The sequence below is a fragment of the Loxodonta africana genome, chromosome 7 (assembly GCF_030014295.1).
Source record: "Loxodonta africana isolate mLoxAfr1 chromosome 7, mLoxAfr1.hap2, whole genome shotgun sequence".
Lineage (NCBI taxonomy): Eukaryota > Metazoa > Chordata > Mammalia > Proboscidea > Elephantidae > Loxodonta > Loxodonta africana.
The window spans coordinates 78,275,943-78,519,735 of NC_087348.1; the positions used below are offsets into that span (position 1 = coordinate 78,275,943).

At 39.9% G+C, this 243,793-nt stretch overlaps 2 protein-coding genes and 6 pseudogenes across 14 annotated transcripts; all 8 read right to left on the reverse strand.

Annotated features, from left to right (window-relative positions):
* Positions 1-7,000: 7,000 nt before the first annotated feature.
* LOC100662488 (interferon-induced very large GTPase 1-like) lies at positions 7,001-12,724 on the reverse strand. The gene has a single exon (XM_003412212.3). The coding sequence runs from the start codon at positions 12,722-12,724 to the stop codon at positions 7,001-7,003; it is 5,724 nt and encodes a 1,907-aa protein (XP_003412260.2).
* A 100,917-nt stretch (positions 12,725-113,641) lies between these two features.
* LOC104846099 (interferon-induced very large GTPase 1-like) lies at positions 113,642-120,184 on the reverse strand (annotated as a pseudogene).
* A 4-nt stretch (positions 120,185-120,188) lies between these two features.
* On the reverse strand, positions 120,189-121,382 carry LOC135232151 (interferon-induced very large GTPase 1-like; annotated as a pseudogene).
* A 17,414-nt stretch (positions 121,383-138,796) lies between these two features.
* LOC111751233 (interferon-induced very large GTPase 1-like) lies at positions 138,797-239,364 on the reverse strand. Of its 13 annotated transcripts, none has more exons than XM_064288507.1 (9): positions 237,936-239,364; positions 235,159-235,275; positions 232,378-234,571; positions 226,814-229,730; positions 224,033-224,166; positions 210,204-210,693; positions 169,261-169,926; positions 165,010-165,131; positions 138,797-148,255 (listed from the first exon to the last, which is right to left on the reverse strand). In XM_064288507.1, the coding sequence occupies exon 9, from the start codon at positions 148,251-148,253 to the stop codon at positions 140,961-140,963; it is 7,293 nt and encodes a 2,430-aa protein (XP_064144577.1). In that variant the 5' UTR covers positions 148,254-148,255; positions 165,010-165,131; positions 169,261-169,926; positions 210,204-210,693; positions 224,033-224,166; positions 226,814-229,730; positions 232,378-234,571; positions 235,159-235,275; positions 237,936-239,364; the 3' UTR covers positions 138,797-140,960. The 13 variants fall into 13 exon arrangements, 12 of the variants coding, with proteins under 12 accessions (XP_064144577.1, XP_064144578.1, XP_064144576.1 ...); XM_064288508.1 differs by having other exon boundaries at positions 235,159-235,292; XM_064288506.1 differs by lacking the exon at positions 237,936-239,364 and having other exon boundaries at positions 226,814-226,947; positions 229,597-229,730; positions 235,159-237,927.
* On the reverse strand, positions 179,876-180,493 carry LOC135232152 (interferon-induced very large GTPase 1-like; annotated as a pseudogene).
* LOC135227217 (interferon-induced very large GTPase 1-like) lies at positions 180,183-183,029 on the reverse strand (annotated as a pseudogene).
* LOC135232153 (interferon-induced very large GTPase 1-like) lies at positions 183,133-185,296 on the reverse strand (annotated as a pseudogene).
* On the reverse strand, positions 185,246-187,879 carry LOC111751232 (interferon-induced very large GTPase 1-like; annotated as a pseudogene).
* Positions 239,365-243,793: the final 4,429 nt, after the last annotated feature.

Below are 243,793 nucleotides of genomic sequence, written 5' to 3' on the forward strand. Positions count from 1 at the left end.
CTAATCTTTGGGCAAGTCAAGTCAATGGATAAGCTATGGGTAACCATGAACACTTGGTCACTTGACCCTCTCTTTTTATTTCTTAGTCTTCTAGGGTCTTCCAGTGCTGAATAATTATAGTTATATGGGGAATAATCTTATGCATGCATTTTTTTGGGGGGGTATCTTTTTGTGTGTGTTTGTGAAATGATTCTTAGAAGTGCATTAGTATATAAACGTAGAAGCAAATTAACTGCTGACCACTCTGAGAAATTAATATTCCTGTGTCATACTGAAAAAAAATTAAAAAATTGACTACTAAAATTTGTAGTATAAAAACTGTAATAATAATTACCTTTTCAGAAATATACTTTTACAATAGACTTTTATCCTATAAATTAATCCTATGGTAATAATATTCAGCATCCATTTAGCTTTGGCCAAATATTTAACATTCTGCTTCCAGACATACATTTTAGAGAAAATCAGGTATGTGTGTACCAGGAGCCAAGTACAAAAAAAAATTTACAGCTGCATTGTTTATAGTATGGAAAAATTGTAAACAACTTGAATGTTTATGGAAACCCTGGTGGTGTAGCGATTAAGAGCTATGGCTGCAGTTCGAATCCACCAGGCTGTCCTTGGAAACCCTATAAGGTAGTTCTACTGTCTTATAGGGTCTCTATTAGTCAGAATCAAATCAAAGCAATGAGTTTGATTTGGGCTATAATGCTTATAGACAAAAGAATGGATAAAGAAATTGTCTATATTCCTTCAATTTAAAATTATATAGCAATGAAAATGAATGACCTAGACCTATGAATTTTAATATGGATGCATCTCACAAAGAATACTGAATGGAAAAATTTTCTGGGACTAAATGCTGTTTATAGATAGATATATATGTAATATAAATGAATGATCAATACAAAATTTAAAATAGGGTTTATCTCTCTGGCATGGGAGTTGCGACAGAGAATAAGAGGAGGGGCACAGAGGGTCTTTAATTGCGTGTGTGAAGTTTTGTATATTAAAACATATGTTTGGTTTGTGAACGTTTGTTATTTTATTCTCTAATATTTTTATAATATTCAATCTATTTCATAGTGTTCACTGAAGAGGTGTCATCCGTGAAAGTCCTGAGCTAGATAATATGGCTGTTCTCAACAGGAGCACTTGTGTTGACCATTCACTTCAGGGATATTGTGTTACTCTCTGGGTGTTAGTCTTTTTTAAGAGTGTTCCTCACTTGTGCTTCCAGGCTACAGAGCTTATGTGCATATGCTTTGCCATTGTTATCAAAGTACACACCTTCCTGATCAAGGTGGTTGGTTAACAAAGGGGCTGTTTGTCCCTGGCATATGTTATGTCAAAGAGCCCCTCACATCCAAATCAACCTAAAAATTGTGCTAGAGATTTCAGGCCTCCAGTTTCAGAATCTTCTAACCCTCGTAGTAGGTTTTTGAATTTAACTGTCAGTAAATCTCATATGAGACTATCTCATTTTGTCATGTGGTTCTAATAAAATGTAGTTCACAGGGAAGATGTAAGGGGCTTGGGAGAGTCTATTTACTCTGTGCAAAATACAGATATAAGGTGTTTACATTTATTAACACATTTATTCCTTCCAACAACATTGTAAGGAAGGTACTATTATTATCTCCATTTTATACATGGCACAGCTGAGTCACAGACAGGCTAAGTAATCTGCCAAAGACACAAAAAGGTGACTACTAGTAATAATAAGGGGAGAAGCAGAGAGAAGCATTAGTAATTCTACTGGTAGAATTGTGGTAACAATGCTCTGACCACCACGCTTCACTTCATGACTGACAGAATGAAACAGATTAAAAAAGTGAGGATGCTGGAAAATGGGAAATGTATGAAAATCTTCATACATACACAGATATACAATCTTAGGATTTTTTTCCTCATAAGTCTATTATATTAGAGTGCAAACATTCATAATATTACGTAAAGGCAGCATCATTTATAAGAGTAAATGTGATTATTAGAAACCTAATACCTGTCACAGGTAGATCATAAACTCATCATGATGCATTTATTCTACAAAATATTTGAAGATATTGAAATTAATGATGCCAATTTTTATATTTACATATAGCTGGATAAAAATATCCATTGAAAGAAAAAGCTTTAAGACTACAAATAAAATTTTATATAAATCACTAATCTCTATATGCATCAAGAGATACTGGAGGATGTTGCCAATATGTTAAAAGAATTATTTCTGAATGTTGAGAATGTGTGTGATTTTTGAACTTCTTTATATATTTATTTTTGAGTTGCTGACAATGAGCTTGTATTATTTCATAGACAGAAAGAAAAGTAAAGGCCCAGAAAGAAAGTAGAAGGGAGGCTATAAAGATGACAATTTAGTCGACACTAGAGACAGGACAGGGCTGTTTGCACTAGAAGCAGCACAAAGCAGGACAAGAGAGGCTGTGAGGAGGAGAGGAGCATGGAAGAGTCTGAAAAGTTCTTGTTAAGACCTGAAGCTATCCTTCTGTGCTGATAAATCTTCTCGGCTTCTACCTCATGATCTCATTTAACCCCAGAAACCCAGAGTAACAGAATGAATGATAAAAGAATACATGTGAGTAAACTGTTTAGACTGACAGGAAATTTCCACCCAATGTGTTTTCCTCTAATCTTTTTGCTGTAGCTCAGTGTGCGATGAGCATAGCTCAGAGTCCAGTAGAATCCAGCAAAGTCCTTTAGCCCAGCCCTTCTTCCGCTTCTCTCTCCAACTAATGTGTATCAATGCCCTTTCATGGTCTCAACTTTTCTTTTCTGTCTCATGGCCACATAAATAATCATCTCTTTTGTTCTACCCACCATTTTACCTCCTTTTTCTCTTCCCATACCAGCTCCTTTTTATTCTACTTGTGACTCAAGTGTCAGATATAACTACCAAGAGTCACCATCATCTGGTACATAAGGAGAAAGGGGATTCCTTCATTTCTGCTCCTTAGTTGTTCTCCGGAGTACACCTTCTTTATGGCTTCTCTCAACCCAATTTTGGGCCATAATTCACTTTGCTTCTGGTTAATTCCTAGAATTCCAGAATTATACGGTTTCAGAATTTAGCAAACAAAAACATTAAAAAAAAAAAAAATTTTAAACATAAGATGTAAAAAATTGTTTTGTATTTTATCTGGAAACCCTACTATGGACGATTGCTCCCATAGCACAAGGGTAATTGAGAGAGTGATTTTGTGCTCATATTTTTCTTTATTCACCTGTGTGTTTTTGTATTGCCATAAAATTCTACATGGTTACATCGAGACTTACTGAAGCATTGGGTGATTAAAGGGAATCACAATTTTGAACAAAATGGAAAAAGAGAAAATAAGTGCTTCATATAATTGCCCTGCAGTCCAAGAATAGTACCACAAAACACAAATTCTTTTACTGGGTCAATTTTTACATTCTTTGTTTCTTAGACTTGCTTTTCATCTTTGTTCTCTGTAACGTGCTAAGTGAAATAAATCTAACAGTGCAGAACTCTTCGGGTCAGAATGAACAACTGACTCTACTCACTGACATGATCACATGCCTTTTTAACTTATACTAATCAGGAACGCAATAAATGTAGTAAGGTTCACCAAGAGCCAGTTCCCCAAAAAATGTTTCCATCTAAGGGTGCGATATTCGGTCACTTCCATGCACGCCACTGGATGCAGCATGGGAAAGAGAACAAAGGGGAACTCGGGGCCTGGAGTTGATACAGCATAAACTAGAGATATATATGTAATGGCCTGCATGGGAAAAGTGAAGAGCGGTAAGAAGAAAGTACCTTTTGTTTAAGGACAAACAGCATAAAAGATATTCCCATCTAGCAACAAGACTGATTATTTTAGTACAATTAACTAGTCATGGGTAGTCATGGAGATAGAAAAATTTACTTTGAGCTCAGAACAGGGAGGAAGCCATTTCTGACAAGAAGGGAATGGGAGAGAGAGACTCGATTCCCAGCTTCCCTATCAGAGAAAACTCTGAGCCCAAGGCCTCAGTTTAGGTGGCCTGAATGGGAACCATAAAGGCAGACTGCCCTCTTAACACCCTATAAGAAAGGAAGATCTCCTTCATAACTTCTCAGTGAAAAGCTCCATATCTTTATCTTAAGATTTGGACTGCATCTCTTAGGACCTAGCTACCTAGGAGATTATAACCATTTGGAGTTCACGTTCTTACCCAAAACCCATCTCTGGAAAACCAACCATGTGTGGCAAAGAAAGGAAGACTATGCAGTCACTTTGTTCATGATTTTAATCTAGACCCACCTTCCTATGCGTTTGTTTTTCTGATAACTTCCTATGTGTTTGTTTTTCTGATAACTTCCTATGTGTTTGTTTTTCTGATACTGCTTATGTAGTTTCTCAGTATAGGGTCATTCACTAATGCCAGAGCAGGTCTTGTTAGTTAGAGGTATAGATTTACTATTACTTCTGCTCAGCTACTACCATCACTCCTTAGGTGGTTGGAGGCCATATGTGTATTGGCTAAGAGCAACAACTTAGAGTCTGATTCTCAATTCAAATCCATGTGCCACCATTATTATCTTTGTACCTGACTCAAGGGATTGTTGGGAGAATTAGGAGAGGGAGAGACCAGGAAGAACTAAAGTAAGAATCCAATTATTACAAATATGCTCATTCCCTGCTTTATTTTTCCCTTCTCCTTAGATACCCATTCACTGTTCCTGTTGCCATTAAGAGGCTTGCTGATTTTCTTGTGAAAGCTAAAGAATTTTGGTGGTAATATCTTCAAGTTTGTGTGGGTTTATTACATGTACGAATGTGTGACTATTGATATTATACCAAAAGGCATCAATACTTTGAAACGCATTTTTGAGAATCAATAATAATGACCGACAATTATGGATACTTTTTATTTGCTACCATGTCCTCTATAAAATTACTCCACATTTTAGATTTTGGTTTGTTTTTTTGTTTTTAACTGTTAAAAAAATGCCTTCAAGTATCCCTGGTACTTGAATGATAGAAATTATTTTCAGTAATTCTTTATATATTCGGTGAAGTATGATGGTGTTAACTGGTGGGTGTTTGTTTTATTGTCTTTAAGCCTAACATAAATGAAGAGTCCAGAGAATATTGTGATCTGCCTATCCACACAAAATTGGAAAGAATGTGATGTCCTATTTCAATATTAGCATCAATTCAATTATTTCAAGTCAGTTGACCACTTGTCATCTACATTTTCTATTCTAAAAACGTATCTGAGCTGTTTTTTACAGAATAGACACAAATCTTCTATGTTCCCTATTTACTTCTCTCACATTCTTGAGGTTGGTGAGGGAAAATTTGACATGTCCACACAAAAAGTCTAATAAATTTCTTTTGATAAGAAACATGCTTAATTTATCAAAGACATTTAAAATTTTTATACCAATTCCAGCTTGAAAATTAAAGCTTATATATTATGACACTTTTAGTTAATGAAAGTTCAGAAAACAGATTTTAAATATAGTAACCTTTACATTGATCAACAAAACTTTATTGAGTATCACACAATTTTCAAGGATAAAAATCACATAATTTTCAAGGATACAATGGTGAAAATAAAAGTCATATTTCTTGCCTTTATGGAGATCACAACCATGTTCAGGGTGGGTAACTCGGATGTGAAAAAAGGATCCTAGCTTGTATTTTATACCCCTGCTTTCATATTGAGGGTGCCCTGGTAATGCAGTGGTAAAAGCAATCAACTGCGAACCAAAAGGTTGGTGGTTCGAAACCATCAGCCACTCCACCGGAGAAAGATGTGGCAGTCTCCTTCCATAGAGATTTACAGCCTTGGAAACCCTATGGTTCATTATGAGTTGGAAATCATAGGCCTAACAGCTAGGAGGTCATCATTTTACCTTTACAAATGTTGACCATGTTCTGTACTCCCCACCCTAGCTATACTTCTGGGTCCGCCTTTTTAACCTCTCCACCCCTAAAATGTCTCCTGAGAATTTCTTTATTGACAGTGGGGAACAGACATCTTCCTATGAAATGGGCTTTGTTTCTAATTACAGGTATACATCACTCCAACTTTATTATATCAGGAGATGCTTGCTACTCTTAACAGGACTCCTCTTCTAAAGTGCAGAGGGAAAAACACACTGTTCAGAAGTCCTGGTTTCTCCTTTGTAAATATTTTGCCTCCACGAGTTGTTCTTGAGACATGGGTTTTCCATAGGTGCCACCTGTCCTGAAACAGATTGTGAGAAACACTGAAGCAGCTTGAGGGGACCAAAGAAGTGGAGTCGTTTGTTGTTCCTGAGCCAGCAAATAAGCATTCTTACCTCCCATATGTGAGAACCCAAGTCCTTGCATTACTGTTCCTAATGGAGGGTCCACTGTCAGCCCTGGGCTGTCTCATCTGCCTTAGAGGCAGTATAGGGTGTACTAGTAAAAGGAAGCACAAAAATGTCAATATGTCCAAAAAAAGAAACTCTTCAACACAAAAGAATTCCAGTAGATCAGGTCTTGAGAATCCTCCATTAGTGACTTTCTCTGATTGTTTAGATGTTCAGACACTGCCCTGGATAATGTATTTCTTTACTCTCTGGCCACTGGCCAGTTTCAGCTGTGCTTGATAGCTGTGATCATGATCCTGTTGTTCAAATGCTATGAAGAGCATCTCACGAGCATAATTTGGAGATAAGCTTTTTTTTCTTTGTAATTTTTTAAAAGGTGAGTTTAGGGAAATGATGGGATCTCGTTGAATTTAATGACTTTGTATTACCTGTGTCCTTAAAAATCAACATTCTTTTTTATTAATGGCTTAATAATATTCTAACCTTGTGTAAAAACTTGATTACAATTATACTTCTTCATTTATTCTCAATCTTATTCTGGGAACTAATCACCCTTAGATTTGTACATAGCTCTATGTTGTCATTCAAACTTTCATGCCCAAAATCAGTATGTTCTTTTCAGAACTTTTTATTTTCTGAATCTAGCGACTTTCATGTGATCATTGGGGATTATTGTTTTTTTAAGTCATCCAGGACATCCTGCTTTGTGATTTTAGCCCATGCATCCGGAATTTTACCTCTACCTGTGAATTTTTTCTGATATTTTTCTTCTAGGTTTGATCTGAAATGACAGACAAACCATTTCCAGTATGGCTGCATGGATGAGTCTGGGGTGATACTCCATAGGGCGCAATCCCCACCTGCCTCTCGATAGTTCTTATACAGGATTTCAGAGCCGTTGTTCAAAAGCAAAAAACAATCACTTGCTACCAAACTAGAACAACAATTAATGACAAACTGGTCTGTTTTAGTCAGTATGTTGAATGTTTTTGTACACCACTCTGATCCAATCACAGCCTGAGGACGGTGGAAAGAAACACTGTGGTCTCCTTCATGTGCAGGAATTGTGTTTGTACAAACTGCTCTACAGAAAGGACACTGTTTCCAGCAACCACAGAGATGCTCAGACAGCATTTTCTCAATTTCAGGAACCATTTCCTCTACAGACATACTCAAACAATTCTGTTCTACTCTTTCCATTGCGGGATCCAAAGCTTCACTCATTACTTCCTTGAAAAATTGAATATCATTTATCTCCTGATGTTCAATGCTTACCAAGTCTTTTCGTGGAAAGACCAAGTTGTTTTCCAAGTGATCACAGAATAAATCCAACCATTCAGATGCAGTACTTCTTTTATCTTTAACTATTGCAGTGGATTCATGAATGGCAGAGAGTATGACATTTTTTATGTCATCTAAACTGATTTTTAAAAAAGTCTTCATTTTTTCACCTCCTTTGCCTGAAAAATATATTCGAATATTTTTTTCAATATAATTCCTAAAGAAATATTTTGGATTATGAAGGTACTCACAGTAATTATCAAAGTTTTCTTCCTCTGCTAGACAGATGAGAATGTGTTTCTCCAGATTAGCCCTGTTCCCATTGAACGCAGGGAAGGTAGCTCGTATATCCCCAGCCATTTTAGAGGGCATTTTATTCCATATGGTGGTGGAGATAGCGGGAATGAGCTTATGCCACAGAAATTCAACAAACGCTTTGATGGAAGTTGCTCCTTGGCAGGAGATCTTAAAACTCATGAAGAAATCATCTTTCTTGCTTTCCAGATAGTTTACAGGATCACTGGCTCTCTTGAATTCCCTGTGCATCTCTTTAAAATTCTCTGATGCTCTTTGGAACAAATACAAAGATAAGTCAATTTTGTATCTACTTGTGAATGTGTAGCTTTCCTCAGTGGATGCAGATGTCACCTCCTCCTCTATCAGTCTCAGGATTTCGTAGAAATAACTTGGATTGTAATCACGCCGTTGCCTTCTAAAATTATTAATAATTTCAGTAAATCTTGAAAAAATGTAATTAGTAGTCATTTTTATGGACTCTTCATCATGGGTCTCTACTGTCCTTCTCCATGCTAACTTCTTCTTTTTGATATATATATCATGCTTAATTCGAAAGTGCTCTTTAGAATTATCCTTTACAATGTCCACTATGTTTTTCTCCTTTTTGAAATACTCTAAGAGAATGTTTTCAGAATCCACATCAATGTCAGGCTCTATAGCAGGAGACGGGATTGAGGCTATATCATAGACCCATTCTTTCCAAAGCTGATTGAACTTCTTGTGTAGATCTTCCTCACTCAGTTCCTTGCCCTTAACAGTTAAAGCCAACTGTCGGCTTCTTTCCAAGATGTCATTATCATAAGCTGACTTTTTCTCTTCCAATTTTAAGTGGCTTTTCTTTAAATGAATAAGTTCATCAGCTTTTCTTTTAATCTCTGAAATAAGTGCCTCTTTAACCACTCTCAACTTACTTTCAAATCTTGCTTTCCACTGAACCAGTGTTTCATTATCTGGATCCTCATTAAAATATTTATCAAGGTCTTGCTTGATAGCATCATATTTTTTTGTCACTGGAGCTTCAACTTCACTGGTTCTGAGGGTCTGGATTTTTCCATTCTGAATCTGGTTGGTCAGCTTGTCCTGCAAGTCCAGCACGTGGCTCCTTAGCTCCCAGGTCCAGTGGTTATACATTGTTTCCAGTTTGCTCATAGCCATGACCTCTTGAGTGTTCCTGAAACTGAAAATAAAGTTTTCACTCACCAAGGCCCTCCATAAATCTTGAACTCGGAATTTTGCTTCTGATATCTTCATGATGCTGCCCCTGGATTCCTTCTTGGCAGTCCCAAGTATTCTGCTTTTCAGTTCCTGGACGTTGTGGCTATAGTGAGGATTAGGAGGGGCCATTGGGGGATTGCCATCCCAGAGGTGAGCAAAGTAGTACACGTGAGTGCTGATATCAAACTTGATGACATCACTGAAGCAGGTTACATCCGAGCACTGTTCTTGTTCAGCCGCTGTTGCTGCCATTTCATCTAGTCTCTGCTCTAGCCACCTTCGTCCTTCCATAGTTTGGTCTTTAGCTGTAACTTCCCCCACATTCTGATGCACAAACAGGCAACTTGGGGAGATTTTTACTTGTTTCATCCTGAGAAAGGCTTGCACAACTATTTGTAGAATATCCTGCATCTCTGCTGGATTCTCTCCAAAAATATTGATCAGAGTCAAGTTTCCAAGTCCAATGACAAAGGTTGCTAACTCATTATCCCAATTCTGTGATTTGGTGCTGAGTTCTGGTGCCCGAAGTCCTTCTGTGTCTACAACAAGGACAAACTCAAAGCCAAGTTCCTCTTTGAATGACTCCTCTACCTTTAGGAGTTGCATGTAGGCCCCCCGGGTACACCTCCCTGCACTGACAGTGAACTGCAGTCCAAAAAGTGCATTCAGAAGGGTGGACTTCCCTGAGCTCTGTAGGCCAAGAATAGAGAGCACAAATAGCCGTTTGTCTCCAAGTTTCTCACAGACCCTGTCAAAAACAGCAGCTACCCACTTCAGTGGGACATAAGAAGTGTCCCCATCCATCAGCTCAATGGGAACCCCAGATATCATCAGGTCAGCTGCAATTTGGGGAAGGGAGAGGAAAAGTTCATCTCTTGTAGAGCAAGCTTCTTCCAGTGCTTCATAGATCTGTCCAACTTCTCTGAGAAGGTGCTCAGTTCCCAAGGTACTGTCACTAATGTTCTTTGAGATGGCTTCTAACTCATTCTGCCAGTGTCTGAGGGAGTTGCTGTTTGGTGCCTTTTGCTTTTCAGTTTGTACCAGTGACCACAAAGAACTTTGCTCCTCACGCAATTTTTCCAAGTGTTGTATAGTGAGGGTGTCCAAAAACACACACAGCCACTGCAGGAAGTAGAGTTTGTTGTGGGTTTCTGAATGATCTTGCAATATTTCAAGGAAAGATCTCATTAAAGCATTGAGAGGAAAGGCTTTCCTGAACTGCTCATGTCGTATTCTTTGTTTGTCTGTCTCAATCTCACTCTTATGTTGCTCAATACTCCGGTTCCCCTTCTCTCTGAGATAATAGAGTTCTTTGTCCTTCTTACACCAAAGATGCCATAGTTTTCCCTGAAGGGGTAGTAAGTTTTCCTTTATCTTAGATAACTCCATTTCTCCCAAGAGGGCATTTAGAGTCTGTGCCTTTTCTTTAGCTTCCTTGCAATCTCTCTGGTCTTCATCTATTAGGAATCCTTGCTTACGAGCAATATGGGCACAGTCCTCTAAGCTGAGAGCCGTGTTAGATAGCTCTAGTAAACGTCTGATTGTACACGTGAGCTCTTCTGTTAATTCTGCCTCATTTCTGTTCTTGATCCCAATTCTCACTTTCTGGCTGGAATTACTGGTCATAGTTTTTTCTTTGTCATCGAGCAAACAGATCAAAGGTTTTGATGACTGGCACAAGTTATGGACAATTTTTCGGTTTTCTTTATTGCTATCAGAAGCTGACATGAGGACCACAATGAGAGAAGAGACTTCCTGCAGGAAAGTGAGCTGTTGTTCATGTTCCTTTGCATCTCCATGGAGATTGGTGAAGGTCACGCACTTGTCAAATGTGTTCTTATCTTTGTTCCCTGGACAGAACCAGCAGATTTCTACCACACCCCCCATCAGGAGACAGTCTTTGCTGCTCCCACTGCAGTGTCTGTGAAAGAAGACATCGTGTTTACGTTTACTGAGAAGAGAGTTCATGATCTGAGATTTGGAAGCAGAGAAACCATTTCCAACTCGAATGAAGGACACAATGGAGGTAGATACACGACACATCTGCATATTCTTGTAATTGTTCTTCCCATTTGCTGATTTTCCTGCTTGCTGCCAACTTCGTCTAATTTGACTGAGAGACCAGAGAGAGAATTCAATCTGAGAAGAGGAGGGGTTGGGCACCACAAGAGGAAGGGCAAATTGACAAGTGGAAAGTTTGGCTAAAATATATTGCCTGGCCAAATCGTCTGCACAGTGATAAATTGCCATCTGAATATCCATTGGGTGAATGCGGCATCTCTGATTAGTGGCTGAAGGATTAATGGCATTGTCACTGTCTTCAAAAATCTCTTCATATGGGTCAAAAGCCTCACTTTCCTGGCTTGGATAGACTGGGTCCTCTGTGTTTCCACCATCTTTGGAAACCAGGTATCTCAGCTCATAATCGAGCACCAGCAGCTTCTGCAGAAAATAAAATGGAAGCTCTTGTTCAGAACTGGGCTGTGTGTTGTATACAGAGTTTTTACAAATCAGATGGAAGTCAGCTCTCCCCAGCCTCTTTGGGTAGTGATGCTCTAGTCCTAGACGCTGTAGCAAGCTTAGGAAGGTTCCATTTTCTATCAGTTTTGTTCTGTTATTTTTATTATCATCTGCCACATGGGGCTGTTTATTTGTATGGCTGAGACTTTTCAATTGTTTTTTTTCATCCTCCATTTGCAGAGAAGATACAGTGGCTTCAAAATCTCCATCAATGAGCAATTGCAAATCTTTCTCTAGGTTTTCCCAGTTGTGATGTGCCCCAAGTTTGGTGAGAACATGTGCAACTTCTTTAGAGAGTGATTGTTCCATATGATGTCTCATTAATGACAAACGTTTTGATTTCTCCTCTTCAGAAATAGCTGTGATTCCAACTGTGGTTGTCAGCCCTGTGAGCACCAGGAATGCCTGAGCCCTGTAGCTGCAAAGATTTTTGAGCTCCTGGTATTTATCATGGGCCATTTGTATTTCATGCAGTAAGCAGTCTAATTCATCAAACCCCAGGAGATACTGAAAAGTATTGTTCACCACATGGTATCCTGCACCAGCTGCAATGGACAGTAGCAAGAGCTGTGTGTCTGGCTGGTCTGTTTGTTGCAGCTTCTCCGAGAAGGATTTCAGTGACAAGCTGACCTCATAAGTGGCCATTCTTTGAGCTTTCTCTACAGTGTCCTGGGACTCAGTTTTGGTCTTCACTTTTTTGAAGTCATTTTGGATTTCTTTTAGGGTTTTAATGAATTCAGAAAATTGAGAGATGTTGACTTGCTCTTGGTGTATTTCTGACTGGAAGATCCGCTCCTTCTGAGACTCCTGTAACTTTGAAAGGCTATTTGAGTGTGACAGATTAAGCAGTTTCTCCAGGGCCCCTGTTTCCCAAGAATGTTGTGCCTGGGATTTTAGCTTCAAGAGGTCTTTTTCTTCTAGGTGTTGTAAGGCTTGGGCACAGGTCACGCCTAGTTGTTCCTGCAGTGTGGGCAACCAGTACTCAGCCGCCAGCCCCACTTCTGTCAGCATCTCTTGGAGATCTTGCCTCTTTTCGCTTTTGATCAGGTGTTCATCAGGGATGGACTCTGCTGTGTCCATGACTGTGGGGAGAACAGACACTTAGTTAGTCCAATTGTGTTCTGACCCTCAAATGGGTCAGCTACCTGGCCAAAATTGTGATTGTAGTAAGGATGCAAGTCTCCAAGGCTTTCTCATTCCCTCCATTCATTGTTACAACAAATACGTTTTGTTAATGCTTTGTGCCTCTGTGTGTGTGTGTGTTTAAGACATTATTCCAAGTGTTCTCAATATGTATTGCCATTTTTGTTGCCGCGGTGAGTTGTAATTAACAATCTGTCTTTTGGCACCTCCTGTCCAAGAGTAAATTACATGGAGACCATTAAACTGAGAGTCTGAGTTTAAAAATATGTATGTGTTTGATAGCCTGATGTTAATTCTTAAAACAAAAGTGGTACCACCAATTCATTCTCTTTCTCTACTACGTACTGTCAGGACTGTGTTGACTAGTTTCATTCCTATCTCTCTGTCACTTCTTTTGGGAACTTTCATGATCTTTATTTCCTTTTGACCCCTTCCCTTTTTTTGTTGCTCATGACCCTCTAAATGCACTTCTAATCTGTATTATATCTGTTGTTATGTTACTACTTTTTATTTACCCCAGTTAATATTTTTTATTACATGACTAACTTTCTTTATACTGAGATCATCCTAATCTGCATGTGTAGATTCAAATTCACTCTTGTATTCAAAGTTTTGTTAGTGTTATTTTTCCCCCTTGAAATCCTTTAGGTCATATCTTTGGAGGGCAGATGAAATGAGATTTCATATGTCACACCGTCACAAACTATTTAGGTTTCCCTTCTTCCTGAGATTCCTGTCACATTGAAAGGGACTATTATATTTCCAGGCCAGTGGATGTCCAACTCCCCCAAATGAAGTTAAGTCCACGTGTCTTCAATTTCGCCTCACAAATTTCTCCTCAATATCACTTTTTTTTCCACTCCCCCACCCCCTCTTCCTTATATTTTGCCCCATGTCTTAATTGGATTGTTTTAATAGTCATCTGGTGACTTAGTGGTTAAGAGCTGCAGCTGCTAACCTAGAGGATGGCAGTTCAAATCTACCAGGTGCTCCTTAGAAACCATATGGGGCAGTTCTACTCTGTCCTGTAAGGTCTCTATGAGTCAGAATCGACTTGATGGCAGCGGGTTAGTTGGTCGGTTGGTCGGTCACCTTAAATCCTCCTCTGTATAGTCATTCTAATTTTGTGCTTTTCATCTGTCTCAGTGTCACTAAAATTTGAATGTAGACTTTAATGTCACTCTAAGCAAATTAAACCAACCTTCCCAACTGAGGGTACCTGAAATAAGCAGATAAATTTTTAAAACAAAATCTTTAAAGCCTCAAGGATTTTCCTATGTTGTAAAAATTACTTGACCAATTCTAAATAGTAGGAATGAGAGAAGATTTTTCCAGATAGCAGGAATTACCTGATAGAAAAAGTAAATCACAGATGAGCTTGGCACTAAGGGGAGATTTACTAATCCAGAAGGGATGATATGCTGAGAAGTATGGGAGGCTAGGAAACAAAAGCTGGAATGCAGAGCCTTCCCATGAAGAATCACTCACAGTTAGGGTTAAGGTCACAAAGAGCTGAACTTTAAAACAAGCTTTCACCCAGCCTTGCAAGGAGTGTGCCATCTTTGCTTTTATTGGAGGCCTAGAATACCTCAAGCCCTAAAATTTCATTAAAATAATCCCAGATTGCAAGTGCCCACTAATACCCTAGAGAAGCAAATGAACATATTTCCATGTGGAAAATAAAAATTATCTAATCCTCAAATTATTTTTACAAATAATTTTTAAATCCCATTAAAAATAAGCAGAATATAAAATAGCCAGGCAAATGAGATGACATGATAGCATGAGTAAAAACAAGAGTAATTTAAATCTTTCAGCTAGGAAATGGAAATAGTAAAAAGTGACATAGCAGATTTGAAAGAGAACCCGAGAAATCCAGAAACTAACAAATACAAAAACCAAAGTAGGAACTCAATCTATGGGTTTTAAAGCATACTAGATACAGCTGAAATGATAATTAAGAAGTAGAACAGAGCTCAAAAGCAACAATTCAGAAAGAGGCAGAGACAGAATATGAACATTCAGATAGTCATATATGTATATCATACAGGATACAGTGAAACTATTTAAAATATCATATGGGTTCCAGAAAGAGAGAAAAGAAGGAATGGGACAGAAGTAAAATAGTGACAGAACATTACAAATTAGAGACAAGATTTATATTACAAATTAAAGATAGCATTTAAACATTGACAAAGCCCAGGCAGGACAAAAAAAATAAACATTTAGACTATCATAATGGCCGCAAAAAACAAAACAATGCGACAAAACCAAAGCAGCCAGAGAAAAACACTTTACCTTCAAACAACTAATAATGAGAGAGGTAACTTCTCAGCAGCAGCAGTGGAAGCCAGAAGACAGTAGAATGGAATCCTTAATACAACGAAAGAAAATAACTGACAGCTTAGAGTTCCATACAGAGTGGGGTATATTTCAAGACCTATAAAACAAACACTGAAGGAATTTGCCACTAGGAGATGCACATTAAAGGAGCTATTAAAGGGTGTTCTTCAGAAGAAGGAAAATATCATCAGTGGAAGGTCAGACATGTAAGATTAACTGATGAGTACCAAAAAGAATTCATATATAGATAAATTTAAATAAATGCATAAACCCATGTAGATTAAAATATATGATGACAATTACATAGAAGTTGGAGGGGGTGGCTAAGTGGATTTAAAGTGTTTCAGGTCCATGTAGTATTTGAAAGGAGGGTCAAAGTGTCAATTAACTTTGGTACCTTTTATAAATCAATGGATACATGTTGTAATTTTAGTATAGCTTCTAAATAGAATAATAAAAGAGTGCATAAACGTCACACTAACATGGGAAAAATGAAATAATAAAATTTATTTAATTGATCCAGAAGTTGGAAATTACAAAAAAAGGAACATAGAATGCATGGCTCTAATAGAAAGGACATAGTAATATGGCAAACATAAATATATCGGTCATTACATCAATTATAAGTGTACTGAATGCTTCAGTTAAAAAACAAAGATTATCAGGATGAACTAAGAAGAAAACCCAATTTTTCACTAGCTGCAAAACTTATAATAAAACATAAGCATACAGAAATTATAAAAGGATGAGTGCAAACACCATGAGAGCTTGAGCAGCTAACTTTATTAATATCAGAGAAGTAAAATTTAATTAAAAAAAAATTATGACAGACAAAAATCTTGTGTTATAATGATAAACATTTTAATTCACTAAGAAGATGTAGGAAACCCTGGTGGCATAGTGGTTAAGTGCTACAGCTGCTAACCAAGAGGTCAGCAGTTCAAATCTGCCAGGCACTCCTTGGAAATTCTATGGGGCAGTTCTATTGTGTCCTACACAGCGCTATGAGTTGGAATCGACTCGACGGCAGTGGGTTCAGTTTTTTGGGGGTTTAAGAAGATGTAACAATTGAACATTCGTATTCACTTAGTAATATGGTCTCAAAATGTATAAACAGGAAAAATTTACAGACTAGGAGAAATAGATAATCTGCAACAAATTGAGGAAAGATTCATCAGTTTTATCAGTAACTGACCAAACAAGCAACAAAAAAATCAATAATAATGAACAATATGATTAGCAACCAGGACCCAATGTCCACAGATAGAACTCTGCACCCAAAATTATTGTCATTGCGTCTCTAGTGATTTATAGAAAACTGTTAGCCTGGACAGAAAGGAATTGGCCCTTTGGGCTGCAGACAGTCAAATGTTTAGGGGTCGTTGGTGAGTAGTTGAGGAGAGAAGAGAAGAAAGTTGAGTACCTAGGGCCTGCGGGAATAAAGATATGTATTTGGAGAGCCAGTCCAGGGGCAGCCTAACACAGAGATGTGGTCTTCATCATCCTGAGTTTCTCGTGCAGAGAGGTCAAACAGGATGTCCACAACTGCGTGCACCACCTGCTTTCCAAACCCTTCCTCCTCTTCTTTTCCAGTGGCTGGAGCTTCAAATAGTCATCTTTGACTTCTTGCTTTCTTTCACCCCACACAATCAAACATTATATTCTCAAATATTTTCATCAAACTTAAACACATTTATCGATCACACTCTATGTACCGTGTGCTCTGCTAGAAAACGGGGCTACAGAGGGTCCTACAGCAACCCAAAGAATGGTCTAGGAGGAGGGAGAAACAAAGTAGTAATCGGAGAGTCTCTCATCCTACCATGTGGCTTCACTTTCTGATTCTCTAGATAATGTAGAAGTTCCACACACCTTCCTTGACTCTTGCTCTTACAATGATCCTTTCTTTCATATCTCGAATCTATCCTCCTCTCCGGATTGTTTTACATTAGCCCTCAAACATATCAGGTAACCTCATTCTAAATAAATGCAGCCTGGAGTTTGTCTCTTCCTGGCTAAACATCAAAGGTAGGCCCCAACACCAAGCCAATCTGCAAAGCCTGAAAGAATGTTTTTTTCTTTTTTGGCTCCAGGCATTCAAGGAAATCTCTGTGAACTCACAAGCCGAGCACATACTAAAGAAACAGAGACTTTAGAGACCACACACGAGAAAGAATACAGTTTTTACAAAAAGAGTCAAGAAAAGTCACTAAACCAACAACTACAACCTGCATCAACTTAAAAAAAAAACCTAACCGGGAAAAGAATCTGAATTCCAGAGATACCACAATAGAATTTAAAAGTTTCCAGTTTTCAATAAAGGTAGAAAATCTAAACAGATTCATAACAAAAGAAGAGATTAAGATGTCATCAAACAACCCCTAACAACAACAACATTAATAAAAAGTCCCAGCTCAAGTGGCTTCACTGAGGAATTTTACCAAATATTCAGAGAAGAGCTGACACCAATTCTACCCAAACTCTTCTAAAACATAGAAAAGGAAGAACTACTCCCCAACTCATTCTGTGAAGCCAGCATCACCTTGATACCAAAACCAGGCAAAGATATCACAAAAAAGAAAATTAAAAACCAATAACCTTCCGGAATATATATGCAAAAATTCTCAACGAAATTCTAGCCAACAGAACTCAACAGCATATCAAAAAAAAAAAAAAAAAAAACCTGCATCATGATTCATACTAGGAATAGTTCAACGTCAAGTAATTAACTAATGTAATTCACCACATAAATAAAACAAAGGAACGGAATCACATGATCATCTCAATTGATGCAAAAAAGCATTTGATAAAATCCATCTCTCCTTCCTAATTAAAGCTCTCAGCAAACTAGGAACAGAAGGGAAATTTCTCAACATAATTAAGAGCATATACAAAACCAACAACCAACATTATTGTCAATGGAAAAAGACTGAGAGCTGTCCACTTGAGAATAGGTACCAGAGAAGGATGTCAACGATCATCACTTTTGTTAATTATTGTAATGCAAGTCCTAGTCTGAGAAATAAGGTAAGAAAGTAAAATAAAGAGTATCCAAATTGGAAAGGAAGAAATAAAACTAGAGTTGTTCACAGACAACATGATATTTTACTTAGAAAATCCTAGAGATTCCACATTAAAGCTACTGGATTTATTAGAAGAAATTCAGCACAGTGGCAAGATACAAAATCAATACAGAAAAATCAGTTGGATTCCTTTGTACTGACAAGGAGAACTCTGAAAAGGAAATAAAAAAAAAAAATACAATTTACAACAGCTCCCCAAAGGATAAAATACCTAGGAAAAAACCTAATCAGGGATGTAAAGACCTATACATTGAAAACTATAAAACACCACTACAAGAAACTGAAAATGAGAATCATAAATAGAAAACATTTTATGCTCACGAATTGGAAGGCTTAATATTGTGAAAATGTCATTACTACCAAAAGTGATCTACACATAAAATGCAATTCTAATTCAAATTCCAACAATATTGTTGGCTGAAAAGGAAAAACATATCACCAAATATATAGGGAAAGAAAAGATACCCTCAATAGTCAAAGCATATTAAAGAAGAAGAACAAAGTAGGAGGTCTCACACTCCCTGATCTCAAAATATACTATACAGCCACAGTAATCAAAACAGCCTGGTACTGATTCAGTGACAGACATATAGACCAGTGGAATAGAACTGAGAACCCAGAAACAAATCTATCCATTTATGGGCTGCTGATTTTCTACAAGCGGTCAAAGTCCATTCAATGTGGTTAAAACTGTCTCTTTAGCAAATGGTTCTGGCAAAACTGGATATTTATTTGCAGAAAAATGAAACAATATTCATACCTAACCCCATACTCAGAAACTAACTCAAAATGGATCAAAAACCTAAATACTAAAGCCAAAACTATAAAGTTCCTAGAAGATAAAATAGGGACAGAACTATGGGACCTGTTTATTTATTTTTTCCAGTAATAGATTACCAAACACAGCCACAAATGCATAAGCAACAGAAGACAAGCTAGATAACAGGGACCTCCTAAAATTTAAGTACTTATGTTCATCAAAAATCTTTATGAAAAGAGTAAAAAGTGAACATACAGACTGGGAAAAAATCTTTGGGAATGATCTATCTGATAAAGGCCTAATCTCTAAAATATATAGAAAACTACAACTCAGCTACAGAAAGATGAACAACCCAATTAAAAAATGGGCAAAGGACATGAATAAACACTTCACCAAAGAGGACATTCGAGCAACCAACAAGCACATTAAAAGGTGCTTGCATTCATTAGCCATCAGAGAGATGCAAATCAAAGCTACAATGAGATACCGTCTTGCCCTTCCAAAAATGGCACTGATCAAAAAAACAGGAAACAGCAAATGCTTGCGAGGTTGCAGGGAGATTGGAACCCTGCTCCACTGCTGGTGGGATTGTAAATTGGAAAATGACATGACACTTTCTCGTAAAGCTATAAATAGATATGCCCTATCATCCAGCAATCTCACTTCTAGGTATATATCATAGAGAATTAAAACTACTGACACGAACAGATATATGCACACCTATGTTTGTTGCAGCATTATTCACAATAGCAAAAAGATGGAAAAACCTAACTGTTCATCAACAGATAAATGGATAAACAAACTGTGGTACATACACACAATGGGATACTATGCAGTCAGAAAGAAAAATGATGAGTTCTCAAAACATAGCATAACGTGAATGAATCTGGAGGAAATTATGTTGACTGAAATAAGTCAATCACACAAGGGCAAATACTGTAGGACTTCACTATTATAAAAAGACAAAAATAGGTATACATACAGAAAGCAATATTCTTTGTTGGTTAACAGGGGCGGGAGGGAGAGGAAAGGAAAATCACTTTCTAGATAGTAGACACTTGTTAGTTTTGGTGATGGGTAAGGCAATACTGAATAAGGGTGAAGTCAGCTCACCTTGACCAAGGTAAAAGATGATACTAAAAAGTACCCATTAATAAGGGATAATTTTGGTAAAAGACACAACATATCCACTTTTGCAACAACAGTAATAACAACTAAAAATATGTGTGTGGTTACATAGTAGATATGTATCCTTATATATGTATAGGTAAGCACGTACAAATACATGGCTGTGCATGTATAAGTGTTTTTGTAGGCATATGTATATACATGTTTGTGTGTGCTGCATATATATTCATACATAAAATAAAGCACATAGGGGACACAGTTATAGATACTTCCTAGTCATAACCAAATACCTTGTGGGGTTTAGTTACTGGGTTTGGGGGATTAGGGACGTAGTCTTGGGGGGCAACTAGGTCAATTGGCATAAGATAGCTCATGAAGATAATGTTCTATATCTTAATTTGGCGTCTGGGGTCTTAAAAGCTTGTGAACGATCAATTAAGATATTATTATTGGTCTCTATCAACTGGAGTAAAAGATAAAGAAGGAAACCAAAGGCTCAATGAAGAAACTACTTTGCAGGACTAGGTGAATCACAGCCTCCTCCTCCTCAAGAGCAGAGGAACCAAATGGTGCCTGGCTACCAGTACCTGCTGTTCTGATCAGGGATCCAATATATGGACCCAGGTAGAATAGGTAAAAAATGTAGAACAATACTCAAATTCCTAAAAAAGGCCAGACTTACTGGACCAGTAGGAACTAGAGGAACCCTGAGACTATCACTGTGACATACCCTTTAAACTTGAAATAAAACCACTCCTGGACATCACCTATCAGCCAAAAGACAATGTGGCTCATAAAATAAATAATATCACCCATTAGCACTGTGTTGCTCTGAACAATCATCTAAATGAGACCCATTGGTCAACGGTTAACTTAGACCAAAGATGAGAAATTAATAGGGGACAAGATAGCTACATTAATGGAAACAGAACAACCAGAACAGAAATAATGCGAATGCCGACACGTTGTGAAAAGTGTAACCAAGGACACTGAATAATAGAAACTGTTAAATGAGACCCTGCTTTGCTATGTAAATTTTCTCCAAAATCACAATGAAATATTAAGAGAAAATGCCCAGCTTCAAACAACAACAAAATGATAAAGCATTCAAAGAAACAAGAAAGTATGCCCCATTCACAGGCAAAATTAACAGAAATTGTCTCTGAGGATGCACAGACATTGGACTTACTAGGGAAAGACTTTAAATCTACTCTCTTAAACATATACTCAAAAGGTTAAATTAAATCATGGACAAAGAGTTAACGGCAACCTTGAGAATGATGCCTCAACAAATAGAGAATATTGATAAAGAGACAGGAATTATAAAAAGGAGGCAAAGAAAAATACTGGTGCTGAAAAGTACAATAATTGAAATGAAAAATTCTCTACAGTATTTCAACAGCAGATTTAAGCAGGTAGAAGAAATTATAGCAAACTTGAAGACAGGTCAATTGAAAGACACCTGTAGGACATCATCATGTGTACCAACATACACATAATCCCAGAAGGAGAAGAAAGAAAGGGGCATAAAAGAATACTTGAAGAAATAATGGCCAAAACCTTCCCAAAGTTGATAATAGATATAGATCTACATGTTTTGAAAGGAGTTCTGTCCCCCATTAAAATTTGTTGAAGTTCTAACCTTCAACCTTGTGAATGTGTCTCTGTCTGGAAATACAGTTTTCTTTGTTATGTTAATGAGGCCAGACTGGTGTCAAGTGGGTCCTAAACCTAATGACTTCTCAGTGGTGTCATCTAAAGGGGGGAACAGACAAAGAAAGACACACACACAAAAGGAAGTCAGACGCCATGTGAAGTTGAATCTACAAGCCCAGGATCACCAAGGATTGCCAACAGCTATTAGACATTGAATGAGAAAAGGAAATGCCTTTCCCCAGAGCTAATGCCCTGACTTGGACTTCTAGCCTTCAAACATCGGGAGACAATAAATCTGTATCCTTTAAAGCCACCAGTTTGTGACATTTTTGTTAAAGCAGCACCGGGAAGCTCTTTCCAACAAATAGCGTTAGAACAACTGGATATCCATGTAGAAAAACAAAGACTATTGATCCTTACTTAACTCCATATACAAAATAATTCAAAACAGATCATAGACCTAAATGCGAAAGCCTAAAACTGTACAACTTCTAAAAGAAATAATAGTAGAAAATGCTCATGACCTTATATATGACACCAAATAGGTCATTAAAGGCATGGACCATAAGAGAAAAATTTATCAATCTCACTTAAACAATAAATTTTTTTTTTTGCTCTGTGAAAACATCCTCATGAAAATTAAGAGACAAAGAATGGAAGAAAATATTTTAAATGCATATATCTGACAAAGGATTGGTATTCAGATTATATTAAGAGTCCTACAACTCAATAAGTCAAAGAATGCAATTAAAAATGGGCAAAACATTGTCACTGAACAATTTGTGTTGTTGTCGTTAGGGGCCGTCGAGTTGGTTCTGACTCATAGCTACCCTATATACAACAGAATGAAATACTGCCTGGTCCTGTGCCATCTTTACAATCGTTGTTATGTTTCAGCTCATTGTTGCAGCCTCTGTGCCAATCCACATCGTTGAGGGTCTTCTTCTTTTCTGCTGACTCTGTACTTTGCCAAGCATGATGTCCTTCTCCAGGGACTGATCCCTCCTGACAACATGTCCAAAGTATGTAAGACGCAGTCTCACCATCCTTACCTCTTAGGACCATTCTGATTATACTTCTTCCAAAACAGATTTGTTTGTTCTTTTGGCAGTCCACGGTATATTCAATATTCTTCACTGACACCACAATTCAAAGGTGTCAATTCTTCTTCAGTCTTCCTTATTCATTGTCCAGCTTTTACATGCATATGATGTGACTGAAAATACCATGGCTTGGGTCAGGCGCACCTTAGCCTTCAAGGTGACATCTTTGCTTTTCAAAACTTTCAAGAGGTCCTTTGCATCAGATTTGCCCAATGCAATGCATCCTTTTATTTCTTGGCTGCTGCTTCCATGGCTGTTGATTGGGGATCCAAGTAAAATGAAATCCTTGACAACTTCAATCTTTTCTCCATTTACCATGATGTTGCTCATTGGTCCAGTTGTTAGGATTTTTGTTTTCTTTATGTTGAGGTGCAATCCATACTGAAGGCTGTGGTCTTTGATCTTCATTAGTAAGTGCTTCAAGTCCTCTTCACTTTCAGCAAGCAAGGTTGTGTCATCTGCATAACACAGGTTGTTAATGAGTCTTCCTCCAATCCTGATGCCCTGTTCTTCTTATAGTCCAGCTTTTCGGATTATTTACCCAGCATACAGATTGAATAGGTATGGTAAAAGGATACAACCCTGGAACACACCTTTCCTGACTTTAAACCAATCAGTATCCCCTTGTTCTGTCTGAACAACTGCCTCTTGATCTATATAAAGCTTCCTCATGAGCACGATTAAGTGTTCTGGAATTCCCATTCTTCACAGTGTTATCCATAGTTTGTTATGATCCACACAGTCGAAAGCCTTTGCATAGTCAATAAAACACAGGTAAACATCCTTCTGGTACTCTCTGCTTTCAGCCAGGATCCATCTGACATCAGCAATGATAACCCTGGTTCCACGTCCTCTTCTGAAACCGGCCTGAATTTCTGGCAGTTCCCTGTCAATATACTGCTGCGGCTGTTTTTGAATGATCTTCAGCAAAATTTTGCTTGCGTGTGATATTAATGATATTGTTCTATAATTTCCACATTCAGTTGGATCACCTTTCTTGGGAATAGGCATAAATATGGATCTCTTCCAGTCAGTTGGCCAGGAAGCTGTCTTCCATATTTCTTGGCATAGATGAGTGAGCACCTCCAGCACTGCATCCATTTGTTGAAACATCTCTATTGATATTCTGTCAATTCCTGAAGCCTTGTTTTTCACCAATGCCTTCAGAACTGCTTGGACTTCTTCCTTCAGTACCATGGTCATTTTGTGTAGAAATGTCAAATGGGGACTTAATTTGTAAACTTCCACTCAAAATACAATAAAATACTATGAAAAATACAAAAAAAAAATGGCAAATTTCATTGCATATATGTTACCACAATTTGCAGATATTATTAGGAAATTTATTTTAAAAATTATGTTATTATTCCTCTGGGGAAAAATGGACAAGAAAATGAACATCCATTGCATACAGAACGGCCAAGAAGCACATGAACAGATGGTCAACAACAGTAATCATTAAGGAAATGCAGACTAGGACTACGATGAAATAACACTACATACCCACTAGAATGACTGAAATTTAAAAGTCTGACAATATCAAGCGTTGGGGAGGATGTGGAGCAACTAAAGCTCTCACAGGCTGCTCGTGGAAATCACTTTCGAAAGTCATTGGGCCGTGTCTTAAAATGTTAAACACACACCTAGCACACAACACAGCCATTGCACTTCTAAGAATCTATCCAGAGAAATAAAAACATTTGTCCACACAAAGATGTGTATGTGAATGTTCATAATGGCTTTTTTTTTCCATAATAGCCCCAAACTGGAAAAAAAAAAAAAACAAACAAATATCCATCAATACCTAAATGGACAAACAAAATATGCTATATTTATACAATGAAAGCGGGAGAAAGATGTGGCAGTCTACTCCTGTAAAGACTACAGTCTTGGAAATTGTGTTTAAATACACTATTTGTACATTCAACAACATGGGCAAGTTCCAAAATATGCTGAGTGAAAGAAGCCCGCAACAAAATAGTACATATAGTAATATTCCATTTATATTGGATGCAAACCAATTTATAGTAACAAAAAGCTTATCAATAGTTGTCTAGAGATGAGGAAGGGATGGACTGCAGGTGGCAGGAGGAATCTTTTGGGAAGACGAAAATGTTTTATCTTGATTGTAGGAATGGTTTCATCAGTACATACAACTGGCAAAGTCCATATACCTTAAATGAATGCATTTTATTGTGCATAAGTTATTTCTCAATAAAGGTGACATTAAAATAATAAAAGTTCTGACTTTAATATTAAACCAGGATAGAGACAGTCACATGATACAGTCTGCCATGGGGACCTTTTAGCAGGAGAATATGCCAAAACCCACTGCACTCCAGTAGGACCCTGTAGGACAGAGTAGAACTGCACCATAGGGTTTCCAAGGCTCTAATCTTTACTGAAGCTGACTGTCACATTTTTCTCCCACAGAGTGGCTGGAGAGTTCCAACTGTTGAAACTCTGTTCAGCAGCCAAGACCTTAACCACTGCACCACCAGGGCTCCTTCGGAGCAGTCGTCCAGACTTAGATATAACATTCCTAAGACTAATTTACCTGCATTTTCTTATTTGTTTTCAAATCAGTGTGGTTTCTGGAAACTTACCTGAAGGATTCTGAAGACGCATAGCAGGAATTGGCTTTTTCCCTTCCTGGGTTTTTCCATTTTGTCTTCAGGCTTCTAGTGATTAGCAGTAAATCCCTTAAAGCATGACCCAGTGTTTTGAGGGTAGAGAAAACCAAACTGTGATCTGGGCCAGGGAAAACTAAGTACTTGGTAGGTGATGGTGGGTAGTTGAGGAGAGGGAAGAAGAAAGGTGCATCCCTATGAGCCTGAGGGAATGAAGCCAGCCCAGGGGCCGACCTGGGGCAGAGATGTGGTCTTCACAAGCAGGGATTCCATGAGGTGGAAATTAAATAAATGTGTCCTAAGTTACATTTACCACCTGCCTTGCAAACCTCTTCTTTCCTTTTCTCAGCATACTCATGCTATTCCCATCTTCCAAGCATCCCAGGTACCAAAGAGTCACCTTTGACTACTTTTTTCCCCACAATCAGACGTTTTTATAATTTTGTGTTTAATTTACATGCACTTTTTTTTTTTTTTGGTGTCCTCCTAAATGCTAAGTACTTTGCTGGTCAATGGGGTTTGAGAGATAACTGACAGAAGGTATAAAAGGGTCCCTTGACTCCATAATCGTGAAGCAGCATGGAGAGGGGGCTAGGAGTGGGGGAAAGCCTAATCAAAGTATGAGTTGGAGCTCTCTCACCTTTGGTGACTCCACTTTCTAATTCGAGAGAATGTAGAAGCCATCCGGTCAGACCTCCTTACCTTCCAACAGCTCCAGCATCATATTTAATACCCATACTATCCATCCTTGTCTTCTTCCTTCCTGTCCCCAACAAAGAGGTATACCTACCCCTTCTCAATGCTAACTCTCTGTCCTCTAAGTCCTGCTCCTATCCACCTCCCCTTAGGTCTTGTTTTCAGTATCTAGAGTCTATCTTCGGAAATGCTGGTGGCATAGTGGTTAAGCGCTAGAGCTGCTAACCAAAAGGTCAACAGTTCAGATCTACCAGTCTCTCCTTGAAAATCCTATGGGGCAGTTCTACTTTGTCCTATCAGGTTGCTATGGCAACAAGTTTGGTTTTGGTTTTTGGGGTCTATCTTACTTTCCTGGTGGCTTTTTTCACTTTAGACAAGAGAAGACTAAATTCTTCCTATTCTAATTAAATGCAGATTAAATCCTGCCTCCTTTATAAGTTTTTGCCTTTGTTATATTCCCTTTATAACTAGATATCTCAAAAAAGGCGTTTGAAACTTAGCACATCTGGTTGAACAAACATTTGTTGATGAAATGAATTAATGAATGCCTCGTATCCACTTCTAGTTATGTTGTCTCACTTCTGCCCAGATCTTTTTCTAAAACGGTTCTCTCTATACCTGATATTCACATTCTAATCACCAAATCAGAGGACCTCTCTTCAGTATTTTCATCATACTCATTCTAGGACCTTCTCTTTGTTGACTGTCTCTTTTAAGACCCCAACGCCACTCACCAAAGTGGGATGCAGAACATTTTCTTATTAACCTTTGTTATGCCAATTTAGCTAGATGTTCCCTGAAATCCTGGTCCTCAGACCCTGGCCCCTGCCTCTGTCCCTCAAAGTGTTTGGTTGTATTCAGAAAACATCTTAGCTTTATGTTTAGCCCAGTTGTGCTGACTTCCCTTGTATTGTGTGTTGTCCTTCCCTTCACCTAATTCTTATCTACTATCCAGTTGGTGAATATCCCTCTCCCTCCCTCCCCACACTCGTAAACATCAAAGAATGTCTTCTGCTGTGTTTAGAACTTCTCTTGAGTTCTTGTAATAGTGGTCTCATACAATAGTGGTCCTTTAGCAACTGACTAATTTCTCTCGGCATAGTGCCTTCCAGATTTATCCATGTTATGAGATGTTTCACAGATTCATCGTTGTTCTTTATCGTTGTTTAGTATTCCAGTATGTGACTATACCATAATTTGTTTATCAATTTATCCATTGATGGGCACCTAGGTTGTTTCCATCTTTTTGGTATTGTGAGCAGTGTTGCAATGAACATGGTTGTGCATATATCTATTTGTGTGAGCACTCATATTTCTCTAGGATATATTCCAAGGAGTGGGATTGCTGGGTCATATTGCTGGATCGTTCTATTTCTACATTTTCAAGGAAGTGCCAAATAGATTTCCAAAGTGGTTGTACCATTTTACATTCCCACCAGCAGTGTATAAGTGTTCCAGCCTCTCTACAACCTCTCCAACATTTATTATTTTGTGTTTTTTTGAATTAATGCTAACCTTGTTGAGGTGCGATAGCACAGAGTTTTCAGTAGCTGATTTTTTGGAAGTAAATTTCCAGGCCTTTCTTCCAGGGTGCCTCTGGGTGGACTCAAATCTCCAGCTCTGAGCTGCTAACCATTTGCACCATCCAGGGACCCTATTTATCTGAATGCTCTGTATGAGTAGCTCTTGACTATGTTCTCTCTTGCCCTCTCGTGGTCCATATCTTAAAATTGTATCCTGAAACCCAAATTTAAACCATCTACTTCCTTGTTGGCAAAGCTTTGAAAACGGCATTGGTTTATGGCACATTCAAAATTACTTGGCCTTGGCATTTAAGGCCCTCATAATCTGGCAACAATTCATCTCCCCAGTGCCTTTCACAATTACTCCTTTTCCTGTTCCTACCAGCCACCTCACTCTCTTCCTTTAGAAGCCACACTCTTCCATCTTCCCTCAACCTCACGGAGTTTCTTGATTCTGTATATTATATACCCACCTTCTCCGCCTGGGGCTCTATACTCCTGACCCTGCTCAAATGCCTTCTTTTTTGTGAAGCCTTCCATTAGTCTTTCAGGTCTAGTAAGTAACTCCTTTCCATGCTTCCAATAGCACCTTCTATTACCGTGGCATCACTAGAGGAGGTGTCACCACCACCCTCTTCTGTCCATGGACCTCCTCTCCTATCAGACCATACGGAATCCTTAGTAATGTTTTTTGTACTAACGCAAATCAGAATTCCCTGGCCTTACAAGTGCCACCCTACCCTGTAAACCCACAGCACAGGCGGGGCTGGTGGGTGAGGAGTTCCTTCCTGGGGTTACTGAGTCCAGGCTCGGGTGAGAAGCCATGGGGCCCAGAAGGGGAAGGAGAAGGGGCCCGGGGAGAGAGTGCCCTTCTAGCACCCTGCGGCACCCCACCCCCTCTCTCCTCAGGCGAGCGAGCCTGCGGTTGGCACATCCCTCCAGGGGCCAAGGCCAACAGGCCTGTCCCCACCCCAACCGAAGTAGGGCGCGGTGCCTGGAGTTTCGTGATAAGGGTCCGAGGGTCACCCAACTAGCGGCCCAGCGGGGGTCCTGGCACCATCACACGAGGGGGTAGGGCAGTCTGGGGTGGGGTTCTTAAAGGGCCAGTCTCTCAAGGGCTGTGGGGTGGAGGGAGATCAGCCGCTAAGCCAGTGCTCCAAGCAAGGCCTAGCAGGAGCGCTGTGGCTGAGCTGTTGGATGGGGGAAGAGGGAGGTACAAAGGGCCCAGGCATGGGTGTGGAGGTGGGCTCCTGGTTGCAGGTGGGCCTCTGTGTGTCCACATTTTTGTTCCACACCTGTGGCAAGACACGCAGCCTCACGCCCCCCCCCCCGACCCTGCACACCTGGCTGGCTGCCTCGCACGCTGTCAATCCCTCTGACAGTGTCATTTGGTGCAGTCTGCAACCCTTCCTCCCTCTCCCCGGACTCCCCTAGTTATGCCACAGTTCTGTTACATGTATCTCACTGACAATGTTAGACTTTACCTGAGCCCTACTTTGGACATGTTATCAGGCGGGACTTGTCCTTGGAAAAGAGCATCATACCTGGTAAAGTAGAAAAGCAAAACCCATTGTCCTGAAGTAGATTCCAACCCACAGTGACCCTACAGGACTGAGTAGAACTGTTCCTTAGGGTTTCCAAGGAGCATCTGGTGGATTCAAACTGCTGACCTTCTGGTTAGCAGCCAAGCTCTTTAACTACGCCACTAAGGCTTCTGGTAATGCAAAGGGTCAGCGAAAAAGAGGAAGACCCTCAACAAGATGTATTGACACAATGGCTACAACAGTGGACTCAACACAGGACCCGGCAGTGTTTCCTTCCGGTGTACCTAGGGTCACTGTGAGTTGAATTGACTCCAGGCACCTAACAGCAACATAAAATGCAATTCCTTTCTGCCTGATATTTGAGATGTTTTCAGATTTTACAGTCAAGAACATTCTCCCTATTACAAAATTCCTTTCCCCTTATTGCAATAATCCTTTCAAATAAAGCTTCTCCTTGCCTAAAGCTGGGTTTGTTTTTGACAATACAAGTGATCAAAATGTTTCTTAATATTCTCGTTTCCCCCAGACTTGTAGCTCTGATTTTTGAATAGTCATGTCAATGCATATTTGTGTTCTTCACATGTCTTACTCTCCCTGCGTCTCTGACTCTGCTCCCTGGGCCTCTTTTCATCAATTTCTCTTCCTATTTTAGTGTCTGGGCTTGTTGTTGTACCTCTCTGTCTATGCCATTTCCCTCCTTATTCTTCACTTACCTGTCTCCTTGAGACCAAGCTCCTGTCTCCAGGTTGCTCCAGAGAGACCTGGATGCAGAGTAGGTTCCTTCCCTGAGTCCAGCAGGCTGGTGACTCACAGCTCCAGCCCAGGCTGTGTCTGCCTCTGTGGCAGAAGGACCTGAATGTATGCTTGGGTCAGGATGTGAAATACTGGTTTCGGTTTTGTTTTTACTTTTTTTTTTTTTTCCTTTTAAAGGAATCTTGGTGATTAAAATGAAACCTGTATATTTTTATCGTGGTCCTGGGCTTTAAAATTACTGCAAATAGAAAACAAATACTGGTCTTGTGTGTGTATGCGTCTGTGTTTGTATGTGTGTGTGTGAGAGATAGAGAGAGAGACAGAGACTCTGTGTATACACCTACATTCATTGAGAAACAGTTTTAATTCTGCTGGAATCCAGATTTCTGTGGGTCCATGGAGTTGAGACAACCTGTTGCTCTCAAATATCCTTTTGAACCTTGAGCCATGAAGAAACTGGTTTCTAAAGTCACCTTTGAATCAAACAAAATGTCTAAGATCAATCCCCAAAGACCATTTTGTCTTAGGCATCGTGCTCTTTTAAAACAATTATGTATGTGCAGTTTCAACTACAGAAATACCAAAGGTCAGACTAGAAGTTTGTTGTAGGATAAATCAGTAATTATTTTAATTGGTCTTCAAGACAATGCTGCTTGAAATCCTTCCTGACCACAAATTGATTTATCAGTTTTTTTCTGGCCCTTTTTCCATGGTGATGTTGATAAGATGGGGTATAAAAGCCTTTGGAGGCTCTTGTATCTTCAAAACATTTTTGATTTCTGTAGTCAAAATGCTACCTCAATTTGCAAATCATATATTCAATAAACTTCAGTCAATTTTTATTACTGGCTTAATATGCTTTTGTTTTAACAACATGGTGGCGGTGGGGTGATCTCTGGAAGGATAAAGCACTTGGTAGAAACTGGAGCGGAAAACAATCCTAGTGAGGAGACATGGGGCACATTAGGTTGTCTTCCTCAGGGGAAGTGCTTTAACTTCCTTTACTCTTCCCTTTCTCAGCTCACCCAGAACAAAGAGATAAGCATGTTCTGGTGTGAATGAAATCAGTTAGTTTTTCTTTCCTGTAAAAGACCTTTATGATAGAATTAGCTTCACGACTTGAAGCTCTGCTTTTTTTTTTTTTTAATTTAATTTAATATAATAGTTTGTTTCAAAACTAACTAAGTTTCCAGCATTGTATTAGCTGATTTGGATGATTCAGCACTAAAATGGGCTGAACTCTTATTTAAAAATGTGCTGTGTGAAGATCTATAAAATCATACTCTGTGTTTGTGGTGAGAGAGAGAATTTCACTACTCTAAAAAAAATTTATGTTAGAACTTTTTTGTCATGTTATTTCTGACAGTTTTCTTTCAAACCTAAATCCAGTGTAAAGCTTTTTGTTTTGTTGATTTTTATCTTTCTAAAAAACATAATTTAAGATTCCCCTTAGAACAGTACTCCCTGTCCCAGTGTTGTTTTTCTATTTCAAACTTTTACTGTCATTGTTGTGTGTCATCCATGCCTCACAGGGGTTTCCTAGACTGTAATCTTTAGAGGAGCAGATCCCCAGCTCTTTTCTCTTGCAAAGCAGCTGGTGGGTTTGACCCACCGACCTTTTGTTAAGCAGCTCATTGCTTAGCCATTGGGCCATCAGGTCTCCTTTTATTTTAATATACATTCTTCCAGGTGAACTTCATACTTGTTTAGTCAAGTCCCTTTAGAAACCCTACACCACTCTGTCTATATCCTCCCTCCCACCCCCAGTATGCCTGCACAGCTCCACCTGCGTGGATCTGTACTGAGCCTTCTCTTGCTGTGTTCCCATAGCCCTTTTTCCACACTTTATAGTGCTCCTGTCTCATGGTGCTGTATTGCAGTTGTCTCCAATTCGCCAAACCTCAAACATCCCACCTCCCAATGCTCCTTCTACTTGTGCGCATATTCTTTGTTATTGTTGATGTTAGGTAGCATTGAGTCGATCTTCGACTTATAGCGCCTCCATGCAACAGAGGAGAACTGCCCAATGGGGTTCCCTGGGCTGTAATCTTTACAGAAGTAGATTACCAGATCTTTCCTCTGTGGAGGTGCTGGGTAGCTTCAAACTGCCAACCTTTGGTTAGCAGCTGAGTGCTTCTGTCTTATATTTATCTTTATATCTCTACTTCCTGTCACCCAAAACCCAAAACCGAGCCCTCTGCTGTCGAGGTGATTCTGACTCATAGCAACCCTGTAGGGCATAGTAGAGCTGCCCCATAGCATTTCCAAGGCTGTAAATCTTCACGAAACCAGACTGCACATCTTTCTCCCATGGTGTGGGCGATGGGTTAGACCTGCCAATCTTTCAGTTACCTGCCGGGTGCTTAACTACTGTGCCAAGATGATCAAGAAATGTGACGACTGACTAGGGTTTTAGCATACCTGTCTGAGCTAGTTTCCTCAGGTATGTGTGGGCTTAAGAAGCCCTGGTGGTGCTAGGCTGCTAATCAAAAGATCTGCGTTCAAACCCAAAAGCCACTCTGCGGGAGAAAGATGTGGCAGTCTGCTTCAACCGCTTTTGTGACGATTTACAGCCTTGGAAACACTATGGGGCAATTCTACTCTGTCCTATAGAGTCAAAATGAGTTGGAATTGACTCAATGATAATGGGTTTTAGTCTTTATTTTGTGGGGATATTTATAACTATTTCAGTTAATTGACATGAAACACAAAGCGGGACTGGGATGATGTCTTACTGATAAATTAGAATCATTATTTTTTGTCATTTTTTCTTAGAGTAGGAGCATAGGTGTTTTCTAATGAGCAAGAGTTTTAATGTCAGTCAGCAATAAGCTTGAGCCCAGGGTCCAATAGTTACTAGCTTTATTACTTAAGGAATACTGCTTTCTTTGCCTAAGGGAAAGTCTTGGGAGCTGGAAGACTGACCTAAGTGATGGGAGGCAGCTGAATGATGGATTGAATTTGTTTGTGGCATTAATACTACCTACCTCAGACAATGACAATAAGGACAAAGTGAGATGATGTAGGTTAATCTATACCAGTGCTTGGCCTAAAACAGATATTCAAATATGAATTCTTTTTTCCTCAGTACACAATTGGCTTGAATATCAACTCTGGGAATAACAAGAGACATGAGGGAAGATCTCTCCAGCTTCTGTATTCCTGCAAATGTTTAATTTGAACCTCCATGTGAGAGCCACGACCTTAAAGTGCTTTTAGAGAGAATTTTTTGCACTCTTATGCTTTGCCTTGCATTATTGTCTCTCTGTTGCTGTGCTGAATCCCCAGATGTTACAGTCTGTGTCTGATCCACCTCAGTTTCCCTCACAGTGTGAGCACATTGCCTGTATATGGTAAGAGCTCATTGAATTTGTTGTATAAATAAATGAACTAGGAAAAGAATGCCCAGGGCCTCCAAATCAAATTCACAAGCAAGTTTATTCCATCACATAGGCTCCTCCCGTTTCGCAGTTCAACCCCTGATACCAAGCGCAGGCTTTCACTTCTCAGTCTCATCTCAGTCCCCAGAAAGGTTTGCTTATATATATTTTTAAGACAGGGAGCGAAGGTCCTGAGATCAGAGGGTGCTTGTTTGAGGAATAGCAAAGAGACTGGTGTGATTAAAAGAGAAACAAGTAAAAGAGGAAGAGACTATACTGATAGCTGGTTGAGTGTGGAACCTAGGGAGTTACTAACACAGGGAACAGAAAAAAAAAAAGACAGGGAACAGAGGGGCCCCCAAATCTGCAAACAAAGTAACAGGAGATGGGCCAGGGCCCAGAAACAAAGCCATTCCCCAGAACAATGGGGCGGGGTATCTAAAAATAGCCCACAAACTTCTTTAAAGTTGCCTTTCAGAAGCAGCTAGAGAAAACCAGCCCCAGGGACATGCGCAGAACATCCACAGGTGACTGCTATGTGACCCTCCAGCAGGGGCAGTGAGGGGCTGCAGCAGCAGCCCAGAGACTGCACAGGCATGACACCCCATAATAAGTCCTGCTACGAATCCCAGAGGCCTCCGGGACAGGAGCCATCTTGGAAAGCTGCTGTTTGTGCACCTTAATTAACATATCCCCACCTGTGTCTACGAATAAACATGAATCTTTTCCCACACAAGAACATTTAAAAATTCAGGCCCATCTTTTGTTCTGTGAGACAGGGGGTAAGCTTTGCTCTAGGCCCTCCTCCTCTCCGCTTGTAAGCCTCTTCAAGAAAGCTTTGCTCCTGTGGAAAACTACTTGCCTTACCTGCTCATTCTTGACCAATGAGAGGCAAGAACCTTATTCCCGTAACATTTATGAATTTTTTTTTAAACAGCATGTTTGCTAAATGATTAATGAGTGTTCTTTGTGAGCTGTTATCTGCATGCTTTTGTGCATTTTCTTTTCTGCCAGTTTTCTAACTTAAGTTTCATTTGAAAAATTCTAGCCCTTTTTCTGAATAAACTGGGGGAAAAAGAATTCACTCAGACCTTCCCAGGGATGCCTGGGAACTGCCCAGTGACCCAGGGCCTGCTCAGGGAGGGCACTAGGGTGAGGCTGGAGAAATGCCTCGGGTTTTAAGGAATCTGACAATGAGTGTTTCCTAAAATTTTGCACCCTAGGTGCCTCACTTGCCTCACACTACTTCTGGGCCAAGCCCCAGCTTTGATTAAAAGTTCCGTGGAGTGAGCAGAGACTGGGGAACAGGAACACAGTGATGAGGGAGTACAGGGCAACTGAGGTCCTGGTTCTCTCCTGCCTGGGGATTTCCCCTGATCATTTCCTTCAAGTTGGCTCATCTTTGCCTAAAAGGTGATTTTCTTTAAGGGACTCTGTTAGCCTCTTCTGATAACTGGTGGGAGATTCTTGCCAACAGAGAAAGAGAAAAAGAGGAAGAAACATCAGATAACCAATGAGCCTAGAGGCATCAGATCCTGCCTTCAGTGGGCGTCTCTCTATAGCTCTCAGGGCAGTGCCCAGCTCAATCAGAAGGGCTTTGCTTCCCAAAGGAGGTAGAAAGGAAGAGCATCCCCCTTTTTCCTGTGCACCGTGAGTCTTCCTGCTTCTGCGGCCCAATCATAGCTCCACCCTACTCCAGAAAACAAAATTTGGAGTAAATTATCAGGTGACATTATCCTTGCAGATATGGGGGATATGTGAATTTGGACTGATTTGTCCAGCTTAAGAGATAGCTATTGTCATTAGTCTCCTTAAAGTCACTATTTACATGGCAAGTTGACTCAGAAAACTTTCTCATTACTTCTAGCTGCATGATCAAGGGTCACTCTCAGTTTTTCCTCTTATTTATCACATGACATCATCCCAGTGCCTGACCCAAAGCCAGGGCTCAAAAAATTAATTCCTTCTATCTCTTCTTCCCATTTCAAGTCCTACATAAAGAATCCTGCACTGTAAGCTCCAACTCAGCCTCCCGTGGGGATGTTGAACACAACAATGCAAATCAGGAGGTGGAATTTAAGGACGCTTCCACTACCAAGCCAAGGGGAGAACCCTCTGCACCTTTCTAGACATTTTGACACTTCCTGCAAGTTATAGTATTGAGCACCCTAGGATACACTATAAATATCCACCATTGGGAAGCTGGAAAAGGTGAAAATTTGTAATGGGTGGTCATATAGGGTGGCCTCTGTTACACAGATGCTGAGGGACTTTCAGCATGGCCAGGAGGAGTGCAAAGGGCAATGAAGTCAGAAGCTTAGCTCAACAGAGTGGCCACTGGGAAAGTAGTGAAGATGGGCTTAAGGGAGAAGATACCAGAGAGGCAGCCCTTTCAGACTTCTCTGGCCCTCAGTGGGATTCAGCTGCCTTCTGGTTCCACTGGTGAATAGTGAGAGCTTTAGAAGAGACTGTTAATCACTACCCCTGGGGCTAAGGGCCATATCTGAGGAGTGAGCCGATATAGGCTTTTTGTTAGTTTGACCAAATAGAGACTTGTAATTGCTATAATTTTGGAGGAATATTTTTGAATCCACAAACTGTTGAACCTGGAGAAATTGCTTACATATTCAATTCAAGCAAATTCTGTTGGCTCTACCATCAAAAAATATACTGATTCAGCCACTTCTGACCACATATAGCACTAGTTCCCACCCTGGTCTAAGCTACCTTCGTTGTTAACCATTGCTATTACTGGGTTATTGCAATAGTCTTCTAACTCATTTCCCTATATTATCTTTGCCATTCTGCTTTACCCCCAACCCACTCTCAGTGAATATTCCACACAGTAGCCAGGGTGATTCTTTTAAATGAAAACAGGATGTCAGGCCTCTGCTAAGAAATGTCCAAGAGTATTCCAACTCAGTCTCAGCAAAAGTAACTACATATGTCCCACAAGACCCTATACCATCTGCCACCCTACTTCTTCTCAACTCTTCCCACTCTCTCCCTTGTGCTATAGCCAGACTGGCTTCTTTGCTGGTCCTCCTGCATTCCAGGTACACTCCCAATTTGGACCTGTGCCTTTGTTCCCTCTATTTTCAAAAACTCTTCCCAGCTATCCCCATGTTTCATTCCCTCCTTTCTTAAAAATTCTCCCTAAGTATCATCCTACCTGTAGAAGACTTCCCTGATGAACTTGTATTACATATTGATCTTCTGTGCCTGGTTCTCATCCTCTTTACTTTCCTATATTTTTCTCCTTAGAACTGACCACCATATAACACAGTCATTACTTGTTTGTTCACTTATTTTCTCTATCCACTAGACTGTAAGTTTCTTAAAAATAGGGACTTTCTTTCATTCTTTTTTCATTCTAGAATAGTAGCCACAACATGTTAACCAAAATGAAACTCATTGCCATCAAGTCAATGCTGAATCATAGTGACCCTATAGGACAGCTAGAACTGCTCCATAGGATTTCCAACTTTGTAATCTGTATGGAAGCTGACTACCTCATCTTTCTCCTTCAGAGAGGCTGTTGGGTTTGAACCACTGATTTTCAGTTAGCAGCTGAAGGCCTAATTACAGTGCCACTAAGGCTCCTTAGAACATATTTTCATTGTTGTTAGGTGCCATTGTGTTGGTTCTGATTCATAGTGATCCTATGTACAACAGAACGAGACACTACCTGGTTCTGCGCCATCCTCACAATTGTTGTTATGCCCATTGTTGCAGCCATTGTGTCAAACCATCTTGCTGAGGGTCTTCCTCTTTTTGTCCACTCTCTACCAACCATGATGTCTTTCTCCAGGGACTTTTCTCCCCTGATAGCATGTCCAAAGAATGTGAGAGAAAGTGTCCCCATCCTTGCATTTAAGGAACATTCCGGCTGTACTTATTCCAAGGCTGATTTGTTCCTTCTTTTGGCAGTCTGTGGTATATTCAATATTCTTTGACAACCCTATATTTCAAAGGCACTGATTCTTCTCTGGTCTTCTTTATTCATTGTCCAGGTTTCACATGCATATGAGGCGATTGAAAACACCATGGCTTGAGTCAGGCACACCTTAGTCTTCAAGGGGACATCCTTTGTTTTTTAAACACTTCAAAAGGATCTTTGCAGCAGATTTACCCAATACACTGAGTCATTTGATTTTTTGACTGCTGCTACCATGGATGTTGATTTTGAATCCAAGTAAAATGAAATCCTTGACAACTACACTTTTTCTCTGTTTATCATGATGTTGTTATTGGTCCAGGTGTGAAGATTTTTGTTTTCTTTATGTTAAGGTGTAATCCATACTGAACGCTGTGGTCTTTGATCTTCATCACTAAGTGTTTCAAGTCCTCTTCACTTTCAGCAAGCAAGGCTGTGTCACTTCCGTATCACAGGTTGTTAATGAGTCTTCCTCCAATCCTGATGCCATGTTCTTCCCCATATAGTCCAGCTTCTTGGATTATTTGCTCAGCATACAGATTGAAAAGTATGGTGAAAGGATATGACCCTGACACACACCTTTCCTGACTTTAAACCAATCAGTATTCCCTTGTCCAATAGGAACGCCTGCCTCTTAATCTATGTACAGGTTCCTCGTGGGCACAATTAAGTGATCTGGAATTTCCACTCTTTGCAATGTTATTCGTAATTTCTTATGATCCACACAGTGGAATGCCTTTGCATAGTCAATAAAACACAGGTAAACATCTTTCTGATATTCTCTGCTTTCAGCCAAGACCTACCTGACATCAGCAATGATATTCTTTGTTCCATGTCCTTTTCTGAATCCGGCTTGAATTTCTGGCAGTTCCTTGTTGATGTACGGCTGCAGCCACTTTCTAATGATCTTCAGCAAAATTTTACTTGTATGTGATATAGGGTAGATATGAGTCGGAATCGATTGGAGAGCAACAGGTTTGGTTTGCACTTTCAGCATTGCACACCTTTGTTGAAAAATCTTGATTGGTATTCTGTCAATTCCTTCAGGCCTATTTTTCCCCAGTGCCTTCAGTGCAGCTTCTCTTTAGCCCTGTCTTAGTCACCTAGTGCTGCTATAGCAGAAATACCACAAATGGATGACTTTAACAAAGAGAAATTTATTTTCTCATAGTCTAGTATTCTGGAAGTCCAAATCCGGGGCATCAGCTCCAAGGAAAGGCTCTCTCTCTCTCTGTTAGCTCTGGAAGAAGATCCTTCTCATCAGTCTTCTCCTGGTCTAGGAGCTTCTCCACTCAGGGACCCCAGTTCCAAAGGACCCGGTTTGCTCCTGGTGCTTCATTCGTGGTGGTATGAGGGCCCCCCTCTCTGCTCACTTCCCTTTCCTTTTCCCTCTTGTAAGATAAATGGTGGTGCAGGCCACACCACAGAGAAACTCCCTTTACATTGGATCAGGGATGTGACCTTAGTAAAGGTGTTGCAACCCCACCCTAATTATTGTTTTTAATTGTGCTTTAAGTGAAAGTTTACAATTCAAGTTAGTTTCTCATACAAAAACTTATGCACACGTTTTATATAACCGTAGTTTCTCTCCCCACAATGTGACAGCACACTCCTTCTCTCTACCCTGTATTCCCCGTGTCCATTCAGCCAGCTCCTGTCCCCCTCTGCAGTCTCATCTTGCCTCCAGACAGGAGCCACCCTCATAGTCTCGTGTGTCTAGTTGAGCTAAGAAGCACACTCCTCACCAGTATCATTTTATGTCTTAGGGTCCAGCCTAATCTTTGTCTGAAGAGCTGGCTTCCAGAATGGTTTCAGTTCTGGACTAACAGAGCCCAGGGGCCATGACCACTGGGATCCCTCCAGTCTCAGTTAGACCATTAAGTCTGATCTTTTCATGAGAGTTTGATGTCTGCATCCTATTCTTCTCCTGCTCCATTAGGGATTCTTGTTGTGTTTCCTGTCAGGGCAGTCACTGGTGGAAGCTGGGAACCATCTAGTACTTCCAGTCTCAGGCTGATGGAGTTTCTGGTTCATGTGGCCCTTTCTTTCTCTTGGGCTCATATTTTCCTTGTGTCTTTGGTGTTATTCATTCTCCTTTGCTCCATGTTGGTTGAGACCTACTGATGCATCTTAGATGGCTGCTTTCTAGCTTTTAAGACCCAGATGCCATTGACCAGATGCAGAACATTTTCTTAATACACTTTGTTATGCCAACTGACCTAAATGTCCCCTGAAACCATGGCCCACAGACCCCTGCCCCTGCTACTCTGTCCCTCAAAGTGTTTGTATTCAGGAAACTTCTTAAGTTTTGGATTATTCCAGTTGAGCTCACTTCCCCTGCATTGTGTGCTGTCCTTCCCTTCACCTAAAATAATTCCTGGCTACTGTCTAATTAGTGAATACTCCTCTCCCTCCCCGCCTCACTTCCCACCCTCGTAACCATCAAAGAATTTTTCTTCTGTGTTTAAACTTGTTCTTGAGTTCTTATAATAGCGGTCTCATACCATATTTGTCCTTTTATGACTGACTAATTTCACTCAGCATAATATCTTACAGATTCCTCCATGTTATGAGATATTCCGTGGATTCATCATTGTTCTTTATTGTTCATAGTATTCCATTGTGTGACTATACCATAATTTGTTTATCCATTCATCCATTGATGGGCTTCTTGGTTGTTTGCACTGTTTTGCTATTGTAAACAGTGCTGCACTGAACATGGGTGTGCATATATCTATTCATCTGAAGGATATATTCCAAGGAGTGGGATTGCTGGATTGTATGGTAGTTCTAATTCTAGCTTTCTAAGGAAGTGCCAAATCTATGTCCAAAGTGGTTGTACCATTTTATATTCCCACCAGCAGTGTATAAGTATTCCAGTCTCTCCACAACCTCTCCAATGTTTATTATTTTGTGATTTTTGTATTACTTCCAGCCTTATTGGCCACTCTGATTCTTTTTAACATAAAATTATAATCACAAGTGGAGGGCAGCCACACAATACTGGGAATCGTGGCCAAACCAAGTTGACACATATTGTGGGGGAGCACAATTCAGTCCATGACAAGTACCATTCATTGGTTCCTGATAGATGCTACCTCCCAAAATGGTTGAATGTTGACCAATTCTTTTTGTGTATTCCTTCCATCTTCTTTTCATGCTTCCTGCATCATTTAATATTTTCCCCATAGAATCCTTCAATACTGCAACTTGAGGCTTGAATTTTTTCTTCCATTCTTTCAGCTTGAGAAATACCAAGCGTGTTCTTCCCTTTTGGTTTTCTATCTCCAGCTTTTTGCACATGTCATTATAATACTTTACTTTTGTCTTCTTGAGCTGCCCTTTGAAATCTTCTGTTCAGCTCTTTTACTTCATCATTTCTTCCTTTTGCTTTAGCTACTCTGTATTCAAGAGCAAGTTTCAGAGTATCTGTCTTTTCTTTCTTCACTGTCTCTGTAAAGATCCCTTGCTTTCTTCATGTGAGATGTCCTTGATGTCATCTCACATGTCATCTCTTCTTTGGACATTAGCATTCAAAGTGTGATATCTCTTCTTGAGATGGTCTCTAAATTTAGGTGGGATATACTCAAGGTCTTACTTTGGCTCTCCTGGACTTGTTCTAATTTCCTTCAGCTTCAACTTGAACTTGCATATAAGCAATTGTCAGTCTGTTCCATAGTTGGCTCCTGGCCCTGTTCTGATTAACGATATTGAGCTTTTCTATCATCTCTTGCCACAGATGTAGTGGATTTGATTCCTGTGTATTCCATCCAGCAAAGTGCATGTGTATAGTCACCATTTCTGTTGTTGAGAAAAGATATTTGCAGTGAAGTATCATTGGTCTTGCAAAATTCTATCTTGCAATCTCTGGCATGGTTTCTTTCCGCAAGGCTGTATTTTCCATCTACCAATCCTTCTTCTTGGTTTCCAACTTTTGCATTCCAATCACTGGTGTTTATCAATGCATCCCGATTGCACATTTGATCAATTTCAGACTACAGAAGTTGCTAAAAAGCTTCAGTTTCTTCATCTTGAGCCTGAGTGGTTGGTGCTCAAATTTGAATAGAGTGTTTGGTGCTTAAATTTGAATAATATTTGTAGGATCGGGCAGTGTTTCGTTCTGTTGTGCACAGGGTCGCTATGAGTCGGAACCGACTTGATGGCACCTAACAACAACAACAAGTCGTATTAATTATTGTAGAAGTATGGATTTATCATGTCACTGACAGTTGTACTTCAGGATAGATTTTGACATGTTTTTGATGATGAATGCAACGCCATTCCTCTTCAAGTGATAAGTCCCAACACAGTAGGCCTTATGATTGTCTGATTTGAAATGACCAATATCAGTGCATTTCAGGTCACTAATGCCTAGGATATCAAAGTTTATGCCTTCCATTTCTTTTTTGATGATTTCCAATTTTCCTAGATTCATATTTTGTACATTTCAGATTCCAATTATTAATGGATGTTTGCAGCTGTTTCTTCTTATTTTGAGTCACGCCACATCAACAAATGAAGGTCCTGAAAGCTTGACTCCATCCACATCATTAGGGTCAACCGGTTATATTTTTGAGTGCCTTCAAACCTGAGGGGCTCCTCTTCTAGCGCTACATCAGACAGTGTTCTGCTGCTGTTCATAAGGTTTTCACTGGCTAATTCTTTTCAGAAGTACACTGTCAGGTCCTTCTTCCTAGCCTGTCTTAGTCCAGAAGCTCCACTGAAACCTGTCCACCACAGGCGCATCTTCTGGTATATGAATACTGGTGGCATAGCTTCCGGTATCACAGAAACACGCAAGCCCAATGTTAAGACAAAGGGACTGATGCGTGGGGGTAGAACATATTAGGGGCTTAATAAACATTTTTTAAATAATTAAATGAATATATAAAATAGTAGTGTTTTTCTCAATTTTGTCAACGTTGGATCACCTTATTTATAACATTTTGTAACCTTCTTATATTCACATCTTACTTTGTAGATACATAGAAACAGCTTCAGTCTTCTTAATGCCTGCTTTAAATTTTACTGAATCAATAGACCACTTTTTTTTTAGTAACCTTCAACTAATGGAGGAAACCCTGGTAGCACAGTGGTTAAGAGCTATGGCTGCTAACCAAAAGGGTGGCAGTTCAAATCCACCAGGTGCTCCTTGGAAACCCTATGGGGCAGTTCTACTCTGTACTATGGGGTCGCTATGAGTCAGAATCAACCAGATGGCAACAGGTTTGGTGGTCTTTGATCAACTAACGGATGTTTACCTGTTTTCTAAACTTTCTTTTTTATGTACATTTCTATGATAAATGCCTTTGCTCAATTTTCTTGTATTTACGTATTTACTCAGATAAATTCCTGGAAGTGGAATTGTTAGGTCATGCCCTTGAAGTATCACCAAATGTCTCTTTTATGTACTAATTTTTCTGTATACTATCAGTATATAAATGTTTCCATTTTCACACATACTGGCTAAAATTGCCATTGTTATTTGTTTTAATCTTTGTCAGCTTTGTTTTAATGTTCCACTTTACCTTTGTTTGGATGTTAACGACATTTCAGTTCTATTTACGTATTTATTGACATTTCAGCTTACTGGAAATGCATTTTAATTTTTTTGCACATTTCTTTTTGATGTACTTATCTTTTCATATTAAAAATGGCAAATTTTGGTCTTTATATTGCAAATATTTTCCCTCTGTTGTATCTTTAATCTTGATTGTGTCATTTTTGCTGTGTTTTTGCTTCATAAAGCTTTAAATTTATGTAAAATTATTATCTGTAACTAATGGACCACAACTAGCAGAACCGCCACCTACTGAGCCCAGAACAACTAGATGGTGTCTGGTTACCACCATAGACTTCTCTGGCAGGGATCATAATGGAGGGTCTTGGACAGGGCTATAGGGCCAATGTTAACACATGTGAGGGATGTGCTTTATAGTTCAATCACGTATATGGACTAATGGGCACACCAGCCCAAAAGCAAAGACGAGAAGGCAGGAAGGGATGGGAAAACCGGAATAAAGGAAACACGGAACCTGGGGAGGAAAAGTGGAGAGTTTTGACACATCGCGGGGTTGGCAACCAATGTCATACATCAATAAAAATAAAGAAATAAAATTATTATCTGTAAATATTTTGATTAATATTATTGACTTTGGTTTTTTTTTTAAGTCACTGAAAGTTTAGAGAGTTCTTAAAAATTATCACTTTCACGGAATTTTTGTACACTTTGATTTTATTTTTTTAAAGACTGTAGTAATGAGCTAATTTTTTTTTTTTTTCCAAATGATATGCCATCATTTAAAATTTTTTTTTTACTTATTGTGCTTTAAGTGGAAGTCCCAGTAGCATGGTGGTTAAGAGCTACGGCTGCTAACCAAAAGGTCAGTGGTTCAAATCCACCAGGCACTCCTTGGAAACATATGGGGCAGTTCTGCTCTGTCCTATAGGGTTGCTATGAGTCAGAATCGACTCGACAGCAACAGGTGCTTTAAGTGAGAGTTTACAAATCAAGTCAGTCTCTCAAATAAAAACTTATACACTCCTTGCTATGTATTCCTAGCTGCTCTCCCCTTAATGAGACAGCACAATCCTCCTTTCCACCCTGTACTTCCCATGTCTATTCAAACAGCGCATGTCCCTCTCTGCCTCCTCATCTCACCTCCGGACAGAAGCAGCCCACATACTTTTGTGTGTCTACTTCAGTGAAGAAGCTCATGCCTCACAGTATCATTTCCTGTCTTACAGTCCAGTCCAATCCCTGTCTGAAGAGTTGGCTTCAGGAATGGTTACACTCTTGGGCTAACAGAGGGACCATGACCTCCAGGGTTCCTCTAGTCTCAGTCAGACCATTAGTCTGGTCTTTTTACAAGAATTTGAGGTCTGCATCCACCTGTTCTCCTGCTCCATCAGAGATTCTCTGTTGAGTTCCCTGTCAGGGCAGTCACTGGTGGTAGCTGAGCACCAACTGGAAACCCTGGTGGTGAAGTGGTTAAGAGCTACAGTTGCTAACCAAAAGGTTGGCAGTTCAAATCCACCAGGCAATCCTTGAAAACTCTATGGGGCAGTTCTACTCTGTCCTATAGGGTCACTATGAGACAGAGTTGACTTGAGAGCAACGTGGTTTTTGGGTGTGGGCACCATCCAGTTCTTCTAATCACAAGGTGATGGAGTCTCTGGTTTATGTGGCCCTTTCTGTCTTTTGGGCTCATAATTATCTTGTGCCTTTGGTGGTATTCATTCTCCTTTGCTCCAGGTGGGTTGAGACCAACTGATGCGCCTTAGATGCATCTCTTTATATTGCCTTGACTTCTTCTCCATATGAAAGATCTATAACTACATTTTTTTAGTCCCTCTTTATTGATTTAATGTTGTCATCTTTTACATAATGACATTGCTGTTTCCCTGTTTTGAGCATTTTTTAAACTTGATTTATTTTTGTGATTTCCCTATCTGGGTTGATATCTGGTTGCTCTGTCCTGTGTTCTAGTCTTTGGTTGTTATCTGATGTTATTGATCTTCTTACTAGAGGACTCCCTTTAGTATTTCTTGTACTTTTGGTTTGGTCTTTGCAAATTCCCTAAACTTCTACTTATCTGTAAATGTCCTAATTTCACCTTCGTATTTGAGAGACAGCTTTGCTGGATATATGATTTTGGCTGGCAGGTTTTTGTTTTTTTTTTTTCCTTCAAGGCTTTACGTGTGTTATCCCATTGCCTTCTTGACTGTATGGTTACTGCTGGGTAGTCCAAGCTTATTCTTATTGACTCTTCTTTGCGGATGGCTTTTCATTTATCTCTACCCACTATTAAATTCTGTCTTTACCTTTGGTTTTGTCAAGTTTGATTATAATATGTCTTGGTGACTTTCTTTTGTGGTCTACCTTGTTTGGGGTTCGTTGAGCATCTTGGATAGATATCTTCTCGTCTTTCACGATATCAGAGAATTTTTCTGCCAACAAATCTTCAACAATTCTCTCTGTATTTTCTGTCCTCTCGCCCAGTTCTGGTATCGCAGTCACTCGTAGGTTATTTCTCTTGATAAAGTCTCCATGATTCTTAGGGTTTCTTCATTTTTATAATTCTTTTATCTGATTTTTCTTTGCATATTGGTGCCAAGTGTTTGATCTTCATTCTCACTAATTCTGACATCAATTTCCTCAATTTTGCTCCTCTGGCTTTCTATTGTGTTGTCTAATTCTGAAATTTTATTATTAATCTGAATTTCTGGTTGCTGTCTCCGTGTAGATTGTTGCAGCCTATTAAATTTGTCATTATGCTCTTGAATAACCCCCTTAATTTCCTCGACTGCTTTATCTGTGTGTTCCTTGGCTTGTTCTGCATTTTGCTTGATCTCCTTCCTGATTTCTTGAAGATTTCTTTCTATTAATCTTTTGTATTCTACCTCTGGTAATTCCAAGAATATATATTCATCCGGAAGATTCCTTGATTCTTTGTTTCGGAAGATTGTTGAAGCAATCATGGTCTGCTTCTTTATGTGATTTGATATTGACTGTTGTCTCCAAGCCATCTATAAGTTATTGTATTAATTTATTTTATGTTTGCTTACTGTGTCGCAGCTTCTTGTTTTGTTTTGTTTAGATATACCCAGATAGGCTGCTGGAATGAGCTAGCTTAATTATTGGCAACTTTGAAGCTCTAAAGTCCTGTCACCAGATGCCTATAGCTGTTACCAGGTATATAAGCCAAGGAGTCCATTCACTTTTATTGTATAGATTCAGCTCAGGTGTCCAGGTAGTCAATAACCAAGTGTGTGGTGCAGGCTCTCACCTACAGTCTTAGAGGAGCAGGGGTGATTGGTGTAGGCACAGGTGTCTGGTTGCAACAGGGGGTCACAGTCTGAGCAAGGCAGGGGGCTGACAACCATCCACCAAGTGTCTGCGAGGAAAGCATGTCCCTGTTCCCTAGATCAAATAGGTGGGTGGGTTTTGCAGCTGGACTGTAGGCACCCAATGTTTTTGGTTGTAAGTACTGGGAGGAACTGCTTATCCTTGGACCACTGTCATGGGTGGTGTGGGTAGAGCCAGCAGTACTCTGGTCCCTGATATGGGTAGGTGAGGACTCTGCTTAATAGGCAGAGTGGTGACAAACTTCAAAAACCCACACAGCTGAAACAGCTGAAGTCAGACCTTAGGCACAAACAACATTGCACTGTGCCAACAAGTGCCTAAGCTGCTGAAATGAGCCCACACAGGTCCATTAAGAGGTGAAAGGCATTCAAAGTCTGTGGACAGCTTGTGCCTGGACAGGAGCTGCTTCTGCCCTGAGTTCCCAGCTTAGGGGAGTCAGCAGATTATTTTTTTCCCGCTTGTTAATGTCTTCATTCCCCAAGGCTGGGAGAATGGCTCAGGGCACACAACACGACCTATCTCAGGCTTAGGGAAATCAATCACCACTGAAGTTGGTTTGGGGGCTGGGGCAGAGGGAGGAGGGATCAGATAAATGGAGACAGTTCTTTTGAAAGGGATGCTTTTTGATCTGCTTGGTAAATTAGATGCAAGCATTTATCTTTTGCCAAGAACAGTTCTTCAATAATTCCAGAGGCATGAGTAGCCTCTGTGCCGCTCGTTCTCTCTCCCTGAGGAAACTGCATGCCAAACTCTACCATCAGCCTCACCTTTGTCACACCAGGAGATCAGGGCTGAGGGGCGCCAGTTCCCACAGAGTCAGGCCGGGCAACTCTTTCCAGCTTCTGAACTGTCTCTCTCTCCCTGTTGCTCAGTCCGATGTCTTAACTTTGCCTTTGCTGTTTAGGGCTCCTAGCTTTTCTTGTCATATAGATAATCAATTCACGTTTTTTTTGTCTTTATTGTAAGAGGGAACACCAGAAGCATCTGACTACTCTGTATCTCGGCCCCACCCCTATACCATCAATTTTTTTCAGCAACGTTTTTTAAACACCAAGCCTCTCTGCACTTATTTTGAGGGCTAAACTTTCATTTTATACCAAAATTTCTGTGTTTGATCTTTATAATTGCTTCCTTTGGACTTCACTATTCTTCTTTCTATTTCAGCTATAATACCGTGCAATTTTAATAGGTGGTACTCTTATTTACAATATGTATTTTTTATAATATAGCGTAAATGTGGGCAGTTTCCCCAATATCTTTTAATAGTTACTTAATGGCTGTTCCCACAAATTATTCTTACATCCTTGTCATTCGGGGTAGGTTTCTCTTGGTTATCTTTTCTCCTAAGTTTGAGGTATTCTTGGTTCTTGACACAATGAGTGATTTTCTATTGAAACTGGGGCATTTTGGATATTATGCTATAAGATACTGGATCTTATTAAAATCTTTTGCTTTAGCAGTCCTCCTCTGACACTGCTCTGACGAATTATGGGGACACCTCCTAGTTACTGCCAAGAGCGGGTGAAAGTTCAGGTTTTCTATTTTACCTCCATTGACACCAGGGGGTACAGAGTCTGTTTACTGTTTCCCTTGTGGCCTCCACTGACATCCTGTGGAGGTGGGATGGCTTTGTTACCAGTGAGCATTGGTGAAAGTCCTTACTCTCCATTAGAGCCCCCTAGTGTGGAGGGGAAAGGATTTCTTATTTGTGCCAGGTAGAGAGTGGAAGTGTAGCCTCCTCATATGGTTTCCACCGACTGCTGGGTGGGAGGGTGGTATTTACAGTCTGGGAGCAATGTAAGTCCCTGTTTCCCACTTAACCTTCTATGGCACCACCATAGCCAGGGTGTTTGTACACTTTATTACAGCCTGACAAGGGTAGAATCTAGGCTTTCCGCCCTGCCTTTGCTGACAGGGATGACAGATGGGGTTACAGGTTTTTTCCTGGTGTTTTTGCTTGGAGAAGAGCAGTTATTGTCTTAAAGTTTTCTGTCTTGCTAGATTTTCCCTTTCCTGGTCCTTTGGCTGAATAAGAAGGCTTTTCTTCTGACTTTTTTTTTTTTTGATCCCCACCCATTGGTACTTCTGGATTGCTGGCTTCTTCAGTTCCTGGTCTGAGATACATGATTCAAAATGAAAATCCAGGGAATTAACTGCAGTGTCATTCTTTGGGTCCCAAGGTCCCTAGCTAGTCTGCCTTCTTCTCTCCATCATTCATAGTCTTCTAATGTTTGTTTTATGTATAATGTCCAGAATTTTTGAGTTGTATTTAGTGGGAAGAATACGGAAAAGCACATCTACACCATCTTCTGAGAAGTGGAAATATCTGTTTTTTAATGTGTTCTTCTGTCTTTCACGGAAACCCTGGTGGCGTAGTGGTTAAGTGCTATGGCTGCTAACCAAGAGGTCGGCAGTTTAAGTCCACCAGGGGCTCCTTGGAAACTCTATGAGGCAGTTATATTTTGACCTACAGGTTTGCTATGAGTCGGAATCAATTCGATGGCAGTGAGTATGGTTTTCCCTCTTTCACATTTCTTATAAATTATTAGTTGGACCTAAACTTGATCAAATCCAGTTTCAATTTATGACAAGCCTACTTCATATCTAGTGTTGTGTACTTCTCTCAAAAACATACAATTTCAGGTTGTCTTTTTTTTCCCCCTTCTTTGGTTAACAACAATTGATGCTCAATACTGACCTTTTGGTTAGCATCCAAGCTTCTTAACCACTATACCATCAGGTCTCCATTAATTCATTAGGGGTTGTAAAATTGTATTATTTCATCTGTTATGGATTGAATTGTTCTTCCCCCCCCCGAAAAAATAAAACGTGTATCAACTTGGCTAGGCCATGATTCCCAGGATTGTGTGATTGTCCACTATTTTGTCATCTGATGTGATTTTCCTATGTGCTGTAAATTCTACCTCTATGATGTTAATGAGTTAGGATTAGTGACAGTTATGTTAATGAGGTAGGACTCAATCTACAAGATTAAGTTGTGATTTAAGTCAATCTCTTTTGAGATACAAAAGAGAGAAGCTAGCAGAGAGATATGGGGACCTCGCGCCACCAAGATTCAAGAGGCAGGAGAATGGCGCGTCCTTCAGACCTGGAGTTCCTACTCTGAGAAGCTCCTCAACCAGGGAGATTGACAACAAGGACCTTCCCCCAGAGTTGACAGAGAGAGAAAGACTTCTTTCAGAGCTGGCATGCTGAATTTGGACTTCTAGCTTCCTAAACTATGAGAGAATAAATTTATTTTTGTTAAACCTATCTACTTATGTAGTAACATTGGTGAAGGATAAGACAATACACAATACTGGGGAAGCCAGCACGACTTGTACAAGGCAAGGCCATGGAAGCTCTATAGACACATCTGAACTCCCTGAGGGACCGAATTGCTGGGCTGAGGGGTGTCAGGACCATGGTCTAGGAGAACATCTAGCTCAACTGGTGTAACATAGTTTATAAATAAAATGTTCTATATTCTACTTTGGTGAGTAACATCTGGCATCTTAAAAGCCTGTGAGCGGTCCTCTAAGATACTCTGCTTGTCTCACCCCTTCAGGAGCAAGGAAGAATGAAGAAAACTAAACATACAAGGAAAAGATTACTCTAAAAGACCAATGGGCTACAACTACCACGGCCTCCATGAGACTGAGACCAGTACAGCTAGATGGTGCCTGGCTATTGCCACTGACTTTTCTAACAGAGATCACAATAGAGGGTCCCAGACAGAGCTGGTGGAAAATGTAGAACAAAATCCTAACTCACAAAAAAAGACCAGACTTACTAGCCTGACAGAGACTGGAGTATGGCCCCTGATACCCTTTTAGCTCACTAATGACTTCACTCCCGAGGTTCTCCCTTCATCCAAAGATTAGACAGGCTCATAAAATAAAACAAGGCTAAAGGGGCACACTAGCCCAGGGGCAAGGAGAAGAAGGCAGGAGGGGACAGGAAAGCTGGTAATAGGGAACCCAAGGTCAAGAAAGGAGAGTGCTGACACGTCTTGGGGTTGTTAACCAATGTCATAAAACAATATGTGTACTAACTGTTTAATGAGAAACTAGTTCTGTAAACCTTCATCTAAATTACAGTAATAAAAAAAAGAATAAAAGCTATCCGCTTGTGATATTTCTGTTACAGCAGGAATAGATAACTAAGGTAGTCAGCCATGGGTAATTGTCAGTATTTAGTCATTTGGCCCTTTCCCTTTATTTCCCAGTCTTCTAATATCTTCCAGTGCTAAACAGTTTTTTTATTTTTTGAAGTCATAAACACATTGTATTGATCCAGTGCAGTTATTATTCTTATTAATGCTTAATTTATCTCATTTTGGCCAATGGGAGCCTCTTCAGTTTGGCACCTGGTTTTATGACCCCACAATAGAAGACTTTGTTATGTGATACAACAAGATGTTCCAGGCTCATCTTATACATCTATATATTGAAGACCTAGAATTAACCATTTCTCCAAGTGGCCCAAATTCCTTTACTGGGAAATGGCATTTCAAGGAAAATATCTGGGTCCTATGGATATTCATTGATAATTTAGTTTTTAATTGTTTCTAGGCCCTTTTGATGGACAAAACTAAGAAAAGCTAACTTACATTGTGAGTTTATATTTATAGTTCTAATTTAAATAATGAGCTACAGAATTTTTATTTAACTTTTTTTATTTTAAATTTTTCAACTCTCTGTCCTTCTCCCATGCTGAGGATCCTGGTTGCCAAGGGCTTCAGAAATGATAACATTAGTCTGTTACAGAATTACTCATTTGCTTTATCCCACTGTATATATACAATAGACTAACAATACAAAGATGACCACCAACTACACGATCACTGAAAATCATCTAATTAATTTTTACAGTTCTTTTTGTCCTTAGGGTATATCCTACTAGGAATATGAAGTTAGAATTTTATGTTTTAAAGACACTTGGAAAGTTCTTGTCTGGGTGGTTATGCAATCCACTGGGCACTCATTTAGATTTCTTTCTTTTTCTTTAGATGTGACTTTTGAAACCTTAACTATTTTGTATTTGTGTAAAACTTTTACAAGGTACAAAATCAGATGTGAAAAATAAGGTATGTTTAAGAAATCTAGTTCCTATTCCTGTCTTCACCCCATTGTCTCCTTCCCTTATGATTATCAACTATAAAATTCTTTCGGTTTATATTTCTATATTTTAAATATTTTAAGCAGATTCATATACTTTCATGTTCTCTTCTACTCCTTAGATAAATAGTAGCACACCGTATGCACTTTTTTTCTGTCTTCTATGGAGAATAGCTATATTGCCTGGAGATCACCAAATGGTGTATAAAGATATTCCACAATCCTTTTTACTATGATGTAATAATACAGTGGGTGGCTACATCATTATGTCATAGTTTTTCAACAAGTCTAATCAGGAAGGACATTTGTGTTGTTTTCAGGGTTTTGCTAATACAAATTGTCCTGCAGTGAATAGACTTATGCATACTTCAAACCAGTTTAAAAAAAAAAATCCTTTTTCTTGTCTGTGGGATAGATTCTTAGAAATTGGGTTCCTGGATAGAAAGGTAAATATGTCTGTAATTTTGCTAGATACTAATTTTCTCCTTAGGGGTTATAACATTTTGTATTCCTAGCAATATATGAGAATGCCTGTTCCCCAAGAATTTTGCCAACTTACTATATCATTAATTTTCTTAGTGTAGTTTTAATTTGTATTTATCTGACAAATTAAGTTTATTCCTAGTGCCTATAGCAAAACTAGTTTGCATATTCCAATAGCCCTGTAGTATACTACAGAAAAACTTCTTTGAAATGAAATTTTTAAAGTAAACATATGCCCAGATTGGCTTGAAAAGACCAAGCAAATATATGTTTTATGACTGACACTGAATTAAGAACATCTCTTTACATTCTAAGGAAAATCGGATATTTATACTAATTTATACTAATCATGGATTGCACTGGCTTAAAAAATAAGTTAATTGTGTATCTATCCCTTAGGATAAACTGTCTCAGAGTATGTGTGCTTTAATTCCATCGGAAGTTAAAATTGATTGCAGAAGAAATAAAAAATTTATTTTAAATAGCAAAACAAAAAATACTTTTCTTGGGAGTGGAGGGATTTTTAAATTTGTTATTAAAACCAGCAATTTATGCTTACTGAAAAAAGGAGGAGGGGGGACGGTGCACCATCATGTACGGTTCCTCACAAACACAGTAAGTGTTCTGGAATTCCCATTCTTCGCAATGTTATTCATAATTTGTTACGATCTCCACAGTTGAATGCCTTTGCAAGCCGATCATACAGCTTACATTTTAAAAACATGAAGATTGTATACAGAAAATTGCAAATATCAACTACAAACTAGGCATTGTCAAAATGTTCGTTATCTACTTACTTCATAGTCATCTTCTTTAATATATTACAGCCTATTGACATTCAGCTTCATTGTCTCTGCAGGTTTTAAAATTGGAAAAGAACATGTTAATATTTCATAGACACTCATCTTGGCACCAGCATTATCAAATTCTCCAGAATGAATTGGCATAGAAAACAGTGTAACTAATTGCCTATTTGCAAATTTAAAACATTCATCTTTAATCCCTTCATGGGCTCTACATGTATGATCCAAATATTCTCCTGGAAAACTTTTGCAACCACTTCTGCACCAAATGGAGGACCTGCCTCTATCACTTGCAACTCCAGTGCAAGACATCTTTTTAGGATCTGGCCACAGAAGATCTCAAAGAATCTCTTGATCTGGTATATGAAGACCAAGAAATGAAAATTTATATTTATGCAAATCCTGTGCAGGAATGTTCATAGCAGCTTTATTTGTAATAACATAAACTGGAAACAAGCTGAATGTCCTTTCAGTGATGAATGGTTTACAAACTGTCATTTACATGGAATACTGTTTTTGTTGTTATTAGTTGTTGAGGAGTTGACTCTGGCTCATGGCAACCCTATGTGCAACAGAACACAACACTGTCAAGTCCTATGTAATCCCCATGATCACTGCTATGTTTGAGGCCATTGTTGCAGCCACTGTGTCAACACATTTCACTGTTTCCTTCACCCTTGCTGGTCTTTTTATTCCACCAAATATAATGACCCTTCCAGTAATTGGTCTGCCAGATGATATGTCCAAGGCAAGCGAGTGGAACAAAGTTCTTTTATGATCCATGAGGTATTCCCTGGCTAATTTTCAAAAGTAGATAGCCAGGCCTTTCTTCCTAGTCTGTCAGTCTGGAAGCTCTGCTGAAAACTGTCTATCACTGGTGACCTTGCTGGTGGCATAGTTTTCAGCATATAGCATCATGCAAGCCACTAGATACACAGCAATAAAACAAACAGAACAAATCCATTGCCAGTGAGTCAATTCTGCCTCATAACAACTCTATACGGCAGAGTAGAACTGCACTGTAAGGTTTCCAATAAGCAGCTGATGGATTCAAAGTGCTGACTTTTTGGTTAGCAGTTGTAGATTATAACCATTGCACTACCAGGGCTCCAGCAATAAAAAGGAAAAAATAAATGAACTGGGAGGTGGAGCCAACATGACACTCTAGACAGAAGCACCACACTGTCCCTCCATAGCAAAAGCTAAGCAAAACAGAGACAAACGTTAATCTTGGAACACTAAACAACAAATGAAGGAATAAAGTACTCATCCAAGCACCGAACAGAATAAACTGACAGAGAACAGAGAGCAAGGACAGATACAGAGTGGAGGTCCTCTATCAGCTAACATAGCACCAACTCGCCATCTCAAATTCCTCAGCCACCAAATGGCGGACAAGGAGTACAGGAAGGCAGCTTCACAAAGGTCCCAGAAGGAGACAGAACACTCAATAATCAGTGATACACATTTCCCATTCCCCACCCTTCTTCCCCCTGCATGACCTCTGTTGATTTCTGGTGGGCAGGGATTATTCCACGAGGGGGATGCCAGCTACTCGCCGTTTGGATTTGCCCCACCCACACCAACTGGCTCCTTCAGTGGCTTTTTTATTGTTGCTATTGTTGCTGTTTTCAGCTCCTTTTATTTCTTCTCTTTCTCTCACCTCCTTCCCTCCCTTCCTCTTGAACACCTGGCTCCCAGTGCCATCTCCACTCCTTCTTGACAGGTTGTGAAGCACCGCTTGGCTGGGGAACCACTTCCCCGCTCGGCGCCACCACACGGGTGGGCTTCCTGGGGGCATTTTTTTCTCTTTTTCTCCTTTTTATTTTTCTTCATTTCTCAGTTTCTCATCTCTATCCATCTGCCTTCTCCTCTTGTCTCCTGAATACCTGGCACTGTGTGCCATCTCTGCTGTTCCTAGATGGGCTGTACAGCACCATTCAGCTTGGAAGCCACTTCCCTGGTTCTCACTGCCAAGCCAGTGGGCTCCCTTGGGGATTATTTATTTTTATTTTTTTGGTTTTTTGTCCCTTTCTACCATCCTTCCCTTCTTTTCTCCTGAACACCTGGTGCTGTGCGCCATCTCTGATTCTTTGAGATGGACTGTGTAGTGCTGTGTAGCTGGGGAGCTACTTCCCTGGTCTATGCCACAACACCAGTAAGCTCCCTTGGGGCATTTTTTCTTTCTTTCCTCTTTTTTCTTGTTTTCTTGTCTCTACCTTCCTTCCTTACCCTTCTCCTGAACACCTGGTGCCGTGTGCCATCTCTGTTCCTTCTTGACAGGCTGTGCAGGGCCACTCAGCTGGGGACCCACATCTGGTGGGATCACTTGCTGCATTTGTTTTTTCTTTCTTTTTTCTCAGTTTCTTGTCTGTCTCTGCATTCCTTTCTTTCCTTCCTCCCAACCACCTGGAATCTTTTTTTTTCTTGGTTTCTTGTCTCTGTCTACATTCCTTCTATTCCTTTCTCCTGACCACCTGGCTGTGTATGCCTCTCTCTTTTTTTTTAAATCTAGTTTCTTATCTCTCTCTCCCTTCCTTCCTTTTCTTTCTCCCACCACCTAGTGCATGTGCATGCTTATCCCTTCTTGATGGGCTGTGCCTCACTGCCTGGCTAGAAAGCCACCAGCACATGGCTTCCCTGGGCCTGGGCCACTCCAATTGCAGGCTTTCTCAGCACTTTTTTTTTTTTTTTTTTGCTCCCCTTTCTCTCCATTCCCTTCTTTCTCACATCCACTTAGCTCCACATATCACAACCTCCCCACTCCCTTCAGCCTATCTACACTGTGCACTGAGCACTGCACACTGAACAGCACAGGCACGGACTACCAGAACCTGCCCTGCACTGGCACCCAGCCCCACCCTCTCAGCCCCAGCATATGCCACAAAAGAACCATCCCAGCTCCTCCCCTTCTGCTGGACCTGCCCTGCTGCACCATGGCTGAGTGACTGGGTCTGGACTAGGTATTGAGAAGTATTGTGCCCACAAATGAGCAAATGACAAGGAATGACCAGCCCACCTTCTCAGACATAACCAAACAAAACAAAAAAAAGGACAAAACAAACAAATCTACAATAAATAAACAAAAATAATAATTTCTGAATGTCCAGAAGACAGCAGACAAAAAAATCAGGACAGAATGGTTCCAGCGGGCATCCAAAAAAAAACACCAGATGACCTTCCTGTAGAAGAAGAGTCACTGGAAATACCTGACAGGGAATTCAAATCTCTAATATTCAGAGTTATCCAAGAGTTGAAGGAAAAAGCAGACAAAAAAGAGGAAAAAATAGACAAAAATCATGAAAAAATGTTCAAAAGCATGGAAAAGATAGACAAAACAACAGAAGAATTCAGGAAAATTATACAAGAACAAAAAGTCAAAGTAAATTCACACCTAGGAATCATACAAAAACAGCAGTCAGAAATAAAGAAGATAACAAAATTTCCGGGAACAAGATTTCAGAAATGGACAGTGTCATAGAAGGTTTGAGGAGCAAGTTTGAAACAATGAAAGACAGGATCAGTGAAATTGAAGAAAAATATTTGGATACCACTTTGAGAAAAAAATCAGAGAAAAGAACAAATAAAAAAAAATGAAGAAACCCTGAGAACTATGTGGGATACAATCAAAAGCAAAAATTTGTGAGTGATCAGAGTTACAGTACAAGGGGATAAAATAGAAAACACAGAGAAAATCATTGAAGAATTGCTGACAGAAAACTTCCCTAATATCACATAAGATAAAAGCTGACCATCCAAGAAGCTCAACAAATCCCTTATAGGATAGACCCCAAAAGGAAATCACCAAGGCATGTCATAATCATATTCAATAAAACCAAAGACAAAGAATCCTGAGAGCAGCTTGAGAAAAATAAAAAGTCACATACAGAGGTAAAACAATAAGACTAAGCTCCAACTGGTTGGCAGAAACCATGCAGGCAAGGAGGCAATGGGATGACATATATAAAATCCTGAAAGAAAAAAATCGTCAAACAAGAATAATATATCCCACAAAGCTCACACTCAAATATGATTGTGAAATTAGAACACTTCCATATAAACAGAAATTAAGGGCATATGTAAAAACCAAACCAAACTTACAAGAATTATTAAAGGCAATCCTTTTGTTAGAGAAAAAACAACATCAGATGACAACCTAAACCTAGGAAGCAAGATTGCACCAACCAGATATCAAACTAGATAATGAACTCTCAAAGATAAATTAAAAATAAAAACCTTACAACAGGGAACCAGAGAGGTTAATCTGTAAACGGCAACAACATCAGAAAAATAAAAGAGGGAGTAAAGAGTAGAAGCATAGAACTTTCAAATGGAGAGGAAGTCAAGGTGACATCAAGTAATAAAAGACTGGTTTAAACTTAAGAAGATAAGGGTAAATTTCAAGATAACCACAAATAAAGTTAACAAACCTACTCATCAAAATAAAGAAGGTAAACTTAAAGTCTCAGTAAATGCAAAATCTATAAAAACAAAAGAAATGAGAAAAAAAATCCACAAACAAAAAGAATTCAGCACAGGAGAGTAACAGGAACAAACAAAGGAAGCACACACAAAAAAAAAAAACACAAAGTGACAGCAATAAACTCACATCTATCAATAATTACATTGAATTTAAATGGCCTAAATGCACACTTAAAGAGACAGAGAGTGACAGAATGAATTTAAAAAATAGGATCCATCAACATACTGTCTACAACAGGAACACCTTAAAAACAAATTTATTTACTAATTAATTACTAATTAATTAAGTATATTTATTAGAAATCAAAGGATGGGAAAAAATATATCAAGCTAACAACTACCAAAAAAGAGCAGGAGTGGCAATACTAATCTTAGATCTAATAGACTTTAAAACAAAATCCACCATAAAAGACAAAGAAGGGCACTATATTAAAGGGACAATCCATCATGAAGAGATAACCATAATAAAAATCTATGAACCCAATGACAGGGCTCCAAAATATTTAAAACAAACTCTAACAGCACTGAAAAGAGAACTTGACAGTTCCACAGTAATAGTAGGAGACTTCAACACTTTACTCTCGGTAAAGGATAGAATATATAGAAAGAAACTCAGCAAGATCCTTCCTTAGTTATCTAGTGCTGCTATAACAGAAATACCACAAGTGGATGGCTTTAACAAAGAGAAATTTATTTTCTCACAGTCTAGTAGCTAAAAGTCCAAATTCAGGGGATCAGCTCTAGAGGAAGACTTTCTCTTTCTGTCTGCTCTGAAGAAAGGTCTTTCTCATCAATCTTCCCCTGGACTAGGAAATTCTCTACACAGGAACCCTGGATCAAAAGGACACACTCTGCTTCTGGTACTTCTTTCTTTGTTGTGTGAGGTACCCAACTCTTTGCTTGCTTCCATTTCATCTCTTGTAAGATAAAAGGTGGTACAGGCCACACCCCTGGGAAACCCCCCTTACACTAGATCCGGGATGTGGCTTGAGCAAGGGGGTTACATCTGTCCTAATCCTCTTTAACCACAGGCAGAGATTATGATTTACAATGCATAGGAAAATCATAAAATGGAGGACAACCACACATGGCCTAACCAAGTTGATATATATTTTGGGAAGACACAATTCAATCCATTAAACTCCACCCTTTAGTGTCCAAAGATTCATGTCCTTGCTACATGTAAGACACATTCACCCCATCACAGCAAAAGTCTTAAATTGACTCCAAGTCCAAAATTCAAAAATTTCTTTTCATCTGTGAAATCTAGAATACAATTATCTGCTTTCAAAGTACAGTGGCAGAACAGACACCAGCTAGACATTTCCATTAGAAATAGTAGAAATTGGAGGGAAAGAAGACATAATAGGCACCAAGCAAGTAAGCAGAATGCATTACATTAGCCCTCAAGTCTTGAAAATAATCCTCTGTTCCCTGAGACCATTTAAACAATGGCCTTGCCCTCAGACTGTAGGTATTGGCCACACTCTCCAGATTCTGAGTGTAGGTCCCTAGGCTTTGGGCTTCAGCTCCTTCTTCCAGACGCACTGGGATGGCAACTCTGCTCCCTCTGCTTTAGGCACACCATTCTCCTAGTCCATCTGAGTGGCAACTTCACCCTTAGAAACACCAGAGGCCATGGCCACAGCCTTTGAAACTCCAAAGATTGTAACCATACCTTTTGAGACTGAGGCTGCTCAGTTTCCTGTGTTCCTTTGCCCCTTGGCCCTTGTACCCCATACCTGCATCTTCCCTGCTACGGCAAGTGTTCCAAAGCTCAGTAGCTTTTCCGATAAATGACCAGACACAACCTACTCTGCCAGGAAGCCTCCTGCACACAGGCACTCAGCTCTCTCACTCTGTGGCTTGGCTCCCATGCTGTCTGTCACTGGTCTTCTGGTTCTGCTGCTGCTGGTTCACTACTGCTGCTGGCCCTCTGCGGCTGCTTCTCACCATCTGTGCCTTCTCCAGTGTTAACAGTTCTCACCTCCTTCTGACTCTTCTATCCATTCACAGTTTCAAAACTGCTTCTGCATTTTAGGTATCTGTTAGAGCAGCACCCCACTCTCTTGGTATCAAATGTCTTAGGCTGGGTTCTCTAGAGAAGCAAAATCGGTGAAGCCTATAAATAGATAGAGAGGGAGATTCATATTAAGGAAACTGCTAGTGCAATTGTAGAGGCTGAAACATCCCAAGGCCATAGTTCAGGATAGAGGATTCTCTTGATTCATATAGCCACAGGGGCTGGCGAACCCAAGATTGGCAGGTCAGAGAGCAGGGCTCCCATTCTCAGGCTGTGAAGTTTGACAAATTCGGAGATCTGCAGATTAGCTGATAGCTCAAGTCTCAAGAGCTGGAGGTCAGCTGAACAAGAGGCAGCTGCAGAATCCAGAGTGAGCAAAAAAGCCAGAAAGTCTGCTATATTCGGATGTAGGCCACACCCCCAAGGAAACTCCCTTTCAACTGATTGGCTACTCACAGCAGATTCAGTCATGGGAGTGATCCCATATAAACACTGAGAATCATGGCCCAGCCAAGGTGACACACAATCTTAACCATCACAGATATAGAAGATCTAAAGGCCACAGTCAGCCAAGTTGCCCTCATAGACATACATAGAATGCTCCACTGAGCAGCTGCAAAGTACACATTCTTTTCCAATGCACATGGAACATTCTCCAGAACAGGCAGCACTCAGAGGTCAATTTATAGGAATAGATGCACACATCAAAAAAGAAGAAAGAAACAAAATCAAAGCATTAGCTACACAACTTGAACAAATAGAAAGAGAACAGCAGAGAAGCCCAAGGCCACCAGAAGCAAGGAAATAATAAAGATCAGAGCAGAAATAAATGAAATAGAGAATAGAAAAGCAATAGAAGGACTGAACAAAACCAAAAGTTGATTCCTTGAAAGAATCAACAAAATCAACAAATCATTGGCCAAAATGACAAAAGAAAGACCAGAGAGTATGCAAATAACCCAGATAAGAAATGAAATGGAGGACATTACAACTAAACTCAACTGAAATAAAAAATGAAAAACTATACTCCAGCAAATTGGAAAACCTAGAGGAAATGGATAAATTTCTAGAGACACACTACCTACCTAAATAAACACAAATTGATGTTGAAAATCTGAACCCATAACAAGAGAAAAGGTGGCAAAGATAAAAAAGATTAAAAAAATCTCTCAACCAAAAAAAAAAGCCATGGCCCAGATGTCTTCACTGGAGAATTCTACCAAACATTCAGAGAAGAGCTTACACCGTAGTACTGTCATGGATCGAAGTGTGTCTGCCCAAAAATGTGTATCAATTTGTTTGAGACATGATTCCAAGTATTGTATGGTTGTCCTCCTTTATGTGATTGTAATTTTATGTTAAAGAAGATTAGGTGGAATTGTAACACCCTTACTGTGGTCACATCCCTGATCCAATGTACAGGGAGTTTCCTTGGGGTGTGGCCTGCACCACCTTTTTACCACCTTTTATCTTACAAGAGATAAAAGGAAAGGCAAGCAAGCAGAGAGTTGGAGACCCCATACCACCAAGAAAGCAGTGCCAGGAGAAGAACATGTCCTTTGGACCTGGCATCCCCATATGAAGAAGCTTCTGGTCTGAGGGAAGAACGATGAGAAGACCATTAGAGCAAGAAAGACTTCCCCTGCAGCTGGCACCCTGTATTTGGACTTTTAGCCTACTTTAACATGAGGAAACAAACTTCTCTTGGTTAAAGCCATCCACTTGTGGTATTTTTGTTATAGCAGCACCAGATGACTAAAACAACCTCTCAAACTATTTCAGAACATAGAAAATGAGGGAATACTTACAAATTCATTCTATGAAGCCAGCATAACCCTGATACCAATATCAGGCAAAGAAAAAAAGAAAATTACAGACCAATATCTCTCATGAATGTAGATGCAAAAATTCTCAACAAAATATCCAGCCAATAGAAATCAGCATCATATCAAAAAATAATACAGCAGAACCAAGTGGGATTCATACCAGGTATGCAAGGATGGTTCAACATTAGAAAATCAATCAATGTAATCCACTACTTAAAGAAAATTTTAAAAATCACATGATCTTGTCAGTCGACAGACAAAAGGCATTCCATAAAGTCCAACACACATTCCTGATTAAAACTTTCAACAAAATAGATATAGAAGGGAAATTCCTCAATGTGATGAAGAATACCTATACAAAACCAACATCCAGCATCATTCTTAATGGAGAGAAGCTAAAAACATTCCCCTTGAGAACAGAACAAGATTGCCCTTTATCACCACTTCTATTTACATTGTTCTGAAAGTCCTAGCAATAAGGCAAGAAAAAAAAAACAGGCACCCAAATTTGGTAATGAAAAAGTAAAACTCCCTATTTTTATGATACTCTCTGTAGAAAACCCAAAAGACTCCATGAGAAGACTACTGGAAATAAGAGAAAGATTCAGCAGAGTTACAGGATACAAGATAAACATAGAAAAATCAGTTGGATTCCTACATACCAATAAAGAGAATGATGAAAAGGAAATCAGGAAAACAATATCATTTATAATAGCCCCTAAAAAATAAAATACTTAGGAATAAATCTAACCAGGAATGTAAAGACCTATACATAGAAAACTACAAAACACTACGGAGATAAACCAAAAGAGATGTACATAAATGGAAAAACATGCCATGCTCACGAATAGGTATACAATTCTACCCAAAGCAATGAAATCCTGACCCAAATACCAACAGCTTTCTTTGAAGAGATGGAAAAACCAATTACTAACTTTATATGGAAAGGGAAGAGGCCCCGAGTAAGTAAAGCATTATTGAAGAAGAAGAATAAAGTAGGAGGACTAGAACTACCTGACCTCAGAAGCTACCTGACAGCTATATCCAGCAAAACTGTGTCTTATATACGAAGGTGAAATTGAGTCAAAAGAGCCTAGTACTGGTACAATGACAGATACATTGACCAGTGGGACAGAATCAAGAACCTGGAGGTAAATCTATCCACCTATAGTCACCTGATCTTTGACAAGAGCCCAAAATCCATCAAATGAGGAATGAGTCTTTTTAACAAATGATGCTGACAAAACTGGACATCCATCTACAAAAAAATGAAACAGGACCCACACCTCACACAATACACAAAAACTAATTCAAAATGAATCAAAAACCTAAATATAAAACCCAAAAGTATAAAGATCATAGAAGGAAAAATAGGATCAACCCTAAGGGCCCTAATACACGGCATTAACAAGATACAAGCCATAACTAACTAACAATGCACAATCTCCATAAGATAAGCTAGATAACTGAAATCTTCTAAAAATTAAACACTTATGCTCATCAAAAGACTTCAGCAAAAGAGTTAAAAATGAACCTACAGACTGTGAAAAATTGTTGGCTATGACAAATCCAACAAAGGTCTAATCCCTAAAATCTACAGGAGAATCCAACACCTCTACAACAAAAAGACAATCCAATTTAAAAATGGGCAAAGAAAACGAACAGACAGTTCACCAAAAAACACATTCAAGTGGCTAACAAATACATGAGGAAACGCTCAAGATCACTAGCCATTAGAGAAATGAAAATCAAAACCACAATGAGATAACATGTCACCCCGTCATTACTGGCAAGAATCAAAAAAACAAAATAACAAATGTTGAAGAAGTAATGGGAAGATTAGAACTCTTATGCACTGCTGATGGGAATGCAAAATGGTACAACCATTTTGGAAAATGATATGGTGCTTCCTTAGAAAGCTAGAAATAGAAATACCATATGATCCAGCAATCCCATTCCTAGGGACAGATCCTAGAGAAATAAGAGCCATCACACAAATAGACACATGCACACCCATGTTCATTGCAGCATTGTTCACAATAGCAAAAAGATGGAAACAACCTAGATGCCCATCAACAGATGAACGGATAAACAAACTATGGTGATACACACAATGGAGTACTAAGCAACGATAAAGGACAATGATGAATCTGTGAAGCATGTCACAACATGGATGAATCTGGAGGGCATTATGCCGAGTGAAATGTCAATCAAAAAAAGACAAATATTGTATGAGACCAGTACTATAAAAACTCATGAAAAGGTTTACACACAAAAAGAAAGTACCTTTGATGGTTACAAGGGAGGGGAGGAGTGGGGATGGAAAAACACTAAACAATAGATAAATGGCAACTTTGGTGAAGGATGAGAGAGTACACAATACTGGGATAGCCAGCACTACTTTTCCATGGCAAGGTCATTGAAGCTCCATAGACACATCCAAATTCCCTGAACAACCAAATTGCTGGGCTGAGGGCCGTGGGGACCACGGTCTTAGGGAACATCCAACTCAACTGGCATAACATAGTTTATTAAGAAAATGTTCTACATTCTACTTTGGTGAGTAGCTTCTGGGGTCTTAAAAGCCTGTAAGCAGCCTTCTAGGATACTCCACTGGTCTCACCTAATCAGGAGCAAGGAAGAAAGGAGAAAACTAAAGATACAATGGAAAGATTAGTTCAAAGGACTAATGGACCACATCTACCACAGTCTCCACCAGATTGAGTCTAGTGGTGGTGCCCGGCTACCACCACTGACTCCTCTGACGGGGATCACAATAGAAGGTTCCAGGAGGAGCTGGAGAAAAATGCAGAAAAAAATTCTGAGTCAAAAAGAAAGACCAGACTTGCTGACCTGACAGAGACTGGAGAAAGCCTGACAGTATGGCCCCCAGACACCCTTTCAGCTCAGTAATGAAGTCACTCCTGAGGTTCACCATTCAGCCAAAGATTGGATAGGCCCGTAAAACAAAATGAGAGAAAAGGAGTACACCAGCCCAGGGCCAAGGACTAGAAGGCAGGAGGGAACAGGAAAGCAGGTAATAGGGAACCCAAGGTTGAGAAGGGAGGGTGTAGACATGTCATGAGGTTGTTAACTAGTGTCATAAAACAATATGTGTACTAACTGTTTGATAAGAAACTAGTTTGTCCTGTAAACCGTCATCTAAAGTACAATAAAGAAATTTTTTTAAAAATTTCCTTAGGGACTGAATTACTAGGCTAAGGGCTGTAGGGACCAGGGTCTCGGGGAACATTTAGCTCAATTGGCATATCATAGTTTATAAAACAAATGTTCTACATTCTACTTTGGTGAGTAGTGTCTGGGGTCTTAAAAACTTGTGAGTGGCCATCTAAGGTACTCCACTGGTCTCTTCCCTCTGGGAGCAAGGAAAAATAAAGAAAATCAAAGACACAGGGGAAAGATTATTCCAAAGGACTGAGTCCAGCACAGTTAGACGGTGCCCAGTGACCACCACTGACTGTTCCGGCAGGGATCACAATACAGGGTCCCAAACAGAGCTGGAGAAAAATGTAGAACAAAATTCTAACTCACAAAAAAAGACCAGACTTACTAGTCTGACAGAGACTGGAGAAACCCCAAGAGAATGGCCCCCCAGAGAGCCTCAGTAAAGAAGCCACTCCTGAGGTTCACCCTTTAACCAAAGATTAGACAGGCCCATACAACAAAATGAGATTAAAGGGGTACAGCAGCCCTAGGGCAAGCACTAGAAGGCAGGAGGAGACAGGAAAGGTGGGAATAGGGAACCCAAGGTAGAGAAGGGGAGAGTGTTGACCTGTTGTGGTGTTAGTAACCAATGTCACAAAAGAATATGTTTACTAATTGTTTAATGAGAAGCTAGTTTGTTCTGTAAACCTTAATCTGTACTACCATAAAAAAAACACTATGAACAATAAAAATAGCAAGGCCCTAAATATATGTGTGTGTATATATATATATATATATAAAATACATACATATATATAATACATTAAAAATACATACATATATATATATATATATATATATATATATATATATATATATACACATCACTGAGTTGGACCACTGTTAATGGTTTTCTATAATAATAGCTGCCATGTGTATCAAGAGCTTACTATTACCTCATGGGAAACCCTGGTGGAGTAGTGGTTAAGTGCTACGGCTGCTAACCAAAAGGTCAGAAGTTAGAATCCGTCAGGCACTCCTTGGTAACTCTATGGGGCAGTTCTACTCTGTCATATAAGGTCGCTATGAGTTGGAATAGACTCGACGACAGTGGGTGTGGTTTTCTTTTCATTATTGTTACCTCATGGTGCCCAATGCAGTAGCTCTTATTATACCCATTTATAGGTTTGGAAACTGTCTGAATTATACAGTTACTGGTATAGCTAAAGTCACCCAGATCTGTTTTTATGCATATTCATACATGGACGGTGACCCAACAGTTGTGCTCTCAACTGCTAACCTAAACATTAATGATTTGAACCCAACTACTGGTTTCGTGGGAGATAGATCCAGTGGTCTGCTCCTGTAAATATAGTTGTCATTGTGTACCATTGAGTCGATTCTGACTCATAGGAACCCTACAGGAGAGAGTAGAATTGCCCCATAGGGTTTTGTAGGCTGTAATCTTTATGGAAGCAGGTTGCCAGGTCTTTTTTCTGGAGGAGTAGCTGGTGAGTTCAAACCATTTACATTTTAGTTAGGTTTTGCTTAACCACTGGTCCACCAAACCCTATGGGGCAGTTCTACTCTGTCGCATGGGGTCAGTATAATTCGAAATTGGATGGTACCTAAGAACAACATGTAGATAATACTTGACACCCTACTTGAAAAAAATATATTAACTATATAACATGAACATTTCCCCATGTCATTGCATATTCTCATAACATTTTAACATAGTTTTAAATATTCACCTAACAGTATCTGTTACCTTTCATATTGTACCATAGTGTTTTTTGTTTTTGTTTTGTTTTTAATCTTCTTTGGATGGGTATTTAGAATGTTTTTAGTACTTTGTTTTTAAACAGTGCTTTGTTGACCACCTTTTTAGACACACCTTTGTACACATCCATGATTCTTTCCCTAGGAAAAATCCTGAAACTGGAACTGTTGGATCTAAGGGAGTTCACATATTTTAAGGTTTTTGATTCATGGTGCCAAATTGACCTCCAGAAAGGTTGAACTGATTTCCCATTCCCATCAGTAGTGTGAATGTCACCTATAAGAGTCTTTTCTTTCCACAAAACAATAGGTAGAGACAAGAGGGGAACAAGGAATAGATGGAGGAAGTTTTGAGAGGTGAGAGAATCCTGAAGATGTTTATGTGCCAAAAGTAAGAAGCAGAGGAGAAGAGGCAACATGATGATAAAGGCAAATTAAGAAGGGATTAATTGACTGAGTAGCATCCACTGGAGGCAGGAAGTATAGAGCAGGTGGCTGGGCTTGCCTGGACTGGAGACTAGACAGGCCACTTCTCTCCTGCTCCAGGTATCTGACCAGCCCATTTGGGGTCAGATACACATGCTTTGTGTTCCCCGGACTGCATAAACTATTTTCTGCCTTAATACTTTGCACACTATGTTGTCATTTGTTATTTTTCTGTCTTACCAAATCTCTTGAGAGCTGGAATTTTGTCCCTTTATCCACAAAATCTATCCCAGTATGTGCAAGCAACAGGTATTTCATAAAGATTTATTGAAGAAATGATAAATGGATTAAGATAAGTTGTTGCAGCAGGGAAGTGGAGTTGAGAGGTTCTCTTATCTGCTGGCCAGAGTGAAATCTTAAAATAGCCATGATGGGCTGGTGAAATGGATTGAAGGGAAGAAGGAAGGCTTGGCTAGGGTTGAAGATGGACTTGGAATGCTCAGCGGCTGGGATGAATGGCTGAAAAACGTGGATGATGAGTCAGCCAAGGGCTGAAGATTTGCTGAGTGTGTATAGTAAAAGTACAAGATGCAGTGGAGTTAAAGGCCTTTCGAAAGACAGGCTTTCAGGAGTGGGTTTTTGAGAGTGGACGGATTATAAGAGAGAAGGAAAGAAAAGAAGATTATAGCTGGAACTGTATCACTGCCCAATGCTGGTCTCATTAAATGTAATAATAATAACTAAAAACAAACAGCACAGTATATTTTAATGGATCATAATTACCTTGACATTTTTCACTGTATAGTTTATGTGATGTTTATTTTTTCCTAAATTATTGACCTTAGGTATTTTTAAATTTTTGTGTGAAATGTGTGATGCCTACAGAATGGTGAATGAATACATTTCTGAATCCTGGAAGCTGCCTTAGCTAAATACATCTATAGGAAATCCATCTTATGAAATTAAAAAAAAAAAAAAAAATTGCCCCTTTCCTTAAAAAAAAAGAAAGGAAACTCTTGCCACTTGCAAATACTTGGATGAATCTTGCAGGCATTATACTGAGTGAAAGAAACCAGCCTCAAGAGGTTGTGTACTTTATGATTCCCATTTATATGACATTTTTAAAAAGATAAAATTAAAATGATGGTAAGCAGATTAGATCAGCAGTTGCCAAGGGTTAGGGTAGCAGGGAAGTTGTGTTTATAAAAGGGTGGTATGAGCTGGTTTCTTTGGGGTAAAGGAAAAATTCTGATTCTGATGATGGTTTTAAAAATTAATACAGAGGAAGTGGAGCCAAGATGGTGGAATAGACAGACGCTTCCGGCAAGCACTCTTTACAACAAAGATCTGAGAAAACAAGTGAAACAAGTGTATTTATGACAAGCTAGGAGCCCTGAGCATCAAAGGCAAGCTTAGAAAATGAACAGAGGGGCAGGAGGAGGAAGAGACCATTCAGAAGTGGAGAGGAGTTACTGGACCTGAATCAGGGGGAGCCCTCAGGCACCATTCCCAGAGCAGCAGTGGCCAGCTGCTACAGGCATTCGGCCTGTTTCCTCAGGGAGAAGCAGCTAGAGACACAGCCTACGCACACCTCCGGAACCTGAGAAGAATGGCGCTCTCGGCAATAGCTAAGCACTAGCGTATATTTTAACGTGCCCCCCCCCCACCCCCAAGCCGGCTACAGTGGCTGAATTCCCAGGGCCTGAGGTAGGCACTGTTGACTGCATAGAGAAGGAAAAAAATTGCATTTGGGCGAAAAGATAATTTGCCAGCTCCACTAACCTGGGGAGCTCAGGACAGAAGCAGCTCTTGCCCAGGTATAAACGGTCTGTGGACTTTGAGCCCCTTTCCCCTCTGCATGGAACTGTGTGGGCCTGTTTCAGGAGAATAGGTCCTTGTTGGCAGACTCCAACCATTTCAGCTGTGGGGTAGAGAGGTGGGTGTTTGATATTTAACATTGCTTTGCCTATTAAACAAGGTCCTCACCTACCCACATCAGGGGCCTAAGGACTGGTAGCTCCACTCAGGTCACCCAGCCACCCACAATAGGGGTTCAATGATAACTGGTACCTCCCAGTCCTTACAACCAAAAGCATTGGGTGCCCATGGTCTATCTGCAGAGACCACCTACCTGCACACTCTAGGGAACAGGGACATGATTTCCTCAGAGACACTCAGGGGTCAGTTCTCTACCCCCTGCCTTGTTCAGAGCATGACCTCCTGCTGCAATCAGATACCTGTACTTACACCAGTCACCAATCTCTACTGCCCCTCTAAGACTGTAGGACAGAGCCTGTGCCACATGCTTGATGATCAGCTACCTGGACACCTGAACTGAATCCAAACAAGAAAAGTGAATGGGCACCTAGACTGATATACCTGATAACAGCTTTAGCCATCTAGGGACAGGACGTCAGAGCTCCAAAGGCGAAAATAATCAAGCTAGCTGACTCAAGCAACCCATCTGGGCATTTCAAAACAAAACAAAGCAAGAAGCCAAGACTCAGAAAGCAAACATAAACTAATACAATAACTTCTAGAGGGCTCGGAGATAACAGTCAGTATCAAGTCACAAAAAGAAACAGACCATGATCACCTCAACAAACTCTCAAAACAAAAAATTCAGGGATCCTCTAGATGAAAGTGCATTCTTGGAATTACCAGATGCAGAATACAAAAGTTTATAATACAGAACCCTTCAAGACATCAGGAAGAAAATGAGGCAATACACGGAACAAGCCAAGGAACACACAGACAAAGCAATTGAAGAAATTAGAAAGATTGTTCAGGAACATAATGAAAAATTTAATAAGCTGGAAAAATCCATAGATAGACAGCAACCAGAAATTCAGAAGATTAACAATAAAATTACAGAAGTAGACAACTCGATAGAAAGTCAGAGGAGCAGAACTGAGCAACTAAAAGCTACAATTTCTGAACTCAAAGAAAAATCACATGGCACTAATATATTTGAAGAAAAATCACATAAAAGAATTTTATCTCACAACCTTAAGAATCATGTGAGACTCTATCAAGAGAAATAACCTATGACTGACTGCAATACCAGAACAGGGAGGGATAACAGAAAATATAGAGAGAATTGCTGAAAAGTAGTTGGCAGAAAACTTCCCTGATATTGTGAAAGATGAGAAGATATCTATCCAAGATCCTCATCAAACTCCACATAAGGTAGATGTTAGAAGAAAGTCACCAAGACATATTATAATCAAACTTGCCAAAACGAAAGATAAAGAGAGAATTTTAAGAGCAGCTGAGAATAAACGAAAAGTCACCTACAGGGGAGAGCCAATAAGAATAAGCTCGGACTACTCAGCAGAAACCATGCAGGAAAGAAGGCAACGGGATGACCTATTTAAGAAATTGAAGGAAAAAGCTTGCCAGCCAAGAAGCATATACCCAGCAAAACTGTCTCTTAAATATGAAGGTGAAATTAGGATATTTCCAGATAAACAGAAATTTAGGGAATTCGTAAAAACCATACCAAAACTACAAGAAATACTAAAGGGAGTTCTTTGATTAGAAAATCAATAATATCAGGTGTCAACCCAAGACTAGAACACTGGACAGAGCAATCAGAAGTCAACCAAGACAGGGAAAACAAAAAAAACAAAGCAAGATTAAAAAAAAAAAAATTCTCAAAACAGGGTAACAGCAATGTTATTACGTAAAAGAAGACAACATTAAAACAATAAACACAGACTAAGAAATGCAGTCATAGATCTTCCATATGGAGAGGAAGATACGGCGATACAAAGAAATAAAAGTTAGTTTTAAATTTAGAAAAATAGGGGTAAATAATAAGATAACCACAAAGGAGACAAATTAAAATACAAGAAAAAAATAAAGACTCAGCAGAAACAAAAACAACAACAAGTATGAGGAAAGGACAACATATAAAGATAATCTACTCAGCACATAAAATTAAGTGGGAAAAGAAACTGTCAACAACACACAAAAAAAGACATCAAAATGATAGCACTAAATTCATGCCTATCCATAATTACCCTGAATGTAAATGGACTAAATGCACCAATAAAGAGAGAGAGAGTGGCAGAATGGATTAAAAAACATGATCTGTCTATATGCTGCCTCCAAAACACACACCTTAGACTCAGAGACACAAACAAACTAAAACTCAAAGGATGGAAAAAAAATATATCAAGGAAACAACAATCAAAAAAGAACAGGAGTGGCAATATTAATTTCTGACAAAATAGACTTTAAAGTTAAATCCATCAGAAAGGATAAGGAAGGACACTATATAATGATTAAAGGGACAATATACCAGGAGGATATAACCATATTAAATATTCATGCACCAATGACAGAGCTGCAAGACGCATAAAACAAATTCTATCAGCATTGAAAAGTGAGATAGACACCTCCACAGTAAAAGTAGGAGACTTCAACACACCACTTTCGGTGAAGGACAGGACACCCAGAAAGAAGCTCAATAAAGACACGGAAGATCTAAATGCCACAATCAACCAACTTGACATCGTAGACATATACAGAACACTCCACCCAACAGTAACCAAGTATACTTCCTTTTCTAGTGCACATGGAACATTCTCTAGAATAGACCACATATTAGGTCATAAAGCAAGCCTTAGTAGAATCCAAAACATTGAAATATTACAAAGCATCTTCTCTGACCATAAGGCCACAGAAGTGGAAATCGATAACAGAAAAAGTAGGGAAAAGAAATCAAACACTTGGAAACTGAACAATAAACCAAAAAAAAAAAACCAAACCCAGTGCCGTCGAGTCAATTCCGACTCATAGCGACCCTACAGGACAGAGTAGAACTGCCCCACAGATTTTCCAAGGAGCACCTGGCAGATTCAAGCTGCTGACCCTTCGGTTAGCAGCCGTAGCACTTAACCACTATGCCTCCAGGGTTTCTATAGAAGATATTAAGGATGGAATAACAAAATTCATAGAATCCAGTGAGAATGAAAACACTTCCTATCAGAACCTTTGGGACACAGTGAAAGCACTGCTCAGAGGTCAATTTATATCAACAAATGTACACATCCAAAAAGAAGAAAGGGTCAAAATCAAAGAATTATCCCTACAACTTGAAAAAATAGAGAGCAACAAAAGAAACCTTCAGGCACCATAAGAAAACAAATAATAAAAATTAGAGCAGAACTAAATGAAATAGAAAACAGAAAAAAAATGAAAGAATTAACAAGACCAAAACCTGGTTCTTTGACAAAAATCAACAAAATTAATAAACCATTGGCGCAATTGACAAAAGAAAAATAGGAAAGGAAGCAAATAACCCGAATAAGAAATGAGATGGGCAATATTACAAAGGACCCAAATGAAATTAAAAAAATCATATCAGATTACTATGAAAAATTGTACTCTAACAAATTTGAAAACCTAAAAGAAATGGATGATTTCCTAGAAACACACTATCTACCTAAACTAACACAAACAGAGGTAGAACAACTAAATAGACCCGTAACAAAAGAAGACATTGAAAGGGTAATCAAAAAACTCCCAACAAAAAAAAACCCCTGGCCCGGAGGGCTTCACTGCAGAGTTCTTCCAACTTTCAGAGAAGAGTTAATACCACGACTACTAAAGGTATTTCAGAGCATAGAAAAGGACGGAATACTACCAAACTCATCCTATGAAGCCACCATATCCCTGATACCAAAACCAGGTAAAAAGACACCACAAAAAAAGAAAATTACAGACCTATATCCCTCATGAACTTAGATGCAAAAATCTTCAACAAAATTCTAGCTAATAGAATTCAACAACATATCAAAAAAATAATTCAGCATGACTCTGCATACCAGGTACGCAGGGATGGTTCAACATTAGAAAAACAATTAATGTAATCCATTTTTTTTTATCACATAAATAAAACAAAAGATGAGAATTGCATGAGTTTATCAATTGACACAGAAAATGTGTTTGACAAAGTTCAAAACCCATTCATGATAAAAGCTCTCAGCAAAATAGGAATAGAAGGAAAATTCCTCAACATAATAAAGGGCAAAAAAAAAAAAAAATTTTTTTTTTTTTTTATACTAACCCAACAGCCAACATCATCCTAAATGGAGAGAGCCTGAAAGCATTCCCCTTGAGAACCGGAACCAGACAAGGATGCCCCTTATCACCACTCTTGTTCAACATTGTGATGGAGGTCCTAGCCAGAGCAATTAGGCTACACAAAGAAATAAAGGCATCCAGAATGGCAAGGAAGAAGCCAAATTATCTCTATTTGCAGATGACATGATATTATACACAGTAAACTCTAAGGAATCCTCCGGAAAACTACTGAAACTAATAGAAGAGTTCAGCAGAGTATTGGCATATAACATAAACATACAAAAATCAGTTGGATTCCTCTACACCAACAAAAAGAACATCAAAGAGGAAATCACCAAATCAATACCATTTACTGTAGCCCCCAAGAAGATAAAATACTTAGGAATAAATCTTACCAGAGATGTAAAAGACTTATACAAAGAAAACTACAGTACACTTCCGCAAGAAACCAAAAGGGATGTACATAAGTGGAAAAACATACCTTGCGCATGGATAGTAAGACTTAACATTATAAAAATGTCTATTCTACCAAAAGCAATCTATACATTTAATGCAATTCCGATCCAAATTCCAACGACATTCTTTAATGAGATGGAGAAAGAAATCACCAATTTCACATGTGAGGAAAAGAGGTCCCGGATAAGTAAAGCATTACTGAAAAAGAAGAACAAAGTGAGAGGCCTTACTCTACCTGATTTTAAAAACTATTGTACCGTCACAGTAGTCAAAATAGCCTGGTACTGGTACAACAACAGATACATAGATCAATGGAACAGAATTGAGAATCCAGATATAAATCCATCCACATATGAGCAATTGATATTTGACAAAGACCCCAAAACAGTTAAATGAGGAAAAGACAGTCTTTTTAACAAATGGTGCTGGCATACCTGGATGTCCATCTGCAAAAAAAATGAAACAAGACCCATACCTCACTCCATGTACAAAAACTAACTCAAAATGGATCAAAGTCCTAAATATAAAACTGAAAACGATAAAGATGAAGGAAGAAAAAATAGGGACAACGTTAGGAGCCCTAATACATGGCATAAACAGTATACAAAACATTACTAACAATGCAGAAGAAAAACTAGGCAACTGGGAGCTCCTAAAAATGAAATCATCCGAAGACTTCACCAAAAGAGTAAAAAGATTACGTACAGTCTGGGAAAAAGCTTTTAGCTATGACATTTCCGATCAGTGCCTGATCTCTAAAATCTACATGATACTGCAAAAATTCAACTACAAAAAGACAAATAACCCAATTGTAAAATGGGAAAAGATGAACAGACACTTCACTAAAGAAGACATTCAGGTAGCTAACAGATACATGAGGAAATGCTCACTATTATTAGCCATTAAAAAATGCAAATCAAAACTACACTGAGATTCTGTCTCACTCCAACAAGGCTGGTATTAATCCAAAAATCACAAAACAGTAAATGTTGGAGAGGCTGTGGAGAGATTGGAACACTTATACACTGCTGGTGGGAATGTAAAATGGTACAACCACTTTGGAAATTGATTTGGCACTTCCTTAAAAATATAAAAATATAGAAATAGAACTAGTATAGGATCCAACAATCCCACTTCTTGGAATATATCCTAGAGAAATAAGAGCCTTTACATGAACAGATATATGCACACCCATGTTCACTGCAGCACTGTTTACAATAGCAAAAAGATGGAAGCAACCAAGGTGTCCATTAACAAATGAATGGATAAATAAAGTATGGTGTATTCACACAATGGAATACTAGGCATTGATAAAGAACAGTGAGGAACCTGTGAAACATTTCATAACATGTAGGAATCTGGAAGGCATCATGCTGAGTGAAACTAGTCAGTTGCAAAAGGACAAATATTGTATGAGACCACTATTATAAGAACTCAAGAAATAGTTTAAACAGAGAAGAAAATATCCTTTGATGGCTACAAGTGGAGGGAGGGAGGCACAGTGGGAGAGAGGTATTCACTAATTAGGCAGTAGATAAGACTACTTTAAGTGACGAGAAAGACAACACACAATACAGGCAAGGTCAGCACAACTGGATTAAACCAAAAGCAGAGATGTTTCCGGAATAAACTGAATGCTTTGAAGGTCAGTGTAGTAGGGGTGGGGTTTTGGGGACCATGATTTCAGGGGACATCTAAGTCAATTGGCATAATAAAATCTATTAAGAAAACATTCTGCACCCCACCTTGGAGAGAGGCTTCTGGGGTCTTAAATCCTAGCAAGCAGCCATCTAAGATGCATCAATTGGTCTCAACCCATCTGGATCAAAGGAGAACAAAGAACACCAAGGACACAAGGTAATTGCGAGCCCAAGAGACAGAAACGGCCACATAAACCAGAAACTACATCAGCCTGAGACCAGAAGAACTAGATGGTGCCTGGCTACAACCGATGACTGCCCTGAGAGAGAACACAATAGAGAACCCCTGAGGGAGCAGTTGTGCAGTGGGATGCAGACCCCAAATTCTGGTAAAAATGCCAGACTAAAGATCTGACTGAGACTAGAGAGACCCCAGTGGTCATGGCCCCCAGACCTTCTGTTGGCCCAGGACAGGAACCATTCACAAAGCCAACTCTTCAGACAGGGATTGAACTGGACAATGGGTTCAACAGGGATGCCCGTGAGGAGTGAGCTTCTTGGATCAGGTGGACACTTGAGACTACGTTGGCATCTCCTGCCTGGAGGGGAGATGAGAGGGTAGAGGAAGTTAGAAGCTGGCGAAATGGACATGAAAAGAGAGAGTGGAGGGAGGGAGCAGACTGTCTCATTAGGCAAAGAGCAATTGGGAGTACAAAAAAAAAAAAAAAATTTTTTTTTTTTAGCAAGGTGTACATAACTTTTTGTGTGAGAGACTGAATTGATTTGTAAACTTTCACTTAAAGAGGAATAAAATTAAGAAAAAAAAAAAGACCAGACTTAATGGTCTGACTGAGACTAGAGGGACCCCGGAGGTAATGGTCCCCAGACCCTTCGTTTGCCCAAGACTGGAACCATTCCCAAAGCCATCTCTTCAGACAGGGATTGGACTGGACTATAAGACAGAAAATGATACTAGTGAGGAACGAGCTTCTTGGCTCAAGTAGACACATGAGACTTTGTGGACAACTTCTGTCTGGAGGGGAGATAAGAAGGCAGAGGCGGACAGGAGCTGGTTGAATAGACACAGGGAATACATGGTGGAGAGGAGGAGTGTGCTGTCTCATTAGTGGGAGAGCAGCTAGGAGTATATAGCAAGGTATATACAAATCAAGACTGACTTGATTTGTAAACTTTCACTTAAAGCACTATTAAAACAAAAACCAAAAAAACCCTGTGGTGTACTTCTACCCTGTAACACGTGGGGTTGCCACGAGTTCAGACTGACTTGAAGGAAATGGGCTTTTGATGTTTTGTTTTGTTTTTATTCGTGTCAGCAGAAAATTCTTGTGAGACGGGAAGACATGTACAGCTGTGAACAGACAGGCAACATGGAAACTCATTATAAATTAATAATCTGGCAGTGTGTGAACATAATTTATTTAAATATGGGAAAATGTACTTAAACTAAAGTCTAGTAATAAAATAACATAAAATAAAAAAAAAAACCAATACATATGATAACATTTCATAGACCAAAAAGAACCTTGTAAAGCTGTTGAAATCTGAATATGATCTGTAGTTAACAGTATTGTACCAATGTCAGTCTCCTGGTTTTGATCATTTTACTTTGGAAATATGAGATTTCATCCTTGGGAAGAGCTGGATGAAGGTTACATGGCAGCTTTCTGTGCCCTTTTGGCAACTTTATGTGAATGTAAAATTATTTCCAAGAAATAAAATGGAAAAAAGAATGTGAAGACAAGAAGAAAATGTTAAGGAAAAATGAAATATCCATCATCTCCAAATATCCTGCTCTTCCACTGGTCTCAGTTGAAATTAAGCGTGTTTCATATTTCAAATGTGCAGTACTGCAACTCTAAGAATGAACTAAGAGCTGACAATACTGAGAAATTAATTCTTCTGTGTCATAATGAAAAAAAAATTGGCTGCTAAAATTTTGGTACTAAAGTTATAATAATAACGTTTACATTTTCAAAAACATAATTTTACAAATAGAATTTTAGTCTATAAATTCATTCTATAATAATAATGTTCAGCATCAATTCAGCTTTGGCAAATATTTATTTTTAACATTTTGCCTGTAGGCATGCATTCTGGAGAAAATCTGGCAGCCAAGTGCTAGAAAGTTCACAGGTGCATTATTATATGTTGAAAAACTGGAAACAACCTAAATGCTTATAGACAGAAGAACGGATAAAGAACTTGTCTATATTCTTTCAATTTAATGTTATATAGCAGTGAAAATGATGAATTATAGCTACGAAATTTAATGTGGATGAGTCTACAAAGAATATTGAATGGGAAAATGAATGTTGGGGGACTAAATGTTTATAGATACATATATATGTAATGTAAATGAATAGTCAGCATAAAATTTAAGATAGTGTTTACTTCTCTGGCATGGGAGCTGGGGCAGGGAATAAGAGGAGGGGCACATAGGGGTCTTTAATAGTGTCTGGTTGTGATGTTGTAATTATTAAGCCAGATGTTTGATTTGTGGATGTTTGTTATTCTCTGTGACTTTTTTGTATATTCGACTTATTTCATAGTGTCCACTGAAGCAGCATTATCAGAGAAATTCATGTACTAAATGATGTGACTGTTCTCCTCATGGGCAATTGCATTGCCCATTCATTTGAGGGATGTGATATCACTGCCTCAGTGTTATTCTCCCATATGAGTGTTCCTCACTAGTGCTCCTAACTTACAGAGCTGATGTGCATATAATTTGCCATTTTTACCAGAGTACACACTTTCCTGGTCAAGGTGGTTGGTTAACAAAGAGGTTTTTGGTCTCAGGTATATGTTATATACAAAGAGCCCTCACATCCAAATCAACCTAGTAACTGTCCTAGAGATTTTAGGCCTCCAGTTCAGGATCTTCTAACCCTTGTGGTGAGTTTTCCAAGGAGGTCCTTTTTGAACTTAGCTGTCAGTGAACCTCAGATAAGACTATCTCATTTTGTCATGTGGTTCTAATAAAATGTGGTTCAAAAGGGAAGATAAGGGTGTTGGGAGAGGCAGCCTAACATAATATCACTGTGATAAACTCATACACTGTTTCCTCTGTGCAAGACACAAATCTAAGGCTTTTACATTTATTAATACATTTATTCTACCCAATAATTTTGTAAGGAAAGTCTATTACCATCTGCATTTGATACATAACACAACTGAGTCACAGAAAGTTTAAGTAACAAGGACACTGATTTAAAAAAAAAAAGTTGCCACCGAGTCGATTCCTACTCATAGTGATCCTATAGGACAGAGTAGAACTGTCCCATAGAGTTTCCAAGGAGCACCTGGCATCTTTGAACTGGCAATCTTTTGGTTAACAGCCGTAGCACTTAACCACTACACCACCAGGGTCTCCAATTATACTGACCCACTGTCCACTGCCTTCGAGTCCATTCTGACTCATAGCGACCCTATAGGCCAGAGTAGAACTGCCCCATAGAGTTTCCAAGGAGTGCCTGGCAGATTTGAACTGCTGACCTTTTAGTTAACAGCTGCAGCACTTAGATCTCATCATTATACTGATAAAAAATAAAATAAGTGGTCTTAGTGGCAGAGCTGTGGTAATAGCGCTCTGATCAACATGTTTTGTTCCATGACTGTCAGATTGAAACAGATTAAAAAACTGAGGGTGCTGGGAATAGGAAATTATATATGAACATGATAAAAATGATAGGAATGTAAATTAATATGGCCCATCTGGATAGCAAATGACCATATGTATAAAATTTAGGAAAAACCTCATTGACTCAGAAATTTAATTTCCAGAATTCTTTTTTTCTTCTAATCAGACTATTCAACTAGAGTGCAGAAATTCATAATATTATGTAGAGGCAGTATTTTTTACAAGATTAAAAGTTATTGGTAGAAACCTAATGCCTATCATGGTTACAACATAAATAAATGATGATGCATTCATACAATAAAATATTTGAAGATATTGAAATTAAAAATGATAATTTTATATATACGTATTACTGGATTAAAATTTCAAGTGAAGGAACAAGTTTTAAGCCTTCAGGTAAAGTTTTATATAAATCATTCTATACATGCCTCAAGAGATATCTGGAGGATGTTGCCAACATATCAATAGAATTATTTTTGAATGTTGAGGTGTGTATGTATGTTTTTACTTCTTTATTTCTTGAGTTGTTGACAATGAGTTTGTATTATTTCATAGACAGAAAGAAGAGTAAAGCCCCGGAAATTAGAAAGGAGGCTCTAAGAATGACAATTTAGCTGGAAGCAGGACAAGGTTATTTGGACTGGAAGCAGGACAAGAGAGGCTGTGAGGAGGAGAGGAGCCTGGAAGTGTCTGAGATGCTCTTGTTAAGACCTAAAAAACAAACAAGCAACAACAACAAAAAAAAAAAAAACCCAAACTCACTGCTGTCAAGTTGCTTCCAACTCGTAATGAGCTGATAGGACATAGTAGAACTGCCCAATAGAGTTTCTGAGGCTGTAAATCTTTATGGGAGCACAAAGATCCACATCTTTCTCCCTGAGAAACAGGTGGTGGGTTCGAACAGCCAACTTTTTGGTTAGCAGCCCAGCACTTAACCACTGTACCACGAGTACTCCTGTTAAGACCTGAAGCTACTATTTCATGCTTTATAAATGCTCCTTACGAACTTCTTCAAGATGGATGATAGAATACATGTGAGTAGACTGTATAGACTAAACTTGGCAGGGAAAGACAGAAAATCTCCACCCAAAATTTTTTCCTCAAATCATTCCCCCTTAGCTTTGTGTGTGATAAGTGTCAGTCAGAGTCCTGTAGAATCCAGCAAAGTCCTTTAGCCTAGCCCCCTTTCTACTGCTTTCTCCAGCAAATGCATACTAATGCCCTTTCATAGTCTAGATTTTTATTTCCCATGGCCACATACATAAATATCTTCTGTTCTGCTCACCATTTTACCTTCTTTATCTCTTCCCATACCAGCTCCTTTTTATTTTACTTGTAACCTAAGTCTTATACATATAGCCAACAAGAATCACCACTACCTGGTACATAATGAGAAAGGGGGATTGCTTCATTTCCTCTCCTAAATTTTCATTTTCTTTGTGGCTTCTCTCAACTCTATTGTGGGCCATAATTCACTTTATTTCTGGGTACTACCTAGAATGCTAGGAATATAGAGTTGCAGAATTTAGCAAATGAAAATAAAAGATAAAAATATGTCTGTGTTTCATCTGTCACCTCTACTGTGGGTTGTTTCTCTCAAACTACAGGAGTCATTGAGATAGTTATTTTGTGCTCAAACTTTCCTTTTTTTACCCGTTTGCTTTTGTATTGCCATAAAGGCTGCATGGTTGTTCTAGGCCTTCCTGAAGATTTGGGGTGATTAAACGGAATAACAAGAAGGGTAAACATAAAAAAAGGAATGCTACATGTGCTTCATATTACTGCCTCACAGTCTAAGGACAGTACCACAAAACAAACACTTTTAGCAGATCAGTTTTTGCATTCCTCATATCTTTGGATCCTTCCTAAGAAGAAAGACCTCCTTCTAAACTGCTCAGTGAATAGCTTCATTTCTTAATCATAAGACCTGAGCAGCATATTTTAGGGCCTAGAAACCTAGGAGATTACAGCCAGTTGGAGTTCACATTCTTACACAAAGTCCAACCCTGGAAAGCCAACCAAGAATGGCAAAGAGCAGAAGACTGAGACTTACAGTGGTCATGAGTATGATCTAGACCCAACATACACACAGCTGGCTAACTTTATGTTTTTTTGTGTTTTTTTTTTTTTCTGATATGGCTTATGTAGTTTCTCAGGATAGGAACATTCACTAATGCCAGAGCAGGTCTTGTTAGTTAGAGGTAGTAGATTTACTACGATCTTTGCTCAGCTACTACCATCACTCCCTAGGTAATTTGAGGCCATGTGTATAGTGGTTAAGAGCACAGGCTTAGAGCCAGACTGTCCTGATTCAAATCCATGAGCCACCATTATTATCTGTGTAACCTTATGCATTTTACTTAACCTTTCCATGCCTCAATTTCTTCGTCTGTAAAAAAGGGACAATAATAGCACCTACATCATGTGGTTGTTGGGAGAATTGAGGGAGAGGTCATGAAATATTAAAGACCGGATTCAATTACCACATGTTTTAGACTACTATAATATTTTTCTCCACCATGTGTCTGTCAGTTTGTCATACTGTGGTGGTTTGTGTGTTGCTGTGATGCTGGAAGCTTTGCCACCAGTATTCAAATACCAGCAGGGTCACCCTAGGTGGACAGGTTTCGGCAGAGCTTCCAGATTAAGACAGACTAGGAAGAAGGACCTGGCAGTCAACTTCTGAAAAAATTGGCCAGTGAAAACCTTATGAATAGCAGTGGAATATTGTCTGATATAGTGCTGGAAGATGAGTCCATCAGGTTGGAAGATGCTCAAAAGACAACTGGGGAGGAGCTGCCTCCTCAAAGTAGAATTGATCTTAACGGTGTAGATGGGGCCAAGTTTTCGGAACCTTCATTTCCTGATGTGGTACAACTCAAAATGAGAAGAAACAGCTGCAAGCATCCATTAATAATCAGAATGTGAAATGTACTAAGTATGAATATAAGAAAATTGGAAGTCATCAAAATGAAACAGAACACGTAAACATTAAAAAAAAAACATTAGTGACCTTAAATGGACAAGAGTTGGCCATTTTTTAATCAAACAATCGTATGGTCTACTATCCCGGGAATGGCAAATTGAAGAAGAATGGTATTGTGTGCATCGTCAAAAAGAACATTTCAAGATCTATGCCGATGTACAACACTGTCAGTGATAGGCTAATATCCATATACCTACAAGGAACACCAGTTAATACAACTATTATTCAAGTTTACTCACCAATCACCAAGGCCAAAGATGAAGAAATTGAAGATTTTTACCAACTTCCGCAGTCTGAAATTGATCAAACATGCAATCAAGATGCATTGATAATTACTGGCAATTGGAATGCAAAAATTGGAAACAGAGTAGAAGGACTGGTAATTGGAAAATATGACCTTATGACAGAAATGATGCCAGAGAATGATAATGATAGAATTTTGCAGGACAAATGACTTCTTCACTGCAAATACCTTTTTTCAACAACATAAATGCCACTATACACGTGGACCTCATCAGGTGGAATACACAGGGATTAAACCGAGGACATCTGCTGAGACTATGGAAAAGATCAATATCACCAGTCAGAACAAGGCCAGGGTCCACCTGTGGGACAGGCCATCAATTTTTCCTTTGCGAGTTCAAGTTGAAGTTGAAGAAAATCAAAACAAGTCCACTCAAGCCAAAATCTGACCTTGAGTATATCCCACACGAATTTAGAGACCATGTCAAGAATAGGTTTCATACGTTGAACAATAATGACAGAAGACCAGATGAGTTCTGCAAGGACATCAAAGACATCATACATGAAGAAAGCAAGAGGTCATTAAAAAGACAGGAAATAGAGAAAAGACCAAAGTGGATGTCAGAAGAGACTCTGAAACTTTCTCTTGAACGTTGGGTAGCTAAAGCAAAAGCAAGAAATGATGTCGTAAAAGAGCTGGATGGCAGATTTCAAAGGGAGGCTTGAAAACACAAAGTAAAGCATTATAATGACATGTGCAAAGACCTGGAGATAGAAAACCAAAAGGGAAGACAAGCTTGATATTTCTCAAACTGAAAGAACTGAAGAAAAAATTCAAGCCTCAAGTTACAATATTAAAGGATTCTACAGGGAAAATATTAAACGATGCAGGAAGCATCAAAATAAGATGGAAGGAATACACAGAGTCACTATACTAAACAGAATTGGTTGACATTCAACCACTTCAGGAGGTAGCGGATGATCAGGAACTGACAGCATCAAAAGAAGTCCAAGCTGCATTGAAGGCACTGGTGAAAAACAAGGCTTCAGGAACTGATGGAATACCAATTGAGAAGTTTCAGCAAATGAATGAAGTGCTGGAAGTACACACTCGTCTATACCAAAAAATTTGGATTACAGCTCCCTGGCCAACTTTCTGGAAGAGATCCATATTTATGCCTATTCCCAAGAAAGGTGGTCCAACAGAATGTGGAAATTATTGAAAAATATAATAAATATCTCATGCAAGTAAAATTTTGCTGAAGATCATTCAAAAGTGGCTGTAGCAGTACATCAACAGGGAACTGCCAGAAATTCAAGCTGGATTCAGAAAAGGAGATGGAACCAGGGATATCATTGCTGATGTCAGATGGATCTTGGCTGAAAGCAAAGAATATCGGAAAGACATTTGTCTCTGTTTTACTGACTACACAAAGGCATTCGACTGTGTGGATCATTAGAAATTACGGATAACACTGGGAAGAATAGGAAATTCCAGAACATTTAATTGTGCTCATAAGGAACCTGTATGCAGATCAAGAAGCAGATGTACAAACAGAACAAGAGAATACTGCATGGTTTAAAGTTAGCAAAGTTGTGCATCAGGGTTTTATCATTTAACCATACCTAGTCAATCGGTAGTCAATCTGTATGCTGAGCAAATAATCCAAAACCCTGGATTATATGAAGAAGAACGGGGCATCGGTAGTCAATCTGTATGCTGAGCAAATAACCCAAAACCCTGGATTATATGAAGAAGAACGGGGCATCAGGATTGGAGGAAGACTCTTTAACAGCCTGGGCTATGCAGATGACACAACCATGCTTGCTGAAAGTGAAGAGGACTTTAAGCACTTACTGATGAAGATCAAAGGCCACAGCCTTCAGTATGGATTACAGTTTAACATAAAGAAAGCAAAACTCCTCACAACTGGACCAATAAGAAACATCACAATAAACAGAGAAAAGTTGAAGTTGTCAAGGATTTCATTTTTCTTGGATCCACAATCAACACCTGTGGAAGAAAAAAAAAATTTTTTTTTTTTTTTTTAAGGAGCAGTCAAGAAATCAAAAGACACATTGCATTGCACAAATCTGCTGCAAAAGACTTCTTTAAAGTGTTGAAAAGCAAAGATGTTACCTTGAAGACTAAGATGTCCCTCACCCAAACCATGGTGTTTTCAATTGCCTCATATGCATGCAAAAGCTGGACAATGGATAAGGAAAACTGAAAAATTGACACCTTTGAATTGTGGTGTTGGCAAAGAATATTCAACGTACCACGGACTGCCAAAAGAATGAACACATTTGTCTTGGAAGAAGTATAACCTGAATGCTCCTTAGAACCAAGCATGTTGAGACTATGTCTTACATATTTTGGACATGTTATCAGGAGCGATCTGTCCCTGGGGAAGGACATCATGCTTGGTAAAGTGGAGGGTCAACAAAAAATAGGAAGACCCCCAATGATATGGATGGACACTGTGGCTGCAACAATGGGCTCAAGCATAACAATGATTGTCAGAATGGCGCAGGACAGGGCAGTGTTTCATTCTTTTGTACATAGAGTCGATATGAGTCAGAGCCAATTCGAGGGCACTTAAGAACAAGAACAACAATCTTTGCTGAAGGGTGAACATCAGGAGTGTATTTTACTTATTTTTTTATTAAAAAATATTGTATGCATGGTGAAAATATACACAGCAATTCAGGTTCTCACTGAACAGTGTTCTCTGACATTTGCTATGTTCTTCAGTTTGTGTCAACATTCTCTTTTATTTCCATTCTAGTTGTTTAACTCCCATTAACTTAGTCTCACTGCTCCCCAAACTTCTCATCTATGCTTTGGAATAACAGTTGTCCATTTGGTCTCATATGGATAATTTTTAAAAGAAAGCAGTTCTCAAGGGTGAAATTCTTTACTTTTGAGCTAACCTATTCTTTCATTAAATGGTGATTTCAGGGAATATTTTCTGGTTTAATGATATCTCAGGGCAATAGTCTCAGGTAATCACCAGTCTCAAAGGATCCAGTAGGTCTGGATTATTTGAGAATTTGAAGTTCTGCTTCATACTTTTTTTTTTTTTTATGTCTTCCTATCGGGATCCATCTAATGTGACCCTGATCTGAATATTTGGGAGTGGTACCTGGGCCCCATTTAATTCTTCTGGTCTCAGCGTGGAGGCCTGGTGGTGCAGTGGTTAAGAGCTTGGCTGCAAACCAACAAAGATCAGCAGTTTGAACCCACTAGCCACTGCCTTGGAAACCCTAGGGGACAATTCTACTCTGTCCTATAGGGTCACTATGAGTTGGAATTGACTCAGCAGCAATGGGTTTGATTGTTTTTGGTTTCTCAAAGTAGAAGAGGCTGTGGTTCATGGAGACATAAGTCCTGTGTTCTGGTTTCTTCTCTCATTCTTGGATTTTCTTCATTCTCTTATGCTCCCAATGAATACAGATTAAAAGTTGTATTGCAGATGGCCATTTGCAAGCTTTTAAGACCCCACATGCTATCCACCAAAGCTGGATGCACAACATAAATTCATCTGTCAACTGAATTGACCCGTGAGACAATGACCCTAAGTCTTCAAACCAAAAAAATTTATCCTATGAGATGATTAATTATGCCTAAGAAGCATCCACATCTGTAGCTCCTATTTGATTTATTATATCTGTTTATCTATCTATCATCTATCATCTATCTATGGTGGTTAAGACTGTGTGTCAGCTTGGCTGGGCCATGATTCTCAGTGTTTTGGCAGTTGTATAATGTTGTGATCACTTCCCTTTTGAAATTTGATATGTGATCACCCCAATGATGGAATCTGCTGAGTGGCACAGGTGGGGGTGGGGCCTGTGGCAGCTCACTGCCCCTCCAGCCTTCATCTCCCTGTCTTCTGCTGCCTACTTCCTTCCTGCTCACCTTGCAAAAGTTGTTGGCTTTTTCTGGATCCAGCAGCTGTCTCTTGTCTGACCTCTGGTTCTTGGGACTTGAGCTGGCAGCTTACCTGTCCATTTTGGGATTCATTGATCTTCACAGCCTGCAAGCAAGAGTCCTACTCCCCGACCTGCCTATCTTGGGTTCGCCAGCCCCTGCAGCTACCTGACTCAGGAGAAACCTTTCAGACTTGCCTGCTGACCTTGGGGATTCCTTCACCATCACAGTCTGTGAGCAGTAGCCCTGCTCTCTGACCTGCTCACCTTGGGTTCACCAGCTTCTGCAGCTCCGTGAATTGGGAAAAGCCTTTATCCTAATCCAAGGAGTTGGGATATTCAAACCCCTACAATCACGTGAGCTCTTTCCTTGATAAAAATCTCTCTCTCTATATATATATATCTACACACTTTACTGGTTTTGCTTCTCTAGAGAACCCAGCCTAAGACACTATGTATCTATCTATGTATCCTCTATCCAACCAACCATGCATCCGTCCATCCACCCATCCATCCATCCTTCCACCCATCCATCCATCCATCATCTGTATTTTTTTGGTTGCTGTTGTTGCAAAATTATTGATAACTTCTTGTTGTTATTAGGTGCTGTAGAGCTGGTTCTGAATCATGGCTACCCTTTGTATAACAGGACTGAACACTGTCTGGTCTTGAGCCATCCTCACAATTGCTATGCTTGAGCTCATTGTTGTAGCCACTATGTCAATCCGTCTCATTAAGGGTCTTCCTTTTTTTTGCTGGACCCTATTTAGCTAGGACACATAACATAGCATTTGCAAATTCACCCTTTTTTCCTTTTTTTAATTTTATTTATTTTGTTCTTGTCATTGAGAATATACACAGCAAACGTACAACAATTCAACAGTTTCTAATATACAATTCAGAACCAATGATTACATTCTTCGAGTTGTGCAACCATTCTCTCCCTTTTTTTCTGATTCATTTCTCCCTATTAGCACAAACTCACTTCTCCGTAACATTCCTATCTAGTCTTTCAAGTTGCTGCTCTCAGTCTGATCCCATATAGATAGCTCTTAAAAGAGCATAATAATCAATGCAGACATTTTTACTAGTTAAGCTAAACTATCATTTGGTTTTGACAAGACTTCAGGGGTATTTTCACTCTAAGTTTTAAAGATTATTTCAGGGCAATAGTTTCAGGAGTTCATCAAGCTTCCATGACTCCAGAATGTCTGCAGTCCATGAAAATCAAGATTCTATTCTGAATTTTTCCCCTTTTGATGTGAATTCTTTTATAGAATCTTTGATCAAAAGGTTCAGTAATGGTAGCCAGATACCTTCCAATTCTGGTCTCAAGGCAAAGGAGGCAGTTGATCATGGAGGCAATTTTTCACATATTCCATATCCTTCTCCTATTCCTGACTCTCCTTCTTCCTTTGTTCGTTGCTCCTGGTGAACAGAGACCAATCGTTTTACTTGGATGGCCACTTGCAAGCTTTTAAGACCCCAGGCAATGAAGTAGAAGTTAGAACAAAAGCACTAAACACGTTATTAGGCCAATTACCTCGTAAGTCCCTTGAAACCATCACCCTAAACCTCCAGACTGAGGAACCAAATCCCATGGGGTGTTTGATTATACATAAGCAGCCTCAACAGCTACTTTCTTTTTTAAAATTCTTGTAAATATATCTATCACACAATTTTTCCCAGTTCAATTTTTTACTGGTGTACAACTTGACAACAATGACAATTGGCTGTGCAACCCTATCCTTAATCAATCTGATTTTTCCAACACTGTTAACCCACTCTTTCCTCCTCTCTTCTGCTCCTGATAACCACTAATAAACCTTGGTCTCAAAGTTTATATATTTGTCTTTTCTTGTCTTTTTCTATAAGTGAGACCATACAATGTTTGTCCTTTTGTGATTAATTTATTTCAGTAAGCATGAAGTCTTCAAGCTCCAACTATACTCAGCATGTATCAAGACTTCATTTCACCTACTGGTATATATGTACCATATTTTGTTCGTTCATTCATAAGTTGATTGGCATTTAGGTTGTTTTCAATTTTTGGCTATTGTGAGTAGTGTTACAATGAACACTGGTGTGCAAGTAAGTTTCTGAGTCTCTGCTTTCATGTCTTTTGGGTGTATACCTAGAAGCAGAATTGCTGGGTCATATGGTAGTTTTATTTTTAGGTTTTTGGGGAATTGCCATACTGTTTTCCACAATGGCTGTACCATTTTGCATGTCCACTAACAATGTATAAGTGTTCCAATTTCCCCCATCCTCACCAACATTTGTTGTTTTCTTTTAATCTTATCCATTCTTGTTACTGTTGTTAGGTGCTGTCTTAGGCTGGGTTCTCTAGAAAAGCAAAACCAGCAAAGTGTATAAATAGCTATACAGAGAGATTTATGTAAAAGAAATGGCTCATGCTGTTATAGAGGCTGAAATGTTTCAAATCGGTGGGCCAGGCTGGAGGCCTTTCTTGACCCACACAGCCACAGGGGCTGACAAACCTAAGATCAGCAGGTCAGAGAGCAGGGCTCTTGCTCACAGGCTGAGAACACCAACGAATCCCAAGATCGGCAGGCAAGACCAGAGGAAAGCTGCTAACTCAAGTCCCAAGAACCAGAGGCCAGATGAACAGGAACTAACTGCACGATCCAGAGGGAGAAAATCCCATGATCCTTGCCAGAATGTCCACTTTTATTCGATGCAGGCCACATGCCCAAGGAAACTTCCTTTCAATTGATTAGCTACTCACAGTAGATCCCATCATGGTGGTGATAACATTATATTAAATATCATCATGGAAGTGATCGCATCATTATATGACTGCCAAACTACATCATAACTGTCAAACCACTGTGAATCATGGCCCAGCTAAGCTGACACACAACCCTAATGACCACAGTCCACCCTTTGTCAGCTTGGCACCTCCTGTACACATCTCCTTAAACCATACATATTCTTTGAATAAAGAAAATTATAAAGTCACACTTATGCCTAACATGATACAACAAATACACAGACAACCGAATATGCACTAGCCCTTTTACATCTTATATTTTAAAAGTGAAGGTAACAAAACATTTGATGCACACATAAAAGGAAGAAATACTCAACAGTTGTGGTCCTCATTTCTGCAACTGGTCATGTGGTTGTAACTAGTATTTAGAACTACCTTCTTCCACCACCCATTCTGTATTCCCTCAGCCAGTCATGGTTCTTTGCCTGGTAGGTTGAACCAAACCTTCATTCATGAGGGGTCTGGACAATTAGTAGTCATGTCAGAATTGGGTAGCAGTAGTTTTCCATTGACTTTAATCACAGAGCATGATAATGCCAATAGATGCCCTAAGCAATCGTCTACATTCCAGACATACTCCTCTTTACCTCCATTAAACCAAAAAACCAAACCTGTTGCCAAAGAGTCAATTCCAACTCCTAGAGACCCTATAGGACAGAGTAGAACTGCCCCATAGTTTTCAAGGAGCACTGGATTCGAACTGCCCACCTTTTAGTTAAGAGCCAGAGCTCTTAACCACTGAGGAACCAGAGTTTTCATTATGTAGTATCAATCCAGTTTCCTCGTGGTAATAGGATCAATCACACTAGCCAACATAGGAACTCCCTTCTTTGCCTACTGATCCAGAGACATAAAGAGTTCAAAGTGCTATGTGGCATTAATAAATTCCAGTTCAATGGAATCAGTGACGTGTCTCCAGGTGGGAGCATTCGTCCCTTTGGAACTAAGACCTCTAGACCCATAGAGCATAAGGTTGCAGGGACAGGAAGAAAAATTTTGTAAGTGGGTCACTAGGGGTAATAGTGAATGGTGCCACTGGCATTTCCACCCCTTGATTGCTGGACTCACAAATCCTGGCTGGGGGAGAAACAGCACTATATATTGGAAGTTGGTTTAGAGCATATACAGCCTCCTGGATTCTGTTTTAGAGTATATACAGTCTTTCCCAATCCTGCAGGATATTGCCACCTAGCTGTTGCCATAATTGTGTGTTTAGAAGGCCATTCTGTTGTTCTATCAACCCAACTGCTTCAGGATGATGGGAAACGTGGTAAGACCAGTGAATTCCATGAGCTGTGAAGTGAGTCCCTTGACCAGAGTTGATGCCGTGTGGGATACCATGATGGTGGATAATGCACTCTGTAAGTCCACAGATGGTAGTTTTGGCAGAAGCATTCCATGCAGGGAAAAACCTGTATCCAGAGTAAGTGTGTATTTCAGTAAGAACCAAACACCGTCCTTTCCATGATGGAAGTGGTCCAATGTAATCAATCTGCCACCAAGTAGCTGGCTGATCACCTTGAGGGACAGTGCCATATTGGGAACTCACTGTTGGTCTCTGCTGCTGGCAGATGGGGCACTCTGCAGTGGCTGTAGCCAAGTCAGCTCTGGTGAATGGAAGTCCATGTTGATGAACTCATTCATAGCCTCCATCTCTGCCACTACAGCCAGTTTGTTCATGAGCCCATTGGGCAATGATGGGAGTGGCTGGGGGAAGAGGATGACCAGTTTCCACAGAATGTGTCATCCTATTCACTTGATTGACAAAATCCTCCTCTTCAGAGATTACCCTTTTGTGAGCATTCACTGAGACACAAATACCTTCACTTCTTTGGCCCATTCAGAGAGGCCTATCCACATACCTCTTCCTCATACCTCCTTGCCTTCAATTTTCCAATCACATTTCTTGCAAGTCGCTGACCATCCAGTCAAATCATGGCCACAGCCCATGAATCAGTATACAACTGCAAATCTGGCCATTTCTCCTTCCAAGCAAAGTGAACGACCAGGTGAAATGCTCGAAGTTCTGCCCACTGGGAGAATTTTCCTTCACCACCATCCTTCAGGGAGGTACCAGAAAGAGGCTGTAGTACTGCTGCTGTTCGTTTTCCAGTGGTGCATGCATATGGTGCAGAACCATCTGTAAACCAAGCACAAGTTTCCTTTCCCTCAGTCAAATGATCATAAGGAACTTCCAATGAGGCCATAGGTGCAGACTGGAAGATGGAAGGTAATGTGACAGGAGTGACTACCAGGGGCATTTGGGCTTTTTCCACATGCAACTCTTCAAGTCCCGCTCTGGTCTAATCTCATATATACCACTTCCATTTAATGATGGAGTGCAGCTGTGCACATCCAACTTTATGGCTTTGTGGGTCAGACAACACCCAGTTCATGACGGGCACCTCAGGCCATGTGGTGTCTTGATGGCTGATGGTTAAGCATTCAGTCTCTGTTTCTATTAGTAGAAACAGAGTAGTTTTTTGCAGAGAATGGCAGGGTTTGCTCCAATATCCTAAGGGTCTGCATTGTGATTCACCAATAGGGGCCTGTCACAGACTACAAACAGCATCTCTCTCTATCTGACACTGACCCTGCAAGCACCATTGAATTAGCTGGATCGTATGACCCAAGTGGCAGGGCCCCTTGCACAGTAGACTTAACCTGTTGCAAAGCCTTCTCTTGTTCTGGGCCCCGCTCAAAACTAGCAGCTTTTTTCCCCCTATGTTTCCTATCTACTCTTTTGAGTTGCTATTGTCAATTTGATCCCACATAACCTAAAGAAAAAAAAAAAAAACCAAACCCGTTGCAGTCAAGTCGATTCAGACTCATAGCAGCCCTATGGGACAGAGTACAAATGCCCTGTAGAGTTTCCTTCCAAATCAGGTGTATTTGAACTGCTGACTTTTGGTTAGCAGCCAAACAACTGCTGCATCAGCAGGGCCACTGATCTCGTAGAGAAGGACCTTAAAAGACCACAATGCGGAAAGATATTCTTCACTAGGTAAGCTAAACTATTGTTTGGTTTTAAGAAAACTTCAGGGGATATTTTTGGTTTAAGGGTTAAAGGTTATCTCAGTGTAATAGTTTCAGGGGTTCATCCAGCCTCCATGTCTCCAGAAAATCTGGAGCCCATGAGAATATAATTTTTTTTTATTGTACTTTAGATGAAGGTTTACAGAACAAACTAGCTTCTCATTAAGTAGTTAGTACACATATTGGTTACCAACCCTATGACATGTCAGCACTCTTCCTTCTAAACCTTGGGCTCTCTATTACCAGCTTTCCTCTCCCCTCGTGTCTCCTTGTCCCTGTCCTTGGGCTGCTGTGCCCCTTTAGTCTTGTTTTATTTAATGGGTCTAATCTTTGGCTGAAGGATGAACCTCAGAAGTGACTTCATTACTGAGCTAAAACAGTATCCGAGGGCCATACTCTCGGGGTTTTTGCAGTCTCTGTCAAGCCAGTGAGTCTGGTCTTTTTTTGTGAGTTAGAATTTTGTTCTACGTTTTTCTCCAGCTCTGTCTGGGACCCTCTATTGTCATCTCTGTCGGAGCAGTCAGTGGTGGTAGCTGTCTGGTAGAGACTGTGATATTCTTGGTCCATTAGTCCTTTGGACAAATCTTTCCCTTGTGTCTTTAGTTTTCTTCATTCTCCTTTGCTCCTGAGGGGCTGAGACCACTGGAGTATCTTAGGTGGCTGCTCACAGGCCTTTAAGACCCAGATGCTACTCACCAAAGTAGAATGTAGAATATTTTCTTTATAAACTGTGTTATGCCAACTGAGCCAGATGTTCCCAGAGATCATGGTCACCACAGCCCTCACCCCAGCACTTCAGTCCCTGAGAGAGTTTGGATGTGTCTACAGAGCTTCCATGACCTTTTCTCGTACAAGTTGTGCTGGCTTGCCAGTATTGTATACCATCTTACCTTTCACCAAAGTTGCCACTTGTCTATTGTCTATTTAGTGTCTTTCATTCACCACCCATCCCCTCCCTGGTAACCATCAAAGATTGTTTCTTTTTGTGTATAAACCTTTTTTTTTTTTTTTTTTAGCAGTCCACTCTATCATTTTTTATTCTGTTCTGTTCTAGTCTAGTCTATTCTGGTCTATTTCATTTTTTTTTTTTTTAATTTTTATTAAGCTTCAAGTGAACATTTACCATTCCAATCAGTCTGTCACATGTAGGTTTACATACATCTTACTCCCTTCTCCCACTTGCTCTCCCCCTATTGAGTCAGCCCTTACAGTCTCTCGTTTCGTGCCAATTTTACCTTCTTCCCTCTCTCTCTATCTTCCCATCCCCCCTCCAGTCAAGAGTTGCCAACACACTCTCCCGTGTCCACCTGATTTAATTAGCTCACTCTTCATCAGTATCTCTCTCCCTCCCACTGACCAGTCCTTTTCATGCCTGATGATTTGTCTTCGGGCATGGTTCCTGTCCTGTGCCATCAGAAGTTCTGGGGAGCATTGTCTCTGGGATTCCTCTAGTCGCAATCATACCTGTGGTCTTTTAATGAGAATTTGGGGTCTGCATCCCATTGGTCTCCTGCTCCCTCAGGAGTTGTCTGTTGTGTTCCCTGACAGGGCAGACATCGATTGTGGCCGGGCACCAACTAGTTCTTCTGGTCTCAGGATATTGTAGGTCTCTGGTTCAAGTGGCCCTTTCTGCCTCTTGGGTTCTTAGTTGTCGTGTGACCTTGGTGTTCTTCCTTTGCCTTTGCTCCCGGTGGGTTGAGACCAATTAATGTATTTTAGATGGCTGCTTGTTGGCATTTAGGACCCCAGGTGCCACAATTCAAAGTGGGATGCAGAGTGTTTTCATAATAGAATTATTTTGCCCATTGATTTAGAAGTCCTCTCAAACCAAGTTCCCCAGACCCCAGACCCTGCTTCGCTATCCTTTGAAGCTTTCATTTTATCTCGGAAACCTCTTTACTTTTAATCCTGTCCAATTAGGCTGACCTTCCTTGTTTTGAGTGTTGTCTTTCCCTTCACCCAAAGCAGTTCCCATCTACAGATTGATCAATAAAAAGCCCTCTCCCTCCCTCCCTCCCTCCCTCCCCCCTTTGTAACCACAAAAGTATGTGTTCTTTTCCGTTTTTTCTGTTTCTCAAGATCTTATAATAGTGGTCTTATACAATATTTGTCCTTTTGCAACTGACTCATTTCGCTCAGCATAATGCCTTCCAGATTCCTCCATGTTATGAAATGTTTCAGAGATTCGTCACTGTTCTTTATCGATGCGTAGTATTCCATTGTGTGAATATACCACAATTTATTTACCCATTCGTCCTTTGATGGACATCTTGGTTGCTTCCAGCTTTTTGCTATTGTAAACAGAGCTGCAATAAACATGGGTGTGCATATATCTGTTTGTGTGAAGGGTCTTGTATTTTTAGGGTATATTCCGAGGAGTGGGATTTCTGGGTTGTATGGTAGTTCTATTTCTAACTGTTTAAGATAACGCCAGATGGATTTCCAAAGTGGTTGTACCATTTTACAATCCCACCAGCAGTGTATGAGAGTTCCAGTCTCTCCGCAGCCTCTCCAACATTTATTATTTTGTGTTTTTTTAATTAATGCCAGTCTAGTTGGTGTCAGATGGAAATCTCATCGTAGTTTTAATTTGCATTTCTCTAATGACTAATGATCGAGAGCATTTTCTCATGTATCTGTTGGCTGCCTGAATATCTTCCTTAGTGAAATGTGTGTTCATATCCTTTGCCCACTTCTTGATTGGGTTGTTTGTCTTTTTGTGGTTGAGTTTTGACAGAATCATGTAGATTTTAGAGATCAGGCGCTGATCTGAGATGTCATAGCTGAATATTCTTTCCCAGTCTGTAGGTGGTCTTTTTACTCTTTTGGTGAAGTCTTTAGATGAGCATAGGTGTTTGATTTTTAGGAGCTCCCAGTTATCTGGTTTCTCTTCATCATTTTTGGCAATGTTTTGTATTCTGTTTATGCCCTGTATTAGGGCTCCTAGGGTAGATCCTATTTTTTCTTCCATGATTTTTATCGTTTTAGTCTTTATGTTTAGGTCTTAGATCCACTTGGAGTTAGTTTTTGTGCATGGTGTGAGGTATGGGTCCTGTTTCATTCTTTTGCAAATGGATATCCAGGTATGCCAGCACCATTTGTTAAAAAGACTATTATTTCCCCAATTGACTGACACTGGTCCTTTGTCAAATATCAGCTGCTCATAAATGGATGGATTTATATCTGGATTCTCAATTCTGTTCCATTGGTCTATGTGCCTGTTGTTGTACCAGTACCAGGCTGTTTTGACTACTGTAGCTATATAATAGGTTCTGAAATCAGGTAGGGTGAGGCCTCCCACTTTCTTCTTCTTTTTCAGTAATGTTTTGCTTATCCGGGGGTTCTTTCCTTTCCATATGAAATTAGTGTATAAACCTTTTCATGAGTTTTCATACTAGTGGTCTCATACAATATTTGTCCTTTTATGATTGACTTATTTCACTCAGAGTAATGACCTCCAGATTCATCCATGCTGTGAGACGCTTCGCGGATTCATCATTGTTCTTTATCATTGTGTAGTACTCCATTGCATGTATCCACGGTTTGTTTATCCATTCATCTGTTGATGGGCATCTAGGTTGTTTCCATCTTTCTTGTTATTGTAAACAATTGTGCAATGAACATGGGTGTGCATATGTCTATTTGTGTGATGGCTCTTATTTTTCTATGATATATTCCTAGGAGTGGGATTGCTGGATCATACAGTATTTCTTTTTCTAGCTTTCTAAGGAAGCACTATATCATTTTCCAAAATGGTTGTAACATTTTGCATTCCCAATAGCAGTGTATAAGAGCTCTGATCTTCCTGCAGCCTCTCCAATATTTGCTACTTTCTCTTTTTTTTATTCGTGCCAGGGTGACAGGGTAGCTCATTGCAGTTTTGATTTGCATTTCTCAGTGAGCATTTCCTTGTATGTCTGTCAGCCACTTGAATTTCTTCTTTGGTGATGTATCTGTTCACTTCCTTTGCCCATTTTTTAATTTTATTACATGTCTTTTCGTTGTAGAGGTTTTGGGTTTTCCTGTAGATTTTAGAGATTAGACCTTTGTTGGATTTGTCATAGCCAACAATTTCTCACAGTCTGTAGGTTCTCTTTTCACTCTTTTGGTGAAGTCTTTTGATGAGCATAAGTGTATAATTTTTAAAATATCCCAGTTATCTAGCTTGCTTACCTTATGGATATTGTGTGTTGTTAGTTATGGTTTGTATCCTGTTAATGCCGTGTACTATGGCCTCTAGAGTTCATCCTATTTTTTCTTCTATGATCTTTATAGTTTTTGGCTTTATACTTAGGACTTTGGTTCATTTTGAATTAGTTTTTGCATATGCTGTGTGGTATGGATCCTGTTTTCTTTTTTTGCAGGCGAACATCCAATTGTGCCAGCACTGGACTTGTCAAAAAAGACTGTATTTTGTCCATTTGATGGACTTTGAGCCCTTGTCAAAGATCAGGTGGCCATGTTATTGTGTTGTTGTTAGGTGCTGTTGAGTCATTTCCGACTTATAGCTACCCTATACACAACAGAACGAAACACTGCCCGGTCCTGAGCCATCCTTACAATCGTTGTTATGCTTCAGCTCATTGTTGCAGCCACTGTGTCAATCCACCTCTTTTCCACTGACCCTATACTCTGCCAAGCATGGTGTCCTTCTCCAGGGACTGATCCCTCCTGACAACATGTTCAAAGTATGTAAGACGCAGTTTTGCCATCCTTGCCTCTAAGGAGCATTCTGGCTGTTGTTCTTCTAAGACAGATTTGTTCGTTCTTTTGGTAGTCCATGGTATACTCAATATTCTTCACCAACAGCACTATTGAAAGGCGTCAATTCTTCTTCGGTCTTCCTTATTCATCGTCCAGCTTTCACATGCATATGATGCGACTGAAAATACCATAGCTTGGGTCAGGCACATCTTAGTCTTCAAGATGACATCTTTGCTCTTCGACACTTTGAAGAGGTCCTTTGCAGCAGATTTACACAATGCATTGTGTCTTTTGATTTCTTGACTGATGCTTCCATGGCTGTTGATTGTGGATCTAAGTAATTTTTCTTTGGTCTTCCTTGTTCATTTTCCAACTTTCACATGCATTAGAAGTGATTGAAAACACCATGTCTTGGGTCAGGCACACCTTAGTCCTTAAAGTGACTTCATTGTTTTTTAAAAAACATAAAAGAGGTCTTTTGCAGCAGAGTTGCCCAGTGCAATGAATCCTTTGATTTCTCGACTGCTGCTTTCCAGGGCATTGATTATGAATTCAAGCAAGATGAAATCTTTGACAACTTCAGTCTTTTCTGTTTATCATGATGCTGCTTAATGGTCCATTTGTAAGGATTTTTGTTTTTTTTTTCTTCACATAGTCCAGCTTCTCGAGTTATTTGCTCCATCTACTAGTTGACTAGGTATGGTTAAAGGATGCAACAGTGATGCACATCTTTCTTAACTTTAAACAATGCAACATCACCTTGTTCTGTTGCAATGGCTGCCTCTTGGTCTAAATACAGGTGACTTATGAGCACAGTTAAGTCAGAGTGAAATGGTATTTCATTGTGGTTTTGATTTGTGTTTTTCTGGTGGCTAATGACATTGTGCATCTTTTCATACGTTTATTGGCCATTTGACTGTCCTCTTTAGTGAAGTGTCTGTTCAAATTGTTTGTACATTTTCTGATTAGTTTATTTGTCTTTTTGTTATTAGGTTGTTGAAGCTTTATGCATATTTTGGTTCTTAGATTCTCATCAGATAAGTGGTTTCAGAAGATATTCTTCCAGTTGTTTACTTTTCACATTTTTGGTAGTCTTTGATGAACAAAAGTTTTAAATTTTTATGAGATCCCGTTTATTTTGTCTTTTGCTGTTTGCATTTTTGTTGTTATATTGGGTATAAAATAATTGTTAAAAGCTGGGCCTGACAGCATTGCCCCTCCGTTTTCTTCTAAGAATTTACGATTTTAGTTTGCACATTTAGGTCCTTAATCCATTCTGAATTTGTTTTCTTGTATGGTGTGAGGCATGGATCATTTTTCATTTTTCTGCATATAGAAATCCAGTTTTCCCAAAACGATTTTTAAAGAGACTCTTCTCTCCTCATTGAATGGATTTACCTCCCTTGTCAAAAATCAGTTGACCATTGATGTGGGGGCTTATTTCTGGACTCTCAATTTTACTCTGTTGATCTATGTGTCTAGTGTTATACCAGTACCAGGCTGGTTTGATTACTGTAACTGTATAAAATGTTTTAAAATCAGGAAGTGTGAGTCATCTTAATTTGTTTTTCTCTTTCAACATTTCTTTAGCTATTTGGGACTTTTTGCCATTCCATATACAGTTGAGGATTGGTTTTTCCATTTCTGTAAAGAAGTTTGTTGGAATTTTGATTGGGATTGTGTTGAATCTGTATAGATTGCTTTGGATAGTATTGATATCTTAAAAAATCAAATCTTTCAAACCATGAACATGGAGCAGCTTTCATTTATTTAAATTTTCTTTAAAGTCTTTCAGCAGTGTTTTATAATTTTCATCATATACATCCTTCACATCCTTGGTTCAATTTATTCTTACAAAAACCCAAACCTGTTGCCCTCGAGTCAATTCCAACTTATAGTGACCCTAAGACAGAGTAGAACTGCCTCATAATGTTTCCAAGGAGCAGCTGGTGGGTTTGAACTGCCAACCTTTCGGCTAGCAGCTGTAGCTCTCAACCACTGTGCCATCAGGGCTTCTGTTTATTCCTAAGTATTTTATTATCTCAGATGTTACTATAAATGGAATTGTTTCCCTAATTTCCCTTTCAGATTTCTCATTGCTTGTGTACAGGAACCCAAGTGATTTTTGTTTGTTGGCCTCATACCCTGCAACTTTACTAAATTCCTGTATTAGTTCTAGAAGTTTTTTTGTGGACTCTTTGGGGTTTTCTATATGTGGAATCATATCATCTGTAAATAGAGATACTTTTCCTTCTTACCTGACTATGTATCTATCTATTATCTTTTTTTTTTTTTTTTTTTTTGGCTAGTGTTGCAAAATTATGCATAACATAAGGTTTACCAATTTATCCCTTACATTATGGACAGCTTAGTGGCATTGATTAAACTAGTCAAGTGGTGCAAAATTCACCCACCTTCATGCTACTGCCTAGAGAGTTTTTAATCTTTCTCCTCCTACCCCTGGTAACCACCAAGGAACATTGGTCTCTGTATATGTACCTATTCTTGTCTATTCTTGTCATTTCATAAAAGTGGGATCATACAATATTTGTCCATTTGTGATTTACTTATTTTGCATAGCACAATGCCCTTGAGGTTCATCTGTGTTCCAGGATGATTCAGGAACTCATTTTTCTTTATTACTGCATAGTACTTCATTGTACCTATGTACCACATTTTGTTTATTCATTCCTCTGTTGGTGGGCACTTACATTGTTTCCACCTTTTTGCTATTGTGAATAGTGCTGCAGTGAACATAGGTGTGCATATGTCTGTTCATGTCTCTTCTATTAGATCCCTAGCATTTATACCTAGGAGAGAAATTGATGGGTCATATGGTAGATCTATTTTTTGTTTTTTGAGGAATCACTGTACTGTTTTCCACAGTGGTTGTACCATTTACTTTCCTACCAGGAGCAGATAAGTGTTCCAGTCTCCTCACATGTTTTCCAACATTTGTTGGAGATTTTAGATTTCAAGTTTTTAAAAATTATCAATCAAATGCCTTATTTGTATTCCTGGTACTTGTAATATTTCAATGTTTTGGATTCTACTAAGGCTTGCTTTATGACCTAATATGTGGTCTATTCTAGAGAATGTTCCATGTGCACTAGAAAAGAAAGTATACTTGGTTGCTGTTGAGTGGAGTGTTCTGTATATGTCTACCACGTCAAGTTGGTTGATTGTGGCATTTAGATCTTCCATGTCTTTATTAAGCTCCTTTCTGGATGTCCTGTCCTTCACCGAAAGTGGTATGTTGAAGACTCCTACTATTATTGTGGAGCTATATCACTTTTCAGTGCTGATAGAGTTTCTTTTATGTATCTTGCAGCCCTGTCATTGGGTGCATAAATATTTAATATGGTTGTATCTTCTTGGTATATTGTCCCTTTAATCATTATATGGTGCCCTTCCTTATCCTTTATGATGGATTTAACGTTAAAGTCTGTTTTGTCAGAAATTAATATTGCCACTCCTGTTCTTTTTTGATTGTTGTTTCCTTGATATATTTTTTTTCCATCCTTTGAGTTTTAGTTTGTTTGTGTCTCTGAGTCTAAGGTGTGTCTCTTGAGGCAGCATATAGACAGATCATGTTTTTTAATCCATTCTGCCACTCCCTGTCTCTTTATTGGTGCATTTAGTCCATTTACATTCAGGGTAATTATGGTTAGGTATGAATTTAGTGCTATCATTTGGATCTTTTTTTGTGTGTTGTTGTCAATTTCTTTTTCCCACTTGATTTTATGTGCTAAGTAGATTTTCTTTATATATTGTCCTTTCCTCATATTTGTTGTTGATTTTGTTTCTGCTGAGTCTGTATTTTTCCCTTGTATTTTATTTTGATGAGTAGGATAGTTTGTCTCCTTTGTGGTTATCTTATTATTTACCCCTATTTTTCTAAATTTAAACCTAACTTTTATTTCTTTGTATTGTCGTATCTTCCTCTCCATATAAAAGGTGTATGATTACATTTCTTAGTCCCTCTTTATTATTTTAATGTTGTCTTCTTTTATATAATACATTGCTGTTACCCCACTTTGGGCTTTTTTAATATATATATAATCTTGCTTTGTTTTTTTGGATTTCCTTGTCTGGGTTGACTTCTGGTTGCTCTGCCCAGTATTCTAGTCTTGGGTTGATACCTGATATCATTGATTTTATAACCAAAGAGCTCTCTTTAGTATTTCTTGTAGTTTTGGTTTGGTTTTTACAAATTCCCTAAACTTGTGTTTATCTGGAAATGTCTTAATTTCACCTTCATATTTAAGAGACAGTTTTGCTGGATATGTGATTCTTGGCAGGCAATTTTTTCCTTCAATTTTTTAAATATGTCATCCCATTGCCTTCTTGCCTACATGGTTTCTGCCGAATAGTCAGAGCTTATTCTTATTGGCTCTCCTTTGTAGGTGACTTTTCGTTTATCCCTCACTGCTCTTATACGTCTCTCTTTATCTCTGGTTTTGGCAAGTTCGATTACAATATGTCTTGGTGACTTTCTTTTAACATCTACCTTATGTGGAGTTCGATGAGCATCTTGGATAGATATCTTCTCATCTTTCACAATATCAGGGAAGTTTTCTGCCAACAAATCTTCAACAATTTTCTCTGTGTTTTCTGTTATCTCTCCCTGTTCTGGTACTCCAGTCACTTGTAGGTTATTTCTCTTGATAGAGTCTCACATGTTTCTTAAGTTTTCTTCATTTTTTTTAATTCTTTTATCTGATTTTTCTTCAAACATATTAGTGCCAAGTGATTTATCTTCAAGTTCAGAAATTCTAGCTCCTGCTTGCTCAATTCTGCTCCTCTGACTTTCTATTGAGTTGTCTACTTCTGTAATTTTAATCTTGTGAATTTCTGATTGCTGTCTATGGATTTTTCTAGCTTATTAAACTTTTCATTATGTTACTGAATAATCTTTCTAATTTCTTCAGTTGCTTTATCTGTGTGTTCCTTGGCTTGTTCTGCATATTGCCTCATTTCCTTCCTGATGTCTTGAAGGGTTCTGTATTTTAAACTTTTGTATTCTGCATCTGGTAATTCCAGGAATGCACTTTCATCTAGAAGATCCCTGGATTCTTTGTTTTGAGAGCCTGTTGAGGTGATCGTGATCTGCTTCTTTATGTGACTTGATATTGACTGTTGTCTCTGAACCATCTATAAGTTATTGTATTAGTTTATGCTTACTTACTGTGCCATAGCCGCTTGCCCTGTTTTGTTTTGGTATACCCCTATGGGTTGCTTAAGTGAGGTAGCTTGATTATTTTCACCTTTGGAGCTCTGGTGTCCTGTCCTCAGATGACTAGAGCTGTTATCAGGTATATCAGTCTAGAAGTCCATTCAGTTTTCTTGTATGAATTCAGCTCAGGTTTCCAGGTAGCTGATCATCAAGTGTGTGTTACAGGGTCTGTCCTACAGTCTTAGAGGGGCAGGGGTGATTGACGTATATACCTGTATCTGATCGCAGCAAGGGATCACGCTCTGAACAAGGCAGGGGGCTGAGAACTGACCCCCAAGTGTCTCAGAGGAAAATGCATCTCTGTTCCCTACAGCGTGCTGGTGGGTGGGTTCTGCAGAGGGACCACGGGCACCCAATGTTTTTGGTTGTAAGGACTGGGAGGTACCAGTTATCTTTGGACCCCTATTGCGGGTGACTGGGTGACCCAAGTGGAGCTACCAGTCCTTAGGTCCCAGTTGTGGGTAGGTGAGGACCTTGTTTAATAGGCAAAGCAATGTCAAATGTCAAACACCCACCTCTCCACCACACAGCTGAAATGGTTGGAGTTTGCCAACAAGGGCCTATTCTCCTGAAACAGGCCTACACAGTTCCATGCAGAAGGGAAAGGTGCTCAATGTCCACAGACAGTTTATGCCTGGACAGGAGCCGCTTCTGTCCTGAGGTCCCCCGGTTAATGGAGCTAGCAAATTATCTTTTCCCCCCAATTGCAAATTTTTCCTTCCCCAAGGCTGGGAGGATGGCTGTAGGTGCTCACCAGGGTCTATCTCATGCCCAGGGATTCAGCTGCTGAGGCTGACTTGTGGGTGGGGAGGGCACAGTAAAATACACACAAGTACTTAGCTTTTGCTGAGAGCACCATTCTCCTCAAGTTCCGGAGGTGTGAGTAGGCTGTGTGGCTGGCTGCTTCTTCCTGAGGAAGCTGTGGCCGAACACTAGTACCAGCCTGCCGCCGCTGCTATTCCAGGAATGGTGCCTGACGGCTCCCCACGATTCAGGTCCGGTAACTCTTCTCCACCTCTGAACCATCTCTTCTTCCCCCTGCCCCTCAGTTCATTGTCTAAGCTTGCCTTTGATGCTCAGGGCTCCAAGCTTGTCACAAACATACTCGTTTCACTTGTTTTTTGGGTCTTTGTTGTAAAGAGCGCTCACCATAAGCACCTGTCTATTCCGCCATCTTGGCTCTGCCTCCTATTCCTGGTATTTGAATTACACAAATTAAATTATTGTATAGATTTATAGATATAGTGGAGTATCGGGCAGTTAACTGGTAGAGTGTTTGTTTCATCAAGCTTAAGTATAACAAGCAAGTATGAGTCTAGGGAATATAGGGATCTTCCTATCTACGCAAAATTGGAATGGACATGATGTGTTGTTTTAATATTAGCATTGGATTAATCATTTCAGGTTAGCTCACACTTTTTATCCACTGTAGTTCCTCTAGAAATGAATGTTCCCTATTTACTTCTCTCACTTTTTTGAGGTCTTTTGGGGAAAAGTTACATATCTACCAAAAAAAGCCTAGTAACTCTCTTCTGATAAGAATATGCTCAATTTATCACAAACCACTTAAACTTATTTATTTCAATTCATGTTTGAAAATTAAAGCTTATATATTGTTAGAACACTTTTTAGTTAATGGTTGTATAGAGTTCAATAACAGTTTTTAAAAACAATACATTTACTTTGTTCAACAAATGTTTGAGTATTGCATAGTTCTTAAGGATACAATGATGAAAATAAAAGTCATGTTTCTTGCCTTTGTGGAGCTCACAACACAGCTCAGGATGGGTAACTCAGACATGAAAAAGGCATCCCATTTTGTATTTTATACTCCTGCTTTCATATTGTTGCCTTTACTTTTTTTCAACATAGCCATATAACTAGGATGTCACCATTTTATCTTTAAAATGTGGACCACGTTGGAGCCATCATGGTGCTATAGATAGAAGCACCATGCCATTATTCTGCAGCAAAGACCTGAAAAACAAAGTGAAACAGATACAAACATCAATCCTGAACCCTAAATGTCAAATGAAGGGATAAAAACTCAATCAAGCACCAAATGGAAGAAGAAACTGACAGAGAACAAATAATGAGGAGAGCTATGGAGTGTCCCCTACCAGCTAATGTGACATGGATTTGCCATCTTGGACTGCAGTCACCAAGGAACCTAGACAGGGAGTACTGGAAGGCAACTTTACCGGCTCCCAACAGGAAAGAATGTGCAGTAATCAGGGATACACACTTTCCCACCCCCACCCTTGTTCCCTCTTTGTGGCCCCCACCACTTTCCATTGGGCCATGGTGGCTTAACAGAAGAGATGCCAGTTCACTGCTGCCCGGTTCTGTCCTGCCCTCAAAGGCCGGTTCCCCCATGCCATATATATATATATTGGGGGGATGCAGTGTTGTTGTTTCTTCTTTCTCTCTCCCTTCCTTCCTTTCCTTTCTCCTGGCCACCTAGCCCTGTGTGCTGCCCTCACTGTTTCTCAATGTACTGTGTTGCATCACTTGGCTAGAGAGCCACTGGTGCATGGCCTCCCTGAGTCCATGCCAAATTCACAGGCCAGATCCTTCAGTGCCATACTTTTTTGTTTGTTCCTTCTCTCTTTATCCCTTCCTTCCTTTCCTGCCCACCTAGCCCCATGTGCTGTCCCCATCCCTTCTCTATGGGCTGTGCTGCACCACTTGGCTAGAAAGCCACTGGCACACAGCCTCCCTGCTGGCTAGATTCCTCAGCACTATATATATATATATATATATATATAGTTGTCCGCAGTTTTTTTTGTTGTTGTTGTTCTTATCTCTCTCTCCCTTTCTTCCTTTCCTGTCTCCTGTCCACCTAGCCCCGTGCACCATCCTTGCCCCTTCTTGAAGGGCTGTACCACACTGCTCAACTAGAAAGCCACTGATACATGGGCTCCCTAGGTCTGCGCTGCCCCAGCAGCAGGCTCCCTCAGCATCATATGTTTTTGGTTTTGTCCTTTTTTTTTTCTATTCTCTCTCTCTCCCCTCCTTCCTTTCCTTTCTCCTGCCCACCAGCTCTGTGTACTTTCCATACCCCTTCTCAAAGGGCCATGCTACTCCTCATGGCTAGAGAACCACTGGCACACAGCTTCCCTGGGTCTATGCCACTGTCACTGACCAGCTCCCTCAGTGCCATTTTTTGTTTATTTTTTAGTTTTTCTTTCTTTTAGTTGTTGTTTCTTCTCTCTCTCTCCCTTCCTTCCTTTCCTTTTTCCCTCTCACCTACCCCTGTGCACTGTGCCCCTTCTCAATGGGCAAGGAAGCCAATGGTTACTTAGCCTCACTGGTTCTGCGGTGCCCCCACAGGCTAGCACCCTCAGTGCCAATTTTTTTATTTTTCTTTATCTTTCCCCTTCTCCCTCCCACCTAGGCCTTAGCCTGTCTCTGCCTCTTCTTGAGGTGCCATACCATGCTGCCTGGTGAGAAAGACACTAACTTGCCACCACCCTGACTCCACTCCACCCCCAAAGTCTGCAGCACTATATTTTTTGTTTTTGTTTTTTTGTGTGTCTTCTCTCTCCTTCCTTTCCTTTTTCCCACCCACCTATCCCCTTGCAACATCCAAGTCCCATATCAAAAGGCTGAGCTGCACTACTCAGCTAGTGAGCCACCCACACACAGTTTTCCGATGTCTGCCCCACCCTGAACTGCTGAATACTACCACATCACCATTTTATTTACTTCTTTTTTTTTTTTTTTTGCTTTTTTGTTTCTGTTTCTCTTCTTTCTCTCCTTTCTGTCACCCACTTAGCTCTACATATCACATTCTATTCCTTCTCTCCTGCCTATCTGCACTGAGGGCCAAGTGTCCCACCCCTGAGAAGCAAGGGCACAGATCTCCAGAACCTTACCAGCAATGTCCTTGGCCCCACCCCTTCGGTCCCAGTACTTCCCACAAATGACCCATCCCCTCATTCACTGGACTTGCACTGCTGCACCATACCTGAGCAACCAGCACTGCCTACCTGGACAAGGTGGTGAGAAATATAGTGCCCACAGATGAGCAAACAACATAGAATCCACAGACCATCTGCCCAGACATAAGCAAACAAAACCAAAAAAGCAGGATGAAACAAACAAACCTACAATCAATAAATGAAAAAAAATAATTCCTGAGTGTTCCAAAGATAGCAGAAAATACCAAAACATATTTAAAAATACAGGACAGAATGGCTCCAGAAAGCAACCAAAATAAAACACCAGATGACATTTCAGTAGAAGAAAAGGCACTGGAACTACATGATAAGGAATTCTAAAGTCTATCATTTAGCATTCTCTGAGAGATTAGGAAAAAGATGAAGGAAAACACAGACAAAAATAAGGAAAAAATAGACGAAATCATGAAAAATACAGTCAAAATTATGGAAAACACAGGCAAAACAACAGAAGAGTTTTGGGAAATAATACAGGAACAAAATGTTAAAATAAATAAACAACTAGAAATCATACAAAAAGAGAATTTAGAAATCCGAAACATTAACAACAAGATTTCAGAAATTGAAAGTACAGCAGAAGGCTTGAGGAGTAGGTTTGAAACAATGGAAGACAGGATCAATGAAATTGAAAACAAATTCTTAGATACCCTTTGTCTGAGGAAAAATCAGAGAAAAGAATGAAGAAAATCTGAGAAAGATGTGGGATACAATCAAAAGAAAAATTTGCGTGTGATTGGAGTTCCAGAATAGGGGGAGAAAATGGAAAAAACAGAGAGGATCATTGAAGATTTCTGGACAGAAAACTTCCCTAAAGATGAAAAGCTGACCATCCAAGAAGCTCTTTGAGCCCCGTATAATATAGACCTCAAAAGAAAGTCACCATGACTAATATAATCACACTTGCCAAAACCAAAGACAAAGAACCCTGACAGCAGCTTGAGGAAAATGAAAAGTCACATACAAAAGGGGAAATAATAAGACTAAGCTCTGATTGTTGTTGTTGTCAGTAGATCCTATCGAGTAGATTCTGAGAAACACTGCTCGGTCCTGCACCATTTTCACAAGCATTATGTTTAACCCATTGTTGTAGCCACTGTGTCAATCCATCTTGAGGGTCTTCCTCTTTTTTGCTGACCCTCTACTTTACCAAGTGTGATGTCCTTCTCCAGGGACTGATCCCTCCTGATAACAAGTCCAAAGTATGTGAAATCAAGTCTTGCCATCTTTACTTCTAAGGAGCATTTTGGCTTCCAAGACAGATTCGTTTGTTCTTATGGCAGCCCATAGTATAGTCAATATTCTTTGCCAACAATATAATTCTTTGGTCTTCCTTATTCATTGTTCAGCTTTCGCATGCATATTTGGAGATTGAAAACACCATAGCTTCGGTTAGGTGCACCTTGATCTTCAAGGTGACACCTTTGCTTTTTAACATTTTAAAGAGGTCTCTTGCAGCTTATTTGCCCAATGTAATGTGTCATTTGAATTCTTGACTGCTGCTTCTATGAGTATTGATTGTGGATCCAAGTAGAATGAAGTTGTTACAGCTTCAATATTTTCTATTTATCATGACACTTCTTATTGGTCCAGTTGTGAGGATTTTTGTTTTCTTTATGTTGTGCTATAATCCATACTGAAGGCTCCGGTCTTTGATCTTCATCAGTAAGTGCTTCAAGCCCCTTCATTTTCTGCAAGAAATGTTGTGTCATCTGCATATCGCAGGATGTTAAGCTGATTACAACCAAGAATAATATATCTTGCAAAACTCTCACACAAATATGACAGCAAAATTCAGACATTTCCAAACAAACAGAAATTAAGGGAATATGTAAAAACCAAACCAAACTTACAGGAATTATTAAAGGAAGTCCTTCTGTTAGAGGCAAATGTTGACCACATCCTGTGCTTGTCACTCTAGCTGTGTTTCAGGTTTGTCCCTCCTAATCTCTGGGGTCCCACCAAAAGCCTTGTGAGAATTTCTTATTTATAGTGAAAAACAGGCATCCTTATGGTCAGGTAATATTTAAATGATGTCTATACCCTGAATCACCTTGATGAAGTTTATCCTTCCTGAATTAGTGTTTACTTCATTCTGTACACTTCTCATCCTCATGACAAGAGAAAATGTCACATGCTTGGGAAACAAGAATTCCACACATTTTTTTTCCATTCAGGGTTGGCATAATTCTTTGTTTTTCTTGTTAGGAAGGAAAAACATCCCCTCCTGGAAAAAAAAGGTTTGTATCTAATATTTCTGATTTGCTATTTGATTTTTCTAGCTTGGTATTTTTGAAACGTTAAGCAAATGATCATTAGAAATTCCTAGCTTCAAATAGGAATTTCCTACTATAAAAATGACCTGTAACCCAAAAAGCATATATTTTGAATAATAGCTTTCAAATAAGCACAAAGTATTTACAATATTTATATGTTTTTCGTATATATATTTAAAAACTAAACGCAAGTGAGGTAGGAAAAAAAAAAGTTCCTTACCCATAAATCTTATCCTCTTGAGATACTTGTTGGAGTTTTTTTTTTTTTTCACTTTTAAAAAAAAAATTTATTGTGCTTCAAGTGAAAGTTTACAAATCAAGTCAGTCTCTCAGACCAAAACTTATATACACCTTGCTACGTACTCCCAATTGCTCTCCCACTAAGGAGAAAGCCCTCTCCCTCATTCCACTCTTTCTTTTCACGTCCATTTCACCAACTTCTAACCCCCTCTACCCTCTCATCTACCCTCCAGCCAGGAGATGCCAACATAGTCTCAAGTGTCCACCTGATCCAAGAAGCTCAGTCCTCACCAGGGTCCCTCTCCAACCCATTGTCCAGTCCAATCCTGTCTGAAGAGTTGGCTTTGGGAATGGTTCATTTCCTGGGCCAACAGAAGATCTGGGGGCCATGAGCATGGGTGTCCTTCTAGTCTTAGTCAGACCATTAAGTCTGGTCTTTTTACGAGAATTTGGGGTCTGCATCCCACTGCTCTCCTGCTCCCTCAGGGGTCCTCTGTTGTGTTCCCTGTCAGAGCAGTCATCAGTTGTAGCTGGGCACCATCTAGTTCTTCTGGTCTCAGGCTGATGTAGTCTCTGGCTTACGTGGCCCTCTCCGTCTCTTGGGCTCATAATTACCTTGTGTCCTCGGTGTTCTTCATTCTCCTTTGATCCAGGTGGGTTGAGAAGGCCGATTGCTAGCGTTAGGACCCCAGACCCCACTCTCCAAGGTGGGAGGCAGAATGTTTTACATTTATGCCAATTGACTTAGATGTCCCCTGAAATCAAAGTCCCCAACCCCCCCCAACCTCCCGCTACACTGGCCTTCGAAGCATTCAGTTTATTCAGGAAACTTCTTTGCTTTTGGTTTAGTCCAGTTGTGCTGACCTCACCTGTATTGTCTGTTATCTTTCCTGTCACCTAAAGTAGTTCTTATCTACTATCTAATTAGTGAATACACCTCTCCCACTCTTCCTCTCTCTGCCCTCTTGTAACCATCAAAGAATATTTTCTTCTCTGTTTAAACTATTTCTCGAGTTCTTATAATAGTGGTCTTATACAATATTTATCCTTTTGCAATTGACGAATTTCACTCAGCATAATGCCTTACAGATTTCTCCATGTAATGAAATGTTTCACAGATTCATCACTGTTCTTTATCGATGCATAGTATTCCATTGTGTGAATATACCATAATTTATTTATCCATTCATCCCTTGACGGGCACCTTGGTTGCTTCCATCTTTTTGCTGTTGTAAACAGTGCTGCAGTGAACATGGGTGTGCATATATCTGTTCGTGTAAAGGCTCTTATTTCTCTAGGATATATTCCAAGTGGGATTGTTGGATTGTATGGTAGTTCTATTTACAGCTTTTTAAGGAAGTGCCAAATCGATTTCCAAAGTGGTTGTACCATTTTACATTCCCACCAGCAGTGTATAAGTGTTCCAATCTCTCCACAGCCTCTCCAACATTTATTGTTTTGTGTTTTTTGGGTGAATGCCAGCCTTGTTGGAGTAAGATGGAACCTGACTGTAGTTTTGATTTGCATTTCTCTAATGGCTAATGTTCGTGAGCATTTCCTCATGTATCTGTTAGCTATCTGAATGTCTTCTTTAGTGAAGTGTCTGTTCATATCTTTTGCCCATTTTTTAATTGGGTTATTTGTCTTTTTGCAGTATCATGTAGATTTTAGAGATCAGGTGCTGACTGGAAATGTCATAGCTAAAAACTTTCCCCAGTCTGTAGGTAATCTTTTTACACTTTTGGTGAAGTCTTTGGATGAGCATAGGCGTTTGATTTTTAGGAGCTCCCAGTTATCTACTTTTTCTTCTGCATTGTTAGTAATGTTTTATATCCTGTTTAGGCCACGTATTAGGGCTGCTAACATTGTCCCCTATTTTTTCTTCCATGATCTTTATCATTTTAGATTTTATCTTTAGGTCTTTGATCCAGTTTGAGCTCATTTTTGTGCATGGAGTGAGGAATGGGCATTGCTTCATTTTTTTGCAGATGTATATCCAGTTACGCCAGCATCATTTGTTAAAAAGACTGTCTTTTCCCCATTTTATTGTTTTGGGGCCTTTGTCAAATATCACCTGCTCATATGTGGATGGATTTATGTCTTGATTCTCAATTCTGTTCCATATTTCTGTGTATCTGTTGTTGTACCAGTACCACGCTGTTTTGACTGCTGTGGCAGTATAATAGGTTCTAAGATCAGGTAGAGTAAGGCCTCCCACTTGGTTCTTCTTTTTCAGTAATGCTTTACTTATCCGGGGCCTCTTTTCCTTCCATATGAAATTGGTGATTTCTTTCTCCATTTCATTAAAGAATGTCATTGGAATTTGGATTGCAATTGCATTAAATGTATAGATCGCTTTTGGTAGAATAGACATTTTTATAATCTTAAGTCTTCCTATCCATGAGCAAGGTATATTTTTCCAGTTATGTAGGCCTCTTTTAGTTTCTTGCAGAAGTGTGTTGTACTTTTCTTTGTATAAGTCTTTTACATCTCTGGTAAGATTTATTCCTAAGTATTTTATCTTCTTGGTTGTTGTTGTTAGGTGCTGTCGAGTCGGTTCCAACTCATAGTGACCCTATGCACAACAGAACGAAACACTGCCTGGTCCTGAGACGTTCTTACAGTCGTTGTTATGCTTGAGTTCATTGTTGCAGCCACTTTTCAGTCCACCTCTTTGTCGGTCTTTTTTCCACTGACCCTGTACTCTGCCAAGCATGAGTCCTCAGGGACTGAACCCTCCAGACAACATGTCCAAAGTATGTAAGACACAGTCTCGCCATTCTTGCTTCTAAGGAGCATTCTGGTTGTACTTCTTTCCAGACAGATTTGTCTGTTCTTTTGGCAGTCCATGGTATATTCAAAATTCTTCACCAACACCACAGTTCAAAGGTGTCAATTCTTCTTCAGTCTTCCTTATTCACAGTCCAGCTTTCACATGCATATGATGCAATTGAAAATATCATGGCTTAGGTCTTTAAGGTGACATCTTTGCTCTTCATCACGTTAAAGAGGTCCTTTGCAGCAGATTTACCCAATGCAAATGAGTCTTTTGATTTCTTGACTGCTGCTTCCATGGCTGTTGATTGTGCATCCAAGTAAAATGAAATCCTTGACAACTTCAATCTTTTCTCCCTTTATCATGATGTTGCTCATTGGACCAGTTGTGAGGATTTTTGTTTTCTTTATGTTGAGGTGCAATCCGTACTGAAGACTGTGGTCTTTGACCTTCATTAGTAAGTGCTTCAAGTCCTCTTCACTTTCATCAAGCAAGGTTGTGTCATCTGAATATCATAGGTTGTTAATGAGTCTTCCTCCAATCCTGATGACCTGTTCTTCTTCATATAGTCCAGGCTCTCATATTATTTGCTCAGCATACAGATTGAATAGGTATGGTGAAAGAATACAACTCTGACGCACACTTTTCCTGACTTTAAACCAATCATTATCCCCTTGTTCTGTCCGAACAACTGCCTCTTGATCTATGTAAAGGTTCCTCATAAGCACAATTAAGCATTCTGGAATTCCCAATGTTATCCATAATTTGTTATGATCCACACAGTTGAATGCCTTTGCATAGTCAATAAAGCACAGGTAAACATACTTCTGGTATTCTCTGCTTTCAGACAGGATCCATCTGACATCAGCAATGATATCCCTGTTTCCACGTCCTCTTCTGAAACCAGTTCGAATTTCTGGCAGTTCCCAGCCGATATACTGCTGCAGCTGTTTTTGAATGATCTTCAGCACATGTCTGTCAATTTGTCATACTGTGGGGGCTTGCGGGGTTGCTGTGATGCAGGAAGCTATGCCATTGGTATTCAGATACCAGCAGGATCACCCATGGAGGACAGGTTTCAGCTGAGCCTCCAGACTAAGACAGACTAGGAAAAAGCACCCGGCAGTCTATTTCTGAAAAGCATTAGCCATTGCTAACCTTACGAATTTATCTTCTTGGGGGCTACTGTAAATGGTGATTTGGTGATTTCTTCTTCGATGTTCTTTTTGTTGGTGTAAAGGAATCCAGCTGATTTTTTTATGTTTATCTTTTATCCGGATAGTCTGCTGAACTCTTCTATCAGTTTCAGTAGTTTTCTTGAGGATTCCTTAGGGTTTTCTATGTATAAGATCATGTCGCCTGCAAATAGAGATAATTTTACTTCTTCCTTGCCTATCTGGATGCTCTTTATTTCTTTACCTAGCCTAATTGCTCTGGCTAGGACCTCCAGCACAATGTTGAATAAGAGTGGTGATAAAGGACATCCTTGTCTGGTTCCTGATCTCAAGAGGAATACTTTCAGGCTCTCTCCATTTAGGATGATATTGGCTGTTGGCTGTTGGTGTTGTATAAATGCCCTTTATTATGTTGAGGAATTTTCCTTCTATTCCTATTTTGCTGAGAGTTTTGATCATGAATAGGTGGTGAACTTTGTCAAATGCCTTTTCTGCATCAATTGTGTTTTGTTTTATTTATGCAATGGATTACATTAATTGTTTTTCCAATGTTGAACCATCTTGCATACCTGGTATGAATCCCACTTGGTCATGGTGAATTATTATTATTATTATTTTTGATATGTTGTTGAATTCTATTGGCTAGAATTTTGTTGGGGATTTTTGCATCTAAGTTCATGAGGGATATAGGTCTGTAATTTTCTTTTTTTGTGATGTCTTCACCTGGTTTTGATATCAGGGATATGCTGGCTTCATAGAATGAATTTGGGAGTATTCTGTCTTTTCTATGCTCTGAAATACCTTTGGTAGTAGTGGTGTCAACTCTTCTCTGAAAGTTTGGTAGAACTCTGCAGTGAAGCTGTCCCGGCCACGGCTTTTTGGGGGGGAAGTTTTTTGATTACCTTTTCAATCTCTTCTTTTGTTACGGGTCTATTTAGTTGTTCTACCTGTGTTTGTGTTAGTTTAAGTAGGCAGTGTGTTTCTAGGAATTCATCCATTTCTTCTAGGTTTTCAAATGTTAGAGTACAATTTTTGTAGTAATCTGATATGATTCTTTTAATTTCAGTTGGGGTCTGTTGTAATATCACCCATCTCATTTCTTATTCAGGTTATTTGCTTCCTCTCCTGTTTTTCTTTTGTCAGTTTGGCCAGTGGTTTATCCATTTTTGTTGATTTTTTCAAAGAAGCAGCTTTTGGTCTTGTTAATTCTTTCAATTGTTTTTCTGTTTTGTATTTCGTTTAGTTCAGCTCTAATTTTTATTATTTGTTTTGTTCTGGTGCCTGTGGGTTTCTTTTGTTGCTCTCTTTCTATTTGTTCAAGTTGTAAGGATAATTCTTTGATTTTGGCCCTTTCTTCTTTTTGTATGTGTGCATTTGTTGACATAAATTGGCCTCTGAGCACTGCTTTTGTGGTGTCCCAAAGGTTCTGATAGGAGGTGTTTTCATTCTCATTGGATTCTATGAATTTCTTTATTTCATACTTAATGTCTTCTATAATCCAGTCTTTTTTGAGCAAGGTATTGTTCGGTTTCCAAGTGTTTGATTTCTTTTCCGTACTTTTTCTGTTATTGATTTCCACTTTTATGGCCTTATGATCAGAGAAGATGCTTTGTAATATTTCATTGTTTTGGATTCTACTAAGGCTTGTTTTATGACCTTATATGTGGTCTATCCTAGAGAATGTTCCATGTGCAGTAGAAAAGAAAGTATACTTGGTTATTTTTGGGTGGAGTGTTCTGTATATGTCTTTGAGGTCAAGTTGGTTGATTGTGGCATTTAGATCTTCCATGTTTTTATTGAGCTTCTTTCTGGATGTCCTGTCCTTCACCGAAAGTGGTGTGTTGAAGTCTCCTACTATTATTGTGGAGGTGTCTATCTCACTTTTCAATGCTGATAGAGTTTGTTTTATGTATCTTGCAGCCCTGTCATTGGTTGCATAAATAATTAATATGGTTATATCTTCTTGGTATATTGCCCCTTTAATCATTATATAGTGTCCTTCCTCATCCTTTATGATAGATTTAACTTTAAAGTGTATTTTGTCAGAAATTAATATTGCCACTGGACATTTATTTTTATATGCTCTGTTTTCAAAGTGTGTTCAGGGTTTTCATTCTGAGGAGATGTGTTTTAGGATTATCCAAATTTGGTGAATGTTATATGGCCATTGAAGCTTAATGTTGTTTCAAATTATCAAGAACATTTTCCTTTGTGATTTTCGCCCATGCACCAGGGATTTTACTTGTACTGATGATTTTTTTTCCGATATGTTTCTTCTAGCTTTGATCTGAAGTGACAGACAAATCATTTTTATGTCTTCATTCAAAACCAATAAATGATCACTTGCTACAAAACTAGTACAGCAATCAAAGACAAAGTGGTTTGTTTTATTCCATTGCTCTCCAATGACAGCCTGGGAAGAGTGGTGGGAACAGTGTGGTCTCCATGTGGAGGAATTGTGTTGTACAAATTGCACTGCAGCAGGTACATTGTTTCCAGCAACCAGAGAGATGGTCAGAGAGTATTACTTCTATTTTAGGAAGCATTTGTACTACAGTTATATTCAAACAATACTGTGCTACTCTCTTCATTATAAATCCAGTGCTTTACTCATGGCTTCTTTGAGAAAGTCAGTATCTTTTATCTCAATGCTCACCAAGTTTTTTCATGAGAAAAAAAAAAAAAAAAGCTGTTCTCCAAGTGATCAAAGAATAAATCCAATCACTTAGACACTGCTGCATTTATGTTTAGCTACTGCGGTGGAGTCGTGAATGGCTGAATGGATGACATACTTGATGTTGTCTAAAGTGATTTTTATAAAAGTCTTTTTTCACCTCCTTTGTCTAAAGGATATTGTTCAATATGGTTTTCAATGTAATTCCTAAATATTGATTCTGTGTTATGAAGTTACTGTCAGTAATTACCAGAATTTTCTCCTGCCAGAGACAGAAAAATGTTTTTCTCTAGGTTAGCCCCATTTCCACTGAATTCAGGGCAAGGAACTTGAAAATCCCAGTGTCTTAGTTATCTAGTGCTGCTGTAACAGAAATACCACTAGAGGATAGCTTTAACAAAGAAAAATTTACTCTTTCAGAGTCTACGAGGCTAAAAATCCAAATTCAGAGTTTTAGCTCCAGGGGAAGGCTTTCTTTCTCTGTCAGCTCTGGAGGAAGGTCTTTGTCATCAATCTTCCCTGGTCTCGGAGCTTCCCAGCACAGCAACATTGGGTCCAAAGGACACACTCTGCTCCCAGTGCCACTTTCTTGGTGGTATGAGGTCTGCATGTCTCTCACTTTTATATCTCAAAAGAGATTGGCTCAAGACAGAATCCAGACTTGTAGACTGAATCCTGCCTTATTAACATACAGATAGGATTTACAATACATAGGAAAATCACATCAGATAACAAAATTGTGGTTAATCACACAATACTGGGAATCATGGCCTAGCCAAATTGATACACATATTTTTGGGGGACATAATTCATTCCAAAACACCTGGCAATATTAGAGGTCTTTTCATTCCACATGGGGGTGGAGACAGCAGGAGTGAGCTCATTCCACAGAAAATCAACAAATGCTGTGATAGAGTTTGCTCCTTGGCAGGAGATCTTAAAACTCATGAAGAAATTATCTTTCTTGCTTTGCAAATACTTTACAGGATCATTTGCTCTCTTGACTGCCCTGTACATCTTAAAATTCTCTGGTGCTCTTTCAGGTAAATACAAAGATAAGTCAATTTTATGTTTACTTGTGAATGTGTATCATTTCTCATCGGATGCAGATGTCACCTCCTCATCTATCGTTCTCAGGATTTCATAGAAATAACCTGGATTCTAATCATGTTGTTGCCTCCCAATGTTGTTAGTAGTTTTAGTGAATCTTGAAAGAAGATGATCAGTAGCCATATTTATGGACTTTTTTTCATGGCCCGCTAATGACTTTCTAAATTACAATAATGCCTGTATTTTTGATATGTACATCATACTAGATTTGAAAATTCTCCCTAAAATTACTCTTGTGAGTGTCCACCACATTTTTCTCCCTTTTTGAAATTGTCCAAAAGGATGTTTTATGAATAAACATCAGTGTTAGATCCTGTGGCTGGAGGGAGATTTGAGGACACATCAAAGACCCATTTTGTCTATAGATGATTGTGTTTCTCATGTAGCACTGCCTCATTCAACTCTTTGCCCTTTACAGTTAGAACGAACTTTTGGCTTCTTTCCAACAATTCTTTTTAATAAGCTAACTTCTTCTCATCCAGTTTTCTTGACTTTTCTTTAAACAAAGAGGCTCATCAGATTTTCATTTGCTTTCTAAAATAAGCCTCTCTTTAAGTTTACCAGCTTGTTGTTGTTATGTGCCATCGAGTCAGTTCTGACTAATAACAACCCTACGTACGACAGAACGAAACACTGCCAGGTCCTGCACCATCCTCACAGTTGTTGTTATGCTTGAGCCCATTGTTCCAACCACTGTGTCAGTTCATCTCATTGAGGGTCTTCCCCTTTTTCTCTGACCCTCTACTTTGCCAAGCATAATATCCTTCTCTAGGGACTGATCCTTTCTCATAGCATGTCCAAAGTATGTGAGACATAATTTCACCAATCTTGCTTCTAATGAGCATTCTGGTTGTTCTTCTTGCAAAAAACAAATTTGTTCATTCTTTTGGCAGTCCATGGTATATTCAGTATTCTTCTCCAACACCACAATTTACAGGAGTCTTACTTTGTCATCATCCAGCTTTCCCACGCATATGAGGTGATTGAAAACACCATGGCTTCAGTCAGGTGCACCTTAGTCTTTAAGGTGACATCTTTGTTTTTTAACACTTTAAAGAGGTCTTTTGCAGAAAATTTGCCCAATACAATGTGTCTTTTGATTTCTTGACTGCTGCTTCTGTGTGTGTGTATCCAGAAAAATGAAATTCTTGATAAATTCAATCTTTTCTCCTTTTATCATGATGTTGCTAATTGGTATAGTTGTGAGGACGATTTTCTTTACGTTGAGGTGTAATCTATACTGAAGGCTGTGTTCTTTGATCTTCATCAGTATGTGGTTCAAGTCCTCTTCAATTTTAGCAAGCAATTTTTTTTTGTCATCTGCATAACGTAGCGTGTCTGTCAGTTTGGCATACTGTGAGGGCTTGCATGTTGCTGTGATGCTGGAAGCTCTGCCACCAGTATTCAGATACCAGCAGGGCCTGGAGGAAAGGTTTCAGCTGAGCTTCCAGACTAAGACAGACTAGAAGGAAGGACTCAGTATTCTGCTTATGAAAAGAATTAGCCAGTGAAAACCCTATGAATAGCAGCAGAACATTGTCTGATATACTGCTGGAAGATGAGACCCTCAAATTGGAAGGCACTCAAAAAATGACTGGGGAAGAGCTGCCTCCTCACAGTAGAGTCAACCTTAATGATGTGAATGGAGTAAAGCTTTTGAGACCTTCATTTGCTGATGTGGCATGACTGAAAATGAGAAGAAATTGCTGGAAACATCCATTAATAATGGGAAACTGGAAAGTACAAAGTATGAATCTAGGTAAATTGGAAATTTTCAAAAATGAAATGGAACACATAAACATCGATATCCTAGGCATTAATGAGCTGAAATGGACTGGCATTGGCCATTTTGAATAGGCAATCATAGTAGTCATATAGTCTACTATGCCGGGAATGACAGCTTGAAGAGGAATTGTATCGCATTCATCATCAAAAAGAACATTTCAAGATCTATCCTGAAGTACAATGTTGTCAGTGATAGGATAATATCCATATGCCTACAAAGAAGACCAGTTAATATAACTATTGTTCAAATTTATGCACCAACCTCTAGGGCCAAAGATGAAGAAATTGAAGATTTTTATCAGCTTCTGCAGTCTGAAATTCATCAAATGTGGAATCAGGATGCATTGATAATTACTGGTAATTGGAATGCAAAACTTTGAAATAAAGAAGAAGGATCTGTAGTTGAAAAATATGGCCTTGGTGATAGAATCAATGCTGGAGATAGAGTGATAGAATTTTGCAAGACCAACGACTTCATTACAAATGCTTTTTTTCACCAACATAAATGGTGACCATACACATGGATCTCACCAGATGGAATACACAAGAATCAAATCGACTACATCTGTGGAAAGAGATGATGGAAAAGCTCAATATCATCAGTGAAAACAAGGCCAGGGGCCAACTATGGAACAGATCATCAATTGCTCATATGCAAGTTCAAGCTGAAACTGAAGAAAATCAGAGCAATTCCACGAGAGCCAAAATATGACCTGGAGTATATTCCGCCTGAATATTGAGACCATCTCAAGAATAGATTTGATGAGTTGAACACTAATTGCCAAAGACCGGATGAGTTGGGGAATGACATCAAGGACATCATACATGAAGAAAGCAAGAGGTCATCGAAAAGACAGGAAAGAAAGAAAAGACCAAGATGGATGTCAGGAGACTCTGAAACTTGCTTTTGAACGTCGAGCAGCTAAAGCAAAAGGAAGAAAGGACGAAGTAAAAGAACCAAAGAGAAGATTTCAAAGGGCAGCTCGACAAGACAAACCATATAATGACACATGCAAAGAGCTGAATGTAGAAAACCAAAAGGGAAGAATACACTCGGCGTTTCTCAAGCTGAAAGAAATGAAGAAAAAATTCAAGCCTCGAGTTGCAATAGCAAAGGATTCTAGTGGGGAAAATATTAAGCAATGCAGGACACATCAAAAGAAGATGGAAGGAACACATAGAGTCATTATTATCAAAAAAATTAGTCGATGTTCAACCATTTCAAGAGGAGCATATGATCAGGAGCCAGTGATACTGAAGGAAGAAGTCCAAGCTGCACTGAAGGCATTGGCAAAAAACAAGGCTCCAGGAAGTACTCACTTGTCTATGCCAAGAAATATGGAAGACAGTTTCCTGGCCAACTGACTGGAAAAGATCCATATTTATGCCTATTCCCAAGAAAGGTGATCCAACCAAACGTGGAAATTATCAAACAATATCATTAATATCACACGCAAGCAAAATTTTGCTGAAGATCATTCAAAAGTGGCTGTAGCAGTACACCGACAGGGAACTGCCAGAAATTCACACAGGGTATAGAAGAGGGCATGAAAAAAGGGATATCATTGCTGAAGTCAGATGGGCCTTGGCTGCAAGCAGAGAATACCAGAAGGATGTTTATCTGTGCTTTATAGCCTATGCAAAGGCATTCGACTGTGTGGATCATAACAAATTATGCATAACACTGGGAAGAATGGGAATTCCAGAACACTTAATTGTGCTCATGAGGAACCTGTACATAGATCAAGAGGCAGTTGTTCAAAAACAGAACAAGAGGATACTGAGCAGATTAAAGTCAGGAAAGGCATGAATCAGGGTTGTATCCTTTCACCAAACCTATTCTATATATGTATGCTGAGCAAATAATACGAGAAGCTGGACTGTATGAAGAACAGGGCATCAGGACTGGAGGAAAACTCACTAACAACCTGCATCATGCAGATGACACAACATTGCTTGCTGAAAGTGAAGAGGACTTGAAGCACTTGCTAATGAAGATCAAAGACCACAGCCTTCAGTATGGATTACACCTCAACATAAAGAAAAGAAAAATCACCACAACTGGACCAATAGCCCACATCATGATAAAGGGAGAAAAGATTGAAGTTGCAAAGGATTTCATTTTACTTGGGTCCACAATGGACACCTGTGGAAGCAACAGTCAAGAAATCAAAAGATGCATTGCATTGGGAAAATTGCCACAAAGGACGTCTTTAAAGTGTTGAAAAGCAAAGACATCACCTTGAAGACTAAGGTGCACCTAACCCTAAGCTATGGTATTTTCAGTTGCTTCATATGCGTGAGTAAGATGGACAACGAATAAGGAAGACTGAAGAATTGATGCCTTTGGATTGTGGTGTTGGTGAAGAATATTGAGTATACCATGGACTGCCAAAAGAATGAACAAATCTGTCATGGAAGAAGTACATCAAGAATGCTCCTTAGAAGCAAGGATGGCAAGACTGAGTCTTACATACTTTGGATAAGTTTTCAGGAGAGATCAGGCCCTGGAGAAGTACATCATGCTTGGTAAAGTACAGGGTCAGTGGAAAAGAGGAAGACCATCAGCGAGGTGGATTGACACATTGGCTCTAACAATGGGCTCAAGCATAACAATAATTGTAAGCATGGAGCAGGACCGGGAAGTTTTGTTCTGTTGTGGATAGGGTCGCTATGAGCCAGAACTGACTCGATGGTACCTAACAACAACAGCATAACGCAGGTTGTTCATGAGCCTTCCTCCAATCCTGATGCCAAGTTGTTCTTCATCTAGTCCAGCTTCTCAGATTATTTGCTTAGCATACAGTTTGAATAAGTACGATGAAAGGATACAACCCTGACACATCTTTTGTGATTTAAACGAGTTAAAAATTTGCTCTCCGCTGAATGAGTATCATTATGTGGATCTTCATTAAAATATTTTTCAAGGTCTTGCTTGATAGTTTCATATTTTTCTGTCATTGGAGCCTCAGCTGAACTGGGTCTGAGTGTCTGGCTTTTTCCATTCTGTATCTGGTTTGTTGGCTTGTTCTGAAAGCCCAGCCCATGACTCCTCAACTCCCAGGTCCAGTGGTTATACATGGTTTTCAGTTTTCTCATGGCCATGACTCTTGGTATTGATGTCAAAATTAATTATATCACTGAAGTGGTTTACATCTGAGCACTGTTCTTGTTCAGCCCCTCTTGCTGTCATTTCATCTAGTCTCTGCTCTAGCTGTCTTCACCTTCCCATAATTTGGTCTTTAGCAGTAACTTCCTCCACATTTTGATGACTAAAAGGCAACTTTGGGAGATTTTTACTTGCTTCATCCTGAGAAAGGCTTGGACGACTATTTTTACAATGTCCTCATCTTTGATGGATTTTCTCCAAACATATTGATCAGAGTCATGTTTCCAAGTCCAATGATAAAGTTTTCCAGTTCATTATTCCAATTCATAGATTTGTTCCTGAGTTCTGGTGCATGAAGACATTACGTATTTATAGCAAGCACAAAGTCAAACCCAAGGTCCACTGCGAATGTTTCCTCAAACTTCAGGAGCTGCATGTAGGCCCCCTGGGTACACCTCCCTGCACTGATGGTGAACTGTAATCCAAAAAGCGTGTTCAGCAGGGTGGACTTCCCTTAACTCTGCAGGCCCAGAATAGAAAGAATAAATGTTTGTCTCCAAGTTTTTCAGACAGTTTTGTCAAGAACAGCTGCTATGAATTTTAGAGGTATAAGTAACACGCCTATTCATCACCTCAATGGGAACCTCAGGTATCAGCACATTTGCGCATTTTGGGGAAAGGAGAGGAAAAGCATATCTTTTGTGGAGGAAACATCTTCCAGAGCTTCCTAAATCTGGCTAACTTCTCTGAGAAGTTGCTCAGTTCCCATGGTACCATCATTAATCTCTTTGGAGATGGCTTCTATCTCATTCTGCCAGTCTCTCATGGAGTTGCTCTTTATTATCTTTTGCTTTTCTGTTTGTACCAATGACCTCAAAGAGTTTTCCTTCTCACACAGTTTTTCCGAGTGTTCTGTGTTCAGGTTGTCCAAAAATACACTAAGCCACTACAGGAGGCAGAGTTTGGTGTGAGTTTTTGAATGCTTCCCAAAAACATCTAAGATAGATTGCATTAAATTGTTGAAAGGAAAGGCTCTGGTAAACTGTTGATACCATATTATTTATCTGTCTCGATCTCACTGTTGTGCTTTTCACTGCTCCAGTTCCCCTTTTCTCCCAAATGATAGAGTTCTTTGTCTTTCCTGCACCACTGGTGCCACAGTTGTCCCTGAAGGGGTAGTAAGTTTTCCTTCATCTTAGATAAATTTATTTCCCCCAGGAGGGCCATTAGAGTCTGCACTTTTGTCTTTTGCTTCCTTGAAGTCTCTCTGGTGTTCAACAATACAAAATCCTTGCATGTGAGGAACCTGAGCACAGTTCTTTAAACTGACAGCGGTGTCAGAGAGTTGTAGCAAATGTCTGATTTTAGTTGTGAGTTCTTCTGTTAATTCTGCCTTATTTCTGTTTTTGATTCCAATTCTCATTTTCTGGCCAGATTTATTAGACATGGTGTTTTATTTGTCATCAAGCAAACAGATCAGAGGTCTTGATGACTGTCACAAGTCATGGGCAATTTTTTGGTTTTCTTTATTGCCATCAGAAATTAATACAAGGACCACAATGAGAGAAGAGACTCTCTGCAGAAAAATGAGCTGTTGTTCATGTTCCTTTGCATCTCCATGGAGACTGGTGAAGCTCAGGTAGTTGTCAAATTCCTCCTCAGCTTTTCCCTTTGGGCAGAATCGGAAGATTTCCACCAAACTCCCCCATCAAGAGACAGTCTTTCCTATTCTTTCTGCAGTGTTACATATATATATATATATATGTATGTATATGTATATGTATAGGTACATGTATATGTATAGGTACATGTATGTGTATAGGTACATGTACATGCACGTGTATGTGTACGTGTACGTGCACGTGCTGATCGGGGCTGCAGTGCTCAGCACACGATGCAGTTAGGCAGGAGGGAAGGGGGAGGATGGTATGTGTGGAGCTACGTGTGTGTGGGGAAGAAGAGAGAGAAGAGGGAGAAATAGAAGCCAAAAATAAAAAAATAATAACAATGGAAACAAAAGCCCCAAAGACCCCAATGGCATGGCAGCATGGCCTGGGGAAGGTATGTATCGGTGGCTCTGCAGCCATGTAATGTGGCACAGCCATCACAAAGCAGTAGGGATGGCACATTCAGGCAGGTGGTTGGGAGAAAAGAAATGAAGGAAAGTAGAGATAGTCAAGAAACTGAGAGAAAAGAAAAAAAAATGCCCAGAGGGCACCCACTGGTGTGGTGGCATGGACTGGGGAAGCTGAGTGCTGGCAGTTCCCCAGCAGAAGAGTGTGGCACAGCCCATCAAAAAGCAGTGGCGATGGCACCTGGAGAAAGGAAAGAAGGAAGGTAGAAAGAGTCAAGAAACAGAAAAAAAAATGCCCGAGGAGCCCACCGGCATGGCAGCGCAGTCAGGGAAGCGGCTTCTCAGCTGAGCAGCATGGTACAGCCTGTCAAAAAGCGGTGGAGATGGCACATGGAGAAAGGAAACGAAGGAGGTGAGAGAGAGAGAGAGACAGAAAACAAAAAGAAGCCAAACAACAAAAAACGGCACTGAAGGAGCTGACGGTGGGGATGGAGTAAATCAATGGGACAAGGAGCCGCCATCTCTCTGAATGAGTGACCCATGGCCTGCTGGAAAGCAGTGGAGGTTGTGCAGAGGGAAGAAGGTTGGGGGGTGGGAAAGTGTGTATCCCTGGCTACTGGGTGCTCTGTCTTCTGCTTGGAGCTCCATGAAGTTGTCTTCCCATTCTCTCTGTCCACCATTCTTGGTGGCTGAGGGGTCCAAGGTGATACGACTGTACCACCTTAGCTGGTGGTGGACCTCCACTTCATAGCTGTTCTCATTTTCTGTTCTCTGTCAGATTCTTCCTCCATTCTGTGTTGGCTGGGTTCTTTATTCCTTTGTTCGATGCTTAGGGCTTCAGGATTGATGATTGTAACTGTTTTATTTAGTTTATCTGGTCTTTCCTACAGAGGGACGGCATGGTGCTTCTGTCTATAGTGCCATTTTGCCCATGGATCTTTTTTTAAGATCTTAATTTTTAAAAATTTTTATTTATTGTGCTTAAGTGAAAGTTTACAAATCAACTCAGTCTCTCACACAAATTTATACACAATGTGCTTACTATGTACTCCTAGCTGCTCTCCACCTAATGAGACACCACACTCTTCCTCTCCACTTTGGATTTCCCATGTCCATTCAATCAGCTGCTGTCCCCTTTAGCCTTCTCACCACCCCTCCAGACAGGAGCTGCCCACATAGTCTCCTGTGTCTACTTGAGCCAAGAAGCTCACTGCTCACCAGTATCATTTTCTTTCTTAAACTCCAGTCTGATCCCTGTCTGAAGATTTGGCTTCAGGAATGGTTCCAGCCTTGGATAAACAGAGGATCCAGGAACGATGATTTCTAGTATCCTTTCTAGCTGCAGTCAGATCATTAATTCTGATCTTTTTACAAGAATTTGAGATCTGCATCCCACTGTTCTCCTGCTCCATCAGGGAATCACTGTTGTGTTCCCTGTCAGGGCAGTCACTGGTGGTAGCCAGGTACCATCTAGATTTCTGATCTCAGGCTGATGGAGTCTCTGGTTTATGTGACCCTTTCCACCTCTTGGTCTCATCTTTCCTTACATCTTTGATATTCTTCATTATCCTTTGCTCCAGGTGAGTTGAGACCAATTGCTACATCTAAGATGGCCTATTGCTAGCGATGATGACCCTGGATGCCACTCACCAAAGTGGGATGCAGAACATTTTCTTAATAAATTTTGTTATGCAAATAGACCTAGCTGACCCCTGAAACCATGGCCCCCAGATCCCCATCCCTACTACTCTGGCCTTCGAAGCATTTAGTTGTATTCAGGAAACATCTTAGCTTTTGGTTTAGTCCAGTTGTGCTGACCTCTCCTGTATTGCCTGTTGCCTTTCCCTTCACCTAAAATAGTTCTTGTCTACTATCCAATCAGTGAATACCCCTCTCCCTCCCTCCCCACCCTTGTAACCATCAAAGAATATTTTCTTCTAAGTTTAAACTTTTTCTTGTCTCATACAATATTTGTCCTTTTGCAACTGACTAATTTCATTCAGCATAATGCCCTTCCAGATTCCTCCATGTTATGAGATATGTCATGGATTCATCATTGTTCTTAATCCTTGTGTAGTATTCCATTACGTGAATATACCATGATTTATTTATCCATTTATCCATTCATGGGCACTTTGCTTGCTTCCAACTTTTTGCTATTGTAAACAGTGCTGCAATGAACAATGGTGTGCATATATCTGTTTGTGTGAAGGCTTTTATTTATCTAGGATATATTTAAAGGAGTGGGATTGCTGAATTATATGGTAGTTCTATTTCTAACTTTTTAAGGAAGTGCGAAATTGATTTCCAAAGTGGCACTACCATTTTACATTCCCACCAGCAGTGTAGAAGTGTTCCAGTCTCTCCACAACCTCTCCAACATTTATTATTTTGTGTTTTTTGGACTAATTCCAGCCTTGTTGGGGTGAGATGGTATCTCATTGTAGTTTTGATTTGCATTCCTCTAATAGCTAATGATTGTGAGAATTTCCTCATGTATCTGTTATCTCCCTGAATGTCTTCTTTAGTGAAGTGCCTGTTCATATTATTTGCCCATTTTTTAATTAGGTTATTTGTCTTTTTGTAGTTGAGTTTTTGGAGTATCATGTAGATTTTAGAGATCAGGCGCTGATCAGAAACGTCATAGTTAAAAACTTTTTTGCAATCTGTAGGTAATCTTACTCTTTTGGTGAAGTCTTTGGGTGAGCATAGGTGTTTGATTTTTAGAAGCTCCCAGTCATCTAGTTTCTTTTCTGGTGTTTGTGCATTTTAGTAATGTTTTATATACTGTTTATACCATGTATTAGGGCTCCTAGCATTGTCCCTATTTTTTCTTCCATGATCTCTATCGTTTTAGATTCTATGTTTAGGTATTTATCCATTTTGAGTGTTCTTGTGCATGGTGTGAGGTATGGGTCTTGTTTAATTTTTTTTCAGATGGCTATCCAGTTAGGTAGCACCATTTGTTAAAGAGGCTGTCTTTTCCCCATTTAACTCATTTTGGACCTTTGTCAAATATCAGCTTCTCATATGTGGATGTATTTATGTCTGAGTTCTCAATTCTGTTCCATTGGTCTATGTATCTATTTATTGTACAGCTACCAGACTGTTTTGACTACTGTGGTGGTATAATAGGTTCTAAAATCAGGTAGGGTGAGGCCTTCTGCTTTGTTCTTTTTCTTCAGTGTTTTATCTTCTTGGGGGCTATTGTAAATGGTATTGATTCTGCAATTTCTTCTTCAATGTTCTTTGTTGGTGTAGAAGAATTAAACGGATTTTTGTATGTTTGTCTTGTATCCTGATCTTCTGCTGAAATCTTCTATCAGTTTCAGTAGTTTTCTTGAGGATTCTTTAGGCTTTTCTGTGTATGAGAACATGTCACCTGTAGATAGAGATAATTTTACTTCTTCCTGCCCTTTATTCCTTTATCTAGCCTAATTGCTCTGGCTAGGACCTCCATCACAATGTTGAGTAAGAGTGGTGATAAAGGGCATCCTTGTCTCATTCCCGTTCTGAAGGGGAATGCTTTCGGATTCTCTCCATTTAGGATAATGTTGCCTGTTGGCTTCAAATAAATGTCCTTTATTATGTTGAGGAATTTTCCTTCTATTCCTATTTTGCTGAGTTTTTATCATGTATCTGTGTTGGACTTTGTCAAATGCCTTTTCTGCATCAATTGATAAGATCATGTGGTTCTTGTCTTTTGTTTTATTTATATGATGGATTACATTGATTGTTTTTATAACATTGAACCATCCCTGCATACCTGGTATGAATCCCACTTGGTCATGGTGAATTATTTTTTTTGATATGTTGTTGAACTTTATTGGGTAGAATTTTGTTGAGGATTTTTGCATCTAAGTTCATGAGGGATATAGGTCTGTAATTTTCTTTTTCTGTGGAGTCTTCACCTGGTTTTGATATCAGGGAAATGCTGGCTTCATAGATTGAGTTTGGGAGTATTCCATCTGTTTCTATGCTCCAAAATACCTTTAGTAGTAGTGGTGTTAACTCTTCTCTGAAAGTTTGGTAGAATTCTCCAGTGAAGCCGTCAGGGTCAGGGCTTTTTCTAGGAGGAAGTTTTTTAATGACCCTTTCAATCTCTTCTTTTGTTATGGATTTATTTAGTTGTTCTACTTTGTTTGTGTAAGTTTTGGTAGGTAGTGTGTTTCTAGAAATTTGTCCAATTCTAGGTTTTCAAATTCATTAGAGTATAATTTTTCATAGTAATCCGATGTGATTATTTTAATTTTGGTTGGTTCTGTTGTGATATTAACCATTTCATTTCTTATTTGGGTTATGTGCTTCGGCTCCTGCTTTTTCTTTTGTCCTCTGGCCAGTGGTATATCGATTTTGTTAATCTTTTCAAAGAACCAGCTTTTGGTCTTGTTAACTCTTTCAATTGTTTTTCTGTTCTCTATTTCTTTTAATTCTGCTCTAATTTTTATTATTTTCTTTCTTCTGATGCCTGAGGTTTTCTTTTGTTGCTGTCTTTCTACGTGTTCAAGTGGCAGGGATCGTTCTTTGATTTTGGCCCTTTCTTCTTTGTGTATTTATTGCTAAAAAGTGACCTTTGAGCACTGCTTTAGCTGTGTCCCAAATGTTCTGATGGGCGGTGTTTTCATTCTCTTTGGATTCTATGAATCTCTTTATTCCATTCTTAATTTTTTCTATAACCCAGTCATTTTTGAACAAGTTATTCAGTTTCCGTATGTTTGATATCTTTTCCCTGCTTTTTCTTTTATTGATTTCTACTTTTATGGCTTTGTGGTCAGGGAAGATGCTTTGTAATATTTTGATGTTTTGGATTTTGTTAGCACTTACTTTATAACTCAATATGTGGCCTTTCCTAGAGAATGTTTCATGTCTGTTGGAAAAGAAAGTATACTTGTCTGCTGTTGGGTGGAGTGTTTTGTATGTGTCCATGAGGTCAAGTTGGTTGATTGTGGCATTTAACTCTTCCGTGTCCATATTGAACTTCTTTCTGGGTTTTCTGTCCTTCATCAAAAGTTGTGTTTTGAAGTTTTCTACTATTACTGTCGAGCTATCTCACTTTTCAATGCTGTTAGAGTTTGTTTTATATATCTTGAAGCCCTATTGTTGGGTGCTTCAATAATTACTATGGTTTTTGTCCTCCCGGTATATTGTCCCTTTAATTATTATATAGTGTCCTTCCTTATCCTTTGTGGTGGATTTAATTTTACAGTCTATTTTGTCAGAAATTAATAGTGCCACCCCTGCTCTTTTTTGATTGTTTTTTGCTTGATATATATTTTTTTCCATCCTTTGAGTTTTAGTTTGTGTCTTTAATTCTGAGGTGTTTCTCTTGTAGGCAGCATATAGACAGATTGTGTTTTTTTATCCATTCTCTTTGGATTATGATAATAATTTTCAGCATCCATTTAATTTTGGCCAAATATTTAACATTCTGCCTGTAAGCATACGTTTTAGACAAAATCTGGTACATGTGTACTAGGAGCCATGTACAAAAAGCATTTACAGCTGCATCATTTATAATATTGAAAAACTGGAAACAATCTAAATGTTTATGGACAAAAGAACAGATAAAAAAGTTGTCTATATTCCTTCAATTTAAAATTATATACCAGTAAAATGAATGAACTAAAGCTATGAATTTTAATAAGGATGAATCTCACAAAGAACATTGAATGGAAAAATTTTCAAGGTCTAAATGCTGTTTATGGGTACATACATACCTAAGTGACCAATATAAAGTTTAAGATAGTGTATACCTCTCTGGCATGGGAGTTGGGGCAGGGAATAAGAGAAGGGGCACACAGGGGTCTTTAATTGTGTGTGTGATGTTTTAATTATTAAACCAGATGTTTGTTCTGTGAATGTTTGTCATTTTATTCTCCAATATTTTGTATATTCAACTTATTTTATACTGTCCAGTGAAAAGACATCATCCGAGAAAGTCATGTGTTAAATGATTTGGCCGTTCTCCCCAGGAGCACTTGTACTGACTATTCATTTGAGGGGTATGATACCACTGCCTTGGTGTTACTGTTCTTTAAGAGTGTTCCTCGCTTGTGCTCCCAGGCTATGGAGATTAAGTGCTTATGTTTTGCCACTGTAATCAAAGTACTCACCTTGTGGGTCAAGGTGATTGGTTAAGGAAGGGGCTTTTGGTCTAAGGCATATGTTATATCAAAGAGCCCCATACATCCAAATCAGCACAAAATCTGTTCTAGAGATTTCAGGCCTCCAGTAAAGAATCTTTTAACCCTTGTAGTGAGTTTTTGAACTTAAATGACACTGAATCTCAGATGAGAGTACATCATTTGTCATGTGGTTCTAATAAAATGTAGTTCACAGGGAAGAACACCACACTTCTGTCAGTTTGTTGTACTGTGGGGCCTTGCGTGTTGCTGTGATGCTACAAGCTATGCCACCGGTATTCAAATACCAGGAGCATCACCCATGGCAGACAGGTTTCAGCTGAGCTACTAGACTAAGACCCACTAGGAAAAAGGGCCAAGTATTCTACTTCTGAAAGGAATTAGCCAGTGAAAACCTTATGAACAGTAGTGGAATATTGTCTGATATAGTGTCAGAAGATGAGCCTCTTAGGCTGTAAGGCACTCAAAACATGACTGGGGAAGAGCTGACTAATCAAAGTAGAGTCAACCTTAATGATGTGGATAGAGCCAAGCTTTCAGGACGTTCATTTGCTGATGTGGCATGACTCAAAAATGAAAAGAAACAGCTGCAAACATCCATTAATAATCAGAACAACCAATGTAAGAATTATGAATCTAGAAAAATTGAAAATCATCAAAAATGAAATAGAATGCATAAATACTGATATCCTAGCCATTAGTGCCCCGAAATGGACTGGTATTTGCCATTTTGAATTGGACAATCATATGGTCTACTAAGCAGGGAATGACAGCTTGAAGAGAAATGGCGCTGCATTCATCATCAAAAAGAATATTTCGAGATCTTCCTGAAGTACAATGCTGTCAGTGATAGGATAATATCCATACTCCTACAAGGAAGACCAGTTAATATGACTATAATCCAAATTTATGGACCAATCACTAATGCCAAAGATGAAGAAATTGAAGATTTTTTACCAACTTCTGCAGCCTGAAATTGATCAAACATGCAATCAGGATGTATTGATAATTAATGGTGATTGGAATACAAAAGTTGGAGATAATGAAGAAGGAAAATATGGCCTTGGTGATAAAAATAATGCTGGTGATCCCATGATAGTATTTTGCAAGATTGATGACTTCTTGATTGGAAATACCTTTTTTCACCAACATAAATGGCGACTATACACCTGGACATTGTCAGATGGAATACACAGGAATCGCATAAATTACATCTGTGAAAGGAGAAGATGGAAAATCTCAATATCATCAGTCACAACAAGGCCAGGGGCCGACTGTGGAACAGACCATCAACTGCTCATATGCAAGTTCAAGTTGAAACTGAAGAAAATTAGAATAAGTCCATGAAAGCCAAATTATGATCTTGAGCATAACCCACCTGCGTTTAGAGACCACCTCAAGAATAGATTTGATGTGTTGAATATTAATGACTGAAGACCAGATGGTTGTGTAATGACATCAAAGACACCATGCATGAAGCAGGAGGTCATTAAAAAGACAGGAAAGAAAGAAAAGACCAAAATGGATGTCAGAAGAGACTCTGAAATTTGCTCTTGAATGTTGAGTAGCTAAAGAGAATGGAAGAGTGAAGTAAAAGAGCTAAATAGAGGATTTCAAAGGGCATCTCTAGAAGACAAAGTAAAGTATTATAATGGCACATGCAAAGACCTGGATGTAGAAAACCAAAACTGAAAGAACAGGCTTTGCATTTCTCAAGCTGAAAGAACTGAAGAAAAAATTCAAGCCTCAAGTTACAATATTGAAGAAATCTATGGGGAAAATATTAAATGACACAGGAACCATTAAAATTAGATGGAAGGAATACACAGAGTCACTATGCCAAAAATAATTTGTAGACTTTCAACCATTTCAGGAGGTAACATATGATCAGGAACCAATAGCACTGAAGGAAGAAGTCTAAGCTGCACTGATCACTTTGGCAAAAAACAAGGCTCCACGAATTGATGGAACACTAATTGAGAAGTTTCAACAAATGAATGAAGCCCTGGAAGTCCTCACCTGTCTATGCCAAGAAATTTGGAAGGCAGCTACTTGGCCAACCAACTGAAATAGATCCACATTTATGCCTATTTCCAAGAAATGTGACCAACTGAATATGGAAATTATCAAACAGTATCATTAAAATCACGTGCTAGTAAAATCTTGCTGAAGATCATTCAAAAGCAGCTGCAGCAATATATCAACAGGGAACTGCCAGAAGTTCAAGCTGGATTCAGAAAATTATGCAGAACCAGGCATATCATTGCTGATGTCAGATGGATCCTTGCTGAAAGCAGAGAATACCAGAAAAATGTTTACCTGTGTTTTATTGACTATACGAAGGCTTCCTATTATGCGGATCATAACAAATTATGGATAACATTGAGAAGAACAGGAATTCCAGAACAAGTAATTTTTCTCATGAGGAACCTGTACATAGATCAAGAGGTAGTCATTGAAACAGAACAAGAGGATACTGCGTGGTTCAAAGTCCGGAAAGGTGTGCATTAGGGTTGTATCCTTTCACCACACTTACTCCATCTGCATTCTGAAGAAATAATCTGAGAAGCTGGACTATATGAAGAAGAACAGGGTATCAGGATTGGAGGAAGACTCATTTTTAACCTGTAATATGCAGATGACACAACCTTGCTTACTGAAAGTAAAGAGGACTTGAAGCACTTACTGATGAAGATCAAAGACCACAGCCTTCAGTATGGATTGCACCTCAACATAAAAAAAAAAAAAAAAATCCCCACAACTGGGCCAATAAGCAACATCATGATAAACGGGGAAAAGAATGAAGTTGTCAAGCATTTCATTTTACTTGGATCCACAATCAACACTCATGGAAGCAAAAGTCAAAAATCAAAAGACACATTGCATTGGGCAAATCTGCAGCAAAAGGCCTCTTTAAAGTGTTGAAAAGCAAAGATGTCTCCTTGAAGACTAAGTTGCACCTGACCTAAGCCATGGTGTTTTCAATCACCTCATATACATGTGAAGTTGGAAGATGAATAAGGAAGATGGGAGAATTGACACCTTTGAATTGGGGGTGTCAGTGAAGAACATTGAATCTACCATGGACTGCCAAAAGAGTAAACAAATCTGTCTTGGAAGAAATACTATCAGAATGCTCCTTAGAAGCAAGAATGGTGAGACTACTTCGTACATACTTAGGACATGTTATCAGGAGGGACCAGTTCCTGGAGAAGGACACCATGCTTGATAAAGTAGAGGGCCAGCAAAAAAGAGGAAGACCCTCAACAAGATGAATTGACACAGTACCTGCAACAATGGGCTCAGCATAACAATGATTGTGAGAATGGCACAGGACCGGACAGTGTTTTGTTCTGTTGTACATAGGATCGCTATGAGTCGAAACAGACTCAGTGGTACTGAACGACAACACAAGGAAGCCATAAGGGGATTGAGAGAGTCTGTGCACTCTGTGCAAGACACAAAACTAAGGTTTTTACATTATTAACACATGTATTCCATCCAACACATTGTAAGGAAGGTACAATTACCTCCATTTTATACATGGCACCACTGAGTCACAGAGAGGCTAAGTAACGTGCCAAAGACACAAGAAGGTGACTCCTAGTAATAACAGAGAGAGAAGCATTAGTAATTCTAGCATATGTGGGAGAATTGTGGTAACACTGCTGTGAACAGCATGCTTCACTTCATGACTGTCCAATTGAAACAGATTAAAAAAGTGAGGGTGCTGGAATATGAGAAAGCTCATGCCTATCATAGGTATGTCATAAACTCATCAAGTAACATTTATTCAATAAAATATCTGAAAATATTAAAATTAATGATGCTAATTTTTATACTGACATATAGCTAGATAAAATATCCAGTGAAAAAAGAAGTTTTAAGCCTTCAAGTAAAATTTTATATAATCCCTATACCCATCAAGAGATACCTAAAGGATGTTGCCAACATGTTAATAGAATTATTTCTGGACGTTGAGAATGTGTGTGATTTTTCACCTTCTTTATATCTTTATTTTTTGAGTTGTTCACAATGAGCTTGTATTATTTTATAGACAGTAAGAAGAGTAAAGCCCCAGAAAGAAAGTAGAAGGGAGGCTAAAATGATGAGAACTCTGTTGACACTAGAGGCAGGACAGAGCTGCTGGAACTGGAAGCAGGACAAAGCAGGACAAGAAAGGCTATGAGGAGGAGATGAATATGGAAGAGTCTGGGATGTTCTTGTTAATACCCCCCCCCAAAAAAAACAAACCCGTTGCCTTCGAGTCGATTCCTACTCTTAGTGACCTTACAGGACAGAGTAGAAGTGCCGCATAGTGTTTCCAAGGAGTGCCTAGTGGATTCGCACTGCTGACCTTTTGGTTAGCAGCCGAACTCTTAACCAATGTGCAGCCAGGGTTAAGACCTAAAGCTACCCTTATATTTTACACTTATAAATACTCCTTATAGACTTCTACCTCAAGATTTCATTTAACCCCAGAAACCTTGAGCAACAGGATGAATGATAGATGTATATATGTAAATAACCTATATAGACTAAGTTTGACAGGAAATTTCCACCCAATGTGTTTTTCTCTAATCTTTCTGCTATAGCTCAGTGTGGGATAAGGGTAGGTCAGAGTGCAGTAGAACCCAGCAAAGTCCTTTAGCCTAGCCCTTCTTCCACTTCTCTCTCCATTTAATGCATATCAATGCCCTTTCATGGTCTCAACTTTTCTTCTCTTTTCCACGGCTACAGGCATAAACATCTCTTTTGTTCTCCCACCAGTTTACCTCCTTTTTCTATTCCCTTACCAGTTCTATTTATCTACTTATAACTCATGTGTCAGATACAGCCACCAAAAGTCACCCTCACGACATGATCTTATACAGGGAAAGCCCTAAGGACTCCTCAAGAAAACTACTGAAACTAATAGAAGAGTTCAGCAAAGTATCAGGATACAAGATAAACATACAAAAATCAGTTGGATTCCTCTACACCAACAAAAAAAAAACATTGAAGAGGGTATCACTAAATCAATACCATTTGCAGTAGCCCCCAAGAAGATAAAATTCTTAGGAATAAATCTTACCAGAGATGTAAAAGACTTAGACAGAGAAAACTACAAAACACTTCTGCAAAAAAAAACCAAAAGAGAACTACATAAACAAAAAAACATACCTTGCTCATGGACAGGAAGACTTAACATTGTAAAAACGTCTATTGTACCAAAAGCCATCTATAGATCCGATGCAATTCCGATCCAAATTCCAACGACATTTTTTAATGAGATGGAGAAAAAAGTCACCAACTTCATATGGAAGGGAAAGAGGCCCCAGATAAGAAAAGCATTACTAAAAAAGAAGAACAAAGTGGGAGGCCTCACTCTACCTGATTTAAAACCAAAAAAACAAACCCAGTGCCATCGAGTTGATCCTGACTCATAGCAACCCCATAGGACAGAATAGAACTGCCCCATAGAGTTTCCAAGGAGCACCTGGTGGATTCAAACTGCCAACCCTTTGGTTAGCAGTGGTAGCACTTAACCACTACGCCACCAGGGTTTCCCTACCTGATTTAAGAACCTATTATTCCGCCACAGTAGTCAAAACAGCCTGGTGCTGGTACATCAACAGATACATAGACCAATGGAATAGAATTGAGAATCCAGGCATAAATCCATCCACATATGAGCAGATGATATTTGACAAAGGCCCAAAATGAGTTAAATGGGGAAAAGACAGTCTTTTTAACAAGTGGTGCTGGCATAACTGGATATCCACTTGCAAAAAAAAAATGAAACAAGACCCATGCTTCACTCCGTGCACAAAAAAGAACTCAAAATGGATTAAAGACCTAAATATAAAATTTAAAATGATAAAGACGATGGAAGAAAAAATAGAGGCAATGCTCAGAGCCCTAATACATGGGATTAACATTACTAACAATGCAGAAGAGAAACTAGAAAACTGGGAGCTCCTAAAAATCAAACACCTATGCTCATCCAAAGACTTCAACAAAGAGTAAAAAGATTACCTACAGATTGGGGAAAAGTTTTTAACTATGACGTTTCTGATCAGCACCTGAACTCTAAAACCTACATGATACTGCAAAAACTCAACTACAAAAAAGACAAATAGCCCAATTAAAAAATGCGCAAAAGATATGAACAGACACTTCACTAAAGAAGACATTCAGGTAGCTAACAGATACATGAGGAAATGTGCAGGGTCATTAGCCATTAGAGAAATACAAATCAAAACTACAATGAGATTCCATCTCACTCCAACAAGGCTGGCATTAATCCAAAAATCACAAAATAATAAATGTTGAAGAGGTTGTGGAAAGACTGTAACATTTATACACTGCTGGTGGGAATGTAAAATGGTACAACCACTTTGGAAATCGATTGGCACTTCCTTAAAAAGCTAGAAATAGAACTACCATACAAACCAGCAATCCCACCCCTTGGAATATATCTTAGAGCAATAAGAGCCTTTACACAAACAGATATATGCACACCCATGTTCATTGCAGCACTGTTTACAATAGCAAAAAGATGGAAGCAGCCAAGGTGCCCATCAACAGATGAATGGATAAATAAATTATGATGTGTTCACACAATGGAATACTACGCATCAATAAAGAACAGCAATGAATCTGTGAAATATACGATAAAATGGAGGAATCTGGAGGGCATTATGCTGTGTGAAATTAGTCAATAGCAAAAGGACAAATATTTTATAAGACCACTATTATAAGAACTTGAGAAATAGTTTAAACAGAGAAGAAAATATTCTTTGATGGTTACAAGGAGGGGGGTGGGAGAGGGGTATTCACTAATTATATAGTAGATAAGAACTGCTTTGACAACACGCAATACAGGAGAGGTCAGCACAACTGTTCTAAACCAAAAGCAAAGAAGTTTCCGGAATAAACTGAATGCTTTGAAGGCCAGCATAGCAGGGATGGGCGTTTGGGGACCACAGTTTCAGGGGACATTTAAGTCAATTGGCATAATAAAATCTATTAAGAAAACATTCTGCATCCCACTTTGGAGAGTGATGTCTGGGGTCTTAAACACCAGCAAGCGGCCACCTAAAATGCATCAACTGGTCTCAAACCACCTGGAGCAAAGGAGAATGAAGAACACCAAAGACACAAGGTAATTATGACCCCAAGAGACAGAAAGGACCACATAAACCATAGACTACATCAGCCTGAGACCAAAAAAACTAGATGGTGCCTGGCTACAACCGATGACTGCCCTGACAGGGAACACAACAGAGAACCCCTGAGAGAGCAGGAGAGCAGTGGGATGCAGACCCCAAATTCTAGTAAAAAGACCAGACTTAATGGTCTGACTGAGACTAGAAGGATCCTGGTGGTCATGGTCCCCAGACCTTCTGTTAGCCCAAGACAGGAACCATTCCCAAAGCCAACTCTGCAGACAGGGATTGGACTTGACAATGGGATAGAAAATGATGCTGGTAAAGAATGAGCTTCTTGTATCAAGTAGACACGTGAGACTATGTTGGCATCTCCTTTCTGGAGGGGAGATGAGAGGGCAGACGGGGTCAGAAGCTGAAGGAATGGGCATGAAAAGAGAGAGTAGAAGGAAGGAGTGTGCTGTCTCATTAGGGGGAGAGCAATTAGGAGTATATAGCAAGATGTATATAAATTTTTGTATGAGAAACTGACCTGATTTGTAAATTTTCACTTAAAGCACAATAAAAATTAAAAAAAAAAAAAAATACTAAAAAAAATAAGAGAGTCACCATCATCTGGTACATAAGGAGAAAGGGGATTCCTTCATTTCTGCTCCCTAATTGTTCTCTGGAGTACATCTTCTTTGTGGCTTCTCTCAACCTAATTTTGGGCCATGACTCACTTTGATTCTGGTTACTTCATAGAATGCCATAATCATAGGGTTTTAGAATTTCGCAAACAGAAATATAAGATGTAGAAATTTGTCTTGTTTTTTATCTGGAAACCCTACAAAAGACTGTGGCTTCCACAGTACGGTAATCGTTGAGAGAGTAATTTTGTGCTTAAATTTTTCTTTATTCACCTGTCAGTTTTTGTATTGCCATAAAAATCTGCATGGTTACATCAAGGCTTACTGAAGCCTTGGGTGATTAAAGGGAATCATAATTTTGTATTAAGTGGAAAAAAAAAATGAATGCTTCATATGATTGCCCTGCAGTCCAAGAATAATACCACGAAACACAAACTCCTTTACTGGATCAGTTTTTACATTCCTCATTTCTTAGACTTGCTTTTCATCTTTAGATCTTTGCCCTTTGCAATGTGCTAAGTAAAATAAATCTAACAATGCAGGCGTCTTTGGATCAAAACAAATAACTGAGTCTACTCACCGATGTGGTCACATGCATTTTTTAGTTATAGAAATCAGGAAGGCCGTAAATGTAGTAAAGTTTACCAAGAGCCAGTTCTCCCAAAATTCTCCCCAAATCTAAGGGTGTGATGTTTGGTCACTCCCATGCATGCCACTAAATGCACCATGGGCAAGAGAACAAAGGGGAACTCAGAGCCTGGGGCTTATTACGTAGCATAAACTAGAGGGATATTTGAACTGGCCTGCATGCAAAAACTGAGAGGGAGTAAGAGGAGCGTGCCTTTGTTCAAAGGCAAACAGCATAAAAATTTTTCGCATCCAGCTACAAGATAAATTAGTACAATTAACTAATCATGCATAGTCATGGAGACAGAAAAAGTTGCTATGAGTTCAGAACAGGGAGGAAGCCATTTCTGACAAGGAGAAGGGACTGGAAGAGAGAGACCCAGTTCCCAGCAACCCTATCAGGGAACGCACTGAACCCAAGACCTCACCTTAGGGGGTTGAATGGGAATCATAAGGCAGGCCGCCTTCCCGGTACCCTGAAAGAAAGGGAGACCTCCTTCAAAACTTTCATTGAAAATCTCCATTTTTTTTTTATCATAAGATCTGGACTGCATCTCTTAGGACCTGGATACCTAGGAGATCATATCCATTTGGAGTTCACGTTCTTACACAAAATCCATCCCTGGCAATCTAACCATGTGTGGCAAAGAGAGGAAGACTGTGCATTCACCTTGGCTGTGATTTTCACCCAGACCCATCATATAGCAGCTGGATAACTTCCTTTGTGTTTGTTTTTCTAATATTGCTTATGTAATTTCTCACTATAGGAACATTCACTAATGCCAGAGTAGATCTTGTGAGTTAGAGCAGCTGATTTACTATTACTTCTACTCACCTACTGCTGTCATTACTACTTAGGTAACTTGAAGCCATGTATGTAGCAGTTAAGTGCAGTGACCTAGAGTCATAGTCTCAATTCAAATTTGTGTGCCATCATTATTATCTTTGTACATGACTTATGGGATTGCTGGGAGAATTAGAAGACAGAGAGACCATGAAGCATTAAACTCTGCATCCAATTATTACATGCTTTAGGTTTTTTTTTTTTTTAGGTCGCTCTAATATTCTACTAAAAGAACCTCTTTCTTGATCTAGTCACTATACCAGAGGGATTTTTTTGTTTGTTTGCTTGCTTTACCTTCCTGTTTTTATTTAGCAGTTGTAACTAGGGGATGACAAAAAATAATTCTTGAGGGAAAGCTTATTTCTATTCCTATGCTTTCTAGCACCGTGGATAACTCGCTTATGAAAATATGCTCATTTTTCACTTTATTTTTTCCTTCCTCTTAGAAACCCATTCATTGTTCCTTTTTTTTTTTTTTTTTTACAAAAGCTGAAGTATTGGGTGTGATACCTTTAACTTTGGGTAGATTGCTTACATGTAGGACTTTGTACCTATTGACGTTGTACCAAAAGACATCAATACTTTGAAATGCATTTTTTATGATGAATAATAATCATCAACACTTATGGGCACTTTTTATTTGCTAGCTTGGGCTCTTTAAAAGAAGATAACTCTACATTTTAGATTTTACAGTTTTTCCGTTTTTAATTTTAACTATTTAAAAAATGCCTTCAAGTATCCCTGGTACTTGAATGATAGACATTAAATTATTTTTAATACTTCTTTATAGATTCAGTGAAGGATGGTGCTGTTAGCCAGTGGGGTTTTTGTTTTATTGTGTTTAAGCTTAACACAGCATTAAGAATCCAGGGAACATTGTGATCTGCCTATCTCCATAAAATTGGAATGAATGTGACATAATAATTTAATATTGGCATAAATTCAATTATTTCAAGTCAGATGACCACTTCTCATCTACATTTTCTACTCTAAATATGTATCTGAGCTGATTTTTTGCAGAGTAAACCTAAGTCTTCCCTGTTCCCTATTTACTTCTCTCACCTTGAGGTTGATGAGGGAAAATTTGATATGTCCACACAAAAAGTCTAATAAATTTATTACGATATGCTTAATTTTCCAAAGGCATTTAAAATTTTATACCAATTCAGGCTTGAAAATTAAAGTTTATATATTATATTCTGACACTTTTAGTTAACGTAAGTAATAGAGTTCAGAAAACAGATTTTATAAACAGTAGCCTTTATTTTGTTCAACATGTGTCTATTGAGTATTGCATAGTTTTCAATGATACAATGATGAAAACAAAGTCGTATTTCTTGCCTTCGTGGAGCTCACAATCATGTTCAGGGTGGGTAACTCAGGTGTGAAAAAAGGATCCTAGTTTGTATTTTATACTCCTGCTTTCGTATTGAGGGGCCCATAGAGATTTATAGCCTTGGAAACCCTATGGGGTCACTATGAGTTGCAAATCATAGGCATAACAGCTAGGATGTCACCATTTTACGTTTACAAATGTTGACCATGTCCTGTACTCCCCACCCTAGCTATGCTTCTGGGTCTGCCTTTTTAATCTCTCCAGTCCCCAAAATGCCTCCTGAGAATTTTTTTACTGACACTGGGAGACAGGCATCTTCCTATGAAATGGGCTTTGTTTCTAACTACAATTATACATCACTCCAACTTTATTACATCAGGAAGTGCTTGCTCATCTCACCAGAATTCCTCTTCCAAAGTGCAGAGGGAAAACCACACTGTTAAGCAGTCCTTGTTTCTCCCTCATAAATATTTTGCCTCCATGAATTGCTGCGGGAGACATGGATTTTCCATAGCTGCTACATGTCCTAAAACAGATTGTGAGAAACACTGAAGCCCCTTGAGGGGACCAAAGAAGCAGAATCATTTGTTTCTCCTGAGCCAAAGGATCAGCATTCTTATCTCCCATCTCTAAGAACCCAAGTCCTTCCATTACTGTTCCCATTGGAGGATCCACTGTCAGTCCTGGGCTGTCTCATCTGCTTTAGGGAAGGTATAGGTTATACTAGTAAAAGGAAGTCCAAGAATGCCTGTATGTCCAGAATAAAGAAACTCTCCAACACATCAGAATTCCAGTAGATCAGGTCTTGAGAATCTCATATCAGCCACTATCTCTGATTGTTTAGATGTTGAGATGTGGCCCTGGAGAATGTATTCCTTTAATCTCTGCCCCTTGGCCGGTTTCAGCTGTGCTTGATAGTTGTTGTGGTCATGATCTTGTTGCTCAAATGGTATGAAAAACTTTCATGAGCATAATTCGGAGATGAGCTTTTTTCTGCTTTGTAATTTTTAAAAAGGTGATTTTATTGAAAAGCTGGAGTCTAATTCAATTTAATGATTAGGAAAGATTTTGTTTTAACTGTGTCCTTAAAAAAAAAATCAACATTATTTTTCATTAATCAAATTCTAAACTTGTGTAAAAATTTGATTAAAATGATACTTCTTCCTTTATCCTCAAACTTCTTCCCGAATCTAGTTCCCCTTAGATTTGTACATAGCTCTATGTTGTCACTCAAACTCTCATGCTGAGAATCAATATGTTCTTTTCTCAGTTTTTTATTTTCTGAATCTTTCCTCTTTTTACCTTGCACAGGGGAAGAGCCACTAAGAGATTACAGAAGGGAAAGATAATCATTAAATTCTGTGTATATTCTGTGTCTACTTGATAACAGTTATCTTTCCAAATAAGTGCAGACTCCATTCTGGTCACCTAAAGATCATATGCTTTGAAACCATGAATTCCCACGATTTTTTCTTTCCTTTTAAGGATTAACAGCAATTTTTGCTTCAGTTCTTCAGTAGGCAAAAACAAGCTGTTTGTGAAAAAAAAACTACATCAAAAAGAGAAAACAGATTTTTAGCTAATACTTGTGATTTGATATTCATACATTGGTATTTTTGAAATGTTATATAATTGTGTCTTAGAAATTCCCAGATTCGAATATGTAAGATTTCTTCTGTAAATGTAATCTTTTCTAATATAGGAGCATCATTCAAATGATTATTTTAAAACATAAACAGGTATTTTAAATATTTATTGTATATTACACAATTTAACAAATTTTTTAAGAACTAAAATGAGGCAAAGCAGAGAAAAATAAGATTCATTGCCAGAAATCTTATCTTAATGAGATGTTTGTTATTGATTTATTTTTATATGCTCCATTTTCAAAATAAATAAAAAGTTTTCATTGTGAGAAGAGGTGTTTAGAATTGTCCGAGTATGACAACTTTCATGTGATCATGAGGATTATTGTTTTTTTAAGTCATCCAGCACATCCTGCTTTGTGATTTTAGCCCATGCATCCGGAATTTTACCTATACCTGTGAATCTTTTCTGATATTTTTCTTCTAGGTTTGATCTGAAATGACAGACAAACCATTTCCAGTATGGCTGCATGGATGAGTCTGGGGTGATACTCCATTGGGCGCAATCCCCACCTCTCTGTCGATAGTTCTTATACAGGATTTCAGAGCCATTGTTCAAAAGCAAAAAACGATCACTTGCTACCAAACTAGAACAGGTATTAATGACAAACTGCTTTGTTTTAGCCCACTTATTGAATATTTTCATACACCACCCTGATCCAATCACAGCCTGAGGACGGTGGAAAGAAACACTGTGGTCTCCTTCATGTGCAGGAATTGTGTTCGTACAAACTGCTCTGCAGAAAGGACACTGTTTCCAGCAACCACAGAGATGCTCAGACAGCATTTTCTCAATTTCAGGAACCATTTCCTCTACAGACATACTCAAACAATTCTGTTCTACTCTTTCCATTGCGGGATCTAAAGCTTCACTCATTACTTCCTTGAAAAACTGAATATCATTTATCTCCTGATGTTCAATGCTTACCAAGTCTTTTCGTGGAAAGACCAAGTTATTTTCCAAGTGATCACAGAATAAATCCAACCATTCAGATGCAGTACTTCTTTTATCTTTAACTATTGCAGTGGATTCATGAATGGCAGAGAGTATGACATTTTTTATGTCATCTAAACTGATTTTTAAAAAAGTCTTCATTTTTTCACCTCCTTTGCCTGAAAAATATATTCGAATATTTTTTTCAATATAATTCCTAAAGAAATATTTTGGATTATGAAGGTACTCACAGTAATTATCAAAGTTTTCTTCTTCTGCTAGACAGATGAGAATGTGTTTCTCCAGATTAGCCCTGTTCCCATTGAACGCAGGGAAGGTAGCTCGTATATCCCCAGCCATTTTAGAGGGCATTTTATTCCATATGGTGGTGGAGATAGCGGGAATGAGCTTATGCCACAGAAATTCAACAAACGCTTTGATGGAAGTTGCTCCTTGGCAGGAGATCTTAAAACTCATGAAGAAATCATCTTTCTTGCTTTCCAGATAGTTTACAGGATCATTGGCTCTCTTGAATTCCCTGTGCACCTGCTTAAAAATCTCTGATGCTCTTTGGAACAAACACAAAGATAAGTCAATTTTATATCTACTTGTGAATGTGTAGCTTTCCTCAGTGGATGCAGATGTCACCTCCTCTTCTATCATTCTCAAGATTTCGTAGAAATAACTTGGATTGTAATCACACCGTTGGCTTCTAACATTATGAATAATTTCAGTAAATCTTGAAAAAATGTAATTAGTAGTCATTTTTATGGACTCTTCATCATAGGTCTCTATTGACCTTCTCCATCCTAACATAGTCTGCCTCATTTCGATATGTATATCATACTTAATTTGAAACATCTCTTCAGAACTATTGTTTAAAATGTCCACTATGTTTTTCTTATTATTGAAATATTCTAAAAGAATGTTTTCAGAATCCACATCAATGTCAGGCTCGATGGCAGGAGGCAGGGTTGAGGCTACATCACAGACCCATTCTTTCCAAAGTTGACTGAATTTCTTGTGCAGATCTTCCTCACTCAGTTCCTTACCCTTTACAGTTAAAGCCAAATGTCTGCTTCTTTCCAAGATGTCATTTTCATAAACTGACTTTTTTTCATTGAGTTTTTCTTGGCTTTTCTTTAAAAAAATAAGTCCCTCAGCTTTTCTTTTGATATCTGAAACAAGTGCCTCTTTAAGAACTCTCAACTTATTTTCAAACCTTGCTTTCCACTGAACCAATGTTTCATTACCTGGGTCTTCATTAAAAAATTTTTCAAGGGCTTGCTTAATGGTGTCATATTTTTCTGTCACTGGAGCTTCAACTTCCCTGGCTCTGAGTGTCTGGATTTTTTCATTCTGAATCTTGTTGTACAGCTTGTTCTGCAAGCCCAGCACATGACTCCTTAACTCCCAGGTCCAGTGGTTATACATGGTTTCCAGTCTGCTCATGGCCATGACCTCTTGGGTGTTCCTGAAGCTGAAAATAAAGTTTTCACTCAAGAGAGCCCTCCATAAATCTTGAACTCGGAATTTTACTTCTGATATCTTCATAATGGTGCCCCTGGATTCCTTCTTAGCAGTCCCAAGAATTCTGCTTTTCAGCTCCTGGACATTGTGGCTATAATGAGTATTAGGAGGGGCCATTGGCGGATTGCCATCCCAGAGGTGAGCAAAGTAGTACACATGAGTGCTGACATCAAACTTAATGACATCACTGAAGCAAGTTACATCCGAGCACTGTTCTTGTTGAGCCGCTGTTGCTGCCATTTCATCTAGTCTCTGCTCTAGCCGCCTTCGTCCTTCCATAGTTTGGTCTTTAGCTGTAACTTCTCCCACATTCTGATGGACAAATAGGCAACTTGGGGAGATTTTTACTTGTTTCATCCTAAGAAAGGCTTCCACAACTATTTGTAGAATATCCTGCATCTCTGATGGATTCTCTCCAAAAATATTGATCAGAGTCAAGTTTCCGAGTCCAATGACAAAGGTTGCTAACTCATTATCCCAATTCTGTGACTTGGTGCTGAGTTCTGGTGCCCGAAGTCCTTCTGTGTCTACAACAAGGACAAACTCAAAGCCAAGTTCCTCTTTGAATGACTCCTCTACCTTTAGGAGTTGCATGTGGGCGCCCCGGGTACACCTCCCTGCACTGACAGTGAACTGCAGTCCAAAAAGTGCATTCAGAAGGGTGGACTTTCCTGAGCTCTGTAGCCCAAGAATAGAGAGTACAAATAGCCGTTTGTCTCCAAGTTTCTCAGAGACCTTGTCAAAAACAGCTGCCACCCACTTCAGAGGGACATAGGAAGTGTCACCATCCATCAGCTCAATGGGAACCCCAGATATCATCAGGTCAGCTGCAATTTGGGGAAGGGAGAGAAAAAGGGCATCACTTGTGGAGCAAGCTTCTTCCAGTGCTTCATAGATCTGTCCAACTTCTCTGAGAAGGTGCTCAGTTCCCAAAGTACGGTCAGTAATGTTCATTGAGATGGCTTCTATCTCATCCTGCCAGTGTCTGAGGGAGTTGCTGTTTGGTGCCTTTTGCTTTTCAGTTTGTACCAGTGACCACAAAGAACTTTGCATCTCATGCAGTTTTTCCAGGTGCACTACACTCAGGTTGTCCAAAAACACACTTAACCACTGCAGGAAGTAGAGTTTCTTGTGGGTTTCTGAATGATCTTGCAATATTTCAAGGAAAGATCTCATTAAAGCATTGAGAGGAAAGGCCTTCCTCAACTGCTTATGTCGTATTCTTTGTTTGTCTGTCTCAATCTCACTCTTATGTTGTTCAATACTCCGGTTCCCCTTCTCTCTGAGATGATAGAGTTCTTTGTCCTTCTTACACCAAAGGTGCCACAGTTTTCCCTGAAGGGGTAGTAAGTTTTCCTTTATCTTAGATAACTCCATTTCTCCCAAGAGGGCATTTAGAGTCTGTGCCTTTTCTTTGGCTTCTGTGCAATCCCTCTGGTCTTCATCTATTAGGAAGCCTTGCTTACGAGCAATAGGGGCACAGTCCTCTAAGCTGAGAGTTGTGTCAGATAGCTCTAGTAAACGTCTGATTGTACACGTGAGCTCTTCTGTTAATTCTGCCTCATTTCTGTTCTTGATCCCAATTCTCACTTTCTGGCTGGAATTATTGGTTCTTTTTTTTTCTTTGTCATCGAGCAAACAGATCAAAGGCTTTGATGACTGACTCAAGTCACAAACAATTTTTCGGTTTTCTTTATTGCTATCAGAAGCTGACATGAGGACCACAATGAGAGAAGAGACTTCCTGCAGGAAAGTGAGCTGTTGTTCATGTTCCTTTGCATCTCCATGGAGATTGGTGAAGGTCACACACTTGTCAAATCTGTCCTTATCTTTGCCCCCTGGACAGAACCAGCAGATTTCTACCACACCCTCCATCAACAGACAGTCTTTGCTGCTCCCACTGCAGTGTCTGTGAAAGAAGACATCGTGTTTATGTTTACTGAGAAGAGAGTTCATGATCTGAGATTTGGAAGCAGAGAAGCCATTTCCAACTCGAATGAAGGACACAATGGAGGTAGATACACGACACATCTGCATATTCTTGTAATTGTTCTTCCCATTTGCTGATTTTCCTGCTTGCTGCCAACTTCGTCTAATTTGACTGAGAGACCAGAGAGAGAATTCAATCTGAGAAGAGCAGGGATTGGGCACCACAAGAGGAAGGGCAAATTGACAAGTGGAAAGTTTGGCTAAAATATATTGCCTGGCCAAATCATCTGCACAGTGATAAATTGCCATCTGAATATCCATTGGGTGAATGCGGCATCTCTGATTAGGGGCTGAAGGATTAATGGCATTGTCACTGTCTTCAAAAATCTCTTCATATGGGTCAAAAGCCTCATTTCCCTGGCTTAGATAAACTGGGCCTTCTGTGTTTCTACCATCTTTGAAAACCAGGTATCTCAGCTCATAATCGAGCACCAGCAGCTTCTGCAGAAAATAAAATGGAAGCTCTTGTTCAGAACTGGGCTGTGTGTTGTATACAGAGTTTTTACAAATCAGATGGAAGTCAGCTCTCCCCAGCCTCTTTGGGTAGTGATGCTCTAGTCCTAGACGCTGTAGCAAGCTTAGGAAGGCTCCATTTTCTATCAGTTTTGTTCTGTTATTTCTATTATCATCTGCCACATGGGGCTGTTTATTTGTATGGCTGAGACTTTTCAATTGTTTTTTTATGTCCTCCATTTGCAGAGAAGATACGGTGGCTTCATAATCTCCATCAATGAGCAATTGCAAGTCTTTCTCTAGGTTTTCCCAGTTGTGATGTGCCCCAAGTTTGGTGAGAACATGTGCAACTTCTTTAGAGAGTGATTGTTCCATATGATGTCTCATTAATGACAAGCGTTTTGATTTCTCCTCTTCAGAAATAGCTGTGATTCCAACTGTGGTTGTCAGCCCTGTGAGCACCAGGAATGCCTGAGCCCTGTAGCTGCAAAGATTTCTGAGCTCCTGGTATTTATCATGGGCTGTTTGCATTTCATGCAGCAGGTAGTCTAATTCATCAAACCCCAGGAGATACTGAAAAGTATTGTTCACCACATGATATCCTGCACCAGATGCAATGCAAAGTAGTAAGAGCTGTGTGTCTGGCTGGTCTGTTTCTCGAAGGTTCTCCAAGAAGGCATTGAGAGACAAGCTGACCTCATAAGTGGCCTTTCTTTGAGCGTCCTCTACTGTTTCCTGCAACTCAGATTTGATCATTATTTCCATGAAGTCATTCTGGATATCTTTTAGGGTTTTAATTAATTCAGAAAAATGAGAGATGTTGGACTGCTCTTGGTGTGATTCTGACTGGAAGATCCACTGCATGATGGAGTGAGTCTGAGGAAAGTCCGTTACTCTGTAGATGTGAGGATCCAGGAGAAGGCGCAACTGTGACTTAATAAATTTAGTATTATGAGTGGAAGATTCTTTGCAAGAGTTGACAATGTTCACCAGAAAATTCTGCATATTGCAATCTGTGAGGCATATGTTAATCCAGGTATCATAATTTTTAATTTTCTGATTCAATATTTGCATGAAGTTTATCACTTTTTTAAGTTGTTCTTCAGGGTCAGATACCTCCCAGGATTTCACATCCTCTAGGAAAACCTTAGCTTCCTTAACAGCACTGAGGAATTCCTCTCCATCTTGAATCTGGGCAGTGAGGCCAGTCAGAGCAGTGTAGCTGTCTTTCAGGCAGTTAGCCACCAGAAGAGGATCCTTAAAATCACTTCTGTGGCTGGAGAGGATGATGTCCCAAATGGGCACCAGCTGAAGTCCCCGGTCAATGACACACCAGGTTTGATTGCTGGCAATAAGCCCAGCTTTCCACTGGGCAAGGTCGTCTGCTTCTGGTGGACCACCTGTGTGAGTCACAGATAATTGGACTTTGGTTTGGAGATTCTGGAAGTTTATGCTCTGAGAGGCCATTTTTGAATGAGAGTCTGAAACGTTCACACCTGCAGCAATTTTCTTTCCAATGCCACTGTAGCTGCCCCTTATATAAATATCCAGGGCCTCTGCTGACTGCTGCTTCACTTCTGCAAGCTGCTCACTTTGGAAACCCTCTGAAACAGCCTTCCACCAGTAGATTCCTCCCAGGTGCAGAGGGCCCTGGTTAGCATGAGAGCCAAACTTGTGGAAAAAGGCCTCTGTCCGGCACCTCAACAAGAGGAGCGTGTCTGGGCCTTCAGGTTGTCCCAGAAGGTCTTCAATGCATTTCAGTTCCTGCAGAGCAGCATTGGAGAACTGGAGCTGGTCAATGGGAAAGTAGCAAGAGGCCAATGGGATATAGCTGAACTTGATTGTGCAGAAATAAGAGTGCTCAGAATGTGACTGTTGGCTCTCCTGAGATTCTGAATGTTGGTTGTGATCCATATTTGCTTCCAGGCTGAATCCCCACCCTCCACCATTGACTGAGGCTATGACACTGAAACCCAGCTTCTCTAAAGACCGGGTGAACATAGATTCTGCTTGAGAAGAGGAAAATTCCTTTGTTTCCATCTGGGCACCCTGCTGAGGGCCAAAGACTGAGAAATTCTTGGGGAGACAGAGCAGCTCCTCTCTCTTCTCTATCAGGTCCTTTTGGTATTTGGTTTTATAAATTCCCTGCAGGGCTAGCCCTCCAGATGCCCATCTGACCAGATCTCCATCTGGGAGGTTTTGCCTCTTTGGCAATGTCCACTCCATGAGGTTGAGATGTTTCCACGTGTTTTCCATGACTTCCGTTAGAGGTTCCTTGGGGGGTGGCCAGTACTCTCTTGGGATCTCCATTGCCTGCCTCAGCTGTGCTTCTTTTGTCCTCTCTGTCTCTTCTTGTTGCTGCCTCCCTTCTGAAACGAAGTCCTTCAGCCCCTGTAGCTCCTGCTGTGCCTGTTTTTGCTTCTCCTTCTGAGACTCCTGTAACTTTGAAAGGCTATTTGAGTGTGATAGATTAAGCAGTTTCTCCAGGGCCCCTGTTTCCCAAGAATGTTGTGCCTGGGATTTTAGCTTCAAGAGGTCTTTTTCTTCTAGGTGTTGTAAAGCTTGGGCACAGGTCACGCCCAGTTGTTCCTGCAGTGTGGGCAACCAGTACTCAGCAGCCAGCCCCACTTCTGTCAGCATCTCTTGGAGATCTTGCCTCTTTTCTCTTTTGAGCAGGTGTTCATCAGGGATGGACTCTGCTGTGTCCATGACTGTGGGGAGAACAGACACTTAGTTAGTCCAACTGTGTTCTAACCTTCAAATGGGTCAGCCACCTGGCCAAAATTATGATTCTAGTAAGGATCCAAGTCTCCAAGGCTTTCCCATTCCCTCCAATCATTATCACAACAAATATATTTTGTTATTGCTTTGTGTCTGTCTGTGTGTGTATTTAAGACATCATTCTGGGTGTTCTCAATATGTATTGCCATTTTTGTTGCCATGGTGAGTTGTAATTAACAATCTGGCTTTTGGCACCTCCTGTCCAAGAATAAATTACATGGAGACCGTTGAACTGAGTGTTTGGGTTTAAAACTATGTATGTGTTTGATAGCGTGATGTTTATTCTTAAAACAAGAGTGATACCACCAATTTATTTTCTTTCTTTACTAGGTACTGTCAGACCTCTGTTGACTACTTTCCTTCCTATCTCTCTGTCACTTCTTTTGGGAACTTTCATGATCTTTATTTCCTTTTGACCCCTTCCCTTTGTTTGTGTTCATGACCTTCTAAATGTACTTCTAATCTGCATTATATCTGTTGCTGTCTTCCTGCTTTTTATTTACCCTTAGTTAATACTTTTTATTACATGAGTTTCTTTATAGTAATACCATCCTAATCTGCCTGTGTAGATTCAAATTCACTCTTGTATTCAATGATTTGTCAGTGTTATTTTTCTCCCTCCAATTTCTTTAGGTCATATCTTTGGAGAGCAGATGAAATGAGATTTCACATGTCACAACTTCACAAATTATTTAGGTTTCCCTTCTTCCTGCGATTCTTGTCACATTGAATCACATTACTATATTTCCAGGCCAGTGGGTGTCCAACTTCCCCTAACATAAAGGTAATTCTCCATGTCTTCAATTTTTCCTCACAACTTTCTCCTTGATATCGCCTCTTTTTTTCCCACTCTCTCATCTGCTGTTCCTTATATTTCGTCCTCATTATGTCTTAATTGGATTGTCATAATATTCAGTTCACCTTAAGTCATCCTCGATATAGTCATTCCAATTTTGTGCTTTTCTTCTGTCTCAGTGTCACTAAAATTTGAACCTAGACTTTAATGCCACTCTAAGCAAATGGTTAGTTTTTAGTAAGCAAATGAAACCACCCTTCCCAACTGAGGGTACCTGAAGTAGGTAGATAAATTTTCCAGATAATTATTTAAACCCTCAAGGATTGTACTATGTAGTAGGAATTACGTGACCAACTCTAAATAGTAGGCATGAGAGAAGATTTTTCCAGATAGTAGAAATTACCTGATAGAAGAAGTAAATGAGCTTGGCATTAAGGGGAGATTTACTAATCCAGAAGGGATGATATGCAGAAAAGTATGGGAGGCTAGGGAACAAAAGTTGGAATCCAGTGCCTTCCCATGAAGAATCATTCACATTTATCATTAAGATCACAAACAGCTGAACTGTAAGACAAGTTTTAATCCAGCCTTAGGAGGAGTGTAGCTATCTTTGCTTTTACTGGAGGTTCAGAATATCTCAAGCCCTAAAATTTCATTAAAATAATCCCAGATTGCAAGTGCCCTCTAGCACCCTAGAGAAGCAAATGAACATTCTTGTATGAGGAAAATAAAAAATATCTAATTCTCAAATTATTTTTACAAATAATTTTTAAATCCCATTAAAAGTAGCCAGAATATAAAATGGTCAGGCAAATGAGATATGATGACATGAGTAAAAACAAGAATAATTTAAATCTTTCAGCTAGAAAATGGAAATAATAAGAAGTGACACTGCAGATTTGAATGAGAACCCTAGAAATCCAGAAACTAACAAATACAATGACCAAAAGTAGGAACTCAATCTATGGGTTTTAAAGCATATTATATACAGCTGAAATGATAATTAAGAAGTAGAACAAAGCTCAAAAGCAACAATCCATATATTCATATGTGTATACCATACAGGATACAGTGAGACTATTTAAAATATAATATGGATTCCAGAAAGAGAGAAGGAATGGAGCAAAAGCAGCATGGGAGGCAATAGTGACTAAACATTATCAATTAAAGACAAGATTTAAGTTACAAATTAAAGACAGTATTTAAGGCATTGACAAAGCCCAGGCATGATTAAGAAAAGAAATTAACATTTAGACACATCATAATGGCTGCAGAAAAACAAAACAATGCAACAAAACCAAAGTAACCAAAGAAAAACACTTTACCTTCAAACAACTAACAATGAGAGAGAAGTAACTTCTCAACAACACCAGTGGAAGCCAGAAGACAGTAGAACGGAATCTTTAACGCACTGAAAGAAAATAACTGACAACTTAGAGTTCTATACAGGGTGAAATATATTTCAAGATCCTTAAAACAAACACTGAGGGGATTTGCCACTAGGAGATGCACAATAAAGGAGCTATTAAAGGATGCTCTTCAGGAGAAGGAAAATATCATCAGTGGAAGGTCAGAGATGTAGGATTAACTGATGAGCAATAAAAAGAATACATATATAGAAAAATTTAAATGAATGCATACACCAATGTAGTTTAAAATATATGATAACAATTACATATAAGTTGGAGTGGGTAGCTAAGTGAATTTAAAGTGTTCCAGGTCCTTGCGGTATTTGGCAGGAGGGTCAAAGCTTCAATTAACTTTGGTACCTTTTATAAATCAAGGATGCATGTTATAATTTCTAGTATAGCTTCTAAACAGAATAATAAAAGAGTGTATAAATGTCACACTAACATGGGGAAAATGAAATAATAAAATATATTTGATTGACCCAAAAGCTGGCAAGCAGAAAAAAAAAGGAACATAGAATGGGTAGCTCTAATAGAAAGGACATAGTAAAATGGCAAACATAAATATATTGGTCATTACATCAATTATAAGTGTACTGAATGCTTCAGTTAAAAGACAAAGATTATCAGGATGAGTTAAAGAAGAAAACCCAACTTTTTGCTAGTTGCAAAACTCATATCTAAAACATAAGGATACAGAAAGTGTGAGAGTGAAAGAATGAATACAAACACCACGAGAAAGCTTGAGCAGCTAGCTGTATTATTATCAGACAAGTAGAATTTAATTTAAAAAAATCATGACAGACAAAAATCTTGTGCTATAGTGATAAACATTTTAATTCACTAAGAATATATAACAATTAAACATTTGTATTTACTTAGTAATATGGTCTCAAAATGTATAAACAGGAAAAGTACAGAATTACTAGGAGAAATAGATAATCTACAATAAATGGAGGAAAGATTCATCAGTTTTATCAGTAACTGATCAAACAAGCAACAAAAAAAATCAATAATAATGAACAATATGATTAGCAACCAGGATAGAAATCTGTTCTATTCACAGATGTCCACAGATAGAACTCTGCACCCAAAATCATTGTCATTGTGTCTCTAGTGATTTGTAGAAAACTGTTAGCCTTGACAGAAAGGAAATGGCCCTTCAGGCTGTGGGCAGTCAAATGTTTAGGGGTTGTTGGTAGGCAGTTGAGGAGAGAAGAGAAGAAAGTTGAGTATCTAGGGCCTGCAGGAATGAAGATATATATTTGGAGAGTCAGTCCAAGGGCAGCCTAACACAGAGATGTGGTCTTCACCAGCCTGAGTGAGTTTCTCATGCAGGTAGATCAAATAGGATGTCCCCAACTGCACTCACCACTTGCTTTCCAAACCTTTCCTCTTCTTCTTTTCCAGTGTCTGAAGCTCCAAATAGTCATCTTTGGCTTCTTTCTTTCTTTCACCCCACACAATCAGACACCATATGCTCAACTATTTTCATCAAACTTAAACACATTTATTGATCACATTCTATGTACCCTGTGCTCTGCTAGAAAATGGGGTTACAGAGGTCCTGCAGCAACCCGAGGAATGGTCTAGGAGGCGGGAGAAACAAGTAGTAATTGGAGTCTCTCATTCTACCGTGTGGTCTCACTTTCTGATTTGCTAGAGAATGTAGAAGTTCCACACACTTCCTTGAGCCTTGTTCTTACAATGACCTTTCTTTCATATCTTGAATCTATCTTCCTCTCCAGATTGTTTTACACCAGCCCTCAAACATATTCAGATAACCTCATTCAAAATAAATGCAGCCAAGAGTTTGTCTCTTCCTGGCTAAACATCAAAGGTAGGCCCCAATACCAAGCCAATCTGCAAAAACTGCACGAGTATGCTTTTCTTTTCTGGCTCCAGGCACTCAAGGAAATCTCTGTGAAAACACAAGTCAAGCACATGCTAAAGAAAGAGACTTTAGAGACCACACACAAGAAAAAATACAGTTTTTACAAAAAGAGTTAAGAAAAGTCACTAAACCAACAACTACAACCTGCAGCAAATAAGAAAAAAAAAAAAAACAGCAGGGGGAAGAATCTGAATTCCAGAGATAACACAATAGAATTTAAATATTCCCAGTTTGCAATAAAGGTGGAAAATCTAAACAGATTCATGACAAAGAAGAGATTTAAGATGTCATCAAACAACTTCTAACCAAAAAAAAAAGTCTCAGCTCAGGTGGCTTCACTGGGGAATTTTACCAAATATTCAGAGAAGAGCTGACACCAGTTCTACTCAAACTCTTTCAAAACATAGAAAAGGAAGAACTACTCCCCAACTCATTCTCTGAAGCCAGCATCACCTTGATACCAAAACCAGGGAACGATATCACAAGAAAGTAAATTACAGACCAATATCCCTCATGAATATAGATGCAAAAATTCTCAACAAAACTCTAGCCAACAGAATTCAACAGCATATCAAAAAAAAAAAATCGTGCATCATGATTGGGTGATAATCATACTAGGAATACAAGAATGGTTCAACATTAGGAAATTAATTAATATAATTCACCACATAAATAAAACAAAGGAAAAGAATCACACGATTATCTCAATTGGTGCAAAAAAAAGGCATTTGATGAAATCCAACTCTCTTTCCTAGTAAAAACTCTCAGCAAAATAGGAATAGACGGGAAATTTCTTGACATAATTAAAAGCATATATGCAAAACGAACAGCCAACATTATTGTCATTGGAGAAAGATTGAGAGCTGTCCCCTTGAGAATAGGTACCAGAGAAGGATGTCAACTATCACCACTTTTGTTAAATATTGTAATGCAAGTCCTAGTCTAAGCAATAAGATAAGAAAGGAAAATTAAGGGTATCCATATTGGAAAGAAGTAAAACTATCTTTATTCGTAGACAACACAATACATTGCTTAGAAAATCCTAAATATTTCCCATTAAAACTACTGGATCTGTTAGAAGAATTCAGCAGACTGACAAGGTACAAGATCAATACACAAAAATCAGTTGGGTTCCTTTATACTGACAAGGAGAACTCCGAAAAGGAAATCAAGAAAAAAATACAATTTACAATAGCTCCCCAAAGGATAAAATACCTAGGAAAAAACCTAACCAGGGATGTGAAAGACCTATACATTGAAAACTATAAAAACACCACTGCAAGAAACTAAAAGTGAGCATCATAAATGGAAAAGCATTTCATGCTCATGAATTGGAAGACAATATTGTGAAAATGTCATTACTACCCAAAGTGATCTATACATGAAATGAAATCATAATTCAAACTCCTGCAATATCCTTGGCTGAAAAGGAAAAACATATCACCAAATTTATAGGGAAAGAAAAGATTACCCTCGATAGTCAAAGCATATTAAAAAAGTAGAACAAAGTAGGAGGTCTCACACTCCCTGATCTCAAAATATACTATACAGCCACAGTAATCAAAACAGCCTGGTACTGATTCAATGACAGACATACAGACCAGTGGAATAGAATTGAGAACCCAGAAATAAATCTATCCATTTATGGGCAGCTGATTTTCCACAAGGGCTCAAAGTCCATCCCATGGGGATGAAGCTATCTCTTTAGCAAATGGTTCTGGCAAAACTGGATATTTATTTGCAGAAAAACGAAACAAAATTCACACCTAACACCATACACAGAGACTAACTCAAAATGGATCAAAAGCCTAAATATTAAAGCCAAAACTATAAAGTTTCTAGAAGATACTATAGGGACAAAACTATAGGACCTGTTTTTTTTTTTTTTTTCCGGTAATAGATTACCAAACACAGCCACAAATGCACAAGCAACAGAAGATAAATTAGATAACAGGAACCTCCTAAAATTTAAGTACTTATGTTCACCAAAAAACTTTATCAAAACAGTAAAAAGTGAACATACAGATTGGGAAAAAAATCTTTGGGAATGATGTATCTGATAAGGACCTAATCTCTATGTAGAAAACTACAACAACTCAACAACAGAAAGATGAACGACCCAATTAAAAAATGGGCAAAAGACATGAACGAACACTTCACCAAATAGAACAGTCAAGTGACCAACAAACGTGTGAAAAGATGCTTGCATTCATTAGCCATCAGAGAGATGCAAATCAAAACCACAATAAGATACCATCTCACAGGTGCAAAAATGGTGCTGATCAAAAAACAGGAAAACAGCAAATGCTTGCAAAGTTGCACAGAGATTGGAACCCTGCTCCACTGCTGGTGGGATTGTAAATTGGAAAATTATATGGCACTTCCTAGGAAAGCTATAAATAGATATACCCTATGATCCAGCAATCTTACCCCTAGGTATATAACCTAGAGAAATAAAACTACTGACACGAACAGATATATGCACACCTATGTTCACTGCAGCACTATTCACAATAGCAAAAAGACAGAAACAACTTAACTGCTCATCAACAGACAAATGGATAAACAAACTGTGGTACATACACACAATGGGATACTATGCAGCCGTAAAGAAAAAATGACAATTTCTCAAAATATAGTGTAACACAAATGAATCTGGAGGACATTATGTTAACTGAAATAAGTCAATCACAAAAGGGCAAATACTGTATGATCTCACTAATATAAAAAGACAAGAATAGGTATACATACACAAAGCAACATTCTTTGTTGGTTACCAGGGATGGGAGGGAGAGGGAAGGAAAATCACTTTCTCCATAGTAGACACTTGTTAGTTTTGGTGATGGGTAAGGCAATACCGAATAAGGGTGAAGTCAGCTCACCTTGACCAAGGTAAAAGATGACACTAAAAAGTACCATGAATAAGGGATGATTTTGGTAAAAGACACAACATATTCACTTCTGCAACAACAGTAAACAGTAACAACAACTAAAAATATGTGTGTGGTTATATAGTGGATATGTATCTTTATATATGTATAGGTAAGCACGTATGAATACATGGCTGTGCATGTATAGGGGTTTTGTAGGCAAATGTATATACATATTTGTGTGTACTGTGTATATATTCATATATAAAATAAAGCACATAAGGGACACAGTTATAGATACTTCCTAGCTATAAGCAAACACCTTGTGGGGTTTAGTTACTGGGTTTGAGGGCTTAGGGCCATAGTCTTGGTGGGCAAATAGATCACTGGCGTAAAATAGCTCAAGAAAATAATGTTCTACATCTTAATTTGGTGAGTAGCGCCTAGGGTCTTAAAAGCTTGCAAATGGTCAGTTTAGATACAATTATTGGCCTCTACACACCTGGAGTAAAAGATAAAGAAGGAAACCAAAGGCTCAAAGAAGAAACTAGTCTGCAGGACTAGTAGTGTACACGAACCACAGCCTCATCTGCCTTGAGACCAGATGAACCAAATAGCCTGGCTACCAATACCTACCATTCTGATCAGGGACACAATACATGGACCCAGATAGAACAGGTAAAAAATGTAAAACAAAACTCAAATTCCTGAAAAAGTCCAGGCTTATTGGACCAGTAGGAACTAGAGGAACCCTGAGACTATTGCCCTGGGATACTCTTTAAACTTAGAACTAAAATCATTCCTGGACATCACCTATCAGCCAAAAGACAGAGTGGCTAATAAAATAAATAATATCACCAGTTAGCACTCCGCAGCTCTGAACAATCATCTAAATGAGACCCGGTGGTCAACATTTAACTTAGACCAAAGACGAAAAATTAATGGGGGATGAGAGAGCTAGATTAATAAAAACAAAACAACCAGAATAGAAATAATGCCAAAGCTGACACATTGTGAAAAATGTAACCAATGACACTGAATAATATGTATAGAAATTGTTAAACGAGACCCTACTTTGCTATGTAAATTTTCTCCAAAATCACAATAAAATATTAAAATAAAACGCCCCTTTTCAACAACAACAATAGAATGATAATGCATCCAAATCCCATTTACAGGCAAAATTAACAGAAATTGTCTGAGGATGTACAGACATTGATTGGACTTACTAGGGAAACACTTTAAATTTACCCTCTTAAATATGTACTTAAAGAGTACGAGAAAGAAGAGACAGTCAGCAAAGAGAAAGTCCTAGAATGAGTACAATGAAAATACTGAAGCGAGGTCTTCTGACTTGGTGATTAGAATGTGAATATCAGGTATAGGGAGAACTGTTTTAGAAAAAGATGGGGGCAGAAGTAAGACTAGATACTGAGAAGTGGATATGGTGCGTTCATTAGTTCATTTCATCAACAAACGTTTGTTCAATCAGATGCACTAAGTTTCAAACACCTTTTTTGAGATATCTAGTTACAAAGAGAATATAACAACGGCAAAAACTTATAAAGGAGGCAGGATCTAATCTGCCTTTAATTAGAATAGGAAGAATTTAGTCTTCCCTTGTCTAAAGTGAAGCCATCAGGAAAGTAAGATAGACTCAAGATGCTGAAAACAAGACCTAAAAGGAGGTAGATAGGAGCAGGATTTAGAGGACAGAGAGTATTGAAAAAGGTAGGTACACCTCTTTCTCGGGGACAGGAAGGAAGAGGACAAGGATGGATCATATAGGTATTAAATATGAAGGTGGAGATGTCAGGAGGTGAGGGAGGTGTACCAGAAGGCTTCTACATTCTCCAGAATTAGAAAGTGGAGTCACCAAAGGTGAGAAAGCTCCAACTCATGCTTTGATTAGGCCTTTCCCCCACTTCTAGCCCCCTTTCCATGCTGCTTCACAATTGTGGAGTCAAGGAATCCTCTTTCACCTTCTCTCAGTTATCTCTCAAACCCCATTGACCAGCAAAGTACTTAGCATTTAGGAGGACACAAAAAGTGTGTGTAAATTAGATGTAAAATTTTAAAAATATTTGATTGTGGGGAGAAAAAGGAGTCAAAGATGACTCTTTGGTACCTGAGATGCTTGGGAGATGGGAATAGCATGAGTGTGCTGAGAAAAGGAAAGAAGAGGTGTGCAAAAAAAAGAAAGGCAGATGGTAGATGCAATTTAGGATACACTTGTTCAGTTCCCATCTCATGGGGCCTCTGCTTGTGAAGACCAAGTCTCTGTCCCAGGTTGGCTGCTGGGCTGGCTTCATTCCCTCAGGATCCCAGGGATTCACTTTTCTTCTTTGCTATCCTCAACTACCCACCACCACCCACCAAGTACTTATTTTTCCCTGTTTGGTTTCCTCTACCCTCAAAACACTGGGTCGTGCTTCAAGGGATTTACTGCTAATCACTAGAAGCCTGAGGACAAAATGTAAAAACCCAGGAAGGGAAAAAACCTATTCCTGTTATGTGCCTTCAGAATTCTTCCAGTAAACTTCCAGAAACCACACTGATCTGAAAACTAATTAAAAAATGCAGGTAAATTAGTTTTAGGAATGTTATTTCTAAGTCTGGACGGCCACTCTGAAGAAGCCCTGTTGGTGCAGTGGTTAAGCTCTTGGCTGCTGAACAAAATTTTGGCAGTTGGAACCCTCCAGCCACTCTGTGGGAGAAAAATGTGACAGTCAGCTTCAGTAAAGATTAGAGCCTTGGAAACCCTATGGTGCAGTTCTACTCTGTCCTACAGGGTCCTACTGGACTGCAGTGGATTTTTGACATGTTCTCCTGCTAAAAGGTACCCATAGCAGATTGTATCATTTAACTTCTTCTATCCTGGTTTAAAATTAAACTCAGACCTTTTATTATTTTAATGTCACCTTTATTGAGAAATAACTTACGCACAATAAAATGCATTCATTTAAGGTATACAATTTGATGAACTTTGCCAGTTGTATGTACTAATGACACCATTCCTACAATCAAGATAAAACATTTTCAGCTTCCCAAAAGACTCCTCGTGCCACCTGCAGTCCATCCCTTCCTCATCTGTGGACAACTATTGATAAACTTTTTGGTACTATAAATTGGTTTGCATCTACATAAATGGAATAATGAAATACATACTATTTTGTTGCTGGCTTCTTTTACTCAGCATAGTTTGGAATTCACATATGTTGCTGAATGTACAAAAGTTTATTTAAATACAATTTCCAAGACTTTAATCTTTACAGAAGTAGACGGCCACATCTTTCTCCCGCTTTCATTGCATAAATATACCATATTTTGTTTGTCCATTTAGGTATTGATGGATATTTGGGTTTTTCCAGTTTGGGGCTATTATGGGGAAAAAAAGTCATTATGAACATTCACATACACATCTTTGTGTGGACAAATGTTTTTATTTCTCTGGATAGATTCTTAGAAGTGGAATGGCTGTGTTGTGTACTAGGTGTATGTTTAACATTTTAAGACACTGCCTAATGACTTTCGAAAGTGATTTCTACGAGCAGCCTATGAGAGTTTTAGTTGCTCCACATGCTCCCCGACACTTGGTATTGTCAGTCTTTTGAATTTCAGTCATTCTAGTGAATATGTAGTGGTATCTCATTACAGTTTTAGCTATTTCCGTGGTTACTAGTGATGTTGACAATCTCTTCATGTGCTTCTTGGCCATTCTGTACACAATGTCTGTTCCTTTTTTGTCCATTTTTTCTCAGAAGAATAATAAGATAATTTTATTAACAAACTTCCTAATAATATATGCCTGCCTATTTTTAAATTGTGGTAACATATATGTAACAAAATTTGCCATTTTTAATATTTTTTTATTGCTGTGAAAGTTTACACAGCAAATTAGGTTCCCATTCGACATTTCTACACAAATTGTTCAGTGGCAATGTTTAGCCCATTTTTAATTGCATTCTTTGACTTATTGAGGTGTAAGAATCTTAGTATAATATGAATACCAATCCTTTGTTAGATATATGCATTGTAAATATTTTCTTCCATTTTTTGTCTCTTAATTTTCATGAGGATGTTTTCACAGAGCAAAAACAAAAATTATTGATTAAGTGAGATTGATAAATTTTTCTCTTATGGTTCATGCCTTTAGTGTCCTATTTAGTGTCGTATGTAAGGTCACGGCATTTTCTACTTTTATTTCTTCTAGAAATCGTATAGTTTTAGGCTTTCACGTTTAGGACTATGATCTGTTTTGAATTATTTCGTATATGGTGTTAAGTAAAGATCATTATTCATTGTTTTTCTACATGGATATCCAGTTGTTTCAGCACCATTTGTTGGAAAGAGCTTCCTAGTGCTGCTTTAATAAAAAAGTCACAAATTGGTGGCTTTAAAGAATATAGATTTATTGTCTCTCAATGTTTGAAGGCTAGAAGTCCAAGTCAGGGCATTAGTTCTGGGGAAAGGTATTTCCTTTTCTCATTCAATGTCTAATACCAAAAAAAACCAAACCCAGCGCTGTCAAATTGATCCCTACTCAGAGCGACCCTACAGGACAGAGCAGAACTGCCCCACAGAGTTTCCAAGGAGTGCCTGGTGGATTCAAACTGCTGACTCTTTGGTTAGCAGCCATAGCACTTAACCACTACGCCACCAGAATTTCCCAATGTCTAGTAGCTGTTGGCAATCCTTGGTGATCCTGGGCTTGTAGATTCAACTTCACATGGCGTCTGTCTTCCCCTTGTGTGTGTGTCTCTTTGTCTGTTCCCCCCTTTATCAGACACCACCGAGAAGTGATTAGGTTAGGACCCACTCGACTCCAGTATGGCCTTATTATGACAATGTATCCTTAAGTGAACCTGATGGAATAAGTACCACAGATCTGAGGTTTAGCACAGGTATGATAAAGATCCCAGCATTTTTTCCATACATATTTATTGATGTTTTCAACGTACTAGGAGGTGTTCTAGCTGCTGTGGATTGACAAATGAATTAAACAGACTAGTTCCCTGATCTTAAAGTGTTTACATTCTAGTGGAAGGAGGCAGATTTTAAACATGGAAATATATGAATAAGCAAAACAATTTTGGTTCAAGTGTTAATAAATAAACAGGTCATGGGATGGAGAGTAACCTGAGGGCACTTTAGATTGTACGTTAGAGAATACCTCTTTGAGGAGCTGTAACACCAATGGTATTCATGGGATGCTTTAGGCTCTTCTTGTCTTGCCCAACCTTTTCTTGTTTCTATCAAATTTTACTTTGCCTCTTAGTTTCTGTCTACTGTCTTAGACCTTATTATTTCCTTTTGGATTTGGAGCTGCTCTTTACTCTTGCTGGATAAAACAGGTAGGATGACCCACTCAATTAGAAACTCATCCTAAATTCCCAGCTCTAGCCATTTGACCAAATGTTATTCTGGGACTACCTGTCTCCCCTAGTTCTGTTGGAGGAATGGTGATATGGGCACATTTTTTTTCATGGATCTCTGTTTTCCCTAGCTTTACCCCTATAGTTACGTTCCTTGTTGGATATCTATGACACATCAGCCATCAAAAATCCAGTTGCCACCGAGTCAGCCCAACTCACAGGGGGCCCGACTCATGGCAACTCTATGAGTGTAAGAGTAGAACTGTACTTCATAGTTTTCTTTTTATTCTGCTTTAAGTTTACAGTTCTAGTTTCTCATACTAAAATTTATACACACATTTTTATGTGACCTAGTTACTCTCCCTATACTGTGGCAGCACACTCCTCCTTTCCACCCCAGATTTTCCATGTCTATTCTACCAGCTCTTGTCCCATTCTGCCTTCTCATCTCACCTCTGGCCAAGAGCTGCCCATTTAGTCTCATGTTTATCTACTTGAGCTAAGAAGCACTCTCTTCATGAGTATCATTTTACGTCTTATAGTCCAGCTGAATCTTTGTTTGAAGACTTGGCTTCAAGATTGGTTTCAGTTCTGGGCTAACAGAGAGTCCAGGGGCCACGTCTTCTGGGGCCCTTCCACTCTCAGTCAGACCATTAAGTGTGGTCTTTTTACCAGAATTTGAGTTCTGTACCCTGCTTTTCTCCTGCTCCACCAGGGACCCTGTTGTATTCCCTGCCAGGGTGGTCACTGGTGGTAGCCAGTCACCATGTAGTTCTTCTGGTCTCAGGCTGATGGTGTCTCTGGTTTATGTGGCCCTTTCTGTCTGTTGGGCCAATATTTTCCCTGTGTCTTTGGTGTTCTTCATTCTCCTTTGCTCCAGGTGGGTTGGGACCAAGAGGTGTAACTTGGATGTCTGCTTCTTAGTTTTTAAGACTCCAACGCCGCTCACCAAAGTAGGATGCAGAACATTTTCTAAATAACCTTTGTTATGCCAATTGACCTAGATGTCCCCTGAAATCATGGTCCCCAGACCCCAGCCGCTGCCTCTCTATCCCTCGAAGTGTTTGATTGTATTCGGTAAACTGCTTAGATTTTGGTTTAGTCCAGTTGTGCTGACTTCCCTTGTATTATGTGTTGTCCTTCCCTTCACCTAATTCTTATCTACTATCTAGTTAGTGAATATCCCTCTCCCTCCCTCCCGACCCTCGTAACCATCAAAGAATGTTTTCTTCTGTGTTTAAGCCTTTTCTTGAGTTCTTATAACAGTGGTCTCATACAATACTGGTCCTTTCGTGACTGACTAATTTCACTCAGCATAGTGCCTTCCAGATTCATCCACGTTATGTTTCACAGATTCGTCTTTGTTCTTGATCATTGCTTAGTCTTCCATTGTGTGACTATACCATAATTTGTTTATCCATTTACCCACTGATGGGCACCTAGGTCCTTTCCATCTTTTTGCTATTGTGAAGTGTTGCGATGAACACTGTTGTGCATATATCTATTCGTGTGAGGGCTCTTATTTCTCCAGGATATATTCCAAGGAGTGGGACTGCTGGATCGTATTGCTGGATCGTTCTATTTCTACCTTTTTAAGGAAGTGCCAAATAGATTTCCAAAGTGGTTGAACCATTTTACATTCCCACCACTGGTGTATAAGTGTTACTTTCTCTCCACGACCTCTTCAACATTTATTATTTTGTGTTTTTTTGGATTAATGCTAACCTTGTTGAGGTGCGATAGCACAGAGTTTTCAGTAGCTGATTTTTTGGAAGTAAATTTCCAGGCCTTTCTTCCAGGGTGCCTCTGGGTGGATTCAAACCTCCAAAATTTTGGTTAGCAGCTCAGAGTGTTAACCATTTGCACCATCTAGGGACCCTGTTTATCTGAATGCTCTGTTTGAGTAGCTCTTGACTATGTTCTCTCCTGCCCTTTTGTGGTTCATATTTTAAATTGCATCCTGAAACCCAAATTTAAACCAACTACTTCCTTGTTTACAAAGCTTTGAAAACTGCATTGGTTTATGGCACATTCAAAATTACTTGCCCTTGGCATTCAAGGCCCCTCATAATCTGGCAACAGTTCATCTCCCCAGTGCCTTTTGCAATTACTCCTTTTCCTGTTCCTACCACCCACCTCACTCTCTTCCTTTAGAAGCCACACTCTTCCATCTTCCCTCAGCCTCATGGAGTTTCTTGATTCTGTATATTATATACCCACCTTCTCTGTACTCCTGACCCTGCTCAAGTGTCTTTTTTTTTTTTGAAGCCTTCCGTTAATCTTCCAGGTCTAGTAATTTTCTGTGCTTCCAATAGCACCTTCTATTACAGTGGCACCACTAGGGTTGGTATCATCCCTCTCCTCCCCCCTCTTTTCCTCCCCCTTCCCCCCCCCCACCATGGACCTCCTCTTGAATCAGACCATACAGAATCCTTAGGAATGTTTTTTGTACTAATGTAAATCAGAATTCCCTGTCCATGCAAGGGCCTCCCTACCCTGTAAACCCACAGCTCAGGCGGGGCTGGTGGGTGAGAAGTTCCGTCCTAGGGTTACTGAGTCCAGGCTACCGTGAGAAGCTCGACATCCCAACCCCGTCATCACCGGGACGGACGGCCAGAGGCACCAGTGGACTGGCCCTGACCCCCAGAGCCCGGGCACCTGACAGGATTTTGCTCTCCTGGACCAAGGGGCTGGAATGGATGGCAGCACTCAGTACCCCTGAGCGCTCACTAGGGGGCTCGGCGCCGCCCCTAGCGACACCTTAGGCATGCTGCAACCTAGGCGTACCTCCGCCCGAGATCCACCGGCCTTTGATTTTTCCGTAGCTGAACAGGCTTAGCTAGTGCTTTACCGGGGCAGAGAATCCCGCAGGTGCGCGGCTATCTCTGGGTGGCAATGGAAAGGCTTAGAGTGAAGCCATGGGGCCCAGAAGGGGAAGGGACAGAGGGTCCTTCTAGCGCTCTGCGGCGCCCCAGCTCCTCTCTCCACAGTCTAGCAAGCACGAAGCTGGCACATCCCTCCAGGCGCAGAGGTCAGAGGGCCCTTCCCCTCCCCAACTGGAGTAGGGCGCGGTGCCTGGAGTTGCGTGCGAGGGGTCCGAGGGTCACCCAACTCGCTGTCCCAGCGCAGGTCCTGGCACCATCACACCAGGGAGGAGGGCAGTACGAGGTGGGTTTCTTAAAGGGCCACGGGCCGCGGGGTGGAGGGAGATCAGCCGCTGAGCCAGTGCTCCAAAGCCTGGCAGGAGCGCTGCAGCTGCGCTGTTGGATGGGGAAGAGGGCGGTGCAAAGGGTCCAGATATGGGTGTGGAGGTGGGCTCCTGGTTGCAGATGGGCCCTTGTGTATCCACATTTTTGTTCCACGCCTGTGGCAAGACACGCAGCCTCACGCCACCCGACAAGCCTGCCCGGCTACCCCGCACGCTGTCACTCCCTTGAACAGTGTCATTCGGTGTGGTCTGCAACCCCGCCCCCCGCCCCCAACTCCCTTAGTTATGCCACAGCTCTGTTACCTGTATCTTACTGAGAGTGTTAAACTTTACCTGAGCCCTACTTTGGAATGTTATCAGGGGCGAATAGTCCCTGGAGAAAGACATCATATTTGGTAAAGTAGAAAACCAGAACCCGTTGCCATGAAGTAGATTCGGACTCATAGTGACCCTGTAGGACAGAGTAGAACTGCTCCATAAAGTTTCCAAGGTGCGTATGGTGTATTCAAACTGCTGACCTCTGGTTAGCAGCCATGCCCTTTAATCACTGCACCCCCAGGGCTTCTGGTAAAGTAGAGGGTCAGCGAAAAAGAGGAAGACCCTCCACAAGATGCTTTGACACAGTGGCTCCAACAACAGACTCAAAGATAGCAACAATTGTGATAATGTGCAAGACCTGGCAATGTTGCCTTCCCTTGTACCTAGGGTCAATATGAGTTGGAAACAACTCCACAGCACCTAAAAACAACATAAAATACAAATCCTTTCTGCCTGATATTTGGACGCTTTCAGATTTTACAGTCAAGAACATTGTCCCTATTGCAAAATTCCCTTCCCTTTATTGCAACAACAATCCTTTCAAATAAAGTTTCTCCTTACCTAAAGCTGGGTTTGTTTTTGACAATACAAATGATCTAAATGTTTCTTAATATTCTCGTTTCCCCCAGACTTATAGCTGTGATTTTTGAATAGTCATGTCAGTGCATATTTGTGTTCTTCGCAAGTCTTGTTCTCCCTGTCTCTGACTCTGCTCCCTGTGCCTATTTCCATCAATTTCTGTTCCTATTTTAGCCTCTGGGTCTGTTGTTTTCTCTCTCTGTCTATGCCATTTCCCTCCTTCCTTTTCACTTACCTGTCTCCTTGAGACCAAGCTCCTGTCTTCAGGTTGCTCCAGAGAGACCTGGATGTAGAGTAGGTTCCTTCCCTGAGTCCAGCAGGCTGGTGACTCACAGCTCCAGCCCAGGATCTCTCTACCTGTGTGGCAGAAGAACCTGAATTTATCCTTGGATCTGGATGTGAAAAACTGGTTTCACTTTTGTTTTCACTTTTTTTTCCTTTTAAAGGAACCTTGGTAATTAAAAGGAAACCTGTATATTTTTGTTGTGATTCCTGGGCTTCAAAATTACTGCAAATAGGAAACAAATATTGGTCTTGTGTGTGTATGTGCCTGTGTTTGTGTGTGTGTGTAAAAGAAAGAGATAGACAGAGACTCTGTGTATACACCTGTATTCATTGAGAAACAGTTTTAATCCTTCTGGAATCCAGATTTCTGTGGGTCAGTGGAGTTGGGTTAACCCATTGCTCTCAAATGTCCTTTTGAACCTTGAGCCATGAAGAGACTGGTTTCTGAAGTTACCTTTGAATCAAACAAAGGGTGTAGATAAATCAGCAAGGACCATTTTGTCTTAGGCATCCTGCTCTTCTAAAAGAATTATGTATGTGCAGTTTCAACTACAGAAACTCCAAAGGTCAAACTAGAGGTGTGTTTTAGGGTAAATCAGTAATTACTTTAATTGTTCTTCAAGACAATGCTGCTTGAAATCCTTCCTAACCACAAATAGATTATCAGTTCTTTTCTGGCCCTTTTTCCATGGCGATATTGATAAGATGGGTTATAAGAGCCTTTGGAGGCTCTTGTATCTTCAAAACATTTTTGATTTCTGTAGTCAAAATGCTACCCCAATTTGCAAATCATATATTCAATAAACTTTCATCAATTTCTATTACTGGCTTAATACGCTTTTTTGTTTTAACATCGTGGTGGGGGTGGGGTGTTCCAGTCTTTCCACAACCTCTCCAACACTTATTATTTTGTGTTTTGGGGGATAATGCCAGGCTTGTTGGCCACCCTAATTCTTTTTAACATAAAATTGCAATCACTAAATGGAGGGCAACCACACAATACTGGGAATCATGGCCTATCTGAGTTGATGCATATTTTGGGGGGGACACAATTCAATCCATGACAATTACCATTGTTTCCTGATCAGATGGTACCTCCTGAAATGGTTGAATGTTGACCAATTCTTTTCATGCTTCCTGCGTCATTTAATATTTTCCCAGTATAATCCTTCAATACTGAAACTCAAGGCTTGAATTTTTCCCTCAGTTCTGTCAGCTTGGGAAATGCCAAGTGTGTTCTTCCCTTTTCGTTTTCCATCTCCAGCTTTTTGCACATGTCATTATAATACTTTGCCTTCTCGAGCTGCCCTCTGGAATCTTCTGTTCAGGTCTTTTACTTCCTCATTTCTACCTTTTGCTTTAGCTACTGTGTTCAGGAGCAAGCTTCAGAGTATCTTCGACATCCATTTTGGTCTTTCTTTACTGTCTTTTTAAGGAGCCCTTGCTTTCTTCATGTACGATGTCCTTGGTGTCGTCTCACAGGTCATCTCGTCTTTGGACTTTAGCTTTCAACATATCAAATCTCTTCTTAAGATGGTCTCTAAATTCAGGTGGGATATACTCAAGGTCGTACTTTGGCTCTCATGGACTTGTTCTAATTTTCTTTGTTTCAACTTGAACTTACATATGAGCAATTGATGGTCCATTCCACAGTAAGCTCCTGGCCCTGTTCTGACTAATGATATTGAGCTTTTCCATCATCTCTTGCCACAGATGTAGTGGATTTGATTCCTGTGTATTCCATCCAGCGAAGTCTATGTGTATAGTCGCTGTTTATGTTACTGAAAAAAGATATTTGCAATGAAGTCATTGGTCTTGCAAATTCTACCTTGCGATCTCCAGCATGGTTTCTTTCAGCAAGGCCATGTTTTCCAACAACCAATCCTTCTTCTTAGTTTCCAACTTTCGCATTCCAATCACTGGTAATTATCAATGCATCCTGATTGCATGTTCAACCAATTTCAGACTACAGAAGTTGCAAAAAATCTTCAGTTTCTTCATCTTTGGTCTTAGTGGTTGGTGCTTAAATTTGAATAATAGTTGTATTAACTGGTCTTCCTTCTAGGCGTATGGATAGTATCGTATCACTGACAGTTGTACTTCAGGACAGATCTTGAAACGTTGTTTTTGATGATGAATGCAATGCCATTCCTCTTCAAGTTGTAATTGCCGACATAGTAGACCTTATGATTGTCTCATTCAAAATGGCCAATATCAGTCCATTTCAGCTCACTAATGCCTAGGATATTGATGTTTATGCATTCCATCTCATTTTTGATGATTTCCAATTTTTCTAGATTCATATTTCCTACATTCCACGTTCCTATTATTAATGGATGTTTGCAGCTGTTTCTTCTCATTTTCAGTCATGCCACATCAACAAATGAAGGTCCTGAAAGCTTGACTCCACCCACATAATTAAGGTCAACTCTACTTTGAGGAGGCAGTTCTCCTACCAGTTATATTTTGAGTGCCTTCAAACCTGAGGGGCTTATCTTCTAGCACTATATCAGACAATGTTCTGCTGCTGTTCATAAGGATTTTACTGGCTAGTTCTTTTCAGAAGTAGACTGTTGGGTCCTTCCTCCCAGTCTTTCTTAGTCTGGAAGCTCTGCTGAAACCTGTCTTCCCTGGGTGACCCTTCTGGTATTTGAATACTGGTGGCATAGCTTCCAGCATTATGGCAACACGGAAGCCCCCGCGGTACAACAAAAAGACAGATGTGTGGGGTAGAACATATTAGGGGCTCAATAAACATTTTTGGAATAATTAAATGAACATATAAGGTAGTATTGTTTTTCTCAATTTTATCAAATTTGGATCATCTTATTTATAACATTTTATAACCTTTTTATATTCATATCTTAGTTTGTAGATACATAAGGAACTGCTTCATTCTTCTTAATGTCTGCTTTAAATTTTATTGAATCAATAGACCACTCTTTTTTTATCAACCTTTAACTAAGGGAAGTTTATTTGTTTTCTAAATTTTGTTTGTTATGTGCAATTCTGTGATGAATGTCTTTGCTCAACTTTCTTGTATATATATATATATATTTACTTGGATATATTCCTGGAAATGGAATTGTTAGGTCATGCCCTTAAAGCATCACCAAATGTCTCTTCTATATACTAATTTTTATTTCTATTAGCAGTATATAAATATTTCCACATTCACACATACTGGCTAAAATTGCCATCATTATTTGTTTTAATCTTCGTCAACTTTGTTTTAGTCTTTCACTTTATATTTGTTTGGATATTAATGGCATTTCAGTTTTGTTTATATATTTATTGACATTTCAGCTTACTGAAAATGCATTTTAAGTTTTTGCACATTTCTTTTTGATGTACTTATCTCTTCATATTAAAAATGACAAATTTTTGTCTTTAATTTATATTGCAAATATTTCCCCTCTCTGTTGTGCCTTGTTTCATTTTTGTTTTGTTTTTGCTTCATAAAGCTTTAAATTTGTATAAAATTATTATCCGTAACTAACAGAATACAACTACCACAACCTCGACCTACTGAGCCCAGAACAACTAAATGGTGCCTGGTTACCACCATGGACTGCTCTGGCAGGGATCACAGTAGAGGATCTCGGACAGGTCTATAGGGCGAGTGATAACACATGTGAGGGATGTGCTTTATAGTTCAATCATGTACATGGACTAATGGGCACACGAGCCCAAAAGCAAAGACTAGAAGGTGGGAAGGCATGGGAAAACTGGGCAAATAGAAACAGGAAAGCTGGGGTGGAGAAGGGGAGAGTGTTGACACATCGAGGGGTTGGCAACCAATGTCACAAAATAATAAAATAAAATTATTATCTGTAAATATTTTCCTTAATATTATTGACCAGTTTTTTAAAAAATTACTGAAAGGTTAGAAATTACTTAAAAATGTTCACTTTTATGGGATTTTTGTACGCTTTAATTTTTTTAAAGTGTGTAGTAATGAGGTAACTTTTTTATGAGTGATACACAATCATTTTGGGGGGAATTTTTTAAAAAATTTATGTATTATGCTTTAAGTGAAAGTTTGCAAATCAAGTCAGTCTCCCATACAAAAACTTATACGCACATTTCTCTGTACTCCTAGCTGTTCTCCCCCTAATGAGACAGCACACTCTTCCTCTCCACCCTGTATTTCCCATGTCCATTCAACCAATCTCTGTCCCCCTCTGCCTTCTCATCTCACCTCCAGACAGGAGCAGCCCACATAGTCTTCTGTGTCTACTTGAGCCAAGAAGCTCACTCCTCACCAGTATCATTTCTGTCTTGTAGTCCAGCAAAATCCCTGTTTGAAGAGTTGACTTCAGGAATGGTTTCAGTCTTGGGCTAATAGGGTGTCCCTCTAGTCACAGTCAGACCATAAAGTCTGGCCTTTTTATGAGAATTTGAGATCTTCATGCAACCATTCACCTGGTCCATCAGGGATTCTCTGTTGTGTTCCCTTTCAGGGCAGGCATTGGTGGTAGCCAGGCACCATGTAGTTCTTCTGGTCAAGCTGATGGAGTCTCTTTTTTATGTGGCCCTTTCTGTCTCTTGAACTCATATTTACCTTGTGTCTTTGGTGTTCTTCATTCTCCTTTGCTTCGGGTGGGTTGAGACCAATTGGTGCATCTTAGATGGCCACTTGCTTCTATTTAAGACGCCAGACGCCACTCACCAAAGTGGGATGAAGAATGTTTTCTTAATACATTTTGTTATGCCAGTTGAACTAGATGTCACCTGAAACCATTGGTCTCCAGACCCTGTCCCTGCTACTCTGGCCTTTGAAGCATTTGGTTAAATTCAGAAAACTTCTTAGGTTTGGTTTGGTCCAGTTGTGCTGAGCTCACCTGTATTGTGTTTCTCCCTTCACCTAAAAAAAAAAATAAAAAAATAGAGCTTGTATACTATTAATTAGTGAAAACCCTTCTCCCTCCCTCCCTAGCCTTGTAACCATCAAAAAATATTTCCTTCTGTGTTTAAACTTTTTCTTGAGTTCTTATAATACTGGTCCCATACAATATTTGCCCTTTTGCAACTAATTTCACTCAGCATAATGCCTTCCAGACTCCTCCATGTTATGAAATGTTTCACAGATTCACCTTTGTTCAAAATCGTTGCATAGCGTTCATTCTGTGAATATACCATAATTTATTTATACATTCTTCCGTTGATGGGCACCTTGGTTGCTTCCATCTTTTCCTATTGTAAACAGTGCTGCAATGAACATAGATGTGCATATATCGGTTCGTGTGAAGGCTCTTATTTCTCTAAGATATATTCCAAGGAGTGGGATTGCTAGATCATATGGTAGCTCTATTTCTAGCTTTTTAAAGAAGTAACAAATCAGTTTCTAAAGTGGTTGTACCATTTTACATTCCCACCAGCACTGTATAAGTGTTCCAGTCTCTCCATAACCTCGTCAACATTTATTATTTTATGTTCTTTGGGTTAATGCCAGCCTTGTTGGGGTGAGATGGTATCTAATTGTAGTTTTGATTTGCATTTCTCTAATGGCTAATGATTGTGAGCATTTTCTCATGTGGCTGTTAGCCACCTGAATGTCTTTTTTAGTGAGGTGCCTGTTTATATCCTTTGTCCATTTTTTAATTGAGTTATTTGTCTTTCTGTTGTTGAGTTTTTGCAGTATCATATAGATTTTAGAGATCAGACACTGATCGGAATTGTCGTAGCCAAAAACTTTTTCCCAGTTTGTAGGTAATCTATTTACTCTTTTGGTGAAGTCTTTGGATGAGCATTAGTGTTTGATTTTTAGGAGCTCCCAGTTATCCAGTTTCTCTTCTGGTGTTTGTGTATTGTTAGTAATCTTTTGTATACTCTTTATGCCGTGTATTAGGGCTCCAAGCCTTGTCCCTATTTTTTCTTCCATGGTCTTTATCTTTTTAGATTTTATATTTAGGTCTTTGATCCATTTTGAGTTAGTTTTTGTGCATGGTGTGAGGTATGTGCCTTCCTTCATTGTCTTGCAGATGGATATCCAATATTGCTAGCATCATTTGTTAAAGGTTCTGTCTTTTCCTCATTTAACAGACTTTTGGCCTTTGTCAAATATCAGCTGCTCATATGTGGATGGATTTATATCTGGATTCTCAATTCTGTTCCATTGGCCTATGTATCTGTTATTGTACCAGTACCAGACTGTTTTGACTACTGCGGCAGTATAATAGGTTCTAAAATCAGGTAGTGTGAGGCCACCCACTTTGTTCTTCTTTTTCCGTAATCCTTTCCTTATCCGGGGCCTCTTTCCCTTCCATATGAATTTGGTGATTTGTTTCTCCATCTCATTTAAAAAATGTCATTGGTATTGGGATTGGGATTGCATTGTGTCTACAGATCTCTTTGGGCAGGAGAGACATTTTTACAATGTTGAGTCTTCCTAACCATCAGCAAGGTTTGTTTTTCCACTTATGTAGGTCTCTCTTGATTTCTTGCAGTACTGTCTTGTAGTTTTCTTTGTATAGGTCTTTTACATCTATGATTAGATTTATTCCTAAGTATTTTATCTTCTTGAGGGCTACTGTAAATGGTATTGATTTGGTGATTTCCTCTCCGACATTCTCTTTGTCAGGATAGAGGATTCCAACTGATTTTTGTATGTTTACCTTGTATCCCGATAATCTGCTGAACTCTTCTATTAGTTTCAGTAGTTTTTTTGAGGATTCCTTAGGGTTTTCTGTGTATAAGATCATGTCATCTGCAAATAGAGATACTTTTACTTCTTCCTTGCCAACCTGGATGCCCTTTATTTCTTTATCTAGCCTAATTGCTCTGGCTAGGATCTCCAGCACAATGTTGAATAAGAGTGGTGAGAGAGGGAATCCTTGTCTGGTTCCTAATCTCAAGGGGAATGCTTTCAGGCTCTCTCCATTTAGGATGATGTTGGCTGTTGGGTTAGTATAAATGCCCTTTATTATGTTGAGGAATTTTCCTTCTATTCCTATTTTGCCGAGAGTTTTTATCATGAATGGGTATTGGACTTTGTCAGATGCCTTTTCTGCATCAGTTGATAAAATCATGTGGTTCTTGTCTTTTGTTTTATTTATATGATGGATTACATTAATTGTTTTTCTAATGTTGAACCATCCCTACATACCTAGTATGAATCCCACTTGGTCATGGTGAATTATTTTTTTGATATGTTGTTGAATTCCTTTGGCTAGGATTTTGTTGAGGATTTTTGCATCTAAGTTCATGAGGGATATAGGTCTGTAATTTTCTTTTTTGTGTGGTGTCTTTACCTGGTTTTGGTATCAGGGAAATGCTGGCTTCATAGAATGAGCTTCAGAGTATTCCATCCTTCTCTATGCTCTGAAATACCTTTAGTAGTAATGGTGTCAACTCTTCTCTGAAAGTTTGATAGGATTATCTAGTGAAGCCATCAGGGCCAGGGCTTTTTGTTGCTGTTGTTGTTCGGAGTTTTTCAATGACCTTTTCAATCTCTTCTTTTGTTATAGGTTCATTTAGTTGTTCTACCTCTGTTTGTGTTAGTTTAGGTAGATAGCGTATTCCTAGAAATTTGTCCATTTCTCCTAGGTTTTCAGATTTGTTAGAGTACAATTTTTCATAGTAATCTGACATGATTCTTTTAATTTCAGTTGGGTCTGTTGTGATATCACCCATCTCATTTCTTATTTGGGTTATTTGTTTCCTCTCCTGTTTTTCTTTTGTCAGTTTTGTTAATCTTTTCAAAGAACAAGCTTTTGGTCTTGTTAACTCTTTCAATTGTTTTTCTCTTTTTTATTTAATCCTGCTCTCATTTTATTATTAGCTTTCTTCTAGTGCCTGAGGGTTTCTTTTGTTGCTCTCTATTTGTTCAGCTTGTAGGGATAATTCTTTGATTTGGGCCCTTTTCTCCTTTTGGATGTATGCATTTATTGCTATAAATTGACCTCTGAGTACTGCTTTAGCTGTGTCCCAAAGGTTCTGAGAGGAAATGTTTTCCTTTTCATTTGATTCTGTAAATTTCTTTATTCCATCCTTAATTTCTTCTATAACCCAGCAGGTTTTGAGCAAGGCATTGTTCAGTTTCCATGTGTTTTTTTTTTTTTTTTCCCTTGCTTTTTCTGTTATTGATTTCTTTTATGCCTTTATGGTCAGAAAGATGCTGTTTAATATTTCAATGTTTTGGATTCTGTCAGTGCTTGCTTTATGGCCTAATACATGGTCTATTCTGGAGAATGTTCCATGTGTGTTGGAAAAGAAAGTGTACTTGCTTGCTGTTGGGAGGAGTGTTTTGTATATGTCTATGATGGCAAGTTGTTTTATTGTGGCATTTAGATCTTCCATGTCTTTATGAGCTTCTTTCTGAATGTTTTGTCCTTCACCAAAAGTGATGTGTTGAAGTCTCCTACTATTATTGTGGAGTTGTCTATCTCTCTTTTCAATGCTGTTAGAAGCTTATGTATTTTTGAGCCCTGTCATTGTGTGCATAAATATTTAATATGGCTATGTCCTCCTGGTGTATTGACCCTTCAATCATTATATAGTGTCCTTTCTTCTCCTTTGCGGTGGATTTTACTTTAATGTCTGTTCTGTCAGAAATTAATATTGCCACTCCTGCTCTGTTTTTAGTGCTGTTTGCTTGGCATATTTTGTTCCATCCTTTGAGTTTTAGTTTGTTTGTTTCTTAGAGTCTAAGGTGTGTCTCTTGTAGGCAGTATATAGACAGATTGTTTTTTTAATCCATTCTGCCACTCTGTCTCTTTATTGGTGCATTTAGTCCACTTACGTTTGGTATAATTGTCAATAGGTATGAGTTTAATGTTGTCATTTTGTGTTCTTTGTGTGTGTGTTTGTTGTTGGCAGTTTCTTTGTTCCACTTAATTTTTTGTGCTGTGTCGTTTTTCTTTGTGTATTTTCTTTTCATCTTTTTTTTGGTGATTTTGTACTTGCTTATTTTTTTTTTATTTTGATATATAGGGTTGTTAGTTGCCTTTGTGGTTACCTTAATATTTACCACTATATTTCTAAGTTTAAACCAATCTTTTATTTCTTTATATCACCTTGAATTCCTCTCCATATGAAAGATCTATGACTACATTTTTTAGTCCCTCTTTTTTTATTTAATATTGTCGTCTTTTACATAATGACATCTCTTTTTCCCTGTTTTGAGTGTTTTAGCTTTGATTTATTTCTGTGATTTCCCTGTCTGGGTTGATACCTGGTTGGTCTGTCCTGTGTTCTAGTCTGATGCTATTGGTTTCCTAACTGGAGGACTCCGTTTAGTATTTCTTATAATTTTGATTTGGTTTTTGCAAATTCTCTAAATTTATGTTTATTTGGAAATGTCCTAATTTTGCCATCATATTTGAGAGACAGTTTTATTGGATATATAATTCTTGGCTGGCAGCTTTTTTTTCCCTTCAAGGCTTTATATAAGTCATCTCCTTGCCTTATTGCCTGCATGGTTTCTGCTGTATATTCTGAGCTTAGTCTTATTGACTGTTCTTTGTAGGTGACTTTTCGTTTATCTTTGGTTTTGACAAATTTGATTATAATATGTGTTGGTGACTTTTTTGGGGATGCACCTTGCGTGGGGTTCAATGAGCATCTTGGCTAGGTATCTTCTCATCTTTCACAATATCAGGGAAGTTTTCTGCCCGTAAACCTTCAACAATTCTCTTCATATTTTCTGCCCTCTCACCCAGTTCTGGTACTCCAATCACTCCTAGGTTATTCCTCTTGATAGAGCCGATGTAATTCTTAGGGTCTCTTCACTTTTTTTTTTAATTCTTTTATTGATTTTTCCTCAAATATATTGGTGTCAAGTACTTTATCTTTAATCTCACTAATTCTTACTTTCATTGCCTCAGTTCTGCTCTGTTGACTTTCTATTGAGTTGTCAATTCTGACATTTTATGGTTAATCTTCTAGGTTTCTGTTTGCTGTCTGTCTATGGATTCTTGCTGTCTGTTAAATTTGTCATTATGCTCTTCTCTCATCTTCTTAAGTTCCTCTGTTTCTTTGTCTGTGCTCTCCTTAGCTTGTTCTGCTTTTTGCCTGATCTCCCGCCTAATCTCTTGAAGAGTTCTCTATATTAATCTTTTGTATTCTACCTCTGGCAATTCCAGGAGGTTCTCTTCATCTGGAAGATTTCTTGATTCTTTGTGTTGGGAGCCTGTTGAAGCTATCATCATCTGCCTCTTTATGTGATTTGATATTGACTGTTTATTCTGAGCCATCAATAAGTTATTGTATTTATTTATTTTATGTTTGCTTACTATTTCCTAGCTTCTCACTTTGTTTTGTTTTGATATGACCAAATAGGCTGCTCTGGTGAGCTAGTTTGATTATTGGAGCCCTTGAAGCTCTAACATCCTGTCACAAAGTGGTTAGAACTGTTACTAGGTATGTAAGCCCAGGAGTCCATTTACTTTTCTTGTATGGATTCAGCTCAAGTGTCTAGGTCGTCAGTCGTCAAGTGTGTGGTGCAGGCTCTCAGCTAGGTGGGCAGGGTGATTGGTATAGGTACAGGTATCTGGCTGCAGTATGGGGTCAAGCGCCAAGCAAGGCAGAGGGCTGAAACAGCCACCCCTAAGTGTCTCTGAGGAAAGTGTGTCCCTATTCCCTGGACTCCATTGGTGGGTGGGTTTTACAGCCAGACTATGGGCACCCAGTGCTGTTGGCTGTAAGAACTGGGAGGCACCACTTTTTCCTGGACCCTTGTTGCAGGTTGCTAGGTGGCATCAGTGGAGCCACCAGTACTCAGGCCCCTGATGTGTGTAGGTGAGGACCCTGCTTAATAGGCACAGTGGTGTCAAATGTCATAAGCCTACCTCTCCACCACATAGCTGATACAGTTGACTTTAGACTTCAGGTATATACCCTGTTGTACTGTGCTAATGAGAGCCTACACTGTTGAAATGGGCCCATACAAGTCTATGCAGGGGTGAAAGGCATTCAAAATCTGTGGACCCCTTATGCCTGTGTCTAGGCAAAGGAGCTATTTTTGCCCTGAGTTCTCAGTTTAGGGGAGCTGGCAGATTATTCTTTCCTGTTTGTTAATTTGTTCCCCTCCATGACTGGGAGAATGCCTCAGGATGCCTGATGGGTCCTACTTCCAGCCTAGAGAAAGCAGCAATTTCTGAAGCTGGCTTGGACCCAGTGTAGAGTGGTAAGGGGGCAGGTAAATAGAAGAGAGGTTTTTCCCAAAGGGGTGTTTTTTTGTCTACACAGTAGGTTAGATGCATGTTCTTATTTTCGGCTGATCGAGCACTGATTCTCCAGGGGTGAGTGGACTCTGTGCCACACGGTCTCTCCCAATGTGGAAAATGTGTCATAAATGCAACTGCTTGCCTTACCGCTTATACACCAATGGTTCCAGCCTTCTGGGTGCTGGTTCTTACCAGGTCAGATCTGACAACTCCTCCCTGCTTCTGAACAGTTTCTCTCTCCCTGCTGCCACTCAGTCGGATTCCTCAACTTTGCCTTTGATGTTCAGGGCTCCCACATTGTCATATATAATCAATTCACTTGTTTCTTTGAGTCTCTGTTGTAAGAGGGGCCACAGGAAGTGTGTGACTACTCTGCCGTCTCGGCCCCACCTCAACAATCTCTTGATCCAGTCACTATCCCAGAGGTTTTTTTTTTCCTTCTTCTTGTTTTTTTTTAGCAATTGCAATTAGGGAGTAACAAAAATCATTCCTTGGGGGAAAAACTTATTTCTACTTATAAATTTTCTAGGGTAGTGGATAACTCTGTTATGAAGATATGCTCATTCTCCACTTTATTTTTCCTTCCTCATAGATACCCATTCACTGTTCCTATTCCCATTAAGAGGCTTGCTGATTTTCTGCTGAAAGCTAAAGAATTTTGGAGGAGAGCCTAGGAAACTCTAAGGGGCAGTTCTACTCTGTCCTGTAGGGTCACTATGAGTCGGAATCGACTCGACAGCACTGGGTTGGTTTTTTTTTTTTTTTTTATCTTCAAATTTATGTAGGTTGATTACATGTAGGAATATGTAACTTTGAAGTGCATTTTTGAGGATGAATAATAGTGAACAACACTTATGAGCACTTTTTATTTGCTACTGTGGCCTCTATAAAATAAAATAACTCCACATTTTAGATTTTGCTTTTTTCAGCTATTAAAAGAAAAATGCCTTCAAGTATTCCTGGTCCTTGAACGATAGAAATTAAATTATTTTTAGTAATTCTTTATAGACTCAGTGAAGTATGATGGTGTTAATTGGTAGGGTTTTTGTTTTATTGTATATAAGCTTAACATAGAATTAAGAGTCCAGGAAATATTGTGATCTACCCATCCACAGCAAATTGGAATGAATGTGATGTACTATTTCAATATTAGCATCAGGTCAATTATTTCAAGTCAGGTGACCACTTTTGATCTACATTTTCTACCCTAAACATGAATCTAAGCTGGTTTTTGCAGAATAGAACTAAATCTTCTCTGTTACCTTTTTGGTTCTCTAACATTTGCAGGCTTGATGAAGGAAAGTTTGATATATCATGCAGAAAGTCTAATAAATTTCATATGATAAGAAATATGCTTAATTTATCAAAAACATTTAATATTATTATACCAATTTAGGCTTGAACATTAATGCTTATGTATTTCATTATGACACTTTTAGTTAATGAAAGTTATAAAGTTCAGAAAACAGGTTTTAAAAACAGTGACCTTCTCTTTGTTCAACAAAAGCTTATTGAGTATTATATAGTTTTCAAGGATACGATGATGAAAATCATAGTCATATTTCTTGCTTTTATGGAGCTCACAACCATGTTCAGGGTGGGTAACTCAGATGTGAAAAAGGGATCTTAGTTTGTATTTTATACCCCTGCTTTCGTATTGAGGGAAACCTGGTGGCATACTGTTTAAAGTGATTGAGTACTAATCAAAAGGTTGGGGGTTTGAAACCACAAGCCGCCCCACTGGAGAAAGATGTGACAGTCTCTATCCGTAGAGATTTATAGCTTTGGAAACCTTATAGGGTCACTATGAGTTGGAAATCATAGGCCTAACAGCTAGGATGTCACCATTTTACCTTTACAAACATTGACCATGTCCTGTATTCCACCCTAGCTGTGCTTCTGGGTCTGCCTTTTTAATCTCTTCGGTCCCTAAAATGCCACCTGAGAATTTCTTTATTGACAGTGGGAGACAGGCATCTTCCTATGAAATGGACTGTGTTTCTATCTACAGTATAATTCACTCCAACTTTATTATATCAGGAGGTGCTTGCTACTTTTACCGGGACGCCTCTTCCAAAGTGCAGAAGGAGAACCACACTGTTATGTTCTCGTTTCTACCTTTTAAATACTTTGCCTTCATGAGTTGTTCTGGAGACATGGGTTTTCCACAGCTGCCACTTGTCCTAAAATAGATTGTGAGAAACACTGAAGCCCCTTTAGGCATCAAAGAAGCAGAGGCCTTTGTTTTTCTGAGCCATCGAATCAGCATTCTTACCTCCCATCTCTGATAACCCAAGTCCTTGTATGACTGTTCCCAATGGAGGGTCCACTGTCAGTCCTGGGCTGTTTCATCTGCTTTAGGGAAGGTATAGGGTGTACTAGTAAAAGGAAGCTCAAGAATTCTTATATGTCCAGAATAAAGAAAACTGTTCAACACATAAGAATTCCAGTAGATCAGGCCTAGAGAATCCTACATAGCCACTGTCTCTGATTGTTTAGATGTTCACATGCTGCCCTGGAAACTGTAGTTCTTTACTCTGGCCTTTGGCCAGTTTCAGCTGTGCTTGATAGCTGTGATCACGATCCTGTTGTTCAAATTGTATGAAGAGTGTCTCATGAGCATAACTCGGAGATAAGGTTTTCCTCCTTTGTAATTTTTAGAAAGGCAAATTTATTGAAACACTGGGATGTAATTGAATTTAATGAGGAGGGGATATTTTAACTGTGTCGTTAATAAAAATCAACATTACTTCTCATTAATGTCTTAATCAAATTCTAATCTTGTGTAAAAACTTGATTAAAATGATACTTCTTCATTTTTCCTAAGTCTTCAGTCTTGTTCCTGGAACTAATCCCACTGAGATTTGTATGTAGGTCTATGTTGTCACTCAAACTTTCATGCTCAGAATCAGTCTGTTCTTTTCTCAGTTTTGTTTTTTTTTTTTAATTTTCTGAATCTTTCCTCTTTTTACCTTGCACAAAGGAGGAGTCGCTAAGAGATTAGGGAAGGGACAGATAATGGTTAAATGGTGTGTACATCCTGTATCTACTTGACAAAAGTTATCTTTCCAAATGAGTGCAGACGCCAACCTGGTAACTTATCTACTTTCACCTATATAAGAAAAGAAAACATCCTATGCTTTGAAACCATGAATTCCCATTTTTTTTTTTTCCATTCAAGGGTTAATAATTTTTGCTTCACTTCTTCAATAGGTAAAAACTTTTTTCCTGTAAGACAACAGCAAAAAACAGATTTCTACCTAATATTTGTGATTTGATATTTATACCTTGTTTTTTTTAGTTTTGAAATGCTATGTAATTGTTTCTTAGAAATTCCTAGCTTCAAATATGTGAATTTTGTTCTGTAAATACAATCTTTTGTAATAAAAGAAGTATAATTTGAATAATTATTTTAAAACATAAACAGGTATTTTACATATTTATTTTGTATATTATATCATTTATTAAATTTTTAAGAACTGAAATAAGGTGAAGCAGAGAAAAATAAGATTCATTGCTCATCAATGTTGTCCGATTGAGATGCTTGTTACTGATTTATTTTTATATGGTCCATTTTCAAAATATATAAGGGTTTTCATTGTGAAAAATGGTGTTTAGGATTATCCAAACATGTCAACTTTCACGTGATCATTGAGGATTATTGTTTTTTAAGTCACCCAGCATATCCTGCTTTGTGATTTTGGCCCATGCATCAGGAATTTTACCTCTACCTGTGAATTTTTTCTGATATCTTTCTTCTAGCTTTGATCTGAAATGACAGTCCAGGATGGCTGAATGGATGAGTCTGGGGTGGTACTCCATAAGGCACAATCCCCACGTAACTGTTGATAGTTCTTATATGGGATTTCAGAGTCATTGCTCAAAATCAAAAAACAATCACTTTCTACCAAACTAGAACAGCAATTAATGATAAACTCGCCTGTTTCATTTAACTTGTTGAATATTTTTATATACCACTACACTCCGATCACAGCCTGAGGACAGTGGAAGGGAACACTGTGGTCCCCTTCATGGGCAGGAATTGTGTTTGTACCAACTGCTCTACAGAGGGCTGTTGTTTCCTGCAACCACAGAGATGTTCAGACAGCATTTTCTCAATTTCAGAAACCATTTCTTCTACAGACACACTCAAACATTTCTGTCCTATTCTTTCCATTGTGGAACCCAAACTTCACTCATTACTTCTTTGAAAAATGCAATATCTTTTATCTCCTGAAGTTCAATGCTTACCAAGTCTTTCCGGGAAAGATCGAGTTATTTAGCTGTAACTTCCCTCACATTCTGATGGACAAATATCTTAAAACTCATGAAGAAACCATCTTTCTGGCTTTCCAGATCGTTTACAGCATCATTTGCTCTCTTGAATGCCCTATGCATCTCTTTAAAATTCTCTAAGGCTCTTTGGAACAAACCCAAAGATAAATCAATTTTATATGTACTTGTGAATGTGTATCTTTCCTCAGTGGATGCAGATATCACTTCCTCTTCTATCATTCTCAGGATTTCATAGAAATAACTTGGATTATAATCACACTGTTGCCTCCTAAAATTTTTAATAATTTCAGTAAATCTTGAGAGATTGCCGTCAATAGTCATACTTATGGACTCTTTATCATGGGCCTCTAATGACTTTCTGATTACCAAAAATTCCCTGTTCATTTTGATATGTATATCATACTCGATTTGAAATTTTTCTCTGGAATTACTCTTTAGTATGTCCACCATGTTTCACTCTTTTTCGAAGTAGTCCAAAAGAATGTTTTCAGAATCCACATCAATATCAGGGTCAATGGCTGGAGGCAGAGTTGAAGATACATCATAGACCCATTTTCTACAGAGCTGATTGAAAATCTTGTGTAGATCTTCTTCACTCAATTCCTTGCCCTTTATAGTTAAATCTAACTGTCAGCTTCTTTTACAAGATGTCATTTTCATAACCTGACTTTCTTATTCAGTTTTTCTTGGCTTTTCTTTAAACAAAAAAGTTCATCTGCTTTTCTTTTTATTTCTGAAATAAGTGCTTCTTGAAGGACTCAACTTATTTTCAAACATTGCTTTCCACTGAACCAGTGTTTCATTACCTGGGTCTTCATTAAAATATTTTTCAAGGTCTTGCTTGATGGCTTCATATTTTTCTGTCACTGGAACTTCAACTTCACTGGTTCTGTCTGGATTTTTCCATTCTGAATCTGGTTGGTCAGCTTGTTCAGTAAGCCCAGCACATGACTCCTTAGCTGAAAATAAAGTTTTCATTTACTAGGGCCCTCCACAAATCTTGAACTCGAAATTTTACATCTGATATCTTCATGATGCTGCCCCTAGATTCCTCTTTGGCAGTCACAAGAATTCTGCTTTTCAGTTCCTGGACATTGTGGCTGTAGCGAGGATTGGGAGGAGCCATTGGTGGATTTCCATTCCAGAGGTGAACAAAGTAGTAGACATGAATGCTCACATCAAACTTAATGATATCATCAAAGCAGGTTACATCTGAGCACCGTTCCTGTTCAGCCTCTGTTGCTGCCATTTCATCTAGTCTCTGCTCTAACCACCTTCGTCCTTCCATAGTTTGATCTTTAGCTGTAACTTTCCCCACATTCTGGTAGACAAACAGACAACTTGGGGAGATTTTTACTTGTTTCATCCCGAAAAAAGTTAGCATGACTATTTGTAGAATATCCTGCATCTCTGATGGATTATTTCCAAAAATATTTTCAGAGTCAAGTTTGCAAGTCCAATGACAAAGGTTGCTAACTCATTGTCCCAATTCTGGGATTTGGTGCTGAGTTCTGGTGCCCGAAGTCCTTTTGTGTCCACAACAAGAACAAAGTCAAAGCCAAGTTCCTCTTTGAATAACTTCTCTATCTTCAGGAGCTGCACGTAGGCCCTTTGGGTACTGACAGGAAACTGCACCCCAAAGAGGATATTCAGTAGGGTGGACTTCCCTGAGCCCTGTAGCCCAAGAATAGGAAGAACAAACAGTCATTTGTCTCCAAGTTTCTCAGAGACCTTGTCAAAAACAGCCACCACCCACTTCAGAGGAACATAAGAAATGTCACCATTCATCAGCTCAGTGGGAACCCCAGATATCATCAGATCTGCAGCAATTTGGGGAAGGGAGAGGAAAAGGTTATCTCTTGTGGAGGAAGCTTCTTCCAGTGCTTCATAGATTTATCCAACTTCTCTGAGAAGATGCTCAATTCCCAAGGTATAGTCACTAATCATCATTGAGATGGCTTCTATTTCTATCTCCCAGTCTCTGAGGGAATTCCTGTTTGGTGCTTTTGCTTTTCTTTTTATACCAGTGACCACAAAGAACTTTGCTTCTCGTACAGTTTTTCCAAGTGTCGTGAAGTCAGGTTGTTCAAAAATGCCTCCAGCCACTGCAGGAAGTAGAGTTTCTTGTGGGTTTCTGAATAATCTTGTAATATTTCGAGGAAAGATCACATTAAATCATTCAGAGGAAAGGCTTTCCTCAATTGCTCATGTGGTATTCTTTGTCTCTCTCAATATCACTATTATGTTGTTCAATATTCCGGTTCCCCTTCTCTCTGAGATGATAGAGTTCTTTGTCTTGCATACACAAAAGGTGCCATAGTTTTCCCCAAAGGAGTAGTAAATTTTTCTTTACCTTAGGTAACTCCATTTCTCCCAAGAGGGAATTTAGTGTCCGTGCCTTTTCTTTGGCTTCCTTGCAATATCTCTGGTCTTCATCTATTAGAAATCCTTAAAAAAAAAAAAAAAAAAAAAAAAACCCACTGCCATCGAGTCGATTCCAACTCATAGCGACACTATAGGACAGAGTAGAACTAGAACTGCCCCATAGAGTTTCCAAGGAGTGTCTGGTGGATTTGAACTACAGATCTTTTGGTTAGCAGCCATACTTCTTAACCACTATGCCACCATGGTTTCCTTAGGGATCCTTGCTTGAGTGCAATATGGGCACAGTCCTCTAACCTGAGAGCCATGTCTGATAGCTCTAGTAAACATCTGATTGTACTCATGAGTGCTTCTGTTAATTCTGCCTCATTTCTGTTTTTTATTCCAATTCTTACCTTCTGGTTGGAATTATTGGCTATGTTTTTTTATTTGTCATCAAGAAAACAGATCAAAGGTTTTGATGACTGACACAAGTCACAAATAATTTTTTGCCTTTCTTTATTGCTATCAGAAGCTGACATGAGGACCACAGTGAGAGAAGAGACTTCTTGCAGCTAAGTAAGCTGTTGTTCATGTTCCTTTTCATCTCTGTGGAGACTGGTGAAGGTCAGACACTTGTCAAATTTGTCCTCATCATCCCCCCTCCCCGGACAGTACAAGAAGATTTCTACCACACCCCGTATCAAAACAGTCTTTGCTGCTCCCACTGCAGTGTCGGTGAAAGAAGGCATCATATGTATGTTTACTGAGAAGACAGCTCATGATCTGAGATTTGGAAGCAGAGAAGCCATTTCCAACTCGAATGAAGGACACAATGGAGGTAAGTATACAACACATCTGCTGATTCTTGTAATTGTTCTTCCCTTTTTCTGAATTTCCTGATTGCTGCCAGTTTCTTCTAATTTGACTGAGAGACAAGAGGGAGAATTCAATTTGAGAAGTGCAGGGATAGGATACCAAAAGAGGAACAGCAAACTGACAGTTGGAAAGTTTGGTCAGTATATATTGCCTAGCAAAGTCATCTGCACGGTGATAGATTGCCATCTGAATATCTATTGGGTGAATGTTGTGACTCAGATTAGTGGCTGAAGGACTTGTGGAATTGTTACTGTCTTTTTTTCAAACAAGTCTTCATATGGATCAAAAGCCTCATTTTCTTTGTATGAGTCACATGGAGAGACTGGGTCCTCTGTGTTCCCACCATCTTTGAAGACCAGGTATCTCACCTTATAATGGAGCATTAGTAGCTTCTGCAGGAAATAGAAGGAAAGCTCTCGCTCAGAGCTGGGCTAGGTGTTACACACAGAGGCCTTGTAGATCAGATGAAAATTAGCTCTGCCCATCCTCTTTGGGTAGTAATGGTCTATGCCTAGACACTGCATCAGGTCTAGGAAAGCTCCATTTTCTATCACTATTGTTTTGTTATTTTCATTCTTATGTGCCTCATGGGGCTGTTTCTTTCCATGGAAGAGACTTTTCAATTGTTTTCTCACCTCATCCATTTGCAAAGAAGAGACAGTGGCTTTATAATCTCCATCAGTGAGCAATCTCAAGTCTTTCTGTAGGTTTTCCCTATCATGATCTGCCCCAGGTTTGGTGAGGACATGTGCAACTTCTTTAGACAAGGATTGTCCCATGTGATGTCTCATTAATGCCAAACGTTGTGTTTTCTCCTCTGGAGAAACAGCTGTAATTCCTACTGTGGATGTCAGACCTGTAAGGACTAGGAAAGCCTGAACCCTATAGCTGCAAGTATTTTTCAGCTTGTGGTATATATCATGGCCCTTTTGCATTTCACATATCAGATAGTCTAACTCATCACACCCCAGGAGATACTGAAAAGTACTGTTGACCATGTGATAACCTGCACCAGCTGCTATGGAAAATAGCAAGACCTGTATATCTCGTTGCTAGGTTTCTCATAGGTTCTCCAAGAAGGAGTTGGGAGACAAGCTGATCTCATAAGTGATTTTTCTTTTAGTTTCCTCCAGTATTTCCATGCACTCAGATTTGGCCTTAAATTCCATAAGGACATTCTGGTTGTCTTTTTAGATTTTAATTAATTCAAATAATTGAGAGATGTTGACTTGCTCTTGGTGTGATTCTGATAGGAAGACCCACTGCATGATGGAATGAGCCTGAAGAAAGTTTTCTGCTTTGTAGATGTGAGAATCCAGAAGAGTACGCAGCTGAGATGTAATAAACTTAATGTTACGAATGGTAGAATCTTTGCAAAACTTGAGAGTGTTGACCACAAAATTCTGCAAGTTCCAATTTATGAGGCATATGTTAATCCATATGTCATAACTTTTAATTTTATGACTTAATATTTGCATGAAATTTATCACGCTCTTCAGGATCAGATACCTCCCAGGACTTTATACCTTCTAGGAAAACCAAAGAGTCTGATTCATCTCGACAGCAGGAGGTTTGGTTTGGGTTTGGTTAGGAAAACCTCAACTTCCTTTTCAGCACTGCGGAATTCCTTTCCATCTTGGATCTGGGCGGTGAGACCAGTCAGAGCGTTGTAGCTGTCCTTCAGGCAGTTAGCCGCCTGAAGAGGATCCTTAAAATCGCTTCTGTGGCTGGAGAGGATGATGTCCCAAATGGGAACCAGCTGAAGTCCCCGGTCAATGACATGCCAGGTTTGATTGCAGGCAATGAGCCTAGCTTTCCACTGGACAAAGCCATTTGCTTCAGGCGGGGCACCTGTCTAGGCCACAGACAATTGGACTTTGGTTTGGAGATTTTGGAAGTTAGTGCTCTGAGAGGCCATTTTTGAATGAGAGTCTGAAACATTCACACCTGCAGCAATTTTCACGCCAAAGCCACTGTAGCTGCCCCTTATGTAAATATCCAGGGCCTCTGCTGACTGCTGCTTTACTTCTGCCAGTTTGTCACGTTGGAAACTCTCTGAAACAGCCTTCCACCAGTAGATTCCTCCCAAGTGCAGAGGGCCTTGGTTAACATGAGAGCCAAACCTGTGGAAGAAGACCTCTGCCCCACGCCTCAGCAAGAGAAAGGTGTCTGGACCTGCATGCTGTCCCAGGAGGTCTTCAGTGCATTTTGGTTCCTGAAGAGCAGCCCAGGAGAACTGGAGCTGGTCAATGGCAAAGTAGCAGGAGGCCAGTGGGATGTAACTGAACTTGGTTGTGCAGAAATAGGAGTGCTCGGAACGTGACTGTCGGCTCTCCTTGGATTCCAAATGTTGGCTGTGATCCATACCTGCATCCAGGCTGTATTGCCACCCTCCACCCTTGGCTGAGGCTGTGACACTGAAGCCCAATTTCTCTATCATCTGGGTGAACATAGAAATTCCTTTGTTTCCATCTGGGTGCTCTGTTCAGGGCCCAAGAGTGAAAAAGTCTCTGGGAGACTGAGTAGCTCCTCTCTCTTCTCTATCAGACCCCTTTGGTGGCTGGTTGTGTAAATTCCCTGCAAGGCCAGCCCTCCAGATGACCATCTTACCAGATCTCCATCTGGGAGGTTTTGTCTGTTGAACAATGTCCCCTCCATGATGTTGAGTTTTCTCTGCATGTTTTCTATGACTTCTCTTAGAGGCTTCTCAGTGGGTGGCCACTATTCTTTTGGGATCTCCTTTGCCTTCCTCAGCTCTATTTGTTTTGCCCTCACTGCTTCTTCCTGTCGCTGCCTCCCTTCTGACATCAAGTCCTTCAACTGCTTCAGAATCTGCTGTGCCTGCCTTTGCTTCTCCTGAGACTTCGGTAATGATGAAAGGCTATTTGAGTATGACTGATTAAGCAGTTTTTCCAGGGCTCATTTTTCCCAAGAATGTTGTGCCTGGGATTTTAGCTTCAGGAGGTCTTTTCCTTCTAGGTGTTGTAAGGCTTGGGCACAAGTCACACCCAGTTGTTTCTGCAGCATGGGCAACCAATAGTCTGCAGCCAGTCCAACTTCTCTCAGCATCTCTTGCAAATCTTGCCTCCTTTCGCCTTTGAGCAGGTGTTCATCAGGGATGGACTCTGCTGTGACCATGGTTGTGGAGAGAACAGACACTTAAGATGTATCCGGACCTTAAGACATGTCAGCCACATGGCCACAACGGAGACTATAGTAAGGTGGCATGTCTCCAGTGCTCTCCCATTCCCTCCTTTCATTGTTACAACAAAAATATTTTGTTAATGCTTTTTTTTCATTGTTGTTGTTGTTGAAGACATCATTATAGGTGTTCTCAACATGTATTGCTATTTTAGTTTCCAGAGTTGCAAGTTAATAATCTGGTTTTTGGCACCTTCTGTCCAAGAATAAATTACATGGAGAACACTAAACTGAAGGTTTGAGTTTGAAAATATATATGTGTTTGATAGCTTGATGTTTATTCTTAAAACAAAAGTGGTGTCACCAATTGATCCTCTTTCTCTGTCAGGTTCTGTCAGACCTGTGTTGAACACTTTTGTTCCTATCTCTCTGTCACCTCTTCTTAGGCTGTTTGATGATCTTTAGTTACTTTTGAGCCCCCTTTTGTTGTTCTTGATTCTTGTAAATACACCTCTAACCTGCATTATTTCTGTTGCTCTATTGTTACTTTTCATCTACCCCTAGTTAGTATCTTTGTATTACATGAACAACTTTCTATATACTGATGTCATACAAATTTGTGTGCGTAGATTCAAATTCACTCCAGTATTCAAAATTTTGTCAGTGATATCTTTTCCCCTCAAATTCCTTTAGGTCATATCTTGGAGAGCAGATGAAATCAGATTTCACATGTCTCAACTTCATAAATTATTTAGGTTTCCCTTTTCTCCTGTGATTCCTGTCACATTGAATGATACTACCATATTTTCAGGCCAGTGAGTGTCTAACTCCTCCTAACATAAATTTAGTTCTCCATGTCTTCAACTTATCCTTTCAAATTTCTCCTTTATCTCATCTCACTTTTTTTTTCACTCCTCCTACTGCTACTCCTTATATTTTGCCCTCACTGTGTCTTTACTGGATTGTTATAATAGTCACCTCACCTTAAGTCATCCTCCATATTGTCATTCTCACTTTGTGTATTCCGTCTTCCTCAGTGTCACTAAAATTTGAATCTAGCCTTCAATGGCAGTCTACGCAAATGAAACCAACCTTCCCAACAGAAAATACATAGAATAGGTAGTTAAATTTTAAAAACAAATTCTTTAAAGCCTCAAGGAGTTTACTAAACCAAAACCAAACCCTTTGCTATCTAGTTGGTTCTCATTCATAGAGCCCCTACAGGACAGAGTAGAGCTGTTCCCATAAAGTTCTCAAGGAGCACATGGTGGATTTGAACTCCTGACCTTTTCGTTAGCAGCTGTAGCACTTAACCACTACACCACCAGGGTTTCCAAGATAGTGGGAATTGCCTGGCAAAAATCTGATAGAGGAAGTAAATGAAAGAGATGAGTTTGGCATAGGGGTCATTTTCTAATCCAGAAGGAATGAGGAGGCTAAGAAGTCATTGGAGGCTAGGGAATAAAAGCTAGACTCCAGAGACTTTCCATGGCAAACCACTCATATTTAGGGTTACGATAACAAAGAGATGAACATTAAGATAGGCTTTAATCCAGCCATTGCGAGGAGTGCAGCCGTCTTTGCTTTAGCTGGGGGCCCAGAATATGTCAAGTCCTAAAATTTCCTTTAAAATAATCCCAGATTGCAAGAGTTCACAAGCACCCTATAGAAGCAAATGAACATTGTTTCATGTGGAAAACAAAAATTACATAGTCCTCAAATTATTTTTATAATTTTTTAAATCCCATTATAAATAACCAGAATATAAAAATAGCCAGACAAATAAGATAACATGATAACCTGAGTAAAAACAAGATTAAGTCTTTCAGCTAGGAAATGGAAATAATGAAAAGTGACACTTGCAGATTTAAATGAGAAACTTAGAAATCCAGAAACTAACAAATACAATAATCAAAAGTAATAACTCAGTGTAGGGGTTTTAAAGCAGATAAGACATAGCTGAAATGACAATTAGAGAAGTGGAACAGAGGACAAAAGCAACAATCTAGAAAGAGGCAGAAATGGAATATGAACACTCATATAGTCATCTGTATGTCGTACAGGATACACTGAGAATATTTAAAATATAATGTGAGTTCCTTAGTGGGATGCAGACCTCAAATTCTGGTAAAAAGACCAAACTTAATGGTCTGACTGAGACTAGAGGGATTCCAGATATTATCGCCCCCGGACCTTCTGTTAGCCCAAGACTGGAACCATTCCCAAAGCCAACTCTTCACAGGGATTGGACTGGACTATAAAACAGAAAAGGATACTGCTGAGGCGTGAGCTTCTTGGCTCAAGTAGACACATGAGACTATGTGTGCACCTCCTGTCTGGAGGCGAGATGGGAAGCCAGATGAGGGGGACAGGAGCTGGTTAAATGGACATGGGGAATAAAAGGTAGAGAGAAGGACTGTCCTGTCTCCTTAGGAGGAGAGCAGCTAAGAGTAAATAGCAAAGTATATATAACTTTTTGCATGACAGACTGACTTGATTTGTAAACTTTCACTTAAAGCACAATTTATATATATATATACACACACACACACACACACACACACACATATATGTATACGTGTATATATATATATATATATATATATATATATATATATATCCCAGAATGAGGGAAGGAATGGGGCAGAAGCAATCCTTAAGGCAATACCGACTGAAAATTTCAAATTAAAAACAAAATTTAAGACCTTTTCAAACCCCAAGCAGGACAAATAAATTAATAATTAGACATATCATAATGACTGCAGAAAAACAAAACAACGCAGCAAAACCAAAGCAGCCAGAGTAAAACAGATTACCCTCAAATAACTAACAATGAGAGAGAGAAGTGACTTCTCAACAGGACCAGCGGAAGCCAGAAGACAGCAGAATGGAATCCTTAACGCACTGAAAGAGAATTTTATATGGAGTGAGATATATTCCAAGAATAGTGTTGAAAAACAAAACTTTAAAACAAATGTTGAGGGAATTTGCCACTAGGAGATCCACATTAAAGTAACCAATAAAGTATATTCTTCAGGAGAAGGAAAATATCATCAGTGAAAGGTCCAAGATATAGGAAGAACTGATGAGAAAAAAACAAACATAAATATAAGATAAAGTTAAATGAACGCATAAACCAGTGAATTATAAAATACACAACAATTACGTACAAGTTGGAAGGGGTGGCTAAATGGATTTAAAGTGTCCTAGGTCCTTATACTATTTGGCAGGACAGTCAAAGTATCAATTACCTTGGGTACCTTTTGTTAAGTCAAGGATGCATATTGTATTTTCTAGGATAACCTCTAAATAGAATAGTAAAAAAAGTATATAAATTCCAAAATATCAGTGGGAAAAATAAAATATAATTGATTAATCCAAAAGTTGGGAAATAGTGAAAAAAGAACATAGAATGACGGCTCTAATAAAAAGGGCATAGCAATAGGGGAAATATATATATGTTGGTCATTACATCAATTATCAGTGTACTAAATCAGTTAAACGGCAAAGTTTCAAACAAACTAAAACTCAAAGGATGGAAAAATATATATCAAGCAAACAACAATCAAAAAAGAGCAGGATTGGCAATATTAATTTCTGACAAAATAGACTTTAAAAGTTAAATCCACCACAAAGGAAAAAGAAGGGCACTATGTAATGATTAAAGGGATAAGTTACCAGGAAGATACAACCATATTAAATATTTATGCACCCAGTGACAGGGCTGCAAGATACATAAAACAAACTCTAACAGCATTGAAAAGTGAGATAGACACCTCCACAATTATAGTAGAAGACTTCAACACACCGCATTCGGTGAAGGACAGGACATCCAGTAAGAAGCTCAATAAAGACACTGAAGATCTAATGGCCATAATCAACCAACTTAACCTCATAGACATACAGAACACTCCACCCAACAGCTGCAAAGTATACTTTCTTTTCTAGTGCACAGGGAACATTCTCTAGAATAGACCACATATTAGGTCATAAAGCAAGCCTTAGCAGAATCCAAAACATTGAAATCTTACAAAACATCGTAGATCATAAGGTCATAAAAGTAGAAATCAATAACAGGAAAAGCAGGGAAAAGAAATCAAATACTTGGAAACTGAACAATACCCTGCTCAAAAAAGACTGGGTTATAGAAGACATTAAGGAGGGAATAAAGAAATTCATAGGATCCAATGAGAATGAAAACACTTCCTATCAGAACCTTTAGGACACAGCGAAAGCAGTGTTCAGAGGTCAATTTATTTCAATAAATGCACACATACAAAAAGAAGAAAGAGCCAAAATAAAGAACTGTCCCTACAACTTGAACAAATAGAGAACAACAAAAGAAACCGTCAGGCACCAAAAGAAAAGAAATAATAAAAAAAAATAGAGCAGAATTAAATGAATTGGAGAACAGAAAAACAATTGAAAGAATTAACAAAGCCAAAAGCTGGTTCTTTGAAAAAATCAACAAAATTGATAAACCATTGGCCAGACTGACAAAAGAAATACAGGAAAGGAAACAAATAACCCGAGTAAGAAATGAGATGGCCCATATCACAACAAACCCAACTGCAATTAAAAGAATCGTATCAGATTGCTACAAAAAATTATACTCTAACAAATTTGAAAACCTAGAAGACATGGATGAATTCCTAGAAACACACTACCTACCTAAACTAACACAAACAGAAGTAGAACAACTAAATAGACCCATAACAAAAGAGGAGATTGAAAAGGAAATAAAAAAAAAACTCCCAACAAAAAAAAAAGCCCTGGCCCTGATGGCTTCATTGCAGAGTTCTACCAAACTTTCAGAGAAGAGGTAACACAACTACTAATAAAGGTATTTCAAAGCATAGAAAAGGATAGAATACAGCCTAACTCATTCTGTGAAGCCAGCATATCACTGATACCAAAATCAGGTAAAGACACCACAAAAAAAGAAAATTACAGACCTATAGCCCTCATGAACATAGATGTAAAAATCCTCAACAAAATTCTAGCCAATAGAATTCAACAACATATCAAAAAAATAATTCACTATGACCAAGTGGGATTTATACCAGGTATGCAGGGATGGTTCAATATTAGAAAAACAATGTAATCAACCATATAAATAAAACAAAAGACAAGAACCACGTGATTTTATCAATTGATGCAGAAAAGGCATCTGACAAACTCCAACACCCATTCATGATAAAAAAAACTCTTAGCAAAATATGAATAGAAGGAAAATTCCTCAGCATAATAAAGGGGATTTATACCAAGCCAACAGCCAACATCATCCTTAATGGAGAGATTCTGAAAGCATTCCCCTTGAGAACGGGAATCAGACAAGGATGCCCCTTATCACCACTCTTATTTGACGTTGTGCTGGAGGACCTAGCCAATGCAATTAGGCTAGATAAAGAAATAAAGCGCATCCAGATTGGTAAAGAAGAAGTAAAAGTATCTCTATTTGCAGATGACATGACCTTATACACAGAAAACGCTAAAGAATCCTCAAAAAAAACTACTGAAACTAATAGAAGAGTTCAGCAGAGTATCAGGTGACAAGATAAACATACAAAAATCAGTTGGATTCCTCCACACTAACAAAAAGAACATCAAAGAGGAAATCGCCGAATCAATACCATTCACAATAGCCCCCAAGAAGATAAAATACTTAGGAATAAGTCTGACCAGAGACGTAAAAGACCTATGCAAAGAAAACTACAAGGTACTACTGCAAGAAACCAAAAGAGACCTACATAAGTGGCAAAACATACCTTGCTCATGGATAGGAAGAAATAACATTGTAAAAATGTCTATTCTACAATGCAGTTCCAATCCAGATTCCAATGACATTTTTTAATGAGATAGAGAAAATCACCAACTTCATGTGGAAGGGAAAGAAGCTCCGGATAAGTAAAGCATTACGGAAAAAGAGCAAAGTGGGAGGCCTTACTCTACCTAATTTTAGAACCTATTATACTGCCACAGAGTTGACTCGACGGCAATGGGGTTTTTTTGGGATACTGCCACAGCAGTCAAAACAGCCTGGTACTGGTACAAAAACAGACACATAGACCAATACAACAGAATTGAGAATCCAGATATAAATCCATCCACATATGAGCAGCTGATATCCGACAAAGGCCCAGTGTCAGTTAATTGGGGAAAAGACAGTCTTTTTAACAAATGGTGCTGGCATAACTGGATATCCATCTGCAAAAATGAAACAAGACCCATACCTCACACCATGCACAAAAATGAGCTCAAAATGGATCAAAGACCTAAACATAAAGTCTGAAACGATAAAGATCATGGAAGAAAAAATAGGGACAACGTTAGGAGCCCTAATACATGGCATAAACGGTATACAAAACATTATAAAGAATGTAGAAGAAAAATTAGATAACTGGGAGCTCCTAAAAATCAAACACCTACGCTCATCCAAAGACTTCACCAAAAGGGTAAAAAGATTACCTACAGACTGGGAAAAAGTTTTCAGCTATGACATTTCCAACCAGCACCTGATCTGTAAAACCTACATGATTCTGCTAAAACTCAATCACAAAAAGACAACCCAATTAAAAAATGGGCAAAGGATATGTACAGGCACTCCACTAAAGAAGACATTTATGTAGCTAACAGATACATGAGGAAATGTTCACGATCATTTGCCATTAGAGAAATGCAAATCAAAACTACAATGAGATTCCATCTCACTCCAGCAAGGCTGGCATTAATCCAAAAATCACAAAATAATAAATGTTGGAGAGGTTGTGGAGAGACTGGAACACTTATACATTGCCTGTGGGAATGTAAAATGGTACAATCACTTTGGAAATCAATTTGGCTGTTTGTTAAGAAGCTAGAAGTAGAACTACCATATGATCCAGCAATCCTACTCCTTGGAATATACCCTAGAGAGATAAGAGCCTTTACATGAACAGATATATGCACACCCACGTTCATTGCAGCACTGTTTACAATAGCAAAATGTTGGAAGCAACCAAGGTGCACATCAGCGGATGAATGGATAAATAAACTATGGTATATTCACACAATGGAATACTACGTATCAAAAAAGAACAATGTTGAATCCATGAAACGTTTCATAACACGGAGAAATCTGGGAGACATTATGCTGAGTGAAATCAGTCAATTGCAAAAGGACAAATATTGTATAAGACTGGAGAAACAGTTTAACTGGAGAAGAAAATACACTTTGATGGTTATGAGACGGGGGAAGGTGGGAGGGAGGGAGAGGGGTATTCACTAATTAGATAGTAGATGAGTTTCATTTTAGGTGAAGGGAAAGACAATACACAGTACAAGAGAGCTCAACACAAATGGACTAAACCAAAACAAAGAAGTTTCCTTAATAAACTGAACACTTCGAAGGCCAGTGTAGTGGGGGTTGGGGTTGAGGACCATGGTTTCAGGGGACAGCTAAGTCAATTGTCATAATAAAATCTATTAAGAAAACAGTCTGCATCCCACTTTGGAGAGTGGCGTCTGTGGTCTTAAATGCTAGCAAGCAGCCATCTAAGATGCATCAATTGGTCTCAACCCACCTGGAACAAGGAAGAATGATAAACACCAAAGACACAAAATAATTACAAGCCTAAGAGACAAAAAGGACCACATAAACCAGAGACTACACCAGCCTGAGACAGATGGTACCCGGCCACAACCAATGACTGCCCTGACAGGGAACTCAACAGAGAAACCCTGAGGGAGTGGGAAAGCAGTGGGATGCAGACCCCAAATTCTATTAAAAAGACCAGACTTAATGGTCAGACTGGGACTGGAGGGACTCCGGAGGCCATGGACCCCAGACCTTCTGTTACCCCAGGGCAGGAACCATTCCCAAAGCCAACTCTTCAGACAGGGGCTGGACTGGAATATATATATAGGACTGGAATAGGGGATGGAAAATGAGACTGGTGAAGAACAAGCTTCTTGGATCAAGTGGTCACATGAGACTATGTTGGCATCTCCTGTCTGGAGGGGAGATGAGAGGGCAGAGGGGGCCAGAAGCTACCCGAATGGACACGAGGAGAGAGAGTGGAGGGAACTACTGCGCTATCTCATCACAGGGAGAGCAATTAGGAGTGTATAGCAAGATGTATGTAAATTTTTGTATCAGAGACTGACCTCATTTGTAAACTCTCACTTAAAGGACAATAAAAATTAATAAAATAAAAAAGCAAAGATTATCAGAATGAATTAAAAAGAAAACCCAACTTTTGCTAGTTGCAAAACAAATATGTAAAATATAAGCATAAAGAAAGTGTGAGAGTAAAAGGATGGATGCCTACACCTTGTCTTAGTTATCTAATGCTGCTATAACAGAAATACCACCAGTGGATGGCTTTGAGAAAGGGAAATTTACTCAGGGAACCCAATCCAGGGGAAGGCTTTCTCTGTCTTTTGGCTCTGGGGGAAGGTCCTCGTCATCAATCTTCCCTGAATCTAAGAGTTTCTTAGCATAGGGACCGTGGGTCCAAAGGTTGCACTTGGCTCCGCCACATCTTTCTTGGTGAAATGAGGTCACTATCTCTCTGCTCACTTCTCTCTCCTTTTATCTCTTGTAAGATAAAAGGTGATACAGGCTGCACCCCAGGGAAACTCCCTTTACATTGGATCACGAATGTGACATGAATGAGGGTGTTGCATCCCACCTTAATCCTCTGTAACATAACCTAGTTTTGCTGCATTAACCACAGGCAGATATTAGCATTTAAAATACATTTGAAAATTACAAGAAGTCACAAAGTGGAGGACAGCCACAGAATACTGGAATCATGGCCTAGCCAAGTTGACACATGTTTTGGGTGACACAATTCAATCCATATCACTCCCCAACTCATTCTATGAAGCCAGCATCATCCCGATACCAAAACCAGGTAAAGACACCACAATAAAAGAAAATTACACAACAATATCCATCATGAATATAGACACAAAATTTCTCAACAAAATTCTACCCAACAGAATTGAACGGCATATAAAAAAATCATACATCATGATCAGGCGGGACTCCTACCAGTAATGCAACAATGGTTCAACATTAGAAAATTAACGTAATTCACTACATAAATAAAACAAGCAGGAAGAATCACATGATTATCTCAATTTATACAGAAAAGGCATTTGATAAAATCCAACACCCTTTCCTGATAAAATCAGCAAAATAGGAATAGAAGGGAAATTTCTCAACATAATTAAGAGCATCTATGCAAAACCAACTACCAACATAATTCTCAGTGGAGGAAGACTGAGAGCCTTACCCCTGAGAACAGGTATGAGACAAGGATGCCTACTATCACCACTTTTATTGTACTGGAAGTCCTAGACAGAGCAATGGAAGTCCTAGACAGAGCAATAAGACAAGAAAGGGAAATAAAAGTTATCTAAATTGGAAAGGAAGAAGGGAAACTATATTATCCAATGACATGATTGTTTAAGTAGAAAATCCCAGAGATTCTACAAGAAAGCTATTCTACCTAATACAAGGATTCAGCAAAGTGGCAGGGTACAAAGTCAACACACAAAAATCCACTGGGTTCCTTTACACTAACAAGGAGAATTTCAAAAAAGGAAACCAAGAAAACAATACTATTTACAATAGCCCTCAAAAGGATAAAATACCTAGGAATAAACCTAACCAGGGATGTAAAAGATTTATACAAGGAAAACTATAAAATACTACTGCAAGAAACTAAAATTGACCTTCATAGAAGGAAAAACATCCATACTAATGGGTTGGAAGACTTAACATTGTGAAAATGTCAATAGTACCCAAAGTGATCTATAGATATAATGCAATCACTGAATTGGAAAAAAAAAAAAAAAAATCACCAACTCTATATGGAAAGAGACCCCAAATAGCCAAAGCAATATTGAAGAACAAAGTAGAAGGCTTCATACTCCAATCTAAAAACATCCTATATAGCCACTGTAATCAAAACAATCTGATACTGGTTGAACGACAGACATGTAGACCGATGGAATAGAATTGGGAACCCAGAAATAAATCCATTCATGTACGGGCAGCTGATTTTGACAAGATATCAAAGTCCATTCAATGGGGAAGAACCAGACTCTTTAACAAATGGTTTTGGCAAAACAGGATATTCATTTGCATAAAAATGAAACCGTATCCATACCTCCCACCATACCAAAAAAAAAACTAACTGAAAACGGATCAAAGACCTAAATGATAAAAATAAAACTATAAAGTTCCTGGGAGATAACATAGGGACAGAACTATGAGACCTGTTTTTTTCTTCCAGAAATAGATTACCAAATACAACTTCAAATGCAAAAAGCAGAAGATGAGTTAGATAACTGGGACTTCCTAAAAATTAAATACTTATGCCCATCAAAAAACTTTATCAAAAGAGTAAAAGAGAACTTACTGATTGGAAAAAAGTCTTTGGGAATGATATATCTGATAAGGATCTAATCTCTAAAATATATAGAAAACTTCAACAACTCAATAACAAAAAAGACAAGCAACCTGATTAAAAAACGGGCAAAGGGCATGAACAAAGACTTCGCCAAAGAGGACACTGAAGTGACCAGCAAACACATGAAAATATGATTGCTGCAATCACTAGCCATCAGAGAGATGCAAATCAAAACTACAATGAGATGCCATTTCACCCACGCAAAAATGGCACTGATCAAAAAAACAGGAAACAACAAATGCTGGTGAGGTTGTGGGGAGATTGGAACACTGCTCAACTACTAGTGGGATTGTAAATTGGTTCAATGACTGCAGAAAATCGTATGGCACTTCCTCAAAAAGCTGGAAATAGAAATATCCTATGGCCCAGCAATCCCACTCCTATGTATGTACCCTAGAGAGCTAAAACTGCTGAAAGGAACAGATATATGCACACCTAAGTTCATTGCAGCATTATTTGCAATAGCAAAAAGAGAGAAACAACCTAACCACCTGTCATGGATTTAACTGTGTTCCCCAAAAATATGTGTCAACTTGGTTAGGCCATGATTCCCAGTATTGTGTGGTTGTCCTACATTTTGTGAATATAATTTTCCTATGTGTTGCAAATCCTCGTCTCTGCCTGTGGTTAATGAGGCAAGATTAAACTGTGTTAAAGAGAATTAGAATGGGATTGTAACACCCTTACTGAGGTCACATCCCTGATCCAACAATGCAAAGGGAGTTTCCCTGGGGTGTATCCTGTACAACCTTTTATCCTATAAGAGATAAAAGGAAAGGAAAGCGAATGGTGGGGTGAGGGGAAGACCCTCATACTACCTGTCTTAGTCATCTAGTGCTGCCATAACAAATACCACAAGTCGATGGCTTTAACAAAGAGAAATTTCTTCTCTCACAGTCTAGTAGGTTACAAGTCCAAATTCAGGGTGTCAGCTTCAAGGGAAGACTTCCTCTCTTTGTTGACTCTGGAGGAAGGTCCTTGTCCTCAATCTTCCCCTGGTCGAAGACCTTCTCAGGCACAGGGACCCTGGGTCCAAAGGACGTGCTCTGCTCCTGGTGTTGCTCTCTTGGTGGTATGAGGTCCCCAACTCTCTGCTTGCTTCCCTTTCCTTTTATCTCTTGAGAGATAAAAGGGGGTGCAGGCCACACACCAGTGAAACTCCGTTTACACTGGATCAGGGATGTGACCTGGTAAGGGCGTTACAATCCCACTCTAATCCTTTTAACAGAATATTACAATCACGAAATGGAGGACCACCACCGAATACTAGGAATCATGGCCTAACCAAGTTGATACACATATTTTTGGGGGACATTAATTCAATTCATGACACTACCAAGAAAGCAGTGCAGGGAGTAGAGGGCGTCCTTTGGACTTGGGGTCCCTGCAGGGAGAAGCTCCTAGTCCAGGGGAAGATTGAGGAGAAGGACCTTCCTCCAGAGTCGACATTGAGAGAAAGCCTTCCCCTGGAACTGATGCCCTGAATTTGGACTTTTAGCCTATTTTATTGTGAGGAAATAAAAGTCTGTTTGTTAAGGCCATCCGCTTGTGTTATTTGTTACACCAGCACTAGATGACTAAGACACCACCCATCCACAGATGAATAGATAAACAAACTTTGGTATATAGGCACAGTGGAATACTATACAGCCATAAAGAAAATGCTTAGTTATGTAAATATACTTTAATATGGATGAATCTAGAGGACATTATGCTGAGCAAAATAATCACAAACGGACAAATACTGTATGATCTCACCATTATAAAAAGACAAGAATAAGTATACATACAGAAAGCAACATTCTGTGGTAGTTACCAGGGATGGGAGAGGGAAGGGGAATCACTTTCTAGAGAGTAGACACTTGTCACTTTTGGTAATGGGTAAGGCAATCCTGAATACAGGTGAAGTCAGCACGTGACCAAGGTAAAAGATGACACTAAAAAGTACACAAGAATAAGGGATCATATTGGTAAAAGCCACAACATACACACTTTTACAACAATAGTAATAATAGCCAAAAATATGTGTATGATTATGTAGGTAGATATGTATGTTCATATATGTGTAGGTAAGCTCATATGAGTTTATGGGTGTATGTAGAGGTGTTTTTGCAGACAAATGTATATACATGTTTGTGTGTGCTGCATATATATTCATATATAAAATAAACCACAAAAAAGGCACAGTTATGGATACTTCCTAGACTTATTCAAACACCTTACAGGATTGGATTGCTGGTTTTGAGGGCTTAGGACCATACTCTAGGAGGGCAATTTGGTCAATTGGCATAACACAGCTTGTAATGTTCTATGTCATAGTCTGGTAAATAGTGTCTGGGGTCTTAAAAGCTTGCGACAGGCCTTCTAAGATACTTTCTTGGTCTCTACATGTCTGGGGTAAAAGAGAAAGAAAGAAACTAAAGACTCAAAGAAGAATCTAGTCTGCAGGACTAAGAGTCTATAGGAATCACAGCCTCATCTACCTTGAGGCCAGAAGCTGTAGGTGGTGCCCAGCTATGACCACTGACTTTTCTGGCCAGATACACAATAGATAGTCCTGGTTAGAATGTGAAAAAAATGCAGACTACAACTCAAATTCCTAAAAAGGACAGACTTACAGGATAGGTATGGACTAGGGGAACCTCGAGACTATCACCCTGGGATACCCTTTAAACATGGAACCACTTTCAGAAGTCATCTATCAGCCAAAAAAAAAATGGCTCAGAAAGTAAATATCAACTGTGAGTAACTATGTTCCTGTAAAGAATCATTTCAATGAGACCTAACAGTCTACATTTACACTAGACCAAAGATAAGAACGTAAGGGGGGGGGACAAGGAAACTAGATTAATGGAAACAGAACAATCAGAATGGAACTAATGAGAACGCTGACACACTGTGAAAAGTGTAATCAGTGTCACTGAATAATATGTATAGAAATTGTTACCTGAGAATCTAATTTGCTAATAAATTTTCTCCAAAATCACAGTGAAATGATTTTTTAAAATGTCCAATTTTCAACGACAACAATAACAAAATGACAAAGCATGCCAAGAAACAAGAAAGTATGGCATATTCACAGGCAAAATTAACAGAAACTGTCTCTGAGGAAGCACAGACATTAGAGTTACTAGACTTTAAATCTGCTGTCTTAAATATATACTCGAAGAGCTAAAAGAAATCATGGACAAAGAGTTAAAGGGAACCAGGAGAATGATGCCTCAACAAATAGAGAATATCGATAGAGACAGGAATTATAAAAAGGAGACAAAAAGAAATTCTGGAGCTGAAAAGCACAATAACTGAAATGAAGAATTAACTAGAGTATTTCAACAGCAGATTTAAGCAGGCAGAAGAAATAATCAGCGAACTTGAAGATAGGTCAATAGAAATTATCTACTCTGAGGAGTAGTAAGGAAAGAGAATGAAGAAAAATGAACAGAACCTGAGACACCTGTGGGACACCATCAAGCGTACCAATGTAGACGTAATCGGAGTTCCAGAGGAGAGGAAAGACAGGCACATAAAAGAATATCTGAAGAAATAATGGCTGAAAACTTCTCAAATTTGATAATAAACATAGATCTATATATTTCGGATTGAATTTTGTCACCCCCAAAAATATGTTGAAGTCTTAATCCCTGAACTGGTGAATGTGACTCTGTTTGGAAATAGGGGTTTCTTTGCGACCTAATTGCTTCTGAATGGTGTCATACAAAGTGGAGAACAAAGATAGACACACATACTAGGAAAAGACAGATGCCATATGAAGTTCAAACTACAAACCCAGGATCAGCAAAGATTACCGACAGCTATTAGACACTGAGGAGCCCTGGTGGTACAGTGGTTAAAAGCTCGACCGCTAACCAAAAAAAGGTTAGCAGTTCGAATCCATCAGCTGCTCCTTGGAAACCTTATGGGGCAGCTCTACTCTGTCCTATAGGTTCGCTATGAGTTGGAATCAACTCAATGGCAATGGGTTTGGTTTGGTATTGGGCATTGAAAGAGACAAGGAAATACCTTTCCCTAGGGCCCAATGCCCTGATTTGAACTCCTAGCTTTTAAAAGTTGTGAGACAATAAATTTCTATTCTTTAAAGCCACTGATTTGTGACATTTTGTTACAGTAGCACTAGGACAGTAAGTCTTTCCAACAAATAGTGCTGGAGCAACTGGATATCCACACAGAAGAACAATAAACATTCATCCTTACTTTGCACCGTACTCAAAATAATTCAAAACAGATCACAGACCTAAAAGTAAAAGCCTAAAACTATACAACATCTAGAAAAATAACACTTGAAAATTTCCATGACCTTACAGAAGACACTAAATAGGACGCTAAAGATATTAACCATAAAAGAAAAATTTGTCAACCTTTCTTAATCCAAATAAAAATTTTCGCTCTTTTAAAACACCTATTATGACAATTAAGGGACAAATGAAAGAATGGAAGAAAACATTGGCAATGCATATAACTGATAAAGGATTGGTATTCAGATTATATCAACAGTCTTACAACTCAATACCTCAAAGAATGCAGTTAAAAATGGGCAAAAAATTGTCACTGAACAATTTGTATAGAAATTCTTAAACGGGAACCTAATTTGCTATGTAAACTTTCACCCAAAACACAATAAAATATTATTTAAAAAATGGTTAAAACGGCAATTTTTATGTTATATATATTTTATCACAATTAAAATATATGTAGGTAGATATTATTAGGAAATTCATTAATAAAAAAATCTTATTATTCTCCTAGGGAAAAAATCGGCAAAAAGCAAACAGATATTCTGTATACAATGGCCAACAAGCACATGAAAAGACAGTCAACATCAGTAGTTATTAGGGAAATACAAATTAAAACTACAATGAGATACCACTACACGCCATCTAGAATGACTAAAATTCAAAAGGCTGACAATTTCAATTGTTGGGGAGGATGTAGAATAACTAGAACTGTTACATATTGCTGTTGGGAACCACTTTAGAAAGTCATTTGGCAGTGCCTTATTTTAAAATGTTAAACATACACTTACGGGTAAGCATACAACTCAGCCATTCCACTTCTATGTATGTAACCCACCCACTGTCCTTGAGTCGATTCTGACTCATAGCAACCCTGTGGGAGAGGGTAGAACTGCCCCATTGCGATTCCAAGGCTGTAAATCTTTATAGAAGCAGACTACCACATCTTTCTCATGGGGAGCGGCTGGTAGGTTCAAATTGCTGACGTTTAGCTTAGCAGCTGAATGTTTTAACCTGTGTGCCACCAGAGCTCCTTTAGGTATGTACCCAAGAGAAATAAAATATATGTGTGCACAAAGATTTCTATGTGAATGTTCAGAGTGGCTTTTTTTCATCATAGCCCCAAACTGGAAACAACCCAAATGTACATCAGTAGGTAAATGGACAAATGAAATATGGTATATCTGTACACTGAAATACTATTCAGCAAGACAAAGGACTACAGTATATATTCAACAACATGGGTGAATTCCAAAGTATGCTGAGTGAAGGCAGCTAGCAACAAAATAGTACATATTGTATTATTCCATTTATATAAGATGCAAACTAATTGAGAGTAACAAAAAGGTTCCCCAGATACGAGGAAGGGATGGACTGCAGGAAGCCCTAGGAATCTTTTGGAATGATTCCATTGTTTTGTATCTTGATCGTGTATATGGTTTCATGGGTATATACAACTGGCAAAGTTCATCAAATTGTATACCTTAAATGAATGCATTTTACTGTGACATTATTTCTCAATAAAGTTGATATTAAAATAATAAAAGGTCTGACTTTAATTTTAAGCCAGAAACCAAGAAAGTCACATGATACAGTCAGGTATGGGGATCTTTTCAGTGGGAGAATATATGAAAAACCCATTGCCGTTGAGTAAGGTCCTGTAGGACAGAGTATAGCTGCCCCATAGGGCTTCTAAGCCTGTAGTCTTTACAGAAGTTGACTGCCACATTTTTCTCCTGTAGATTGGCTGGTGGGTTCAAACCACTGACATTGCAGTCAGCAGCCAAGTGCTTAACCTCTGAGACAACAAGGCTCCTTTGGAGCAGCTGTCCAGAAATAGATGACATTCCTGAGATTAGTTTACCTGCATATTCTTATTTGTTTTTTGATCAGTGAGCCTTCTGGAACCTTACCTGAGGTATTCTGAAAGCACTTAGCAGAAGACTTTTTCCCTTCCTAGGTTTTTACATTTTGTCTTTGTGCTTCCAGTAATTAGCAGTGAATCCCTTGAAGCATGAGCCAGTGTTTTAAGAGTAGAAGGGAACTAATCTAGGATCTGGTGTAGTTGATGGGTGGTGGTGGATAGCTGAGGAGAAGGAAGAAGAAAGGTGAATTCCTAGAAGCCTGAGGGAATAAAGGCAGCACAGGAGCCAGCCTGGGTCAGAGATGTGGTCTTCACAAGCAGGGGCCCACAAGCAGGTGGGAACTAAATAAGTCTGTCCTAAATTGTACTAACCATCTTCCGTGCAAACCCCTTCTTTCCTTTCCTCAGCACACTCATACTATTCCCATCTTCCAAGTGTTTCAGGCTCCAAAGAGAGTCTTCTTTGGTTCCTTTTTCTCCCCACAATCAGACACCTTTATAATTTCACATCTAATTTATACACACTTATTTGTTTCCTCCTAAGTGCTAGGCACTTTGCTAGTTAATGGGGTTTGAGAGATAGATAAGAGAAGGTGCGAGAGGATTCCTTGACGCCTTGTGAATCAGCGTGGAGAGGGGCTAGGAGGGGGGAAAGCCCAATCAAAGCATGAGTTGAAACTTCTCTCACCTTTGGTGATCCCACTTTCTAATTCTAGAGAATGTAGAAGCCATCCAGTCAGACCATCCTCACCTTCCAACATCTCCACTTTCATATTAATACCTATATTATCCATCCTTGTCTTCTTCCTTCTTGTCCCCGAGAAAGAGGTGTACCTACACCTTTTCAATACTAACTCTCCGCCCTCCATATCCTGCTCCTATTCACCACCCTTAGGTCTTGTTTTCAGTATCTTGAGTCTATCTTACTTTCCTGGTGGCTTTACCTTAGACAAGAGAAAACTAAATTCTTCTGTTCTAATTAAATGCAGAATAGATCCTGCCGCCTTTGTAAGTTCTTGCCTTTGTCATACTCGCTTTATATCTAGATATCTCAAAAAATGTGTTTGAAACTTAGCACATCTGATTGAACAATTGTTTGTTGATGAAATGAACTAATGAATGCAATCTATCCACTTCTCAGTATCTAGCCTTATTCTGCCCCCATATTTTCCTGAAATAGTTCTCCCTACACCTGGTATTCACATTCTAATCTCCAAGTCAGAGGACTTCTCCTCAGTATTTTCATCATACTCATTCTAGGACCTTGTCTTTGCTGTCTGTCTCTTCTGTCTCGTACCCATTTTGACAATGTATCTTTAAGTGAACTTGATCACACAACTACCACAGATTAGAGATTTAGCAAAGATATGATAAAGATCCCAGCATTTATTCCATTCATATTTATTGAGGGCTTTCAGTGTGCTAGGAAGTGTTCTAGCTGCTGTGGATTGACAAATGAAAAAAAAAAAAAAAACACTAGATCCCTGCCCTTAGTGTGTTTACATTCTAGTGGGGGGAGGCAGATCTTGAACATGGAAATATATGAATAAACAAAAGAATTTCAATTTGTTTTAAGTGTTAATAAAGAGAGAAACAGGTCATGGGATGGAGAGTAACCTGAGGGCACTTTAGATTGTACGTTAGAGAATACCTCTTTGAGGAGTTGTAACTCCAGTGGTATTCATGGGATGCTTTAGGCTCTTGTCTTGCCCAACCTTTTCTCATTTCTATCAAATTTTACTTTGCCTCTTAGTTTCTGCCTACTATGCTAGATCTTATTACTTCCTTTTGGATTTGGAGCTGCTCTTTGTTGTTGCTGGATTAAATAGGTAGGATGACCTATCCTATTAGAAACTCATCCTGAATTCCCAGCTCTAGCCATTTGACCAAATGTTATTCTAGGACTGCCTGTCTCCCCTAGTTCGGGTGGAGGAATGGTGATATGGGCATAGTTTATTTTGTAGATCCCTATTTTCCCTGCTTCTACCCCAATAGCTATGTTTTTGTTGGATACCTATGGCACATCAGCCGTTAAAAAACCAGTTGCCATCGAGTCAGTCCCAACTCACAGGGAGCCCAACTTATGGCAACCCTATGAGTATAAGAGTAGAACTGCACTCATAGAGTTTTCTTTTTATTGTGCTTTAAGTAAAAGTTTAGAGATCAATTTAGTTTCTCATATAAAAATTTATACACACATTCTTATGTGACCCAAGTTGCTCTCCCTATAATGTGACAGCACACTCCTCCTTTTCACCCCGAATTTCCCATGTCCATTCAACCAGCTCCTGTCCCTTTCTGTCTTCTCATCTCACCTCCAGACAGGAGCTGCCCATTTAGTCTCTTCACAAGTATCATTTTATATCTTATATTCCAGTCTAATCTTTGTCTGAAGAGTTGGCTTTAGTAATGGTTTCAATTCTGGACTAACAGAGTCCAGGGGCCATGTCTTCCGGGGTCCCTCCAGTCTCAGTCAGACCATTAAGCATGGTCTTTTTACTATAATTTGAGTTCTGCACCCTGCTTTTCTCTGTTGTGTTCCCTGTCAGGGCAGTCATTGGTGGTAGCTAGACACCATCTAGTTCTTCTGGTCTCAGGCTGATGGAGTCTCTGGTTTATGAAGCGCTTTTTTCTCTTGGGCTAATATTTTCATTATGTCTTTGGTGTTCTTCATTCTCCTTTCCTCCATGTGGGTTGGGACAAATTGATGTAACTTAGATGGCCGCTCGTTACCTTTTAAGACCCCGGATGCCAGTGTGATACAGAACATTTTCTTAATAACCTTTTTTATGCCAGTTGACCTAGATGTCCCTGGAAATCATGGTCCCCAGACTCATCATGCCCTACTATTCTGTCCCTCAAAGTGTTTGGCTGTATCCAGGAAACTTCTTAGCTTTTGGTTTAGTCCAGTTGTGCTGACTTCCCATGTATTGCATGTTATCCTTCCCTTCACCTAATTCTTAACTACTATCTAGTTAGTGGGAAACACTGGTGGCATAGTGGTTAATAGCTACGACTGCTAACCAAAGGGTCAGCAGTTCAAATCCACCAGGCGCTCCTTGGAAACTCTATGGGGCAGTTCTACTCTGTCCTGTAGGGTTGCTATGAGTCAGAATTGACTTGATGGCAATGGGTTTGGTTTGTTTTTTTAATCTAGTTAGTGAATACCCCTCTTCCTCCCTCCCCACACTCTTAACCATCAAAGAATGTTTTCTTCTGTGTTTAAACCTTTTCTGAACTTGTTATAATAGTCTCATACAATATTTGTCCTTTTGTGACTAATTTCATTCAGCATAGTACCCTCCAGATTCATCCATGTTATGAGATGTTTCACAGATTCATCGTTGTTCTTTATCATTGCTTAGTATTCCATTGTGTGAATATACAATAATCTAATCTGTTAATCCATTCACCCATTGATGGGCACCTATGTTGTTTCCATCTTTTTGCTATTGTGAACAGTGCTGCAGTGAACATGCATATATCTATTGATGTGAGGGCTCTTACTTCTCCAGGATATATTCCAAGGAGTGGGATTGCTGGATCGTATGGCACTTCTATTTCTAGCTTTTTAAGGAAGTGCAAAATCAGTTTCCAAAGTGGTTGTACCATTTTACATTCTCATCAGCAGTGTATAAGTGTTCCTGTCTCTCCACAACCTCTCTAACATTTATTATTTTGTGTTTTTTTGGATTAATGCTAGCCTTGTTAGGATGAGATAGCATAGAGTTTACAATAGCTTATTTTTGGAAGTAGATTTCCAGACCTTTCTTCCATGGAAACCCTGGTGTGGTAGTGGTTAAGTGCTACAGCTGCTAACCCAAGGGTCAGCAGTTCAAATCCACCAGGTGTGCCTTGGAAACTCTACAGGGCAGTTCTACTCTGTCCTATAGAGTTGCCACGAGTCAGAACCGACTCAACAGCACTGGGTTTGGTTTGGCTTTTTGGTTTTCTTCCATGGTGCCTCTCCGTGGTCTAGAATCTTCAGCCTTTTGGTTAGCAGCTCACAGTGTTAACCGTTTGCACCATCCAGGGACCCTATTTATCTGAATGCTCTGTATGAGTAGCTCTTGACTATGTTCTCTCTTGCCCTCTAGTGGTCCAAATTTTAAATTGCATCCTGAAACCCAAATTTAAACCATTTACTTCCTCGTTTTACAAGGCTTTGAAAACTGCGTTGGTTTATGGCACATTCAAAATTACTTGGCTTTGGCAATCAAGGCCCCTCATTTACAAGGCTTTGAAAACTGCACTGGTTTATGGCACATTCAAAATTACTTGGCTTTGGCATTCAAGGTCCCTCATAATCTGGCAACAATTCATCTCCCCAGTGCCTTTCGCAATTACTCCTTTTCCTTTTCCTACCATCCACCTCACCGTCTTCCATCTTCCCTCAACCTCACGGAGTTTCTTTATTCTGTATATTATATACCCACCTCTTCTGCCTGCGGCTCTATACTCCTGAACCTGCTCAAATGTCTTCTTTTTTATGAAAAAAAAAAAAAAAAAGCTTTCCATTAATCTTCCAGGTCCAGTAAGTAACTCTTTTCTGTGCTTCCAATAAACCCGTTGCCGTGGAGTCGACTCTGACTCACAGGGACCCTGTAATACAAAGTAGAACTGCCCTAGAGTTTCCAAGGATCACCTGGTGGATTAGAAGTGCCGACCTTTTGATTAGCAGCTGTAGTTCTTAACCACTACTCCACCAAGGCTTCCATGCATCCGGTAGTACCTTCTACTACAGTGGCATCACTAGGGTTGGTGTCATCCCTCCCGCCCCCTCTCCCCCCGCCCATGGACCTCCTCTCATATCAGACTATACGGAATCCTCAGTAATGTTTTTTGTACTAACGTAAATCATAATTTCCTGGCCTTGCAAGTACCTCCCTACCCTGTAAACCCACAGCACAGGCGGGGCTGGTGGGTGAGGAGTTCCTTCCTGGGGTTACTGAATCCAGGCTCCCGTGAGAAGCTCGACATCCCAGCCCAAAGGCCTGGCAGTGGACTGGCCCTGGCCCCCAGAGCCCTGGCGCCTGAAAGACTTCGCTTTCCTGGACCAAGCGGCAGGAATGGATGGAAGCATGCAGTCCCCCTGAGCGCTCTCTAGCGGCTTGGCGCTGCCTCTAGGGCCACCTTGGGCATGCTGCAACCTAGGGGTACCTCCGCCCGAGATCCACTGGCTTTTGAGTTTCCCTTAGCTGAACTGGCTTAGCTAGCGCTTTGGCGGGGCAGAGAATCTGGTAGGAGCGCGGCTAGCTCTAGGTGGCAATGGAAAGGCTTAGAGGGAAGCCATGGGGCCCAGAAGGGGAAGGAGAAGGGGCCCTGGGACAGACGGCCTTTCTAGCGCCCTGCGGCGCCCCGCCCCTCTCCTCAGGCGAGTGAGCGCGCGGCTGGCACACTCCTCCAGTGGCAGAGGTCAACAGGCCCGTCCCCACCCCAACTGGAGTGGGGCGCGGTGCCTGGAGTTGCGTGCGAAGGGTCCGAGGGTCACCCAACTGGCGGGCCCAGCGCGGGTCCTGGCACCGTCACGCGAGGGGGGAGGGCAGTTCGGGGTGGGTTTCTTAAAAGGCCAGTCTCTCGCGGGCGGTGGGGTGGAGGGAGATCAGCCGCCGAGCCAGAGCTCCAAGGCCTGGCAGGAGTGCTGTGGCTGAGCCGTTGGATGCGGGAAGAGGGCGGTGCAAAGGGCCCAGGCATGCAGTGAAGGTGGGCTCCTGGTTGCAGGTGGGCCCCTGGGTGTCCACATTTTTGGTCCACGCCTGTGGCAGGACACGCAGCCTCACACTGCCCGCACGCCTGGCTGGCTGCCTCGCACGCTGTCACTCCCTCTGACAGTTTCATTCTGTGCGGTCTGCAACCCCCTGGACTCCCCTAGTTATGCCACAGCTCTGTTACATGTATCCTACTGACAATGTTAAACTTTACCTGAGCCCTACTTTGGACGTGTTACCAGGAGGGACTAGTCCCTGGTGAAGGACATCATACTTGGCAAAGTAGAAAACCAAAACCCATTGCTGTGGAGTCAATTCTGTCTCATAGTGACCCTATAAGACAGAGTAGAACTGCTCCATAGGGTTTCCAAGGAGCATCTGGTGGATTCAAACTGCTGACCTCTGGTAAGCAGCCACTCTTTAACCACTGTGCCACCAGGGCTTCTGGTAAAGTAGAGGGTCAGCGAAAAAGAGGAAGACCTTCGACAAGATATATATTGACCCAGTGGCTCCGACAATGGACTGAAAGGTAGTAACAATTGTGAGGATGCCAGGACCTGGCAGTATTTCCTTCCGTTGTACCTAGGGTTACTATGAGTTGGAACCGACTCCAAGGCACCTAACACCAATATAAAATACACTTCCTTTCTGCCTGACCTTTGAGATGCTCTCAGATTTTTGTCAAGGACATTCTCCCTGTTGTAAGATTCCCTTCCCCTTATTGCAACAATCCTTTCAAATAAAGTTTCTCCTTACATAAAGCTGGGTTTGTTTTTGACGATAGAGGTGATCAAAATGTTTCTTAATTTCTCTTTTCCCCCAGATTTGTAGCTTTGATTTTTGAACAGTAATCGTGTCAAATACATATTTGTGTTCTTAGCCCGTCATACTCTCTCTGTGTCTCTGACTCTGCTCCCTGTGCCTATTTTCATCAATTTCTGTTCCTATTTTAGCCTCTGGGTCTGTTGTTTTCTCTCTCTGTCTATGCCATTTCCCTCCTTCTTCTTCACTTACCTGTCTCCTTGAGACCAAGCTCCTGTCTCCAGGTTGCTCCCAAGGGACCTGGATATAGAGTAGGTTCCTTCCCTGAGTCCAGCAGGCTGGTGACTTACAGCTCCAGCCCAGGCTGTGTCCGCCTGTGTGGCAGAAGGACCTGAATGTATGCTTGGGTCAGGATGTGAAAAACCGGTTTCAGTTTTGTTTTTACTTTTTTTTTTTTTTCATTTTAAAGAAATCTTGGTAATTAAAAGGAAACGAGTATATTTTTATTGTGATTCCTGGGCTTCAAAATTACTGCAAATAAAAAATAAATATTGGTCTTGTGTGTGTATGTGTCTGTGTTTGCATGTGTGTGTAAGAGAGACAGACGGAGACTATGTACGTATACACCTATATTCATTGAGAAACAGTTTTAATTCTGCTGGGATCCAGATTTCCGTGGGTGCATTGCTCTCAAATGTCCTTTTGAACCTTGAACCATGAAGAAACTGGTTTCTGAAATCACCTTTGAATTAAACAAAAAAAAAAAATAAGGATCTAGATAAATCAGCAAAAACCATTTTACCTTAGGCATTGTGCTCCTTTAAAACAATTATGTATGTGCAGTTTCAACTACAGAAACTCCAAAGGTCAGAGTAGAGGTGTGTTTTAGGGTAAATCAGTAATTATTTAATTGTTTTTCAAAACAATGTTGCTTGATATCCTTCCTGATCACAGATTGTCAGTTCTTTTCTGTCTCTTTTTCTGTGGCAATGTTGATAAGATGGGTTATAAGAGCCATTGGAGGCTCTCTTATCTTTGAAACATTTTTGACTTCTGTAGTCAAAATGCTACCCCAATTTGCAAATCATATATTCAATAAACTTTAATCAATTTCTATTATTGGCTTAATATGCTTTTTGTTTTAACATCGTGGTGGGGGTGGGGTGATCTCAGGAAGGACAAAGCACTCGGCAGAAACTGGAGAGGGAAACATGAAAACAATTCTAGAGACTACACATGGGAGACATCAGGGTTGTCTTCCTCAGGGGTAGTGCTTTAACTTCCCTTTCTCAGCTCACCCAGGACAAAGAAGCATGTTCTGGTGCAAATGAAATCTGTTAGTTTTTCTTTCCAGTAAAAGACCTTTTTCATAGAATTAGTTTCAAGACTTGAAGCTCTGCTTTTCTTTTCTTTTTTTTTTAATATAATAGTTTGTTTCAAAACTAAGGTACATCAGTTGGTCTCAACCTACCTAGATCAAAGGAGAATGAAGAACACCAAGGACACTAGGTAGTTATGAGCCCAAGGGACAGAAAAGGCCACATAAACCAGAGACTACATCAGCCTGAGACCAGAAGAACTAGATGGAGCCCGGCTACAACCAATGACTGCCCTGACAGGGAACACAACAGAGAACCCCTGAGGGAACAGGAGAGCAGTGGGAGCAGACTCCAAATTCTCATAAAAACACCAGCCTTAATGGTCTGACTGAGACTAGAAGGACCCTGGTGGTCATGGCCCCCAGACCTTCTGTTGGCCCAGGACAGGAACCATTCCCAAAGCCAACTCTTCAGATAGAGATTGGACTTGACAATGGGTTGGAGAGGGATGCCGGCGAGGAGTAAGCTTCTTGGATCAGGTGGACACTTGAGACTATGTTGACATCTCCTGCCTGAAGGGGGGATGAGAGCGTAGAGGGGGTTTGAAGCTGACAAAATGGACAGGAAAAGAGAGAGTGGAGGGAGGGAGCGGGCTGTCTCCTTAGGGGGAGAGCAATCGGGAGTATGTAGCAAGGTGTATATAAGTTTTTGTGTGAGAGACTGACTTGATCTGTAAACTTTCACTTAAAGCACAATAAAAATAAAAAAATTTAAAAAAAAACTAAGATTCCAACATTGTATTAGCTGATTTGGACGATTCAGCACTAAAACAGCCTAAACTCTTATTTAAAAGTGTATTGTGCGAAGATCTATAAAAGCATACTCTGTGTTTATGGTGAGAGACAGAATTTCACTGCTCTTTCATCATTTCTGTTAGAACTTTTTTGTAATGTTATTTCTGACAGTTTTCTTTTAAATCTAAATCCAGTGTAAGGCATTTTATTTTGTTATTATCTTTCTACAAAATATAATTTAAGATTGCCTTTTTTTTTTTTACAGAACAGTAGCCCGTCCCATTGTTATTTTTCTAGGTCAAATTTTATTGTCATTGTTATGTGTCATCAATGCCTCATAGGGTTTCCTAGGCTGTAATCTTTATGGGAGCATATCTCCAGCTCTTTCTCTTGCGATGCAGCCGGTGGGTTTGAACCACCAACCTTTTGGTTAGCAGCTGAGTGCATAGCTATTGGGCCACCAGGGCTCCTTTTATTTTCATATACACACACATTCTTCCAGGTGAACTTCATACTTGTTAGTCAAGTCCCTTTAGAAACCCTACACCACTCTGTCTATGTCCTCCCTCCCACTCCCAGCACAGCTGCAAAGCTCCACTTGCGGGGATCTACACTGAGCCCTTTTCTTGCTGCATTCCCCTAGCGCTCATTCTACACTTTATAGTGCTCTTGTCTCATGGTGCTGTATTGTAATTGTCTCCCAACCCCCAAAACCTCAAACATCCCAACTGCCAAGGCTCATTCTGCCTATAGGCGTGTTCTATCTTTGTTGTTGTTGATGTTACGTACCCTTGAGTCAATTTTCGACTTATAGCGCCTCCATGCCACAGAGTAGAACTTCCCAATGGGGTTTCCTAGGCTGTAATCTTTACAGAACCAGATTACCAGATCTTTCCTCCGTGGAGGTGCTGGATAGCTTCAAACCGCCAACCTTTGGTTAGCAGCTGAGTGCTTCTGTCTTATTCATCTTTATATCTCTACTTCCTGTCACCCAAAACCCAAAACCGAGCCCTCTCAGTTGATTCTGACTCATAGCAACTCTGTAGGGCAGAGTAGAACTGCCCCAGAGCATTTCCAAACCTGTAAATCTTCATGAAAGCAGATTGTACATCTTTCTCCCATGGAGTGGGCAATGGGTTCAAACTGCCAATCTTTCGGCTACCTGCCCAGTGCTTAACTACTGTGCCAAGATGATCAAGAAATGTGATGACTGACTACAGTTTCAGCATATCTGTCTGAGCTAGTTTCCTCAGGTGTATGTGGGGTTAAGGAGCCCTGGTGGTGCTAGGCTGCTAACCGAAAGGTCAGCAGTTCAAACTCAAAAGCCACTCTGTGGGAGAAAGATGTGGCAGTCTGCTTCAACTGCTTCCGTGAAGATTTACAGCCTTGAAAACACTATGGGGCAATTCTACTCTGTCCTATTGAGTCCAAATGAGTTGGAATTAACTCGATGGTAATGGGTTTTAGTCTTTATTATGTGGGGATATTTATAAGCAGTTCATTAAATTGACATGAAACATAAAGTTGACGTAGTGGGGCTGCCATAGTGTCTTACTGATAAATTAGAATTGTTATCCTTTTTCCTTAGAGTTAGGAGCATAGGTGTTTTCTAATGAGCAAGAGTTTTAATGTCAGTCAGAGATAAGCTTGAGTCCAGGATCCAATAGTCACTAGTTTTATTACTTAGGGATACTGCTTTCCCTGCCCAAGGGAAAGTCTTGGGAGCTGGAAGACTGACCTAAGTGATGGGAGGCACCTGAATGATGGAATGAGTTTCTTTGTGGCATTAATACTACCTACCTCAGATAATGACATTAAAGACAAAGTGAGATGACGTAGGTTAATCTATACCAGTGCTTGGTCTAAAATAGATACTCAAATATGAATGCTTTTCTCCACAGCACATAATTGGCTTGAAGATCAAATCCAGGAATAACGAGAGACACCAGGGAGGATCTCTCCAGCTCCTGTGTTCCTGCAAATGTTTAATTTGAACCTCCATATGAGAGCCACGACCTTAAAGTGCTTAGAGAGAATTTTTTGCACTCTCGTGCTTTGCCTTGCATTATTGTCTCTCTGTTGCTGTGCTGAATCCTGAGATGTTACAGTCTGTGTCTGATCCACCTCAGTTTCCCTCACAGTGTGAGCACGTTGCCTGTATATGGTAAAAGCTCATTGAACTTGTATAAATTAATGAAATAGGAAAAGCATGCCCAGGGCCTCAAAATCAAATTCACAAGCCAGTTTATTCCATCACACAGCCTCCTTCTGTTTCTCAGGTCAACCCCCGATACTGAGAGCACACTTTCAGTTTTGCTTTTCATTCTCATCTCAGAAATGTTTATTTACATATATTTTGAAAAAAAATATTTTAAACAGGAATGTTTGCTAAAGGATTAATGAATGCTCTTTGGAAGCTGTTATCTGTATGCTTTTGACTTTTTCTTTTCTTTTTCTGCCAGCTTTCTAACTTAAGCTTCATATGAAAAATTCTAGCCTTTTTTCTGACTAAACTGAGGGAAAAGAATTCACTCAGACGTCCCCAGGGATGGCTGGAGACGGCCCAGTGACCCAGGGCCTGCCAAGGGCTGGTACTAAGGTGAGGCTGGAGAGGTGCCTGGACTTGTAAGGAATCTGACAATGAGTGTTTCTAAAATTTTGCACCCTAGGTTCCTTGAGGCCAGAAGAAGTAGGTGGTGCCTGGCTATAACTACCAACAGTTCTGACTAGGGACATAGTAGATGGTCCTGGATAGAAGGTGAAAACAATGTAGAACACAACTCAAATTCCTAAAAAGGACAAACTTACTGGACTGGTATGGACTAGGGGAACCCCGAAGCTATCACCCTGGGGTACCCTTTAAACTTGGAACTCAAACCACTTTCAGAAGTCATCTATCAGCCAAAAGACAGAATGACTCAGAAAGCAAATAATATCACCTGTGAGTAACTATGCTCCTCTAAAGAATCATTTCAATGAGACCTAACAGTCTACATTTACACTAGACAAAAGATAAGAAGGTAAGGGGGGACAAGGACACTAGATTAATGGAAACAGAACAATCAGAATGGAAATAATGAAAATGCTGACACATTGTGAAAGTGTAATCAGTGTCACTGAATAATATGTATAGAAATAGTTACCTGAGAACCTAATTTGCTAAATAAATCTTTTCCAGAATCACAATGAAATGTTTTTTAAAATATCCAATTTACAACAATAATAACAAAATGACAAAGCATGCCAAGAAACAAGAAATTATGTTATATTCACAGGCAAAATTAACAGGAACTTTCTCTGAGGAAGCACAGACAGTGTTACTAGGCTTTAAGTCTACTGTCTTAAATACATACTCAAAGAGCTGAAAGAAATCACGAACAAAGAGTTAAAGGCAACCAGGAGAATGATGCCTCAACAAATAAGAATATTGATAGAGACAGGAATTATAAAAAGGAGACAAAAAGAAATTCTGGAGCTAAAAAGTACAATAACTGAAATGAAGACTTAACTAGAGTATTTCAACTGCAGATTTAAGCAGGCAGAAGAAATAATTAGCAAACTTGAAGATAGGTCAACTGAAATTATTTACTCTGAGGAGTAGTAAGAAAAATGAGCAGAACCTGAGACACAAGTGGTACACCATCAAACCTACCAGCAAAAATGTAATGGGACTTCCAGGGGAGAGGAAAGAAAGGCACATAAAAGAATATCTGAAGAAATAATGGCCAGAAACTTCCAAAATTTGTTAATAAACATAGATCTACATGTTTTGAGTTGAATTCTGTCACCCAAAAAAATATGTTAAAGTTCTAATCCCTGAACAGGTGAATGTGACTCTGTTTGGAAATAGAGGTTTCTTTGCAATGTTAATGAGGTCATACCGGAGTTGGGTGGGTCCTAAACCTAATCACTTCTGAGTGCTGTCTTACAAAGTGGAGAACAAAGAGAGACACACATACTAGGGAAAGACAGATGTCATATGAAGTTCAAACTATGAGCCCAGGATCACCAAAGATTACCGACAGCTGTGAGACACTGAGGAGCCCTGGTGGTACAGTGGTTAAGAGCTCGACTGCTAACCAAAAAAAAGGTTAATAGTTCAAATCCATCAGCCACTCCTTGGAAACCCTATGGGGCAGCTCTACTCAGTCCTATAGGGCCACTATGAGTTGGAATCAACTCAATGGCAATGGGCTTGGTTTGGTATTGGACATTGAAAGAGACAAGCAAATACCCTTGCCTAGAGCTGATGCCCTGATTTGAACTCCTAGCCTTTAAAAGTTGTGAGACAATAAATTTCTGTTCTTTAAAGCCACTGATTTGTGACATTTTGTTGCAGTAGCACTAGGAACTAAGTCTTTCCAACAAATAGTGCTGGAGCAACTGGATATCCATGTAGAAGAACAATAAACATTCATCCTTACTTCACACCATACTCAAAATAATTCAAAACAGATTATAGGCCTAAATGTGAAAGCCTAAAACTATACAACATCTAGAAGAAATTATAGTTGAAAATTTTCGTGACCTCACAAAAGTCCCTAAATAGGACACTAAAGACATGAATCATAAAAGAAAATTTTGTAAACCTCTCTTAATCAAAATAAAAATTTTTGCTCTTTTTAAACACCCCTTATAACAATTAAGCAACAAACGAAAGAATGGAAGAAAATACTTGCAATGTGTACAACTGATAAAGGATTGGTATTCAGATTATATCAACAGTCTTACAACTCAATACATCAAAGAATGCAGTTAAAAATGGGCAAAAAATTATCACTGAGCAATTTGTGTAGAAATTCTTAAATAGGAACCTAATATGCTGTGTAAACTTTCACCCGAAATGCAATAAAATATTATTTAAAAAATGGTTAATATGCCAATTTTTATGCTATGTATATTTTATCACAATTAAAATATATATAAGTGGTTATTATCAGGAAATTTATTAATAAAAATATTCTCCTAGGGAAAAAATCGGCAAAAAGTAAACAGACATTCTATATAGAATGGCCAACAAGCACATGAAAAGACGGTCAACATCAGTAGTTATAAGGGAAATGCAAACTAAAACTACAATGAAATACCACTACACAACATCTAGAATGACTAAAATTCAAAAGGCTGACAATATCAATTGTTGGGGAGGATGTAGAATAACTAGAACTCTCATACACTGCTGTTGGGAACCACTTTAGAAAGTCATTTGGCAGTGCCTTAAGATGTTAAACATACACCTAGCTACAACAATGGGTAATGGGCAAGCATACAACTCAGCCATTCCACTTCTAGATATCTAACCCACCCACTGTCCCTGAGTCGATTCTGACTCCTAGCAACCCTGTGGGAGAGGGTAGAACTGCGCCATTGCAATGCCAAGGCTGTGAATCTTTACAGAAGCAGACTATGCCATCTTTCTCATGGGGAGTGGCTGGTGGGTTCGAATTGCTGACCTTTAGCTTAGCAGCTGAGTGCTTTAACCTCTGTGCCACCAGAGTTCCTTTAAGTATGTACCCAAGACAACCAAAAATATATGTCCACACAAAGATTTCTATGTGAACGTTCAGAGTGACTATTTTTCTTAATGGCCCCAAGCTGGAAACAACTCAAATGTCCATCAGTACGTAAATGGACAAACAAAATACAGTACATCTATACAATGAAATACTATTCAGCAAGACAAAGGACTAAAGTATACATTCAACAACATGGGTGAATTCCAAAGTATGCTGAGTGAAGGCAGCTAGCAACAAAATAGTACATATTGTATTATTCCATTTATATAAGATGCAAACTAATTGAGAGTAACAGACAGGTTCCCCAGATACAAGAAAGGGATGGACTGCAGGAAGCCCTAGGAATCTTTTGGAATGATTCCATGGTTTTGTATCTTGATCGTGGGAATGGCTTCATGGGTATATACAATTGGCAAAGTTCATCAAATTGTATACCTTAAATGAATGCATTTTCCTGTGACAAATTATTTCTCAATAAAGTTGATATTAAAATAACAAAAGGTCTGACTTTAATTTTAAGCCAGAATCAAGGAAGTCACCTGATACAGTCAGCTATGGGGATCTTTTCAGTGAGAGAACATATGAAAAACCCACTGCCATTGAGTAGGATCCTATAGGACAGGCTGGAGCTGCCCCACAGGGTTTCCAGGACTGTAACCTTTATGGAAACCAACTGCCACATTTTTCTCCTGCAGATTGGTGGGTTTGAACCAGTCAGCAGCCAAGTGCTTAACCTCTGAGACAACAAGGCTCCTTCAGAGTAGCTGTCCAGACTTAGCTGACATTCCTGAGATTAGTTTACCTGCATATTCTTATTTATTTTTTGATCAGTGAGGCTTCTGGAACTTTACCTCAAGTATTCTGAAGGAACTTAGCAGAAGCCTTTTTCCCTTCCTAGGTTTTTACATTTTGTCTTTGTGCTTCTAGTGATTAGCAGTGAATCCCTTGAAGGATAAGCCAGTATTTTAAGAATAGAAAGGAACTAATCTGGGATCCAGTTTAGTTGATGGGTGGTGGTGGGGAGCTGAGGAAACTGAAGAAGAAAGGTGAATCCCTAGGAGCCTGAAGAAATGAAGGCAGCCCAGGGGCCAGCCTGGCACAGAGATGTGGTCTTCACAAGCAGGGGCCCACAAGCAGGTGGGAACTAAATAAGTCTGTCCTAAATTGTACTAACCGTCTGCCTTGCAAACCTGTTCATTCCTTTTCTCAGCACACTCATAGTATTCCCATCTTCCAGGTGTTTCAGGCTCCAAACAGAGTCCTTCGGCTCCCTTTTCTCCCCACAATCAGATACCTTTATAATTTCACATCTAATTTATACACACTTATTGGTTTCCTCCTAAGTGCCAGGCACTTTGCTAGTTAATGGGGTTTGAGAGATAGATAATAAGAGAAGGTGTGAGAGGATTCCATGGTTCCACAATTGTGAATCAGTGTGGAGAGGAGCTAGGAGGGGGGAAAGCCCAATCAAAGCATGAGTTGGAGCTCTTCTCATTTTTGGTGACCCTACTTTCTAATTCTAGAGAATGTAGAAGCCATCCAGTCAGACCTTCCTCACCTTCCAACATCTCCACCTTCATATTTAATACCTGTACTATATCCATCCTTGTCTTCTTCCTTCTTGTCCCAGACAAAGAGGTGTACCTACTCCTTTTCAATATTAACTCTCTGCCCTCTGTATCCTGCTCCTGTCCACCTCCCTTAGGTCTTGTTTTCAGTATCTTGAGTCTATCTTACTTTCCTGGTGGCTTTACTTTAGACAAGAGAAGACCAAATTTTTCCTATTCTAATTAAATTCTAGATAAATTCCTTTTTAAGTTTTTGCCTTTGTTGTATTCCCTGTATAACTAGATATCTCAAAAAGGTGTTTGAAACTTAGCACATCTGGTTAAACAAACGTTTGTTGATGAAATGAATTAATGAATGCATAGTATCCACTTCGCAATATGTAGTCTTACGTCTGCTCCCATCTCTTTTTAGAACAGTTCTCTCTATACCTGATATTCACATTCTAATCACCAAGTCAGAGGACCTCTCCTCAGTATTTCCATCATACTCATTCTAGGACCTTCTCTTTGCTGACTGTCTCTTCTTTCTTGTACTGACTGTGGCAATGTATCCTTAAGTGAACCTGACAGAACAAGTACCACAGATTAGAGGTTTAGCAAAGATATGATAAAGATCCCAGTATTTATTCCATACATATTTATTGAGGGTTTTCAGTGTGCTGGGAAGTGTTCTAGCTGCTGTGGATTGACAAATGAATAAAACAGACCAGATCCCTGCTCTTAAAGTATATATATACTAGTGGGGGGAGGCAGATCTTGAACATGGAAATATATGAATAAGCAAAATAATTTCAGTTTGTTTTAAGTGTTAATAAAGAAACAAACAGTTCATGGGATGGAGAATAACTTGAAGGCACTTTAGATTGTACGTTAGAGAATGCCTCTTTGAGGAGTTGTAACTCTGATAGTATTCATGGGATGCTTTAGGCTCTTCTTGTGTTTCCCAACCTTTTCTTGTTTTTATCAAATTTTGCTTTGCCTCTTAGTTTCTGTCTACTATCCTAAAAAAAAAAAAAAATGGTTGATGCAATCTCTGGTTTATGTGGCCCTTTCTGTCTGTTGGACTAATATTTTCCTTGTGTCTTTGCTATTCCTCATTCTCCTTTGGTCCAGGTGGTTTGGGACCAATTGATGGAACTTCGATGGCTACTTGTTAGCTTTTAAGACCCCAGATGCCACTCACCAAAGTAGGATGCAGAACATTTTCTAAATAACCTTTGTTATGCCAATTGACCTAGATGTCCCCTGAAATCATGGTCCCCAGACTCCCACCCCTGCTACTCTGTCCCTCGAAGTGTTTGGTTGTATTCAGGAAACTTCTTACCTTTTGGTTTAGTCCAGTTGTGCCAACTTCCCTTGTATTGTGTGCTGTCCTTCCCTTCACCTAATTCTTATCTACTATCTAGTTAGTGGGAAACCCTGGTGGCATAGTGGTTAAATGCTACAGCTGCTAACCAAGAGGTCGGCAGTTTGAATCCACCAGGCGCTCCTTGGAAACTCTAGGGGGCAGTTCTATTCTGTCCTACAGGGTTGCTATGAGTTGGAATCGACTCGACGGCAGCGGGTTTGGGTTTTTTTGGTATCTAGTTAGTGAATATCTCTCTTCCTCCCTCCCCACCCTCGTAACCATCAAAGATTGTTTTCTTCTGTGTTCAAACGTTTTCCGAAGTTCTTGTAATAATGGTCTAATACAGTATTTGTCCTTTTGCAACTGACTAATTTCACTCAGCAAAGTCACTTCCAGATTCATCGATGTTATGGGATGTTTCACAGATTCATCCTTGTTCTTTATCGTTGCTTAGTACTGCATTGTGTGAATATACCATAATTTGTTTATGCATTCATCCATTGATGGGCACCTAGGTTGTTTCCATCTTTTTGCTATTGTGAACAGTGCTGCAATGGACATGCGTGTATCTATTTGTGTGAGGGCTCTTATTTCTCGAGGATATATCGCAAAGAGTGGGACTGCTGGATCGTATGGTCCTTCTATTTCTAGCTTTTCAAGGAAGCCCCAAATCAGTTTCCAAAGTGGTAGTACCATTTTCCATGCCCACCAGCAATATATAAGTGTTCCAGTCTCTCCACAACCTCTCTAGCATTTATTATTTTGTGTTTTTTTGGGTTAATGGTAGCCTTGTTGGGGTGAGATAGCCTACTTTTCAATGGCTGGTATCTTAGAAGTAGATTTCCAGGCCTTTCTTCCATGGTGCCTCTGGGTGGACTCAAATCTCCAACCTTTTGGTTAGCAGCTCAGAGTGTTAACGGTTTGCATCATCCAGGGACCCTATTTATCTGACTGCTCTGTATGAGTAGCTCTTGACTATGTTCTCTCTTGCCCTCTAGTGGTCCAAATTTTAAATTGCATCCTGAAACCCAAATTTAAACCATCCGCTTTCTTGTTTACAAGGCTTTGAAAACTGCATTGGTTTATGGTACATTCATAATTACTTAGCCTTGGCATTCAAGGCCCCTCATAATCTGGCAACAGTTCATCTCCCCAGTGCCTTTCACAACTACTGCTTTTCCTTTTTCTACCATCCAACTCACTCTCTCCCTTTGGCATCCACACTCGTCCATCTTCCCTCAACCTCAAGGAGTTTCTTGGTTCTGTATATTATATACCCACCTTCTCGGCCTGGGGCTCTATACTCCTGATCCTGCTCAAGTGTCTTCATTTTTATGAAACCTTCCATTAGTCTTTCAGGTCTAGTAATTTTCTGTGCTTCCAATAGCACCTTCTATCACAGTGGCGGAAACCCTGGTGGCGTGGTGGTTAAGTGCTACGGCTGCTAACCAAGAGTTCGGCAGTTACAATCCGCCAGGCGCTCCTTGGAAACTCTGTGGGGGCAGTTCTACTCCGTCGTATAGGGTCGCTATACGTCGCAATCGACTCGACGGCAGTGGGTTTGGTTTTTATGGTTTTATTACAGCGGCATCACTAGGGTTGCTGTCACCCCTCCCCCCTCTGCCTACGGACCTTCTCTCTTATCAGACCACACAGAATCCTTAGTAATGTTTTTGTGTACTAATGTAAATCTTAATTCCCTGGCGGTACAAGTGCCTCCTTACCCTGTAAACCCACAGCACAGGCGGGGCTGGTGGATGACGAGGTCCTTCCTGGGGTCACTGAGTCCAGCCTCGGGTGAGAAGCTCGACAGCAGGAAGGCCAGAGGCACCAGTGGACTAGCCCTGATTCCCAGAGCCCGGGCGCCTGACAGGCCTTTGCTCTTCTGGACCAAGGGCTGGGAATGGGTGGCGGCACGCAGTCTCCCCGAGCGCTCTCTAGCGGCTCGGCGCCGCCTCTAGGGCCACCTTAGGCTCCGCCCCAGATCCACCGCCCCAGATCCCTTAGCTGCACAGGCTTAGCTAGCGCTTTGGCGGGGCAGAGAGTAGGCAGGTGCGCGGCGAGCTCCGGGTGGCAATGGAAAGGCTTAGAGTGAAGCCATGGGGCCCAGAAGGGGAAGAAGAGGGGGCCCGGGGAGAGAGGGCCCTTCCAGCGCCCTGCGGCACCCCGCCCGCTCTCTCCTCAGGCGAGCGAGCGTGCGGCTGGCACATTCCTCCAGTGGCAGAGGTCATGCGGCCCGTCCCCACCCCAATCGGAGTGGGGCGAGGTGCCTGGAGTTGCGTGCGAAGGGTCCGAGGGTCACCCAACTGGCGGGTCCTGGCGCCATCACGCGAGGGAGGAGGGCAGTCCGGGGTGGGGTTCTTAAAAGTCCAGTCTCTCGCGGGCAGTGGGGTGGAGGGAGATCAGCCGCTGAGCCAGTGCTCTAAGGCCTCGCAGGAGCGCTGTGGCTGAGCTGTTGGATGGGGGCCCAAGCATGGGCGTGGAGGTGGGCTCCTGGTTGCAGGTGGGCCCCTGGGTGTCCACATTTTTGGTCCACGCCTGTGGCAGGACACGCAGCCTCACACTGCCCCGCACGCCTGGCTGGCTGCCTCGCACGCTGTCACTCCCTCTGACAGTGTCCTTTGGTGCAGTCTGCAACCCTTCCTCTCCCTCCCAGGACTCGCCTAGTTATGCCATAGCTCTTTTACAAGTATCTTACTGACAATGTTAGACTTTATCTGATCCCTACTTTGGAGATGTTATCAGTCAGGCTAGTCCATGGAAAAGCACATCATACTTGGTAAGGCAGAAAACCAAAACCCGTTGTCGCGGAGTCCATTCCGACTCATAGTGACCCTGTAGGACAGAGTAGAACTGCTCCATAGGGTTTCCAGGGAGCGTCTGGTGGATTCAATCCGCTGACCTTCAGGTTAGCAGGCGATCTCTTTAACGACTGCGCCGCCAGGGCTTCTGGTAAAGTAGAGGGTCAGTGAAAAGGAGGAGAACCCTCAAGAAGATGTATTGACACAGTGGCTACAACAATGGACTCAAAGATAGCAACAATTGTGAGGATGCACAAGACTGGGGAGTGTTTCCTTCCATTGTACCTCGGCTCGGGGTCACTGTGAGTGGGAACCGACTCCAAGGCACCTAACAGCAACAGAAAATGAAGACTTCTCTGCCTGATATTTGAAATGCTTTCAAATTTTTGTCAAGAACATTCTCCCTGTTGTAAGATTCCCTTCCCCTTATTGCAACATCCTTTCAAATAAAGTTTCTCCTTACATAAAGCTGGGTTTGTTTTTGACAATACAAATGATCAAAATGTTTCTTAATTTCTCTTTTCCCCCAGACTTGTAGCTTTGATTTTTGAACAGTAATCGTGTCAAATACATATTTGTGTTCTTAGCATGTCATACTCTCCCTGTGCCTCTGACTCTGCTCCCTGTGCCTATTTTCATCAATTTCTGTTCCTATTTTAGCCTCTGGGTCTGTTGTTTTATCTCTCTGTGTGTGCCATTTCCTTCCTTTTTTTTTTTTTTTTTTTTTTCACTTACCTGTCTCCTTGAGACCAAGCCCCTGTCTTCAGGTTGCTCCAGAGAAACCTGGGTGTAGATTCCTTCCCTGAGTCCAGCAGGCTGGTGACTCACAGCTCTAGCCCAGGCTGTGTCTGCCTGTGTGGCAGAAGGACCTGAATGTATGCTTGGGTCAGGATGTGAAAAACTGGTTTCGGTTTTGTTTTTACTTTTTTTTTTCCTTTTAAAGGAATCTCAGTGATTAAAATGAAACCTGTGTATTTTTATTGTGGTCCTGGGCTTTAAACTTACTGCAAATAGAAAACAAATACTGGTCTTGTGTGTGTATGTGTCTGAGTTTGTGTGTGTGTATGTAAGAGAGAGACAAAGAGACAGGGACTATGTGTGTATATACCTGTGGAGAGCAGGTTAGCTGAAAGCAAATGTAGGAGTAAACAACATGTGAAGAAAGGAGATAAAGAAGATGATGCAACCTAAACCAAAAAACCCAGTGCCGTTGAGTCGAATCCAACTCATAGAGACCCTAGCCCCCCCTCCCAGTGCCGTCAAGTTGATTCCAACTCATAGCTACCTAGAGGACAGAGTAGAACTGCCCCCTAGAGCTTCCAAGGAGCGCCTGGTGGTTTCGATCTGCCAAGCCTTTGGTTAGCAGCCATAGCACTTAACCACTACGCCACCAGGGTTTCTATTATAGAGACCCTATAGAGAAGAAAAACAACCTTATCAACAGAAGACACTGAGACCAACTAAGTCATAAACAAGGACTTATCAACACCAACCAAACGGGCTCGAAGAGCTCCAAACAGTATAAAGAAGGGACATGAAGACTCAACTTTGCTCAGAGTCATAACCAGAGCCAAATCAGTCATACGTTGTGGACTGGGAAGCAATGGGCTGTGGCAGCTTGCCCAGGCTTACTCCCAAGTCCTAGAGACATTGCCTATCTCGGTCATACACTGAGGACTAGGGTCCTGGAGGTTGGGAAGCAGTGAGCTGCAGCAGCTCACCTGGGCTTACTCTCGACCTTCCTCCTAGTTTAAAACACATTCTAGCTGCTCTGTTATCTCGGTCATACATTGAGGGTCAAGACTCAGTGAGCTAGGCAGCCGTGGGCTGTGGCAGCTCATCAGGGCCTACTCTTAGTTCACTCCCGATCCTATACATGTTCCTTCAGCCATACAGTGAGAGCTAAGGGATAATAAGCCCTCGTGCTCAAGAGATGTGATAGAGATCCACGAGAGATTCTCGGGGATCGAGGTTGATTTGACATTCGAACCATCGATGATGGCATGGTCAAGCGTTGGCCTGAACCAGAAAATAACAACACTCAAACACCACCCTCACTTGCCCTTAGCTTGCTTGCTTTCCCTGGTGAATTGAGATCTCTGGAGTCCAGGGTAGCCAAGAACTTATGTGCCTATAATATTGATAATTAATAAAGACATTGTGGAAAGACACAAATCATTTGGAGTAGTCATTGCGACCCCCTCCTCATGACAATACCTATATTCATTGAGACAGTTTTAGTTCTGCTGGAATCCAGATTTCTGTGAGTCCATGCTCTCAAATGTTCTTTTGAAACTTGAGCCATGAAGAAACTGGTTTCTAAAAGTCAACTTTGAATTAAACAAAGGGTCTAGATAAACCAGCAAAGACCATTTCGCCTTAGGCATCGTGCTCTTTTAAAAGAATTACGTATGTGCAGTTTCAACTACAGAACTCCAAAGGTCAAACTAGAGGTGTGTTTGAAGGTAAATCAGCAATTATTTTAATTGTTCTTTAAGACATGCTGTTTGGTCCACGCCTGTGGCAGGACACGCAGCCTCACACTGCCCCGCACGCCTGGCTGGCTGCCTTGCACGCTGTCACTCCCTCTGACAGTGTCCTTTGGTGCAGTCTGCAACCCTTCCTCTCCCTCCCAGGACTCGCCTAGTTATGCCATAGCTCTTTTACAAGTATCTTACTGACAATGTTAGACTTTATCTGATCCCTACTTTGGAGATGTTATCAGTCAGGCTAGTCCATGGAAAAGCACATCATACTTGGTAAGGCAGAAAACCAAAACCCGTTGTCGCGGAGTCCATTCCGACTCATAGTGACCCTGTAGGACAGAGTAGAACTGCTCCATAGGGTTTCCAGGGAGCGTCTGGTGGATTCAATCGGCTGACCTTCAGGTTAGCAGGCGATCTCTTTAACGACTGCGCCGCCAGGGCTTCTGGTAAAGTAGAGGGTCAGTGAAAAGGAGGAGAACCCTCAAGAAGATGTATTGACACAGTGGCTTCAACAATGGACTCAAAGATAGCAACAATTGTGAGGATGCACAAGACTGGGGAGTGTTTCCTTCCATTGTACCTCGGCTCGGGGTCACTGTGAGTGGGAACCGACTCCAAGGCACCTAACAGCAACAGAAAATGAAGACTTCTCTGCCTGATATTTGAAATGCTTTCAAATTTTTGTCAAGAACATTCTCCCTGTTGTAAGATTCCCTTCCCCTTATTGCAACATCCTTTCAAATAAAGTTTCTCCTTACATAAAGCTGGGTTTGTTTTTGACAATACAAATGATCAAAATGTTTCTTAATTTCTCTTTTCCCCCAGACTTGTAGCTTTGATTTTTGAACAGTAATCGTGTCAAATACATATTTGTGTTCTTAGCATGTCATACTCTCCCTGTGCCTCTGACTCTGCTCCCTGTGCCTATTTTCATCAATTTCTGTTCCTATTTTAGCCTCTGGGTCTGTTGTTTTATCTCTCTGTGTGTGCCATTTCCTTCCTTTTTTTTTTTTTTTTTTTTTTCACTTACCTGTCTCCTTGAGACCAAGCCCCTGTCTTCAGGTTGCTCCAGAGAAACCTGGGTGTAGATTCCTTCCCTGAGTCCAGCAGGCTGGTGACTCACAGCTCTAGCCCAGGCTGTGTCTGCCTGTGTGGCAGAAGGACCTGAATGTATGCTTGGGTCAGGATGTGAAAAACTGGTTTCGGTTTTGTTTTTACTTTTTTTTTTCCTTTTAAAGGAATCTCAGTGATTAAAATGAAACCTGTGTATTTTTATTGTGGTCCTGGGCTTTAAACTTACTGCAAATAGAAAACAAATACTGGTCTTGTGTGTGTATGTGTCTGAGTTTGTGTGTGTGTATGTAAGAGAGAGACAAAGAGACAGGGACTATGTGTGTATATACCTGTGGAGAGCAGGTTAGCTGAAAGCAAATGTAGGAGTAAACAACATGTGAAGAAAGGAGATAAAGAAGATGATGCAACCTAAACCAAAAAACCCAGTGCCGTTGAGTCGAATCCAACTCATAGAGACCCTAGCCCCCCCTCCCAGTGCCGTCAAGTTGATTCCAACTCATAGCTACCTAGAGGACAGAGTAGAACTGCCCCCTAGAGCTTCCAAGGAGCGCCTGGTGGTTTCGATCTGCCAAGCCTTTGGTTAGCAGCCATAGCACTTAACCACTACGCCACCAGGGTTTCTATTATAGAGACCCTATAGAGAAGAAAAACAACCTTATCAACAGAAGACACTGAGACCAACTAAGTCATAAACAAGGACTTATCAACACCAACCAAACGGGCTCGAAGAGCTCCAAACAGTATAAAGAAGGGACATGAAGACTCAACTTTGCTCAGAGTCATAACCAGAGCCAAATCAGTCATACGTTGTGGACTGGGAAGCAATGGGCTGTGGCAGCTTGCCCAGGCTTACTCCCAAGTCCTAGAGACATTGCCTATCTCGGTCATACACTGAGGACTAGGGTCCTGGAGGTTGGGAAGCAGTGAGCTGCAGCAGCTCACCTGGGCTTACTCTCGACCTTCCTCCTAGTTTAAAACACATTCTAGCTGCTCTGTTATCTCGGTCATACATTGAGGGTCAAGACTCAGTGAGCTAGGCAGCCGTGGGCTGTGGCAGCTCATCAGGGCCTACTCTTAGTTCACTCCCGATCCTATACATGTTCCTTCAGCCATACAGTGAGAGCTAAGGGATAATAAGCCCTCGTGCTCAAGAGATGTGATAGAGATCCACGAGAGATTCTCGGGGATCGAGGTTGATTTGACATTCGAACCATCGATGATGGCATGGTCAAGCGTTGGCCTGAACCAGAAAATAACAACACTCAAACACCACCCTCACTTGCCCTTAGCTTGCTTGCTTTCCCTGGTGAATTGAGATCTCTGGAGTCCAGGATAGCCAAGAACTTATGTGCCTATAATATTGATAATTAATAAAGACATTGTGGAAAGACACAAATCATTTGGAGTAGTCATTGCGACCCCCTCCTCATGACAATACCTATATTCATTGAGACAGTTTTAGTTCTGCTGGAATCCAGATTTCTGTGAGTCCATGCTCTCAAATGTTCTTTTGAAACTTGAGCCATGAAGAAACTGGTTTCTAAAAGTCAACTTTGAATTAAACAAAGGGTCTAGATAAACCAGCAAAGACCATTTCGCCTTAGGCATCGTGCTCTTTTAAAAGAATTACGTATGTGCAGTTTCAACTACAGAACTCCAAAGGTCAAACTAGAGGTGTGTTTGAAGGTAAATCAGCAATTATTTTAATTGTTCTTTAAGACATGCTGTTTGGTCCACGCCTGTGGCAGGACACGCAGCCTCACACTGCCCCGCACGCCTGGCTGGCTGCCTCGCACGCTGTCACTCCCTCTGACAGTGTCCTTTGGTGCAGTCTGCAACCCTTCCTCTCCCTCCCAGGACTCGCCTAGTTATGCCATAGCTCTTTTACAAGTATCTTACTGACAATGTTAGACTTTATCTGATCCCTACTTTGGAGATGTTATCAGTCAGGCTAGTCCATGGAAAAGCACATCATACTTGGTAAGGCAGAAAACCAAAACCCGTTGTCGCGGAGTCCATTCCGACTCATAGTGACCCTGTAGGACAGAGTAGAACTGCTCCATAGGGTTTCCAGGGAGCGTCTGGTGGATTCAATCGGCTGACCTTCAGGTTAGCAGGCGATCTCTTTAACGACTGCGCCGCCAGGGCTTCTGGTAAAGTAGAGGGTCAGTGAAAAGGAGGAGAACCCTCAAGAAGATGTATTGACACAGTGGCTTCAACAATGGACTCAAAGATAGCAACAATTGTGAGGATGCACAAGACTGGGGAGTGTTTCCTTCCATTGTACCTCGGCTCGGGGTCACTGTGAGTGGGAACCGACTCCAAGGCACCTAACAGCAACAGAAAATGAAGACTTCTCTGCCTGATATTTGAAATGCTTTCAAATTTTTGTCAAGAACATTCTCCCTGTTGTAAGATTCCCTTCCCCTTATTGCAACATCCTTTCAAATAAAGTTTCTCCTTACATAAAGCTGGGTTTGTTTTTGACAATACAAATGATCAAAATGTTTCTTAATTTCTCTTTTCCCCCAGACTTGTAGCTTTGATTTTTGAACAGTAATCGTGTCAAATACATATTTGTGTTCTTAGCATGTCATACTCTCCCTGTGCCTCTGACTCTGCTCCCTGTGCCTATTTTCATCAATTTCTGTTCCTATTTTAGCCTCTGGGTCTGTTGTTTTATCTCTCTGTGTGTGCCATTTCCTTCCTTTTTTTTTTTTTTTTTTTTTTTTCACTTACCTGTCTCCTTGAGACCAAGCCCCTGTCTTCAGGTTGCTCCAGAGAAACCTGGGTGTAGATTCCTTCCCTGAGTCCAGCAGGCTGGTGACTCACAGCTCTAGCCCAGGCTGTGTCTGCCTGTGTGGCAGAAGGACCTGAATGTATGCTTGGGTCAGGATGTGAAAAACTGGTTTCGGTTTTGTTTTTACTTTTTTTTTTCCTTTTAAAGGAATCTCAGTGATTAAAATGAAACCTGTGTATTTTTATTGTGGTCCTGGGCTTTAAACTTACTGCAAATAGAAAACAAATACTGGTCTTGTGTGTGTATGTGTCTGAGTTTGTGTGTGTGTATGTAAGAGAGAGACAAAGAGACAGGGACTATGTGTGTATATACCTGTGGAGAGCAGGTTAGCTGAAAGCAAATGTAGGAGTAAACAACATGTGAAGAAAGGAGATAAAGAAGATGATGCAACCTAAACCAAAAAACCCAGTGCCGTTGAGTCGAATCCAACTCATAGAGACCCTAGCCCCCCCTCCCAGTGCCGTCAAGTTGATTCCAACTCATAGCTACCTAGAGGACAGAGTAGAACTGCCCCCTAGAGCTTCCAAGGAGCGCCTGGTGGTTTCGATCTGCCAAGCCTTTGGTTAGCAGCCATAGCACTTAACCACTACGCCACCAGGGTTTCTATTATAGAGACCCTATAGAGAAGAAAAACAACCTTATCAACAGAAGACACTGAGACCAACTAAGTCATAAACAAGGACTTATCAACACCAACCAAACGGGCTCGAAGAGCTCCAAACAGTATAAAGAAGGGACATGAAGACTCAACTTTGCTCAGAGTCATAACCAGAGCCAAATCAGTCATACGTTGTGGACTGGGAAGCAATGGGCTGTGGCAGCTTGCCCAGGCTTACTCCCAAGTCCTAGAGACATTGCCTATCTCGGTCATACACTGAGGACTAGGGTCCTGGAGGTTGGGAAGCAGTGAGCTGCAGCAGCTCACCTGGGCTTACTCTCGACCTTCCTCCTAGTTTAAAACACATTCTAGCTGCTCTGTTATCTCGGTCATACATTGAGGGTCAAGACTCAGTGAGCTAGGCAGCCGTGGGCTGTGGCAGCTCATCAGGGCCTACTCTTAGTTCACTCCCGATCCTATACATGTTCCTTCAGCCATACAGTGAGAGCTAAGGGATAATAAGCCCTCGTGCTCAAGAGATGTGATAGAGATCCACGAGAGATTCTCGGGGATCGAGGTTGATTTGACATTCGAACCATCGATGATGGCATGGTCAAGCGTTGGCCTGAACCAGAAAATAACAACACTCAAACACCACCCTCACTTGCCCTTAGCTTGCTTGCTTTCCCTGGTGAATTGAGATCTCTGGAGTCCAGGATAGCCAAGAACTTATGTGCCTATAATATTGATAATTAATAAAGACATTGTGGAAAGACACAAATCATTTGGAGTAGTCATTGCGACCCCCTCCTCATGACAATACCTATATTCATTGAGACAGTTTTAGTTCTGCTGGAATCCAGATTTCTGTGAGTCCATGCTCTCAAATGTTCTTTTGAAACTTGAGCCATGAAGAAACTGGTTTCTAAAAGTCAACTTTGAATTAAACAAAGGGTCTAGATAAACCAGCAAAGACCATTTCGCCTTAGGCATCGTGCTCTTTTAAAAGAATTACGTATGTGCAGTTTCAACTACAGAACTCCAAAGGTCAAACTAGAGGTGTGTTTGAAGGTAAATCAGCAATTATTTTAATTGTTCTTTAAGACATGCTGTTTGGTCCACGCCTGTGGCAGGACACGCAGCCTCACACTGCCCCGCACGCCTGGCTGGCTGCCTCGCACGCTGTCACTCCCTCTGACAGTGTCCTTTGGTGCAGTCTGCAACCCTTCCTCTCCCTCCCAGGACTCGCCTAGTTATGCCATAGCTCTTTTACAAGTATCTTACTGACAATGTTAGACTTTATCTGATCCCTACTTTGGAGATGTTATCAGTCAGGCTAGTCCATGGAAAAGCACATCATACTTGGTAAGGCAGAAAACCAAAACCCGTTGTCGCGGAGTCCATTCCGACTCATAGTGACCCTGTAGGACAGAGTAGAACTGCTCCATAGGGTTTCCAGGGAGCGTCTGGTGGATTCAATCGGCTGACCTTCAGGTTAGCAGGCGATCTCTTTAACGACTGCGCCGCCAGGGCTTCTGGTAAAGTAGAGGGTCAGTGAAAAGGAGGAGAACCCTCAAGAAGATGTATTGACACAGTGGCTTCAACAATGGACTCAAAGATAGCAACAATTGTGAGGATGCACAAGACTGGGGAGTGTTTCCTTCCATTGTACCTCGGCTCGGGGTCACTGTGAGTGGGAACCGACTCCAAGGCACCTAACAGCAACAGAAAATGAAGACTTCTCTGCCTGATATTTGAAATGCTTTCAAATTTTTGTCAAGAACATTCTCCCTGTTGTAAGATTCCCTTCCCCTTATTGCAACATCCTTTCAAATAAAGTTTCTCCTTACATAAAGCTGGGTTTGTTTTTGACAATACAAATGATCAAAATGTTTCTTAATTTCTCTTTTCCCCCAGACTTGTAGCTTTGATTTTTGAACAGTAATCGTGTCAAATACATATTTGTGTTCTTAGCATGTCATACTCTCCCTGTGCCTCTGACTCTGCTCCCTGTGCCTATTTTCATCAATTTCTGTTCCTATTTTAGCCTCTGGGTCTGTTGTTTTATCTCTCTGTGTGTGCCATTTCCTTCCTTTTTTTTTTTTTTTTTTTTTTCACTTACCTGTCTCCTTGAGACCAAGCCCCTGTCTTCAGGTTGCTCCAGAGAAACCTGGGTGTAGATTCCTTCCCTGAGTCCAGCAGGCTGGTGACTCACAGCTCTAGCCCAGGCTGTGTCTGCCTGTGTGGCAGAAGGACCTGAATGTATGCTTGGGTCAGGATGTGAAAAACTGGTTTCGGTTTTGTTTTTACTTTTTTTTTTCCTTTTAAAGGAATCTCAGTGATTAAAATGAAACCTGTGTATTTTTATTGTGGTCCTGGGCTTTAAACTTACTGCAAATAGAAAACAAATACTGGTCTTGTGTGTGTATGTGTCTGAGTTTGTGTGTGTGTATGTAAGAGAGAGACAAAGAGACAGGGACTATGTGTGTATATACCTGTGGAGAGCAGGTTAGCTGAAAGCAAATGTAGGAGTAAACAACATGTGAAGAAAGGAGATAAAGAAGATGATGCAACCTAAACCAAAAAACCCAGTGCCGTTGAGTCGAATCCAACTCATAGAGACCCTAGCCCCCCCTCCCAGTGCCGTCAAGTTGATTCCAACTCATAGCTACCTAGAGGACAGAGTAGAACTGCCCCCTAGAGCTTCCAAGGAGCGCCTGGTGGTTTCGATCTGCCAAGCCTTTGGTTAGCAGCCATAGCACTTAACCACTACGCCACCAGGGTTTCTATTATAGAGACCCTATAGAGAAGAAAAACAACCTTATCAACAGAAGACACTGAGACCAACTAAGTCATAAACAAGGACTTATCAACACCAACCAAACGGGCTCGAAGAGCTCCAAACAGTATAAAGAAGGGACATGAAGACTCAACTTTGCTCAGAGTCATAACCAGAGCCAAATCAGTCATACGTTGTGGACTGGGAAGCAATGGGCTGTGGCAGCTTGCCCAGGCTTACTCCCAAGTCCTAGAGACATTGCCTATCTCGGTCATACACTGAGGACTAGGGTCCTGGAGGTTGGGAAGCAGTGAGCTGCAGCAGCTCACCTGGGCTTACTCTCGACCTTCCTCCTAGTTTAAAACACATTCTAGCTGCTCTGTTATCTCGGTCATACATTGAGGGTCAAGACTCAGTGAGCTAGGCAGCCGTGGGCTGTGGCAGCTCATCAGGGCCTACTCTTAGTTCACTCCCGATCCTATACATGTTCCTTCAGCCATACAGTGAGAGCTAAGGGATAATAAGCCCTCGTGCTCAAGAGATGTGATAGAGATCCACGAGAGATTCTCGGGGATCGAGGTTGATTTGACATTCGAACCATCGATGATGGCATGGTCAAGCGTTGGCCTGAACCAGAAAATAACAACACTCAAACACCACCCTCACTTGCCCTTAGCTTGCTTGCTTTCCCTGGTGAATTGAGATCTCTGGAGTCCAGGATAGCCAAGAACTTATGTGCCTATAATATTGATAATTAATAAAGACATTGTGGAAAGACACAAATCATTTGGAGTAGTCATTGCGACCCCCTCCTCATGACAATACCTATATTCATTGAGACAGTTTTAGTTCTGCTGGAATCCAGATTTCTGTGAGTCCATGCTCTCAAATGTTCTTTTGAAACTTGAGCCATGAAGAAACTGGTTTCTAAAAGTCAACTTTGAATTAAACAAAGGGTCTAGATAAACCAGCAAAGACCATTTCGCCTTAGGCATCGTGCTCTTTTAAAAGAATTACGTATGTGCAGTTTCAACTACAGAACTCCAAAGGTCAAACTAGAGGTGTGTTTGAAGGTAAATCAGCAATTATTTTAATTGTTCTTTAAGACATGCTGTTTGGTCCACGCCTGTGGCAGGACACGCAGCCTCACATTGCCCCGCACGCCTGGCTGGCTGCCTTGCACGCTGTCACTCCCTCTGACAGTGTCCTTTGGTGCAGTCTGCAACCCTTCCTCTCCCTCCCAGGACTCGCCTAGTTATGCCATAGCTCTTTTACAAGTATCTTACTGACAATGTTAGACTTTATCTGATCCCTACTTTGGAGATGTTATCAGTCAGGCTAGTCCATGGAAAAGCACATCATACTTGGTAAGGCAGAAAACCAAAACCCGTTGTCGCGGAGTCCATTCCGACTCATAGTGACCCTGTAGGACAGAGTAGAACTGCTCCATAGGGTTTCCAGGGAGCGTCTGGTGGATTCAATCGGCTGACCTTCAGGTTAGCAGGCGATCTCTTTAACGACTGCGCCGCCAGGGCTTCTGGTAAAGTAGAGGGTCAGTGAAAAGGAGGAGAACCCTCAAGAAGATGTATTGACACAGTGGCTACAACAATGGACTCAAAGATAGCAACAATTGTGAGGATGCACAAGACTGGGGAGTGTTTCCTTCCATTGTACCTCGGCTCGGGGTCACTGTGAGTGGGAACCGACTCCAAGGCACCTAACAGCAACAGAAAATGAAGACTTCTCTGCCTGGTATTTGAAATGCTTTCAAATTTTTGTCAAGAACATTCTCCCTGTTGTAAGATTCCCTTCCCCTTATTGCAACATCCTTTCAAATAAAGTTTCTCCTTACATAAAGCTGGGTTTGTTTTTGACAATACAAATGATCAAAATGTTTCTTAATTTCTCTTTTCCCCCAGACTTGTAGCTTTGATTTTTGAACAGTAATCGTGTCAAATACATATTTGTGTTCTTAGCATGTCATACTCTCCCTGTGCCTCTGACTCTGCTCCCTGTGCCTATTTTCATCAATTTCTGTTCCTATTTTAGCCTCTGGGTCTGTTGTTTTATCTCTCTGTGTGTGCCATTTCCTTCCTTTTTTTTTTTTTTTTTTTTTTTACTTACCTGTCTCCTTGAGACCAAGCCCCTGTCTTCAGGTTGCTCCAGAGAAACCTGGGTGTAGATTCCTTCCCTGAGTCCAGCAGGCTGGTGACTCACAGCTCTAGCCCAGGCTGTGTCTGCCTGTGTGGCAGAAGGACCTGAATGTATGCTTGGGTCAGGATGTGAAAAACTGGTTTCGGTTTTGTTTTTACTTTTTTTTTTCCTTTTAAAGGAATCTCAGTGATTAAAATGAAACCTGTGTATTTTTATTGTGGTCCTGGGCTTTAAACTTACTGCAAATAGAAAACAAATACTGGTCTTGTGTGTGTATGTGTCTGAGTTTGTGTGTGTGTATGTAAGAGAGAGACAAAGAGACAGGGACTATGTGTGTATATACCTGTGGAGAGCAGGTTAGCTGAAAGCAAATGTAGGAGTAAACAACATGTGAAGAAAGGAGATAAAGAAGATGATGCAACCTAAACCAAAAAACCCAGTGCCGTTGAGTCGAATCCAACTCATAGAGACCCTAGCCCCCCCTCCCAGTGCCGTCAAGTTGATTCCAACTCATAGCTACCTAGAGGACAGAGTAGAACTGCCCCCTAGAGCTTCCAAGGAGCGCCTGGTGGTTTCGATCTGCCAAGCCTTTGGTTAGCAGCCATAGCACTTAACCACTACGCCACCAGGGTTTCTATTATAGAGACCCTATAGAGAAGAAAAACAACCTTATCAACAGAAGACACTGAGACCAACTAAGTCATAAACAAGGACTTATCAACACCAACCAAACGGGCTCGAAGAGCTCCAAACAGTATAAAGAAGGGACATGAAGACTCAACTTTGCTCAGAGTCATAACCAGAGCCAAATCAGTCATACGTTGTGGACTGGGAAGCAATGGGCTGTGGCAGCTTGCCCAGGCTTACTCCCAAGTCCTAGAGACATTGCCTATCTCGGTCATACACTGAGGACTAGGGTCCTGGAGGTTGGGAAGCAGTGAGCTGCAGCAGCTCACCTGGGCTTACTCTCGACCTTCCTCCTAGTTTAAAACACATTCTAGCTGCTCTGTTATCTCGGTCATACATTGAGGGTCAAGACTCAGTGAGCTAGGCAGCCGTGGGCTGTGGCAGCTCATCAGGGCCTACTCTTAGTTCACTCCCGATCCTATACATGTTCCTTCAGCCATACAGTGAGAGCTAAGGGATAATAAGCCCTCGTGCTCAAGAGATGTGATAGAGATCCACGAGAGATTCTCGGGGATCGAGGTTGATTTGACATTCGAACCATCGATGATGGCATGGTCAAGCGTTGGCCTGAACCAGAAAATAACAACACTCAAACACCACCCTCACTTGCCCTTAGCTTGCTTGCTTTCCCTGGTGAATTGAGATCTCTGGAGTCCAGGATAGCCAAGAACTTATGTGCCTATAATATTGATAATTAATAAAGACATTGTGGAAAGACACAAATCATTTGGAGTAGTCATTGCGACCCCCTCCTCATGACAATACCTATATTCATTGAGACAGTTTTAGTTCTGCTGGAATCCAGATTTCTGTGAGTCCATGCTCTCAAATGTTCTTTTGAAACTTGAGCCATGAAGAAACTGGTTTCTAAAAGTCAACTTTGAATTAAACAAAGGGTCTAGATAAACCAGCAAAGACCATTTCGCCTTAGGCATCGTGCTCTTTTAAAAGAATTACGTATGTGCAGTTTCAACTACAGAACTCCAAAGGTCAAACTAGAGGTGTGTTTGAAGGTAAATCAGCAATTATTTTAATTGTTCTTTAAGACATGCTGTTTGGTCCACGCCTGTGGCAGGACACGCAGCCTCACATTGCCCCGCACGCCTGGCTGGCTGCCTTGCACGCTGTCACTCCCTCTGACAGTGTCCTTTGGTGCAGTCTGCAACCCTTCCTCTCCCTCCCAGGACTCGCCTAGTTATGCCATAGCTCTTTTACAAGTATCTTACTGACAATGTTAGACTTTATCTGATCCCTACTTTGGAGATGTTATCAGTCAGGCTAGTCCATGGAAAAGCACATCATACTTGGTAAGGCAGAAAACCAAAACCCGTTGTCGCGGAGTCCATTCCGACTCATAGTGACCCTGTAGGACAGAGTAGAACTGCTCCATAGGGTTTCCAGGGAGCGTCTGGTGGATTCAATCGGCTGACCTTCAGGTTAGCAGGCGATCTCTTTAACGACTGCGCCGCCAGGGCTTCTGGTAAAGTAGAGGGTCAGTGAAAAGGAGGAGAACCCTCAAGAAGATGTATTGACACAGTGGCTACAACAATGGACTCAAAGATAGCAACAATTGTGAGGATGCACAAGACTGGGGAGTGTTTCCTTCCATTGTACCTCGGCTCGGGGTCACTGTGAGTGGGAACCGACTCCAAGGCACCTAACAGCAACAGAAAATGAAGACTTCTCTGCCTGGTATTTGAAATGCTTTCAAATTTTTGTCAAGAACATTCTCCCTGTTGTAAGATTCCCTTCCCCTTATTGCAACATCCTTTCAAATAAAGTTTCTCCTTACATAAAGCTGGGTTTGTTTTTGACAATACAAATGATCAAAATGTTTCTTAATTTCTCTTTTCCCCCAGACTTGTAGCTTTGATTTTTGAACAGTAATCGTGTCAAATACATATTTGTGTTCTTAGCATGTCATACTCTCCCTGTGCCTCTGACTCTGCTCCCTGTGCCTATTTTCATCAATTTCTGTTCCTATTTTAGCCTCTGGGTCTGTTGTTTTATCTCTCTGTGTGTGCCATTTCCTTCCTTTTTTTTTTTTTTTTTTCACTTACCTGTCTCCTTGAGACCAAGCCCCTGTCTTCAGGTTGCTCCAGAGAAACCTGGGTGTAGATTCCTTCCCTGAGTCCAGCAGGCTGGTGACTCACAGCTCTAGCCCAGGCTGTGTCTGCCTGTGTGGCAGAAGGACCTGAATGTATGCTTGGGTCAGGATGTGAAAAACTGGTTTCGGTTTTGTTTTTACTTTTTTTTTTCCTTTTAAAGGAATCTCAGTGATTAAAATGAAACCTGTGTATTTTTATTGTGGTCCTGGGCTTTAAACTTACTGCAAATAGAAAACAAATACTGGTCTTGTGTGTGTATGTGTCTGAGTTTGTGTGTGTGTATGTAAGAGAGAGACAAAGAGACAGGGACTATGTGTGTATATACCTGTGGAGAGCAGGTTAGCTGAAAGCAAATGTAGAAGTAAACAACATGTGAAGAAAGGAGATAAAGAAGATGATGCAACCTAAACCAAAAAACCCAGTGCCGTTGAGTCGAATCCAACTCATAGAGACCCTAGCCCCCCCTCCCAGTGCCGTCAAGTTGATTCCAACTCATAGCTACCTAGAGGACAGAGTAGAACTGCCCCCTAGAGCTTCCAAGGAGCGCCTGGTGGTTTCGATCTGCCAAGCCTTTGGTTAGCAGCCATAGCACTTAACCACTACGCCACCAGGGTTTCTATTATAGAGACCCTATAGAGAAGAAAAACAACCTTATCAACAGAAGACACTGAGACCAACTAAGTCATAAACAAGGACTTATCAACACCAACCAAACGGGCTCGAAGAGCTCCAAACAGTATAAAGAAGGGACATGAAGACTCAACTTTGCTCAGAGTCATAACCAGAGCCAAATCAGTCATACGTTGTGGACTGGGAAGCAATGGGCTGTGGCAGCTTGCCCAGGCTTACTCCCAAGTCCTAGAGACATTGCCTATCTCGGTCATACACTGAGGACTAGGGTCCTGGAGGTTGGGAAGCAGTGAGCTGCAGCAGCTCACCTGGGCTTACTCTCGACCTTCCTCCTAGTTTAAAACACATTCTAGCTGCTCTGTTATCTCGGTCATACATTGAGGGTCAAGACTCAGTGAGCTAGGCAGCCGTGGGCTGTGGCAGCTCATCAGGGCCTACTCTTAGTTCACTCCCGATCCTATACATGTTCCTTCAGCCATACAGTGAGAGCTAAGGGATAATAAGCCCTCGTGCTCAAGAGATGTGATAGAGATCCACGAGAGATTCTCGGGGATCGAGGTTGATTTGACATTCGAACCATCGATGATGGCATGGTCAAGCGTTGGCCTGAACCAGAAAATAACAACACTCAAACACCACCCTCATTTGCCCTTAGCTTGCTTGCTTTCCCTGGTGAATTGAGATCTCTGGAGTCCAGGATAGCCAAGAACTTATGTGCCTATAATATTGATAATTAATAAAGACATTGTGGAAAGACACAAATCATTGGAGTAGTCATTGCGACCCCCTCCTCATGACAATACCTATATTCATTGAGACAGTTTTAGTTCTGCTGGAATCCAGATTTCTGTGAGTCCATGCTCTCAAATGTTCTTTTGAAACTTGAGCCATGAAGAAACTGGTTTCTAAAAGTCAACTTTGAATTAAACAAAGGGTCTAGATAAACCAGCAAAGACCATTTCGCCTTAGGCATCGTGCTCTTTTAAAAGAATTACGTATGTGCAGTTTCAACTACAGAACTCCAAAGGTCAAACTAGAGGTGTGTTTGAAGGTAAATCAGCAATTATTTTAATTGTTCTTTAAGACATGCTGTTTGGTCCACGCCTGTGGCAGGACACGCAGCCTCACATTGCCCCGCACGCCTGGCTGGCTGCCTCGCACGCTGTCACTCCCTCTGACAGTGTCCTTTGGTGCAGTCTGCAACCTTTCCTCTCCCTCCCAGGACTCGCCTAGTTATGCCATAGCTCTTTTACAAGTATCTTACTGACAATGTTAGACTTTATCTGATCCCTACTTTGGAGATGTTATCAGTCAGGCTAGTCCATGGAAAAGCACATCATACTTGGTAAGGCAGAAAACCAAAACCCGTTGTCGCGGAGTCCATTCCGACTCGTTCACTAAAATTATAAAGACTGCCATTCTGTTTTCAAATTATGAGCTCATGAGTCCATTCATTTTTCTTGTGTGGATTCAGCTCAGGTGTCCAGGTAGGTGATCATCAGGTGTGTGGTACAGGCTCTGTCCTACAATCTTAGAGGGAAAGTAGAGATTAGTGTAGGTACCAGTATCTCATTGCAATAGGAGGTCACACTCTCAACAAGGCAGGGGGCTGGGAACCACCCTCCAAGTGTCTCTGAGGAAAGTACATCCCTGTTTCCTAAAATGTACAGGTGGGTGAGTTCTGCAGATGGACCATGGGCACCCAATGCTTTTGATTGTAAGGACTAGGAGGTACCAGTTATCCTTGGACCTCTATCATAGGTGGTTGGGTGACCTGAGTGGAGCCACCAGTCCATAGGCCTGTGATGTGGGTGGATGACGACTTTGTTTAATAGGCAAAACGGTGTCAAATATCAAACACACACCTCTCCACCTTTGCAGTCTGCCAGCAAAGGCCTATTCTCCTGAAACAGGCCCACACAGGTCCATGCAGAGGGGAAAGGTATTCAAAGTCCACGAACCATTTATGCCTGGACAGGAGCCACTTCTGTCCTTAGCTGCCTAGGCTAGTGCAGCTGGCAAATCATCTTTTCCCCCTGTTGTGAATTTATTTCTTCTCCAAGGCCAGGAGCATGGCTCAGGACACTCAAATGGGCCTATCTCAGGCCCAGCGATATGAACAGCCACTGAAGCTGCCTTGGGGCCTGGAGGTACAGTAAAATATACGCAGGTACTTAGCTTCTGCCAGGAAGGCCATTCTTCTCTGGTTCTGGATGTGTGAGTAGGGTGTGTGGCTGGCTGTTTCTCCCTGAGGAAACCACAGCTGAACACTACCACCACCCCACCACAGGCACTCCCAGAAATGGTGCCTGAGGGATCCCAGTGATTCAGGTCCAGCAACTCCTCTCTGCTTCTAAACCATCTTTCCCTTTCCCTTCCACAAAGTCCATTTTCTATCTTTGCCTTTGATGTTCAGGGCTTTAGCTTGTCATGAATATAATTGTTTTACTTGATTTTTGGGGTGTTTGTTGTAAGACGGATTGCCAGAAGTATCTGGCTATTTTGCCATCTTGGCCCTGCCTCCACAAAAACAAGATTTAAAAAATTTTTTTTTAATTTTTATGTATGCACAAGGTTATTCACTGCAGGGCTGTTGGTATTAGCAAAAGACTGAAAACAACACGAATGTCCTTCTAGATGAGACTGGTTGAAAAACTATGACATACTGACACAGCTGCACATTGCGTAATTATATTATAGGAAAAAAGAATTGAATTCCTGTACACCAATAAAGAGGATGATGAAAAGGAAATCAGGAGAACAATACCATTTATAATAGCCCCTAAAATACTTAGAAAAAATCTAACCAGGGATGTAAAAAACCTATGCAAGGAAAACTATAAAACACTCCTGCAAGAAACCAAAAGAGATCTACATAAATGGAAAATATACCATGCTCATCGATAGGTAGACTCAACATTGTGAAAATGGCAATTCTACTCAAAGCAATTTACAAATACAATGCAATCCCAATCTTAATACCAACAACATCCTTTAAACTGATGGAAAAACTGATCATTAACTTTACATGGAAAGGGAAGAGGCCCCAGATAAGGAAAGCACTATTGAAGAAGAATAAACTAGGAAGACTTGCACTACCTGACCTACTATATAGCTACAGTAGTCAAAACAGCCTGGTACTGGTACGATGACAACCACATTGACCAAAGAAACAGAATTGAGAACCCAGGTTTAAATCTACCCATGGTCCCCTGATCTTGGACAAGGGCCCAAAGTCCATCAAATGGGGAAAAGACAGTCTTTTTAACCAATGGTGCTGGCAAAACTGGATGTCCATCTGCAAAAAGATGAAATGGGACCCGTAACTCACACCATGCACAAAAACTAACTCAAAGTGTATCAAAAACCTAAATATAAAATCAAAAACCATAAAAATCATGGAAGAAAAAATAGGATCAATGCTAGAGGCCTTAACACACGATATTAACAGGATACAAACCATAAGTAACAACATGCAATCTCTAGAAGATAACCTAGATACCTGGGATCTTTTAAAAAGTAAACACCTATGCTCATCAAAATATTGACCAAAAGATTAAAAAGAGAAACTACAGACTGGGAAAAAATTTTTTGGCTATTTCAAATCCTACAAAGGTCTAATCTCTAAAATCTACAGGAAAATCCAACACCTCCACAACAAAAATACAAGTAATGCAATTAAAAAACAGGCAAAGGAAATGAACAGACACTTCACCAAAGAAGACATTCAAATAGCCAACAGACACATGAGGAAATGCACACAATTACTAGCCATCAGAGAAATGCAAATCAAAACCACAATGAGATACCATCATTACTGGTACAAATTAAAAAAAAAAAAAAACAGAAAATAACAAATGTTGAAGAGGCTGTGGGGAGACTGGAACACTTATGCACTGCTAGTGGAAGTGCAAAATGATACAATCATTTCGGAAAACGATATTGCGCTTCCTCAAAAAGGTAGAAATAGAAATACATATAATTCAACAATAGAAACACATATAATCCAACAATCCCACCCCTAGAGAAATAAGAGCCGTCACACAAATAGACATATGCACACCCAAGTTCATTGCAGCATTGTTCACAATAGCGAAAAGATGGAAACAACCTAGATGCACATGAACAGATGAATAGATAAACTGTGGTACATACATACAATGGAGTACTATGCAATGATAAAGAACAATGATGAATCCGTGAAGCATCTCACAGCATGGATGAATCTGGAGGGCATTATGCTGAGTGAAATAAGTCAATCACAAAAGGACAAATATTGTCTGAGACCACTGCTATAAAAAGTCATGAAAAGGTTTACATACAAAAAGAAACAATCTTCAACGGCTATGACGGAGGGGAGGGGTGGGAATAGAAAAACACTACATAGACAACAGATAAGTGGTAACTTTGGTGAAGGGTATGACGGTACACAATACTGGAAAAGCCAGCACTATTTGTATAAGGCAAAATCATGGAAGCTCCAAGGACACATGCAAACTCCCTGAGGGACCGAATTGCTAGGCTGAGGGCTGTGGGGACCATGGTCTCGGAAAACATCTAGCTCAATTGGCATAACATAGTTTATAAAGAAAATGTTCTACATTCTACCTTGGTGAGTAGTGACTGGGGTCTTAAAAGCTTGTGAGCAGCCATCTAAGATACTCAACTGGTCTCACTCATCCCTTCAGGAGCAAGGGAGAATGAAGAAAACTAAAGACACAAGGAAAAGGTTAGTCCAAAGGACTAACAGACCACAACTACCCCAGCCTCCACCAGACTGAGTCCAGTATAACTAGATGGTGCCTGGCTACCACCACTGATTGCTCTGACAGCAATCACAACAAAGGGTCCTGAACAGAGCTGGAGAAAAATGTAGAACAAAATTCTAACTCACAAAAAAAGACCAGATTTACTGGCCTGACTGAGACTGGAGAAACCCAGAGAGCATGGCCTCCAGACACCCTTTTAGCTCATTAATGAAGCCACCCCTGAGGTTCACCCTTCATCCAAAGATTAGACAGGCCCATAAAATGAAATGAAACTAAAGCGGAACAAGGACTAGAAAATAGGAGGGGAAAGGAAAGCTGGTTATAGGGAACCCAAGGTCTAGAAGGGGGAGTGTTGACAACTCATGGGGTTGTTAACCAATGTCATGAAACAGTATGTGTCCTGTTTAATGA

What these genes read in the sequence shown, in the direction of transcription:
- LOC111751233 (XM_064288507.1), bottom strand. Translation starts at nt 148,253, where the DNA reads ATGGACACAGCAGAGTCCATCCCTGATGAACACCTGCTCAAAAGAGAA.
- LOC100662488 (XM_003412212.3), bottom strand. Translation starts at nt 12,724, where the DNA reads ATGGACACAGCAGAGTCCATCCCTGATGAACACCTGATCAAAAGCGAA.